This window comes from Triturus cristatus, chromosome 4_1 (genome assembly GCF_964204655.1).
Source record: "Triturus cristatus chromosome 4_1, aTriCri1.1, whole genome shotgun sequence".
Taxonomy (NCBI): Eukaryota; Metazoa; Chordata; class Amphibia; order Caudata; family Salamandridae; genus Triturus; species Triturus cristatus.
The window spans coordinates 1,357,554,979-1,357,843,336 of NC_140585.1; positions in this window are offsets into that span (position 1 = coordinate 1,357,554,979).

Sequence of the window (288,358 nt, forward strand, 5' to 3'; positions counted from 1 at the left end):
TAACTCGTACTCTGGCCTAATGGTTAAGGTCTTAACTCTTACTCTGGCCTAATAGCTAAGGTCTTAGACTCGTACTCTGGCCTAATAGCTAAGGTCTTAGACTCGTACTCTGGCCTAATGGTTAAAGTCTTAACTCTTACTCTGGCCTAATAGCTAAGGTCTTAACTCTTACTCTGGCCTACTGGTTAAGGTCTTAACTCTTACTCTGGCCTACTGGTTAAGGTCTTAACTCTTACTATGGCCTAATAGCTAAGGTCTTAGACTCGTACTCTGGCCTAATAGCTAAGGTCTTAACTCTTACTCTTGCCTAATAGCTAACATCTCAGACTCGAACTCTGGCCTACTGGTTAAGGTCTTAACTCTTACTCTGGCCTACTGGTTAAGGTCTTAACTCTTACCTTGGCCTAATAGCTAAGGTCTTAGACTCGTACTCTGGCCTAATGGTTAAGGTCTTAACTCTTACTCTGGCCTAATAGCTAAGGTCTTAACTCTTAATCTGGCCTACTGGTTAAGGTCTTAACTCCTACTCTGGCCCACTGGTTAAGGTCTTAACTCTTACTATGGCCTAATAGCTAAGGTCTTAGACTCGTACTCTGGCCTAATAGCTAAGGTCTTAACTCTTACTCTGGACTAATAGCTAAGGTCTTAGACTCGTGCTCTGGCCTACTGGTTAAGGTCTTAACTCTTACTCTGGCCTACTGGTTATGGTCCTAACTCTTACTCTGGCCTAATAGCTAAGGTCTTAGTCTCGTACTCTGGCCTAATGGTTAAGTTCTTAACTCTTACTCTGGCCTACTGGTTAAGGTCTTAACTCTTACGCTGGCCTAATTGCTAAGGTCTTAACTCTTACTCTGGCCTAATAGCTATGGTCCTAGACTCGTACTCTGGCCTAATGGTTAAGGTCTTAACTCTTACTCTGGCCTACTGGTTAAGGTCTTAACTCTTACTCTGGCCTAATAGCTAAGGTCTTAGACTCGTACTCTGGCCTAATGGTTAAGGTCTTAACTCTTACTCTGGCCTAATAGCTAAGATCTTAGACTCGTACTCTGGCCTACTGGTTAAGGTCTTATCTCTTACTCTGGCCTACTGGTTAAGGTCTTAAATCTTACTCTGGCCTAATAGCTAAGGTCTTACTCGTACTCTGGCCTAATGGTTAAGGTCTTAACTCTTACTCTGGCCTACTGGTTAAGGTCTTAACTCTTACTCTGGCCAAATAGCTAAGGTCTTAAACTTGTACTCTGGCCTAATGGTTAAGGTCTTAACTCTTACTCTGGCCTACTGGTTAAGGTCTTAACTCTTAGTCAGGCCAAATAGCTAAGGTCTTAACTCTTACTCTGGCCTAATAGCTAAGGTCTTAGACTCGTACTCTGGCCTACTGGTTAAGGTCTTAACGCTTACTCTGGCCTAATAGCTAAGGTCTTAACTCTTACTCCTGCCTAATAGCTAAGGTCTTAGACTCATACTCTGGCCTAATGGTTAAGGTCTTAACTCTTACTCTGGCCTACTGGTTAAGGTCTTAGACTCGTACTCTGGCCTAATAGCTAAGGTCTTAGACTCGTACTCTGGCCCAATGGTTAAGGTCTTAACTCTTACTCTGTCCTACTGGCTAAGGTCCTAACTCTTACTCTGGCCTACTGGTTAAGGTCTTAACTCTTACTCTGCTCTAATAGCTAAGGTCTTAACTCTTACTCTGGACTAATAGCTAAGGTCTTAGACTCGTACTCTGGCCTAATGGTTAAGGTCTTAACTATTACTCTGGCCTAATAGCTAAGGTCTTAGACTCGTATTCTGGCATAATGGTTAAGTTCTTAACTCTTACTCTGGCCTACTGGTTAAGGTCTTAACTCTTACTCTGGCCTAATAGCTAAGGTCTTAGACTCGTACTCTGGCCTACTGGTTAAGGTCTTAACGCTTACTCTGGCCTAATAGCTAAGGTCTTAACTCTTACTCCTGCCTAATAGCTAAGGTCTTAGACTCATACTCTGGCCTAATGGTTAAGGTCTTAACTCTTACTCTGGCCTACTGGTTAAGGTCTTAGACTCGTACTCTGGCCTACTGGTTAAGGTCTTAACTCTTACTATGGCCTAATAGCTAAGGTCTTAGACTCGTAATCTGGCCTAATAGCTAAGGTCTTAACTCTTACTCTGGACTAATAGCTAAGGTCTTAGACTCGTGCTCTGGCCTACTGGTTAAGGTCTTAACGCTTACTCTGGCCTAATAGCTAAGGTCTTAACTCTTACTCCTGCCTAATAGCTAAGGTCTTAGACTCATACTCTGGCCTAATGGTTAAGGTCTTAACTCTTACTCTGGCCTACTGGTTAAGGTCTTAGACTCGTACTCTGGCCTAATAGCTAAGGTCTTAGACTCGTACTCTGGCCCAATGGTTAAGGTCTTAACTCTTACTCTGTCCTACTGGTTAAGGTCCTAACTCTTACTCTGGCCTACTGGTTAAGGTCTTAACTCTTACTCTGCTCTAATAGCTAAGGTCTTAACTCTTACTCTGGACTAATAGCTAAGGTCTTAGACTCGTACTCTGGCCTAATGGTTAAGGTCTTAACTATTACTCTGGCCTAATAGCTAAGGTCTTAGACTCGTATTCTGGCATAATGGTTAAGTTCTTAACTCTTACTCTGGCCTACTGGTTAAGGTCTTAACTCTTACTCTGGCCTAATAGCTAAGGTCTTAGACTCGTACTCTGGCCTACTGGTTAAGGTCTTAACGCTTACTCTGGCCTAATAGCTAAGGTCTTAACTCTTACTCCTGCCTAATAGCTAAGGTCTTAGACTCATACTCTGGCCTAATGGTTAAGGTCTTAACTCTTACTCTGGCCTACTGGTTAAGGTCTTAGACTCGTACTCTGGCCTACTGGTTAAGGTCTTAACTCTTACTATGGCCTAATAGCTAAGGTCTTAGACTCGTAATCTGGCCTAATAGCTAAGGTCTTAACTCTTACTCTGGACTAATAGCTAAGGTCTTAGACTCGTGCTCTGGCCTACTGGTTAAGGTCTTAACTCTTACACTGGCCTACTGGTTAAGGTTTTAACTGTTACTCTGGCCTAATAGCTGAGGTCTTAACTCTTACTCTGGCCTACTGGTTAACGTCTTAACTTTTACTCTGGCCTAATAGCTAAGGTCTTAGACTCATACTCTGGCCTAATGGTTAAGGTCTTAACTCTTACTCTGGCCTAATAGCTAAGGTCCTAACTCTTACTCTGGCCTAATAGCTAAGGTCTTAACTCCTACTCTGGCCTACTGGTTAAGGTCTTAACTCTTACTCTGGCCTAATAGCTAAGGTCCTAACTCTTACTCTGGCCTAATAGCTAAGGTCTTAACTCTTACTCCGGCCTACTGGTTAAGGTCTTAACTCTTACTCTGGCCTAATAGCTAAGGTCTTAGACTTGTACTCTGGCCTAATAGCTAATGTCTTAGACTTGTACTCTGGCCTACAGGTTAACTTCTTAATTCTTACTCTGGCCTACTGGTTAAGGTCTTAACTCTTACTCTGGCCGAATAGCTAAGGTCTTAGACTCATACTCTGGCCTAATAGCTAAGGTCTTAGACTTGTACTCTGTCCTACAGGTTAAGGTCTTAACTCTTACTCTGGCCTAATAGCTAAGGTATTAACTCTTACTCTGGCATAACAGCTAACGTCTTAGACTCGTACTCTGACCTAATGGTTAAGGTATTAACTCTTACTCTGGCCTACTGGTTAATGTCTTTACCCTTACTCTGGCATAATAGCTAAGGTCTTAGACTCGTACTCTGGCCTAATGGTTAAGGTCTTAACTCTTACTCTGGCCTAATAGCTAAGGTCTTAACTCTTACTCTGGCCTAATAGCTAAGGTCTTAGACTCGTACTCTGGCCTAATAGCTAAGGTCTTAGACTCCTACTCTGGCCTAATGGTTAAGGTCTTAGATTCGTACTCTGCCCTAATAGCTAAGGTCTTAGACTCGTACTCTGGCCTAATGGTTAAGGTCTTAACTCTTACTCTGGCATAATAGCTAAGGTCTTAGACTCGTGCTCTGGCCTAATGGTTAAGGTCTTAACTTTTACTCTGGCCTAATAGCTAAGGTCTTAACTCTTACTCTGGCCTAATAGCTAAGGTCTTAGCCTCGTACTCTGGCCTACTGGTTAAGGTCTTAACTCGTACTCTGGCCTAATGGTTAAGGTCTTAACTCTTACTCTGGCCTAATAGCTAAGGTCTTAGACTCGTACTCTGGCCTAATAGCTAAGGTCTTAGACTCGTACTCTGGCCTAATGGTTAAGGTCTTAACTCTTACTCTGGCCTAATAGCTAAGGTCTTAGACTCGTGCTCTGGCCTAATGGTTAAGGTCTTAACTTTTACTCTGGCCTAATAGCTAAGGTCTTAACTCTTACTCTGGCCTAATAGCTAAGGTCTTAGCCTCGTACTCTGGCCTACTGGTTAAGGTCTTAACTCGTACTCTGGCCTAATGGTTAAGGTCTTAACTCTTACTCTGGCCTAATAGCTAAGGTCTTAGACTCGTACTCTGGCCTAATAGCTAAGGTCTTAGACTCGTATTCTGGCATAATGGTTAAGGTCTTAACTCTTACTCTGGCCTACTGGTTAAGGTCTTAACTCTTATTCTGGCCTAATAGCTAAGGTCTTAGACTCGTACTCTGGCCTACTGGTTAAGGTCTTAACGCTTACTCTGGCCTAATAGCTAAGGTCTTAACTCTTACTCCTGCCTAATAGCTAAGGTCTTAGACTCATACTCTGGCCTAATGGTTAAGGTCTTAACTCTTACTCTGGCCTACTGGTTAAGGTCTTAGACTCGTACTCTGGCCTACTGGTTAAGGTCTTAACTCTTACTCTGGCCTAATAGCTAAGGTCTTAGACTCGTATTCTGGCATAATGGTTAAGGTCTTAACTCTTACTCTGGCCTAATAGCTAAGGTCTTAGACTCGTACTCTGGCCTAATTGCTAAGGTCTTAGACTCGTACTCTGGCCTAATGGTTAAGGTCTTAACTCTTACTCTGGCCTAATAGCTAAGGTCCTAACTCTTACTCTGGCCTACTGGTTAAGGTCTTAACTCTTACTCTGGCCTAATAGCTAAGGTCTTAGACTCGTACTCTGGCCTAATAGCTAAGGTCCTAACTCTTACTCTGGCCTAATAGCTAAGGTCTTAGACTCGTAATCTGGCCTACTGGTTAAGGTCTTAACTCTTACTCTGGCCTAATAGCTAAGGTCTTAGACTCGTACTCTGGCCTAATAGCTAAGGTCTTAGGCTCGTACTCTGGCCTATTGGTTAAGGTCTTAACTCCTACTCTGGCCTAATAGCTAAGGTCTTAGACTCGTACTCTGGCCTAATGGTTAAGGTCTTAACTTTTACACTGGACTAATAGCTAAGGTCTTAACTCTTACTCTGGACTAATAGCTAAGGTCTTAGACTCGTACTCTGGCCTACTGGTTAAGGTATTAACTCTTACTCTGGCCTACTGGTTAAGGTCTTAACTCTTACTCTGGCCTAATAGCTAAGGTCTTAGACTCTTACTCTGGCCTAATAGCTAAGGTCTTAGATTCGTACTCTGGCCTAATGGTTAAGGTCTTAACTCTTACTCTGGACTAATAGCTAAGGTCTTAACTCTTACTCTGGCCTACTGGTTAAGGTCTTAACTCTTACTCTGGCCTAATAGCTAAGGTCTTAACTCTTACTCTGGCCTAATAGCTAAGGTCTTAGACTCGTACTCTGGCCTAATGGTTAATGTCTTAACTCTTACTCTGGCCTACTAGTTAAGGTCTTAACTCTTACTCTGGCCTAATAGCTATGGTCTTAGTCTCGTACTCTGGCCTACTGGTTAAGGTCTTAACACTTACTCTGGCCTAATAGCTAAGGTCTTAACTCTTACTCCTGCCTAATAGCTAAGGTCTTAGACTCGTACTCTGGCCTAATGGTTAAGGTCTTAACTCTTACTCTGGCCTACTGGTTAAGGTCTTAGACTCGTACTCTGGCCTAATAGCTAAGGTCTTAGACTCGTACTCTGGCCTAATGGTTAAGGTCTTAACTCTTACTCTGGCCTACTGGTTAGGGTCTTAACTCTTACTCTGGCCTAATAGCTAAGGTCTTAGACTCATACTCTGGCCTAATGGTTGAGGTCTTATCTCTTACTCTGGCTTACTGGTTAAGGTCTTAACTCTTACTCTGGTCTAATAGCTAAGGTCTTAGACTCGTACTCTGGCCTAATAGTTAAGGTCTTAGACTTGTACTCTGGCCTAATGGTTAAGGTCTTAACTCTTACTCTGGCCTAATAGCTAACGTCTTAACTCTTACTCTGGCCTATTGGTTAAGGTCTTAACTCTTACTCTGGCCTAATAGCTAAGGTCTTAGACTCGTACTCTGGCCTAATAGCTAAGGTCTTAACTCTTACTCTGGCCTAATAGCTAAGGTCTTAGACTCGTACTCTGGCCTACTGGTTAAGGTCTTAACTCTTACTCTGGCCTACTGGTTAAGGTATTAACTCTTACTCTGGCCTAATAGCTAAGGTCTTAACTCTTACTCTTGCCTACTGGTTAAGGTCTTAACTCTTACTCTGGCCTAATAGCTGAGGTCTTAACTCGTACTCTGGCCTAATAGCTAAGGTTTTAGACTCATACTCTGGCCTAATGGTTAAGGTCTTAATTCTTACTCTGGCCTACTGGTTAAGGTATTAACTCTTACTCTGGCCTAATAGCTAAGGTCTTAGACTCGTACTCTGGCCTAATGGTTAAGGTCTTAAATCTTACTCTGGCCTAATAGCTAAGGTCTTAGACACGTACTCTGGCCTACTGGTAAAGGTCTTAACTCTTACTCTGGCCTACTGGTTAAAGTCTTAACTCTTACTCTGGCCTAATTGCTAAGGTCTTAGACTCGTACTCTCTCCTACTGGTAAAGGTCTTAACTCTTACTCTGGCCTACTGGTTAAGGTCTTAACTCTTACTCTGGCCTAATAGCTAAGGTCTTAGACTCGTACTCTGGCCTAATGGTTAAGGTCTTAACTTTTACACTGGACTAATAGCTAAGGTCTTAACTCTTACTCTGGACTAATAGCTAAGGTCTTAGACTCGTACTCTGGCCTACTGGTTAAGGTCTTAACTCTTACTCTGGCCTACTGGTTAAGGTCTTAACTCTTACTCTGGCCTAATAGCTAAGGTCTTAGAATCGTACTCTGGCCTAATGGTTAAGGTCTTAACTCTTACTCTGGACTAACAGCTAAGGTCTTAACTCTTACTCTGGCCTACTGGTTAAGGTCTTAACTCTTACTCTGGCCTAATAGCTAAGGTATTAACTCTTACTCTGGCCTAATAGCTAAGGTCTTAGACTCGTACTCTGGCCTAATGGTTAAGGTCTTAACTCTTACTCTGGCCTACTGGTTAAGGTCTTAACTCTTACTCCTGCCTAATAGCTATGGTCTTAGACTCGTACTCTGGCCTACTGGTTAAGGTCTTAACACTTACTCTGGCCTAATAGCTAAGGTCTTAACTCTTACTCCTGTCTAATAGCTAAGGTCTTAGACTCGTACTCTGGCCTAATGGTTAAGGTCTTAACTCTTACTCTGGCCTACTGGTTAAGGTCTTAGACTCGTACTCTGGCCTAATGGTTAAGCTTTTAACTCCTACTCTGGCCTAATAGCTAAGGTCTTAAATCTTACTCTGGCCTACTGGTTAAGGTCTTAACTCTTACTCTGGCCTAATAGCTAAGGTCTTAACTCTTACTCTGGCCTAATAGCTAAGGTCTTAGACTCATACTCTTGCCTAATGGTTAAGGTCTTAACTCTTACTCTGGCCTACTGGTTAAGGTCTTAACTCTTACTCTGGCCTAATAGCTAAGGTTTTAGACTCGTACTCTGTCCTACTGGTTAAGGTCTTAACTCTTACTCTGGGATAATAGCTAAGGTCTTAGACTCGTACTCTGGCCTAATAGCTAAGGTCTTAACTCTTACTCGGGCCTAATAGCTAAGGTCTTAGACTCGTACTCTGGCCTAATAGCTAAGGTCTTAACTCTTACTCTGGCCTAATAGCTAAGGTCTTAGACTCGTACTCTGGCCTACTGGTTAAGGTCTTAACTCTTACTCTGGCCTACTGGTTAAGGTCTTAACTCTTACTCTGGCCTAATAGCTAAGGTCTTAACTCTTACTCTGGCCTACTGGTTAAGGTCTTAACTCTTACTCTGGCCTAATAGCTGAGGTCTTAACTCGTACTCTGGCCTAATAGCTAAGGTTTTAGACTCATACTCTGGCCTAATGGTTAAGGTCTTAATTCTTACTCTGGCCTACTGGTTAAGGTATTAACTCTTACTCTGGCCTAATAGCTAAGGTCTTAGACTCGTACTCTGGCCTAATGGTTAAGGTCTTAAATCTTACTCTGGCCTAATAGCTAAGGTCTTAGACTCGTACTCTGGCCTACTGGTAAAGGTCTAAACTCTTACTCTGGCCTACTGGTTAAGGTCTTAACTCTTACTCTGGCCTAATTGCTAAGGTCTTAGACTCGTACTCTGGCCTACTGGTAAAGGTCTTAACTCTTACTCTGGCCTACTGGTTAAGGTCTTAACTCTTACTCTGGCCTAATAGCTAAGGTCTTAGACTCGTACTCTGGCCTAATGGTTAAGGTCTTAACTTTTACACTGGACTAAAAGCTAAGGTCTTAACTCTTACTCTGGACTAATAGCTAAGGTCTTAGACTCGTACTCTGGCCTACTGGTTAAGGTCTTAACTCTTACTCTGGCCTACTGGTTAAGGTCTTAACTCTTACTCTGGCCTAATAGCTAAGGTCTTAGACTCGTACTCTGGCCTAATAGCTAAGGTCTTAGATTCGTACTCTGGCCTAATGGTTAAGGTCTTAACTCTTACTCTGGACTAATAGCTAAGGTCTTAACTCTTACTCTGGCCTACTGGTTAAGGTCTTAACTCTTACTCTGGCCTAATAGCTAAGGTATTAACCCTTACTCTGGCCTAACAGCTAAGGTCTTAGACTCGTACTCTGGCCTAATGGTTAAGGTCTTAACTCTTACTCTGGCCTACTGGTTAAGGTCTTAGACTCGTACTCTGGCCTAATGGTTAAGCTTTTAACTCCTACTCTGGCCTAATAGCTAAGGTCTTAAATCTTACTCTGGCCTACTGGTTAAGGTCTTAACTCTTACTCTGGCCTAATAGCTAAGGTCTTAACTCTTACTCTGGCCTAATAGCTAAGGTCTTAGACTTGTACTCTGGCCTACTGGTTAAGGTCTTAACTCTTACTCTGGCCTAATAGCTAAGGTCTTAGACTCGTACTCTGGCCTAATAGCTAAGGTCTTAGGCTCGTACTCTGGCCTATTGGTTAAAGTCTTAACTCCTACTCTGGCCTAATAGCTAAGGTCTTAGACTCGTACTCTGGCCTAATAGCTAAGGTCTTAACTCTTACTCTGGCCTACTGGTTAAGGTCTTAACTCTTACTCCTGCCTAATAGCTAAGGTCTTAGACTCATACTCTGGCCTAATGGTTAAGGTCTTAACTCTTACTCTGGCCTACTGGTTAAGGTCTTAGACTCGTACTCTGGCCTACTGGTTAAGGTCTTAACTCTTACTCTGGCCTAATAGCTAAGGTCTTAGACTCGTATTCTGGCATAATGGTTAAGGTCTTAACTCTTACTCTGGCCTAATAGCTAAGGTCTTAGACTCGTACTCTGGCCTAATTGCTAAGGTCTTAGACTCGTACTCTGGCCTAATGGTTAAGGTCTTAACTCTTACTCTGGCCTAATAGCTAAGGTCCTAACTCTTACTCTGGCCTACTGGTTAAGGTCTTAACTCTTACTCTGGCCTAATAGCTAAGGTCTTAGACTCGTACTCTGGCCTAATAGCTAAGGTCCTAACTCTTACTCTGGCCTAATAGCTAAGGTCTTAGACTCGTAATCTGGCCTACTGGTTAAGGTCTTAACTCTTACTCTGGCCTAATAGCTAAGGTCTTAGACTCGTACTCTGGCCTAATAGCTAAGGTCTTAGGCTCGTACTCTGGCCTATTGGTTAAGGTCTTAACTCCTACTCTGGCCTAATAGCTAAGGTCTTAGACTCGTACTCTGGCCTAATGGTTAAGGTCTTAACTTTTACACTGGACTAATAGCTAAGGTCTTAACTCTTACTCTGGACTAATAGCTAAGGTCTTAGACTCGTACTCTGGCCTACTGGTTAAGGTCTTAACTCTTACTCTGGCCTACTGGTTAAGGTCTTAACTCTTACTCTGGCCTAATAGCTAAGGTCTTAGACTCTTACTCTGGCCTAATAGCTAAGGTCTTAGATTCGTACTCTGGCCTAATGGTTAAGGTCTTAACTCTTACTCTGGACTAATAGCTAAGGTCTTAACTCTTACTCTGGCCTACTGGTTAAGGTCTTAACTCTTACTCTGGCCTAATAGCTAAGGTCTTAACTCTTACTCTGGCCTAATAGCTAAGGTCTTAGACTCGTACTCTGGCCTAATGGTTAATGTCTTAACTCTTACTCTGGCCTACTAGTTAAGGTCTTAACTCTTACTCTGGCCTAATAGCTATGGTCTTAGTCTCGTACTCTGGCCTACTGGTTAAGGTCTTAACACTTACTCTGGCCTAATAGCTAAGGTCTTAACTCTTACTCCTGCCTAATAGCTAAGGTCTTAGACTCGTACTCTGGCCTAATGGTTAAGGTCTTAACTCTTACTCTGGCCTACTGGTTAAGGTCTTAGACTCGTACTCTGGCCTAATAGCTAAGGTCTTAGACTCGTACTCTGGCCTAATGGTTAAGGTCTTAACTCTTACTCTGGCCTACTGGTTAAGGTCTTAACTCTTACTCTGGCCTAATAGCTAAGGTCTTAGACTCATACTCTGGCCTAATGGTTGAGGTCTTATCTCTTACTCTGGCTTACTGGTTAAGGTCTTAACTCTTACTCTGGCCTAATAGCTAAGGTCTTAGACTCGTACTCTGGCCTAATAGTTAAGGTCTTAGACTTGTACTCTGGCCTAATGGTTAAGGTCTTAACTCTTACTCTGGCCTAATAGCTAACGTCTTAACTCTTACTCTGGCCTATTGGTTAAGGTCTTAACTCTTACTCTGGCCTAATAGCTAAGGTCTTAGACTCGTACTCTGGCCTAATAGCTAAGGTCTTAACTCTTACTCTGGCCTAATAGCTAAGGTCTTAGACTCGTACTCTGGCCTACTGGTTAAGGTCTTAACTCTTACTCTGGCCTACTGGTTAAGGTATTAACTCTTACTCTGGCCTAATAGCTAAGGTCTTAACTCTTACTCTTGCCTACTGGTTAAGGTCTTAACTCTTACTCTGGCCTAATAGCTGAGGTCTTAACTCGTACTCTGGCCTAATAGCTAAGGTTTTAGACTCATACTCTGGCCTAATGGTTAAGGTCTTAATTCTTACTCTGGCCTACTGGTTAAGGTATTAACTCTTACTCTGGCCTAATAGCTAAGGTCTTAGACTCGTACTCTGGCCTAATGGTTAAGGTCTTAAATCTTACTCTGGCCTAATAGCTAAGGTCTTAGACACGTACTCTGGCCTACTGGTAAAGGTCTTAACTCTTACTCTGGCCTACTGGTTAAGGTCTTAACTCTTACTCTGGCCTAATTGCTAAGGTCTTAGACTCGTACTCTGGCCTACTGGTAAAGGTCTTAACTCTTACTCTGGCCTACTGGTTAAGGTCTTAACTCTTACTCTGGCCTAATAGCTAAGGTCTTAGACTCGTACTCTGGCCTAATGGTTAAGGTCTTAACTTTTACACTGGACTAATAGCTAAGGTCTTAACTCTTACTCTGGACTAATAGCTAAGGTCTTAGACTCGTACTCTGGCCTACTGGTTAAGGTCTCAACTCTTACTCTGGCCTAATAGCTAAGGTCTTAGACTCGTACTCTGGCCTAATAGCTAAGGTCTTAGACTCGTACTCTGGCGTAATGGTTAAGGTCTTAACTCTTACTCTGGCCTAATAGCTAAGGTCTTAGCTCTTACTCAGGCCTAATAGCTAATTTCTTAGCCTCGTACTCTGGCCTACTGGTTAAGGTCTTAACTCTTACTCTGGCCTACTGGTTAAGGTCTTAACTCTTACTCTGGCCTAATAGCTAAGGTCTTAGACTCGTACTCTGGCCTAATAGCTAAGGTCTTAGACTCGTACTCTGGCCTAATGGTTAAAGTCTTAACTCTTACTCTGGCCTAATAGCTAAGGTCTTAACTCTTACTCTGGCCTACTGGTTAATGTCTTAACTCTTACTCTGGCCTACTGGTTAAGGTCTTAACTCTTACTCTGGCCTACTGGTTAAGGTCTTAACTCTTACTATGGCCTAATAGCTAAGGTCTTAGACTCGTACTCTGGCCTAATAGCTAAGGTCTTAACTCTTACTCTTGCCTAATAGCTAACATCTCAGACTCGAACTCTGGCCTACTGGTTAAGGTCTTAACTCTTACTCTGGCCTACTGGTTACGGTCTTAACTCTTACCTTGGCCTAATAGCTAAGGTCTTAGACTCGTACTCTGGCCTAATGGTTAAGGTCTTAACTCTTACTCTGGCCTAATAGCTAAGGTCTTAACTCTTAATCTGGCCTACTGGTTAAGGTCTTAACTCTTACTCTGGCCTACTGGTTAAGGTCTTAACTCTTACTCTGGCCTAATAGCTAAGGTCTTAGACTCGTACTCTGGCCTAATAGCTAAGGTCTTAGACTCGTACTCTGGCGTAATGGTTAAGGTCTTAACTCTTACTCTGGCCTAATAGCTAAGGTCTTAACTCTTACTCTGGCCTAATAGCTAAGGTCTTAGACTCGTACTCTGGCCTAATAGCTAAGGTCCTAGACTCGTACTCTGGCCTAATGGTTAAGGTCTAAACTCTTACTCTGGCCTAATAGCTAAGGTCTTAGACTCGTACTCTGGCCTAATGGTTAAGGTCTTAACTTTTACTCTGGCCTAATAGCTAAGGTCTTAACTCTTACTCTGGCCTAATAGCTAAGGTCATAGCTTCGTACTCTGGCCTACTGGTTAAGGTCTTTACTTGTACTCTGGCCTAATGGTTAAGGTCTTAACGCTTACTCTGATCTAATAGCTAAGGTCTTAGACTCGTACTCTGGCGTAATGGTTAAGGTCTTAACCATTAATAGCTAAGGTCTTAACTCTTACTCTGGCCTAATAGCTAAGGTCTTAGACTCGTACTCTGGCCTAATAGCTAAGGTCCTAGACTCGTACTCTGGCCTAATGGTTAAGGTCTTAACTCTTACTCTGGCCTAATAGCTAAGGTCTTAGACTCGTACTCTGGCCTAATGGTTAAGGTCTTAACTTTTACTCTGGCCTAATAGCTAAGGTCTTAACTCTTACTCTGGCCTAATAGCTAAGGTCTTAGCTTCGTACTCTGGCCTACTGGTTAAGGTCTTTACTCGTACTCTGGCCTAATGGTTAAGGTGTTAACGCTTACTCTGATCTAATAGCTAAGGTCTTAGACTCATACTCTGGCCTAATAGCTAAGGTCTTAGACTCGTACTCTCGCCTAATGGTTAAGGTCTTAACTCTTACTCTGGCCTAATAGCTAAGGTCTTAGACTCGTACTGTGGCCTAATGGTTAAGGTCTTAACTTTTACTCTGGCCTAATAGCTAAGGTTTTAACTCTTACTCTGGCCTAATATCTAAGGTCTTAGCCTCGTACTCTGGCCTACTGGTTAAGGTCTTAACTCTTACTCTGGCCTACTGGTTAAGGTCTTAACTCTTACTCTGGCCTAATAGCTAAGGTTTTAGACTCGTACTCTGGCCTACTGGTTAAGGTCTTAACTCTTACTCTGGCATAATAGCTAAGGTCTTAGACTCGTACTCTGGCCCAATAGCTAAGGTCTTAACTCTTACTCGGGCCTAATAGCTAATGTCTTAACTCTTACTCTGGCCTAATAGCTAAGGTCTTAGACTCGTACTCTGGCCTAATAGCTAAGGTCTTAGCTCTTACTCTGGCCTACTGGTTAAGGTCTTAACTCTTCCTCTGGTCTAATAGCTAAGGTATTAGACTCGTATTCTGGCCTAATAGGTAAGGTCTTAGACTCGTACTCTGGCCTAATGGTTAAGGTCTTAACTCTTACTCTGGCCTAATAGCTAAGTTCTTAACTCTGACTCTGGCCTACTGGTTAGGGTCTTAACTCTTACTCTGGCCTAACAGCTAAGGTCTTAGACTCATACTCTGGCCTAATAGCTAAGGTCTTAGACTCGTACTCTGGCCTGCAGGTTAAGGTCTTAACTCTTACTCGGGCCTTCTGGTTAAGGTCTTAACTCTTACTCTGGCCTAATAGCTAAGGTCTTAGACTCGTACTCTGGCCTAATGGTTAAGGTCTTAACTCTTACTCTGGCCTAATAGCTAAGGTCCTAACTCTTACTCTGGCCTAATAGCTAATGTCTTAACTCTTACTCTGGCCTACTGGTTAAGGTCTTAGCTCTTACTCTGGCCTAATAGCTAAGGTCTTAGACTCGTACTCTGGCCTAATAGCTAAGGTCTTAGACTTGTACTCTGGCCTACAGGTTAAGGTCTTAACTCTTACTCTGGCCTACTGGTTAAGGTCTTAACTCTTACTCTGGCCTAATAGCTAAGGTCTTCGACTCGTACACTGGCCTAATAGCTAAGGTCTTAGACTTGTACTCTGGCCTACAGGTTAAGGTCTTAACTCTTACTCTGGCCTAATAGCTAAGGTCTTAACTCTTACTCTGGCCTAATAGCTAAGGTCTTAGACTCGTACTCTGACCTAATGGTTAAGGTATTAACTCTTACTCTGGCCTACTGGTTAAGGTCTTTACCCTTACTCTGGCATAATAGCTAAGGTCTTAGACTCGTACTCTGGCCTAATGGTTAAGGTCTTAACTCTTACTCTGGCCTAATAGCTAAGGTCTTAACTCTTACTCTGGCCTAATAGCTAATGTCTTAGACTCGTACTCTGGCCTCATAGCTAAGGTCTTAGACTCCTACTCTGGCCTAATGGTTAAGGTCTTAACTCTTACTCTGGCCTAATAGCTAAGGTCTTAGACTCGTGCTCTGGCCTAATGGTTAAGGTCTTAACTTTTACTCTGGCCTAATAGCTAAGGTCTTAACTCTTACTCTGGCCTAATAGCTAAGTTCTTAGCCTCGTACTCTGGCCTACTGGTTAAGGTCTTAACTCTTACTCTGGCCTACTGGTTAAGGTCTTAACTCTTACTCTGGCCTAATAGCTAAGGTCTTAGACTTGTACTCTGGCCTAATAGCTAAGGTCTTAGACTCGTACTCTTGCCTAATGGTTAAAGTCTTAACTCTTACTCTGGCCTAATAGCTAAGGTCTTAACTCTTACTCAGGCCTACTGGTTAAGGTCTTAACTCTTACTCTGGCCTACTGGTTAAGGTCTTAACTCTTACTATGGCCTAATAGCTAAGGTCTTAGACTCGTACTCTGGCCTAATAGCTAAGGTCTTAACTCTTAATCTGGCCTAATAGCTAACATCTCAGACTCGAACTCTGGCCTACTGGTTAAGGTCTTAACTCTTACTCTGGCCTACTGGTTAAGGTCTTAACTCTTACCTTGGCCTAATAGCTAAGGTCTTAGACTCGTACTCTGGCCTAATGGTTAAGGTCTTAACTCTTACTCTGGCCTAATAGCTAAGGTCTTAACTCTTAATCTGGCCTACTGGTTAAGGTCTTAACTCTTACTCTGGCCTACTGGTTAAGGTCTTAACTCTTACTATGGCCTAATAGCTAAGGTCTTAGACTCCTACTCTGGCCTAATAGCTAAGGTCTTAACTCTTACTCTGGACTAATAGCTAAGGTCTTAGACTCGTGCTCTGGCCTACTGGTTAAGGTCTTAACTCTTACTCTGGCCTACTGTTTATGGTCTTAACTCTTACTCTGGCCTAACAGCTAAGGTCTTAGTCTCGTACTCTGGCCTAATGGTTAAGTTCTTAACTCTTACTCTGGCCTACTGGTTAAGGTCTTAACTCTTACGCTGCCCTAATTGCTAAGGTCTTAACTCTTAATCTGGCCTAATAGCTAAGGTCTTAGACTCATACTCTGGCCTAATGGTTAAGGTCTTAACTCTTACTCTGGCCTACTGGTTAAGGTCTTAACTCTTACTCTGGCCTAATAGCTAAGCTTTTAGACTCGTACTCTGGCCTACTGGTTAAGGTCTTAACTCTTACTCTGGCATAATAGCTAAGGTCTTAGACTCGTACTCTGGCCTAATAGCTAAGGTCTTAACTCTTACTCTGGCCTACTGGTTAAGGTCTTAACTCTTACTCTGGTCTAATAGCTAAGGTATTAGACTCGTATTCTGGCCTAATAGGTATGGTCTTAGACTCGTACTCTGGCCTAATGGTTAAGGTCTTAACTCTTACTCTGGCCTAATAGCTAAGTTCTTAACTCTGACTCTGGCCTACTGGTTAGGGTCTTAACTCTTACTCTGGCCTAACAGCTAAGGTCTTAGACTCATACTCTGGCCTATTAGCTAAGGTCTTAGACTCGTACTCTGGCCTGCAGGTTAAGGTCTTAACTCTTACTCGGGCCTTCTGGTTAAGGTCTTAACTCTTACTCTGGCCTAATAGCTAAGGTCTTAGACTCGTACTCTGGCCTAATTGTTAAGGTCTTAACTCTTACTCTGGCCTACTGGTTAAGGTCTTAACTCTTACTCTGGCCTAATAGCTGAGGTCTTAACTCTTACTCTGGTCTACTGGTTAAGGTCTTAACTTTTACTCTGGCCTAATAGCTAAGGTCTTAGACTCATACTCTGGCCTAATGGTTAAGGTCTTAACTCTTATTCTGGGCTAATAGCTAAGGTCCTAACTCTTACTCTGGCCTAATAGCTAAGGTCTTAACTCTTACTCTCTCCTAATAGCTAAGGTCTTAGACTCGTACTCTGGCCTAATAGCTAAGGTCTTAGACTCCTACTCTGGCCTAATGTTTAAGGTCTTAGATTCATACTCTGGCCTAATAGCTAAGGTCTTAACTCTTACTCTGGCCTAATAGCTAAGTTCTTAGCCTCGTACTCTGGCCTAATGGTTAAGGTCTTAACTCTTACTCTGGCCTACTGGTTAAGGTCTTAACTCTTACTCTGGCCTAATAGCTAAGGTCTTAGACTCGTACTCTGGCCTAATAGCTTAGGTCTTAGACTCGTACTCTGGCCTAATGGTTAAAGTCTTAACTCTTACTCTGGCCTAATAGCTACGGTCTTAACTCTTACTCTGGCCTACTGGTTAAGGTCTTAACTCTTACTCTGGCCTACTGCTTAATGTCTTAACTCTTACTATGGCCTAATAGCTAAGGTCTTAGACTCGTACTCTGGCCTAATAGCTAAGGTCTTAACTCTTACTCTGGCCTAATAGCTAACATCTCAGACTCGAACTCTGGCCTACTGGTTAAGGTCTTAACTCTTACTCTGGCCTACTGGTTAAGGTCTTAACTCTTACCTTGGCCTAATAGCTAAGGTCTTAGACTCGTACTCTGGCCTACTGGTTAAGGTCTTAACTCTTACTATGGCCTAATAGCTACGGTCTTAGACTCGTACTCTGGCCTAATAGCTAAGGTCTTAACTCTTACTCTGGACTAATAGCTAAGGTCTTAGACTCGTGCTCTGGCCTACTGGTTAAGGACTTCACTCTTACTCTGGCCTACTGGTTATGGTCTTAACTCTTACTCTGGCCTAATAGCTAAGGTCTTAGTCTCGTACTCTGGCCTAATGGTTAAGTTCTTAACTCTTACTCTGGCCTACTGGTTAAGGTCTAAACTCTTACGCTGGCCTAATTGCTAAGGTCTTAACTCTTACTCTGGCCTAATAGCTAAGGTCTTAGACTTGTACTCTGCCCTAATGGTTAAGGTATTAACTCTTACACTGGCCTACTGGTTAAGGTCTTTACCCTTACTCTGGCATAATAGCTAAGGTCTTAGACTCGTACTCTGGCCTAATGGTTAAGGTCTTAACTCTTACTCTGGCCTAATAGCTAAGGTCTTAACTCTTACTCTGGCCTAATAGCTAAGGTCTTAGACTCGTACTCTGGCCTCATAGCTAAGGTCTTAGACTCCTACTCTGGCCTACTGTTTAAGGTCTTTACCCTTACTCTGGCATAATAGCTAAGGTCTAAGACTCGTACTCTGGCCTAATGGTTAAGGTCTTAACTCTTACTCTGGCCTAATAGCTAAGGTCTTAACTCTTGCTCTGGCCTAATAGCTAAGGTCTTAGACTCTTACTCTGGCCTCATAGCTAAGGTCTTAGACTCCTACTCTGGCCTAATGGTTAAGGTCTTAACTCTTACTCTGGCCTAATAGCTAAGGTCTTAGACTCGTGCTCTGGCCTAATGGTTAAGGTCTTAACTTTTACTCTGGCCTAATAGCTAAGGTCTTAACTCTTACTCTGGCCTAATAGCTAAGTTCTTAGCCTCGTACTCTGGCCTACTGGTTAAGGTCTTAACTCTTACTCTGGCCTACTGGTTAAGGTCTTAACTCTTACTCTGGCCTAATAGCTAAGGTCTTAGACTTTTACTCTGGCCTAATAGCTAAGGTCTTAGACTCATACTCTTGCCTAATGGTTAAAGTCTTAACTCTTACTCTGGCCTAATAGCTAAGGTCTTAACTCTTACTCAGGCCTACTGGTTAAGGTCTTAACTCTTACTCTGGCCTACTGGTTAAGGTCTTAACTCTTACTATGGCCTAATAGCTAAGGTCTTAGACTCGTACTCTGGCCTAATAGCTAAGGTCTTAACTCTTAATCTGGCCTAATAGCTAACATCTCAGACTCGAACTCTGGCCTACTGGTTAAGGTCTTAACTCTTACTCTGGCCTACTGGTTAAGGTCTTAACTCTTACCTTGGCCTAATAGCTAAGGTCTTAGACTCGTACTCTGGCCTAATGGTTAAGGTCTTAACTCTTACTCTGGCCTAATAGCTAAGGTCTTAACTCTTAATCTGGCCTACTGGTTAAGGTCTTAACTCTTACTCTGGCCTACTGGTTAAGGTCTTAACTCTTACTATGGCCTAATAGCTAAGGTCTTAGACTCCTACTCTGGCCTAATAGCTAAGGTCTTAACTCTTACTCTGGACTAATAGCTAAGGTCTTAGACTCGTGCTCTGGCCTACTGGTTAAGGTCTTAACTCTTACTCTGGCCTACTGGTTATGGTCTTAACTCTTACTCTGGCCTAACAGCTAAGGTCTTAGTCTCGTACTCTGGCCTAATGGTTAAGTTCTTAACTCTTACTCTGGCCTACTGGTTAAGGTCTTAACTCTTACGCTGCCCTAATTGCTAAGGTCTTAACTCTTAATCTGGCCTAATAGCTAAGGTCTTAGACTCATACTCTGGCCTAATGGTTAAGGTCTTAACTCTTACTCTGGCCTACTGGTTAAGGTCTTAACTCTTACTCTGGCCTAATAGCTAAGCTTTTAGACTCGTACTCTGGCCTACTGGTTAAGGTCTTAACTCTTACTCTGGCATAATAGCTAAGGTCTTAGACTCGTACTCTGGCCTAATAGCTAAGGTCTTAACTCTTACTCTGGCCTACTGGTTAAGGTCTTAACTCTTACTCTGGTCTAATAGCTAAGGTATTAGACTCGTATTCTGGCCTAATAGGTATGGTCTTAGACTCGTACTCTGGCCTAATGGTTAAGGTCTTAACTCTTACTCTGGCCTAATAGCTAAGTTCTTAACTCTGACTCTGGCCTACTGGTTAGGGTCTTAACTCTTACTCTGGCCTAACAGCTAAGGTCTTAGACTCATACTCTGGCCTATTAGCTAAGGTCTTAGACTCGTACTCTGGCCTGCAGGTTAAGGTCTTAACTCTTACTCGGGCCTTCTGGTTAAGGTCTTAACTCTTACTCTGGCCTAATAGCTAAGGTCTTAGACTCGTACTCTGGCCTAATTGTTAAGGTCTTAACTCTTACTCTGGCCTACTGGTTAAGGTCTTAACTCTTACTCTGGCCTAATAGCTGAGGTCTTAACTCTTACTCTGGTCTACTGGTTAAGGTCTTAACTTTTACTCTGGCCTAATAGCTAAGGTCTTAGACTCATACTCTGGCCTAATGGTTAAGGTCTTAACTCTTATTCTGGCCTAATAGCTAAGGTCCTAACTCTTACTCTGGCCTAATAGCTAAGGTCTTAACTCTTACTCTCTCCTTATAGCTAAGGTCTTAGACTCGTACTCTGGCCTAATAGCTAAGGTCTTAGACTCCTACTCTGGCCTAATGTTTAAGGTCTTAGATTCATACTCTGGCCTAATAGCTAAGGTCTTAACTCTTACTCTGGCCTAATAGCTAAGTTCTTAGCCTCGTACTCTGGCCTAATGGTTAAGGTCTTAACTCTTACTCTGGCCTACTGGTTAAGGTCTTAACTCTTACTCTGGCCTAATAGCTAAGGTCTTAGACTCTTACTCTGGCCTAATAGCTACGGTCTTAACTCTTACTCTGGCCTACTGGTTAAGGTCTTAACTCTTACTCTGGCCTACTGCTTAATGTCTTAACTCTTACTATGGCCTAATAGCTAAGGTCTTAGACTCGTACTCTGGCCTAATAGCTAAGGTCTTAACTCTTACTCTGGCCTAATAGCTAACATCTCAGACTCGAACTCTGGCCTACTGGTTAAGGTCTTAACTCTTACTCTGGCCTACTGGTTAAGGTCTTAACTCTTACCTTGGCCTAATAGCTAAGGTCTTAGACTCGTACTCTGGCCTACTGGTTAAGGTCTTAACTCTTACTATGGCCTAATAGCTACGGTCTTAGACTCGTACTCTGGCCTAATAGCTAAGGTCTTAACTCTTACTCTGGACTAATAGCTAAGGTCTTAGACTCGTGCTCTGGCCTACTGGTTAAGGACTTCACTCTTACTCTGGCCTACTGGTTATGGTCTTAACTCTTACTCTGGCCTAATAGCTAAGGTCTTAGTCTCGTACTCTGGCCTAATGGTTAAGTTCTTAACTCTTACTCTGGCCTACTGGTTAAGGTCTAAACTCTTACGCTGGCCTAATTGCTAAGGCCTTAACTCTTACTCTGGCCTAATAGCTATGGTCCTAGACTCGTACTCTGGCCTAATGGTTAAGGTCATAACTCTTACTCTGGCCTACTGACTAAGGTCTTAACTCTTACTCTGGCCTAATAGCTAAGGTCTTAGACTCGTACTATGGCCTAATGGTTAAGGTCTTAACTCTTACTCTGGCCTAATAGATAAGATCTTAGACTCGTACTCTGGCCTACTGGTTAAGGTCTTATCTCTTACTCTGGCCTACTGGTTAAGGTCTTAACTCTTACTCTGGCCTAATAGCTAAGGTCTTACTCGTACTCTGGCCTAATGGTTAAGGTCTTAACTCTTACTCTGGCCTACTGGTTAAGGTCTTAACTCTTACTCTGGCCAAATAGCTAAGGTCTTAGACTTGTACTCTGGCCTAATGGTTAAGGTCTTAACTCTTACTCTGGCCTACTTGTTAAGGTCTTAACTCTTACTCTGTCCTACTGGTTAAGGTCTTAGACTCGTACTCTGGCCTAACAGCTAAGGTCTTAGACTCGTAATATGGCCTAATAGCTAAGGTCTTAACTCTTACTCTGGCCTAATAGCTAAGGTCTTAGACTCGTACTATGGCCTACAGGTTAAGGTCTTAACTCTTACTCTGGCCTACTGGTTAAGGTCTTAACTCTTACTCTGGCCTAATAGCTAAGGTCTTAACTCTTACTCCTGCCTAATAGCTAAGGTCTTAGACTCATACTCAGGCCTAATGGTTAAGGTCTTAACTCTTACTCTGGCCTACTGGTTAAGGTCTTAGACTCGTACTTTGGCCTAATAGCTAAGGTCTTAGACTCGTACCCTGGCCCAATGGTTAAGGTCTTAACTCTTACTCTGTCCTACTGGTTAAGGTCTTAGACTCGTACTCTGGCCTAACAGCTAAGGTCTTAGACTCGTACTCTGGCCCAATGGTTAAGGTCTTAACTCTTACTCTGTCCTACTGGTTAAGGTCCTAACTCTTAATCTGGCCTACTGGTTAAGGTCTTAACTCTTACTCTGGCCTAATAGCTAAGGTCTTAACTCTTACTCTGGCCTAATAGCTAAGGTCTTAGGCTCGTACTCTGGCCTAATGGTTAAGGTCTTAACTCTTACTCTGGCCTACTGGTTAAGGTCTGAACTCTTACTCTGGCCTAATATCTAAGGTCTTAGACTCATACTCTGGCCTAATGTTTAAGGTCTTAACTCTTACTCTGGCCTAATAGCTAAGGTCTTAGACTCATACTCTGGCCTACTGGTTAAGGTCTTAACTCTTACTTTGGCCTACTGGATAAGGTCTTAACTCTTACTCTGGCCTAATAGCTAAGGTCTTAGACTCATACTCTGGCCTAATGGTTAAGGTCTTAACTCTTACTCTGGCCTACTGGTTAAGGTCTTAACTCTTATTCTGGCCTAATAGCTAAGGTCTTAACGCTTACTCTGGCCTAATAGCTAAGGTCTTAACTCTTACTCTGGCCTAATAGCTAAGGTCTTAGACTCGTACCCTGGCCCAATGGTTAAGGTCTTAACTCTTACTCTGTCCTACTGGTTAAGGTCTTAGACTCGTACTCTGGCCTAACAGCTAAGGTCTTAGACTCGTACTCTGGCCCAATGGTTAAGGTCTTAACTCTTACTCTGTCCTACTGGTTAAGGTCCTAACTCTTAATCTGGCCTACTGGTTAAGGTCTTAACTCTTACTCTGGCCTAATAGCTAAGGTCTTAACTCTTACTCTGGCCTAATAGCTAAGGTCTTAGGCTCGTACTCTGGCCTAATGGTTAAGGTCTTAACTCTTACTCTGGCCTACTGGTTAAGGTCTTAACTCTTACTCTGGCCTAATATCTAAGGTCTTAGACTCATACTCTGGCCTAATGTTTAAGGTCTTAACTCTTACTCTGGCCTAATAGCTAAGGTCTTAGACTCATACTCTGGCCTACTGGTTAAGGTCTTAACTCTTACTTTGGCCTACTGGATAAGGTCTTAACTCTTACTCTGGCCTAATAGCTAAGGTCTTAGACTCATACTCTGGCCTAATGGTTAAGGTCTTAACTCTTACTCTGGCCTACTGGTTAAGGTCTTAACTCTTATTCTGGCCTAATAGCTAAGGTCTTAACGCTTACTCTGGCCTAATAGCTAAGGTCTTAACTCTTACTCTGGCCTAATAGCTAAGGTCTTAGACTCGTACTCTGGCCTAATGGGTAAGGTCTTAACTCTTACTCTGGCCTACTGGTTAAGGTCTTTAACTCTTACTCTGGCCTACTGGTTAAGGTCTTAACTCTTACTCTGGCCTAATAGCTAAGGTCTTAACTCTTACTCTGGCCTAATAGCAAAGGTCTTAGACTCGTAATCTGGCCTAATAGCTAAGGTCTTAACTCTTACTCTGGCCTAATAGCTAAGATCTTAGACTCGTACTCTGGCCTAATGGTTAAGGTCTTATCTCTTACTCTGGCCTACTGGTAAAGGTCTTAGACTCGTACTCTGGCCTAATAGCTAAGGTCTTAGACTCGTACTCTGGCCTAATGGTTAAGGTCTTAACTCTTACTCTGGCCTACTGGTTAAGGTCTTAACTCTTACTCTGGCCTACTGGTTAAGGTCTTAACTCTTACTCTGGCCTAATAGCTAAGGTCTTAACACTTACTCTGGCCTAATAGCTAAGGTCTTAGACTCGTACTCTGGCGTAGTGGTTAAGGTCTTAACTCTTACTCTGGCCTAATAGCTAAGGTCTTAGACTCGTACTCTGGCCTAATAGCTAAGGTCCTAGACTCGTACTCTGGCCTAATGGTTAAGGTCTTAACTCTTACTCTGGCCTAATAGCTAAGGTCTTAGACTCGTACTCTGGCCTAATTGTTAAGGTCTTAACTTTTACTCTGGCCTAATAGCTAAGGTCTTAACTCTTACTCTGGCCTAATAGCTAAGGTCTTAGCTTCGTACTCTGGCCTACTGGTTAAGGTCTTAACTCGTACTCTGGCCTAATGGTTAAGGTCTTAACGCTTACTCTGCTCTAATAGCTAAGGTCTTAGACTCGTACTCTGGCCTAATAGCTAAGGTCTTAGACTCGTACTCTTGCCTAATGGTTAAGGTCTTAACTCTTACTCTGGCCTAATAGCTAAGGTCTTAGACTCGTACTGTGGCCTAATGGTTAAGGTCTTAACTTTTACTCTGGCCTAATAGCTAAGGTTTTAACTCTTACTCTGGCCTAATAGCTAAGGTCTTAGCCTCGTACTCTGGCCTACTGGTTAAAGTCTTATCTGTTACTCTGGCCTACTGGTTAAGGTCCTAACTCTTACTCTGGCCTAATAGCTAAGGTCTTAGACTTGTACTCTGGCCTAATGGTTAAGGTCTTAACTCCTTCTCTGGCCTAATAGCTAAGGTCTTAGACTCATACTCTGGCCTAATGGTTAAGATCTTAACTTTTACTCTGACCTAATAGCTAAGGTCTTAACTCTTACACTGGACTAATCGCTAAGGTATTAGACTCGTACTCTGGCCTACTGGTTAAGGTCTTAACTCTTACTCTGGCCTAATAACTAAGGTCTTAACTCTTACTCTGGCCTAATAGCTAAGGTCTTAGACTCATACTCTGGCCTAATGGTTAAGGTCTTAACTCTTACTCTGGCCTACTGGTTAAGGTCTTAACTCTTACTCTGGCCTAATAGCTAAGGTTTTAGACTCGTACTCTGGCCTACTGGTTAAGGTCTTAACTCTTACTCTGGCATAATAGCTAAGGTCTTAGACTCGTACTCTGGCCTAATAGCTAAGGTCTTAACTCTTACTCGGGACTAATAGCTAATGTCTTAACTCTTACTCTGGCCGAATAGCTAAGGTCTTAGACTCGTACTCTGGCCTAATAGCTAAGGTCTTAGACTCATACTCTGGCCTAATGGTTAAGGTCTTAACTCTTATTCTGGCCTAATAGCTAAGGTCCTAACTCTTACTCTGGCCTAATAGCTAAGGTCTTAACTCTTACTCTCTCCTAATAGCTAAGGTCTTAGACTCGTACTCTGGCCTAATAGCTAAGGTCTTAGACTCCTACTCTGGCCTAATGTTTAAGGTCTTAGATTCATACTCTGGCCTAATAGCTAAGGTCTTAACTCTTACTCTGGCCTAATAGCTAAGTTCTTAGCCTCGTACTCTGGCCTAATGGTTAAGGTCTTAACTCTTACTCTGGCCTACTGGTTAAGGTCTTAACTCTTACTCTGGCCTAATAGCTAAGGTCTTAGACTCTTACTCTGGCCTAATAGCTACGGTCTTAACTCTTACTCTGGCCTACTGGTTAAGGTCTTAACTCTTACTCTGGCCTACTGCTTAATGTCTTAACTCTTACTATGGCCTAATAGCTAAGGTCTTAGACTCGTACTCTGGCCTAATAGCTAAGGTCTTAACTCTTACTCTGGCCTAATAGCTAACATCTCAGACTCGAACTCTGGCCTACTGGTTAAGGTCTTAACTCTTACTCTGGCCTACTGGTTAAGGTCTTAACTCTTACCTTGGCCTAATAGCTAAGGTCTTAGACTCGTACTCTGGCCTACTGGTTAAGGTCTTAACTCTTACTATGGCCTAATAGCTACGGTCTTAGACTCGTACTCTGGCCTAATAGCTAAGGTCTTAACTCTTACTCTGGACTAATAGCTAAGGTCTTAGACTCGTGCTCTGGCCTACTGGTTAAGGACTTCACTCTTACTCTGGCCTACTGGTTATGGTCTTAACTCTTACTCTGGCCTAATAGCTAAGGTCTTAGTCTCGTACTCTGGCCTAATGGTTAAGTTCTTAACTCTTACTCTGGCCTACTGGTTAAGGTCTAAACTCTTATGCTGGCCTAATTGCTAAGGCCTTAACTCTTACTCTGGCCTAATAGCTATGGTCCTAGACTCGTACTCTGGCCTAATGGTTAAGGTCATAACTCTTACTCTGGCCTACTGACTAAGGTCTTAACTCTTACTCTGGCCTAATAGCTAAGGTCTTAGACTCGTACTATGGCCTAATGGTTAAGGTCTTAACTCTTACTCTGGCCTAATAGATAAGATCTTAGACTCGTACTCTGGCCTACTGGTTAAGGTCTTATCTCTTACTCTGGCCTACTGGTTAAGGTCTTAACTCTTACTCTGGCCTAATAGCTAAGGTCTTACTCGTACTCTGGCCTAATGGTTAAGGTCTTAACTCTTACTCTGGCCTACTGGTTAAGGTCTTAACTCTTACTCTGGCCAAATAGCTAAGGTCTTAGACTTGTACTCTGGCCTAATGGTTAAGGTCTTAACTCTTACTCTGGCCTACTTGTTAAGGTCTTAACTCTTACTCTGTCCTACTGGTTAAGGTCTTAGACTCGTACTCTGGCCTAACAGCTAAGGTCTTAGACTCGTAATATGGCCTAATAGCTAAGGTCTTAACTCTTACTCTGGCCTAATAGCTAAGGTCTTAGACTCGTACTATGGCCTACAGGTTAAGGTCTTAACTCTTACTCTGGCCTACTTGTTAAGGTCTTAACTCTTACTCTGGCCTAATAGCTAAGGTCTTAACTCTTACTCCTGCCTAATAGCTAAGGTCTTAGACTCATACTCAGGCCTAATGGTTAAGGTCTTAACTCTTACTCTGGCCTACTGGTTAAGGTCTTAGACTCGTACTTTGGCCTAATAGCTAAGGTCTTAGACTCGTACCCTGGCCCAATGGTTAAGGTCTTAACTCTTACTCTGTCCTACTGGTTAAGGTCTTAGACTCGTACTCTGGCCTAACAGCTAAGGTCTTAGACTCGTACTCTGGCCCAATGGTTAAGGTCTTAACTCTTACTCTGTCCTACTGGTTAAGGTCCTAACTCTTAATCTGGCCTACTGGTTAAGGTCTTAACTCTTACTCTGGCCTAATAGCTAAGGTCTTAACTCTTACTCTGGCCTAATAGCTAAGGTCTTAGGCTCGTACTCTGGCCTAATGGTTAAGGTCTTAACTCTTACTCTGGCCTACTGGTTAAGGTCTTAACTCTTACTCTGGCCTAATATCTAAGGTCTTAGACTCATACTCTGGCCTAATGTTTAAGGTCTTAACTCTTACTCTGGCCTAATAGCTAAGGTCTTAGACTCATACTCTGGCCTACTGGTTAAGGTCTTAACTCTTACTTTGGCCTACTGGATAAGGTCTTAACTCTTACTCTGGCCTAATAGCTAAGGTCTTAGACTCATACTCTGGCCTAATGGTTAAGGTCTTAACTCTTACTCTGGCCTACTGGTTAAGGTCTTAACTCTTATTCTGGCCTAATAGCTAAGGTCTTAACGCTTACTCTGGCCTAATAGCTAAGGTCTTAACTCTTACTCTGGCCTAATAGCTAAGGTCTTAGACTCGTACCCTGGCCCAATGGTTAAGGTCTTAACTCTTACTCTGTCCTACTGGTTAAGGTCTTAGACTCGTACTCTGGCCTAACAGCTAAGGTCTTAGACTCGTACTCTGGCCCAATGGTTAAGGTCTTAACTCTTACTCTGTCCTACTGGTTAAGGTCCTAACTCTTAATCTGGCCTACTGGTTAAGGTCTTAACTCTTACTCTGGCCTAATAGCTAAGGTCTTAACTCTTACTCTGGCCTAATAGCTAAGGTCTTAGGCTCGTACTCTGGCCTAATGGTTAAGGTCTTAACTCTTACTCTGGCCTACTGGTTAAGGTCTTAACTCTTACTCTGGCCTAATATCTAAGGTCTTAGACTCATACTCTGGCCTAATGTTTAAGGTCTTAACTCTTACTCTGGCCTAATAGCTAAGGTCTTGAACTCATACTCTGGCCTACTGGTTAAGGTCTTAACTCTTACTTTGGCCTACTGGATAAGGTCTTAACTCTTACTCTGGCCTAATAGCTAAGGTCTTAGACTCATACTCTGGCCTAATGGTTAAGGTCTTAACTCTTACTCTGGCCTACTGGTTAAGGTCTTAACTCTTATTCTGGCCTAATAGCTAAGGTCTTAACGCTTACTCTGGCCTAATAGCTAAGGTCTTAACTCTTACTCTGGCCTAATAGCTAAGGTCTTAGACTCGTACTCTGGCCTAATGGGTAAGGTCTTAACTCTTACTCTGGCCTACTGGTTAAGGTCTTTAACTCTTACTCTGGCCTACTGGTTAAGGTCTTAACTCTTACTCTGGCCTAATAGCTAAGGTCTTAACTCTTACTCTGGCCTAATAGCAAAGGTCTTAGACTCGTAATCTGGCCTAATAGCTAAGGTCTTAACTCTTACTCTGGCCTAATAGCTAAGATCTTAGACTCGTACTCTGGCCTAATGGTTAAGGTCTTATCTCTTACTCTGGCCTACTGGTAAAGGTCTTAGACTCGTACTCTGGCCTAATAGCTAAGGTCTTAGACTCGTACTCTGGCCTAATGGTTAAGGTCTTAACTCTTACTCTGGCCTACTGGTTAAGGTCTTAACTCTTACTCTGGCCTACTGGTTAAGGTCTTAACTCTTACTCTGGCCTAATAGCTAAGGTCTTAACACTTACTCTGGCCTAATAGCTAAGGTCTTAGACTCGTACTCTGGCGTAGTGGTTAAGGTCTTAACTCTTACTCTGGCCTAATAGCTAAGGTCTTAGACTCGTACTCTGGCCTAATAGCTAAGGTCCTAGACTCGTACTCTGGCCTAATGGTTAAGGTCTTAACTCTTACTCTGGCCTAATAGCTAAGGTCTTAGACTCGTACTCTGGCCTAATTGTTAAGGTCTTAACTTTTACTCTGGCCTAATAGCTAAGGTCTTAACTCTTACTCTGGCCTAATAGCTAAGGTCTTAGCTTCGTACTCTGGCCTACTGGTTAAGGTCTTAACTCGTACTCTGGCCTAATGGTTAAGGTCTTAACGCTTACTCTGCTCTAATAGCTAAGGTCTTAGACTCGTACTCTGGCCTAATAGCTAAGGTCTTAGACTCGTACTCTTGCCTAATGGTTAAGGTCTTAACTCTTACTCTGGCCTAATAGCTAAGGTCTTAGACTCGTACTGTGGCCTAATGGTTAAGGTCTTAACTTTTACTCTGGCCTAATAGCTAAGGTTTTAACTCTTACTCTGGCCTAATAGCTAAGGTCTTAGCCTCGTACTCTGGCCTACTGGTTAAAGTCTTATCTGTTACTCTGGCCTACTGGTTAAGGTCCTAACTCTTACTCTGGCCTAATAGCTAAGGTCTTAGACTTGTACTCTGGCCTAATGGTTAAGGTCTTAACTCCTTCTCTGGCCTAATAGCTAAGGTCTTAGACTCATACTCTGGCCTAATGGTTAAGATCTTAACTTTTACTCTGACCTAATAGCTAAGGTCTTAACTCTTACACTGGACTAATCGCTAAGGTATTAGACTCGTACTCTGGCCTACTGGTTAAGGTCTTAACTCTTACTCTGGCCTAATAACTAAGGTCTTAACTCTTACTCTGGCCTAATAGCTAAGGTCTTAGACTCATACTCTGGCCTAATGGTTAAGGTCTTAACTCTTACTCTGGCCTACTGGTTAAGGTCTTAACTCTTACTCTGGCCTAATAGCTAAGGTTTTAGACTCGTACTCTGGCCTACTGGTTAAGGTCTTAACTCTTACTCTGGCATAATAGCTAAGGTCTTAGACTCGTACTCTGGCCTAATAGCTAAGGTCTTAACTCTTACTCGGGACTAATAGCTAATGTCTTAACTCTTACTCTGGCCGAATAGCTAAGGTCTTAGACTCGTACTCTGGCCTAATAGCTAAGGTCTTAACTCTTACTCTGGCCTACTGATTAAGGTCTTAACTCTTACTCTGGTCTAATAGCTAAGGTATTAGACTCGTATTCTGGCCTAATAGGTAAGGTCTGAAGTACCGGGGATTTTAGGACCCCAGCGGTGCCAGGGGTAGCACCCTATGACTTCGTTTTCCATGTTGGCGTAGTATTATAAAATTCCACTCTCATGGTAATATAACAAAGAACTTGGCAAAGAAGCTGAAATATGAAAAGACATCTTTATTAAACTCAAATGAGTGAGACTACGACGCACAAAAGCCTTAGCAACTGAATGAGACATTCTCCAGAACAAAAACCAGTCTTCTCTTTTATAGAGAATATTACGCTTTGGGCAACACCGCCCCTGTTTCACAAGTGGTCATTCACATATTTTGGCTTCAAAGAAAAGGCAGAGTCATGATGACAATCCCACATTCCAGTTCGTTCAGCCCACAATCTTTTAACCCAGCAAGGCTCAGAACCCTCATCAGATATCAGCAGACCCCAATAAACGGGCACCTCCTGCTCGTAAAACAAGCCATAAAGTAGGAAACAGAGTCAGATGTAAAAGAGATTAGTCAGGGTTCGTGTGGGAAGAAGGAATTTATGGTGCCTCGGGCCCTGATGCGAATCCCATTTGGCCGCAGTAAAAGGAACCGGCCGGACAGGGCTGACCTCGGGCAGTGGAGTCAGTTTGCACAGGTCACAGAGAAGTCACAGAAGGTGTACGTGTCCTTTAGGCCTAAGCATGGCCTTCGTGCAGCCTATGTGAGGGCAATCACAAGATGGCTACTACTGTAAAATGGAACCCACGGAGTCAATGTGTAGTATTATATATATATATATATATTCGGTGAATTCATTGGTTTAAACATGACAAAAACACTTGTACATACCGCATTTGTCATTTGCGGTTTGTTAATACCAAAGTCGGCAGGGTAGGGGCCTGCCTTCAATGTGGTTCCAAATTTTAAAGTACCACAGACCCTCCTTTTGCCCTTACATAGGCAATAACTATTCTCATACTAATCTCAGTCCAGGTCTATATTCATAAAGTCATGAGGATGTTGCTATAGCATCATCCTATTACTTAGCAACTCTCTCTCGGGACACGTCTCCTTACACATGTAGTAGCACATAGGCCTCATATGGCAGGAAAAAATAAGGAATACCTCTATCTGTAGTGGGTGGCATAAGATCACACACCCAACAATTAGTGATGTTCACTACTAACTAATGTTGATGCAGAAGTTGTACAAAAGAATTGCTTACAAATTCTAATCTTTTAACCTGCCCATGTTCATGAAAAGGGTGAAAAGAGTACAAAGAAGCGGTAGTAGGAAAAGACATAGGTTGGGAAGCGGGTGCAGAAGTCAATTGAGTAGAGAAAAACGATCCCACCCATAAATGACAATGTCATGCTTAAAAAGACACTAGAAAACACGTTATTAAGAACATATAAACAACGGGAGAAAGTAGTAACCACTATTGCAAATGAAATAATAATTTTTCACAACCCTAAGCAGAAAGCAAGTCCTAAAATTATCTAGTAACACCATTAGGGCTCCTATGCATTTTATATGTTCAGGTGAAACAGTGGTGACCCTCATCAATGCTCTGAGGTGAAAATACTCTTTCCACAGAAAATTGACTTTATTCTGCTTTTACTAAACAGAATAGTACTTTAAAACAATGCCAGCAAAACAATCAGTCTCCTTAACACCTACTCTATACAATCACACGGAAACCTCTTGTGAAACCACCTATGCCCAGAGTCCGTTCAAAAAGCCTCTCTGGCAGGCTTCTATTGTCCATCAAATCTTCTTCTGTTGTTTTCTTTCGCATGGGCCTCTTCATTCAAGCCTTACATGAGAAAAGTACTGCTTAGTTGGAGTGCCCTCCTGGCAAACACCCACAGCTCACTCGAGAGTCTCAATGTCTCAAGGCAGTGCACCTGTGTCTTTCCTCTGCTGCAGACACTACAAATAATATTCTCTTCATTGGTCATGGGCACAGATCATCTTGTGCAGACCCGGGACCATTCTCAGGATCCAACACTCATCATTCGGTGTCAGAGGACGCTCAGGCTGCTCTTTCATGGGCCCTAGAATTAGTGCCTTTTGTCAATCTTGGATCCGCCGGTGCACTGCACTTCCATTGGAGCAAAGGAAAAGAGGGGGTGTGTGTGGCCAAAAACTCAGGCCAAGGGGCTCAAGGGACTGCACACTGTCAGAGGTTACCAGCACATGACAGGCGCTCTTGTGCACTGAAATTCTAGTTCTGTGGCAAAACCAGCTCCTCCTTCTTTTCTGATGTTGAACGCCTTCTGATGAAGCAAGTGCGATGCTTTAACAAGGGGACTGCAAACAGGTGGTCTGCGAGTTTCAAAGGAGTGGCCACACGCCATGGGACAATTTTGGTCTAGAATATACTGTCATTCTCAAAAAGCAATACAATTATAAAGACAGTAGGCAAAACAGTGTCTCTAATCTTTTCAATTTGGTTTCCGTGTGAGAGCCTCCATCATCTAAAGGTAGATAACTACACGAGGATTCTATCTAAATGGATGTCTTCACATATGGTGGCATTGTCTAACGGGGCAAACACATTTTTTTTTTCTGAATGATTACATCTAGGTGTTCCTAAATTCCTTATCCAGAACATCTCAATAGAGAAATCACATGGTACAAATTATCATGGGCATGTAGAAAACTTTCACATCAGGCGCAATATGCAATACACAGGCTAATAGTCAAATATGCAAACAAAAGACAAGAACTAGAGGGTCCTGATATTTGCATGATTAGAACACATCTGATCCCACCAAAAATTAAAGCAGCAGGGACAAAAGGGTAAAAACCACATTAAAAATAGACATCGGAAATTCATCATGTTAAAAAAAAAGTAAACGTAGGTTATCTCCTATTGGGATGGAAAACTTGTCTTACTATAATATAATATACTTGAGTCAGTTAACCAGTCTATCGCTACCCTGACAGTCAGGCTGGAAAACATTGAAGCAGGCCTAAGGAAAATTCTTGGAAACCAGTCTGGCCATACAAAAGGGAATTATACATAAACATGCAGTCTGGAAGTGTGTACCTGAACAATACACCTACAATAATAAATGGGCTGACTGGTGAAAGGAATACGGAAAAGGGAATTGGAACTAGGACACAACTAAAATCCCCAATAACTAAGCATGATGCGACATTGGTCAGGGGAGAAGTAACAAAAGAAAAAAAAAATCTATAGTAAGACCAAAAATTATTTGGGTGATAGTCAGGCATGTGACACAACACCAAGAGTACGGGTGATACACAAAGGCCAAAGTTACATACATTTTAACTCTACTGCTGGCGGCTACACCATATACGGTAATCTTAGGTAATGTTCCAGTTCCTTCTTCAGGGAAAAATGAAAACCTAGTTTTCTTTTAAGGAACAAAAGCCATAGGCTACTTAGGAAGCAAAACATCATTAACTAATGTAATATAGAAATTAGGCCACCTTGAGTCACAGATCTATAATTTCATCCTTGGGTCCAATCAAGGATACATAAATGTAGGGCTGCCTGTTCCTTTAAGGGAAGGGGCAGTAACGTGACTAACTACAGGTGACACACTTCGATCCTGTATATCTCTTTTATTTTCCTTACCATTATAGCCAAATAGACATGCACTGGTAAAGTGTTGTCTCTCATGTTCACAGCATGAAATATCATTAGCTGTGGAATTTAGTAACCAGAACAAGTTCAACCAACTGTTGCGTAGCGATGGGCATCGTCATGACCATCCCCTCACAACACAGGTAAACTTGTAATAGTATCAAAAGCAGCAACAAAAACAACGAAAACATGCAAAAAATAATAAAAATGCACAAAACGTCAAGCCATCAGATATACTTGCTGTATATCAAGCACAAAAAGCAAAGGCAAAACAATAGCATATGTAAATAAGCGGTGACACACAACACCATGTCATGTACTTTTATGCACTGTAAACCTGCAGCCCAAAACCCAATATACGGGCCTGTTTAATTTGTCAGGTTTAAAATCTTTACCCTCCTTTTGACAGCAGATCACCAGGCAATGGAAATCTGCTGTCAAATATAACTTTACTGTTTCTCTTCTAACGTACAGGACCAGCAAGAACAATTCATGATAGTACCAAATACACAAAAATAAATTTCCATTACTTAACTGTTACCCTCTCGTCAGTTACCTGGCAACATCAAGCCACCGTAGTTTTACCTTTCTGAAAGTAAAAATCGTTACATGACACTCCATATTAATTTGGCACCTACAATTTCCACTGTGAAAAAGAAGTCTTAATTGGCAATACGTTCTCACTTAGGCATGTAGCCTTAAACATTTTAGAATCTTATTTTCTGTCTAAGACTTAATGCAACACTTCGTTTTCTGTTAAATAAGAGCTAATAACAGGCATCATTTTATCTTTTTTTTAGAGCGAGACACAAATGTATCAGTTCTGCAAAACATTTAACGTGATGTTTGTACTTTCAAAGAAACCCCTTTTCTATATTTTCCCTTTGGAATTAAGTTCTTTAGTTTTAGTGATGTTGTTATGGAGAAACCAGAAACCCCACCTTTAGAGGCCCTTGTAGCAAGGTCATTCTGCATTCCACAGAGGCAAGGCCCTAATTTAAACGGTCATAAATGTCAACGTGGCAGCCTACTCCATTGTTTACGGGAAAACTAAAGATAGCATCTCAGCAGCTCATGCAGTTTAAACAGTGTTTTTACCCAAATTCGACTTTGATATTTCAGGCATTAAAAAATGAATATCCTACAATTTTCTTGCATAATATGCATTACCAGAATGTCTATTACATAACCCATGAGTCAGGCATTGGAAATAATAACTTATACTTTATAAAAAATGAGCTTGTTTGCGCCTGCGCCAAGGGAAAATTTCACACGCGAATGCTTGTCATTTTAGTGATGCAACACAACTTAAATCAAATTTTAATGCTAGGAGGTCATAGTATGAGTATTAAGCTTTATAAATATCAAAAAACGATTTTGAAAAGCACTTATTTTTTTTAAAATAATTTTTCCATGATTAATAATTTTCATTAAAAAAAAAACATTATTCATTTTTGTGATAATTCCATGTATAAAAAGCAAGCTGCATCTCTTGCCTATCATTTTGGACACATTAACTCACAAGCCTAAGCGCATAAGTCCAACTTGAAACGCGTCACATTTTTGCGCCACTTTCATTTAAAAGGACGGTTATGCAAAATTCCACCCGTGTTCAACTGGGAAGGTGCTGGCTGAATGAACATTTCTATCAAATATACTGCAGCTGAAAAGTTTGCCTGTGAACATCTAATACAATGCATCTAAGGAAAATGCTGTAAATTTATTTTATTTTTGCAAAAATAGATAATTTCGTTTTTGGGGCCTTATTTATATCTATTGAATGTGTTTCTAATTTTATCCTTTAAGCATTTAACGGCAGTTTTGTATATGTGCACAATTGCTCATTCTATAAATTAAAGAGCGCCATATAGCTATTTTAGCACATCACATGGTTCACTTCTGTATTTTTTTTCTAAGTTTCTACTTGATATTAATTAACCAGCAATTTACTTAACAAACTGAAAACATCAGAAGACCCACAAACACACATTGAGCTCATTTCAGACATAAACGGAAAGAGCGTCAAACAGACAATACAGCGCGCTTTAGTCATATTTCATAAATAGCGCCGTCGCAATTTACTTACAGAAGTTGCACTAATGAGAAAACCACATAGACATTTAAACACACAGTTGACTTACAAATCAATACGCATGACAGAAAGAAAGAACAGCTCACAGACTATATTTGAACCAAACCATTTGCAAATACTAGTTGTAAGTCATATTTACAAGAAACGCTTCTCAATAGTATTCCAAAAGGCTGCATAAACAGCCCAACAGACAGATGTATGTCCAGGAAGTAGTGAATGCGCTCAATTCACTAGCTTTGCCTAGCAGAACACCACATAAAATCGTTCTGCATATCTTTATTCATAAAACTGCGCAGAACGAAGGATCCTTGTTTTGTATTATGTCATATTTTAATTCCCTGGGGGTACAAAATCACCAAGGAAGAAATATGTTTTCAAATCTAACCGTTTCTAACTATGGTACCTTTCAAAAAAGCAACACATTTTTCCATGTGAGCTTACAAACAGGCATGTCAAAAATACTGCGGAAAACGCAAGTATTATAATCAAAATGGTGCTTAAGGTATTTTTCGTACGTGCACCGTTCAACTAAACCAAATGGAGAAATATCTCCTCATTACCTGCCTACACAAATTGCAATTCGCATATCCAAACCTATACAAACCAAAAGTTGGCCAACACAAATTTCACAGTTCCAAAGCTACATTTCAAACTTGCTAAGATCAGGCATATTATAGCTCACTAATCTAGCTTCAAATTTCAAGGGTTTATCTCTACCAATACACTCGCAAATATGCGAGACCCTTGGGTATGGTAATTGCAATGACCAAATCAACAAACCAAGAAACCAACCCCTCGGCTTTGGTAATTGCGATAACCAAATCAAAGACAAAGAACCAAAGCACTTATACTTAATTCTTATTTTTACTAATCAAAAGGTTATCCAAATTCTAACTGTCAAGTTCTACATAACCAAACGTCTTATATAATACTCACGCCAAAAAGGGTTCTAATCGGGAGTGACATCTTTTGGAGAGTCAAAGTCAGAAAGATCAGAGATATACTGGGCTGCAGAGACAAAGAATCCCCCAGAACCTCGGTGCTCAGAGTACCTGCTTAGTGGATTTCTGTACTGTTCTTCCCAGTAGATTTCTGTCCTCTGACAAGATCGCTCCTCCAGATAGTCACTTGTATTGATGCCGCGCTGTTGGGCGCCAACTGAAGTACCGGGGATTTTAGGACCCCAGCGGTGCCAGGGGTAGCACCCTATGACTTCGTTTTCCATGTTGGCGTAGTATTATAAAATTCCACTCTCATGGTAATATAACAAAGAACTTGGCAAAGAAGCTGAAATATGAAAAGACATCTTTATTAAACTCAAATGAGTGAGACTACGTCGCACAGAAGCCTTAGCAACTGAATGAGGCAGTCTCCAGAACAAAAAACAGTCTTCTCTTTTATACAGAATATTACGCTTTGGGCAACACCGCCCCTGTTTCACAAGTGGTCATTCACATATTTTGGCTTCAAACAAAAGGCAGAGTCATGATGACAATCCCACATTCCAGTTCATTCAGCCCACAATCTTTTAACCCAGCAAGGCTCAGAACCCTCATCAGATATCAGCAGACCCCAATAAACGGGCACCTCCTGCTCGTAAAACAAGCCATAAAGTAGGAAACAGAGTCAGATGTAAAAGAGATTAGTCAGGGTTCGTGTGGGAAGAAGGAATTTATGGTGCCTCGGGCCCTGATGCTAATCCCATTTGGCCGCAGTAAAAGGAACCGGCCGAACAGGGCTGACCTCGGGCAGTGGAGTCAGTTTGCACAGGTCACAGAGAAGTCACAGAAGGTGTACGTGTCCTTTAGGCCTAAGCATGGCCTTCGTGCAGCCTATATGAGGGCAATCACAAGATGGCTACTACTGTAAAATGGAACCCAAGGAGTCAATGTGTAGTATTATATATATATATATATACGGTGAATTCATTGGTTTAAACATGACAAAAACACTTGTACATACCGCATTTGTCATTCGCGGTTTGTTAATACCAAAGTCGGCAGGGTAGGGGCCTTCCTCCAATGTGGTTCCAAATTTTAAAGTACCACAGGTCTTAGACTCGTACTCTGGCCTAATGGTTAAGGTCTTAACTCTTACTCTGGCCTAATGGCTAAGTTCTTAACTCTGACTCTGGCCTACTGGCTAGGGTCTTAACTCTTACTCTGGCCTAACAGCTAAGGTCTTAGACTCATACTCTGGCCTAATAGCTAAGGTCTTAGACTCGTACTCTGGCCTGCAGGTTAAGGTCTTAACTCTTACTCGGGCCTTCTGGTTAAGGTCTTAACTCTTACTCTGGCCTAATAGCTAAGGTCTTAGACTCGTACTCTGGCCTAATGGTTAAGGTCTTAACTCTTACTCTGGCCTACTGGTTAAGGTCTTAACTCTTACTCTGGCCTAATAGCTGAGGTCTTAACTCTTACTCTGGCCTACTGGTTAAGGTCTTAACTTTTACTCTGGCCTAATAGCTAAGGTCTTAGACTCATACTCTGGCCTAATGGTTAAGGTCTTAACTCTTACTCTGGCCTAATAGCTAAGGTCCTAACTCTTACTCTGGCCTAATAGCTAAGGTCTTAACTCTTACTCTGGCCTACTGGTTAAGGTCTTAACTCTTACTCTGGCCTAATAGCTAAGGTCCTAACTCTTACTCTGGCCTAATAGCTAAGGTCTTAACTCTTACTCCGGCCTACTGGTTAAGGTCTTAACTCTTACTCTGGCCTAATAGCTAAGGTCTTAGACTTGTACTCTGGCCTAATAGCTAAGGTCTTAGACTTGTACTCTGGCCTACAGGTTAACTTCTTAACTCTTACTCTGGCCTACTGGTTAAGGTCTTAACTCTTACTCTGGCCGAATAGCTAAGGTCTTAGACTCATACTCTGGCCTAATAGCTAAGGTCTTAGACTCGTACTCTGTCCTACAGGTTAAGGTCTTAACTCTTACTCTGGCCTAATAGCTAAGGTCTTAACTCTTACTCTGGCATAACAGCTAAGGTCTTAGACTCGTACTCTGACCTAATGGTTAAGGTATTAACTCTTACTCTGGCCTACTGGTTAAGGTCTTTACCCTTACTCTGGCATAATAGCTAAGGTCTTAGACTCATACTCTGGCCTAATGGTTAAGGTCTTAACTCTTACTCTGGCCTAATAGCTAAGGTCTTGACTCTTACTCTGGCCTAATAGCTAAGGTCTTAGACTCGTACTCTGGCCTAATAGCTAAGGTCTTAGACTCCTACTCTGGCCTAATGGTTAAGGTCTTAGATTCGTACTCTGCCCTAATAGCTAAGGTCTTAGACTCGTACTCTGGCCTAATGGTTAAGGTCTTAACTCTTACTCTGGCCTAATAGCTAAGGTCTTAGACTCGTGCTCTGGCCTAATGGTTAAGGTCTTAACTTTTACTCTGGCCTAATAGCTAAGGTCTTAACTCTTACTCTGGCCTAATAGCTAAGGTCTTAGCCTCGTACTCTGGCCTACTGGTTAAGGTCTTAACTCGTACTCTGGCCTAATGGTTAAGGTCTTAACTTTTACTCTGGCCTAATAGCTAAGGTCTTAGACTCGTACTCTGGCCTAATAGCTAAGGTCTTAGACTCGTACTCTGGCCTAATGGTTAAAGTCTTAACTCTTACTCTGGCCTAATAGCTAAGGTCTTAACTCTTACTCTGGCCTACTGGTTAAGGTCTTAACTCTTACTCTGGCCTACTGGTTAAGGTCTTAACTCTTACTATGGCCTAATAGCTAAGGTCTTAGACTCGTACTCTGGCCTAATAGCTAAGGTCTTAACTCTTACTCTTGCCTAATAGCTAACATCTCAGACTCGAACTCTGGCCTACTGGTTAAGGTCTTAACTCTTACTCTGGCCTACTGGTTAAGGTCTTAACTCTTACCTTGGCCTAATAGCTAAGGTCTTAGACTCGTACTCTGGCCTAATGGTTAAGGTCTTAACTCTTACTCTGGCCTAATAGCTAAGGTCTTAACTCTTAATCTGGCCTACTGGTTAAGGTCTTAACTCCTACTCTGGCCCACTGGTTAAGGTCTTAACTCTTACTATGGCCTAATAGCTAAGGTCTTAGACTCGTACTCTGGCCTAATAGCTAAGGTCTTAACTCTTACTCTGGACTAATAGCTAAGGTCTTAGACTCGTGCTCTGGCCTACTGGTTAAGGTCTTAACTCTTACTCTGGCCTACTGGTTATGGTCCTAACTCTTACTCTGGCCTAATAGCTAAGGTCTTAGTCTCGTACTCTGGCCTAATGGTTAAGTTCTTAACTCTTACTCTGGCCTACTGGTTAAGGTCTTAACTCTTACGCTGGCCTAATTGCTAAGGTCTTAACTCTTACTCTGGCCTAATAGCTATGGTCCTAGACTCGTACTCTGGCCTAATGGTTAAGGTCTTAACTCTTACTCTGGCCTACTGGTTAAGGTCTTAACTCTTACTCTGGCCTAATAGCTAAGGTCTTAGACTCGTACTCTGGCCTAATGGTTAAGGTCTTAACTCTTACTCTGGCCTAATAGCTAAGATCTTAGACTCGTACTCTGGCCTACTGGTTAAGGTCTTATCTCTTACTCTGGCCTACTGGTTAAGGTCTTAAATCTTACTCTGGCCTAATAGCTAAGGTCTTACTCGTACTCTGGCCTAATGGTTAAGGTCTTAACTCTTACTCTGGCCTACTGGTTAAGGTCTTAACTCTTACTCTGGCCAAATAGCTAAGGTCTTAAACTTGTACCCTGGCCTAATGGTTAAGGTCTTAACTCTTACTCTGGCCTACTGGTTAAGGTCTTAACTCTTAGTCAGGCCAAATAGCTAAGGTCTTAACTCTTACTCTGGCCTAATAGCTAAGGTCTTAGATTTGTACTCTGGCCTACTGGTTAAGGTCTTAACGCTTACTCTGGCCTAATAGCTAAGGTCTTAACTCTTACTCCTGCCTAATAGCTAAGGTCTTAGACTCATACTCTGGCCTAATGGTTAAGGTCTTAACTCTTACTCTGGCCTACTGGTTAAGGTCTTAGACTCGTACTCTGGCCTAATAGCTAAGGTCTTAGACTCGTACTCTGGCCCAATGGTTAAGGTCTTAACTCTTACTCTGTCCTACTGGTTAAGGTCCTAACTCTTACTCTGGCCTACTGGTTAAGGTCTTAACTCTTACTCTGCTCTAATAGCTAAGGTCTTAACTCTTACTCTGGACTAATAGCTAAGGTCTTAGACTCGTACTCTGGCCTAATGGTTAAGGTCTTAACTATTACTCTGGCCTAATAGCTAAGGTCTTAGACTCGTATTCTGGCATAATGGTTAAGTTCTTAACTCTTACTCTGGCCTACTGGTTAAGGTCTTAACTCTTACTCTGGCCTAATAGCTAAGGTCTTAGACTCGTACTCTGGCCTACTGGTTAAGGTCTTAACGCTTACTCTGGCCTAATAGCTAAGGTCTTAACTCTTACTCCTGCCTAATAACTAAGGTCTTAGACTCATACTCTGGCCTAATGGTTAAGGTCTTAACTCTTACTCTGGCCTACTGGTTAAGGTCTTAGACTCGTACTCTGGCCTACTGGTTAAGGTCTTAACTCTTACTATGGCCTAATAGCTAAGGTCTTAGACTCGTACTCTGGCCTAATAGCTAAGGTCTTAACTCTTACTCTGGACTAATAGCTAAGGTCTTAGACTCGTGCTCTGGCCTACTGGTTAAGGTCTTAACTCTTACACTGGCCTACTGGTTAAGGTTTTAACTGTTACTCTGGCCTAATAGCTGAGGTCTTAACTCTTACTCTGGCCTACTGGTTAACGTCTTAACTTTTACTCTGGCCTAATAGCTAAGGTCTTAGACTCATACTCTGGCCTAATGGTTAAGGTCTTAACTCTTACTCTGGCCTAATAGCTAAGGTCCTAACTCTTACTCTGGCCTAATAGCTAAGGTCTTAGACTTGTACTCTGGCCTACAGGTTAACTTCTTAATTCTTACTCTGGCCTACTGGTTAAGGTCTTAACTCTTACTCTGGCCGAATAGCTAAGGTCTTAGACTCATACTCTGGCCTAATAGCTAAGGTCTTAGACTTGTACTCTGTCCTACAGGTTAAGGTCTTAACTCTTACTCTGGCCTAATAGCTAAGGTATTAACTCTTACTCTGGCATAACAGCTAAGGTCTTAGACTCGTACTCTGACCTAATGGTTAAGGTATTAACTCTTACTCTGGCCTACTGGTTAATGTCTTTACCCTTACTCTGGCATAATAGCTAAGGTCTTAGACTCGTACTCTGGCCTAATGGTTAAGGTCTTAACTCTTACTCTGGCCTAATAGCTAAGGTCTTAACTCTTACTCTGGCCTAATAGCTAAGGTCTTAGACTCGTACTCTAGCCTAATAGCTAAGGTCTTAGACTCCTACTCTGGCCTAATGGTTAAGGTCTTAGATTCGTACTCTGCCCTAATAGCTAAGGTCTTAGACTCGTACTCTGGCCTAATGGTTAAGGTCTTAACTCTTACTCTGGCATAATAGCTAAGGTCTTAGACTCGTGCTCTGGCCTAATGGTTAAGGTCTTAACTTTTACTCTGGCCTAATAGCTAAGGTCTTAACTCTTACTCTGGCCTAATAGCTAAGGTCTTAGCCTCGTACTCTGGCCTACTGGTTAAGGTCTTAACTCGTACTCTGGCCTAATGGTTAAGGTCTTAACTCTTACTCTGGCCTAATAGCTAAGGTCTTAGACTCGTAATCTGGCCTAATAGCTAAGGTCTTAGACTCGTACTCTGGCCTAATGGTTAAGGTCTTAACTCTTACTCTGGCCTAATAGCTAAGGTCTTAGACTCGTGCTCTGGCCTAATGGTTAAGGTCTTAACTTTTACTCTGGCCTAATAGCTAAGGTCTTAACTCTTACTCTGGCCTAATAGCTAAGGTCTTAGCCTCGTACTCTGGCCTACTGGTTAAGGTCTTAACTCGTACTCTGGCCTAATGGTTAAGGTCTTAACTCTTACTCTGGCCTAATAGCTAATGTCTTAGACTCGTACTCTGGCCTAATAGCTAAGGTCTTAGACTCGTATTCTGGCATAATGGATAAGGTCTTAACTCTTACTCTGGCCTACTGGTTAAGGTCTTAACTCTTATTCTGGCCTAATAGCTAAGGTCTTAGACTCGTACTCTGGCCTACTGGTTAAGGTCTTAACGCTTACTCTGGCCTAATAGCTAAGGTCTTAACTCTTACTGCTGCCTAATAGCTAAGGTCTTAGACTCATACTCTGGCCTAATGGTTAAGGTCTTAACTCTTACTCTGGCCTACTGGTTAAGGTCTTAGACTCGTACTCTGGCCTACTGGTTAAGGTCTTAACTCTTACTCTGGCCTAATAGCTAAGGTCTTAGACTCGTATTCTGGCATAATGGTTAAGGTCTTAACTCTTACTCTGGCCTAATAGCTAAGGTCTTAGACTCGTACTCTGGCCTAATTGCTAAGGTCTTAGACTCGTACTCTGGCCTAATGGTTAAGGTCTTAACTCTTACTCTGGCCTAATAGCTAAGGTCCTAACTCTTACTCTGGCCTACTGGTTAAGGTCTTAACTCTTACTCTGGCCTAATAGCTAAGGTCTTAGACTCGTACTCTGGCCTAATAGCTAAGGTCCTAACTCTTACTCTGGCCTAATAGCTAAGGTCTTAGACTCGTAATCTGGCCTACTGGTTAAGGTCTTAACTCTTACTCTGGCCTAATAGCTAAGGTCTTAGACTCGTACTCTGGCCTAATAGCTAAGGTCTTAGGCTCGTACTCTGGCCTATTGGTTAAGGTCTTAACTCCTACTCTGGCCTAATAGCTAAGGTCTTAGACTCGTACTCTGGCCTAATGGTTAAGGTCTTAACTTTTACACTGGACTAATAGCTAAGGTCTTAACTCTTTCTCTGGACTAATAGCTAAGGTCTTAGACTCGTACTCTGGCCTACTGGTTAAGGTCTTAACTCTTACTCTGGCCTACTGGTTAAGGTCTTAACTCTTACTCTGGCCTAATAGCTAAGGTCTTAGACTCTTACTCTGGCCTAATAGCTAAGGTCTTAGATTCGTACTCTGGCCTAATGGTTAAGGTCTTAACTCTTACTCTGGACTAATAGCTAAGGTCTTAACTCTTACTCTGGCCTACTGGTTAAGGTCTTAACTCTTACTCTGGCCTAATAGCTAAGGTCTTAACGCTTACTCTGGCCTAATAGCTAAGTTCTTAGACTCGTACTCTGGCCTAATGGTTAATGTCTTAACTCTTACTCTGGCCTACTAGTTAAGGTCTTAACTCTTACTCTGGCCTAATAGCTATGGTCTTAGTCTCGTACTCTGGCCTACTGGTTAAGGTCTTAACACTTACTCTGGCCTAATAGCTAAGGTCTTAACTCTTACTCCTGCCTAATAGCTAAGGTCTTAGACTCGTACTCTGGCCTAATGGTTAAGGTCTTAACTCTTACTCTGGCCTACTGGTTAAGGTCTTAGACTCGTACTCTGGCCTAATAGCTAAGGTCTTAGACTCGTACTCTGGCCTAATGGTTAAGGTCTTAACTCTTACTCTGGCCTACTGGTTAAGGTCTTAACTCTTACTCTGGCCTAATAGCTAAGGTCTTAGACTCATACTCTGGCCTAATGGTTGAGGTCTTATCTCTTACTCTGGCTTACTGGTTAAGGTCTTAACTCTTACTCTGGTCTAATAGCTAAGGTCTTAGACTCGTACTCTGGCCTAATAGTTAAGGTCTTAGACTTGTACTCTGGCCTAATGGTTAAGGTCTTAACTCTTACTCTGGCCTAATAGCTAACGTCTTAACTCTTACTCTGGCCTATTGGTTAAGGTCTTAACTCTTACTCTGGCCTAATAGCTAAGGTCTTAGACTCGTACTCTGGCCTAATAGCTAAGGTCTTAACTCTTACTCTGGCCTAATAGCTAAGGTCTTAGACTCGTACTCTGGCCTACTGGTTAAGGTCTTAACTCTTACTCTGGCCTACTGGTTAAGGTATTAACTCTTACTCTGGCCTAATAGCTAAGGTCTTAACTCTTACTCTTGCCTACTGGTTAAGGTCTTAACTCTTACTCTGGCCTAATAGCTGAGGTCTTAACTCGTACTCTGGCCTAATAGCTAAGGTTTTAGAATCATACTCTGGCCTAATGGTTAAGGTCTTAATTCTTACTCTGGCCTACTGGTTAAGGTATTAACTCTTACTCTGGCCTAATAGCTAAGGTCTTAGACTCGTACTCTGGCCTAATGGTTAAGGTCTTAAATCTTACTCTGGCCTAATAGCTAAGGTCTTAGACACGTACTCTGGCCTACTGGTAAAGGTCTTAACTCTTACTCTGGCCTACTGGTTAAGGTCTTAACTCTTACTCTGGCCTAATTGCTAAGGTCTTAGACTCGTACTCTGGCCTACTGGTAAAGGTCTTAACTCTTACTCTGGCCTACTGGTTAAGGTCTTAACTCTTACTCTGGCCTAATAGCTAAGGTCTTAGACTCGTACTCTGGCCTAATGGTTAAGGTCTTAACTTTTACACTGGACTAATAGCTAAGGTCTTAACTCTTACTCTGGACTAATAGCTAAGGTCTTAGACTCGTACTCTGGCCTACTGGTTAAGGTCTTAACTCTTACTCTGGCCTACTGGTTAAGGTCTTAACTCTTACTCTGGCCTAATAGCTAAGGTCTTAGAATCGTACTCTGGCCTAATGGTTAAGGTCTTAACTCTTACTCTGGACTAACAGCTAAGGTCTTAACTCTTACTCTGGCCTACTGGTTAAGGTCTTAACTCTTACTCTGGCCTAATAGCTAAGGTATTACCTCTTACTCTGGCCTAATAGCTAAGGTCTTAGACTCGTACTCTGGCCTAATGGTTAAGGTCTTAACTCTTACTCTGGCCTACTGGTTAAGGTCTTAACTCTTACTCCTGCCTAATAGCTATGGTCTTAGACTCGTACTCTGGCCTACTGGTTAAGGTCTTAACACTTACTCTGGCCTAATAGCTAAGGTCTTAACTCTTACTCCTGTCTAATAGCTAAGGTCTTAGACTCGTACTCTGGCCTAATGGTTAAGGTCTTAACTCTTACTCTGGCCTACTGGTTAAGGTCTTAGACTCGTACTCTGGCCTAATGGTTAAGCTTTTAACTCCTACTCTGGCCTAATAGCTAAGGTCTTAAATCTTACTCTGGCCTACTGGTTAAGGTCTTAACTCTTACTCTGGCCTAATAGCTAAGGTCTTAACTCTTACTCTGGCCTAATAGCTAAGGTCTTAGACTCATACTCTTGCCTAATGGTTAAGGTCTTAACTCTTACTCTGGCCTACTGGTTAAGGTCTTAACTCTTACTCTGGCCTAATAGCTAAGGTTTTAGACTCGTACTCTGTCCTACTGGTTAAGGTCTTAACTCTTACTCTGGGATAATAGCTAAGGTCTTAGACTCGTACTCTGGCCTAATAGCTAAGGTCTTAACTCTTACTCGGGCCTAATAGCTAAGGTCTTAGACTCGTACTCTGGCCTAATAGCTAAGGTCTTAACTCTTACTCTGGCCTAATAGCTAAGGTCTTATACTCGTACTCTGGCCTACTGGTTAAGGTCTTAACTCTTACTCTGGCCTACTGGTTAAGGTCTTAACTCTTACTCTGGCCTAATAGCTAAGGTCTTAACTCTTACTCTGGCCTACTGGTTAAGGTCTTAACTCTTACTCTGGCCTACTGGTTAAGGTATTAACTCTTACTCTGGCCTAATAGCTAAGGTCTTAGACTCGTACTCTGGCCTAATAGCTAAGGTCTTAGATTCGTACTCTGGCCTAATGGTTAAGGTCTTAACTCTTACTCTGGACTAATAGCTAAGGTCTTAACTCTTACTCTGGCCTACTGGTTAAGGTCTTAACTCTTACTCTGGCCTAATAGCTAAGGTATTAACCCTTACTCTGGCCTAACAGCTAAGGTCTTAGACTCGTACTCTGGCCTAATGGTTAAGGTCTTAACTCTTACTCTGGCCTACTGGTTAAGGTCTTAGACTCGTACTCTGGCCTAATGGTTAAGCTTTTAACTCCTACTCTGGCCTAATAGCTAAGGTCTTAAATCTTACTCTGGCCTACTGGTTAAGGTCTTAACTCTTACTCTGGCCTAATAGCTAAGGTCTTAACTCTTACTCTGGCCTAATAGCTAAGGTCTTAGACTTGTACTCTGGCCTACTGGTTAAGGTCTTAACTCTTACTCTGGCCTAATAGCTAAGGTCTTACACTCGTACTCTGGCCTAATAGCTAAGGTCTTAGGCTCGTACTCTGGCCTATTGGTTAAAGTCTTAACTCCTACTCTGGCCTAATAGCTAAGGTCTTAGACTCGTACTCTGGCCTAATAGCTAAGGTCTTAACTCTTACTCTGGCCTACTGGTTAAGGTCTTAACTCTTACTCCTGCCTAATAGCTAAGGTCTTAGACTCATACTCTGGCCTAATGGTTAAGGTCTTAACTCTTACTCTGGCCTACTGGTTAAGGTCTTAGACTCGTACTCTGGCCTACTGGTTAAGGTCTTAACTCTTACTCTGGCCTAATAGCTAAGGTCTTAGACTCGTATTCTGGCATAATGGTTAAGGTCTTAACTCTTACTCTGGCCTAATAGCTAAGGTCTTAGACTCGTACTCTGGCCTAATTGCTAAGGTCTTAGACTCGTACTCTGGCCTAATGGTTAAGGTCTTAACTCTTACTCTGGCCTAATAGCTAAGGTCCTAACTCTTACTCTGGCCTACTGGTTAAGGTCTTAACTCTTACTCTGGCCTAATAGCTAAGGTCTTAGACTCGTACTCTGGCCTAATAGCTAAGGTCCTAACTCTTACTCTGGCCTAATAGCTAAGGTCTTAGACTCGTAATCTGGCCTACTGGTTAAGGTCTTAACTCTTACTCTGGCCTAATAGCTAAGGTCTTAGACTCGTACTCTGGCCTAATAGCTAAGGTCTTAGGCTCGTACTCTGGCCTATTGGTTAAGGTCTTAACTCCTACTCTGGCCTAATAGCTAAGGTCTTAGACTCGTACTCTGGCCTAATGGTTAAGGTCTTAACTTTTACACTGGACTAATAGCTAAGGTCTTAACTCTTACTCTGGACTAATAGCTAAGGTCTTAGACTCGTACTCTGGCCTACTGGTTAAGGTCTTAACTCTTACTCTGGCCTACTGGTTAAGGTCTTAACTCTTACTCTGGCCTAATAGCTAAGGTCTTAGACTCTTACTCTGGCCTAATAGCTAAGGTCTTAGATTCGTACTCTGGCCTAATGGTTAAGGTCTTAACTCTTACTCTGGACTAATAGCTAAGGTCTTAACTCTTACTCTGGACTAATAGCTAAGGTCTTAACTCTTACTCTGGCCTAATAGCTAAGGTCTTAACTCTTACTCTGGCCTAATAGCTAAGGTCTTAGACTCGTACTCTGGCCTAATGGTTAATGTCTTAACTCTTACTCTGGCCTACTAGTTAAGGTCTTAACTCTTACTCTGGCCTAATAGCTATGGTCTTAGTCTCGTACTCTGGCCTACTGGTTAAGGTCTTAACACTTACTCTGGCCTAATAGCTAAGGTCTTAACTCTTACTCCTGCCTAATAGCTAAGGTCTTAGACTCGTACTCTGGCCTAATGGTTAAGGTCTTAACTCTTACTCTGGCCTACTGGTTAAGGTCTTAGACTCGTACTCTGGCCTAATAGCTAAGGTCTTAGACTCGTACTCTGGCCTAATGGTTAAGGTCTTAACTCTTACTCTGGCCTACTGGTTAAGGTCTTAACTCTTACTCTGGCCTAATAGCTAAGTTCTTAGACTCATACTCTGGCCTAATGGTTGAGGTCTTATCTCTTACTCTGGCTTACTGGTTAAGGTCTTAACTCTTACTCTGGCCTAATAGCTAAGGTCTTAGACTCGTACTCTGGCCTAATAGTTAAGGTCTTAGACTTGTACTCTGGCCTAATGGTTAAGGTCTTAACTCTTACTCTGGCCTAATAGCTAACGTCTTAACTCTTACTCTGGCCTATTGGTTAAGGTCTTAACTCTTACTCTGGCCTAATAGCTAAGGTCTTAGACTCGTACTCTGGCCTAATAGCTAAGGTCTTAACTCTTACTCTGGCCTAATAGCTAAGGTCTTAGACTCGTACTCTGGCCTACTGGTTAAGGTCTTAACTCTTACTCTGGCCTACTGGTTAAGGTATTAACTCTTACTCTGGCCTAATAGCTAAGGTCTTAACTCTTACTCTTGCCTACTGGTTAAGGTCTTAACTCTTACTCTGGCCTAATAGCTGAGGTCTTAACTCGTACTCTGGCCTAATAGCTAAGGTTTTAGACTCATACTCTGGCCTAATGGTTAAGGTCTTAAATCTTACTCTGGCCTAATAGCTAAGGTCTTAGACACGTACTCTGGCCTACTGGTAAAGGTCTTAACTCTTACTCTGGCCTACTGGTTAAGGTCTTAACTCTTACTCTGGCCTAATTGCTAAGGTCTTAGACTCGTACTCTGGCCTACTGGTAAAGGTCTTAACTCTTACTCTGGCCTACTGGTTAAGGTCTTAACTCTTACTCTGGCCTAATAGCTAAGGTCTTAGACTCGTACTCTGGCCTAATGGTTAAGGTCTTAACTTTTACACTGGACTAATAGCTAAGGTCTTAACTCTTACTCTGGACTAATAGCTAAGGTCTTAGACTCGTACTCTGGCCTACTGGTTAAGGTCTTAACTCTTACTCTGGCCTACTGGTTAAGGTCTTAACTCTTACTCTGGCCTAATAGCTAAGGTCTTAGAATCGTACTCTGGCCTAATGGTTAAGGTCTTAACTCTTACTCTGGACTAATAGCTAAGGTCTTAACTCTTACTCTGGCCTACTGGTTAAGGTCTTAACTCTTACTCTGGCCTAATAGCTAAGGTATTAACTCTTACTCTGGCCTAATAGCTAAGGTCTTAGACTCGTACTCTGGCCTAATGGTTAAGGTCTTAACTCTTACTCTGGCCTACTGGTTAAGGTCTTAACTCTTACTCCTGCCTAATAGCTATGGTCTTAGACTCGTACTCTGGCCTACTGGTTAAGGTCTTAACACTTACTCTGGCCTAATAGCTAAGGTCTTAACTCTTACTCCTGCCTAATAGCTAAGGTCTTAGACTCGTACTCTGGCCTAATGGTTAAGGTCTTAACTCTTACTCTGGCCTACTGGTTAAGGTCTTAGACTCGTACTCTGGCCTAATGGTTAAGCTTTTAACTCCTACTCTGGCCTAATAGCTAAGGTCTTAAATCTTACTCTGGCCTACTGGTTAAGGTCTTAACTCTTACTCTGGCCTAATAGCTAAGGTCTTAACTCTTACTCTGGCCTAATAGCTAAGGTCTTAGACTCATACTCTTGCCTAATGGTTAAGGTCTTAACTCTTACTCTGGCCTACTGGTTAAGGTCTTAACTCTTACTCTGGCCTAATAGCTAAGGTTTTAGACTCGTACTCTGTCCTACTGGTTAAGGTCTTAACTCTTACTCTGGGATAATAGCTAAGGTCTTAGACTCGTACTCTGGCCTAATAGCTAAGGTCTTAACTCTTACTCGGGCCTAATAGCTAAGGTCTTAGACTCGTACTCTGGCCTAATAGCTAAGGTCTTAACTCTTACTCTGGCCTAATAGCTAAGGTCTTAGACTCGTACTCTGGCCTACTGGTTAAGGTCTTAACTCTTACTCTGGCCTACTGGTTAAGGTCTTAACTCTTACTCTGGCCTAATAGCTAAGGTCTTAACTCTTACTCTGGCCTACTGGTTAAGGTCTTAACTCTTACTCTGGCCTAATAGCTGAGGTCTTAACTCGTACTCTGGCCTAATAGCTAAGGTTTTAGACTCATACTCTGGCTTAATGGTTAAGGTCTTAATTCTTACTCTGGCCTACTGGTTAAGGTATTAACTCTTACTCTGGCCTTATAGCTAAGGTCTTAGACTCGTACTCTGGCCTAATGGTTAAGGTCTTAAATCTTACTCTGGCCTAATAGCTAAGGTCTTAGACTCGTACTCTGGCCTACTGGTAAAGGTCTAAACTCTTACTCTGGCCTACTGGTTAAGGTCTTAACTCTTACTCTGGCCTAATTGCTAAGGTCTTAGACTCGTACTCTGGCCTACTGGTAAAGGTCTTAACTCTTACTCTGGCCTACTGGTTAAGGTCTTAACTCTTACTCTGGCCTAATAGCTAAGGTCTTAGACTCGTACTCTGGCCTAATGGTTAAGGTCTTAACTTTTACACTGGACTAATAGCTAAGGTCTTAACTCTTACTCTGGACTAATAGCTAAGGTCTTAGACTCGTACTCTGGCCTACTGGTTAAGGTCTTAACTCTTACTCTGGCCTACTGGTTAAGGTCTTAACTCTTACTCTGGCCTAATAGCTAAGGTCTTAGACTTGTACTCTGGCCTAATAGCTAAGGTCTTAGATTCGTACTCTGGCCTAATGGTTAAGGTCTTAACTCTTACTCTGGACTAATAGCTAAGGTCTTAACTCTTACTCTGGCCTACTGGTTAAGGTCTTATCTCTTACTCTGGCCTAATAGCTAAGGTATTAACCCTTACTCTGGCCTAACAGCTAAGGTCTTAGACTCGTACTCTGGCCTAATGGTTAAGGTCTTAACTCTTACTCTGGCCTACTGGTTAAGGTCTTAGACTCGTACTCTGGCCTAATGGTTAAGCTTTTAACTCCTACTCTGGCCTAATAGCTAAGGTCTTAAATCTTACTCTGGCCTACTGGTTAAGGTCTTAACTCTTACTCTGGCCTAATAGCTAAGGTCTTAACTCTTACTCTGGCCTAATAGCTAAGGTCTTAGACTTGTACTCTGGCCTACTGGTTAAGGTCTTAACTCTTACTCTGGCCTAATAGCTAAGGTCTTAGACTCGTACTCTGGCCTAATAGCTAAGGTCTTAGGCTCGTACTCTGGCCTATTGGTTAAAGTCTTAACTCCTACTCTGGCCTAATAGCTAAGGTCTTAGACTCGTACTCTGGCCTAATAGCTAAGGTCTTAACTCTTACTCTGGCCTACTGGTTAAGGTCTTAACTCTTACTCCTGCCTAATAGCTAAGATTCTTAGACTCGTACTCTGGCCTAATGGTTAAGGTCTTAACTCTTACTCTGGCCTACTGGTTAAGGTCTTAGACTCGTACTCTGGCCTAATGGTTAAGCTTTTAACTCCTACTCTGGCCTAATAGCTAAGGTCTTAAATCTTACTCTGGCCTACTGGTTAAGGTCTTAACTCTTACTCTGGCCTAATAGCTAAGGTCTTAACTCTTACTCTGGCCTAATAGCTAAGGTCTTAGACTCATACTCTTGCCTAATGGTTAAGGTCTTAACTCTTACTCTGGCCTACTGGTTAAGGTCTTAACTCTTACTCTGGCCTAATAGCTAAGGTTTTAGACTCGTACTCTGTCCTACTGGTTAAGGTCTTAACTCTTACTCTGGGATAATAGCTAAGGTCTTAGACTCGTACTCTGGCCTAATAGCTAAGGTCTTAACTCTTACTCGGGCCTAATAGCTAAGGTCTTAGACTCGTACTCTGGCCTAATAGCTAAGGTCTTAACTCTTACTCTGGCCTAATAGCTAAGGTCTTAGACTCGTACTCTGGCCTACTGGTTAAGGTCTTAACTCTTACTCTGGCCTACTGGTTAAGGTCTTAACTCTTACTCTGGCCTAATAGCTAAGGTCTTAACTCTTACTCTGGCCTACTGGTTAAGGTCTTAACTCTTACTCTGGCCTAATAGCTGAGGTCTTAACTCGTACTCTGGCCTAATAGCTAAGGTTTTAGACTCATACTCTGGCCTAATGGTTAAGGTCTTAATTCTTACTCTGGCCTACTGGTTAAGGTATTAACTCTTACTCTGGCCTAATAGCTAAGGTCTTAGACTCGTACTCTGGCCTAATGGTTAAGGTCTTAAATCTTACTCTGGCCTAATAGCTAAGGTCTTAGACTCGTACTCTGGCCTACTGGTAAAGGTCTAAACTCTTACTCTGGCCTACTGGTTAAGGTCTTAACTCTTACTCTGGCCTAATTGCTAAGGTCTTAGACTCGTACTCTGGCCTACTGGTAAAGGTCTTAACTCTTACTCTGGCCTACTGGTTAAGGTCTTAACTCTTACTCTGGCCTAATAGCTAAGGTCTTAGACTCGTACTCTGGCCTAATGGTTAAGGTCTTAACTTTTACACTGGACTAATAGCTAAGGTCTTAACTCTTACTCTGGACTAATAGCTAAGGTCTTAGACTCGTACTCTGGCCTACTGGTTAAGGTCTTAACTCTTACTCTGGCCTACTGGTTAAGGTCTTATCTCTTACTCTGGCCTAATAGCTAAGGTCTTAGACTCGTACTCTGGCCTAATAGCTAAGGTCTTAGATTCGTACTCTGGCCTAATGGTTAAGGTCTTAACTCTTACTCTGGACTAATAGCTAAGGTCTTAACTCTTACTCTGGCCTACTGGTTAAGGTCTTAACTCTTACTCTGGCCTAATAGCTAAGGTATTAACCCTTACTCTGGCCTAACAGCTAAGGTCTTAGACTCGTACTCTGGCCTAATGGTTAAGGTCTTAACTCTTACTCTGGCCTACTGGTTAAGGTCTTAGACTCGTACTCTGGCCTAATGGTTAAGCTTTTAACTCCTACTCTGGCCTAATAGCTAAGGTCTTAAATCTTACTCTGGCCTACTGGTTAAGGTCTTAACTCTTACTCTGGCCTAATAGCTAAGGTCTTAACTCTTACTCTGGCCTAATAGCTAAGGTCTTAGACTTGTACTCTGGCCTACTGGTTAAGGTCTTAACTCTTACTCTGGCCTAATAGCTAAGGTCTTAGACTCGTACTCTGGCCTAATAGCTAAGGTCTTAGGCTCGTACTCTGGCCTATTGGTTAAAGTCTTAACTCCTACTCTGGCCTAATAGCTAAGGTCTTAGACTCGTACTCTGGCCTAATAGCTAAGGTCTTAACTCTTACTCTGGCCTACTGGTTAAGGTCTTAACTCTTACTCTGGCCTAATAGCTAAGGTATTAGACTCATATTCTGGCCTAATAGGTAAGGTCTTAGACTCGTACTCTGGCCTAATGGTTAAGGTCTTAACTCTTACTCTGGCCTAATAGCTAAGTTCTTAACTCTGACTCTGGCCTACTGGTTAGGGTCTTAACTCTTACTCTGGCCTAACAGCTAAGGTCTTAGATTCATACTCTGGCATAATAGCTAAGGTCTTAGACTCGCACTCTGGCCTGCAGGTTAAGGTCTTAACTCTTACTCGGGCCTTCTGGTTAAGGTCCTAACTCTTACTCTGGCCTAATAGCTAAGGTCTTAGACTCGTACTCTGGCCTAATGGTTAAGGTCTTAACTCTTACTCTGGCCTACTGGTTAAGGTCTTAACTCTTACTCTGGCCTAATAGCTGAGGTCTTAGACTCGTACTCTGGCCTAATAGCTAAGGTCTTAGACTCCTACTCTGGCCTAATGGTTAAGGTCTTAGATTCGTACTCTGGCCTAATAGCTAAGGTCTTAGACTCGTACTCTGGCCTTATAGCTAAGGTCTTAGACCCGTACTCTGGCATAATGGTTAAGGTCTTAACTCTTACTCTGGCCTAATAGCTAAGGTCTTAACTCTTACTCTGGCCTACTGGTTAAGGTCTTAACTCTTACTCTGGCCTAATAGCTAAGGTCTTAGACTCGTACTCTGGCCTAATAGCTAAGGTCCTAACTCTTACTCTGGCCTAATAGCTAAGGTCTTAGACTTGTACTCTGGCCTACTGGTTAAGGTCTTAACTCTTACTCTGGCCTAATAGCTAAGGTCTTAGACTCGTACTCTGGCCTAATAGCTAAGGTCTTAGGCTCGTACTCTGGCCTATTGGTTAAAGTCTTAACTCCTACTCTGGCCTAATAGCTAAGGTCTTAGACTCGTACTCTGGTCTACTGGTTAAGGTCTTAACTCTTACTCTGGCCTACTGGTTAAGGTCTTAACTCTTACTCTGGCCTAAAAGCTAAGGTCTTAGACTCGTACTCTGGCCTAATAGCTAAGGTCTTAGATTCGTACTCTAGCCTAATGGTTAAGGTCTTAACTCTTACTCTGGACTAATAGCTAAGGTCTTAACTCTTACTCTGGCCTACTGGTTAAGGTCTTAACTCTTACTCTGGCCTAATAGCTAAGGTCTTAACTCTTACTCCTGCCTAATAGCTAAGGTCTTAACTCTTACTCTGGCCTAATAGCTAAGGTCTTAGACTCGTACTCTGGACTAATGGTTAAGGTCTTAACTCTTACTCTGGCCTACTGGTTAAGGTCTTAACTCTTACTCTGGCCTAATAGCTAAGGTCTTAGACTCGTACTCTGGCCTAATAGCTAAGGTCTTAGGCTCGTACTCTGGCCTATTGGTTAAGGTCTTAACTCCTACTCTGGCCTAATAGCTAAGGTCTTAGACTCGTACTCTGGCCTAATGGTTAAGGTCTTAACTTTTACACTGGACTAATAGCTAATGTCTTAACTCTTACTCTGGACTAATAGCTAAGGTCTTAGACTCGTACTCTGGCCTACTGGTTAAGGTCTTAACACTTACTCTGGCCTACTGGTTAAGGTCTTAACCCTTACTCTGGCCTAATAGCTAAGGTCTTAGACTCGTACTCTGGCCTAATAGCTAAGGTCTTAGATTCATACTCTGGCCTAATGGTTAAGGTCTTAACTCTTACTCTGGACTAATAGCTAAGGTCTTAACTCTTACTCTGGCCTTCTGGTTAAGATCTTAACTCTTACTCTGGCCTAATAGCTAAGGTCTTAACTCTTACTCTGGCCTAATAGCTATGGTCTTAGACTCGTACTCTGGCCTACTGGTTAAGGTCTTAACACTTACTCTGGCCTAATGGTTAAGGTCTTAACTCTTACTCTGGCCTACTGGTTAAGGTCTTAGACTCGTACTCTGGCCTAATAGCTAAGGTCTTAGACTCGTACTCTGGCCTAATGGTTAAGGTCTTAACTCTTACTCTGGCCTACTGGTTAAGGTCTTAACTCTTACTCTGGCCTAATAGCTAAGGTCTCAACTCTTACTCTGGCCTAATAGCTAAGGTCTTAGACTCATACTCTGGCCTAATGGTTGAGGTCTTAACTCTTACTCTGGCCTAATAGCTAAGGTCTTAACTCTTAATCTGGCCTGCTGGTTAAGGTCTTAACTCTTACTCTGGCCTACTGGTTAAGGTCTTAATTCTTACTATGGCCTAATAGCTAAGGTCTTAGACTCGTACTCTGGCCTAATAGCTAAGGTCTTAACTCTTACACTGGACTAATAGCTAAGGTCTTAGACTCGTGCTCTGGCCTACTGGTTAAGGTCTTAACTCTTACTCTGGCCTATAGGTTATGGTCTTAACTCTTACTCTGGCCTAATAGCTAAGGTGTTAGTCTCGTACTCTGGCCTACTGGTTAAGGTCTTAACTCTTACTCTGGCCTACTGGTTAAGGTCTTAACTCTTACGCTGGCCTAATTGCTAAGGTTTTAACTCTTACTCTGGCCTAATAGCTATGGTCCTAGACTTGTACTCTGGCCTAATGGTTAAGGTCTTAACTCTTACTCTGGCCTACTGGTTAAGGTCTTAACTCTTACTCTGGCCTAATAGCTAAGGTCTTAGAATCGTACTCTGGCCTAATGGTTAAGGTCTTAACTCTTACTCTGGACTAATAGCTAAGGTCTTAACTCTTACTCTGGCCTACTGGTTAAGGTCTTAACTCTTACTCTGGCCTAATAGCTAAGGTATTAACTCTTACTCTGGCCTAATAGCTAAGGTCTTAGACTCGTACTCTGGCCTAATGGTTAAGGTCTTAACTCTTACTCTGGCCTACTGGTTAAGGTCTTAACTCTTACTCCTGCCTAATAGCTATGGTCTTAGACTCGTACTCTGGCCTACTGGTTAAGGTCTTAACACTTACTCTGGCCTAATAGCTAAGGTCTTAACTCTTACTCCTGCCTAATAGCTAAGGTCTTAGACTCGTACTCTGGCCTAATGGTTAAGGTCTTAACTCTTACTCTGGCCTACTGGTTAAGGTCTTAGACTCGTACTCTGGCCTAATGGTTAAGCTTTTAACTCCTACTCTGGCCTAATAGCTAAGGTCTTAAATCTTACTCTGGCCTACTGGTTAAGGTCTTAACTCTTACTCTGGCCTAATAGCTAAGGTCTTAACTCTTACTCTGGCCTAATAGCTAAGGTCTTAGACTCATACTCTTGCCTAATGGTTAAGGTCTTAACTCTTACTCTGGCCTACTGGTTAAGGTCTTAACTCTTACTCTGGCCTAATAGCTAAGGTTTTAGACTCGTACTCTGGCTTAATAGCTAAGGTCTTAGACTCGTACTCTGGCCTAATGGTTAAGGTCTTAACTCTTACTCTGGCCTACTGGTTAAGGTCTTAACTCTTACTCCTGCCTAATAGCTATGGTCTTAGACTCGTACTCTGGCCTACTGGTTAAGGTCTTAACACTTACTCTGGCCTAATAGCTAAGGTCTTAACTCTTACTCCTGCCTAATAGCTAAGGTCTTAGACTCGTACTCTGGCCTAATGGTTAAGGTCTTAACTCTTACTCTGGCCTACTGGTTAAGGTCTTAGACTCGTACTCTGGCCTAATGGTTAAGCTTTTAACTCCTACTCTGGCCTAATAGCTAAGGTCTTAAATCTTACTCTGGCCTACTGGTTAAGGTCTTAACTCTTACTCTGGCCTAATAGCTAAGGTCTTAACTCTTACTCTGGCCTAATAGCTAAGGTCTTAGACTCATACTCTTGCCTAATGGTTAAGGTCTTAACTCTTACTCTGGCCTACTGGTTAAGGTCTTAACTCTTACTCTGGCCTAATAGCTAAGGTTTTAGACTCGTACTCTGGCCTACTGGTTAAGGTCTTAACTCTTACTCTGGGATAATAGCTAAGGTCTTAGACTCGTACTCTGGCCTAATAGCTAAGGTCTTAACTCTTACTCGGGCCTAATAGCTAAGGTCTTAGACTCGTACTCTGGCCTAATAGCTAAGGTCTTAACTCTTACTCTGGCCTAATAGCTAAGGTCTTAGACTCGTACTCTGGCCTACTGGTTAAGGTCTTAACTCTTACTCTGGCCTACTGGTTAAGGTCTTAACTCTTACTCTGGCCTAATAGCTAAGGTCTTAACTCTTACTCTGGCCTACTGGTTAAGGTCTTGCTTCTTACTCTGGCCTAATAGCTGAGGTCTTAACTCGTACTCTGGCCTAATAGCTAAGGTTTTAGACTCATACTCTGACCTAATGGTTAAGGTCTTAATTCTTACTCTGGCCTACTGGTTAAGGTATTAACTCTTACTCTGGCCTAATAGCTAAGGTCTTAGACTCGTACTCTGGCCTAATGGTTAAGGTCTTAAATCTTACTCTGGCCTAATAGCTAAGGTCTTAGACTCGTACTCTGGCCTACTGGTAAAGGTCTAAACTCTTACTCTGGCCTACTGGTTAAGGTCTTAACTCTTACTCTGGCCTAATTGCTAAGGTCTTAGACTCGTACTCTGGCCTACTGGTAAAGGTCTTAACTCTTACTCTGGCCTACTGGGTAAGGTCTTAACTCTTACTCTGGCCTAATAGCTAAGGTCTTAGACTCGTACTCTGGCCTAATGGTTAAGGTCTTAACTTTTACACTGGCCTAATAGCTAAGGTCTTAACTCTTACTCTGGACTAATAGCTAAGGTCTTAGACTCGTACTCTGGCCTACTGGTTAAGGTCTTAACTCTTACTCTGGCCTACTGGTTAAGGTCTTAACTCTTACTCTGGCCTAATAGCTAAGGTCTTAGACTCGTACTCTGGCCTAATGGTTAAGGTATTAACTCTTACTCTGGCCTAATAGCTAAGATCTTAGACTCGTACTCTGGCCTACTGGTTAAGGTCTTATCTCTTACTCTGGCCTACTGGTTAAGGTCTTAACTCTTACTCTGGCCTAATAGCTAATGTCTTAGACTTGTACTCTGGCCTAATGGTTAAGGTCTTAACTTTTACTCTGGCCTACTGGTTAAGGTCTTAACTCTTACTCTGGCCTAATAGCTACGGTCTTAGACTTGTACTCTGGCCTAATGGTTAAGGTCTTAACTCTTACTCTGGCCTACTGGTTAAGGTCTTAACTCTTAGTGAGGCCTAATAGCTAAGGTCTTAACTCTTACTCTGGCCTTTTAGCAAAGGTCTTAGACTCGTACTCTGGCCTAATAGCTAAGGTCTTAGACTCGTACTCTGGCCTAATGGTTAAGGTCTTAACTCTTACTCTGGCCTACTAGCAAAGGTCTTAACTCTTACTCTGGCCTAATAGCTAAGGTCTTAGACTCGTACTCTGGCCTACTGGTTAAGGTCTTAACTCTTACTCTGGCCTAATAGCTAAGGTCTTAGACTCGTACTCTGGCCTAATAGCTAAGGTCTTAGGCTCGTACTCTGGCCTAATGGTTAAGGTCTTAACTCTTACTCTGGCCTACTGGTTAAGGTCTTAACTCTTACTCTGGCCTAATAGCTAAGGTCTTAGACTCATACTCTGGCCTACTGGTTAAGGACTTAACTCTTACTTTGGCCTACTGGATAAGGTCTTAACTCTTACTCTGGCCTGATAGCTAAGGTCTTAGACTCATATTCTGGCCTAATGGTTAAGGTCTTAACTCTTACTCTGGCCTAATAGCTAAGGTCTTAGACTCATACTCTGGCCTACTGGTTAAGGACTTAACTCTTACTTTGGCCTACTGGATAAGGTCTTAACTCTTACTCTGGCCTAATAGCTAAGGTCTTAGACTCATACTCTGGCCTAATGGTTAAGGTCTTAACTCTTACTCTGGCCTACTGGTTAAGGTCTTAACTCTTACTCTGGCCTAATAGCTAAGGTCTTAACGCTTACTCTGGCCTAATAGCTAAGGTCTTAACTCTTACTCTGGCCTAATAGCTAAGGTCTTAGACTCGTACTCTGGCCTAATGGGTAAGGTCTTAACTCTTACTCTGGCCTACTGGTTAAGGTCTTTAACTCTTACTCTGGCCTACTGGTTAAGGTCTTAACTCTTACTCTGGCCTAATAGCTAAGGTCTTAACTCTTACTCTGGCCTAATAGCAAAGGTCTTAACTCCTACTCTGGCCTAACAGCTAAGGTCTTAACTCTTTCTCTGGCCTAATAGCTAAGGTCTTAGACTCGTACTCTGGCCTAACGGTTAAGGTCTTAACTCTTACTCTGGCCTACTGGTTAAGGTCTTAGACTCGTACTCTGGCCTAATGGTTAAGCTTTTAACTCCTACTCTGGCCTAATAGCTAAGGTCTTAAATCTTACTCTGGCCTACTGGTTAAGGTCTTAACTCTTACTCTGGCCTAATAGCTAAGGTCTTAACTCTTACTCTGGCCTAATAGCTAAGGTCTTAGACTCATACTCTGGCCTAATGGTTAAGGTCTTAACTCTTACTCTGGCCTACTGGTTAAGGTCTTAACTCTTACTCTGGCCTAATAGCTAAGGTTTTAGACTCGTACTCTGGCCTACTGGTTAAGGTCTTAACTCTTACTCTGGGATAATAGCTAAGGTCTTAGACTCGTACTCTGGCCTAATAGCTAAGGTCTTAACTCTTACTCGGGCCTAATAGCTAAGGTCTTAGACTCGTACTCTGGCCTAATAGCTAAGGTCTTAACTCTTACTCTGGCCTACTGGTTAAGGTCTTAACTCTTACTCTGGCCTAATAGCTAAGGTATTAGACTCATATTCTGGCCTAATAGGTAAGGTCTTAGACTCGTACTCTGGCCTAATGGTTAAGGTCTTAACTCTTACTCTGGCCTAATAGCTAAGTTCTTAACTCTGACTCTGGCCTACTGGGTAGGGTCTTAACTCTTACTCTGGCCTAACAGCTAAGGTCTTAGATTCATACTCTGACCTAATAGCTAAGGTCTTAGACTCGCACTCTGGCCTGCAGGTTAAGGTCTTAACTCTTACTCGGGCCTTCTGGTTAAGGTCCTAACTCTTACTCTGGCCTAATAGCTAAGGTCTTAGACTCGTACTCTGGCCTAATGGTCAAGGTCTTAACTCTTACTCTGGCCTACTGGTTAAGGTCTTAACTCTTACTCTGGCCTAATAGCTGAGGTCTTAGACTCGTACTCTGGCCTAATAGCTAAGGTCTTAGACTCCTACTCTGGCCTAATGGTTAAGGTCTTAGATTTGTACTCTGGCCTAATAGCTAAGGTCTTAGACTCGTACTCTGGCCTTATAGCTAAGGTCTTAGACTCGTACTCTGGCCTAATGGTTAAGGTCTTAACTCTTACTCTGGCCTAATAGCTAAGGTCTTAACTCTTACTCTGGCCTACTGGTTAAGGTCTTAACTCTTACTCTGGCCTAATAGCTAAGGTCTTAGACTCGTACTCTGGCCTAATAGCTAAGGTCCTAACTCTTACTCTGGCCTAATAGCTAAGGTCTTAGACTTGTACTCTGGCCTACTGGTTAAGGTCTTAACTCTTACTCTGGCCTAATAGCTAAGGTCTTAGACTCGCACTCTGGCCTAATAGCTAAGGTCTTAGGCTCGTACTCTGGCCTATTGGTTAAAGTCTTAACTCCTACTCTGGCCTAATAGCTAAGGTCTTAGACTCGTACTCTGGCCTAATGGTTAAGGTCTTAACTTTTACACTGGACTAATAGCTAAGGTCTTAACTCTTACTCTGGACTAATAGCTAAGGTCTTAGACTCGTACTCTGGTCTACTGGTTAAGGTCTTAACTCTTACTCTGGCCTACTGGTTAAGGTCTTAACTCTTACTCTGGCCTAAAAGCTAAGGTCTTAGACTCTTACTCTGGCCTAATAGCTAAGGTCTTAGATTCGTACTCTGGCCTAATGGTTAAGGTCTTAACTCTTACTCTGGACTAATAGCTAAGGTCTTAACTCTTACTCTGGCCTACTGGTTAATGTCTTAACTCTTACTCTGGCCTAATAGCTAAGGTCTTAACTCTTACTCTGGCCTAATAGCTAAGGTCTTAGACTCGTACTCTGGACTAATGGTTAAGGTCTTAACTCTTACTCTGGCCTACTGGTTAAGGTCTTAACTCTTACTCTGGCCTAATAGCTATGGTCTTAGACTCGTACTCTGGCCTACTGGTTCAGGTCTTAACACTTACTCTGGCCTAATAGCTAAGGTCTTAACTCTTACTCCTGCCTAATAGCTAAGGTCTTAACTCTTACTGTGGCCTAATAGCTAAGGTCTTAGACTCGTACTCTGGCCTAATGGTTAAGGTCTTAACTCTTACTCTGGCCTACTGGTTAAGGTCTTAACTCTTACTCTGGCCTAATAGCTAAGGTCTTAGACTCGTACTCTGGCCTAATAGCTAAGGTCTTAGGCTCGTACTCTGGCCTATTGGTTAAGGTCTTAACTCCTACTCTGGCCTAATAGCTAAGGTCTTAGACTCGTACTCTGGCCTAATGGTTAAGGTCTTAACTTTTACACTGGACTAATAGCTAAGGTCTTAACTCTTACTCTGGACTAATAGCTAAGGTCTTAGACTCGTACTCTGGCCTACTGGTTAAGGTCTTAACTCTTACTCTGGCCTACTGGTTAAGGTCTTAACCCTTACTCTGGCCTAATAGCTAAGGTCTTAGACTCGTACTCTGGCCTAATAGCTAAGGTCTTAGATTCATACTCTGGCCTAATGGTTAAGGTCTTAACTCTTACTCTGGACTAATAGCTAAGGTCTTAACTCTTACTCTGGCCTTCTGGTTAAGATCTTAACTCTTACTCTGGCCTAATAGCTAAGGTCTTAACTCTTACTCTGGCCTAATAGCTATGGTCTTAGACTCGTACTCTGGCCTACTGGTTAAGGTCTTAACACTTACTCTGGCCTAATGGTTAAGGTCTTAACTCTTACTCTGGCCTACTGGTTAAGGTCTTAGACTCGTACTCTGGCCTAATAGCTAAGGTCTTAGACTCGTACTCTGGCCTAATGGTTAAGGTCTTAACTCTTACTCTGGCCTTCTGGTTAAGGTCTTAACTCTTACTCTGGCCTAATAGCTAAGGTCTCAACTCTTACTCTGGCCTAATAGCTAAGGTCTTAGACTCATACTCTGGCCTAATGGTTGAGGTCTTAACTCTTACTCTGGCCTAATAGCTAAGGTCTTAACTCTTAATCTGGCCTGCTGGTTAAGGTCTTAACTCTTACTCTGGCCTACTGGTTAAGGTCTTAACTCTTACTATGGCCTAATAGCTAAGGTCTTAGACTCGTACTCTGGCCTAATAGCTAAGGTCTTAACTCTTACTCTGGACTAATAGCTAAGGTCTTAGACTCATGCTCTGGCCTACTGGTTAAGGTCTTAACTCTTACTCTGGCCTAATAGCTAAGGTCTTAGACTCGTACTCTGGCCTAATAGCTAAGGTCTTAGGCTCGTACTCTGGCCTATTGGTTAAAGTCTTAACTCCTACTCTGGCCTAATAGCTAAGGTCTTAGACTCGTACTCTGGCCTAATGGTTAAGGTCTTAACTTTTACACTGGACTAATAGCTAAGGTATTAACTCTTACTCTGGACTAATAGCTAAGGTCTTAGACACCTACTCTGGTCTACTGGTTAAGGTCTTAACTCTTACTCAGGCCTACTGGTTAAGGTCTTAACTCTTACTCTGGCCTAAAAGCTAAGGTCTTAGACTCGTACTCTGGCCTAATAGCTAAGGTCTTAGATTCGTACTCTGGCCTAATGGTTAAGGTCTTAACTCTTACTCTGGACTAATAGCTAAGGTCTTAACTCTTACTCTGGCCTACTGGTTAATGTCTTAACTCTTACTCTGGCCTAATAGCTAAGGTCTTAACTCTTACTCTGGCCTAATAGCTAAGGTCTTAGACTCGTACTCTGGACTAATGGTTAAGGTCTTAACTCTTACTCTGGCCTACTGGTTAAGGTCTTAACTCTTACTCTGGCCTAATAGCTATGGTCTTAGACTCGTACTCTGGCCTACTGGTTCAGGTCTTAACACTTACTCTGGCCTAATAGCTAAGGTCTTAACTCTTACTCCTGCCTAATAGCTAAGGTCTTAACTCTTACTGTGGCCTAATAGCTAAGGTCTTAGACTCGTACTCTGGCCTAATGGTTAAGGTCTTAACTCTTACTCTGGCCTACTGGTTAAGGTCTTAACTCTTACTCTGGCCTAATAGCTAAGGTCTTAGACTCGTACTCTGGCCTAATAGCTAAGGTCTTAGGCTCGTACTCTGGCCTATTGGTTAAGGTCTTAACTCCTACTCTGGCCTAATAGCTAAGGTCTTAGACTCGTACTCTGGCCTAATGGTTAAGGTCTTAACTTTTACACTGGACTAATAGCTAAGGTCTTAACTCTTACTCTGGACTAATAGCTAAGGTCTTAGACTCGTACTCTGGCCTACTGGTTAAGGTCTTAACTCTTACTCTGGCCTACTGGTTAAGGTCTTAACCCTTACTCTGGCCTAATAGCTAAGGTCTTAGACTCGTACTCTGGCCTAATAGCTAAGGTCTTAGATTCATACTCTGGCCTAATGGTTAAGGTCTTAACTCTTACTCTGGACTAATAGCTAAGGTCTTAACTCTTACTCTGGCCTTCTGGTTAAGATCTTAACTCTTACTCTGGCCTAATAGCTAAGGTCTTAACTCTTACTCTGGCCTAATAGCTATGGTCTTAGACTCGTACTCTGGCCTACTGGTTAAGGTCTTAACACTTACTCTGGCCTAATGGTTAAGGTCTTAACTCTTACTCTGGCCTACTGGTTAAGGTCTTAGACTCGTACTCTGGCCTAATAGCTAAGGTCTTAGACTCGTACTCTGGCCTAATGGTTAAGGTCTTAACTCTTACTCTGGCCTTCTGGTTAAGGTCTTAACTCTTACTCTGGCCTAATAGCTAAGGTCTCAACTCTTACTCTGGCCTAATAGCTAAGGTCTTAGACTCATACTCTGGCCTAATGGTTGAGGTCTTAACTCTTACTCTGGCCTAATAGCTAAGGTCTTAACTCTTAATCTGGCCTGCTGGTTAAGGTCTTAACTCTTACTCTGGCCTACTGGTTAAGGTCTTAACTCTTACTATGGCCTAATAGCTAAGGTCTTAGACTCGTACTCTGGCCTAATAGCTAAGGTCTTAACTCTTACTCTGGACTAATAGCTAAGGTCTTAGACTCATGCTCTGGCCTACTGGTTAAGGTCTTAACTCTTACTCTGGCCTAATAGCTAAGGTCTTAGACTCGTACTCTGGCCTAATAGCTAAGGTCTTAGGTTCGTACTCTGGCCTATTGGTTAAAGTCTTAACTCCTACTCTGGCCTAATAGCTAAGGTCTTAGACTCGTACTCTGGCCTAATGGTTAAGGTCTTAACTTTTACACTGGACTAATAGCTAAGGTCTTAACTCTTACTCTGGACTAATAGCTAAGGTCTTAGACTCGTACTCTGGTCTACTGGTTAAGGTCTTAACTCTTACTCTGGCCTACTGGTTAAGGTCTTAACTCTTACTCTGGCCTAAAAGCTAAGGTCTTAGACTCGTACTCTGGCCTAATAGCTAAGGTCTTAGATTCGTACTCTGGCCTAATGGTTAAGGTCTTAACTCTTACTCTGGACTAATAGCTAAGGTCTTAACTCTTACTCTGGCCTACTGGTTAATGTCTTAACTCTTACTCTGGCCTAATAGCTAAGGTCTTAACTCTTACTCTGGCCTAATAGCTAAGGTCTTAGACTCGTACTCTGGACTAATGGTTAAGGTCTTAACTCTTACTCTGGCCTACTGGTTAAGGTCTTAACTCTTACTCTGGCCTAATAGCTATGGTCTTAGACTCGTACTCTGGCCTACTGGTTCAGGTCTTAACACTTACTCTGGCCTAATAGCTAAGGTCTTAACTCTTACTCCTGCCTAATAGCTAAGGTCTTAACTCTTACTGTGGCCTAATAGCTAAGGTCTTAGACTCGTACTCTGGCCTAATGGTTAAGGTCTTAACTCTTACTCTGGCCTACTGGTTAAGGTCTTAACTCTTACTCTGGCCTAATAGCTAAGGTCTTAGACTCGTACTCTGGCCTAATAGCTAAGGTCTTAGGCTCGTACTCTGGCCTATTGGTTAAGGTCTTAACTCCTACTCTGGCCTAATAGCTAAGGTCTTAGACTCGTACTCTGGCCTAATGGTTAAGGTCTTAACTTTTACACTGGACTAATAGCTAAGGTCTTAACTCTTACTCTGGACTAATAGCTAAGGTCTTAGACTCGTACTCTGGCCTACTGGTTAAGGTCTTAACTCTTACTCTGGCCTACTGGTTAAGGTCTTAACCCTTACTCTGGCCTAATAGCTAAGGTCTTAGACTCGTACTCTGGCCTAATAGCTAAGGTCTTAGATTCATACTCTGGCCTAATGGTTAAGGTCTTAACTCTTACTCTGGACTAATAGCTAAGGTCTTAACTCTTACTCTGGCCTTCTGGTTAAGATCTTAACTCTTACTCTGGCCTAATAGCTAAGGTCTTAACTCTTACTCTGGCCTAATAGCTATGGTCTTAGACTCGTACTCTGGCCTACTGGTTAAGGTCTTAACACTTACTCTGGCCTAATGGTTAAGGTCTTAACTCTTACTCTGGCCTACTGGTTAAGGTCTTAGACTCGTACTCTGGCCTAATAGCTAAGGTCTTAGACTCGTACTCTGGCCTAATGGTTAAGGTCTTAACTCTTACTCTGGCCTACTGGTTAAGGTCTTAACTCTTACTCTGGCCTAATAGCTAAGGTCTCAACTCTTACTCTGGCCTAATAGCTAAGGTCTTAGACTCATACTCTGGCCTAATGGTTGAGGTCTTAACTCTTACTCTGGCCTAATAGCTAAGGTCTTAACTCTTAATCTGGCCTGCTGGTTAAGGTCTTAACTCTTACTCTGGCCTACTGGTTAAGGTCTTAACTCTTACTATGGCCTAATAGCTAAGGTCTTAGACTCGTACTCTGGCCTAATAGCTAAGGTCTTAACTCTTACTCTGGACTAATAGCTAAGGTCTTAGACTCATGCTCTGGCCTACTGGTTAAGGTCTTAACTCTTACTCTGGCCTATAGGTTATGGTCTTAACTCTTACTCTGGCCTAATAGCTAAGGTGTTAGTCTCGTACTCTGGCCTACTGGTTAAGGTCTTAACTCTTACTCTGGCCTACTGGTTAAGGTCTTAACTCTTACGCTGGCCTAATTGCTAAGGTTTTAACTCTTACTCTGGCCTAATAGCTATGGTCCTAGACTTGTACTCTGGCCTAATGGTTAAGGTCTTAACTCTTACTCTGGCCTACTGGTTAAGGTCTTAACTCTTACTCTGGCCTAATGGCTAATGTCTTAGACTCGTACTCTGGCCTAATGGTTAAGGTCTTAACTCTTACTCTGGCCTAATAGCCAAGATCTTAGACTCGTACTCTGGCCTACTGGTTAAGGTCTTATCTCTTACTCTGTCCTTCTGGTTAAGGTCTTAACTCTTACTCTGGCCTAATAGCTAAGGTCTTAGACTCGTACTCTGGCCTAATGGTTAAGGTCTTAACTCTTACTCTGGCCTACTGGTTAAGGTCTTAACTCTTACTCTGGCCTAATAGCTACGGTCTTAGACTCGTACTCTGGCCTAATGGTTAAGGTCTTAACTCTTACTCTGGCCTACTGGTTAAGGTCTTAACTCTTACTCTGGCCTAATAGCTAAGGTCTTAGATTCGTACTCTGGCCTAATGGTTAAGGTATTAACTCTTACTCTGGCCTAATAGCTAAGATCTTAGACTCGTACTCTGGCCTACTGGTTAAGGTCTTATCTCTTACTCTGGCCTACTGGTTAAGGTCTTAACTCTTACTCTGGCCTAATAGCTAATGTCTTAGACTTGTACTCTGGCCTAATGGTTAAGGTCTTAACTTTTACTCTGGCCTACTGGTTAAGGTCTTAACTCTTACTCTGGCCTAATAGCTACGGTCTTAGACTTGTACTCTGGCCTAATGGTTAAGGTCTTAACTCTTACTCTGGCCTACTGGTTAAGGTCTTAACTCTTAGTGAGGCCTAATAGCTAAGGTCTTAACTCTTACTCTGGCCTTTTAGCAAAGGTCTTAGACTCGTACTCTGGCCTAATAGCTAAGGTCTTAGACTCGTACTCTGGCCTAATGGTTAAGGTCTTAACTCTTACTCTGGCCTACTAGCAAAGGTCTTAACTCTTACTCTGGCCTAATAGCTAAGGTCTTAGACTCGTACTCTGGCCTACTGGTTAAGGTCTTAACTCTTACTCTGGCCTAATAGCTAAGGTCTTAGACTCGTACTCTGGCCTAATAGCTAAGGTCTTAGGCTCGTACTCTGGCCTAATGGTTAAGGTCTTAACTCTTACTCTGGCCTACTGGTTAAGGTCTTAACTCTTACTCTGGCATAATAGCTAAGGTCTTAGACTCATACTCTGGCCTACTGGTTAAGGACTTAACTCTTACTTTGGCCTACTGGATAAGGTCTTAACTCTTACTCTGGCCTAATAGCTAAGGTCTTAGACTCATACTCTGGCCTAATGGTTAAGGTCTTAACTCTTACTCTGGCCTAATAGCTAAGGTCTTAGACTCATACTCTGGCCTACTGGTTAAGGACTTAACTCTTACTTTGGCCTACTGGATAAGGTCTTAACTCTTACTCTGGCCTAATAGCTAAGGTCTTAGACTCATACTCTGGCCTAATGGTTAAGGTCTTAACTCTTACTCTGGCCTACTGGTTAAGGTCTTAACTCTTACTCTGGCCTAATAGCTAAGGTCTTAACGCTTACTCTGGCCTAATAGCTAAGGTCTTAACTCTTACTCTGGCCTAATAGCTAAGGTCTTAGACTCGTACTCTGGCCTAATGGGTAAGGTCTTAACTCTTACTCTGGCCTACTGGTTAAGGTCTTTAACTCTTACTCTGGCCTACTGGTTAAGGTCTTAACTCTTACTCTGGCCTAATAGCTAAGGTCTTAACTCTTACTCTGGCCTAATAGCAAAGGTCTTAACTCCTACTCTGGCCTAACAGCTAAGGTCTTAACTCTTTCTCTGGCCTAATAGCTAAGGACTTAGACTCGTACTCTGGCCTAATAGCTAAGGTCTTAGGCTTGTACTCTGGCCTACAGGTTAAGGTCTTAACTCTTACTCTGGCCTACTGGTTAAGGTCTTAACTCTTACTCTGGCCTAATAGCTAAGGTCTTAGACTCGTACTCTGGCATAATAGCTAAGGTCTTAGACTTGTACTCTGGCCTACAGGTTAAGGTCTTAACTCTTACTCTGGCCTAATAGCTAAAGTCTTAACTCTTACTCTGGCCGAATAGCTAAGGTCTTAGACTCGTACTCTGACGTAATGGTTAAGGTATTAACTCTTACTCTGGCCTACTGGTTAAGGTCTTTACCCTTACTCTGGCATAATAGCTAAGGTCTTCGACTCGTACTCTGGCCTAATGGTTAAGGTCTTAACTCTTACTCTGGCCTACTGGTTAAGGTCTTAACTCTTACTCTGGCCTAATAGCTTAGGTCTTATAACTCTTACTCTGGCCTAATAGCTAAGGTCTTAGACTCGTACTCTGGCCTAATAGCTAAGGTCTTAGACTCCTACTCTGGCCTAATGGTTAAGGTCTTAGATTCGTACTCTGGCCTAATAGCTAAGGTCTTAGACTCGTACTCTGGCCTAATGGTTAAGGTCTTAACTCTTACTCTGGCCTAATAGCTAAGGTCTTAGACTCGTGCTCTGGCCTAATGGTTAAGGTCTTAACTTTTACTCTGGCCTAATAGCTAAGGTCTTAACTCTTACTCTGGCCTAATAGCTAAGGTCTTAGCCTCGTACTCTGGCCTACTGGTTAAGGTCTTAACTCTTACTCTGGCCTACTGGTTAAGGTCTTAACTCTTACTCTGGCCTAATAGCTAAGGTCTTAGACTCGTACTCTGGCCTAATGGTTAAGGACTTAACTCCTACTCTGGCCTAATAGCTAAGGTCTTAGACTCATACTCTGGCCTAATGGTTAAGGTCTTAACTTTTACTCTGGCCTAATAGCTAAGGTCTTAACTCTTACACTGGACTAATAGCTAAGGTCTTAGACTCGTACTCTGGCCTACTGGTTAAGGTCTTAACTCTTACTCTGGCCTACTGGTTAAGGTCTTAACTCTTACTCTGGCCTAATAGCTAAGGTCTTAGACTCGTACTCTGGCCTAATAGATAAGGTCTTAGACTCGTACTCTGGCCTACTGGTTAAGGTCTTAACTCTTACTCTGGCATAATAGCTAAGGTCTTAGACTCATACTCTGGCCTACTGGTTAAGGACTTAACTCTTACTTTGGCCTACTGGATAAGGTCTTAACTCTTACTCTGGCCTAATAGCTAAGGTCTTAGACTCATACTCTGGCCTAATGGTTAAGGTCTTAACTCTTACTCTGGCCTAATAGCTAAGGTCTTAGACTCATACTCTGGCCTACTGGTTAAGGACTTAACTCTTACTTTGGCCTACTGGATAAGGTCTTAACTCTTACTCTGGCCTAATAGCTAAGGTCTTAGACTCATACTCTGGCCTAATGGTTAAGGTCTTAACTCTTACTCTGGCCTACTGGTTAAGGTCTTAACTCTTACTCTGGCCTAATAGCTAAGGTCTTAACGCTTACTCTGGCCTAATAGCTAAGGTCTTAACTCTTACTCTGGCCTAATAGCTAAGGTCTTAGACTCGTACTCTGGCCTAATGGGTAAGGTCTTAACTCTTAATCTGGCCTACTGGTTAAGGTCTTTAACTCTTACTCTGGCCTACTGGTTAAGGTCTTAACTCTTACTCTGGCCTAATAGCTAAGGTCTTAACTCTTACTCTGGCCTAATAGCAAAGGTCTTAACTCCTACTCTGGCCTAACAGCTAAGGTCTTAACTCTTTCTCTGGCCTAATAGTTAAGGACTTAGACTCGTACTCTGGCCTAATAGCTAAGGTCTTAGGCTTGTACTCTGGCCTACAGGTTAAGGTCTTAACTCTTACTCTGGCCTACTGGTTAAGGTCTTAACTCTTACTCTGGCCTAATAGCTAAGGTCTTAGACTCGTACTCTGGCATAATAGCTAAGGTCTTAGACTTGTACTCTGGCCTACAGGTTAAGGTCTTAACTCTTACTCTGGCCTAATAGCTAAAGTCTTAACTCTTACTCTGGCCGAATAGCTAAGGTCTTAGACTCGTACTCTGACGTAATGGTTAAGGTATTAACTCTTACTCTGGCCTACTGGTTAAGGTCTTTACCCTTACTCTGGCATAATAGCTAAGGTCTTCGACTCGTACTCTGGCCTAATGGTTAAGGTCTTAACTCTTACTCTGGCCTACTGGTTAAGGTCTTAACTCTTACTCTGGCCTAATAGCTTAGGTCTTATAACTCTTACTCTGGCCTAATAGCTAAGGTCTTAGACTCGTACTCTGGCCTAATAGCTAAGGTCTTAGACTCCTACTCTGGCCTAATGGTTAAGGTCTTAGATTCGTACTCTGGCCTAATAGCTAAGGTCTTAGACTCGTACTCTGGCCTAATGGTTAAGGTCTTAACTCTTACTCTGGCCTAATAGCTAAGGTCTTAGACTCGTGCTCTGGCCTAATGGTTAAGGTCTTAACTTTTACTCTGGCCTAATAGCTAAGGTCTTAACTCTTACTCTGGCCTAATAGCTAAGGTCTTAGCCTCGTACTCTGGCCTACTGGTTAAGGTCTTAACTCTTACTCTGGCCTACTGGTTAAGGTCTTAACTCTTACTCTGGCCTAATAGCTAAGGTCTTAGACTCGTACTCTGGCCTAATGGTTAAGGACTTAACTCCTACTCTGGCCTAATAGCTAAGGTCTTAGACTCATACTCTGGCCTACTGGTTAAGGTCTTAACTTTTACTCTGGCCTAATAGCTAAGGTCTTAACTCTTACACTGGACTAATAGCTAAGGTCTTAGACTCGTACTCTGGCCTACTGGTTAAGGTCTTAACTCTTACTCTGGCCTACTGGTTAAGGTCTTAACTCTTACTCTGGCCTAATAGCTAAGGTCTTAACTCTTACTCTGGCCTAATAGATAAGGTCTTAGACTCATACTCTGGCCTAATGGTTAAGGTCTTAACTCTTACTCTGGCCTACTGGTTAAGGTCTTAACTCTTACTCTGGCCTAATAGCTAATGTTTTAGACTAGTACTCTGGCCTACTGGTTAAGGTCTTAACTCTTACTCTGGCATAATAGCTAAGGTCTTAGACTCGTACTCTGGCCTAATAGCTAAGGTCTTAACTCTTACTCGGGCCTAATAGCTAATGTCTTAACTCTTACTCTGGCCTAATAGCTAAGGTCTTAGACTCGTACTCTGGCCTAATAGCTAAGGTTTTAACTCTTACTCTGGCCTACTGGTTAAGGTCTTAACTCTTACTCTGGTCTAATAGCTAAGGTATTAGACTCGTATTCTGGCCTAATAGGTAAGGTCTTAGACTCGTACTCTGGCCTAATGGTTAAGGTCTTAACTCTTACTCTGGCCTAATAGCTAAATTCTTAACTCTTACTCTGGCATACTGGTTAAGGTCTTAACTCTTACTCTGGCCTACTGGTTAAGGTCTTAACTTTTACTCTGGCCTAATAGCTAAGGTCCTAACTCTTACTCTGGCCTAATAGCTAAGGTCTTAACTCCTACTCTGGCCTACTGGTTAAGGTCTTAACTCTTACTCTGGCCTAATAGCTAAGGACTTAGACTCGTACTCTGGCCTAATAGCTAAGGTCTTAACTCCTACTCTGGCCTACTGGTTAAGGTCTTTAACTCTTACTCTAGCCTAATAGCTAAGGTCTTAGACTCGTACTCTGGCCTAATGGTTAAGGTCTTAACTCTTACTCTGGCCTACTGGTTAAGGTCTTAACTCTTACTCTGGCCTAATAGCTAAGGTCTTAACTCTTACTCTGGCCTAATAGCAAAGATCTTAGACTCGTAATCTGGCCTAATAGCTAAGGTCTTAACTCTTACTCTGGCCTAATAGCTAAGGTCTTAGTCTCGTACTCTGGCCTAATGGTTAAGGTCTTAACTTTTACTCTGGCCTAATAGCTAAGGTCTTAACTCTTAGTCTGGCCTAATAGCTAAGGTCTTAGCTTCGTACTCTGGCCTACTAGTTAAGGTCTTAACTCGTACTCTGGCCTAATGGTTAAGGTCTTAATGCTTACTCTGCTCTAATAGCTAAGGTCTTAGACTCGTAATCTGGCCTAATAGCTAAGGTCTTAGACTCATACTCTGGCCTAATGGTTAAGGTCTTAACTCTTACTCTGGCCTAATAGCTAAGGTCTTAGACTCGTACTGTGGCCTAATGGTTAAGGTCTTAACTTTTACTTTGGCCTAATAGCTAAGGTTTTAACTCTTACTCTGGCCTAATAGCTAAGGTCTTAGCCTCGTACTCTGGCCTACTGGTTAAGGTCTTAACTCTTACTCTGGCCTACTGGTTAAGGTCTTAACTTTTACTCTGGCCAACTGGTTAATGTCTTAACTCTTACTATGGCCTAATAGCTAAGGTCTTAGACTCGTACTCTGGCCTAATAGCTAAGGTCTTAACTCTTACTCTGGCCTATTAGCTAACGTCTTAGACTCGAACTCTGGCCTACTGGTTAAGGTCTTAACTCTTACTCTGGCCTACTGGTTAAGGTCTTAACTCTTACCTTGGCCTAATAGCTAAGGTCTTAGACTTGTATTCTGGTCTAATGGTTAAGGTCTTAACTCTTACTCTGGCCTAATAGCTAAGGTCTTAACTCTTAATCTGGCCTGCTGGTTAAGGTCTTAACTCTTACTCTGGCCTACTGGTTACGGTCTTAACTCTTACTATGGCCTAATAGCTAATGTCTTAGACTCGTACTCTGGCCTAATAGCTAAGGTCTTAACTCTTACTCTGGACTAATAGCTAAGGTCTTAGACTCGTGCTCTGGCCTACTGGTTATGGTCTTAACTCTTACTCTGGCCTAATAGCTAAGGTGTTAGTCTCGTACTCTGGCCTACTGGTTAAGGTCTTAACTCTTACTCTGGCCTACTGGTTAAGGTCTTAACTCTTACGCTGGCCTAATTGCTAAGGTTTTAACTCTTACTCTGGCCTAATAGCTATGGTCCTAGACTTGTACTCTGGCCTAATGGTTAAGGTCTTAACTCTTACTCTGGCCTACTGGTTAAGGTCTTAACTCTTACTCTGGCCTAATAGCTAATGTCTTAGACTCGTACTCTGGCCTAATGGTTAAGGTCTTAACTCTTACTCTGGCCTAATAGCTAAGATCTTAGACTCGTACTCTGGCCTACTGGTTAAGGTCTTATCTCTTACTCTGGCCTACTGGTTAAGGTCTTAACTCTTACTCTGGCCTAATAGCTAAGGTCTTAGACTCGTACTCTGTCCTAATGGTTAAGGTCTTAACTCTTACTCTGGCCTACTGGTTAAGGTCTTAACTCTTACTCTGGCCTAATAGCTACGGTCTTAGACTCGTACTCTGGCCTAATGGTTCTGGTCTTAACTCTTACTCTGGCCTACTGGTTAAGGTCTTAACTCTTACTCTGGCCTAATAGCTAAGGGATTAGACTCGTACTCTGGCCTAATGGTTAAGGTCTTAACTCTTACTCTGGCCTAATAGCTAAGATCTTAGACTCGTACTCTGGCCTACTGGTTAAGGTCTTATCTCTTACTCTGGCCTACTGGTTAAGGTCTTAACTCTTACTCTGGCCTAATAGCTAATGTCTTAGACTCGTACTCTGGCCTAATGGTTAAGGTCTTAACTCTTACTCTGGCCTACTGGTTAAGGTCTTAACTCTTACTCTGGCCTAATAGCTACGGTCTTAGACTCGTACTCTGGCCTAATGGTTGAGGTCTTAACTCTTACTCTGGCCTACTGGTTAAGGTCTTAACTCTTAGTGATGCCTAATAGCTAAGGTCTTAACTCTTACTCTGGCCTAATAGCAAAGGTCTTAGACTCGTACTCTGGCCTAATATCTAAGGTCTTAGACTCGTACTCTGGCCTAATGGTTAAGGTCTTAACTCTTACTCTGGCCTAATAGCTAAGGTCTTAACTCTTACTCTGGCCTACTGGTTAAGGTCTTAACTCTTACTCTGGCCTAATAACTAAGGTCTTAGACTCGTACTCTGGCCTAATAGCTAAGGTCTTAACTCTTACTCTGGCCTAATAGCTAAGGTCTTAGACTCGTACTCTGGCCTACTGGTTAAGGTCTTAACTCTTACTCTGGCCTAATAGCTAAGGTCTTAGACTCGTACTCTGGCCTAATAGCTAAGGTCTTAGGCTCGTACTCTGGCCTAATGGTTAAGGTCTTAACACTTACTCTGGCCTACTGGTTAAGGTCTTATCTCTTACTCTGGCATAATATCTAAGGTCTTAGACTCGTACTCTGGCCTAATGGTTAAGGTCTTAACTCTTACTCTGGCCTAATAGCTAAGGTCTTAGACTCATACTCTGGCCTACTGGTTAAGGTCTTAACTCTTACTTTGGCCTACTGGATAAGGTCTTAACTCTTACTCTGGCCTAATAGCTAAGGTATTAGACTCATACTCAGGCTTAATGGTTAAGGTCTTAACTCTTACTCTGGCCTACTGGTTAAGGTCTTAACTCTTACTCTGGCCTAATAGCTAAGGTCTTAACGATTACTCTGGCCTAATAGCTAAGGTCTTAACTGTTACTCTGGCCTAATAGCTAAGGTCTTAGACTCGTACTCTGGCCTAATGGGTAAGGTCTTAACTCTTACTCTGGCGTACTGGTTAAGGTCTTTAACTCTTACTCTGGCCTACTGGTTAAGGTCTTAACTCTTACTCTGGCCTAATAGCTAAGGTCTTAACTCTTACTCTGGCCTAATAGCAAAGGTCTTAGACTCGTAATCTGGCCTAACAGCTAAGGTCTTAACTCCTACTTTGGCCTAATATCTAAGATCTTAGACTCGTACTCTGGCCTAATGGTTAAGGTCTTAATTCTTACTCTGGCCTACTGGTTAAGGTCTTAGACTCGTACTCTGGCCTAAGAGCTAAGGTCTTAGACTCGTACTCTAGCCTAATGGTTAAGGTCTTAACTCTTACTCTGGCCTACTGGTTAAGGTCTTAACTCTTACTCTGGCCTACTGGATAAGGTCTTAACTCTTACTCTGGCCTAATAGCTAAGGTCTTAACACTTACTCTGGCCTAATAGCTAAGGTCTTAGACTCGTACTCTGGCATAATGGTTAAGGTCTTAACTCTTACTCTGGCCTAATAGCTAAGGTCTTAACTCTTACTCTGGCCTAATAGCTAAGGTCTTAGACTCGTACTCTGGCCTAACAGCTAAGGTCCTAGACTCGTACTCTGGCCTAATGGTTAAGGTCTTAACTTTTAATCTGGCCTAATAGCTAAGTTCTTAACTCTTACTCTGGCCTAATAGCTAAGGTCTTAGACTCGTACTCTGGCCTAATGGTTAAGGTCTTAACTCCTACTCTGGCCTAATAGCTAAGGTCTTAGACTCATACTCTGGCCTAATGGTTAAGGTCTTAACTTTTACTCTGGCCTAATAGCTAAGGTCTTAACTCTTACACTGGACTAATAGCTAAGGTCTTAGACTCGTACTCTGGCCTACTGGTTAAGGTCTTAACTCTTACTCTGGCCTAATAGCTAAGGTCTTAGACTCGTACTCTGGCCTAATAGATAAGGTCTTAGACTCGTACTCTGGCCTAATGGTTAAGCTTTTAACTCCTACTCTGGCCTAATAGCTAAGGTCTTAACTCTTACTCTGGCCTACTGGTTAAGGTCTTAACTCTTACTCCGGCCTAATAGCTAAGGTCTTAACTCTTACTCTGGCCTAATAGCTAAGGTCTTAGACTCATACTCTGGCCTAATGGTTAAGGTCTTAACTCTTACTCTGGCCTACTGGTTAAGGTCTTAACTCTTACTCTGGCCTAATAGCTAAGGTTTTAGACTCGTACTCTGGCCTACTGGTTAAGGTCTTAACTTTTACTCTGGCCTAATAGCTAAAGTCCTAACTCTTACTCTGGCCTAATAGCTAAGGTCTTAACTCCTACTCTGGCCTACTGGTTAAGGTCTTAACTCTTTCTCTGGCCTAATAGCTAAGGACTTAGACTCGTACTCTGGCCTAATAGCTAAGGTCTTAGACTTGTACTCTGGCCTACAGGTTAAGGTCTTAACTCTTACTCTGGCCTACTGGTTAAGGTCTTAACTCTTACTCTGACCTAATAGCTAAGGTCTTAGACTCGTACTCTGGCATAATAGCTAAGGTCTTAGACTTGTACTCTGGCCCACAGGTTAAGGTCTTAACTCTTACTCTGGCCTAATAGCTAAAGTCTTAACTCTTACTCTGGCCTAATAGCTAAGGTCTTAGACTCGTACTCTGACGTAATGGTTAAGGTATTAACTCTTACTCTGGCCTACTGGTTAAGGTCTTTACCCTTACTCTGGCATAATAGCTAAGGTCTTCGACTCGTACTCTGGCCTAATGGTTAAGGTCTTAACTCTTACTCTGGCCTAATAGCTAAGGTCTTATAACCCTTACTCTGGCCTAATAGCTAAGGTCTTAGACTCGTACTCTGGCCTAATAGCTAAGGTCTTAGACTCCTACTCTGGCCTAATGGTTAAGGTCTTAGATTCGTACTCTGGCCTAATAGCTAAGGTCTTAGACTCGTACTCTGGCCTAATGGTTAAGGTCTTAACTTTTACTCTGGCCTAATAGCTAAGGTCTTAGCCTCGTACTCTGGCCTACTGGTTAACGTCTTAACTCGTACTCTGGCCTAACGGTTAAGGTCTTAACGCTTACTCTGGCCTAATAGCTAAGGTCTTAGACTCGTACTCTGGCCTGATGGTTAAGGTCTTAACTCTTACTCTGGCCTAATAGCTAAGGTCTTAGACTCGTACTGTGGCCAAATGGTTAAGGTCTTAACTTTTACTCTGGCCTAATAGCTAAGGTCTTAACTCTTACTCTGGCATAATAGCTAAGTTCTTAGCCTCGTACTCTGGCCTACTGGTTAAGGTTTTAACTCTTACTCTGGCCTACTGGTTAAGGTCTTAACTCTTACTCTGGCCCAATAGCTAAGGTCTTAGACTCGTACTCTGGCCTAATAGCTAAGGTCTTAGACTCGTACTCTGGCCTAATGGTTAAAGTCTTAACTCTTACTCTGGCCTAATAGCTAAGGTCTTAACTCTTACTCTGGCCTAGTGGTTAAGGTCTTAACTCTTACTCTGGCCTACTGGTTAAGGTCTTAACTCTTACTATGGCCTAATAGCTAAGGTCTTAAACTCGTACTCTGGCCTAATAGCTAAGGTCTTAACTCTTACTCTGGCCTAATAGCTAACATCTCAGACTCTAACTCTGGCCTACTGGTTAAGGTCTTAACTCTTACTCTGGCCTACTGGTTAAGGTCTTAACTCTTACCTTGGCCTAATAGCTAAGGTCTTAGACTCGTACTCTGGCCTAATGGTTAAGGTCTTAACTCTTACTCTGGCCTAATAGCTAAGGTCTTAACTCTTAATCTGGCCTACTGGTTAAGGTCTTCACTCTTACTCTGGCCTACTGGTTAAGGTCTTAACTCTTACTATGGCCTAATAGCTAAGGTCTTAGACTCGTACTCTGGCCTAATAGCTAAGGTCTTAACTCTTACTCTGGACTAATATCTAAGGTCTTAGACTCGTGCTCTGGCCTACTGGTTAAGGTCTTAACTCTTACTCTGGCCTACTGGTTATGGTCTTAACTCTTACTCTGGCCTAATAGCTAAGGTCTTAGACTCGTACTCTGGCCTAATGGTTAAGGTCTTCACTCTTACACTGGCCTACTGGTTAAGGTCTTAACTCTTACTCTGGCCTAATAGCTAAGGTCTTAGACTCGAAATCTGGCCTAATGGTTAAGGTCTTAACTCTTACTCCGGCCTAATAGCTAAGATCTTAGACTCGTACTCTGGCCTACTGGTTAAGGTCTTATCTCTTACTCTGGCCTACTGATTAAGGTCTTAACTCTTACTCTGGCCTAATAGCTAAGGTCTTACTTGTACTCTGGCCTAATGGTTAAGGTCTTAACTCTTACTCTGGCCTACTGGTTAAGGTCTTAAATCTTACTCTGGCCAAATAGCTACGGTCGTAGACTTGTACTCTGGCCTAATGGTTAAGGTCTTAACTCTTACTCTGGCCTACTGGTTAAGGTCTTAACTCTTAGTCAGGCCAAATAGCTAAGGTCTAAACTCTTACTCTGGCCTAATAGCAAAGGTCTTAGACTCGTAATATGGCCTAATAGCTAAGGTCTTAACTCTTACTCTGGCCTAATAGCTAAGGTCTTTTATACTCGTACTATGGCCTACAGGTTAAGGTCTTAACTCTTACTCTGGCCTACTGGTTAAGGTCTTAACTCTTACTCTGGCCTAATAGCTAAGGTCTTAGACTCGTACTCTGGCCTACTGGTTAAGGTCTTAACGCTTACTCTGGCCTAATAGCTAAGGTCTTAACTCTTACTCCTGCCTAATAGCTAAGGTCTTAGACTCATACTCTGGCCTAATGGTTAAGGTCTTAACTCTTACTCTGGCCTACTGGTTAAGGTCTTAGACTCGTACTCTGGCCTAATAGCTAAGGTCTTAGACTCGTACTCTGGCCCAATGGTTAAGGTCTTAACTTTTACTCTGTCCTACTGGTTAAGGTCCTAACTCTTACTCTGGCCTACTGGTTAAGGTCTTAACTCCTACTCTGGCCTACTGGTTAAGGTCTTAACTCTTACTCTGGCCTAATAGCTAAGGACTTAGACTCGTACTCTGGCCTAATAGCTAAGGTCTTAGACTTGTACTCTGGCCTACAGGTTAAGGTCTTAACTCTTACTCTGGCCTACTGGTTAAGGTCTTAACTCTTACTCTGGCCTAATAGCTAAGGTCTTAGACTCGTACTCTGGCATAATAGCTAAGGTCTTAGACTTGTACTCTGGCCTACAGGTTAAAGTCTTAACTCTTACTCTGGCCTAATAGCTAAAGTCTTAACTCTTACTCTGGCCTAATAGCTAAGGTCTTAGACTCGTACTCTGACGTAATGGTTAAGGTATTAACTCTTACTCTGGCCTACTGGTTAAGGTCTTTACCCTTACTCTGGCATAATAGCTAAGGTCTTCGACTCGTACTCTGGCCTAATGGTTAAGGTCTTAACTCTTACTCTGGCCTAATAGCTAAGGTCTTAACTCTTACTCTGGCCTAATAGCTAAGGTCTTAGACTCGTACTCTGGCCTAATAGCTAAGGTCTTAGACTCCTACTCTGGCCTAATGGTTAAGGTCTTAGATTCGTACTCTGGCCTAATAGCTAAGGTCTTAGACTCGTACTCTGGACTAATGGTTAAGGTCTTAACTCTTACTCTGGCCTAATAGCTAAGGTCTTAGACTCGTGCTCTGGCCTAATGGTTAAGGTCTTAACTTTTACTCTGGCCTAATAGCTAAGGTCTTAACTCTTACTCTGGCCTAATAGCTAAGGTCTTAGCCTCGTACTCTGGCCTACTGGTTAACGTCTTAACTCGTACTCTGGCCTAATGGTTAAGGTCTTAACGCTTACTCTGGCCTAATAGCTAAGGTCTTAGACTCGTACTCTGGCCTGATGGTTAAGGTCTTAACTCTTACTCTGGCCTAATAGCTAAGGTCTTAGACTCGTACTGTGGCCTAATGGTTAAGGTCTTAACTTTTACTCTGGCCTAATAGCTAAGGTCTTAACTCTTACTCTGGCATAATAGCTAAGTTCTTAGCCTCGTACTCTGGCCTACTGGTTAAGGTTTTAACTCTTACTCTGGCCTACTGGTTAAGGTCTTAACTCTTACTCTGGCCTAATAGCTAAGGTCTTAGACTCGTACTCTGGCCTAATAGCTAAGGTCTTAGACTCGTACTCTGGCCTAATGGTTAAAGTCTTAACTCTTACTCTGGCCTAACAGCTAAGGTCTTAAGTCTTACTCTGGCCTACTGGTTAAGGTCTTAACTCTTACTCTGGCCTACTGGTTAAGGTCTTAACTCTTACTATGGCCTAATAGCTAAGGTCTTAGACTCGTACTCTGGCCTAATAGCTAAGGTCTTAACTCTTACTCTGGCCTAATAGCTAACATCTCAGACTCTAACTCTGGCCTACTGGTTAAGGTCTTAACTCTTACTCTGGCCTACTGGTTAAGGTCTTAACTCTTACCTTGGCCTAATAGCTAAGGTCTTAGACTCGTACTCTGGCCTAATGGTTAAGGTCTTAACTCGTTCTCTGGCCTAATAGCTAAGGTCTTAACTCTTAATCTGGCCTACTGGTTAAGGTCTTAACTCTTACTCTGGCCTACTGGTTAAGGTCTTAACTCTTACTATGGCCTAATCGCTAAGGTCTTAGACTCGTACTCTGGCCTAATAGCTAAGGTCTTAACTCTTACTCTGGACTAATAGCTAAGGTCTTAGACTCGTGCTCTGGCCTACTGGTTAAGGTCTTAACTCTTACTCTGGCCTACTGGTTATGGTCTTAACTCTTACTCTGGCCTAATAGCTAAGGTCTTAGACTCGTACTCTGGCCGAATGGTTAAGGTCTTAACTCTTACACTGGCCTACTGGTTAAGGTCTTAACTCTTACTCTGGCCTAATAGCTCAGGTCTTAGACTCGTACTCTGGCCTAATGGTTAAGGTCTTAACTCTTACTCTGGCCTAATAGCTAAGATCTTAGACTCGTACTCTGGCCTACTGGTTAAGGTCTTATCTCTTACTCTGGCCTACTGGTTAAGGTCTTAACTCTTACTCTGGCCTAATAGCTAAGGTCTTACTCGTACTCTGGGCTAATGGTTAAGGTCTTAACTCTTACTCTGGCCTACTGGTTAAGGTCTTAACTCTTACTCTGGCCAAATAGCTACGGTCTTAGACTTGTACTCTGGCCTAATGGTTAAGGTCGTAACTCTTACTCTGGCCTACTGGTTAAGGTCTTAACTCTTAGTCAGGCCAAATAGCTAAGGTCTTAACTCTTACTCTGGCCTAATAGCAAAGGTCTTAGACTCGTAATATGGCCTAATAGCTAAGGTCTTAACTCTTACTCTGGCCTAATAGCTAAGGTCTTAGACTCGTACTATGGCCTACAGGTTAAGGTCTTAACTCTTACTCTGGCCTACTGGTTGAGGTCTTAACTCTTACTCTGGCCTAATAGCTAAGGTCTTAGACTCGTACTCTGGCCTACTGGTTAAGGTCTTAACGCTTACTCTGGCCTAATAGCTAAGGTCTTAACTCTTACTCCTGCCTAATAGCTAAGGTCTTAGACTCATACTCTGGCCTAATGGTTAAGGTCTTAACTCTTACTCTGGCCTACTGGTTAAGGTCTTAGACTCGTACTCTGGCCTAATAGCTAAGGTCTTAGACTCGTACTCTGGCCCAATGGTTAAGGTCTTAACTCTTACTCTGTCCTACTGGTTAAGGTCCTAACTCTTACTCTGGCCTACTGGTTAAGGTCTTAACTCTTACTCTGGCCTAATAGCTAAGGTCTTAACTCTTACTCTGGACTAATAGCTAAGTTATTAGACCCGTACTCTGGCCTAATGGTTAAGGTCTTAACTCTTACTCTGGCCTAATAGCTAAGGTCTTAGACTCGTACTCTGGCCTAATAGCTAAGGTCTTAGACTCGTACTCTGGCCTAATTGTTAAGGTCTTAACTCTTACTCTGGCCTAATAGCTAAGGTCTTAACTCTTACTCTGGCCTACTGGTTAAGGTCTTAACTCTTACTCTGGCCTAATAGCTAAGGTCTTAGACTCGTACTCTGGCCTAGTAGCTAAGGTCTTAACTCTTACTCTGGCCTAATAGGTAAGGTCTTAGACTCGTACTCTGGCCTACTGGTTAAGGTCTTAACTTGTACTCTGGCCTAATAGCTAAGGTCTTAGGCTCGTACTCTGGCCTATTGGTTAAGGTCTTAACTCCTACTCTGACCTAATAGCTAAGGTCTTAGACTCGTACTCTGGCCTAATGGTTAAGGTCTTAACTTTTACACTGGACTAATAGCTAAGGTCTTAACTCTTACTCTGGACTAATAGCTAAGGTCTTAGACTCGTACTCTGGCCTACTGGTTAAGGTCTTAACTCTTACTCTGGCCTACTGGTTAAGGTCTTAACTCTTACTCTGGCCTAATAGCTAAGGTCTTTGACTCGTACTCTGGCCTAATAGCTAAGGTCTTAGATTCGTACTCTGGCCTAATGGTTAAGGTCTTAACTCTTACTCTGGACTAATAGCTAAAGTCTTAACTCTTACTCTGGCCTACTGGTTAAGGTCTTAACTCTTACTCTGGCCTAATAGCTAAGGTCTTAACTCTCACTCTGGCCTAATAGCTAAGGTCTTAGACTCGTACTCTGGCCTAATGGTTAAGGTCTTAACTCTTACTCTGGCCTACTGGTTAAGGTCTTAACTCTTACTCTGGCCTAATAGCTATGGTCTTAGACTCGTACTCTGGCCTACTGGTTAAGGTCTTAACTCTTACTCTGGCCTAACAGCTAAGGTCTTAACTCTTACTCCTGCCTAATAGCTAAGGTCTTAGACTCATACTCTGGCCTAATGGTTAAGGTCTTAACTCTTACTCTGGCCTACTGGTTAAGGTCTTGGACTCGTACTCTGGCCTAATAGCTAAGGTCTTAGACTCGTACTCTGGCCTAATGGTTAAGGTCTTAACTCTTACTGTGGCCGACTGGTTAAGGTCTTAACTCTTACTCTCAGAAGAAGAAGATTCTCATTTAACACGGCAAAGCTTTGGAACTCGCTTCCGCTTAAACTACGCGCTGAGCCCTGTACACTGCGCTTTCGCAAAGGTCTTAAAACCTTTTTGTTTCCCGGATAATGTGTCAACGCTGTCCTCCACCTTTTATCGGATGTTTGTCTGGAAGCGCCGGGATGCCCACGGGTAGCTGCGCGCTATATAAGATTTTAAATAATAATAATACTCTGGCCTAATAGCTAAGGTCTTAGACTCGTACTCTGGCCTAATAGTTAAGGTCTTAGACTTGTACTCTGGCCTAATGGTTAAGGTCTTAACTCTTACTCTGGCCTAATAGCTAAGGTCTTAACTCTTACTCTGGCCTATTAGTTAAGGTCTTAACTCTTACTCTGGCCTAATAGCTAAGGTCTTAGACTCGTACTCTGGCCTAATAGCTAAGGTCTTAACTCTTACTCTGGCCTAATAGCTAAGGTCTTAGACTCGTACTCTGGCCTACTGGTTAAGGTCTTAACTCTTACTCTGGCCTACTGGTTAAGGTCTTAACTCTTACTCTGGCCTAATAGCTAAGGTCTTAACTCTTACTCTGGCCTACTGGTTAAGGTCTTAACTCTTACTCTGGCCTAATAGCTAAGGTCTTAACTCGTACTCTGGCCTAATAGCTAAGGTTTTAGACTAGTACTCTGGCCTAATGGTTAAGGTCTTAATTCTTACTCTGGCCTACTGGTTAAGGTATTAACTCTTACTCTGGCCTAATAGCTAAGGTCTTAGACTCGTACTCTGGCCTAATGGTTAAGGTCTTAAATCTTACTCTGGCCTAATAGCTAAGGTCTTAGACTCGTACTCTGACCTACTGATAAAGGTCTTAACTCTTACTCTGGCCTACTGGTTAAGGTCTTAACTCTTACTCTGGCCTAATAGATAAGGTCTTAGACTCGTACTCTGGCCTACTGGTAAACGTCTTTACTCTTACTCTGGCCTACTGGGTAAGGTCTTAACTCTTACTCTGGCCTAATAGCTAAGGTCTTAGACTCGTACTCTGGCCTAATGGTTAAGGTCTTAACGCTTACTCTGCTCTAATAGCTAAGGTCTTAGACTCGTACTCTGGCCTAATGGTTAAGGTCTTAACTCTTACTCTGGCCTAATAGCTAAGGTCTTAGACTTGTACTCTGGCCTAATGGTTAAGGTCTTAACTCTTACTCTAGCCTACTGGTTAAGGTCTTAACTCTTACTCTGGCCTAATAGCTAAGGTCTTAACTCTTACTCTGGCCTACTGGTTAAGGTCTTAACTCTTACTCTGGCCTAATAGCTAAGGTCTTAACTCGTACTCTGGACTAATAGCTAAGGTTTTAGACTCGTACTCTGGCCTAATGGTTAAGGTCTTAATTCTTACTCTGGCCTACTGGTTAAGGTATTAACTCTTACTCTGGCCTAATAGCTAAGGTCTTAGACTCGTACTCTGGCCTAATGGTTAAGGTCTTAAATCTTACTCTGGCCTAATAGCTAAGGTCTTAGACTCATACTCTGGCCTACTGGTAAAGGTCTTAACTCTTACTCTGGCCTACTGGTTAAGGTCTTAACTATTACTCTGGCCTAATAGCTAAGGTCTTAGACTCATACTCTGGCCTACTGGTAAAGGTCTTAACTCTTACTCTGGCCTACTGGTTAAGGTCTTAACTCTTACTCTGGCCTAATAGCTAAGGTCTTAGACTCGTACTCTGGCCTAATGGTTAAGGTCTTAACGCTTACTCTGCTCTAATAGCTAAGGTCTTAGACTCGTACTCTGGCCTAATGGTTAAGGTCTTAAATCTTACTCTGGCCTAATAGCTAAGGTCTTAGACTCGTACTATGGCCTACAGGTTAAGGTCTTAACTCTTAGTCAGGCCAAATAGCTAAGGTCTTAACTCTTACTCTGGCCTAATAGCAAAGGTCTTAGACTCGTAATATGGCCTAATAGCTAAGGTCTTAACTCTTACTCTGGCCTAATAGCTAAGGTCTTAGACTCGTACTATGGCCTAAAGGTTAAGGTCTTAACTCTTACTCTGGCCTAATAACTAAGGTCTTAGACTGATACTCTGGCCTAATGGTTAAGGTCTTAACTCTTACTCTGGCCTACTGGTTAAGGTCTTAGACTCGTACTCTGGCCTAATAGCTAAGGTCTTAGACTCGTACTCTGGCCCAATGGTTAAGGTCTTAACTCTTACTCTGTCCTACTGGTTAAGGTCCTAACTCTTACTCTGGCCTAATAGCTCAGGTCTTAACTCTTACTCTGGACTAATAGCTAAGGTCTTAGATTCGTACTCTGCCCATATGGTTAAGGTCTTAACTCTTACTCTGGCCTAATAGCTAAGGTCTTAGACTCGTACTCTGGCCTACTGGTAAACGTCTTTACTCTTACTCTGGCCTACTGGGTAAGGTCTTAACTCTTACTCTGGCCTAATAGCTAAGGTCTTAGACTCGTACTCTGGCCTAATGGTTAAGGTCTTAACGCTTACTCTGCTCTAATAGCTAAGGTCTTAGACTCGTACTCTGGCCTAATGGTTAAGGTCTTAACTCTTAATCTGGCCTAATAGCTAAGGTCTTAGACTTGTACTCTGGCCTAATGGTTAAGGTCTTAACTCTTACTCTAGCCTACTGGTTAAGGTCTTAACTCTTACTCTGGCCTAATAGCTAAGGTCTTAACTCTTACTCTGGCCTACTGGTTAAGGTCTTAACTCTTACTCTGGCCTAATAGCTAAGGTCTTAACTCGTACTCTGGACTAATAGCTAAGGTTTTAGACTCGTACTCTGGCCTAATGGTTAAGGTCTTAATTCTTACTCTGGCCTACTGGTTAAGGTATTAACTCTTACTCTGGCCTAATAGCTAAGGTCTTAGACTCGTACTCTGGCCTAATGGTTAAGGTCTTAAATCTTACTCTGGCCTAATAGCTAAGGTCTTAGACTCATACTCTGGCCTACTGGTAAAGGTCTTAACTCTCACTCTGGCCTACTGGTTAAGGTCTTAACTATTACTCTGGCCTAATAGCTAAGGTCTTAGACTCGTACTCTGGCCTACTGGTAAAGGTCTTAACTCTTACTCTGGCCTACTGGTTAAGGTCTTAACTCTTACTCTGGCCTAATAGCTAAGGTCTTAGACTCGTACTCTGGCCTAATGGTTAAGGTCTTAACGCTTACTCTGCTCTAATAGCTACGGTCTTAGACTCGTACTCTGGCCTAATGGTTAAGGTCTTAAATCTTACTCTGGCCTAATAGCTAAGGTCTTAGACTCGTACTATGGCCTACAGGTTAAGGTCTTAACTCTTAGTCAGGCCAAATAGCTAAGGTCTTAACTCTTACTCTGGCCTAATAGCAAAGGTCTTAGACTCGTAATATGGCCTAATAGCTAAGGTCTTAACTCTTACTCTGGCCTAATAGCTAAGGTCTAAGACTCATACTATGGCCTACAGGTTAAGGTCTTAACTCTTACTCTGGCCTAATAACTAAGGTCTTAGACTGATACTCTGGCCTAATGGTTAAGGTCTTAACTCTTACTCTGGCCTAATAGCTAAGGTCTTAGACTCGTACTATGGCCTACAGGTTAAGGTCTTAACTCTTAGTCAGGCCAAATAGCTAAGGTCTTAACTCTTACTCTGGCCTAATAGCAAAGGTCTTAGACTCGTAATATGGCCTAATAGCTAAGGTCTTAACTCTTACTCTGGCCTAATAGCTAAGGTCTAAGACTCGTACTATGGCCTACAGGTTAAGGTCTTAACTCTTACTCTGGCCTAATAGTTAAGGTCTTAGACTTGTACTCTGGCCTAATGGTTAAGGTCTTAACTCTTACTCTGGCCTAATAGCTAAGGTCTTAACTCTTACTCTGGCCTATTAGTTAAGGTCTTAACTCTTACTCTGGCCTAATAGCTAAGGTCTTAGACTCGTACTCTGGCCTAATAGCTAAGGTCTTAACTCTTACTCTGGCCTAATAGCTAAGGTCTTAGACTCGTACTCTGGCCTACTGGTTAAGGTCTTAACTCTTACTCTGGCCTACTGGTTAAGGTCTTAACTCTTACTCTGGCCTAATAGCTAAGGTCTTAACTCTTACTCTGGCCTACTGGTTAAGGTCTTAACTCTTACTCTGGCCTAATAGCTAAGGTCTTAACTCGTACTCTGGCCTAATAGCTAAGGTTTTAGACTAGTACTCTGGCCTAATGGTTAAGGTCTTAATTCTTACTCTGGCCTACTGGTTAAGGTATTAACTCTTACTCTGGCCTAATAGCTAAGGTCTTAGACTCGTACTCTGGCCTAATGGTTAAGGTCTTAAATCTTACTCTGGCCTAATAGCTAAGGTCTTAGACTCGTACTCTGACCTACTGATAAAGGTCTTAACTCTTACTCTGGCCTACTGGTTAAGGTCTTAACTCTTACTCTGGCCTAATAGATAAGGTCTTAGACTCGTACTCTGGCCTACTGGTAAACGTCTTTACTCTTACTCTGGCCTACTGGGTAAGGTCTTAACTCTTACTCTGGCCTAATAGCTAAGGTCTTAGACTCGTACTCTGGCCTAATGGTTAAGGTCTTAACGCTTACTCTGCTCTAATAGCTAAGGTCTTAGACTCGTACTCTGGCCTAATGGTTAAGGTCTTAACTCTTACTCTGGCCTAATAGCTAAGGTCTTAGACTTGTACTCTGGCCTAATGGTTAAGGTCTTAACTCTTACTCTAGCCTACTGGTTAAGGTCTTAACTCTTACTCTGGCCTAATAGCTAAGGTCTTAACTCTTACTCTGGCCTACTGGTTAAGGTCTTAACTCTTACTCTGGCCTAATAGCTAAGGTCTTAACTCGTACTCTGGACTAATAGCTAAGGTTTTAGACTCGTACTCTGGCCTAATGGTTAAGGTCTTAATTCTTACTCTGGCCTACTGGTTAAGGTATTAACTCTTACTCTGGCCTAATAGCTAAGGTCTTAGACTCGTACTCTGGCCTAATGGTTAAGGTCTTAAATCTTACTCTGGCCTAATAGCTAAGGTCTTAGACTCATACTCTGGCCTACTGGTAAAGGTCTTAACTCTTACTCTGGCCTACTGGTTAAGGTCTTAACTATTACTCTGGCCTAATAGCTAAGGTCTTAGACTCATACTCTGGCCTACTGGTAAAGGTCTTAACTCTTACTCTGGCCTACTAGTTAAGGTCTTAACTCTTACTCTGGCCTAATAGCTAAGGTCTTAGACTCGTACTCTGGCCTAATGGTTAAGGTCTTAACGCTTACTCTGCTCTAATAGCTAAGGTCTTAGACTCGTACTCTGGCCTAATGGTTAAGGTCTTAAATCTTACTCTGGCCTAATAGCTAAGGTCTTAGACTCGTACTATGGCCTACAGGTTAAGGTCTTAACTCTTAGTCAGGCCAAATAGCTAAGGTCTTAACTCTTACTCTGGCCTAATAGCAAAGGTCTTAGACTCGTAATATGGCCTAATAGCTAAGGTCTTAACTCTTACTCTGGCCTAATAGCTAAGGTCTTAGACTCGTACTATGGCCTAAAGGTTAAGGTCTTAACTCTTACTCTGGCCTAATAATTAAGGTCTTAGACTGATACTCTGGCCTAATGGTTAAGGTCTTAACTCTTACTCTGGCCTACTGGTTAAGGTCTTAGACTCGTACTCTGGCCTAATAGCTAAGGTCTTAGACTCGTACTCTGGCCCAATGGTTAAGGTCTTAACTCTTACTCTGTCCTACTGGTTAAGGTCCTAACTCTTACTCTGGCCTAATAGCTCAGGTCTTAACTCTTACTCTGGACTAATAGCTAAGGTCTTAGATTCGTACTCTGCCCTAATGGTTAAGGTCTTAAATCTTACTCTGGCCTAATAGCTAAGGTCTTAGACTCGTACTATGGCCTACAGGTTAAGGTCTTAACTCTTAGTCAGGCCAAATAGCTAAGGTCTTAACTCTTACTCTGGCCTAATAGCAAAGGTCTTAGACTCGTAATATGGCCTAATAGCTAAGGTCTTAACTCTTACTCTGGCCTAATAGCTAAGGTCTAAGACTCATACTATGGCCTACAGGTTAAGGTCTTAACTCTTACTCTGGCCTAATAACTAAGGTCTTAGACTGATACTATGGCCTAATGGTTAAGGTCTTAACTCTTACTCTGGCCTAATAGCTAAGGTCTTAGACTCGTACTATGGCCTACAGGTTAAGGTCTTAACTCTTAGTCAGGCCAAATAGCTAAGGTCTTAACTCTTACTCTGGCCTAATAGCAAAGGTCTTAGACTCGTAATATGGCCTAATAGCTAAGGTCTTAACTCTTACTCTGGCCTAATAGCTAAGGTCTAAGACTCGTACTATGGCCTACAGGTTAAGGTCTTAACTCTTACTCTGGCCTAATAGTTAAGGTCTTAGACTTGTACTCTGGCCTAATGGTTAAGGTCTTAACTCTTACTCTGGCCTAATAGCTAAGGTCTTAACTCTTACTCTGGCCTATTAGTTAAGGTCTTAACTCTTACTCTGGCCTAATAGCTAAGGTCTTAGACTCGTACTCTGGCCTAATAGCTAAGGTCTTAACTCTTACTCTGGCCTAATAGCTAAGGTCTTAGACTCGTACTCTGGCCTACTGGTTAAGGTCTTAACTCTTACTCTGGCCTACTGGTTAAGGTCTTAACTCTTACTCTGGCCTAATAGCTAAGGTCTTAACTCTTACTCTGGCCTACTGGTTAAGGTCTTAACTCTTACTCTGGCCTAATAGCTAAGGTCTTAACTCGTACTCTGGCCTAATAGCTAAGGTTTTAGACTAGTACTCTGGCCTAATGGTTAAGGTCTTAATTCTTACTCTGGCCTACTGGTTAAGGTATTAACTCTTACTCTGGCCTAATAGCTAAGGTCTTAGACTCGTACTCTGGCCTAATGGTTAAGGTCTTAAATCTTACTCTGGCCTAATAGCTAAGGTCTTAGACTCGTACTCTGACCTACTGATAAAGGTCTTAACTCTTACTCTGGCCTACTGGTTAAGGTCTTAACTCTTACTCTGGCCTAATAGATAAGGTCTTAGACTCGTACTCTGGCCTACTGGTAAACGTCTTTACTCTTACTCTGGCCTACTGGGTAAGGTCTTAACTCTTACTCTGGCCTAATAGCTAAGGTCTTAGACTCGTACTCTGGCCTAATGGTTAAGGTCTTAACGCTTACTCTGCTCTAATAGCTAAGGTCTTAGACTCGTACTCTGGCCTAATGGTTAAGGTCTTAACTCTTACTCTGGCCTAATAGCTAAGGTCTTAGACTTGTACTCTGGCCTAATGGTTAAGGTCTTAACTCTTACTCTAGCATACTGGTTAAGGTCTTAACTCTTACTCTGGCCTAATAGCTAAGGTCTTAACTCTTACTCTGGCCTACTGGTTAAGGTCTTAACTCTTACTCTGGCCTAATAGCTAAGGTCTTAACTCGTACTCTGGACTAATAGCTAAGGTTTTAGACTCGTACTCTGGCCTAATGGTTAAGGTCTTAATTCTTACTCTGGCCTACTGGTTAAGGTATTAACTCTTACTCTGGCCTAATAGCTAAGGTCTTAGACTCGTACTCTGGCCTAATGGTTAAGGTCTTAAATCTTACTCTGGCCTAATAGCTAAGGTCTTAGACTCATACTCTGGCCTACTGGTAAAGGTCTTAACTCTTACTCTGGCCTACTGGTTAAGGTCTTAACTATTACTCTGGCCTAATAGCTAAGGTCTTAGACTCATACTCTGGCCTACTGGTAAAGGTCTTAACTCTTACTCTGGCCTACTGGTTAAGGTCTTAACTCTTACTCTGGCCTAATAGCTAAGGTCTTAGACTCGTACTCTGGCCTAATGGTTAAGGTCTTAACGCTTACTCTGCTCTAATAGCTAAGGTCTTAGACTCGTACTCTGGCCTAATGGTTAAGGTCTTAAATCTTACTCTGGCCTAATAGCTAAGGTCTTAGACTCGTACTATGGCCTACAGGTTAAGGTCTTAACTCTTAGTCAGGCCAAATAGCTAAGGTCTTAACTCTTACTCTGGCCTAATAGCAAAGGTCTTAGACTCGTAATATGGCCTAATAGCTAAGGTCTTAACTCTTACTCTGGCCTAATAGCTAAGGTCTTAGACTCGTACTATGGCCTAAAGGTTAAGGTCTTAACTCTTACTCTGGCCTAATAACTAAGGTCTTAGACTGATACTCTGGCCTAATGGTTAAGGTCTTAACTCTTACTCTGGCCTACTGGTTAAGGTCTTAGACTCGTACTCTGGCCTAATAGCTAAGGTCTTAGACTCGTACTCTGGCCCAATGGTTAAGGTCTTAACTCTTACTCTGTCCTACTGGTTAAGGTCCTAACTCTTACTCTGGCCTAATAGCTCAGGTCTTAACTCTTACTCTGGACTAATAGCTAAGGTCTTAGATTCGTACTCTGCCCTAATGGTTAAGGTCTTAACTCTTACTCTGGCCTAATAGCTAAGGTCTTAGACTCGTACTCTGGCCTACTGGTAAACGTCTTTACTCTTACTCTGGCCTACTGGGTAAGGTCTTAACTCTTACTCTGGCCTAATAGCTAAGGTCTTAGACTCGTACTCTGGCCTAATGGTTAAGGTCTTAACGCTTACTCTGCTCTAATAGCTAAGGTCTTAGACTCGTACTCTGGCCTAATGGTTAAGGTCTTAACTCTTAATCTGGCCTAATAGCTAAGGTCTTAGACTTGTACTCTGGCCTAATGGTTAAGGTCTTAACTCTTACTCTAGCCTACTGGTTAAGGTCTTAACTCTTACTCTGGCCTAATAGCTAAGGTCTTAACTCTTACTCTGGCCTACTGGTTAAGGTCTTAACTCTTACTCTGGCCTAATAGCTAAGGTCTTAACTCGTACTCTGGACTAATAGCTAAGGTTTTAGACTCGTACTCTGGCCTAATGGTTAAGGTCTTAATTCTTACTCTGGCCTACTGGTTAAGGTATTAACTCTTACTCTGGCCTAATAGCTAAGGTCTTAGACTCGTACTCTGGCCTAATGGTTAAGGTCTTAAATCTTACTCTGGCCTAATAGCTAAGGTCTTAGACTCATACTCTGGCCTACTGGTAAAGGTCTTAACTCTTACTCTGGCCTACTGGTTAAGGTCTTAACTATTACTCTGGCCTAATAGCTAAGGTCTTAGACTCGTACTCTGGCCTACTGGTAAAGGTCTTAACTCTTACTCTGGCCTACTGGTTAAGGTCTTAACTCTTACTCTGGCCTAATAGCTAAGGTCTTAGACTCGTACTCTGGCCTAATGGTTAAGGTCTTAACGCTTACTCTGCTCTAATAGCTAAGGTCTTAGACTCGTACTCTGGCCTAATGGTTAAGGTCTTAAATCTTACTCTGGCCTAATAGCTAAGGTCTTAGACTCGTACTATGGACTACAGGTTAAGGTCTTAACTCTTAGTCAGGCCAAATAGCTAAGGTCTTAACTCTTACTCTGGCCTAATAGCAAAGGTCTTAGACTCGTAATATGGCCTAATAGCTAAGGTCTTAACTCTTACTCTGGCCTAATAGCTAAGGTCTAAGACTCGTACTATGGCCTACAGGTTAAGGTCTTAACTCTTACTCTGGCCTAATAACTAAGGTCTTAGACTGATACTCTGGCCTAATGGTTAAGGTCTTAACTCTTACTCTGGCCTACTGGTTAAGGTCTTAGACTCGTACTCTGGCCTAATAGCTAAGGTCTTAGACTCGTACTCTGGCCCAATGGTTAAGGTCTTAACTCTTACTCTGTCCTACTGGTTAAGGTCCTAACTCTTACTCTGGCCTACTGGTTAAGGTCTTAACTCTTACTCTGGCCTAATAGCTCAGGTCTTAACTCTTACTCTGGACTAATAGCCAAGGTCTTAGATTCGTACTCTGCCCTAATGGTTAAGGTCTTAACTCTTACTCTGGCCTAATAGCTAAGGTCTTAGACTCGTACTCTGGCCTACTGGTTAAGGTCTTAACTCTTACTCTGGCCTACTGGTTAAGGTCTTAACTCTTACTCTGGCCTAATAGCTAAGGTCTTAGACTCGTACACTGGCCTAATAGCTAAGGTCTTAGATTCGTACTCTGGCCTAATGGTTAAGGTCTTAACTCTTACTCTGGACTAATAGCTACGGTCTAAACTCTTACTCTGGATAAAACTGGTTAAGGTCTTAACTCTTACTCTGGCCTAATAGCTAAGGTCTTAGACTCGTACTCTGGCCTAATAGCTAAGGTCTTAACTCTTACTCTGGACTAATAGCTAAGGTCTTAACTCTTACTCTGGCCTACTGGTTAAGGTCTTAACTCTTACTCTGGCCTAATAGCTAAGGTCTTAGACTCATACTCTGGCCTAATGGTTAAAGTCTTAACTCTTACTCTGGCCTAATAGCTAAGGTCCTAACACTTACTCTGGCCTAATAGCTAAGGTCTTAACTCTTACTCTGGCCTACTGGTTATGGTCTTAGACTCGTACTCTGGCCTAATAGCTAAGGTCTTAGACTCGTACTCTGGCCCAATGGTTAAGGTCTTAACTCTTACTCTGTCCTACTGGTTAAGGTCCTAACTCTTACTCTGGCCTACTGGTTAAGGTCTTAACTCTTACTCTGGCCTAATAGCTAAGGTCTTAATTCTTACTCTGGACTAATAGCTAAGGTTGTAGACTCGTACTCTGGCCTAATGGTTAAGGTCTTAACTCTTACTCTGGCCTAATAGCTAAGGTATTAGACTCGTATTCTGGCATAATGGTTAAGGTCTTAACTCTTACTCTGGCCTAATAGCTAAGGTCTTAGACTCGTACTCTGGCCTAATAGCTAAGGTCGTAGACTCGTACTCTGGCCTAATGGTTAAGGTCTTAACTCTTACTCTGGCCTAATAGCTAGGGTCTTAACTCTTACTCTGGCCTACTGGTTAAGGTCTTAACTCTTACTCTGGCCTAATAGCTAAGGTCTTAGACTCGTACTCTGGCCTAATAGCTAAGGTCTTAACTCTTACTCTGGCCTAATAGCTAAGGTCTTAGAATCGTACTCTGGCCAACTGGTTAAGGTCTTAACTCTTACTCTGGCCTAATAGCTAAGGTCTTAGACTGGTACTCTGGCCTAATAGCTAAGGTCTTAGGCTCGTACTCTGGCCTATTGGTTAAGGTCTTAACTCCTACTCTGGGCTAATAGCTAAGGTCTTAGACTCGTACTCTGGCCTAATGGTTAAGGTCTTAACTCTTACTCTGGCCTAATAGCTAAGGTCTTAGACTCGTACTCTGGCCTAATAGCTAAGGTCGTAGACTCGTACTCTGGCCTAATGGTTAAGGTCTTAACTCTTACTCTGGCCTAATAGCTAGGGTCTTAACTCTTACTCTGGCCTACTGGTTAAGGTCTTAACTCTTACTCTGGCCTAATAGCTAAGGTCTTAGACTCGTACTCTGGCCTAATAGCTAAGGTCTTAACTCTTACTCTGGCCTAATAGCTAAGGTCTTAGAATCGTACTCTGGCCAACTGGTTAAGGTCTTAACTCTTACTCTGGCCTAATAGCTAAGGTCTTAGACTGGTACTCTGGCCTAATAGCTAAGGTCTTAGGCTCGTACTCTGGCCTATTGGTTAAGGTCTTAACTCCTACTCTGGGCTAATAGCTAAGGTCTTAGACTCGTACTCTGGCCTAATGGTTAAGGTCTTAACTTTTACACTGGACTAATAGCTAAGGTCTTAACTCTTACTCTGGACTAATAGCTAAGGTCTTAGACTCGTACTCTGGCCTACTGGTTAAGGTCTTAACTCTTACTCTGGCCTACTGGTTAAGGTCTTAACTCTTACTCTGGCCTAATAGCTAAGGTCTTAGACTCGTAGTCTGGCCTAATAGCTAAGGTCTTAGATTCGTACTCTGGCCTAATGGTTAAGGTCTTAACTCTTACTCTGGACTAATAGCTAAGGTCTTAACTCTTACTCTGGCCTACTGGTTAAGGTCTTAACTCTTACTCTGGCCTAATAGCTAAGGTCTTAACTCTTACTCTGGCCTAATAGCTAAGGTCTTAACTCTTACTCTGGCCTACTGGTTAAGGTCTTAACTCTTACTCTGGCCTAATAGCTATGGTCTTAGACTCGTACTCTGGCCTACTGGTTAAGGTCTTAACTCTTACTCTGGCCTAGTAGCTAAGGTCTTAACTCTTACTCCTGCCTAATAGCTAAGGTCTTAGACTCATACTCTGGCCTAATGGTTAAGGTCTTAACTCTTACTCTGGCCTACTGGTTAAGGTCTCAGACTCGTACTCTGGCCTAATAGCTAAGGTCTTAGACTCGTACTCTGGCCTAATGGTTAAGGTCTTAACTCTTACTCTGGCCTACTGGTTAAGGTCTTAACTCTTTCTCTGGCCTAATAGCTAAGGTCTTAACTCTTACTCTGGCCTAATAGCTAAGGTCTTAGACTCATACTCTGGCCTAATGGTTGAGGTCTTAACTCTTACTCTGGCCTATTGGTTAAGGTCTTAACTCTTACTCTGGCCTAATAGCTAAGGTCTTAGACTCGTACTCTGGCCTAATAGTTATGGTCTTAGACTTGTACTCTGGCCTAATGGTTAAGGTCTTAACTCTTACTCTGGCCTAATAGCTAAGGTCTTAACTCTTACTCTGGCCTATTGGTTAAGGTCTTAACTCTTACTCTGGCCTAATAGCTAAGGTCTTAACTCTTACTCTGGACTAATAGCTAAGGTCGTAGCTCGTACTCTGGCCTAATGGTTAAGGTCTTAACTCTTACTCTTGCCTAATAGCTAAGGTATTAGACTCGTATTCTGGCATAATGGTTAAGGTCTTAACTCTTACTCTGGCCTAATAGCTAAGGTCCTAGACTCGTACTCTGGCCTAATAGCTAAGGTCGTAGACTCGTACTCTGGCCTAATGGTTAAGGTCTTAACTCTTACTCTGGCCTAATAGCTAGGGTTTTAACTCTTACTCTGGCCTACTGGTTAAGGTCTTAACTCTTACTCTGGCCTAATAGCTAAGGTCTTAGACTTGTACTCTGGCCTAATAGCTAAGGTCTTAACTCTTACTCTGGCCTAATAGCTAAGGTCTTAGAATCGTACTCTGGCCTACTGGTTAAGGTCTTAACTCTTACTCTGGCCTAATAGCTAAGGTCTTAGACTCATACTCTGGCCTAATAGCTAAGGTCTTAGGCTCGTACTCTGGCCTATTGGTTAAGGTCTTAACTCCTACTCTGGCCTAATAGCTAAGGTCTTAGACTCGTACTCTGGCCTAATGGTTAAGGTCTTAACTTTTACACTGGACTAATAGCTAAGGTCTTAACTCTTACTCTGGACTAATAGCTAAGGTCTTAGACTCGTACTCTGGCCTACTGGTTAAGGTCTTAACTCTTACTCTGGCCTACTGGTTAAGGTCTTAACTCTTACTCTGGCCTAATAGCTAAGGTCTTAGACTCGTAGTCTGGCCTAATAGCTAAGGTCTTAGATTCATACTCTGGCCTAATGGTTAAGGTCTTAACTCTTACTCTGGACTAATAGCTAAGGTCTTAACTCTTACTCTGGCCTACTGGTTAAGGTCTTAACTCTTACTCTGGCCTAATAGCTATGGTCTTAGACTCGTACTCTGGCCTACTGGTTAAGGTCTTATCTCTTACTCTGGCCTAATAGCTAAGGTCTTAACTCTTACTCCTGCCTAATAGCTAAGGTCTTAGACTCATACTCTGGCCTAATTGTTAAGGTCTTAACTCTTACTCTGGCCTACTGGTTAAGGTCTTAGACTCGTACTCTGGCCTAATGGCTAAGGTCTTAGACTCGTACTCTGGCCTAATGGTTAAGGTCTTAACTCTTACTCTGGCCTACTGGTTAAGTTCTTAACTCTTTCTCTGGCCTAATAGCTAAGGTCTTAACTCTTACTCTGGCCTAATAGCTAAGGTCTTAGACTCATACTCTGGCCTAATGGTTGAGGTCTTAACTCTTACTCTGGCCTACTGGTTAAGGTCTTAACTCTGACGCTGGCCTAATAGCTAAGGTCTTAGACTCGTACTCTGGCCTAATAGTTATGGTCTTAGACTTGTACTCTGGCCTAATGGTTAAGGTCTTAACTCTTACTCTGGCCTAATAGCTAAGGTCTTAACTCTTACTCTGGCCTATTGGTTAAGGTCTTAACTCTTACTCTGGCCTAATAGCCAAGGTCTTAGACTCGTACTCTGGCCTAATAGCTAAGGTCTTAACTCTTACTCTGGCCTAATAGCTAAGGTCTTAGACTCGTACTCTGGCCTACTGGTTAAGGTCTTAACTCTTACTCTGGCCTACTGGTTAAGGTCTTAACTCTTACTCTGGCCTAATAGCTAAGGTCTTAACTCTTACTCTGGCCTACTGGTTAAGGTCTTAACTCTTACTCTGGCCTAATAGCTAAGGTCTTAACTCGTACTCTGGCCTAATAGCTAAGGTTTTAGACTCGTACTCTGGCCTAATGGTTAAGGTCTTAATTCTTACTCTGGCCTAATAGCTAAGGTCTTAGACTCGTACTCTGGCCTAATGGTTAAGGTCTTAAATCTTACTCTGGCCTAATAGCTAAGGTCTTAGACTCGTACTCTGGCCTACTGGTAAAGGTCTTAACTCTTACTCTGGCCTACTGGTTAAGGTCTTAACTCTTACTCTGGCCTAATAGCTAAGGTCTTAGACTCGTACTCTGCCCTACTAGTAAAGGTCTTAACTCTTACTCTGGCCTACTGGTTAAGGTCTTAACTCTTACTCTGGCCTAATAGCTAAGGTCTTAGACTCGTACTCTGGCCTAATGGTTAAGGTCTTAACGCTTACTCTGATCTAATAGCTAAGGTCTTAGACTCGTACTCTGGCCTAATGGTTAAGGTCTTAACTCTTACTCTGGCCTAATAGCTAAGGTCTTAGACTTGTACTGTGGCCTAATGGTTAAGGTCTTAACTTTTACTCTTGCCTAATAGCTAAGGTTTTAACTCTTACTCTGGCCTAATAGCTAAGGTCTTAGCCTCGTACTCTGGCCTACTGGTTAAGGTCTTAACTCTTACTCTGGCCTACTGGTTAAGGTCTTAACTCTTACTCTGGCCTAATAGCTAAGGTCTTAGACTAGTACTCTGGCCTAATAGCTAAGGTCTTAGACTCGTACTCTGGCCTAATGGTTACAGTCTTAACTCCTACTCTGGCCTAATAGCTAAGGTCTTAGACTCGTACTCTGGCCTAATGTTTAAGGTCTTAACTTTTACTCTGGCCTAATAGCTAAGGTCTTAACTCTTACACTGGACTAATAGCTATGGTTTTAGACTCGTACTCTGGCCTACTGGTTAAGGTCTTAACTCTTACTCTTGCCTACAGGTTAAGGTCTTAACTCTTACTCTGGCCTAATAGCTAAGGTCTTAGACTCGTACTCTGGCCTAATGGTTAAGCTTTTAACTCCTACTCTGGCCTAATAGCTAAGGTCTTAACTCTTACTCTGGCCTACTGGTTAAGGTTTTAACTCTTACTCTGGCCTAATAGCTAAGGTCTTAACTCTTACTCTGGCCTAATAGCTAAGGTCTTAGACTCATACTCTGGCCTAATGGTTAAGGTCTTAACTCTTACTCTGGCCTACTGGTTAAGGTCTTAACTCTTACTCTGGCCTAATAGCTAAGGTTTTAGACTCGTACTCTGGCCTACTGGTTAAGGTCTTAACTCTTACTCTGGGATAATAGCTAAGGTCTTAGACTCGTACTCTGGCCTAATAGCTAAGGTCTTAACTCTTACTCGGGCCTAATAGCTAATGTCTTAACTCTTACTCTGGCCTAATAGCTAAGGTCTTAGACTCGTACTCTGGCCTAATAGCTAAGGTCTTAACTCTTACTCTGGCCTACTGGTTAAGGTCTTCACTCTTACTCTGGCCTAATAGCTAAGGTATTAGACTCATATTCTGGCCTAATAGGTAAGGTCTTAGACTTGTACTCTGGCCTATTGGTTAATGTCTTAACTCTTACTCTGGCCTAATAGCTAAGTTCTTAACTTTGACTCTGGCCTACTGGTTAGGGTCTTAACTCTTACTCTGGCCTAACAGCTAAGGTCTTAGACTCATACTCTGGCCTAATAGCTAAGGTCTTAGACTCGTACTCTGGCCTGCAGGTTAAGGTCTTAACTCTTACTCGGGCCTTCTGGTTAAGGTCTTAACTCTTACTCTGGCCTAATAGCTAAGGTCTTAGACTCGTACTCTGGCCTAATGTTTAAGGTCTTAACTCTTACTCTGGCCTAATAGCTAAGGTCTTAGACTCGTACTCTGGCCTAATGGTTAAGGTCTTAACTCTTACTCTGGCCTAATAGCTAAGGTCTTAGACTCGTACTCTGGCATAATGGTTAAGGTCTTAACTCTTACTCTCGCCTAATAGCTAAGGTCTTAGACTCGTACTCTGGCCTAATAGCTAAGGTCGTAGACTCGTACTCTGGCCTAATGGTTAAGGTCTTAACTCTTACTCTGGCCTAATAGCTAGGGTCTTAACTCTTACTCTGGCCTACTGGTTAAGGTCTTAACTCTTACTCTGGCCTAATAGCTAAGGTCTTAGACTTGTACTCTAGCCTAATGGTTAAGGTCTTAACTCTTACTCTGGCCTAATAGCTAAGGTCTTAGACTCGTACTATGGCCTAATGGTTAAGGTCTTAACTCTTACTCTGGCCTAATAGCTAAGGTCTTAGACTCGTACTCAGGCCTACTGGTTAAGGTCTTAACTCTTACTCTGGCCTACTGGTTAATGTCTTAACTCTTACTCTGGCCTACTGGTTAAGGTCTTAACTCTTACTCTGTCCTAATAGTTAAAGGTCTTAGACTCGTACTCTGGCCTAATGGTTAAGGTCTTAACTCTTACTCTGGCCTAATAGCTAAGGTCTTAGACTCGTACTCTGGCCTAATGGTTAAGGTCTTAACTCTTACTCTGGCCTAATAGCTAAGGTCTTAGACTCGTACTCTGGCATAATGGTTAAGGTCTTAACACTTACTCTGGCCTAATAGCTAAGGTCTTAGACTCGTACTCTGGCCTAATAGCTAAGGTCTTAGACTCGTACTCTGGCCTCATGGTTAAGGTCTTAACTCTTACTCTGGCTTAATAGCTAAGGTCTTAACTCTTACTCTGGCCTAATGGTTAAGGTCTTAACTCTTACTCTGGCCTAATAGCTAAGGTCTTAGACTCGTACTCTGGCATAATGGTTAAGGTCTTAACTCTTACTCTCGCCTAATAGCTAAGGTCTTAGACTCGTACTCTGGCCTAATAGCTAAGGTCTTAGACTTGTACTCTGGCCTACAGGTTAAGGTCTTAACTCTTACTCTGGCCTACTGGTTAAGGTCTTAACTCTTACTCTGGCCTAATAGCTAAGGTCTTAGACTCGTACTCTGGCCTACTGGTTAAGGTCTTAACTCTTACTCTGGCCTACTGGTTAAGGTCTTAACTCTTACTCTGGCCTAATAGCTAAGGTCTTTGACTCGTACTCTGGCCTAATAGCTAAGGTCTTAGATTCGTACTCTGGCCTAATGGTTAAGGTCTTAACTCTTACTCTGGACTAATAGCTAAGGTCTTAACTCTTACTCTGGCCTACTGGTTAAGGTCTTAACTCTTACTCTGGCCTAATAGCTAAGGTCTTAGACTCGTACTGTGGCCTAATGGTTAAGGTCTTAACTTTTACTCTGGCCTAATAGCTAAGGTCTTAACTCTCACTCTGGCCTAATAGCTGAGGTCTTAGACTCGTACTCTGGCCTAATGGTTAAGGTCTTAACTCTTACTCTGGCCTACTGGTTAAGGTCTTAACTCTTACTCTGGCCTAATAGCTATGGTCTTAGACTCGTACTCTGGCCTACTGGTTAAGGTCTTAACTCTTACTCTGGCCTAACAGCTAAGGTCTTAACTCTTACTCCTGCCTAATAGCTAAGGTCTTAGACTCATACTCTGGCCTAATGGTTAATGTCTTAACTCTTACTCTGGCCTACTGGTTAAGGTCTTAGACTCGTACTCTGGCCTAATAGCTAAGGTCTTAGACTCGTACTCTGGCCTAATGGTTAAGGTCTTAACTCTTACTGTGGCCGACTGGTTAAGGTCTTAACTCTTACTCTGGCCTAATAGCTAAGGTCTTAGACTCGTACTCTGGCCTAATAGTTAAGGTCTTAGACTTGTACTCTGGCCTAATGGTTAAGGTCTTAACTCTTACTCTGGCCTAATAGCTAAGGTCTTAACTCTTACTCTGGCCTATTAGTTAAGGTCTTAACTCTTACTCTGGCCTAATAGCTAAGGTCTTAGACTCGTACTCTGGCCTAATAGCTAAGGTCTTAACTCTTACTCTGGCCTAATAGCTAAGGTCTTAGACTCGTACTCTGGCCTACTGGTTAAGGTCTTAACTCTTACTCTGGCCTACTGGTTAAGGTCTTAACTCTTACTCTGGCCTAATAGCTAAGGTCTTAACTCTTACTCTGGCCTACTGGTTAAGGTCTTAACTCTTACTCTGGCCTAATAGCTAAGGTCTTAACTCGTACTCTGGCCTAATAGCTAAGGTTTTAGACTCGTACTCTGGTCTAATGGTTCAGGTCTTAATTCTTACTCTGGCCTACTGGTTAAGGTATTAACTCTTACTCTGGCCTAATAGCTAAGGTCTTAGACTCGTACTCTGGCCTAATGGTTAAGGTCTTAAATCTTACTCTGGCCTAATAGCTAAGGTCTTAGACTCGTACTCTGACCTACTGGTAAAGGTCTTAACTCTTACTCTGGCCTACTGGTTAAGGTCTTAACTCTTACTCTGGCCTAATAGCTAAGGTCTTAGACTCGTACTCTGGCCTACTGGTAAAGGTCTTAACTCTTACTCTGGCCTACTGGGTAAGGTCTTAACTCTTACTCTGGCCTAATAGCTAAGGTCTTAGACTCGTACTCTGGCCTAATGGTTAAGGTCTTAATGCTTACTCTGCTCTAATAGCTAAGGTCTTAGACTCGTACTCTGGCCTAATGGTTAAGGTCTTAACTCTTACTCTGGCCTAATAGCTAAGGTCCTAATACTTACTCTGGCCTAATAGCTAAGGTCTTAACTCTTACTCTGGCCTACTGGTTAAGGTCTTAGACTCGTACTCTGGCCTAATAGCTAAGGTCTTAACTCTTACTCTGGACTAATAGCTAAGGTTGTAGACTCGTACACTGGCCTAATGGTTAAGGTCTTAACTCTTACTCTGGCCTAATAGCTAAGGTATTAGACTCGTATTCTGGCATAATGGTTAAGGTCTTAACTCTTACTCTGGCCTAATAGCTAAGGTCTTAGACTCGTACTCTGGCCTAATAGCTAAGGTCGTAGACTCGTACTCTGGCCTAATGGTTAAGGTCTTAACTCTTACTCTGGCCTAATAGCTAGGGTCTTAACTCTTACTCTGGCCTACTGGTTAAGGTCTTAACTCTTACTCTGGCCTAATAGCTAAGGTCTTAGACTCGTACTCTGGCCTAATAGCTAAGGTCTTAACTCTTACTCTGGCCTAATAGCTAAGGTCTTAGAATCGTACTCTGGCCAACTGGTTAAGGTCTTAACTCTTACTCTGGCCTAATAGCTAAGGTCTTAGACTCGTACTCTGGCCTAATAGCTAAGGTCTTAGGCTCGTACTCTGGCCTATTGGTTAAGGTCTTAACTCCTACTCTGGGCTAATAGCTAAGGTCTTAGACTCGTACTCTGGCCTAATGGTTAAGGTCTTAACTTTTACACTGGACTAATAGCTAAGGTCTTAACTCTTACTCTGGACTAATAGCTAAGGTCTTAGACTCGTACTCTGGCCTACTGGTTAAGGTCTTAACTCTTACTCTGGCCTACTGGTTAAGGTCTTAACTCTTACTCTGGCCTAATAGCTAAGGTCTTAGACTCGTAGTCTGGCCTAATAGCTAAGGTCTTAGATTCGTACTCTGGCCTAATGGTTAAGGTCTTAACTCTTACTCTGGACTAATAGCTAAGGTCTTAACTCTTACTCTGGCCTACTGGTTAAGGTCTTAACTCTTACTCTGGCCTAATAGCTAAGGTCTTAACTCTTACTCTGGGCTAATAGCTAAGGTCTTAACTCTTACTCTGGCCTACTGGTTAAGGTCTTAACTCTTACTCTGGCCTAATAGCTATGGTCTTAGACTCGTACTCTGGCCTACTGGTTAAGGTCTTAACTCTTACTCTGGCCTAATAGCTTAGGTCTTAACTCTTACTCCTGCCTAATAGCTAAGGTCTTAGACTCATACTCTGGCCTAATGGTTAAGGTCTTAACTCTTACTCTGGCCTACTGGTTAAGGTCTTAGACTCGTACTCTGGCCTAATAGCTAAGGTCTTAGACTCGTACTCTGGCCTAATGGTTAAGGTCTTAACTCTTACTCTGGCCTACTGGTTAAGGTCTTAACTCTTTCTCTGGCCTAATAGCTAAGGTCTTAACTCTTACTCTGGCCTAATAGCTAAGGTCTTAGACTCATACTCTGGCCTAATGGTTGAGGTCTTAACTCTTACTCTGGCCTATTGGTTAAGGTCTTAACTCTTACTCTGGCCTAATAGCTAAGGTCTTAGACTCGTACTCTGGCCTAATAGTTATGGTCTTAGACTTGTACTCTGGCCTAATGGTTAAGGTCTTAACTCTTACTCTGGCCTAATAGCTAAGGTCTTAACTCTTACTCTGGCCTATTGGTTAAGGTCTTAACTCTTACTCTGGCCTAATAGCTAAGGTCTTAACTCTTACTCTGGACTAATAGCTAAGGTCGTAGCTCGTACTCTGGCCTAATGGTTAAGGTCTTAACTCTTACTCTGGCCTAATATCTAAGGTATTAGACTCGTATTCTGGCATAATGGTTAAGGTCTTAACTCTTACACTGGCCTAATAGCTAAGGTCTTAGACTCGTACTCTGGCCTAATGGTTAAGGTCTTAACTCTTACTCTGGCCTAATAGCTAGGGTTTTAACTCTTACTCTGGCCTACTGGTTAAGGTCTTAACTCTTACTCTGGCCTAATAGCTAAGGTCTTAGACTCGTACTCTGGCCTAATAGCTAAGGTCTTAACTCTTACTCTGGCCTAATAGCTAAGGTCTTAGAATCGTACTCTGGCCTACTGGTTAAGGTCTTAACTCTTACTCTGGCCTAATAGCTAAGGTCTAAGACTCGTACTCTGGCCTAATAGCTAAGGTCTTAGGCTCGTACTCTGGCCTATTGGTTAAGGTCTTAACTCCTACTCTGGCCTAATAGCTAAGGTCTTAGACTCGTACTCTGGCCTAATGGTTAAGGTCTTAACTTTTACACTGGACTAATAGCTAAGGCCTTAACTCTTACTCTGGACTAATAGCTAAGGTCTTAGACTCGTACTCTGGCCTACTGGTTAAGGTCTTAACTCTTACTCTGGCCTACTGGTTAAGGTCTTAACTCTTACTCTGGCCTAATACCTAAGGTCTTAGACTCGTAGTCTGGCCTAATAGCTAAGGTCTTAGATTCATACTCTGGCCTAATGGTTAAGGTCTTAACTCTTACTCTGGACTAATAGCTAAGGTCTTAACTCTTACTCTGGCCTACTGGTTAAGGTCTTAACTCTTACTCTGGCCTAATAGCTATGGTCTTAGACTCGTACTCTGGCCTACTGGTTAAGGTCTTATCTCTTACTCTGGCCTAATAGCTAAGGTCTTAACTCTTACTCCTGCCTAATAGCTAAGGTCTTAGACTCATACTCTGGCCTAATTGTTAAGGTCTTAACTCTTACTCTGGCCTACTGGTTAAGGTCTTAGACTCATACTCTGGCCTAATGGCTAAGGTCTTAGACTCGTACTCTGGCCTAATGGTTAAGGTCTTAACTCTTACTCTGGCCTACTGGTTAAGTTCTTAACTCTTTCTCTGGCCTAATAGCTAAGGTCTTAACTCTTACTCTGGCCTAATAGCTAAGGTCTTAGACTCATACTCTGGCCTAATGGTTGAGGTCTTAACTCTTACTCTGGCCTACTGGTTAAGGTCTTAACTCTTACTCTGGCCTAATAGCTAAGGTCTTAGACTCGTACTCTGGCCTAATAGTTATGGTCTTAGACTTGTACTCTGGCCTAATGGTTAAGGTCTTAACTCTTACTCTGGCCTAATAGCTAAGGTCTTAACTCTTACTCTGGCCTATTGGTTAAGGTCTTAACTCTTACTCTGGCCTAATAGCCAAGGTCTTAGACACGTACTCTGGCCTAATAGCTAAGGTCTTAACTCTTACTCTGGCCTAATAGCTAAGGTCTTAGACTCGTACACTGGCCTACTGGTTAAGGTCTTAACTCTTACTCTGGCCTACTGGTTAAGGTCTTAACTCTTACTCTGGCCTAATAGCTAAGGTCTTAACTCTTACTCTGGCCTACTGGTTAAGGTCTTAACTCTTACTCTGGCCTAATAGCTAAGGTCTTAACTCGTACTCTGGCCTAATAGCTTAGGTTTTAGACTCGTACTCTGGTCTAATGGTTCAGGTCTTAATTCTTACTCTGGCCTACTGGTTAAGGTATTAACTCTTACTCTGGCCTAATAGCTAAGGTCTTAGACTCGTACTCTGGCCTAATGGTTAAGGTCTTAAATCTTACTCTGGCCTAATAGCTAAGGTCTTAGACTCGTACTCTGACCTACTGGTAAAGGTCTTAACTCTTACTCTGGCCTACTGGTTAAGGTCTTAACTCTTACTCTGGCCTAATAGCTAAGGTCTTAGACTCGTACTCTGGCCTACTGGTAAAGGTCTTAACTCTTACTCTGGCCTACTGGGTAAGGTCTTAACTCTTACTCTGGCCTAATAGCTAAGGTCTTAGACTCGTACTCTGGCCTAATGGTTAAGGTCTTAATGCTTACTCTGCTCTAATAGCTAAGGTCTTAGACTCGTACTCTGGCCTAATGGTTAAGGTCTTAACTCTTACTCTGGCCTAATAGCTAAGGTCCTAATACTTACTCTGGCCTAATAGCTAAGGTCTTAACTCTTACTCTGGCCTACTGGTTAAGGTCTTAGACTCGTACTCTGGCCTAATAGCTAAGGTCTTAACTCTTACTCTGGACTAATAGCTAAGGTTGTAGACTCGTACACTGGCCTAATGGTTAAGGTCTTAACTCTTACTCTGGCCTAATAGCTAAGGTATTAGACTCGTATTCTGGCATAATGGTTAAGGTCTTAACTCTTACTCTGGCCTAATAGCTAAGGTCTTAGACTCGTACTCTGGCCTAATAGCTAAGGTCGTAGACTCGTACTCTGGCCTAATGGTTAAGGTCTTAACTCTTACTCTGGCCTAATAGCTAGGGTCTTAACTCTTACTCTGGCCTACTGGTTAAGGTCTTAACTCTTACTCTGGCCTAATAGCTAAGGTCTTAGACTCGTACTCTGGCCTAATAGCTAAGGTCTTAACTCTTACTCTGGCCTAATAGCTAAGGTCTTAGAATCGTACTCTGGCCAACTGGTTAAGGTCTTAACTCTTACTCTGGCCTAATAGCTAAGGTCTTAGACTCGTACTCTGGCCTAATAGCTAAGGTCTTAGGCTCGTACTCTGGCCTATTGGTTAAGGTCTTAACTCCTACTCTGGGCTAATAGCTAAGGTCTTAGACTCGTACTCTGGCCTAATGGTTAAGGTCTTAACTTTTACACTGGACTAATAGCTAAGGTCTTAACTCTTACTCTGGACTAATAGCTAAGGTCTTAGACTCGTACTCTGGCCTACTGGTTAAGGTCTTAACTCTTACTCTGGCCTACTGGTTAAGGTCTTAACTCTTACTCTGGCCTAATAGCTAAGGTCTTAGACTCGTAGTCTGGCCTAATAGCTAAGGTCTTAGATTCGTACTCTGGCCTAATGGTTAAGGTCTTAACTCTTACTCTGGACTAATAGCTAAGGTCTTAACTCTTACTCTGGCCTACTGGTTAAGGTCTTAACTCTTACTCTGGCCTAATAGCTAAGGTCTTAACTCTTACTCTGGGCTAATAGCTAAGGTCTTAACTCTTACTCTGGCCTACTGGTTAAGGTCTTAACTCTTACTCTGGCCTAATAGCTATGGTCTTAGACTCGTACTCTGGCCTACTGGTTAAGGTCTTAACTCTTACTCTGGCCTAATAGCTTAGGTCTTAACTCTTACTCCTGCCTAATAGCTAAGGTCTTAGACTCATACTCTGGCCTAATGGTTAAGGTCTTAACTCTTACTCTGGCCTACTGGTTAAGGTCTTAGACTCGTACTCTGGCCTAATAGCTAAGGTCTCAGACTCGTACTCTGGCCTAATGGTTAAGGTCTTAACTCTTACTCTGGCCTACTGGTTAAGGTCTTAACTCTTTCTCTGGCCTAATAGCTAAGGTCTTAACTCTTACTCTGGCCTAATAGCTAAGGTCTTAGACTCATACTCTGGCCTAATGGTTGAGGTCTTAACTCTTACTCTGGCCTATTGGTTAAGGTCTTAACTCTTACTCTGGCCTAATAGCTAAGGTCTTAGACTCGTACTCTGGCCTAATAGTTATGGTCTTAGACTTGTACTCTGGCCTAATGGTTAAGGTCTTAACTCTTACTCTGGCCTAATAGCTAAGGTCTTAACTCTTACTCTGGCCTATTGGTTAAGGTCTTAACTCTTACTCTGGCCTAATAGCTAAGGTCTTAACTCTTACTCTGGACTAATAGCTAAGGTCGTAGCTCGTACTCTGGCCTAATGGTTAAGGTCTTAACTCTTACTCTGGCCTAATATCTAAGGTATTAGACTCGTATTCTGGAATAATGGTTAAGGTCTTAACTCTTACACTGGCCTAATAGCTAAGGTCTTAGACTCGTACTCTGGCCTAATGGTTAAGGTCTTAACTCTTACTCTGGCCTAATAGCTAGGGTTTTAACTCTTACTCTGGCCTACTGGTTAAGGTCTTAACTCTTACTCTGGCCTAATAGCTAAGGTCTTAGACTCGTACTCTGGCCTAATAGCTAAGGTCTTAACTCTTACTCTGGCCTAATAGCTAAGGTCTTAGAATCGTACTCTGGCCTACTGGTTAAGGTCTTAACTCTTACTCTGGCCTAATAGCTAAGGTCTAAGACTCGTACTCTGGCCTAATAGCTAAGGTCTTAGGCTCGTACTCTGGCCTATTGGTTAAGGTCTTAACTCCTACTCTGGCCTAATAGCTAAGGTCTTAGACTCGTACTCTGGCCTAATGGTTAAGGTCTTAACTTTTACACTGGACTAATAGCTAAGGCCTTAACTCTTACTCTGGACTAATAGCTAAGGTCTTAGACTCGTACTCTGGCCTACTGGTTAAGGTCTTAACTCTTACTCTGGCCTACTGGTTAAGGTCTTAACTCTTACTCTGGCCTAATACCTAAGGTCTTAGACTCGTAGTCTGGCCTAATAGCTAAGGTCTTAGATTCATACTCTGGCCTAATGGTTAAGGTCTTAACTCTTACTCTGGACTAATAGCTAAGGTCTTAACTCTTACTCTGGCCTACTGGTTAAGGTCTTAACTCTTACTCTGGCCTAATAGCTATGGTCTTAGACTCGTACTCTGGCCTACTGGTTAAGGTCTTATCTCTTACTCTGGCCTAATAGCTAAGGTCTTAACTCTTACTCCTGCCTAATAGCTAAGGTCTTAGACTCATACTCTGGCCTAATTGTTAAGGTCTTAACTCTTACTCTGGCCTACTGGTTAAGGTCTTAGACTCATACTCTGGCCTAATGGCTAAGGTCTTAGACTCGTACTCTGGCCTAATGGTTAAGGTCTTAACTCTTACTCTGGCCTACTGGTTAAGTTCTTAACTCTTTCTCTGGCCTAATAGCTAAGGTCTTAACTCTTACTCTGGCCTAATAGCTAAGGTCTTAGACTCATACTCTGGCCTAATGGTTGAGGTCTTAACTCTTACTCTGGCCTACTGGTTAAGGTCTTAACTCTTACTCTGGCCTAATAGCTAAGGTCTTAGACTCGTACTCTGGCCTAATAGTTATGGTCTTAGACTTGTACTCTGGCCTAATGGTTAAGGTCTTAACTCTTACTCTGGCCTAATAGCTAAGGTCTTAACTCTTACTCTGGCCTATTGGTTAAGGTCTTAACTCTTACTCTGGCCTAATAGCCAAGGTCTTAGACACGTACTCTGGCCTAATAGCTAAGGTCTTAACTCTTACTCTGGCCTAATAGCTAAGGTCTTAGACTCGTACTCTGGCCTACTGGTTAAGGTCTTAACTCTTACTCTGGCCTACTGGTTAAGGTCTTAACTCTTACTCTGGCCTAATAGCTAAGGTCTTAACTCTTACTCTGGCCTACTGGTTAAGGTCTTAACTCTTACTCTGGCCTAATAGCTAAGGTCTTAACTCGTACTCTGGCCTAATAGCTAAGGTTTTAGACTCGTACTCTGGCCTAATGGTTAAGGTCTTAATTCTTACTCTGGCCTAATAGCTAAGGTCTTAGACTCGTACTCTGGCCTAATAGTTATGGTCTTAGACTTGTACTCTGGCCTAATGGTTAAGGTCTTAACTCTTACTCTGGCCTAATAGCTAAGGTCTTAACTCTTACTCTGGCCTATTGGTTAAGGTCTTAACTCTTACTCTGGCCTAATAGCTAAGGTCTTAACTCTTACTCTGGACTAATAGCTAAGGTCGTAGCTCGTACTCTGGCCTAATGGTTAAGGTCTTAACTCTTACTCTGGCCTAATATCTAAGGTATTAGACTCGTATTCTGACATAATGGTTAAGGTCTTAACTCTTACACTGGCCTAATAGCTAAGGTCTTAGACTCGTACTCTGGCCTAATGGTTAAGGTCTTAACTCTTACTCTGGCCTAATAGCTAGGGTTTTAACTCTTACTCTGGCCTACTGGTTAAGGTCTTAACTCTTACTCTGGCCTAATAGCTAAGGTCTTAGACTCGTACTCTGGCCTAATAGCTAAGGTCTTAACTCTTACTCTGGCCTAATAGCTAAGGTCTTAGAATCGTACTCTGGCCTACTGGTTAAGGTCTTAACTCTTACTCTGGCCTAATAGCTAAGGTCTAAGACTCGTACTCTGGCCTAATAGCTAAGGTCTTAGGCTCGTACTCTGGCCTATTGGTTAAGGTCTTAACTCCTACTCTGGCCTAATAGCTAAGGTCTTAGACTCGTACTCTGGCCTAATGGTTAAGGTCTTAACTTTTACACTGGACTAATAGCTAAGGCCTTAACTCTTACTCTGGACTAATAGCTAAGGTCTTAGACTCGTACTCTGGCCTACTGGTTAAGGTCTTAACTCTTACTCTGGCCTACTGGTTAAGGTCTTAACTCTTACTCTGGCCTAATACCTAAGGTCTTAGACTCGTAGTCTGGCCTAATAGCTAAGGTCTTAGATTCATACTCTGGCCTAATGGTTAAGGTCTTAACTCTTACTCTGGACTAATAGCTAAGGTCTTAACTCTTACTCTGGCCTACTGGTTAAGGTCTTAACTCTTACTCTGGCCTAATAGCTATGGTCTTAGACTCGTACTCTGGCCTACTGGTTAAGGTCTTATCTCTTACTCTGGCCTAATAGCTAAGGTCTTAACTCTTACTCCTGCCTAATAGCTAAGGTCTTAGACTCATACTCTGGCCTAATTGTTAAGGTCTTAACTCTTACTCTGGCCTACTGGTTAAGGTCTTAGACTCATACTCTGGCCTAATGGCTAAGGTCTTAGACTCGTACTCTGGCCTAATGGTTAAGGTCTTAACTCTTACTCTGGCCTACTGGTTAAGTTCTTAACTCTTTCTCTGGCCTAATAGCTAAGGTCTTAACTCTTACTCTGGCCTAATAGCTAAGGTCTTAGACTCATACTCTGGCCTAATGGTTGAGGTCTTAACTCTTACTCTGGCCTACTGGTTAAGGTCTTAACTCTTACTCTGGCCTAATAGCTAAGGTCTTAGACTCGTACTCTGGCCTAATAGTTATGGTCTTAGACTTGTACTCTGGCCTAATGGTTAAGGTCTTAACTCTTACTCTGGCCTAATAGCTAAGGTCTTAACTCTTACTCTGGCCTATTGGTTAAGGTCTTAACTCTTACTCTGGCCTAATAGCCAAGGTCTTAGACACGTACTCTGGCCTAATAGCTAAGGTCTTAACTCTTACTCTGGCCTAATAGCTAAGGTCTTAGACTCGTACTCTGGCCTACTGGTTAAGGTCTTAACTCTTACTCTGGCCTACTGGTTAAGGTCTTAACTCTTACTCTGGCCTAATAGCTAAGGTCTTAACTCTTACTCTGGCCTACTGGTTAAGGTCTTAACTCTTACTCTGGCCTAATAGCTAAGGTCTTAACTCGTACTCTGGCCTAATAGCTAAGGTTTTAGACTCGTACTCTGGCCTAATGGTTAAGGTCTTAATTCTTACTCTGGCCTAATAGCTAAGGTCTTAGACTCGTACTCTGGCCTAATGGTTAAGGTCTTAAATCTTACTCTGGCCTAATAGCTAAGGTCTTAGACTCGTACTCTGGCCTACTGGTAAAGGTCTTAACTCTTACTCTGGCCTACTGGTTAAGGTCTTAACTCTTACTCTGGCCTAATAGCTAAGGTCTTAGACTCGTACTCTGCCCTACTAGTAAAGGTCTTAACTCTTACTCTGGCCTACTGGTTAAGGTCTTAACTCTTACTCTGGCCTAATAGCTAAGGTCTTAGACTCGTACTCTGGCCTAATGGTTAAGGTCTTAACGCTTACTCTGATCTAATAGCTAAGGTCTTAGACTCGTACTCTGGCCTAATGGTTAAGGTCTTAACTCTTACTCTGGCCTAATAGCTAAGGTCTTAGACTTGTACTGTGGCCTAATGGTTAAGGTCTTAACTTTTACTCTTGCCTAATAGCTAAGGTTTTAACTCTTACTCTGGCCTAATAGCTAAGGTCTTAGCCTCGTACTCTGGCCTACTGGTTAAGGTCTTAACTCTTACTCTGGCCTACTGGTTAAGGTCTTAACTCTTACTCTGGCCTAATAGCTAAGGTCTTAGACTAGTACTCTGGCCTAATAGCTAAGGTCTTAGACTCGTACTCTGGCCTAATGGTTACGGTCTTAACTCCTACTCTGGCCTAATAGCTAAGGTCTTAGACTCGTACTCTGGCCTAATGTTTAAGGTCTTAACTTTTACTCTGGCCTAATAGCTAAGGTCTTAACTCTTACACTGGACTAATAGCTATGGTTTTAGACTCGTACTCTGGCCTACTGGTTAAGGTCTTAACTCTTACTCTTGCCTACTGGTTAAGGTCTTAACTCTTACTCTGGCCTAATAGCTAAGGTCTTAGACTCGTACTCTGGCCTAATAGCTAAGGTCTTAGACTCGTACTCTGGCCTAATGGTTAAGCTTTTAACTCCTACTCTGGCCTAATAGCTAAGGTCTTAACTCTTACTCTGGCCTAATAGCTAAGGTTTTAGACACGTACTCTGGCCTAATGGTTAAGGTCTTAATTCTTACTCTGGCCTAATAGCTAAGGTCTTAGACTCGTACTCTGGCCTAATGGTTAAGGTCTTAAATCTTACTCTGGCCTAATAGCTAAGGTCTTAGACTCGTACTCTGGCCTACTGGTAAAGGTCTTAACTCTTACTCTGGCCTACTGGTTAAGGTCTTAACTCTTACTCTGGCCTAATAGCTAAGGTCTTAGACTCGTACTCTGCCCTACTAGTAAAGGTCTTAACTCTTACTCTGGCCTACTGGTTAAGGTCTTAACTCTTAATCTGGCCTAATAGCTAAGGTCTTAGACTCGTACTCTGGCCTAATGGTTAAGGTCTTAACGCTTACTCTGATCTAATAGCTAAGGTCTTAGACTCGTACTCTGGCCTAATGGTTAAGGTCTTAACTCTTACTCTGGCCTAATAGCTAAGGTCTTAGACTTGTACTGTGGCCTAATGGTTAAGGTCTTAACTTTTACTCTTGCCTAATAGCTAAGGTTTTAACTCTTACTCTGGCCTAATAGCTAAGGTCTTAGCCTCGTACTCTGGCCTACTGGTTAAGGTCTTAACTCTTACTCTGGCCTACTGGTTAAGGTCTTAACTCTTACTCTGGCCTAATAGCTAAGGTCTTAGACTAGTACTCTGGCCTAATAGCTAAGGTCTTAGACTCGTACTCTGGCCTAATGGTTACGGTCTTAACTCCTACTCTGGCCTAATAGCTAAGGTCTTAGACTCGTACTCTGGCCTAATGTTTAAGGTCTTAACTTTTACTCTGGCCTAATAGCTAAGGTCTTAACTCTTACACTGGACTAATAGCTATGGTTTTAGACTCGTACTCTGGCCTACTGGTTAAGGTCTTAACTCTTACTCTTGCCTACTTGTTAAGGTCTTAACTCTTACTCTGGCCTAATAGCTAAGGTCTTAGACTCGTACTCTGGCCTAATAGCTAAGGTCTTAGACTCGTACTCTGGCCTAATGGTTAATCTTTTAACTCCTACTCTGGCCTAATAGCTAAGGTCTTAACTCTTACTCTGGCCTACTGGTTAAGGTTTTAACTCTTACTCTGGCCTAATAGCTAAGGTCTTAACTCTTACTCTGGCCTAATAGCTAAGGTCTTAGACTCATACTCTGGCCTAATGGTTAAGGTCTTAACTCTTACTCTGGCCTACTGGTTAAGGTCTTAACTCTTACTCTGGCCTAATAGCTAAGGTTTTAGACTCGTACTCTGGCCTACTGGTTAAGGTCTTAACTCTTACTATGGGATAATAGCTAAGGTCTTAGACTCGTACTCTGGCCTAATAGCTAAGGTCTTAACTCTTACTCGGGCCTAATAGCTAATGTCTTAACTCTTACTCTGGCCTAATAGCTAAGGTCTTAGACTCGTACTCTGGCCTAATAGCTAAGGTCTTAACTCTTACTCTGGCCTACTGGTTAAGGTCTTCACTCTTACTCTGGCCTAATAGCTAAGGTATTAGACTCATATTCTGGCCTAATAGGTAAGGTCTTAGACTTGTACTCTGGCCTATTGGTTAATGTCTTAACTCTTACTCTGGCCTAATAGCTAAGTTCTTAACTTTGACTCTGGCCTACTGGTTAGGGTCTTAACTCTTACTCTGGCCTAACAGCTAAGGTCTTAGACTCATACTCTGGCCTAATAGCTAAGGTCTTAGACTCGTACTCTGGCCTGCAGGTTAAGGTCTTAACTCTTACTCTGGCCTAATAGCTAAGGTCTTAGACTCGTACTCTGGCCTAATGTTTAAGGTCTTAACTCTTACTCTGGCCTACTGGTTAAGGTCTTAACTCTTACTCTAGACTAATAGTTGAGGTCTTAAGTCTTACTCTGGCCTACTGTTTAAGGTCTTAACTTTTACTCTGGCCTAATAGCTAAGGTCTTAGACTCATACTCTGGCCTAATGGTTATGGTCTTAACTCTTACTCTGGCCTAATAGCTAAGGTCCTAACTCTTACTCTGGCCTAATAGCTAAGGTCTTAACTCTTACTCTGGCCTACTGGTTAAGGTCTTAACTCTTACTCTGGCCTAATAGCTAAGGTCTTAGACTCGTACTCTGGCCTAATAGCTAAGGTCTTAGACTTGTACTCTGGCCTACAGGTTAAGGTCTTAACTCTTACTCTGGCCTACTGGTTAAGGTCTTAACTCTTACTCTGGCCTAATAGCTAAGGTCTTAGACTCGTACTCTGGCCTACTGGTTACGGTCTTAACTCTTACTCTGGCCTAATAGCTAAGGTCTTAACTCTTACTCTGGCCTAATAGCTAAGGTCTTAGACTCGTACTCTGACCTAATGGTTAAGGTATTAACTCTTACTCTGGCCTACTGGTTAAGGTCTTTACCCTTACTCTGGACTAATAGCTAAGGTCTTAGACTCGTACTCTGGCCTACTGGTTAAGGTCTTAACTCTTACTCTGGCCTACTGGTTAAGGTCTTAACTCTTACTCTGGCCTAATAGCTAAGGTCTTTGACTCGTACTCTGGCCTAATAGCTAAGGTCTTAGATTCGTACTCTGGCCTAATGGTTAAGGTCTTAACTCTTACTCTGGACTAATAGCTAAGGTCTTAACTCTTACTCTGGCCTACTGGTTAAGGTCTTAACTCTTACTCTGGCCTAATAGCTAAGGTCTTAGACTCGTACTGTGGCCTAATGGTTAAGGTCTTAACTTTTACTCTGGCCTAATAGCTAAGGTCTTAACTCTCACTCTGGCCTAATAGCTGAGGTCTTAGACTCGTACTCTGGCCTAATGGTTAAGGTCTTAACTCTTACTCTGGCCTACTGGTTAAGGTCTTAACCCTTACTCTGGCCTAATAGCTATGGTCTTAGACTCGTACTCTGGCCTACTGGTTAAGGTCTTAACTCTTACTCTGGCCTAACAGCTAAGGTCTTAACTCTTACTCCTGCCTAATAGCTAAGGTCTTAGACTCATACTCTGGCCTAATGGTTAATGTCTTAACTCTTACTCTGGCCTACTGGTTAAGGTCTTAGACTCGTACTCTGGCCTAATAGCTAAGGTCTTAGACTCGTACTCTGGCCTAATGGTTAAGGTCTTAACTCTTACTGTGGCCGACTGGTTAAGGTCTTAACTCTTACTCTGGCCTAATAGCTAAGGTCTTAGACTCGTACTCTGGCCTAATAGTTAAGGTCTTAGACTTGTACTCTGGCCTAATGGTTAAGGTCTTAACTCTTACTCTGGCCTAATAGCTAAGGTCTTAACTCTTACTCTGGCCTATTAGTTAAGGTCTTAACTCTTACTCTGGCCTAATAGCTAAGGTCTTAGACTCGTACTCTGGCCTAATAGCTAAGGTCTTAACTCTTACTCTGGCCTAATAGCTAAGGTCTTAGACTTGTACTCTGGCCTAATGGTTAACGTCTTAACTCTGACTCTGGCCTACTGGTTAAGGTCTTAACTCTTAGTCAGGCCAAATAGCTAAGGTCTTAACTCTTACTCTGGCCTAATAGCAAAGGTCTTAGACTCGTAATATGGCCTAATAGCTAAGGTCTTAACTCTTACTCTGGCCTAATAGCTAAGGTCTTAGACTCGTACTATGGCCTACAGGTTGAGGTCTTAACTCTTACTCTGGCCTACTGGTTAAGGTCTTAACTCTTACTCTGGCCTAATAACTAAGGTCTTAGACTCGTACTCTGGCCTAATGGTTAAGGTCTTAACTCTTACTCTGGCCTACTGGTTAAGGTCTTAACTCTTACTCTGGCCTAATAGCTAAGGTCTTAACTCTTACTCTGGCCTACTGGTTAAGGTCTTAACTCTTACTCTGGCCTAATAGCTAAGGTCTTAACTCGTACTCTGGCCTAATAGCTAAGGTTTTAGACTCGTACTCTGGTCTAATGGTTAAGGTCTTAATTCTTACTCTGGCCTACTGGTTAAGGTATTAACTCTTACTCTGGCCTAATAGCTAAGGTCTTAGACTCGTACTCTGGCCTAATGGTTAAGGTCTTAAATCTTACTCTGGCCTAATAGCTAAGGTCTTAGACTCGTACTCTGACCTACTGGTAAAGGTCTTAACTCTTACTCTGGCCTACTGGTTAAGGTCTTAACTCTTACTCTGGCCTAATAGCTAAGGTCTTAGACTCGTACTCTGGCCTACTGGTAAAGGTCTTAACTCTTACTCTGGCCTACTGGGTAAGGTCTTAACTCTTACTCTGGCCTAATAGCTAAGGTCTTAGACTCGTACTCTGGCCTAATGGTTAAGGTCTTAACGCTTACTCTGCTCTAATAGCTAAGGTCTTAGACTCGTACTCTGGCCTAATGGTTAAGGTCTTAACTCTTACTCTGGCCTAATAGCTAAGGTCTTAGACTTGTACTCTGGCCTAATGGTTAAGGTCTTAACTCTTACTCTAGCCTACTGGTTAAGGTCTTAACTCTTACTCTGGCCTAATAGCTAAGGTCTTAACTCTTACTCTGGCCTACTGGTTAAGGTCTTAACTCTTACTCTGGCCTAATAGCTAAGGTCTTAACTCGTACTCTGGCCTAATAGCTAAGGTTTTAGACTCGTACTCTGGCCTAATGGTTAAGGTCTTAATTCTTACTCTGGCCTACTGGTTAAGGTATTAACTCTTACTCTGGCCTAATAGCTAAGGTCTTAGACTCGTACTCTGGCCTAATGGTTAAGTTCTTAAATCTTACTCTGGCCTAATAGCTAAGGTCTTAGACTCATACTCTGGCCTACTGGTAAAGGTCTTAACTCTTACTCTGGCCTACTGGTTAAGGTCTTAACTCTTACTCTAGCCTAATAGCTAAGGTCTTAGACTCGTACTCTGGCCTACTGGTAAAGGTCTTAACTCTTACTCTGGCCTACTGGTTAAGGTCTTAACTCTTACTCTGGCCTAATAGCTAAGGTCTTAGACTCGTACTCTGGCCTAATGGTTAAGGTCTTAACGCTTACTCTGCTCTAATAGCTAAGGTCTTAGACTCGTACTCTGGCCTAATGGTTAAGGTCTTAACTCTTACTCTGGCCTAATAGCTAAGGTCTTAGACTTGTACTCTGGCCTAATGGTTAACGTCTTAACTCTTACTCTGGCCTACTGGTTAAGGTCTTAACTCTTAGTCAGGCCAAATAGCTAAGGTCTTAACTCTTACTCTGGCCTAATAGCAAAGGTCTTAGACTCGTAATATGGCCTAATAGCTAAGGTCTTAACTCTTACTCTGGCCTAATAGCTAAGGTCTTAGACTCGTACTATGGCCTACAGGTTAAGGTCTTAACTCTTACTCTGGCCTACTGGTTAAGGTCTTAACTCTTACTCTGGCCTAATAACTAAGGTTTTAGACTCGTACTCTGGCCTATTGGTTAAGGTCTTAACGCTTACTCTGGCCTAATAGCTAAGGTCTTAACTCTTACTCCTGCCTAATAGCTAAGGTCTTAGACTGATACTCTGGCCTAATGGTTAAGGTCTTAACTCTTACTCTGGCCTACTGGTTAAGGTCTTAGACTCGTACTCTGGCCTAATAGCTAAGGTCTTAGACTCGTACTCTGGCCCAATGGTTAAGGTCTTAACTCTTACTCTGTCCTACTGGTTAAGGTCCTAACTCTTACTCTGGCCTACTGGTTAAGGTCTTAACTCTTACTCTGGCCTAATAGCTAAGGTCTTAGACTCGTACTCTGGCCTAATAGTTATGGTCTTAGACTTGTACTCTGGCCTAATGGTTAAGGTCTTAACTCTTACTCTGGCCTAATAGCTAAGGTCTTAACTCTTACTCTGGCCTATTGGTTAAGGTCTTAACTCTTACTCTGGCCTAATAGCTAAGGCCTTAACTCTTACTCTGGACTAATAGCTAAGGTCGTAGCTCGTACTCTGGCCTAATGGTTAAGGTCTTAACTCTTACTCTGGCCTAATAGCTAAGGTATTAGACTCGTATTCTGGCATAATGGTTAAGGTCTTAACTCTTACTCTGGCCTAATAGCTAAGGTCTTAGACTCGTACTCTGGCCTAATAGCTAAGGTTGTAGACTCGTACTCTGGCCTAATGGTTAAGGTCTTAACTCTTACTCTGGCCTAATAGCTAGGGTTTTAACTCTTACTCTGGCCTACTGGTTAAGGTCTTAACTCTTACTCTGGCCTAATAGCTAAGGTCTTAACTCTTACTCTGGCCTAATAGCTAAGGTCTTAGAATCGTACTCTGGCCTACTGGTTAAGGTCTTAACTCTTACTCTGGCCTAATAGCTAAGGTCTTAGACTCGTACTCTGGCCTAATAGCTAAGGTCTTAGGCTCATACTCTGGCCTATTGGTTAAGGTCTTAACTCCTACTCTGGCCTAATAGCTAAGGTCTTAGACTCGTACTCTGGCCTAATGGTTAAGGTCTTAACTTTTACACTGGACTAATAGCTAAGGTCTTAACTCTTACTCTGGACTAATAGCTAAGGTCTTAGACTCGTACTCTGGCCTACTGGTTAAGGTCTTAACTCTTACTCTGGCCTACTGGTTAAGGTCTTAACTCTTACTCTGGCCTAATAGCTAAGGTCTTAGACTCGTAGTCTGGCCTAATAGCTAAGGTCTTAGATTCATACTCTGGCCTAATGGTTAAGGTCTTAACTCTTACTCTGGACTAATAGCTAAGGTCTTAACTCTTACTCTGGCCTACTGGTTAAGGTCTTAACTCTTACTCTGGCCCAATAGCTATGGTCTTAGACTCGTACTCTGGCCTACTGGTTAAGGTCTTATCTCTTACTCTGGCCTAATAGCTAAGGTCTTAACTCTTACTCCTGCCTAATAGCTAAGGTCTTAGACTCATACTCTGGCCTAATGGTTAAGGTCTTAACTCTTACTCTGGCCTACTGGTTAAGGTCTTAGACTCGTACTCTGGCCTAATGGCTAAGGTCTTAGACTCGTACTCTGGCCTAATGGTTAAGGTCTTAACTCTTACTCTGGCCTACTGGTTAAGTTCTTAACTCTTTCTCTGGCCTAATAGCTAAGGTCTTAACTCTTACTCTGGCCTAATAGCTAAGGTCTTAGACTCATACTCTGGCCTAATGGTTGAGGTCTTAACTCTTACTCTGGCCTACTGGTTAAGGTCTTAACTCTTACTCTGGCCTAATAGCTAAGGTCTTAGACTCGTACTCTGGCCTAATAGTTATGGTCTTAGACTTGTACTCTGGCCTAATGGTTAAGGTCTTAACTCTTACTCTGGCCTAATAGCTAAGGTCTTAACTCTTACTCTGGCCTATTGGTTAAGGTCTTAACTCTTACTCTGGCCTAATAGCCAAGGTCTTAGACTCGTACTCTGGCCTAATAGCTAAGGTCTTAACTCTTACTCTGGCCTAATAGCTAAGGTCTTAGACTCGTACACTGGCCTACTGGTTAAGGTCTTAACTCTTACTCTGGCCTACTGGTTAAGGTCTTAACTCTTACTCTGGCCTAATAGCTAAGGTCTTAACTCTTACTCTGGCCTACTGGTTAAGGTCTTAACTCTTACTCTGGCCTAATAGCTAAGGTCTTAACTCGTACTCTGGCCTAATAGCTAAGGTTTTAGACTCGTACTCTGGCCTAATGGTTAAGGTCTTAATTCTTACTCTGGCCTAATAGCTAAGGTCTTAGACTCGTACTCTGGCCTAATGGTTAAGGTCTTAAATCTTACTCTGGCCTAATAGCTAAGGTCTTAGACTCGTACTCTGGCCTACTGGTAAAGGTCTTAACTCTTACTCTGGCCTACTGGTTAAGGTCTTAACTCTTACTCTGGCCTAATAGCTAAGGTCTTAGACTCGTACTCTGCCCTACTAGTAAAGGTCTTAACTCTTAATCTGGCCTACTGGTTAAGGTCTTAACTCTTACTCTGGCCTAATAGCTAAGGTCTTAGACTCGTACTCTGGCCTAATGGTTAAGGTCTTAACGCTTACTCTGCTCTAATAGCTAAGGTCTTAGACTCGTACTCTGGCCTAATGGTTAAGGTCTTAACTCTTACTCTGGCCTAATAGCTAAGGTCTTAGACTTGTACTCTGGCCTAATGGTTAAGGTCTTAACTCTTACTCTAGCCTACTGGTTAAGGTCTTAACTCTTACTCTGGCCTAATAGCTAAGGTCTTAACTCTTACTCTGGCCTACTGGTTAAGGTCTTAACTCTTACTCTGGCCTAATAGCTAAGGTCTTAACTCGTACTCTGGCCTAATAGCTAAGATTTTAGACTCGTACTCTGGCCTTATGGTTAAGGTCTTAATTCTTACTCTGGCCTACTGGTTAAGGTATTAACTCTTACTCTGGCCTAATAGCTAAGGTCTTAGACTCGTACTCTGGCCTAATGGTTAAGTTCTTAAATCTTACTCTGGCCTAATAGCTAAGATCTTAGACTCATACTCTGGCCTACTGGTAAAGGTCTTAACTCTTACTCTGGCCTACTGGTTAAGGTCTTAACTCTTACTCTGGCCTAATAGCTAAGGTCTTAGACTCGTACTCCGGCCTACTGGTAAAGGTCTTAACTCTTACTCTGGCCTACTGGTTAAGGTCTTAACTCTTACTCTGGCCTAATAGCTAAGGTCTTAGACTCGTACTCTGGCCTAATGGTTAAGGTCTTAACGCTTACTCTGCTCTAATAGCTAAGGTCTTAGACTCGTACTCTGGCCTAATGGTTAAGGTCTTAACTCTTACTCTGGCCTAATAGCTAAGGTCTTAGACTTGTACTCTGGCCTAATGGTTAACGTCTTAACTCTTACTCTGGCCTACTGGTTAAGGTCTTAACTCTTAGTCAGGCCAAATAGCTAAGGTCTTAACTCTTACTCTGGCCTAATAGCAAAGGTCTTAGACTCGTAATATGGCCTAATAGCTAAGGTCTTAACTCTTACTCTGGCCTAATAGCTAAGGTCTTAGACTCGTACTATGGCCTACAGGTTAAGGTCTTAACTCTTACTCTGGCCTACTGGTTAAGGTCTTAACTCTTACTCTGGCCTAATAACTAAGGTCTTAGACTCGTACTCTGGCCTACTGGTTAAGGTCTTAACGCTTACTCTGGCCTAATAGCTAAGGTCTTAACTCTTACTCCTGCCTAATAGCTAAGGTCTTAGACTGATACTCTGGCCTAATGGTTAAGGTCTTAACTCTTACTCTGGCCTACTGGTTAAGGTCTTAGACTCGTACTCTGGCCTAATAGCTAAGGTCTTAGACTCGTACTCTGGCCCAATGGTTAAGGTCTTAACTCTTACTCTGTCCTACTGGTTAAGGTCCTAACTCTTACTCTGGCCTACTGGTTAAGGTCTTAACTCTTACTCTGGCCTAATAGCTAAGGTCTTAACTCGTACTCTGGCCTAATAGCTAAGGTTTTAGACTCGTACTCTGGCCTACTGGTTAAGGTCTTAACTCTTACTCTGGCCTAATAGCTATGGTCTTAGACTCGTACTCTGGCCTACTGGTTAAGGTCTTAACTCTTACTCTGGCCTAATAGCTAAGGTCTTAACTCTTACTCCTGCCTAATAGCTAAGGTCTTAGACTCATACTCTGGCCTAATGGTTAAGGTCTTAACTCTTACTCTGGCCTACTGGTTAAGGTCTTAGACTCGTACTCTGGCCTAATAGCTAAGGTCTTAGACTCGTACTCTGGCCTAATGGTTAAGGTCTTAACTCTTACTCTGGCCTACTGGTTAAGGTCTTAACTCTTTCTCTGGCCTAATAGCTAAGGTCTTAACTCTTACTCTGGCCTAATAGCTAAGGTCTTAGACTCATACTCTGGCCTAATGGTTGAGGTCTTAACTCTTACTCTGGCCTATTGGTTAAGGTCTTAACTCTTACTCTGGCCTAATAGCTAAGGTCTTAGACTCGTACTCTGGCCTAATAGTTATGGTCTTAGACTTGTACTCTGGCCTAATGGTTAAGGTCTTAACTCTTACTCTGGCCTAATAGCTAAGGTCTTAACTCTTACTCTGGCCTATTGGTTAAGGTCTTAACTCTTACTCTGGCCTAATAGCTAAGGTCTTAACTCTTACTCTGGACTAATAGCTAAGGTCGTAGCTCGTACTCTGGCCTAATGGTTAAGGTCTTAACTCTTACTCTGGCCTAATATCTAAGGTATTAGACTCGTATTCTGGCATAATGGTTAAGGTCTTAACTCTTACACTGGCCTAATAGCTAAGGTCTTAGACTCGTACTCTGGCCTAATGGTTAAGGTCTTAACTCTTACTCTGGCCTAATAGCTAGGGTTTTAACTCTTACTCTGGCCTACTGGTTAAGGTCTTAACTCTTACTCTGGCCTAATAGCTAAGGTCTTAGACTCGTACTCTGGCCTAATAGCTAAGGTCTTAACTCTTACTCTGGCCTAATAGCTAAGGTCTTAGAATCGTACTCTGGCCTACTGGTTAAGGTCTTAACTCTTACTCTGGCCTAATAGCTAAGGTCTTAGACTCGTACTCTGGCCTAATAGCTAAGGTCTTAGGCTCGTACTCTGGCCTATTGGTTAAGGTCTTAACTCCTACTCTGGCCTAATAGCTAAGGTCTTAGACTCGTACTCTGGCCTAATGGTTAAGGTCTTAACTTTTACACTGGACTAATAGCTAAGGCCTTAACTCTTACTCTGGACTAATAGCTAAGGTCTTAGACTCGTACTCTGGCCTACTGGTTAAGGTCTTAACTCTTACTCTGGCCTACTGGTTAAGGTCTTAACTCTTACTCTGGCCTAATAGCTAAGGTCTTAGACTCGTAGTCTGGCCTAATAGCTAAGGTCTTAGATTCATACTCTGGCCTAATGGTTAAGGTCTTAACTCTTACTCTGGACTAATAGCTAAGGTCTTAACTCTTACTCTGGCCTACTGGTTAAGGTCTTAACTCTTACTCTGGCCTAATAGCTATGGTCTTAGACTCGTACTCTGGCCTACTGGTTAAGGTCTTATCTCTTACTCTGGCCTAATAGCTAAGGTCTTAACTCTTACTCCTGCCTAATAGCTAAGGTCTTAGACTCATACTCTGGCCTAATTGTTAAGGTCTTAACTCTTACTCTGGCCTACTGGTTAAGGTCTTAGACTCATACTCTGGCCTAATGGCTAAGGTCTTAGACTCGTACTCTGGCCTAATGGTTAAGGTCTTAACTCTTACTCTGGCCTACTGGTTAAGTTCTTAACTCTTTCTCTGGCCTAATAGCTAAGGTCTTAACTCTTACTCTGGCCTAATAGCTAAGGTCTTAGACTCATACTCTGGCCTAATGGTTGAGGTCTTAACTCTTACTCTGGCCTACTGGTTAAGGTCTTAACTCTTACTCTGGCCTAATAGCTAAGGTCTTAGACTCGTACTCTGGCCTAATAGTTATGGTCTTAGACTTGTACTCTGGCCTAATGGTTAAGGTCTTAACTCTTACTCTGGCCTAATAGCTAAGGTCTTAACTCTTACTCTGGCCTATTGGTTAAGGTCTTAACTCTTACTCTGGCCTAATAGCCAAGGTCTTAGACACGTACTCTGGCCTAATAGCTAAGGTCTTAACTCTTACTCTGGCCTAATAGCTAAGGTCTTAGACTCGTACTCTGGCCTACTGGTTAAGGTCTTAACTCTTACTCTGGCCTACTGGTTAAGGTCTTAACTCTTACTCTGGCCTAATAGCTAAGGTCTTAACTCTTACTCTGGCCTACTGGTTAAGGTCTTAACTCTTACTCTGGCCTAATAGCTAAGGTCTTAACTCGTACTCTGGCCTAATAGCTAAGGTTTTAGACTCGTACTCTGGCCTAATGGTTAAGGTCTTAATTCTTACTCTGGCCTAATAGCTAAGGTCTTAGACTCGTACTCTGGCCTAATGGTTAAGGTCTTAAATCTTACTCTGGCCTAATAGCTAAGGTCTTAGACTCGTACTCTGGCCTACTGGTAAAGGTCTTAACTCTTACTCTGGCCTACTGGTTAAGGTCTTAACTCTTACTCTGGCCTAATAGCTAAGGTCTTAGACTCGTACTCTGCCCTACTAGTAAAGGTCTTAACTCTTACTCTGGCCTACTGGTTAAGGTCTTAACTCTTACTCTGGCCTAATAGCTAAGGTCTTAGACTCGTACTCTGGCCTAATGGTTAAGGTCTTAACGCTTACTCTGATCTAATAGCTAAGGTCTTAGACTCGTACTCTGGCCTAATGGTTAAGGTCTTAACTCTTACTCTGGCCTAATAGCTAAGGTCTTAGACTTGTACTGTGGCCTAATGGTTAAGGTCTTAACTTTTACTCTTGCCTAATAGCTAAGGTTTTAACTCTTACTCTGGCCTAATAGCTAAGGTCTTAGCCTCGTACTCTGGCCTACTGGTTAAGGTCTTAACTCTTACTCTGGCCTACTGGTTAAGGTCTTAACTCTTACTCTGGCCTAATAGCTAAGGTCTTAGACTAGTACTCTGGCCTAATAGCTAAGGTCTTAGACTCGTACTCTGGCCTAATGGTTACGGTCTTAACTCCTACTCTGGCCTAATAGCTAAGGTCTTAGACTCGTACTCTGGCCTAATGTTTAAGGTCTTAACTTTTACTCTGGCCTAATAGCTAAGGTCTTAACTCTTACACTGGACTAATAGCTATGGTTTTAGACTCGTACTCTGGCCTACTGGTTAAGGTCTTAACTCTTACTCTTGCCTACTGGTTAAGGTCTTAACTCTTACTCTGGCCTAATAGCTAAGGTCTTAGACTCGTACTCTGGCCTAATAGCTAAGGTCTTAGACTCGTACTCTGGCCTAATGGTTAAGCTTTTAACTCCTACTCTGGCCTAATAGCTAAGGTCTTAACTCTTACTCTGGCCTAATAGCTAAGGTTTTAGACACGTACTCTGGCCTAATGGTTAAGGTCTTAATTCTTACTCTGGCCTAATAGCTAAGGTCTTAGACTCGTACTCTGGCCTAATGGTTAAGGTCTTAAATCTTACTCTGGCCTAATAGCTAAGGTCTTAGACTCGTACTCTGGCCTACTGGTAAAGGTCTTAACTCTTACTCTGGCCTACTGGTTAAGGTCTTAACTCTTACTCTGGCCTAATAGCTAAGGTCTTAGACTCGTACTCTGCCCTACTAGTAAAGGTCTTAACTCTTACTCTGGCCTACTGGTTAAGGTCTTAACTCTTACTCTGGCCTAATAGCTAAGGTCTTAGACTCGTACTCTGGCCTAATGGTTAAGGTCTTAACGCTTACTCTGATCTAATAGCTAAGGTCTTAGACTCGTACTCTGGCCTAATGGTTAAGGTCTTAACTCTTACTCTGGCCTAATAGCTAAGGTCTTAGACTTGTACTGTGGCCTAATGGTTAAGGTCTTAACTTTTACTCTTGCCTAATAGCTAAGGTTTTAACTCTTACTCTGGCCTAATAGCTAAGGTCTTAGCCTCGTACTCTGGCCTACTGGTTAAGGTCTTAACTCTTACTCTGGCCTACTGGTTAAGGTCTTAACTCTTACTCTGGCCTAATAGCTAAGGTCTTAGACTAGTACTCTGGCCTAATAGCTAAGGTCTTAGACTCGTACTCTGGCCTAATGGTTACGGTCTTAACTCCTACTCTGGCCTAATAGCTTAGGTCTTAGACTCGTACTCTGGCCTAATGTTTAAGGTCTTAACTTTTACTCTGGCCTAATAGCTAAGGTCTTAACTCTTACACTGGACTAATAGCTATGGTTTTAGACTCGTACTCTGGCCTACTGGTTAAGGTCTTAACTCTTACTCTTGCCTACTTGTTAAGGTCTTAACTCTTACTCTGGCCTAATAGCTAAGGTCTTAGAGTCGTACTCTGGCCTAATAGCTAAGGTCTTAGACTCGTACTCTGGCCTAATGGTTAATCTTTTAACTCCTACTCTGGCCTAATAGCTAAGGTCTTAACTCTTACTCTGGCCTACTGGTTAAGGTTTTAACTTTTACTCTGGCCTAATAGCTAAGGTCTTAACTCTTACTCTGGCCTAATAGCTAAGGTCTTAGACTCATACTCTGGCCTAATGGTTAAGGTCTTAACTCTTACTCTGGCCTACTGGTTAAGGTCTTAACTCTTACTCTGGCCTAATAGCTAAGGTTTTAGACTCGTACTCTGGCCTACTGGTTAAGGTCTTAACTCTTACTCTGGGATAATAGCTAAGGTCTTAGACTCGTACTCTGGCCTAATAGCTAAGGTCTTAACTCTTACTCGGGCCTAATAGCTAATGTCTTAACTCTTACTCTGGCCTAATAGCTAAGGTCTTAGACTCGTACTCTGGCCTAATAGCTAAAGTCTTAACTCTTACTCTGGCCTACTGGTTAAGGTCTTCACTCTTACTCTGGCCTAATAGCTAAGGTATTAGACTCATATTCTGGCCTAATAGGTAAGGTCTTAGACTTGTACTCTGGCCTATTGGTTAATGTCTTAACTCTTACTCTGGCCTAATAGCTAAGTTCTTAACTTTGACTCTGGCCTACTGGTTAGGGTCTTAACTCTTACTCTGGCCTAACAGCTAAGGTCTTAGACTCATACTCTGGCCTAATAGCTAAGGTCTTAGACTCGTACTCTGGCCTGCAGGTTAAGGTCTTAACTCTTACTCTGGCCTAATAGCTAAGGTCTTAGACTCGTACTCTGGCCTAATGTTTAAGGTCTTAACTCTTACTCTGGCCTACTGGTTAAGGTCTTAACTCTTACTCTAGACTAATAGTTGAGGTCTTAAGTCTTACTCTGGCCTACTGTTTAAGGTCTTAACTTTTACTCTGGCCTAATAGCTAAGGTCTTAGACTCATACTCTGGCCTAATGGTTATGGTCTTAACTCTTACTCTGGCCTAATAGCTAAGGTCCTAACTCTTACTCTGGCCTAATAGCTAAGGTCTTAACTCTTACTCTGGCCTACTGGTTAAGGTCTTAACTCTTACTCTGGCCTAATAGCTAAGGTCTTAGACTCGTACTCTGGCCTAATAGCTAAGGTCTTAGACTCGTACTCTGGCCTACTGGTTACGGTCTTAACTCTTACTCTGGCCTAATAGCTAAGGTCTTAACTCTTACTCTGGCCTAATAGCTAAGGTCTTAGACTCGTACTCTGACCTAATGGTTAAGGTATTAACTCTTACTCTGGCCTACTGGTTAAGGTCTTTACCCTTACTCTGGACTAATAGCTAAGGTCTTAGACTCGTACTCTGGCCTACTGGTTAAGGTCTTAACTCTTACTCTGGCCTACTGGTTAAGGTCTTAACTCTTACTCTGGCCTAATAGCTAAGGTCTTTGACTCGTACTCTGGCCTAATAGCTAAGGTCTTAGATTCGTACTCTGGCCTAATGGTTAAGGTCTTAACTCTTACTCTGGACTAATAGCTAAGGTCTTAACTCTTACTCTGGCCTACTGGTTAAGGTCTTAACTCTTACTCTGGCCTAATAGCTAAGGTCTTAGACTCGTACTCTGGCCTACTGGTTACGGTCTTAACTCTTACTCTGGCCTAATAGCTAAGGTCTTAACTCTTACTCTGGCCTAATAGCTAAGGTCTTAGACTCGTACTCTGACCTAATGGTTAAGGTATTAACTCTTACTCTGGCCTACTGGTTAAGGTCTTTACCCTTACTCTGGACTAATAGCTAAGGTCTTAGACTCGTACTCTGGCCTACTGGTTAAGGTCTTAACTCTTACTCTGGCCTACTGGTTAAGGTCTTAACTCTTACTCTGGCCTAATAGCTAAGGTCTTTGACTCGTACTCTGGCCTAATAGCTAAGGTCTTAGATTCGTACTCTGGCCTAATGGTTAAGGTCTTAACTCTTACTCTGGACTAATAGCTAAGGTCTTAACTCTTACTCTGGCCTACTGGTTAAGGTCTTAACTCTTACTCTGGCCTAATAGCTAAGGTCTTAGACTCGTACTGTGGCCTAATGGTTAAGGTCTTAACTTTTACTCTGGCCTAATAGCTAAGGTCTTAACTCTCACTCTGGCCTAATAGCTGAGGTCTTAGACTCGTACTCTGGCCTAATGGTTAAGGTCTTAACTCTTACTCTGGCCTACTGGTTAAGGTCTTAACCCTTACTCTGGCCTAATAGCTATGGTCTTAGACTCGTACTCTGGCCTACTGGTTAAGGTCTTAACTCTTACTCTGGCCTAACAGCTAAGGTCTTAACTCTTACTCCTGCCTAATAGCTAAGGTCTTAGACTCATACTCTGGCCTAATGGTTAATGTCTTAACTCTTACTCTGGCCTACTGGTTAAGGTCTTAGACTCGTACTCTGGCCTAATAGCTAAGGTCTTAGACTCGTACTCTGGCCTAATGGTTAAGGTCTTAACTCTTACTGTGGCCGACTGGTTAAGGTCTTAACTCTTACTCTGGCCTAATAGCAAAGGTCTTAGACTCGTACTCTGGCCTAATAGTTAAGGTCTTAGACTTGTACTCTGGCCTAATGGTTAAGGTCTTAACTCTTACTCTGGCCTAATAGCTAAGGTCTTAACTCTTACTCTGGCCTATTAGTTAAGGTCTTAACTCTTACTCTGGCCTAATAGCTAAGGTCTTAGACTCGTACTCTGGCCTAATAGCTAAGGTCTTAACTCTTACTCTGGCCTAATAGCTAAGGTCTTAGACTTGTACTCTGGCCTAATGGTTAACGTCTTAACTCTGACTCTGGCCTACTGGTTAAGGTCTTAACTCTTAGTCAGGCCAAATAGCTAAGGTCTTAACTCTTACTCTGGCCTAATAGCAAAGGTCTTAGACTCGTAATATGGCCTAATAGCTAAGGTCTTAACTCTTACTCTGGCCTAATAGCTAAGGTCTTAGACTCGTACTATGGCCTACAGGTTGAGGTCTTAACTCTTACTCTGGCCTACTGGTTAAGGTCTTAACTCTTACTCTGGCCTAATAACTAAGGTCTTAGACTCGTACTCTGGCCTACTGGTTAAGGTCTTAACTCTTACTCTGGCCTACTGGTTAAGGTCTTAACTCTTACTCTGGCCTAATAGCTAAGGTCTTAACTCTTACTCTGGCCTACTGGTTAAGGTCTTAACTCTTACTCTGGCCTAATAGCTAAGGTCTTAACTCGTACTCTGGCCTAATAGCTAAGGTTTTAGACTCGTACTCTGGTCTAATGGTTAAGGTCTTAATTCTTACTCTGGCCTACTGGTTAAGGTATTAACTCTTACTCTGGCCTAATAGCTAAGGTCTTAGACTCGTACTCTGGCCTAATGGTTAAGGTCTTAAATCTTACTCTGGCCTAATAGCTAAGGTCTTAGACTCGTACTCTGACCTACTGGTAAAGGTCTTAACTCTTACTCTGGCCTACTGGTTAAGGTCTTAACTCTTACTCTGGCCTAATAGCTAAGGTCTTAGACTCGTACTCTGGCCTACTGGTAAAGGTCTTAACTCTTACTCTGGCCTACTGGGTAAGGTCTTAACTCTTACTCTGGCCTAATAGCTAAGGTCTTAGACTCGTACTCTGGCCTAATGGTTAAGGTCTTAACGCTTACTCTGCTCTAATAGCTAAGGTCTTAGACTCGTACTCTGGCCTAATGGTTAAGGTCTTAACTCTTACTCTGGCCTAATAGCTAAGGTCTTAGACTTGTACTCTGGCCTAATGGTTAAGGTCTTAACTCTTACTCTAGCCTACTGGTTAAGGTCTTAACTCTTACTCTGGCCTAATAGCTAAGGTCTTAACTCTTACTCTGGCCTACTGGTTAAGGTCTTAACTCTTACTCTGGCCTAATAGCTAAGGTCTTAACTCGTACTCTGGCCTAATAGCTAAGGTTTTAGACTCGTACTCTGGCCTAATGGTTAAGGTCTTAATTCTTACTCTGGCCTACTGGTTAAGGTATTAACTCTTACTCTGGCCTAATAGCTAAGGTCTTAGACTCGTACTCTGGCCTAATGGTTAAGTTCTTAAATCTTACTCTGGCCTAATAGCTAAGGTCTTAGACTCATACTCTGGCCTACTGGTAAAGGTCTTAACTCTTACTCTGGCCTACTGGTTAAGGTCTTAACTCTTACTCTAGCCTAATAGCTAAGGTCTTAGACTCGTACTCTGGCCTACTGGTAAAGGTCTTAACTCTTACTCTGGCCTACTGGTTAAGGTCTTAACTCTTACTCTGGCCTAATAGCTAAGGTCTTAGACTCGTACTCTGGCCTAATGGTTAAGGTCTTAACGCTTACTCTGCTCTAATAGCTAAGGTCTTAGACTCGTACTCTGGCCTAATGGTTAAGGTCTTAACTCTTACTCTGGCCTAATAGCTAAGGTCTTAGACTTGTACTCTGGCCTAATGGTTAACGTCTTAACTCTTACTCTGGCCTACTGGTTAAGGTCTTAACTCTTAGTCAGGCCAAATAGCTAAGGTCTTAACTCTTACTCTGGCCTAATAGCAAAGGTCTTAGACTCGTAATATGGCCTAATAGCTAAGGTCTTAACTCTTACTCTGGCCTAATAGCTAAGGTCTTAGACTCGTACTATGGCCTACAGGTTAAGGTCTTAACTCTTACTCTGGCCTACTGGTTAAGGTCTTAACTCTTACTCTGGCCTAATAACTAAGGTTTTAGACTCGTACTCTGGCCTATTGGTTAAGGTCTTAACGCTTACTCTGGCCTAATAGCTAAGGTTTTAACTCTTACTCCTGCCTAATAGCTAAGGTCTTAGACTGATACTCTGGCCTAATGGTTAAGGTCTTAACTCTTACTCTGGCCTACTGGTTAAGGTCTTAGACTCGTACTCTGGCCTAATAGCTAAGGTCTTAGACTCGTACTCTGGCCCAATGGTTAAGGTCTTAACTCTTACTCTGTCCTACTGGTTAAGGTCCTAACTCTTACTCTGGCCTACTGGTTAAGGTCTTAACTCTTACTCTGGCCTAATAGCTAAGGTCTTAGACTCGTACTCTGGCCTAATAGTTATGGTCTTAGACTTGTACTCTGGCCTAATGGTTAAGGTCTTAACTCTTACTCTGGCCTAATAGCTAAGGTCTTAACTCTTACTCTGGCCTATTGGTTAAGGTCTTAACTCTTACTCTGGCCTAATAGCTAAGGTCTTAACTCTTACTCTGGACTAATAGCTAAGGTCGTAGCTCGTACTCTGGCCTAATGGTTAAGGTCTTAACTCTTACTCTGGCCTAATAGCTAAGGTATTAGACTCGTATTCTGGCATAATGGTTAAGGTCTTAACTCTTACTCTGGCCTAATAGCTAAGGTCTTAGACTCGTACTCTGGCCTAATAGCTAAGGTTGTAGACTCGTACTCTGGCCTAATGGTTAAGGTCTTAACTCTTACTCTGGCCTAATAGCTAGGGTTTTAACTCTTACTCTGGCCTACTGGGTAAGGTCTTAACTCTTACTCTGGCCTAATAGCTAAGGTCTTAACTCTTACTCTGGCCTAATAGCTAAGGTCTTAGAATCGTACTCTGGCCTACTGGTTAAGGTCTTAACTCTTACTCTGGCCTAATAGCTAAGGTCTTAGACTCGTACTCTGGCCTAATAGCTAAGGTCTTAGGCTCATACTCTGGCCTATTGGTTAAGGTCTTAACTCCTACTCTGGCCTAATAGCTAAGGTCTTAGACTCGTACTCTGGCCTAATGGTTAAGGTCTTAACTTTTACACTGGACTAATAGCTAAGGTCTTAACTCTTACTCTGGACTAATAGCTAAGGTCTTAGACTCGTACTCTGGCCTACTGGTTAAGGTCTTAACTCTTACTCTGGCCTAATAGCTAAGGTCTTAGACTCGTAGTCTGGCCTAATAGCTAAGGTCTTAGATTCATACTCTGGCCTAATGGTTAAGGTCTTAACTCTTACTCTGGACTAATAGCTAAGGTCTTAACTCTTACTCTGGCCTACTGGTTAAGGTCTTAACTCTTACTCTGGCCCAATAGCTATGGTCTTAGACTCGTACTCTGGCCTACTGGTTAAGGTCTTATCTCTTACTCTGGCCTAATAGCTAAGGTCTTAACTCTTACTCCTGCCTAATAGCTAAGGTCTTAGACTCATACTCTGGCCTAATGGTTAAGGTCTTAACTCTTACTCTGGCCTACTGGTTAAGGTCTTAGACTCGTACTCTGGCCTAATGGCTAAGGTCTTAGACTCGTACTCTGGCCTAATGGTTAAGGTCTTAACTCTTACTCTGGCCTACTGGTTAAGTTCTTAACTCTTTCTCTGGCCTAATAGCTAAGGTCTTAACTCTTACTCTGGCCTAATAGCTAAGGTCTTAGACTCATACTCTGGCCTAATGGTTGAGGTCTTAACTCTTACTCTGGCCTACTGGTTAAGGTCTTAACTCTTACTCTGGCCTAATAGCTAAGGTCTTAGACTCGTACTCTGGCCTAATAGTTATGGTCTTAGACTTGTACTCTGGCCTAATGGTTAAGGTCTTAACTCTTACTCTGGCCTAATAGCTAAGGTCTTAACTCTTACTCTGGCCTATTGGTTAAGGTCTTAACTCTTACTCTGGCCTAATAGCCAAGGTCTTAGACTCGTACTCTGGCCTAATAGCTAAGGTCTTAACTCTTACTCTGGCCTAATAGCTAAGGTCTTAGACTCGTACACTGGCCTACTGGTTAAGGTCTTAACTCTTACTCTGGCCTACTGGTTAAGGTCTTAACTCTTACTCTGGCCTAATAGCTAAGGTCTTAACTCTTACTCTGGCCTACTGGTTAAGGTCTTAACTCTTACTCTGGCCTAATAGCTAAGGTCTTAACTCGTACTCTGGCCTAATAGCTAAGGTTTTAGACTCGTACTCTGGCCTAATGGTTAAGGTCTTAATTCTTACTCTGGCCTAATAGCTAAGGTCTTAGACTCATACTCTGGCCTAATGGTTAAGGTCTTAAATCTTACTCTGGCCTAATAGCTAAGGTCTTAGACTCGTACTCTGGCCTACTGGTAAAGGTCTTAACTCTTACTCTGGCCTACTGGTTAAGGTCTTAACTCTTACTCTGGCCTAATAGCTAAGGTCTTAGACTCGTACTCTGCCCTACTAGTAAAGGTCTTAACTCTTACTCTGGCCTACTGGTTAAGGTCTTAACTCTTACTCTGGCCTAATAGCTAAGGTCTTAGACTCGTACTCTGGCCTAATGGTTAAGGTCTTAACGCTTACTCTGCTCTAATAGCTAAGGTCTTAGACTCGTACTCTGGCCTAATGGTTAAGGTCTTAACTCTTACTCTGGCCTAATAGCTAAGGTCTTAGACTTGTACTCTGGCCTAATGGTTAAGGTCTTAACTCTTACTCTAGCCTACTGGTTAAGGTCTTAACTCTTACTCTGGCCTAATAGCTAAGGTCTTAACTCTTACTCTGGCCTACTGGTTAAGGTCTTAACTCTTACTCTGGCCTAATAGCTAAGGTCTTAACTCGTACTCTGGCCTAATAGCTAAGATTTTAGACTCGTACTCTGGCCTTATGGTTAAGGTCTTAATTCTTACTCTGGCCTACTGATTAAGGTATTAACTCTTACTCTGGCCTAATAGCTAAGGTCTTAGACTCGTACTCTGGCCTAATGGTTAAGTTCTTAAATCTTACTCTGGCCTAATAGCTAAGATCTTAGACTCATACTCTGGCCTACTGGTAAAGGTCTTAACTCTTACTCTGGCCTACTGGTTAAGGTCTTAACTCTTACTCTGGCCTAATAGCTAAGGTCTTAGACTCGTACTCCGGCCTACTGGTAAAGGTCTTAACTCTTACTCTGGCCTACTGGTTAAGGTCTTAACTCTTACTCTGGCCTAATAGCTAAGGTCTTAGACTCGTACTCTGGCCTAATGGTTAAGGTCTTAACGCTTACTCTGCTCTAATAGCTAAGGTCTTAGACTCGTACTCTGGCCTAATGGTTAAGGTCTTAACTCTTACTCTGGCCTAATAGCTAAGGTCTTAGACTTGTACTCTGGCCTAATGGTTAACGTCTTAACTCTTACTCTGGCCTACTGGTTAAGGTCTTAACTCTTAGTCAGGCCAAATAGCTAAGGTCTTAACTCTTACTCTGGCCTAATAGCAAAGGTCTTAGACTCGTAATATGGCCTAATAGCTAAGGTCTTAACTCTTACTCTGGCCTAATAGCTAAGGTCTTAGACTTGTACTATGGCCTACAGGTTAAGGTCTTAACTCTTACTCTGGCCTACTGGTTAAGGTCTTAACTCTTACTCTGGCCTAATAACTAAGGTCTTAGACTCGTACTCTGGCCTACTGGTTAAGGTCTTAACGCTTACTCTGGCCTAATAGCTAAGGTCTTAACTCTTACTCCTGCCTAATAGCTAAGGTCTTAGACTGATACTATGGCCTAATGGTTAAGGTCTTAACTCTTACTCTGGCCTACTGGTTAAGGTCTTAGACTCGTACTCTGGCCTAATAGCTAAGGTCTTAGACTCGTACTCTGGCCCAATGGTTAAGGTCTTAACTCTTACTCTGTCCTACTGGTTAAGGTCCTAACTCTTACTCTGGCCTACTGGTTAAGGTCTTAACTCTTACTCTGGCCTAATAGCTAAGGTCTTAACTCGTACTCTGGCCTAATAGCTAAGGTTTTAGACTCGTACTCTGGCCTAATGGTTAAGGTCTTAATTCTTACTCTGGCCTACTGGTTAAGGTATTAACTCTTACTCTGGCCTAATAGCTAAGGTCTTAGACTCGTACTCTGGCCTAATGGTTAAGTTCTTAAATCTTACTCTGGCCTAATAGCTAAGGTCTTAGACTCATACTCTGGCCTACTGGTAAAGGTCTTAACTCTTACTCTGGCCTACTGGTTAAGGTCTTAACTCTTACTCTGGCCTAATAGCTAAGGTCTTAGACTCGTACTCCGGCCTACTCGTAAAGGTCTTAACTCTTACTCTGGCCTACTGGTTAAGGTCTTAACTCTTACTCTGGCCTAATAGCTAAGGTCTTAGACTCGTACTCTGGCCTAATGGTTAAGGTCTTAACGCTTACTCTGCTCTAATAGCTAAGGTCTTAGACTCGTACTCTGGCCTAATGGTTAAGGTCTTAACTCTTACTCTGGCCTAATAGCTAAGGTCTTAGACTTGTACTCTGGCCTAATGGTTAACGTCTTAACTCTTACTCTGGCCTACTGGTTAAGGTCTTAACTCTTAGTCAGGCCAAATAGCTAAGGTCTTAACTCTTACTCTGGCCTAATAGCAAAGGTCTTAGACTCGTAATATGGCCTAATAGCTAAGGTCTTAACTCTTACTCTGGCCTAATAGCTAAGGTCTTAGACTCGTACTATGGCCTACAGGTTAAGGTCTTAACTCTTACTCTGGCCTACTGGTTAAGGTCTTAACTCTTACTCTGGCCTAATAACTAAGGTCTTAGACTCGTACTCTGGCCTACTGGTTAAGGTCTTAACGCTTACTCTGGCCTAATAGCTAAGGTCTTAACTCTTACTCCTGCCTAATAGCTAAGGTCTTAGACTGATACTCTGGCCTAATGGTTAAGGTCTTAACTCTTACTCTGGCCTACTGGTTAAGGTCTTAGACTCGTACTCTGGCCTAATAGCTAAGGTCTTAGACTCGTACTCTGGCCCAATGGTTAAGGTCTTAACTCTTACTCTGTCCTACTGGTTAAGGTCCTAACTCTTACTCTGGCCAACTGGTTAAGGTCTTAACTCTTACTCTGGCCTAATAGCTAAGGTCTTAGACTCGTACTCTGGCCTAATAGTTATGGTCTTAGACTTGTACTCTGGCCTAATGGTCAAGGTCTTAACTCTTACTCTGGCCTAATAGCTAAGGTCTTAACTCTTACTCTGGCCTATTGGTTAAGGTCTTAACTCTTACTCTGGCCTAATAGCTAAGGTCTTAACTCTTACTCTGGACTAATAGCTAAGGTCGTAGCTCGTACTCTGGCCTAATGGTTAAGGTCTTAACTCTTACTCTGGCCTAATAGCTAAGGTATTAGGCTCGTATTCTGGCATAATGGTTAAGGTCTTAACTCTTACTCTGGCCTAATAGCTAAGGTCTTAGACTCGTACTCTGGCCTAATAGCTAAGGTCGTAGACTCGTACTCTGGCCTAATGGTTAAGGTCTTAACTCTTACTCTGGCCTAATAGCTAGGGTTTTAACTCTTACTCTGGCCTACTGGTTAAGGTCTTAACTCTTACTCTGGCCTAATAGCTAAGGTCTTAACTCTTACTCTGGACTAATAGCTAAGGTCTTAGACTAGTACTCTGGCCTACTGGTTAAGGTCTTAACTCTTACTCTGGCCTACTGGTTATGGTCTTAACTCTTACTCTGGCCTAATAGCTAAGGTCTTTGACTCGTACTCTGGCCTAATAGCTAAGGTCTTAGATTCGTACTCTGGCCTAATGGTTAAGGTCTTAACTCTTACTCTGGACTAATAGCTAAGGTCTTAACTCTTACTCTGGCCTACTGGTTAAGGTCTTAACTCTTACTCTGGCCTAATAGCTAAGGTCTTAGACTCGTACTGTGGCCTAATGGTTAAGGTCTTAACTTTTACTCTGGCCTAATAGCTAAGGTCTTAACTCTCACTCTGGCCTAATAGCTGAGGTCTTAGACTCGTACTCTGGCCTAATGGTTAAGGTCTTAACTCTTACTCTGGCCTACTGGTTAAGGTCTTAACTCTTACTCTGGCCTAATAGCTATGGTCTTAGACTCGTACTCTGGCCTACTGGTTAAGGTCTTAACTCTTACTCTGGCCTAACAGCTAAGGTCTTAACTCTTACTCCTGCCTAATAGCTAAGGTCTTAGACTCATACTCTGGCCTAATGGTTAAGGTCTTAACTCTTACTCTGGCCTACTGGTTAAGGTCTTAGACTCGTACTCTGGCCTAATAGCTAAGGTCTTAGACTCGTACTCTGGCCTAATGGTTAAGGTCTTAACTCTTACTGTGGCCGACTGGTTAAGGTCTTAACTCTTACTCTGGCCTAATAGCTAAGGTCTTAGACTCGTACTCTGGCCTAATAGTTAAGGTCTTAGACTTGTACTCTGGCCTAATGGTTAAGGTCTTAACTTTTACTCTGGCCTACTGGTTAAGGTCTTAACTCTTACTCTGGCCTACTGGTTAAGGTCTTAACTCTTACTCTGGCCTAATAGCTAAGGTCTTAACTCTTACTCTGGCCTACTGGTTAAGGTCTTAACTCTTACTCTGGCCTAATAGCTAAGGTCTTAACTCGTACTCTGGCCTAATAGCTAAGGTTTTAGACTCGTACTCTGGCCTAATGGTTAAGGTCTTAATTCTTACTCTGGCCTACTGGTTAAGGTATTAACTCTTACTCTGGCCTAATAGCTAAGGTCTTAGACTCGTACTCTGGCCTAATGGTTAAGGTCTTAAATCTTACTCTGGCCTAATAGCTAAGGTCTTAGACTCGTACTCTGACCTACTGGTAAAGGTCTTAACTCTTACTCTGGCCTACTGGTTAAGGTCTTAACTCTTACTCTGGCCTAATAGCTAAGGTCTTAGACTCGTACTCTGGCCTACTGGTAAAGGTCTTAACTCTTACTCTGGCCTACTGGGTAAGGTCTTAACTCTTACTCTGGCCTAATAGCTAAGGTCTTAGACTCGTACTCTGGCCTAATGGTTAAGGTCTTAACGCTTACTCTGCTCTAATAGCTAAGGTCTTAGACTCGTACTCTGGCCTAATGGTTAAGGTCTTAACTCTTACTCTGGCCTAATAGCTAAGGTCTTAGACTTGTACTCTGGCCTAATGGTTAAGGTCTTAACTCTTACTCTAGCCTACTGGTTAAGGTCTTAACTCTTACTCTGGCCTAATAGCTAAGGTCTTAACTCTTACTCTGGCCTACTGGTTAAGGTCTTAACTCTTACTCTGGCCTAATAGCTAAGGTCTTAACTCGTACTCTGGCCTAATAGCTAAGGTTTTAGACTCGTACTCTGGCCTAATGGTTAAGGTCTTAATTCTTACTCTGGCCTACTGGTTAAGGTATTAACTCTTACTCTGGCCTAATAGCTAAGGTCTTAGACTCGTACTCTGGCCTAATGGTTAAGTTCTTAAATCTTACTCTGGCCTAATAGCTAAGGTCTTAGACTCATACTCTGGCCTACTGGTAAAGGTCTTAACTCTTACTCTGGCCTACTGGTTAAGGTCTTAACTCTTACTCTGGCCTAATAGCTAAGGTCTTAGACTCGTACTCTGGCCTACTGGTAAAGGTCTTAACTCTTACTCTGGCCTACTGGTTAAGGTCTTAACTCTTACTCTGGCCTAATAGCTAAGGTCTTAGACTCGTACTCTGGCCTAATGGTTAAGGTCTTAACGCTTACTCTGCTCTAATAGCTAAGGTCTTAGACTCGTACTCTGGCCTAATGGTTAAGGTCTTAACTCTTACTCTGGCCTAATAGCTAAGGTCTTAGACTTGTACTCTGGCCTAATGGTTAACGTCTTAACTCTTACTCTGGCCTACTGGTTAAGGTCTTAACTCTTAGTCAGGCCAAATAGCTAAGGTCTTAACTCTTACTCTGGCCTAATAGCAAAGGTCTTAGACTCGTAATATGGCCTAATAGCTAAGGTCTTAACTCTTACTCTGGCCTAATAGCTAAGGTCTTAGACTCGTACTATGGCCTACAGGTTAAGGTCTTAACTCTTACTCTGGCCTAATAGCTAAGGTCTTAGACTGATACTCTGGCCTAATGGTTAAGGTCTTAACTCTTACTCTGGCCTACTGGTTAAGGTCTTAGACTCGTACTCTGGCCTAATAGCTAAGGTCTTAGACTCGTACTCTGGCCCAATGGTTAAGGTCTTAACTCTTACTCTGTCCTACTGGTTAAGGTCCTAACTCTTACTCTGGCCTACTGGTTAAGGTCTTAACTCTTACTCTGGCCTAATAGCTAAGGTCTTAACTCTTACTCTGGACTAATAGCTAAGGTCTTAGACTCGTACTCTGGCCTAATAGCTAAGGTCTTAGATTTGTACTCTGGCCTAATGGTTAAGGTCTTAACTCTTACTCTGGACTAATAGCTAAGGTCTTAACTCTTACTCTGGCCTACTGGTTGAGGTCTTAACTCTTACTCTGGCCTAATAGCTAAGGTCTTAGACTCGTTCTCTGGCCTAATAGCTAAGGTCTTAACTCTTACTCTGGACTAATAGCTAAGGTCTTAACTCTTACTCTGGCCTACTGGTTAAGGTCTTAACTCTTACTCTGGCCTAATAGCTAAGGTCTTAGACTCATACTCTGGCCTAATGGTTAAGGTCTTAACTCTTACTCTGGCCTAATAGCTAAGGTCCTAACACTTACTCTGGCCTAATAGCTAATGTCTTAACTCTTACTCTGGCCTACTGGTTATGGTCTTAGACTCGTACTCTGGCCTAATAGCTAAGGTCTTAGACTCGTACTCTGGCCCAATGGTTAAGGTCTTAACTCTTACTCTGTCCTACTGGTTAAGGTCCTAACTCTTACTCTGGCCTACTGGTTAAGGTCTTAACTCTTACTCTGGCCTAATAGCTAAGGTCTTAACTCTTACTCTGGACTAATAGCTAAGGTCGTAGACTCATACTCTGGCCTAATGGTTAAGGTCTTAACTCTTACTCTGGCCTAATAGCTAAGGTATTAGACTCGTATTCTGGCATAATGGTTAAGGTCTTAACACTTACTCTGGCCTAATAGCTAAGGTCTTAGACTCGTACTCTGGCCTAATAGCTAAGGTCGTAGACTCGTACTCTGGCCTAATGGTTAAGGTCTTAACTCTTACTCTGGCCTAATAGCTAGGGTCTTAACTCTTACTCTGGCCTACTGGTTAAGGTCTTAACTCTTACTCTGGCCTAATAGCTAAGGTCTTAGACTCGTACTCTGGCCTAATAGCTAAGGTCTTAACTCTTACTCTGGCCTAATAGCTAAGGTCTTAGAATCATACTCTGGCCAACTGGTTAAGGTCTTAACTCTTACTCTGGCCTAATAGCTAAGGTCTTAGACTCGTACTCTGGCCTAATAGCTAAGGTCTTAGGCTCGTACTCTGGCCTATTGGTTAAGGTCTTAACTCCTACTCTGGCCTAATAGCTAAGGTCTTAGACTCGTACTCTGGCCTAATGGTTAAGGTCTTAACTTTTACACTGGACTAGTAGCTAAGGTCTTAACTCTTACTCTGGACTAATAGCTAAGGTCTTAGACTCGTACTCTGGCCTACTGGTTAAGGTCTTAACTCTTACTCTGGCCTAATAGCTAAGGTCTTAGGCTCGTACTCTGGCCTAATGGTTAAGGTCTTAACTCTTACTCTGGCCTACTGGTTAAGGTCTTAAGTCTTACTCTGGCCTAATAGCTATGGTCTTAGACTCGTACTCTGGCCTACTGGTTAAGGTCTTAACTCTTACTCTGGCCTAACAGCTAAGGTCTTAACTCTTACTCCTGCCTAATAGCTAAGGTCTTAGACTCATACTCTGGCCTAATGGTTAAGGTCTTAACTCTTACTTTGGCCTAATGGTTAAGGTCTTAGACTCGTACTCTGGCCTACTGGTGAAGGTCTTAACTCTTACTCTGGCCTACTGGTTAAGGTCTTAACTCTTACTCTGGCCTAATAGCTAAGGTCTTAGACTCGTAGTCTGGCATAATAGCTAAGGTCTTAGATTCGTACTCTGGCCTAATGGTTAAGGTCTTAACTCTTACTCTGGACTAATAGCTAAGGTCTTAACTCTTACTCTGGCCTACTGGTTAAGGTCTTAACTCTTACTCTGGCCTAATAGCTAAGGTCTCAACTCTTACTCTGGCCTAATAGCTAAGGTCTTAACTCTTACTCTGGCCTACTGGTTAAGGTCTTAACTCTTACTCTGGCCTAATAGCTATGGTCTTAGACTCGTACTCTGGCCTACTGGTTAAGGTCTTAACTCTTACTCTGGCCTAATAGCTAAGGTCTTAACTCTTACTCCTGCCTAATAGCTAAGGTCTTAGACTCATACTCTGGCCTAATGGTTAAGGTCTTAACTCTTACACTGGCCTACTGGTTAAGGTCTTAGACTCGTACTCTGGCCTAATAGCTAAGGTCTTAGACTCGTACTCTGGCCTAATGGTTAAGGTCTTAACTCTTACTCTGGCCTACTGGTTAAGGTCTTAACTCTTTCTCTGGCCTAATAGCTAAGGTCTTAACTCTTACTCTGGCCTAATAGCTAAGGTCTTAGACTCATACTCTGGCCTAATGGTTGAGGTCTTAACTCTTACTCTGGCCTATTGGTTAAGGTCTTAACTCTTACTCTGGCCTAATAGCTAAGGTCTTAGACTCGTACTCTGGCCTAATAGTTATGGTCTTAGACTTGTACTCTGGCCTAATGGTTAAGGTCTTAACTCTTACTCTGGCCTAATAGCTAAGGTCTTAACTCTTACTCTGGCCTATTGGTTAAGGTCTTAACTCTTACTCTGGCCTAATAGCTAAGGTCTTAACTCTTACTCTGGACTAATAGCTAAGGTCGTAGCTCGTACTCTGGCCTAATGGTTAAGGTCTTAACTCTTACTCTGGCCTAATAGCTAAGGTATTAGACTCGTATTCTGGCATAATGGTTAAGGTCTTAACTCTTACTCTGGCCTAATAGCTAAGGTCTTAGACTCGTACTCTGGCCTAATAGCTAAGGTCGTAGACTCGTACTCTGGCCTAATGGTTAAAGTCTTAACTCTTACTCTGGCCTAATAGCTAGGGTCTTAACTCTTACTCTGGCCTACTGGTTAAGGTCTTAACTCTTACTCTGGCCTAATAGCTAAGGTCTTAGACTCGTACTCTGGCCTAATAGCTAAGGTCTTAACTCTTACTCTGGCCTAATAGCTAAGGTCTTAGAATCGTACTCTGGCCTACTGGTTAAGGTCTTAACTCTTACTCTGGCCTAATAGCTAAGGTCTTAGACTCGTACTCTGGCCTAATAGCTAAGGTCTTAGACTCGTACTCTGGCCTATTGGTTAAGGTCTTAACTCCTACTCTGGCCTAATAGCTAAGGTCTTAGACTCGTACTCTGGCCTAATAGCTAAGGTCTTAACTCTTACTCTGGCCTACTGGTTAAGGTCTTAACTCTTACTCTGGCCTACTGGTTAAGGTCTTAACTCTTACTCTGGCCTAATAGCTAAGGTCTTAGACTCGTACTCTGCCCTACTAGTAAAGGTCTTAACTCTTACTCTGGCCTACTGGTTAAGGTCTTAACTCTTACTCTGGCCTAATAGCAAAGGTCTTAGACTCGTACTCTGGCCTAATGGTTAAGGTCTTAACGCTTACTCTGCTCTAATAGCTAAGGTCTTAGACTCGTACTCTGGCCTAATGGTTAAGGTCTTAACTCTTACTCTGGCCTAATAGCTAAGGTCTTAGACTTGTACTCTGGCCTAATGGTTAAGGTCTTAACTCTTACTCTAGCCTACTGGTTAAGGTCTTAACTCTTACTCTGGCCTAATGGTTAAGGTCTTAACTCTTACTCTGGCCTAATAGCTAAGGTCTTAACTCGTACTCTGGCCTAATAGCTAAGGTTTTAGACTCGTACTCTGGCCTAATGGTTAAGGTCTTAATTCTTACTCTGGCCTACTGGTTAAGGTATTAACTCTTACTCTGGCCTAATAGCTAAGGTCTTAGACTCGTACTCTGGCCTAATGGTTAAGTTCTTAAATCTTACTCTGGCCTAATAGCTAAGGTCTTAGACTCATACTCTGGCCTACTGGTAAAGGTCTTAACTCTTACTCTGGCCTACTGGTTAAGGTCTTAACTCTTACTCTGGCCTAATAGCTAAGGTCTTAGACTCGTACTCCGGCCTACTGGTAAAGGTCTTAACTCTTACTCTGGCCTACTGGTTAAGGTCTTAACTCTTACTCTGGCCTAATAGCTAAGGTCTTAGACTCGTACTCTGGCCTAATGGTTAAGGTCTTAACGCTTACTCTGCTCTAATAGCTAAGGTCTTAGACTCGTACTCTGGCCTAATGGTTAAGGTCTTAACTCTTACTCTGGCCTAATAGCTAAGGTCTTAGACTTGTACTCTGGCCTAATGGTTAACGTCTTAACTCTTACTCTGGCCTACTGGTTAAGGTCTTAACTCTTAGTCAGGCCAAATAGCTAAGGTCTTAACTCTTACTCTGGCCTAATAGCAAAGGTCTTAGACTCGTAATATGGCCTAATAGCTAAGGTCTTAACTCTTACTCTGGCCTAATAGCTAAGGTCTTAGACTCGTACTATGGCCTACAGGTTAAGGTCTTAACTCTTACTCGGGCCTACTGGTTAAGGTCTTAACTCTTACTCTGGCCTAATAACTAAGGTCTTAGACTCGTACTCTGGCCTACTGGTTAAGGTCTTAACGCTTACTCTGGCCTAATAGCTAAGGTCTTAACTCTTACTCCTGCCTAATAGCTAAGGTCTTAGACTGATACTCTGGCCTAATGGTTAAGGTCTTAACTCTTACTCTGGCCTACTGGTTAAGGTCTTAGACTCGTACTCTGGCCTAATAGCTAAGGTCTTAGACTCGTACTCTGGCCCAATGGTTAAGGTCTTAACTCTTACTCTGTCCTACTGGTTAAGGTCCTAACTCTTACTCTGGCCTACTGGTTAAGGTCTTAACTCTTACTCTGGCCTAATAGCTAAGGTCTTAGACTCGTACTCTGGCCTAATAGTTATGGTCTTAGACTTGTACTCTGGCCTAATGGTTAAGGTCTTAACTCTTACTCTGGCCTAATAGCTAAGGTCTTAACTCTTACTCTGGCCTATTGGTTAAGGTCTTAACTCTTACTCTGGCCTAATAGCTAAGGTCTTAACTCTTACTCTGGACTAATAGCTAAGGTCGTAGCTCGTACTCTGGCCTAATGGTTAAGGTCTTAACTCTTACTCTGGCCTAATAGCTAAGGTATTAGACTCGTATTCTGGCATAATGGTTAAGGTCTTAACTCTTACTCTGGCCTAATAGCTAAGGTCTTAGACTCGTACTCTGGCCTAATAGCTAAGGTCGTAGACTCGTACTCTGGCCTAATGGTTAAGGTCTTAAATCTTACTCTGGCCTAATAGCTAGGGTTTTAACTCTTACTCTGGCCTACTGGTTAAGGTCTTAACTCTTACTCTGGCCTAATAGCTAAGGTCTTAGACTCGTACTCTGGCCTAATAGCTAAGGTCTTAACTCTTACTCTGACCTAATAGCTAAGGTCTTAGAATCGTACTCTGGCCTACTGGTTAAGGTCTTAACTCTTACTCTGGCCTAATAGCTAAGGTCTTAGACTCGTACTCTGGCCTAATAGCTAAGGTCTTAGGCTCGTACTCTGGCCTATTGGTTAAGGTCTTAACTCCTACTCTGGCCTAATAGCTAAGGTCTTAGACTCGTAATCTGGCCTAATGGTTAAGGTCTTAACTTTTACACTGGACTAATAGCTAAGGTCTTAACTCTTACTCTGGACTAATAGCTAAGGTCTTAGACTCGTACTCTGGCCTACTGGTTAAGGTCTTAACTCTTACTCTGGCCTACTGGTTAAGGTCTTAACTCTTACTCTGGCCTAATAGCTAAGGTCTTTGACTCGTACTCTGGCCTAATAGCTAAGGTCTTAGATTCGTACTCTGGCCTAATGGTTAAGGTCTTAACTCTTACTCTGGACTAATAGCTAAGGTCTTAACTCTTACTCTGGCCTACTGGTTAAGGTCTTAACTCTTACTCTGGCCTAATAGCTAAGGTCTTAGACTCGTACTGTGGCCTAATGGTTAAGGTCTTAACTTTTACTCTGGCCTAATAGCTAAGGTCTTAACTCTCACTCTGGCCTAATAGCTGAGGTCTTAGACTCGTACTCTGGCCTAATGGTTAAGGTCTTAACTCTTACTCTGGCCTACTGGTTAAGGTCTTAACTCTTACTCTGGCCTAATAGCTATGGTCTTAGACTCGTACTCTGGCCTACTGGTTAAGGTCTTAACTCTTACTCTGGCCTAACAGCTAAGGTCTTAACTCTTACTCCTGCCTAATAGCTAAGGTCTTAGACTCATACTCTGGCCTAATGGTTAAGGTCTTAACTCTTACTCTGGCCTACTGGTTAAGGTCTTAGACTCGTACTCTGGCCTAATAGCTAAGGTCTTAGACTCGTACTCTGGCCTAATGGTTAAGGTCTTAACTCTTACTGTGGCCGACTGGTTAAGGTCTTAACTCTTACTCTGGCCTAATAGCTAAGGTCTTAGACTCGTACTCTGGCCTAATAGTTAAGGTCTTAGACTCGTACTCTGGCCTAATAGCTAAGGTCTTAACTCTTACTCTGCTCTAATAGCTAAGGTCTTAGACTCGTACTCTGGCCTAATGGTTAAGGTCTTAACTCTTACTCTGGCCTAATAGCTAAGGTCTTAGACTTGTACTCTGGACTAATGGTTAAGGTCTTAACTCTTACTCTAGCCTACTGGTTAAGGTCTTAACTCTTACTCTGGCCTAATGGTTAAGGTCTTAACTCTTACTCTGGCCTAATAGCTAAGGTCTTAACTCGTACTCTGGCCTAATAGCTAAGGTTTTAGACTCGTACTCTGGCCTAATGGTTAAGGTCTTAATTCTTACTCTGGCCTACTGGTTAAGGTATTAACTCTTACTCTGGCCTAATAGCTAAGGTCTTAGACTCGTACTCTGGCCTAATGGTTAAGTTCTTAAATCTTACTCTGGCCTAATAGCTAAGGTCTTAGACTCATACTCTGGCCTATTGGTAAATGTCTTAACTCTTACTCTGGCCTACTGGTTAAGGTCTTAACTCTTACTCTGGCCTAATAGCTAAGGTCTTAGACTCGTACTCCGGCCTACTGGTAAAGGTCTTAACTCTTACTCTGGCCTACTGGTTAAGGTCTTAACTCTTACTCTGGCCTAATAGCTAAGGTCTTAGACTCGTACTCTGGCCTAATGGTTAAGGTCTTAACGCTTACTCTGCTCTAATAGCTAAGGTCTTAGACTCGTACTCTGGCCTAATGGTTAAGGTCTTAACTCTTACTCTGGCCTAATAGCTAAGGTCTTAGACTTGTACTCTGGCCTAATGGTTAACGTCTTAACTCTTACTCTGGCCTACTGGTTAAGGTCTTAACTCTTAGTCAGGCCAAATAGCTAAGGTATTAACTCTTACTCTGGCCTAATAGCAAAGGTCTTAGACTCGTAATATGGCCTAATAGCTAAGGTCTTAACTCTTACTCTGGCCTAATAACTAAGGTCTTAGACTCGTACTCTGGCCTACTGGTTAAGGTCTTAACGCTTACTCTGGCCTAATAGCTAAGGTCTTAACTCTTACTCCTGCCTAATAGCTAAGGTCTTAGACTGATACTCTGGCCTAATGGTTAAGGTCTTAACTCTTACTCTGGCCTACTGGTTAAGGTCTTAGACTCGTACTCTGGCCTAATAGCTAAGGTCTTAGACTCGTACTCTGGCCCAATGGTTAAGGTCTTAACTCTTACTCTGTCCTACTGGTTAAGGTCCTAACTCTTACTCTGGCCTACTGGTTAAGGTCTTAACTCTTACTCTGGCCTAATAGCTAAGGTCTTAGACTCGTACTCTGGCCTAATAGTTATGGTCTTAGACTTGTACTCTGGCCTAATGGTTAAGGTCTTAACTCTTACTCTGGCCTAATAGCTAAGGTCTTAACTCTTACTCTGGCCTATTGGTTAAGGTCTTAACTCTTACTCTGGCCTAATAGCTAAGGTCTTAACTCTTACTCTGGACTAATAGCTAAGGTCGTAGCTCGTACTCTGGCCTAATAGTTAAGGTCTTAACTCTTACTCTGGCCTAATAGCTAAGGTATTAGACTCGTATTCTGGCATAATGGTTAAGGTCTTAACTCTTACTCTGGCCTAATAGCTAAGGTCTTAGACTCGTACTCTGGCCTAATAGCTAAGGTCGTAGACTCGTACTCTGGCCTAATGGTTAAGGTCTTAAATCTTACTCTGGCTTAATAGCTAGGGTTTTAACTCTTACTCTGGCCTACTGGTTAAGGTCTTAACTCTTACTCTGGCCTAATAGCTAAGGTCTTAGACTCGTACTCTGGCCTAATAGCTAAGGTCTTAACTCTTACTCTGACCTAATAGCTAAGGTCTTAGAATCGTACTCTGGCCTACTGGTTAAGGTCTTAACTCTTACTCTGGCCTAATAGCTAAGGTCTTAGACTCGTACTCTGGCCTAATAGCTAAGGTCTTAGGCTCGTACTCTGGCCTATTGGTTAAGGTCTTAACTCCTACTCTGGCCTAATAGCTAAGGTCTTAGACTCGTAATCTGGCCTAATAGTTAAGGTCTTAACTTTTACACTGGACTAATAGCTAAGGTCTTAACTCTTACTCTGGACTAATAGCTAAGGTCTTAGACTCGTACTCTGGCCTACTGGTTAAGGTCTTAACTCTTACTCTGGCCTACTGGTTAAGGTCTTAACTCTTACTCTGGCCTAATAGCTAAGGTCTTTGACTCGTACTCTGGCCTAATAGCTAAGGTCTTAGATTCATACTCTGGCCTAATGGTTAAGGTCTTAACTCTTACTCTGGACTAATAGCTAAGGTCTTAACTCTTACTCTGGCCTACTGGTTAAGGTCTTAACTCTTACTCTGGCCTAATAGCTAAGGTCTTAGACTCGTACTGTGGCCTAATGGTTAAGGTCTTAACTTTTACTCTGGCCTAATAGCTAAGGTCTTAACTCCCACTCTGGCCTAATAGCTGAGGTCTTAGACTCGTACTCTGGCCTAATGGTTAAGGTCTTAACTCTTACTCTGGCCTACTGGTTAAGGTCTTAACTCTTACTCTGGCCTAATAGCTATGGTCTTAGACTCGTACTCTGGCCTACTGGTTAAGGTCTTAACTCTTACTCTGGCCTAACAGCTAAGGTCTTAACTCTTACTCCTGCCTAATAGCTAAGGTCTTAGACTCATACTCTGGCCTAATGGTTAAGGTCTTAACTCTTACTCTGGCCTACTGGTTAAGGTCTTAGACTCGTACTCTGGCCTAATAGCTAAGGTCTTAGACTCGTACTCTGGCCTAATGGTTAAGGTCTTAACTCTTACTGTGGCCGACTGGTTAAGGTCTTAACTCTTACTCTGGCCTAATAGCTAAGGTCTTAGACTCGTACTCTGGCCTAATAGTTAAGGTCTTAGACTTGTACTCTGGCCTAATGGTTAAGGTCTTAACTCTTACTCTGGCCTAATAGCCAAGGTCTTAGCTCTTACTCTGGCCTATTAGTTAAGGTCTTAACTCTTACTCTGGCCTAAAGGCTAAGGTCTTAGACTCGTACTCTGGCCTAATAGCTAAGGTCTTAACTCTTACTCTGGCCTAATAGCTAAGGTCTTAGACTCATACTCTGGCCTACTGGTTAAGGTCCTAACTCTTACTCTGGCCTACTGGTTAAGGTCTTAACTCTTACTCTGGCCTAATAACTAAGGTCTTAACTCTTACTCTGGCCTACTGGTTAAGGTCTTAACTCTTACTCTGGCCTAATAGCTAAGGTCTTAACTCGTACTCTGGCCTAATAGCTAAGGTTTTGGACTCGTACTCTGGCCTAATGGTTAAGGTCTTAATTCTTACTCTGGCCTACTGGTTAAGGTATTAAATCTTACTCTGGCCTAATAGCTAAGGTCTTAGACTCGTACTCTGGTCTAATGGTTAAAGTCTTAAATCTTACTCTGGCCTAATAGCTAAGGTCTTAGACTCGTACTCTGACCTACTGGTAAAGGTCTTAACTCTTACTCTGGCCTACTGGTTAAGGTCTTAACTCTTACTCTGGCCTAATAACTAAGGTCTTAACTCTTACTCTGGCCTACTGGTTAAGGTCTTAACTCTTACTCTGGCCTAATAGCTAAGGTCTTAACTCGTACTCTGGCCTAATAGCTAAGGTTTTAGACTCGTACTCTGGCCTAATGGTTAAGGTCTTAATTCTTACTCTGGCCTACTGGTTAAGGTATTAACTCTTACTCTGGCCTAATAACTAAGGTCTTAGACTCGTACTCTGGCCTACTGGTTAAGGTCTTAACGCTTACTCTGGCCTAATAGCTAAGGTCTTAACTCTTACTCCTGCCTAATAGCTAAGGTCTTAGACTGATACTCTGGCCTAATGGTTAAGGTCTTAACTCTTACTCTGGCCTACTGGTTAATGTCTTAGACTCGTACTCTGGCCTAATAGCTAAGGTCTTAGACTCGTACTCTGGCCCAATGGTTAAGGTCTTAACTCTTACTCTGTCCTACTGGTTAAGGTCCTAACTCTTACTCTGGCCTACTGGTTAAGGTCTTAACTCTTACTCTGGCCTAATAGCTAAGGTCTTAGACTCGTACTCTGGCCTAATAGTTATGGTCTTAGACTTGTACTCTGGCCTAATGGTTAAGGTCTTAACTCTTACTCTGGCCTAATAGCTAAGGTCTTAACTCTTACTCTGGCCTATTGGTTAAGGTCTTAACTCTTACTCTGGCCTAATAGCTAAGGTCTTAACTCTTACTCTGGACTAATAGCTAAGGTCGTAGCTCGTACTCTGGCCTAATAGTTAAGGTCTTAACTCTTACTCTGGCCTAATAGCTAAGGTATTAGACTCGTATTCTGGCATAATGGTTAAGGTCTTAACTCTTACTCTGGCCTAATAGCTAAGGTCTTAGACTCGTACTCTGGCCTAATAGCTAAGGTCGTAGACTCGTACTCTGGCCTAATGGTTAAGGTCTTAAATCTTACTCTGGCCTAATAGCTAGGGTTTTAACTCTTACTCTGGCCTACTGGTTAAGGTCTTAACTCTTACTCTGGCCTAATAGCTAAGGTCTTAGACTCGTACTCTGGCCTAATAGCTAAGGTCTTAACTCTTACTCTGACCTAATAGCTAAGGTCTTAGAATCGTACTCTGGCCTACTGGTTAAGGTCTTAACTCTTACTCTGGCCTAATAGCTAAGGTCTTAGACTCGTACTCTGGCCTAATAGCTAAGGTCTTAGGCTCGTACTCTGGCCTATTGGTTAAGGTCTTAACTCCTACTCTGGCCTAATAGCTAAGGTCTTAGACTCGTAATCTGGCCTAATGGTTAAGGTCTTAACTTTTACACTGGACTAATAGCTAAGGTCTTAACTCTTACTCTGGACTAATAGCTAAGGTCTTAGACTCGTACTCTGGCCTACTGGTTAAGGTCTTAACTCTTACTCTGGCCTACTGGTTAAGGTCTTAACTCTTACTCTGGCCTAATAGCTAAGGTCTTTGACTCGTACTCTGGCCTAATAGCTAAGGTCTTAGATTCGTACTCTGGCCTAATGGTTAAGGTCTTAACTCTTACTCTGGACTAATAGCTAAGGTCTTAACTCTTACTCTGGCCTACTGGTTAAGGTCTTAACTCTTACTCTGGCCTAATAGCTAAGGTCTTAGACTCGTACTGTGGCCTAATGGTTAAGGTCTTAACTTTTACTCTGGCCTAATAGCTAAGGTCTTAACTCCCACTCTGGCCTAATAGCTGAGGTCTTAGACTCGTACTCTGGCCTAATGGTTAAGGTCTTAACTCTTACTCTGGCCTACTGGTTAAGGTCTTAACTCTTACTCTGGCCTAATAGCTATGGTCTTAGACTCGTACTCTGGCCTACTGGTTAAGGTCTTAACTCTTACTCTGGCCTAACAGCTAAGGTCTTAACTCTTACTCCTGCCTAATAGCTAAGGTCTTAGACTCATACTCTGGCCTAATGGTTAAGGTCTTAACTCTTACTCTGGCCTACTGGTTAAGGTCTTAGACTCGTACTCTGGCCTAATAGCTAAGGTCTTAGACTCGTACTCTGGCCTAATGGTTAAGGTCTTAACTCTTACTGTGGCCGACTGGTTAAGGTCTTAACTCTTACTCTGGCCTAATAGCTAAGGTCTTGGACTCGTACTCTGGCCTAATAGTTAAGGTCTTAGACTTGTACTCTGGCCTAATGGTTAAGGTCTTAACTCTTACTCTGGCCTAATAGCTAAGGTCTTAGCTCTTACTCTGGCCTATTAGTTAAGGTCTTAACTCTTACTCTGGCCTAATAGCTAAGGTCTTAGACTCGTACTCTGGCCTAATAGCTAAGGTCTTAACTCTTACTCTGGCCTAATAGCTAAGGTCTTAACTCGTACTCTGGCCTAATAGCTAAGGTTTTAGACTCGTACTCTGGCCTAATGGTTAAGGTCTTAATTCTTACTCTGGCCTACTGGTTAAGGTATTAACTCTTACTCTGGCCTAATAGCTAAGGTCTTAGACTCGTACTCTGGTCTAATGGTTAAAGTCTTAAATCTTACTCTGGCCTAATAGCTAAGGTCTTAGACTCGTACTCTGACCTACTGGTAAAGGTCTTAACTCTTACTCTGGCCTACTGGTTAAGGTCTTAACTCTTACTCTGGCCTAATAGCTAAGGTCTTAGACTCGTACTCTGGCCTACTGGTAAAGGTCTTAACTCTTACTCTGGCCTACTGGGTAAGGTCTTAACTCTTACTCTGGCCTAATAGCTAAGGTCTTAGACTCGTACTCTGGCCTAATGGTTAAGGTCTTAACGCTTACTCTGCTCTAATAGCTAAGGTCTTAGACTCGTACTCTGGCCTAATGGTTAAGGTCTTAACTCTTACTCTGGCCTAATAGCTAAGGTCTTAGACTTGTACTCTGGCCTAATGGTTAAGGTCTTAACTCTTACTCTAGCCTACTGGTTAAGGTCTTAACTCTTACTCTGGCCTAATAGCTAAGGTCTTAACTCTTACTCTGGCCTACTGGTTAAGGTCTTAACTCTTACTCTGGCCTAATAGCTAAGGTCTTAACTCGTACTCTGGCCTAATAGCTAAGGTTTTAGACTCGTACTCTGGCCTAATGGTTAAGGTCTTAATTCTTACTCTGGCCTACTGGTTAAGGTATTAACTCTTACTCTGGCCTAATAGCTAAGGTCTTAGACTCGTACTCTGGCCTAATGGTTAAGTTCTTAAATCTTACTCTGGCCTAATAGCTAAGGTCTTAGACTCATACTCTGGCCTACTGGTAAAGGTCTTAACTCTTACTCTGGCCTACTGGTTAAGGTCTTAACTCTTACTCTGGCCTAATAGCTAAGGTCTTAGACTCGTACTCTGGCCTACTGGTAAAGGTCTTAACTCTTACTCTGGCCTACTGGTTAAGGTCTTAACTCTTACTCTGGCCTAATAGCTAAGGTCTTAGACTCGTACTCTGGCCTAATGGTTAAGGTCTTAACGCTTACTCTGCTCTAATAGCTAAGGTCTTAGACTCGTACTCTGGCCTAATGGTTAAGGTCTTAACTCTTACTCTGGCCTAATAGCTAAGGTCTTAGACTTGTACTCTGGCCTAATGGTTAACGTCTTAACTCTTACTCTGGCCTACTGGTTAAGGTCTTAACTCTTAGTCAGGCCAAATAGCTAAGGTCTTAACTCTTACTCTGGCCTAATAGCAAAGGTCTTAGACTCGTAATATGGCCTAATAGCTAAGGTCTTAACTCTTACTCTGGCCTAATAGCTAAGGTCTTAGACTCGTACTATGGCCTACAGGTTAAGGTCTTAACTCTTACACTGGCCTAATAGCTAAGGTCTTAGACTGATACTCTAGCCTAATGGTTAAGGTCTTAACTCTTACTCTGGCCTACTGGTTAAGGTCTTAGACTCCTACTCTGGCCTAATAGCTAAGGTCTTAGACTCGTACTCTGGCCCAATGGTTAAGGTCTTAACTCTTACTCTGTCCTACTGGTTAAGGTCCTAACTCTTACTCTGGCCTACTGGTTAAGGTCTTAACTCTTACTCTGGCCTAATAGCTAAGGTCTTAACTCTTACTCTGGACTAATAGCTAAGGTCTTAGACTCGTACTCTGGCCTAATAGCTAAGGTCTTAGATTCGTACTCTGGCCTAATGGTTAAGGTCTTAACTCTTACTCTGGACTAATAGCTAAGGTCTTAACTCTTACTCTGGCCTACTGGTTAAGGTCTTAACTCTTACTCTGGCCTAATAGCTAAGGTCTTAGACTCGTTCTCTGGCCTAATAGCTAAGGTCTTAACTCTTACTCTGGACTAATAGCTAAGGTCTTAACTCTTACTCTGGCCTACTGGTTAAGGTCTTAACTCTTACTCTGGCCTAATAGCTAAGGTCTTAGACTCATACTCTGGCCTAATGGTTAAGGTCTTAACTCTTACTCTGGCCTAATAGCTAAGGTCCTAACACTTACTCTGGCCTAATAGCTAAGGTCTTAACTCTTACTCTGGCCTACTGGTTATGGTCTTAGACTCGTACTCTGGCCTAATAGCTAAGGTCTTAGACTCGTACTCTGGCCCAATGGTTAAGGTCTTAACTCTTACTCTGGCCTACTGGTTAAGGTTTTAACTCTTACTCTGGCCTAATAGCTAAGGTCTTAGACTCGTACTCTGGCCTTATAGCTAAGGTCTTAGACTCGTACTCTGGCCTAATGGTTAAGGTCTTAACTCCTACTCTGGCCTAATAGCTAAGGTCTTAGACTCATACTCTGGCCTACTGGTTAAGGTCCTAACTCTTACTCTGGCCTACTGGTTAAGGTCTTAACTCTTACTCTGGCCTAATAGCTAAGGTCTTAACTCTTACTCTGGACTAATAGCTAAGGTCGTAGACTCATACTCTGGCCTAATGGTTAAGGTCTTAACTCTTACTCTGGCCTAATAGCTAAGGTATTAGACTCGTATTCTGGCATAATGGTTAAGGTCTTAACTCTTACTCTGGCCTAATAGCTAAGGTCTTAACTCTTACTCTGGCCTAATAGCTAAGGTCTTAACTCTTACTCTGGCCTAATAGCTAAGGTCTTAACTCTTACTCTGGCCTACTGGTTAAGGTCTTAACTCGTACTCTGGCCTAATAGCTATGGTCTTAGACTCGTACTCTGGCCTACTGGTTAAGGTCTTAACTCTTACTCTGGCCTAATAGCTAAGGTCTTAACTCTTACTCCTGCCTAATAGCTAAGGTCTTAGACTCATACTCTGGCCTAATGGTTAAGGTCTTAACTCTTACACTGGCCTACTGGTTAAGGTCTTAGACTTGTACTCTGGCCTAATAGCTAAGGTCTTAGACTCGTACTCTGGCCTAATGGTTAAGGTCTTAACTCTTACTCTGGCCTAATAGCTAAGGTCTTAACTCTTACTCTGGACTAATAGCTAAGGTCGTAGCTCGTACTCTGGCCTAATAGTTAAGGTCTTAACTCTTACTCTGGCCTAATAGCTAAGGTATTAGACTCGTATTCTGGCATAATGGTTAAGGTCTTAACTCTTACTCTGGCCTAATAGCTAAGGTCTTAGACTCGTACTCTGGCCTAATAGCTAAGGTCGTAGACTCGTACTCTGGCCTAATGGTTAAGGTCTTAAATCTTACTCTGGCCTAATAGCTAGGGTTTTAACTCTTACTCTGGCCTACTGGTTAAGGTCTTAACTCTTACTCTGGCCTACTGGTTAAGGTCTTAACTCTTACTCTGGCCTAATAGCTAAGGTCTTTGACTCGTACTCTGGCCTAATAGCTAAGGTCTTAGATTCGTACTCTGGCCTAATGGTTAAGGTCTTAACTCTTACTCTGGACTAATAGCTAAGGTCTTAACTCTTACTCTGGCCTACTGGTTAAGGTCTTAACTCTTACTCTGGCCTAATAGCTAAGGTCTTAGACTCGTACTGTGGCCTAATGGTTAAGGTCTTAACTTTTACTCTGGCCTAATAGCTAAGGTCTTAACTCCCACTCTGGCCTAATAGCTGAGGTCTTAGACTCGTACTCTGGCCTAATGGTTAAGGTCTTAACTCTTACTCTGGCCTACTGGTTAAGGTCTTAACTCTTACTCTGGCCTAATAGCTATGGTCTTAGACTCGTACTCTGGCCTACTGGTTAAGGTCTTAACTCTTACTCTGGCCTAACAGCTAAGGTCTTAACTCTTACTCCTGCCTAATAGCTAAGGTCTTAGACTCATACTCTGGCCTAATGGTTAAGGTCTTAACTCTTACTCTGGCCTACTGGTTAAGGTCTTAGACTCGTACTCTGGCCTAATAGCTAAGGTCTTAGACTCGTACTCTGGCCTAATGGTTAAGGTCTTAACTCTTACTGTGGCCGACTGGTTAAGGTCTTAACTCTTACTCTGGCCTAATAGCTAAGGTCTTAGACTCGTACTCTGGCCTAGTAGTTAAGGTCTTAGACTTGTACTCTGGCCTAATGGTTAAGGTCTTAACTCTTACTCTGGCCTAATAGCTAAGGTCTTAGCTCTTACTCTGGCCTATTAGTTAAGGTCTTAACTCTTACTCTGGCCTAATAGCTAAGGTCTTAGACTCGTACTCTGGCCTAATAGCTAAGGTCTTAACTCTTACTCTGGCCTAATAGCTAAGGTCTTAGACTCGTACTCTGGCCTACTGGTTAAGGTCCTAACTCTTACTCTGGCCTACTGGTTAAGGTCTTAACTCTTACTCTGGCCTAATAACTAAGGTCTTAACTCTTACTCTGGCCTACTGGTTAAGGTCTTAACTCTTACTCTGGCCTAATAGCTAAGGTCTTAACTCGTACTCTGGCCTAATAGCTAAGGTTTTGGACTCGTACTCTGGCCTAATGGTTAAGGTCTTAATTCTTACTCTGGCCTACTGGTTAAGGTATTAACTCTTACTCTGGCCTAATAGCTAAGGTCTTAGACTCGTACTCTGGTCTAATGGTTAAAGTCTTAAATCTTACTCTGGCCTAATAGCTAAGGTCTTAGACTCGTACTCTGACCTACTGGTAAAGGTCTTAACTCTTACTCTGGCCTACTGGTTAAGGTCTTAACTCTTACTCTGGCCTAATAACTAAGGTCTTAACTCTTACTCTGGCCTACTGGTTAAGGTCTTAACTCTTACTCTGGCCTAATAGCTAAGGTCTTAACTCGTACTCTGGCCTAATAGCTAAGGTTTTAGACTCGTACTCTGGCCTAATGGTTAAGGTCTTAATTCTTACTCTGGCCTACTGGTTAAGGTATTAACTCTTACTCTGGCCTAATAACTAAGGTCTTAGACTCGTACTCTGGCCTACTGGTTAAGGTCTTAACGCTTACTCTGGCCTAATAGCTAAGGTCTTAACTCTTACTCCTGCCTAATAGCTAAGGTCTTAGACTGATACTCTGGCCTAATGGTTAAGGTCTTAACTCTTACTCTGGCCTACTGGTTAAGGTCTTAGACTCGTACTCTGGCCTAATAGCTAAGGTCTTAGACTCGTACTCTGGCCCAATGGTTAAGGTCTTAACTCTTACTCTGTCCTACTGGTTAAGGTCCTAACTCTTACTCTGGCCTACTGGTTAAGGTCTTAACTCTTACTCTGGCCTAATAGCTAAGGTCTTAGACTCGTACTCTGGCCTAATAGTTATGGTCTTAGACTTGTACTCTGGCCTAATGGTTAAGGTCTTAACTCTTACTCTGGCCTAATAGCTAAGGTCTTAACTCTTACTCTGGCCTATTGGTTAAGGTCTTAACTCTTACTCTGGCCTAATAGCTAAGGTCTTAACTCTTACTCTGGACTAATAGCTAAGGTCGTAGCTCGTACTCTGGCCTAATAGTTAAGGTCTTAACTCTTACTCTGGCCTAATAGCTAAGGTATTAGACTCGTATTCTGGCATAATGGTTAAGGTCTTAACTCTTACTCTGGCCTAATAGCTAAGGTCTTAGACTCGTACTCTGGCCTAATAGCTAAGGTCGTAGACTCGTACTCTGGCCTAATGGTTAAGGTCTTAAATCTTACTCTGGCCTAATAGCTAGGGTTTTAACTCTTACTCTGGCCTACTGGTTAAGGTCTTAACTCTTACTCTGGCCTAATAGCTAAGGTCTTAACTCTTACTCTGACCTAATAGCTAAGGTCTTAGAATCGTACTCTGGCCTACTGGTTAAGGTCTTAACTCTTACTCTGGCCTAATAGCTAAGGTCTTAGACTCGTACTCTGGCCTAATAGCTAAGGTCTTAGGCTCGTACTCTGGCCTATTGGTTAAGGTCTTAACTCCTACTCTGGCCTAATAGCTAAGGTCTTAGACTCGTAATCTGGCCTAATGGTTAAGGTCTTAACTTTTACACTGGACTAATAGCTAAGGTCTTAACTCTTACTCTGGACTAATAGCTAAGGTCTTAGACTCGTACTCTGGCCTACTGGTTAAGGTCTTAACTCTTACTCTGGCCTACTGGTTAAGGTCTTAACTCTTACTCTGGCCTAATAGCTAAGGTCTTTGACTCGTACTCTGGCCTAATAGCTAAGGTCTTAGATTCGTACTCTGGCCTAATGGTTAAGGTCTTAACTCTTACTCTGGACTAATAGCTAAGGTCTTAACTCTTACTCTGGCCTACTGGTTAAGGTCTTAACTCTTACTCTGGCCTAATAGCTAAGGTCTTAGACTCGTACTGTGGCCTAATGGTTAAGGTCTTAACTTTTACTCTGGCCTAATAGCTAAGGTCTTAACTCCCACTCTGGCCTAATAGCTGAGGTCTTAGACTCGTACTCTGGCCTAATGGTTAAGGTCTTAACTCTTACTCTGGCCTACTGGTTAAGGTCTTAACTCTTACTCTGGCCTAATAGCTATGGTCTTAGACTCGTACTCTGGCCTACTGGTTAAGGTCTTAACTCTTACTCTGGCCTAACAGCTAAGGTCTTAACTCTTACTCCTGCCTAATAGCTAAGGTCTTAGACTCATACTCTGGCCTAATGGTTAAGGTCTTAACTCTTACTCTGGCCTACTGGTTAAGGTCTTAGACTCGTACTCTGGCCTAATAGCTAAGGTCTTAGACTCGTACTCTGGCCTAATGGTTAAGGTCTTAACTCTTACTGTGGCCGACTGGTTAAGGTCTTAACTCTTACTCTGGCCTAATAGCTAAGGTCTTAGACTCGTACTCTGGCCTAATAGTTAAGGTCTTAGACTTGTACTCTGGCCTAATGGTTAAGGTCTTAACTCTTACTCTGGCCTAATAGCTAAGGTCTTAGCTCTTACTCTGGCCTATTAGTTAAGGTCTTAACTCTTACTCTGGCCTAATAGCTAAGGTCTTAGACTCGTACTCTGGCCTAATAGCTAAGGTCTTAACTCTTACTCTGGCCTAATAGCTAAGGTCTTAGACTCGTACTCTGGCCTACTGGTTAAGGTCCTAACTCTTACTCTGGCCTACTGGTTAAGGTCTTAACTCTTACTCTGGCCTAATAACTAAGGTCTTAACTCTTACTCTGGCCTACTGGTTAAGGTCTTAACTCTTACTCTGGCCTAATAGCTAAGGTCTTAACTCGTACTCTGGCCTAATAGCTAAGGTTTTAGACTCGTACTCTGGCCTAATGGTTAAGGTCTTAATTCTTACTCTGGCCTACTGGTTAAGGTATTAACTCTTACTCTGGCCTAATAGCTAAGGTCTTAGACTCGTACTCTGGTCTAATGGTTAAAGTCTTAAATCTTACTCTGGCCTAATAGCTAATGTCTTAGACTCGTACTCTGACCTACTGGTAAAGGTCTTAACTCTTACTCTGGCCTACTGGTTAAGGTCTTAACTCTTACTCTGGCCTAATAGCTAAGGTCTTAGACTCGTACTCTGGCCTACTGGTAAAGGTCTTAACTCTTACTCTGGCCTACTGGGTAAGGTCTTAACTCTTGCTCTGGCCTAATAGCTAAGGTCTTAGACTCGTACTCTGGCCTAATGGTTAAGGTCTTAACGCTTACTCTGCTCTAATAGCTAAGGTCTTAGACTCGTACTCTGGCCTAATGGTTAAGGTCTTAACTCTTACTCTGGCCTAATAGCTAAGGTCTTAGACTTGTACTCTGGCCTAATGGTTAAGGTCTTAACTCTTACTCTAGCCTACTGGTTAAGGTCTTAACTCTTACTCTGGCCTAATAGCTAAGGTCTTAACTCTTACTCTGGCCTACTGGTTAAGGTCTTAACTCTTACTCTGGCCTAATAGCTAAGGTCTTAACTCGTACTCTGGCCTAATAGCTAAGGTTTTAGACTCGTACTCTGGCCTAATGGTTAAGGTCTTAATTCTTACTCTGGCCTACTGGTTAAGGTATTAACTCTTACTCTGGCCTAATAGCTAAGGTCTTAGACTCGTACTCTGGCCTAATGGTTAAGTTCTTAAATCTTACTCTGGCCTAATAGCTAAGGTCTTAGACTCATACTCTGGCCTACTGGTAAAGGTCTTAACTCTTACTCTGGCCTACTGGTTAAGGTCTTAACTCTTACTCTGGCCTAATAGCTAAGGTCTTAGACTCGTACTCTGGCCTACTGGTAAAGGTCTTAACTCTTACTCTGGCCTACTGGTTAAGGTCTTAACTCTTACTCTGGCCTAATAGCTAAGGTCTTAGACTCGTACTCTGGCCTAATGGTTAAGGTCTTAACGCTTACTCTGCTCTAATAGCTAAGGTCTTAGACTCGTACTCTGGCCTAATGGTTAAGGTCTTAACTCTTACTCTGGCCTAATAGCTAAGGTCTTAGACTTGTACTCTGGCCTAATGGTTAACGTCTTAACTCTTACTCTGGCCTACTGGTTAAGGTCTTAACTCTTAGTCAGGCCAAATAGCTAAGGTCTTAACTCTTACTCTGGCCTAATAGCAAAGGTCTTAGACTCGTAATATGGCCTAATAGCTAAGGTCTTAACTCTTACTCTGGCCTAATAGCTAAGGTCTTAGACTCGTACTATGGCCTACAGGTTAAGGTCTTAACTCTTACACTGGCCTAATAGCTAAGGTCTTAGACTGATACTCTAGCCTAATGGTTAAGGTCTTAACTCTTACTCTGGCCTACTGGTTAAGGTCTTAGACTCCTACTCTGGCCTAATAGCTAAGGTCTTAGACTCGTACTCTGGCCCAATGGTTAAGGTCTTAACTCTTACTCTGTCCTACTGGTTAAGGTCCTAACTCTTACTCTGGCCTACTGGTTAAGGTCTTAACTCTTACTCTGGCCTAATAGCTAAGGTCTTAACTCTTACTCTGGACTAATAGCTAAGGTCTTAGACTCGTACTCTGGCCTAATAGCTAAGGTCTTAGATTCGTACTCTGGCCTAATGGTTAAGGTCTTAACTCTTACTCTGGACTAATAGCTAAGGTCTTAACTCTTACTCTGGCCTACTGGTTAAGGTCTTAACTCTTACTCTGGCCTAATAGCTAAGGTCTTAGACTCGTTCTCTGGCCTAATAGCTAAGGTCTTAACTCTTACTCTGGACTAATAGCTAAGGTCTTAACTCTTACTCTGGCCTACTGGTTAAGGTCTTAACTCTTACTCTGGCCTAATAGCTAAGGTCTTAGACTCATACTCTGGCCTAATGGTTAAGGTCTTAACTCTTACTCTGGCCTAATAGCTAAGGTCCTAACACTTACTCTGGCCTAATAGCTAAGGTCTTAACTCTTACTCTGGCCTACTGGTTATGGTCTTAGACTCGTACTCTGGCCTAATAGCTAAGGTCTTAGACTCGTACTCTGGCCCAATGGTTAAGGTCTTAACTCTTACTCTGGCCTACTGGTTAAGGTCTTAACTCTTACTCTGGCCTAATAGCTAAGGTCTTAGACTCGTACTCTGGCCTTATAGCTAAGGTCTTAGACTCGTACTCTGGCCTAATGGTTAAGGTCTTAACTCCTACTCTGGCCTAATAGCTAAGGTCTTAGACTCATACTCTGGCCTACTGGTTAAGGTCCTAACTCTTACTCTGGCCTACTGGTTAAGGTCTTAACTCTTACTCTGGCCTAATAGCTAAGGTCTTAACTCTTACTCTGGACTAATAGCTAAGGTCGTAGACTCATACTCTGGCCTAATGGTTAAGGTCTTAACTCTTACTCTGGCCTAATAGCTAAGGTATTAGACTCGTATTCTGGCATAATGGTTAAGGTCTTAACTCTTACTCTGGCCTAATAGCTAAGGTCTTAACTCTTACTCTGGCCTAATAGCTAAGGTCTTAACTCTTACTCTGGCCTAATAGCTAAGGTCTTAACTCTTACTCTGGCCTACTGGTTAAGGTCTTAACTCGTACTCTGGCCTAATAGCTATGGTCTTAGACTCGTACTCTGGCCTACTGGTTAAGGTCTTAACTCTTACTCTGGCCTAATAGCTAAGGTCTTAACTCTTACTCCTGCCTAATAGCTAAGGTCTTAGACTCATACTCTGGCCTAATGGTTAAGGTCTTAACTCTTACACTGGCCTACTGGTTAAGGTCTTAGACTCGTACTCTGGCCTAATAGCTAAGGTCTTAGACTCGTACTCTGGCCTAATGGTTAAGGTCTTAACTCTTACTCTGGCCTACTGGTTAAGGTCTTAACTCTTTCTCTGGCCTAATAGCTAAGGTCTTAACTCTTACTCTGGCCTAATAGCTAAGGTCTTAGACTCATACTCTGGCCTAATGGTTGAGGTCTTAACTCTTACTCTGGCCTATTGGTTAAGGTCTTAACTCTTACTCTGGCCTAATAGCTAAGGTCTTAGACTCGTACTCTGGCCTAATAGTTATGGTCTTAGACTTGTACTCTGGCCTAATGGTTAAGGTCTTAACTCTTACTCTGGCCTAATAGCTAAGGTCTTAACTCTTACTCTGGCCTATTGGTTAAGGTCTTAACTCTTACTCTGGCCTAATAGCTAAGGTCTTAACTCTTACTCTGGACTAATAGCTAAGGTCGTAGCTCGTACTCTGGCCTAATGGTTAAGGTCTTAACTCTTACTCTGGCCTAATAGCTAAGGTATTAGACTCGTATTCTGGCATAATGGTTAAGGTCTTAACTCTTACTCTGGCCTAATAGCTAAGGTCTTAGACTCGTACTCTGGCCTAATAGCTAAGGTCGTAGACTCGTACTCTGGCATAATGGTTAAGGTCTTAACTCTTACTCTGGCCTAATAGCTAGGGTCTTAACTCTTACTCTGGCCTACTGGTTAAGGTCTTAACTCTTACTCTGGCCTAATAGCTAAGGTCTTAGACTCGTACTCTGGCCTAATAGCTAAGGTCTTAACTCTTACTCTGGCCTAATAGCTAAGGTCTTAGAATCGTACTCTGGACTACTGGTTAAGGTCTTAACTCTTACTCTGGCCTAATAGCTAAGGTCTTAGACTCGTACTCTGGCCTAATAGCTAAGGTCTTAGGCTCGTACTCTGGCCTATTGGTTAAGGTCTTAACTCCTACTCTGGCCTAATAGCTAAGGTCTTAGACTCGTACTCTGGCCTAATGGTTACGGTCTTAACTTTTACACTGAACTAATAGCTAAGGTCTTAACTCTTACTCTGGACTAATAGCTAAGGTCTTAGACTCGTACTCTGGCCTACTGGTTAAGGTCTTAACTCTTACTCTGGCCTACTGGTTAAGGTCTTAACTCTTACTCTGGCCTAATAGCTAAGGTCTTAGACTCGTAGTCTGGCCTAATAGCTAAGGTCTTAGATTCATACTCTGGCCTAATGGTTAAGGTCTTAACTCTTACTCTGGACTAATAGCTAAGGTCTTAACTCTTACTCTGGCCTACTGGTTAAGGTCTTAACTCTTACTCTGGCCTAATAGCTAAGGTCTTAACTCTTACTCTGGCCTAATAGCTAAGGTCTTAACTCTTACTCTGGCCTAATAGCTAAGGTCTTAGACTCATACTCTGGCCTAATGGTTGAGGTCTTAACTCTTACTCTGGCCTACTGGTTAAGGTCTTAACTCTTACTCTGGCCTAATAGCTAAGGTCTTAGACTCGTACTCTTGCCTAATAGTTATGGTCTTAGACTTGTACTCTGGCCTAATGGTTAAGGTCTTAACTCTTACTCTGGCCTAATAGCTAAGGTCTTACCTCTTACTCTGGCCTATTGGTTAAGGTCTTAACTCTTACTCTGGCCTAATAGCCAAGGTCTTAGACTCGTACTCTGGCCTAATAGCTAAGGTCTTAACTCTTACTCTGGCCTAATAGCTAAGGTCTTAGACTCGTACTCTGGCCTACTGGTTAAGGTCTTAACTCTTACTCTGGCCTACTGGTTAAGGTCTTAACTCTTACTCTGGCCTAATAGCTAAGGTCTTAACTCTTACTCTGGCCTACTGGTTAAGGTCTTAACTCTTACTCTGGCCTACTGGTTAAGGTCTTAACTCTTACTCTGGCCTAATAGCTAAGGTCTTAGACTCGTACTCTGCCCTACTAGTAAAGGTCTTAACTCTTACTCTGGCCTACTGGTTAAGGTCTTAACTCTTACTCTGGCCTAATAGCTAAGGTCTTAGACTCGTACTCTGGCCTAATGGTTAAGGTCTTAACGCTTACTCTGCTCTAATAGCTAAGGTCTTAGACTCGTACTCTGGCCTAATGGTTAAGGTCTTAACTCTTACTCTGGCCTAATAGCTAAGGTCTTAGACTTGTACTCTGGCCTAATGGTTAAGGTCTTAACTCTTACTCTAGCCTACTGGTTAAGGTCTTAACTCTTACTCTGGCCTAATAGCTAAGGTCTTAACTCTTACTCTGGCCTACTGGTTAAGGTCTTAACTCTTACTCTGGCCTAATAGCTAAGGTCTTAACTCGTACTCTGGCCTAATAGCTAAGGTTTTAGACTCGTACTCTGGCCTAATGGTTAAGGTCTTAATTCTTACTCTGGCCTACTGGTTAAGGTATTAACTCTTACTCTGGCCTAATAGCTAAGGTCTTAGACTCGTACTCTGGCCTAATGGTTAAGTTCTTAAATCTTACTCTGGCCTAATAGCTAAGGTCTTAGACTCATACTCTGGCCTACTGGTAAAGGTCTTAACTCTTACTCTGGCCTACTGGTTAAGGTCTTAACTCTTACTCTGGCCTAATAGCTAAGGTCTTAGACTCGTACTCCGGCCTACTGGTAAAGGTCTTAACTCTTACTCTGGCCTACTGGTTAAGGTCTTAACTCTTACTCTGGCCTAATAGCTAAGGTCTTAGACTCGTACTCTGGCCTAATGGTTAAGGTCTTAACGCTTACTCTGCTCTAATAGCTAAGGTCTTAGACTCGTACTCTGGCCTAATGGTTAAGGTCTTAACTCTTACTCTGGCCTACTGGTTAAGGTCTTAACTCTTAGTCAGGCCAAATAGCTAAGGTCTTAACTCTTACTCTGGCCTAATAGCAAAGGTCTTAGACTCGTAATATGGCCTAATAGCTAAGGTCTTAACTCTTACTCTGGCCTAATAGCTAAGGTCTTAGACTCGTACTATGGCCTACAGGTTAAGGTCTTAACTCTTACTCTGGCCTACTGGTTAAGGTCTTAACTCTTACTCTGGCCTAATAACTAAGGTCTTAGACTCGTACTCTGGCCTACTGGTTAAGGTCTTAACGCTTACTCTGGCCTAATAGCTAAGGTCTTAACTCTTACTCCTGCCTAATAGCTAAGGTCTTAGACTGATACTCTGGCCTAATGGTTAAGGTCTTAACTCTTACTCTGGCCTACTGGTTAAGGTCTTAGACTCGTACTCTGGCCTAATAGCTAAGGTCTTAGACTCGTACTCTGGCCCAATGGTTAAGGTGTTAACTCTTACTCTGTCCTACTGGTTAAGGTCCTAACTCTTACTCTGGCCTACTGGTTAAGGTCTTAACTCTTACTCTGGCCTAATAGCTAAGGTCTTAGACTCGTACTCTGGCCTAATAGTTATGGTCTTAGACTTGTACTCTGGCCTAATGGTTAAGGTCTTAACTCTTACTCTGGCCTAATAGCTAAGGTCTTAACTCTTACTCTGGCCTATTGGTTAAGGTCTTAACTCTTACTCTGGCCTAATAGCTAAGGTGTTAACTCTTACTCTGGACTAATAGCTAAGGTCGTAGCTCGTACTCTGGCCTAATGGTTAAGGTCTTAACTCTTACTCTGGCCTAATAGCTAAGGTATTAGACTCGTATTCTGGCATAATGGTTAAGGTCTTAACTCTTACTCTGGCCTAATAGCTAAGGTCTTAGACTCGTACTCTGGCCTAATAGCTAAGGTCGTAGACTCGTACTCTGGCCTAATGGTTAAGGTCTTAAATCTTACTCTGGCCTAATAGCTAGGGTTTTAACTCTTACTCTGGCCTACTGGTTAAGGTCTTAACTCTTACTCTGGCCTAATAGCTAAGGTCTTAGACTCGTACTCTGGCCTAATAGCTAAGGTCTTAACTCTTACTCTGACCTAATAGCTAAGGTCTTAGAATCGTACTCTGGCCTACTGGTTAAGGTCTTAACTCTTACTCTGGCCTAATAGCTAAGGTCTTAGACTCGTACTCTGGCCTAATAGCTAAGGTCTTAGGCTCGTACTCTGGCCTATTGGTTAAGGTCTTAACTCCTACTCTGGCCTAATAGCTAAGGTCTTAGACTCGTAATCTGGCCTAATGGTTAAGGTCTTAACTTTTACACGGGACTAATAGCTAAGGTCTTAACTCTTACTCTGGACTAATAGCTAAGGTCTTAGACTCGTACTCTGGCCTACTGGTTAAGGTCTTAACTCTTACTCTGGCCTACTGGTTAAGGTCTTAACTCTTACTCTGGCCTAATAGCTAAGGTCTTTGACTCGAACTCTGGCCTAATAGCTAAGGTCTTAGATTCGTACTCTGGCCTAATGGTTAAGGTCTTAACTCTTACTCTGGACTAATAGCTAAGGTCTTAACTCTTACTCTGGCCTACTGGTTAAGGTCTTAACTCTTACTCTGGCCTAATAGCTAAGGTCTTAGACTCGTACTGTGGCCTAATGGTTAAGGTCTTAACTTTTACTCTGGCCTAATAGCTAAGGTCTTAACTCTCACTCTGGCCTAATAGCTGAGGTCTTAGACTCGTACTCTGGCCTAATGGTTAAGGTCTTAACTCTTACTCTGGCCTACTGGTTAAGGTCTTAACTCTTACTCTGGCCTAATAGCTATGGTCTTAGACTCGTACTCTGGCCTACTGGTTAAGGTCTTAACTCTTACTCTGGCCTAACAGCTAAGGTCTTAACTCTTACTCCTGCCTAATAGCTAAGGTCTTAGACTCATACTCTGGCCTAATGGTTAAGGTCTTAACTCTTACTCTGGCCTACTGGTTAAGGTCTTAGACTCGTACTCTGGCCTAATAGCTAAGGTCTTAGACTCGTACTCTGGCCTAATGGTTAAGGTCTTAACTCTTACTGTGGCCGACTGGTTAAGGTCTTAACTCTTACTCTGGCCTAATAGCTAAGGTCTTAGACTCGTACTCTGGCCTAATAGTTAAGGTCTTAGACTTGTACTCTGGCCTAATGGTTAAGGTCTTAACTCTTACTCTGGCCTAATAGCTAAGGTCTTAACTCTTACTCTGGCCTATTAGTTAAGGTCTTAACTCTTACTCTGGCCTAATAGCTAAGGTCTTAGACTCGTACTCTGGCCTAATAGCTAAGGTCTTAACTCTTACTCTGGCCTAATAGCTAAGGTCTTAGACTCGTACTCTGGCCTACTGGTTAAGGTCCTAACTCTTACTCTGGCCTACTGGTTAAGGTCTTAACTCTTACTCTGGCCTAATAGCTAAGGTCTTAACTCTTACTCTGGCCTACTGGTTAAGGTCTTAACTCTTACTCTGGCCTAATAGCTAAGGTCTTAACTCGTACTCTGGCCTAATAGCTAAGGTTTTAGACTCGTACTCTGGCCTGCAGGTTAAGGTCTTAACTCTTACTCGGGCCTTCTGGTTAAGGTCCTAACTCTTACTCTGGCCTACTGGTTAAGGTCTTAACTCTTACTCTGGCCTAATAGCTAAGGTCTTAGACTCGTACTCTGGCCTACTGGTAAAGGTCTTAATTCTTACTCTGGCCTACTGGTTAAGGTATTAACTCTTACTCTGGCCTAATAGCTAAGGTCTTAGACTCGTACTCTGGTCTAATGGTTAAAGTCTTAAATCTTACTCTGGCCTAATAGCTAAGGTCTTAGACTCGTACTCTGACCTACTGGTAAAGGTCTTAACTCTTACTCTGGCCTACTGGTTAAGGTCTTAACTCTTACTCTGGCCTAATAGCTAAGGTCTTAGACTCGTACTCTGGCCTACTGGTAAAGGTCTTAACTCTTACTCTGGCCTACTGGGTAAGGTCTTAACTCTTACTCTGGCCTAATAGCTAAGGTCTTAGACTCGTACTCTGGCCTAATGGTTAAGGTCTTAACGCTTACTCTGCTCTAATAGCTAAGGTCTTAGACTCGTACTCTGGCCTAATGGTTAAGGTCTTAACTCTTACTCTGGCCTAATAGCTAAGGTCTTAGACTTGTACTCTGGCCTAATGGTTAAGGTCTTAACTCTTACTCTAGCCTACTGGTTAAGGTCTTAACTCTTACTCTGGCCTAATAGCTAAGGTCTTAACTCTTACTCTGGCCTACTGGTTAAGGTCTTAACTCTTACTCTGGCCTAATAGCTAAGGTCTTAATTCGTACTCTGGCCTAATAGCTAAGGTTTTAGACTCGTACTCTGGCCTAATGGTTAAGGTCTTAATTCTTACTCTGGCCTACTGGTTAAGGTATTAACTCTTACTCTGGCCTAATAGCTAAGGTCTTAGACTCGTACTCTGGCCTAATGGTTAAGTTCTTAAATCTTACTCTGGCCTAATAGCTAAGGTCTTAGACTCATACTCTGGCCTACTCGTAAAGGTCTTAACTCTTACTCTGGCCTACTGGTTAAGGTCTTAACTCTTACTCTGGCCTAATAGCTAAGGTCTTAGCCTTGTACTCTGGCCTACTGGTAAAGGTCTTAACTCTTACTCTGGCCTACTGGTTAAGGTCTTAACTCTTACTCTGGCCTAATAGCTAAGGTCTTAGACTCGTACTCTGGCCTAATGGTTAAGGTCTTAACGCTTACTCTGCTCTAATAGCTAAGGTCTTAGACTCGTACTCTGGCCTAATGGTTAAGGTCTTAACTCTTACTCTGGCCTAATAGCTAAGGTCTTAGACTTGTACTCTGGCCTAATGGTTAACGTCTTAACTCTTACTCTGGCCTACTGGTTAAGGTCTTAACTCTTAGTCAGGCCAAATAGCTAAGGTCTTAACTCTTACTCTGGCCTAAAAGCAAAGGTCTTAGACTCGTAATATGGCCTAATAGCTAAGGTCTTAACTCTTACTCTGGCCTAATAGCTAAGGTCTTAGACTCGTACTATGGCCTACAGGTTAAGGTCTTAACTCTTACACTGGCCTAATAGCTAAGGTCTTAGACTGATACTCTAGCCTAATGGTTAAGGTCTTAACTCTTACTCTGGCCTACTGGTTAAGGTCTTAGACTCGTACTCTGGCCTAATAGCTAAGGTTTTAGACTCGTACTCTGGCCCAATGGTTAAGGTCTTAACTCTTACTCTGTCCTACTGGTTAAGGTCCTAACTCTTACTCTGGCCTACTGGTTAAGGTCTTAACTCTTACTCTGGCCTAATAGCTAAGGTCTTAACTCTTACTCTGGACTAATAGCTAAGGTTTTAGACTCGTACTCTGGCCTAATAGCTAAGGTCTTAGATTCGTACTCTGGCCTAATGGTTAAGGTCTTAACTCTTACTCTGGACTAATAGCTAAGGTCTTAACTCTTACTCTGGCCTACTGGTTAAGGTCTTAACTCTTACTCTGGCCTAATAGCTAAGGTCTTAGACTCGTTCTCTGGCCTAATAGCTAAGGTCTTAACTCTTACTCTGGACTAATAGCTAAGGTCTTAACTCTTACTCTGGCCTACTGGTTAAGGTCTTAACTCTTACTCTGGCCTAATAGCTAAGGTCTTAGACTCATACTCTGGCCTAATGGTTAAGGTCTTAACTCTTACTCTGGCCTAATAGCTAAGGTCCTAACACTTACTCTGGCCTAATAGCTAAGGTCTTAACTCTTACTCTGGCCTACTGGTTATGGTCTTAGACTCGTACTCTGGCCTAATAGCTAAGGTCTTAGACTCGTACTCTGGCCCAATGGTTAAGGTCTTAACTCTTACTCTGTCCTACTGGTTAAGGTCCTAACTCTTACTCTGGCCTACTGGTTAAGGTCTTAACTCTTACTCTGGCCTAATAGCTAAGGTCTTAACTCTTACTCTGGACTAATAGCTAAGGTCGTAGACTCATACTCTGGCCTAATGGTTAAGGTCTTAACTCTTACTCTGGCCTAATAGCTAAGGTATTAGACTCGTATTCTGGCATAATGGTTAAGGTCTTAACTCTTACTCTGGCCTAATAGCTAAGGTCTTAGACTCGTACTCTGGCCTAATAGCTAAGGTCGTAGACTCGTACTCTGGCCTAATGGTTAAGGTCTTAACTCTTACTCTGGCCTAATAGCTAGGGTCTTAACTCTTACTCTGGCCTACTGGTTAAGGTCTTAACTCTTACTCTGGCCTAATAGCTAAGGTCTTAGACTCGTACTCTGGCCTAATAGCTAAGGTCTTAACTCTTACTCTGGCCTAATAGCTAAGGTCTTAGAATCGTACTCTGGCCAACTGGTTAAGGTCTTAACTCTTACTCTGGTCTAATAGCTAAGGTCTTAGACTCGTACTCTGGCCTAATAGCTAAGGTCTTAGGCTCGTACTCTGGCCTATTGGTTAAGGTCTTAACTCCTACTCTGGCCTAATAGCTAAGGTCTTAGACTCGTACTCTGGCCTAATGGTTAAGGTCTTAACTTTTACACTGGACTAATAGCTAAGGTCTTAACTCTCACTCTGGACTAATAGCTAAGGTCTTAGACTCGTACTCTGGCCTACTGGTTAAGGTCTTAACTCTTACTCTGGCCTAATAGCTAAGGTCTTAGGCTCGTACTCTGGCCTAATGGTTAAGGTCTTAACTCTTACTCTGGCCTACTGGTTAAGGTCTTAACTCTTACTCTGGCCTAATAGCTATGGTCTTAGACTCGTACTCTGGCCTACTGGTTAAGGTCTTAACTCTTACTCTGGCCTAACAGCTAAGGTCTTAACTCTTACTCCTGCCTAATAGCTAAGGTCTTAGACTCATACTCTGGCCTAATGGTTAAGGTCTTAACTCTTACTCTGGCCTACTGGTTAAGGTCTTAGACTCGTACTCTGGCCTAATAGCTAAGGTCTTAGACTCGTACTCTGGCCTAATGGTTAAGGTCTTAACTCTTACTGTGGCCGACTGGTTAAGGTCTTAACTCTTACTCTGGCCTAATAGCTAAGGTCTTAGACTCGTACTCTGGCCTAATAGTTAAGGTCTTAGACTTGTACTCTGGCCTAATGGTTAAGGTCTTAACTCTTACTCTGGCCTAATAGCTAAGGTCTTAACTCTTACTCTGGCCTATTAGTTAAGGTCTTAACTCTTACTCTGGCCTAATAGCTAAGGTCTTAGACTCGTACTCTGGCCTAATAGCTAAGGTCTTAACTCTTACTCTGGCCTAATAGCTAAGGTCTTAGACTCGTACTCTGGCCTACTGGTTAAGGTCCTAACTCTTACTCTGGCCTACTGGTTAAGGTCTTAACTCTTACTCTGGCCTAATAGCTAAGGTCTTAACTCTTACTCTGGCCTACTGGTTAAGGTCTTAACTCTTACTCTGGCCTAATAGCTAAGGTCTTAACTCGTACTCTGGCCTAATAGCTAAGGTTTTAGACTCGTACTCTGGCCTGCAGGTTAAGGTCTTAACTCTTACTCGGGCCTTCTGGTTAAGGTCCTAACTCTTACTCTGGCCTACTGGTTAAGGTCTTAACTCTTACTCTGGCCTAATAGCTAAGGTCTTAGACTCGTACTCTGGCCTACTGGTAAAGGTCTTAATTCTTACTCTGGCCTACTGGTTAAGGTATTAACTCTTACTCTGGCCTAATAGCTAAGGTCTTAGACTCGTACTCTGGTCTAATGGTTAAAGTCTTAAATCTTACTCTGGCCTAATAGCTAAGGTCTTAGACTCGTACTCTGACCTACTGGTAAAGGTCTTAACTCTTACTCTGGCCTACTGGTTAAGGTCTTAACTCTTACTCTGGCCTAATAGCTAAGGTCTTAGACTCGTACTCTGGCCTACTGGTAAAGGTCTTAACTCTTACTCTGGCCTACTGGGTAAGGTCTTAACTCTTACTCTGGCCTAATAGCTAAGGTCTTAGACTCGTACTCTGGCCTAATGGTTAAGGTCTTAACGCTTACTCTGCTCTAATAGCTAAGGTCTTAGACTCGTACTCTGGCCTAATGGTTAAGGTCTTAACTCTTACTCTGGCCTAATAGCTAAGGTCTTAGACTTGTACTCTGGCCTAATGGTTAAGGTCTTAACTCTTACTCTAGCCTACTGGTTAAGGTCTTAACTCTTACTCTGGCCTAATAGCTAAGGTCTTAACTCTTACTCTGGCCTACTGGTTAAGGTCTTAACTCTTACTCTGGCCTAATAGCTAAGGTCTTAATTCGTACTCTGGCCTAATAGCTAAGGTTTTAGACTCGTACTCTGGCCTAATGGTTAAGGTCTTAATTCTTACTCTGGCCTACTGGTTAAGGTATTAACTCTTACTCTGGCCTAATAGCTAAGGTCTTAGACTCGTACTCTGGCCTAATGGTTAAGTTCTTAAATCTTACTCTGGCCTAATAGCTAAGGTCTTAGACTCATACTCTGGCCTACTCGTAAAGGTCTTAACTCTTACTCTGGCCTACTGGTTAAGGTCTTAACTCTTACTCTGGCCTAATAGCTAAGGTCTTAGCCTTGTACTCTGGCCTACTGGTAAAGGTCTTAACTCTTACTCTGGCCTACTGGTTAAGGTCTTAACTCTTACTCTGGCCTAATAGCTAAGGTCTTAGACTCGTACTCTGGCCTAATGGTTAAGGTCTTAACGCTTACTCTGCTCTAATAGCTAAGGTCTTAGACTCGTACTCTGGCCTAATGGTTAAGGTCTTAACTCTTACTCTGGCCTAATAGCTAAGGTCTTAGACTTGTACTCTGGCCTAATGGTTAACGTCTTAACTCTTACTCTGGCCTACTGGTTAAGGTCTTAACTCTTAGTCAGGCCAAATAGCTAAGGTCTTAACTCTTACTCTGGCCTAAAAGCAAAGGTCTTAGACTCGTAATATGGCCTAATAGCTAAGGTCTTAACTCTTACTCTGGCCTAATAGCTAAGGTCTTAGACTCGTACTATGGCCTACAGGTTAAGGTCTTAACTCTTACACTGGCCTAATAGCTAAGGTCTTAGACTGATACTCTAGCCTAATGGTTAAGGTCTTAACTCTTACTCTGGCCTACTGGTTAAGGTCTTAGACTCGTACTCTGGCCTAATAGCTAAGGTTTTAGACTCGTACTCTGGCCCAATGGTGAAGGTCTTAACTCTTACTCTGTCCTACTGGTTAAGGTCCTAACTCTTACTCTGGCCTACTGGTTAAGGTCTTAACTCTTACTCTGGCCTAATAGCTAAGGTCTTAACTCTTACTCTGGACTAATAGCTAAGGTTTTAGACTCGTACTCTGGCCTAATAGCTAAGGTCTTAGATTCGTACTCTGGCCTAATGGTTAAGGTCTTAACTCTTACTCTGGACTAATAGCTAAGGTCTTAACTCTTACTCTGGCCTACTGGTTAAGGTCTTAACTCTTACTCTGGCCTAATAGCTAAGGTCTTAGACTCGTTCTCTGGCCTAATAGCTAAGGTCTTAACTCTTACTCTGGACTAATAGCTAAGGTCTTAACTCTTACTCTGGCCTACTGGTTAAGGTCTTAACTCTTACTCTGGCCTAATAGCTAAGGTCTTAGACTCATACTCTGGCCTAATGGTTAAGGTCTTAACTCTTACTCTGGCCTAATAGCTAAGGTCCTAACACTTACTCTGGCCTAATAGCTAAGGTCTTAACTCTTACTCTGGCCTACTGGTTATGGTCTTAGACTCGTACTCTGGCCTAATAGCTAAGGTCTTAGACTCGTACTCTGGCCCAATGGTTAAGGTCTTAACTCTTACTCTGTCCTACTGGTTAAGGTCCTAACTCTTACTCTGGCCTACTGGTTAAGGTCTTAACTCTTACTCTGGCCTAATAGCTAAGGTCTTAACTCTTACTCTGGACTAATAGCTAAGGTCGTAGACTCATACTCTGGCCTAATGGTTAAGGTCTTAACTCTTACTCTGGCCTAATAGCTAAGGTATTAGACTCGTATTCTGGCATAATGGTTAAGGTCTTAACTCTTACTCTGGCCTAATAGCTAAGGTCTTAGACTCGTACTCTGGCCTAATAGCTAAGGTCGTAGACTCGTACTCTGGCCTAATGGTTAAGGTCTTAACTCTTACTCTGGCCTAATAGCTAGGGTCTTAACTCTTACTCTGGCCTACTGGTTAAGGTCTTAACTCTTACTCTGGCCTAATAGCTAAGGTCTTAGACTCGTACTCTGGCCTAATAGCTAAGGTCTTAACTCTTACTCTGGCCTAATAGCTAAGGTCTTAGAATCGTACTCTGGCCAACTGGTTAAGGTCTTAACTCTTACTCTGGTCTAATAGCTAAGGTCTTAGACTCGTACTCTGGCCTAATAGCTAAGGTCTTAGGCTCGTACTCTGGCCTATTGGTTAAGGTCTTAACTCCTACTCTGGCCTAATAGCTAAGGTCTTAGACTCGTACTCTGGCCTAATGGTTAAGGTCTTAACTTTTACACTGGACTAATAGCTAAGGTCTTAACTCTCACTCTGGACTAATAGCTAAGGTCTTAGACTCGTACTCTGGCCTACTGGTTAAGGTCTTAACTCTTACTCTGGCCTAATAGCTAAGGTCTTAGGCTCGTACTCTGGCCTAATGGTTAAGGTCTTAACTCTTACTCTGGCCTACTGGTTAAGGTCTTAACTCTTACTCTGGCCTAATAGCTATGGTCTTAGACTCGTACTCTGGCCTACTGGTTAAGGTCTTAACTCTTACTCTGGCCTAACAGCTAAGGTCTTAACTCTTACTCCTGCCTAATAGCTAAGGTCTTAGACTCATACTCTGGCCTAATGGTTAAGGTCTTAACTCTTACTCTGGCCTAATGGTTAAGGTCTTAGACTCGTACTCTGGCCTACTGGTGAAGGTCTTAACTCTTACTCTGGCCTACTGGTTAAGGTCTTAACTCTTAATCTGGCCTAATAGCTAAGGTCTTAGACTCGTAGTCTGGCATAATAGCTAAGGTCTTAGATTCGTACTCTGGCCTAATGGTTAAGGTCTTAACTCTTACTCTGGACTAATAGCTAAGGTCTTAACTCTTACTCTGGCCTACTGGTTAAGGTCTTAACTCTTACTCTGGCCTAATAGCTAAGGTCTTAACTCTTACTCTGGCCTAATAGCTAAGGTCTTAACTCTTACTCTGGCCTACTGGTTAAGGTCTTAACTCTTACTCTGGCCTAATAGCTATGGTCTTAGACTCGTACTCTGGCCTACTGGTTAAGGTCTTAACTCTTACTCTGGCCTAATAGCTAAGGTCTTAACTCTTACTCCTGCCTAATAGCTAAGGTCTTAGACTCATACTCTGGCCTAATGGTTAAGGTCTTAACTCTTACTCTGGCCTACTGGTTAAGGTCTTAACTCTTTCTCTGGCCTAATAGCTAAGGTCTTAACTCTTACTCTGGCCTAATAGCTAAGGTCTTAGACTCGTACTCTGGCCTAATAGCTAAGGTCTTAGACTCGTACTCTGGCCTAATGGTTAAGGTCTTAACTCTTACTCTGGCCTACTGGTTAAGGTCTTAACTCTTTCTCTGGCCTAATAGCTAAGGTCTTAGAATCGTACTCTGGCCTAATAGCTAAGGTCTTAGACTCGTACTCTGGCCTAATGGTTAAGGTCTTAGACTCGTACTCTGGCCTAATAGCTAAGGTCTTAACTCTTACTCTGACCTAATAGCTAAGGTCTTAGAATCGTACTCTGGCCTACTGGTTAAGGTCTTAACTCTTACTCTGGCCTAATAGCTAAGGTCTTAGACTCGTACTCTGGCCTAATAGCTAAGGTCTTAGGCTCGTACTCTGGCCTATTGGTTAAGGTCTTAACTCCTACTCTGGCCTAATAGCTAAGGTCTTAGACTCGTAATCTGGCCTAATGGTTAAGGTCTTAACTTTTACACTGGACTAATAGCTAAGGTCTTAACTCTTACTCTGGACTAATAGCTAAGGTCTTAGACTCGTACTCTGGCCTACTGGTTAAGGTCTTAACTCTTACTCTGGCCTACTGGTTAAGGTCTTAACTCTTACTCTGGCCTAATAGCTAAGGTCTTTGACTCGTACTCTGGCCTAATAGCTAAGGTCTTAGATTCGTACTCTGGCCTAATGGTTAAGGTCTTAACTCTTACTCTGGACTAATAGCTAAGGTCTTAACTCTTACTCTGGCCTACTGGTTAAGGTCTTAACTCTTACTCTGGCCTAATAGCTAAGGTCTTAGACTCGTACTGTGGCCTAATGGTTAAGGTCTTAACTTTTACTCTGGCCTAATAGCTAAGGTCTTAACTCTCACTCTGGCCTAATAGCTGAGGTCTTAGACTCGTACTCTGGCCTAATGGTTAAGGTCTTAACTCTTACTCTGGCCTACTGGTTAAGGTCTTAACTCTTACTCTGGCCTAATAGCTATGGTCTTAGACTCGTACTCTGGCCTACTGGTTAAGGTCTTAACTCTTACTCTGGCCTAACAGCTAAGGTCTTAACTCTTACTCCTGCCTAATAGCTAAGGTCTTAGACTCATACTCTGGCCTAATGGTTAAGGTCTTAACTCTTACTCTGGCCTACTGGTTAAGGTCTTAGACTCGTACTCTGGCCTAATAGCTAAGGTCTTAGACTCGTACTCTGGCCTAATGGTTAAGGTCTTAACTCTTACTGTGGCCGACTGGTTAAGGTCTTAACTCTTACTCTGGCCTAATAGCTAAGGTCTTAGACTCGTACTCTGGCCTAATAGTTAAGGTCTTAGACTTGTACTCTGGCCTAATGGTTAAGGTCTTAACTCTTACTCTGGCCTAATAGCTAAGGTCTTAACTCTTACTCTGGCCTATTAGTTAAGGTCTTAACTCTTACTCTGGCCTAATAGCTAAGGTCTTAGACTCGTACTCTGGCCTAATAGCTAATGTCTTAACTCTTACTCTGGCCTAATAGCTAAGGTCTTAGACTCGTACTCTGGCCTACTGGTTAAGGTCCTAACTCTTACTCTGGCCTACTGGTTAAGGTCTTAACTCTTACTCTGGCCTAATAGCTAAGGTCTTAACTCTTACTCTGGCCTACTGGTTAAGGTCTTAACTCTTACTCTGGCCTAATAGCTAAGGTCTTAACTCGTACTCTGGCCTAATAGCTAAGGTTTTAGACTCGTACTCTGGCCTAATGGTTAAGGTCTTAATTCTTACTCTGGCCTACTGGTTAAGGTATTAACTCTTACTCTGGCCTAATAGCTAAGGTCTTAGACTCGTACTCTGGTCTAATGGTTAAAGTCTTAAATCTTACTCTGGCCTAATAGCTAAGGTCTTAGACTCGTACTCTGACCTACTGGTAAAGGTCTTAACTCTTACTCTGGCCTACTGGTTAAGGTCTTAACTCTTACTCTGGCCTAATAGCTAAGGTCTTAGACTCGTACTCTGGCCTACTGGTAAAGGTCTTAACTCTTACTCTGCTCTAATAGCTAAGGTCTTAGACTCGTACTCTGGCCTAATGGTTAAGGTCTTAACTCTTACTCTGGCCTAATAGCTAAGGTCTTAGACTTGTACTCTGGCCTAATGGTTAAGGTCTTAACTCTTACTCTAGCCTACTGGTTAAGGTCTTAACTCTTACTCTGGCCTAATAGCTAAGGTCTTAACTCTTACTCTGGCCTACTGGTTAAGGTCTTAACTCTTACTCTGGCCTAATAGCTAAGGTCTTAATTCGTACTCTGGCCTAATAGCTAAGGTTTTAGACTCGTACTCTGGCCTAATGGTTAAGGTCTTAATTCTTACTCTGGCCTACTGGTTAAGGTATTAACTCTTACTCTGGCCTAATAGCTAAGGTCTTAGACTCGTACTCTGGCCTAATGGTTAAGTTCTTAAATCTTACTCTGGCCTAATAGCTAAGGTCTTAGACTCATACTCTGGCCTACTGGTAAAGGTCTTAACTCTTACTCTGGCCTACTGGTTAAGGTCTTAACTCTTACTCTGGCCTAATAGCTAAGGTCTTAGACTCGTACTCTGGCCTACTGGTAAAGGTCTTAACTCTTACTCTGGCCTACTGGTTAAGGTCTTAACTCTTACTCTGGCCTAATAGCTAAGGTCTTAGACTCGTACTCTGGCCTAATGGTTAAGGTCTTAACGCTTACTCTGCTCTAATAGCTAAGGTCTTAGACTCGTATTCTGGCCTAATGGTTAAGGTCTTAACTCTTACTCTGGCCTAATAGCTAAGGTCTTAGACTTGTACTCTGGCCTAATGGTTAACGTCTTAACTCTTACTCTGGCCTACTGGTTAAGGTCTTAACTCTTAGTCAGGCCAAATAGCTAAGGTCTTAACTCTTACTCTGGCCTAATAGCAAAGGTCTTAGACTCGTAATATGGCCTAATAGCTAAGGTCTTAACTCTTACTCTGGCCTAATAGCTAAGGTCTTAGACTCGTACTATGGCCTACAGGTTAAGGTCTTAACTCTTACACTGGCCTAATAGCTAAGGTCTTAGACTGATACTCTAGCCTAATGGTTAAGGTCTTAACTCTTACTCTGGCCTACTGGTTAAGGTCTTAGACTCGTACTCTGGCCTAATAGCTAAGGTCTTAGACTCGTACTCTGGCCCAATGGTTAAGGTCTTAACTCTTACTCTGTCCTACTGGTTAAGGTCCTAACTCTTACTCTGGCCTACTGGTTAAGGTCTTAACTCTTACTCTGGCCTAATAGCTAAGGTCTTAACTCTTACTCTGGACTAATAGCTAAGGTCTTAGACTCGTACTCTGGCCTAATAGCTAAGGTCTTAGATTCATACTCTGGCCTAATGGTTAAGGTCTTAACTCTTACTCTGGACTAATAGCTAAGGTCTTAACTCTTACTCTGGCCTACTGGTTAAGGTCTTAACTCTTACTCTGGCCTAATAGCTAAGGTCTTAGACTCGTTCTCTGGCCTAATAGCTAAGGTCTTAACTCTTACTCTGGACTAATAGCTAAGGTCTTAACTCTTACTCTGGCCTACTGGTTAAGGTCTTAACTCTTACTCTGGCCTAATAGCTAAGGTCTTAGACTCATACTCTGGCCTAATGGTTAAGGTCTTAACTCTTACTCTGGCCTAATAGCTAAGGTCCTAACACTTACTCTGGCCTAATAGCTAAGGTCTTAACTCTTACTCTGGCCTACTGGTTATGGTATTAGACTCGTACTCTGGCCTAATAGCTAAGGTCTTAGACTCGTACTCTGGCCCAATGGTTAAGGTCTTAACTCTTACTCTGTCCTACTGGTTAAGGTCCTAACTCTTACTCTGGCCTACTGGTTAAGGTCTTAACTCTTACTCTGGCCTAATAGCTAAGGTCTTAACTCTTACTCTGGACTAATAGCTAAGGTCGTAGAATCATACTCTGGCCTAATGGTTAAGGTCTTAACTCTTACTCTGGCCTAATAGCTAAGGTATTAGACTCGTATTCTGGCATAATGGTTAAGGTCTTAACTCTTACTCTGGCCTAATAGCTAAGGTCTTAGACTCGTACTCTGGCCTAATAGCTAAGGTCGTAGACTCGTACTCTGGCCTAATGGTTAAGGTCTTAACTCTTACTCTGGCCTAATAGCTAGGGTCTTAACTCTTACTCTGGCCTACTGGTTAAGGTCTTAACTCTTACTCTGGCCTAATAGCTAAGGTCTTAGACTCGTACTCTGGCCTAATAGCTAAGGTCTTAACTCTTACTCTGGCCTAATAGCTAAGGTCTTAGAATCGTACTCTGGCCAACTGGTTAAGGTCTTAACTCTTACTCTGGTCTAATAGCTAAGGTCTTAGACTCGTACTCTGGCCTAATAGCTAAGGTCTTAGGCTCGTACTCTGGCCTATTGGTTAAGGTCTTAACTCCTACTCTGGCCTAATAGCTAAGGTCTTAGACTCGTACTCTGGCCTAATGGTTAAGGTCTTAACTTTTACACTGGACTAATAGCTAAGGTCTTAACTCTCACTCTGGACTAATAGCTAAGGTCTTAGACTCGTACTCTGGCCTACTGGTTAAGGTCTTAACTCTTACTCTGGCCTAATAGCTAAGGTCTTAGGCTCGTATTCTGGCCTAATGGTTAAGGTCTTAACTCTTACTCTGGCCTACTGGTTAAGGTCTTAACTCTTACTCTGGCCTAATAGCTATGGTCTTAGACTCGTACTCTGGCCTACTGGTTAAGGTCTTAACTCTTACTCTGGCCTAACAGCTAAGGTCTTAACTCTTACTCCTGCCTAATAGCTAAGGTCTTAGACTCATACTCTGGCCTAATGGTTAAGGTCTTAACTCTTACTCTGGCCTAATGGTTAAGGTCTTAGACTCGTACTCTGGCCTACTGGTGAAGGTCTTAACTCTTACTCTGGCCTACTGGTTAAGGTCTTAACTCTTACTCTGGCCTAATAGCTAAGGTCTTTGACTCGAACTCTGGCCTAATAGCTAAGGTCTTAGATTCGTACTCTGGCCTAATGGTTAAGGTCTTAACTCTTACTCTGGCCTAATAGCTAAGGTCTTAACTCTTACTCTGGCCTATTGGTTAAGGTCTTAACTCTTACTCTGGCCTAATAGCTAAGGTCTTAACTCTTACTCTGGACTAATAGCTAAGGTCGTAGCTCGTACTCTGGCCTAATGGTTAAGGTCTTAACTCTTACTCTGGCCTAATAGCTAAGGTATTAGACTCGTATTCTGGCATAATGGTTAAGGTCTTAACTCTTACTCTGGCCTAATAGCTAAGGTCTTAGACTCGTACTCTGGCCTAATAGCTAAGGTCGTAGACTCGTACTCTGGCCTAATGGTTAAGGTCTTAACTCTTACTCTGGCCTAATAGCTAGGGTCTTAACTCTTACTCTGGCCTACTGGTTAAGGTCTTAACTCTTACTCTGGCCTAATAGCTAAGGTCTTAGACTCGTACTCTGGCCTAATAGCTAAGGTCGTAGACTCGTACTCTGGCCTAATGGTTAAGGTCTTAACTCTTACTCTGGCCTAATAGCTAGGGTCTTAACTCTTACTCTGGCCTACTGGTTAAGGTCTTAACTCTTACTCTGGCCTAATAGCTAAGGTCTTAGACTCGTACTCTGGCCTAATAGCTAAGGTCTTAACTCTTACTCTGGCCTAATAGCTAAGGTCTTAGAATCGTACTCTGGCCTACTGGTTAAGGTCTTAACTCTTACTCTGGCCTAATAGCTAAGGTCTTAGACTCGTACTCTGGCCTAATAGCTAAGGTCTTAGGCTCGTACTCTGGCCTATTGGTTAAGGTCTTAACTCCTACTCTGGCCTAATAGCTAAGGTCTTAGACTCGTACTCTGGCCTAATGGTTAAGGTCTTAACTTTTACACTGAACTAATAGCTAAGGTCTTAACTCTTACTCTGGACTAATAGCTAAGGTCTTAGACTCGTACTCTGGCCTACTGGTTTAGGTCTTAACTCTTACTCTGGCCTACTGGTTAAGGTCTTAACTCTTACTCTGGCCTAATAGCTAAGGTCTTAGACTCGTAGTCTGGCCTAATAGCTAAGGTCTTAGATTCATACTCTGGCCTAATGGTTAAGGTCTTAACTCTTACTCTGGACTAATAGCTAAGGTCTTAACTCTTACTCTGGCCTACTGGTTAAGGTCTTAACTCTTACTCTGGCCTAATAGCTAAGGTCTTAACTCTTACTCTGGCCTAATAGCTAAGGTCTTAACTCTTACTCTGGCCTACTGGTTAAGGTCTTAACTCTTACTCTGGCCTAATAGCTATGGTCTTAGACTCGTACTCTGGCCTACTGGTTAAGGTCTTATCTCTTACTCTGGCCTAATAGCTAAGGTCTTAACTCTTACTCCTGCCTAATAGCTAAGGTCTTAGACTCATACTCTGGCCTAATGGTTAAGGTCTTAACTCATACTCTGGCCTACTGGTTAAGGTCTTAGACTCGTACTCTGGCCTAATGGCTAAGGTCTTAGACTCGTACTCTGGCCTAATGGTTAAGGTTTTAACTCTTACTCTGGCCTACTGGTTAAGTTCTTAACTCTTTCTCTGGCCTAATAGCTAAGGTCTTAACTCTTACTCTGGCCTAATAGCTAAGGTCTTAGACTCATACTCTGGCCTAATGGTTGAGGTCTTAACTCTTACTCTGGCCTACTGGTTAAGGTCTTAACTCTTACTCTGGCCTAATAGCTAAGGTCTTAGACTCGTACTCTGGCCTAATAGTTATGGTCTTAGACTTGTACTCTGGCCTAATGGTTAAGGTCTTAACTCTTACTCTGGCCTAATAGCTAAGGTCTTAACTCTTACTCTGGCCTATTGGTTAAGGTCTTAACTCTTACTCTGGCCTAATAGCCAAGGTCTTAGACTCGTACTCTGGCCTAATAGCTAAGGTCTTAACTCTTACTCTGGCCTAATAGCTAAGGTCTTAGACTCGTACTCTGGCCTACTGGTTAAGGTCTTAACTCTTACTCTGGCCTACTGGTTAAGGTCTTAACTCTTACTCTGGCCTAATAGCTAAGGTCTTAACTCTTACTCTGGCCTACTGGTTAAGGTCTTAACTCTTACTCTGGCCTAATAGCTAAGGTCTTAACTCGTACTCTGGCCTAATAGCTAAGGTTTTAGACTCGTACTCTGGCCTACTGGTAAAGGTCTTAACTCTTACTCTGGCCTACTGGTTAAGGTCTTAACTCTTACTCTGGCCTAATAGCTAAGGTCTTAGACTCGTACTCTGCCCTACTAGTAAAGGTCTTAACTCTTACTCTGGCCTACTGGTTAAGGTCTTAACTCTTACTCTGGCCTAATAGCTAAGGTCTTAGACTCGTACTCTGGCCTAATGGTTAAGGTCTTAACGCTTACTCTGCTCCAATAGCTAAGGTCTTAGACTCGTACTCTGGCCTAATGGTTAAGGTCTTAACTCTTACTCTGGCCTAATAGCTAAGGTCTTAGACTTGTACTGTGGCCTAATGGTTAAGGTCTTAACTTTTACTCTTGCCTAATAGCTAAGGTTTTAACTCTTACTCTGGCCTAATAGCTAAGGTCTTAGCCTCGTACTCTGGCCTACTGGTTAAGGTCTTAACTCTTACTCTGGCCTACTGGTTAAGGTCTTAACTCTTACTCTGGCCTAATAGCTAAGGTCTTAGACTCGTACTCTGGCCTAATGGTTACGGTCTTAACTCCTACTCTGGCCTAATAGCTAAGGTCTTAGACTCGTACTCTGGCCTAATGTTTAAGGTCTTAACTTTTACTCTGGCCTAATAGCTAAGGTCTTAACTCTTACACTGGACTAATAGCTAAGGTCTTAGACTCGTACTCTGGCCTACTGGTTAAGGTCTTAACTCTTACTCTTGCCTACTGGTTAAGGTCTTAACTCTTACTCTGGCCTAATAGCTAAGGTCTTAGACTCGTACTCTGGCCTAATAGCTAAGGTCTTAGACTCGTACTCTGGCCTAATGGTTAAGCTTTTAACTCCTACTTTGGCCAAATAGTTAAGGTCTTAACTCTTACTCTAGCCTACTGGTTAAGGTTTTAACTCTTACTCTGGCCTAATAGCTAAGGTCTTAACTCTTACTCTGGCCTAATAGCTAAGGTCTTAGACTCATACTCTGGCCTAATGGTTAAGGTCTTAACTCTTACTCTGGCCTACTTGTTAAGGTCTTAACTCTTACTCTGGCCTAATAGCTAAGGTTTTAGACTCGTACTCTGGCCTACTGGTTAAGGTCTTAACTCTTACTCTGGGATAATAGCTAAGGTCTTAGACTCGTACTCTGGCCTAATAGCTAAGGTCTTAACTCTTACTCGGGCCTAATAGCTAATGTCTTAACTCTTACTCTGGCCTAATAGCTAAGCTCTTAGACTCGTACTCTGGCCTAATAGCTAAGGTCTTAACTCTTACTCTGGCCTAATAGCTAAGGTATTAGACTCATATTCTGGCCTAATAGGTAAGGTCTTAGACTTGTACTCTGGCCTATTGGTTAATGTCTTAACTCTTACTCTGGCCTAATAGCTACGTTCTTAACTTTGACTCTGGCCTACTGGTTAGGGTCTTAACTCTTACTCTGGCCTAACAGCTAAGGTCTTAGACTCATACTCTGGCCTAATAGCTAAGGTCTTAGACTCGTACTCTAGCCTGCAGGTTAAGGTCTTAACTCTTACTCGGGCCTTCTGGTTAAGGTCTTAACTCTTACTCTGGCCTAATAGCTAAGGTCTTAGACTCGTACTCTGGCCTAATGTTTAAGGTCTTAACTCTTACTCTGGCCTACTGGTTAAGGTCTTAACTCTTACTCTGGACTAATAGTTGAGGTCTTAAGTCTTACTCTGGCCTAATGTTTAAGGTCTTAACTCTTACTCTGGCCTACTGGTTAAGGTCTTAACTTTTACTCTGGCCTAATAGCTAAGGTCTTAGACTCATACTCTAGCCTAATGGTTAAGGTCTTAACTCTTACTCTGGCCTAATAGCTAAGGTCCTAACTCTTACTCTGGCCTAATAGCTAAGGTCTTAACTCTTACTCTGGCCTACTGGTTAAGGTCTTAACTCTTACTCTGGCCTAATAGCTAAGGTCTTAGACTTGTACTCTGGCCTACAGGTTAAGGTCTTAGACTCGTACTCTGGCCTAATGGTTAAGCTTTTAACTCCTACTTTGGCCAAATAGTTAAGGTCTTAACTCTTACTCTAGCCTACTGATTAAGGTTTTAACTCTTACTCTGGCCTAATAGCTAAGGTCTTAACTCTTACTCTGGCCTAATAGCTAAGGTCTTAGACTTATACTCTGGCCTAATGGTTAAGGTCTTAACTCTTACTCTGGCGTACTGGTTAAGGTCTTAACTCTTACTCTGGCCTAATAGCTAAGGTTTTAGACTCGTACTCTGGCCTACTGGTTAAGGTCTTAACTCTTACTCTGGGATAATAGCTAAGGTCTTAGACTCGTACTCTGGCCTAATAGCTAAGGTCTTAACTCTTACTCGGGCCTAATAGCTAATGTCTTAACTCTTACTCTGGCCTAATAGCTAAGGTCTTAGACTCGTACTCTGGCCTAATAGCTAAGGTCTTAGACTCGTACTCTGGCCTAATAGCTAAGGTCTTAACTCTTACTCTGGCCTACTGGTTAAGGTCTTAACTCTTACTCTGGCCTAATAGCTAAGGTCTTAGACTCGTACTCTGGCCTAATAGCTAAGGTCTTAACTCTTACTCTGGCCTAATAGCTAAGGTCTTAGAATCGTACTCTGGCCAACTGGTTAAGGTCTTAACTCTTACTCTGGTCTAATAGCTAAGGTCTTAGACTCGTACTCTGGCCTAATAGCTAAGGTCTTAGGCTCGTACTCTGGCCTATTGGTTAAGGTCTTAACTCCTACTCTGGCCTAATAGCTAAGGTCTTAGACTCGTACTCTGGCCTAATGGTTAAGGTCTTAACTTTTACACTGGACTAATAGCTAAGGTCTTAACTCTCACTCTGGACTAATAGCTAAGGTCTTAGACTCGTACTCTGGCCTACTGGTTAAGGTCTTAACTCTTACTCTGGCCTAATAGCTAAGGTCTTAGGCTCGTACTCTGGCCTAATGGTTAAGGTCTTAACTCTTACTCTGGCCTACTGGTTAAGGTCTTAACTCTTACTCTGGCCTAATAGCTATGGTCTTAGACTCGTACTCTGGCCTACTGGTTAAGGTCTTAACTCTTACTCTGGCCTAACAGCTAAGGTCTTAACTCTTACTCCTGCCTAATAGCTAAGGTCTTAGACTCATACTCTGGCCTAATGGTTAAGGTCTTAACTCTTACTCTGGCCTAATGGTTAAGGTCTTAGACTCGTACTCTGGCCTACTGGTGAAGGTCTTAACTCTTACTCTGGCCTACTGGTTAAGGTCTTAACTCTTAATCTGGCCTAATAGCTAAGGTCTTAGACTCGTAGTCTGGCATAATAGCTAAGGTCTTAGATTCGTACTCTGGCCTAATGGTTAAGGTCTTAACTCTTACTCTGGACTAATAGCTAAGGTCTTAACTCTTACTCTGGCCTACTGGTTAAGGTCTTAACTCTTACTCTGGCCTAATAGCTAAGGTCTTAACTCTTACTCTGGCCTAATAGCTAAGGTCTTAACTCTTACTCTGGCCTACTGGTTAAGGTCTTAACTCTTACTCTGGCCTAATAGCTATGGTCTTAGACTCGTACTCTGGCCTACTGGTTAAGGTCTTAACTCTTACTCTGGCCTAATAGCTAAGGTCTTAACTCTTACTCCTGCCTAATAGCTAAGGTCTTAGACTCATACTCTGGCCTAATGGTTAAGGTCTTAACTCTTACTCTGGCCTACTGGTTAAGGTCTTAACTCTTTCTCTGGCCTAATAGCTAAGGTCTTAACTCTTACTCTGGCCTAATAGCTAAGGTCTTAGACTCGTACTCTGGCCTAATAGCTAAGGTCTTAGACTCGTACTCTGGCCTAATGGTTAAGGTCTTAACTCTTACTCTGGCCTACTGGTTAAGGTCTTAACTCTTTCTCTGGCCTAATAGCTAAGGTCTTAACTCTTACTCTTGCCTAATAGCTAAGGTCTTAGACTCATACTCTGGCCTAATGGTTGAGGTCTTAACTCTTACTCTGGCCTATTGGTTAAGGTCTTAACTCTTACTCTGTCCTAATAGCTAAGGTCTTAGACTCGTACTCTGGCCTAATAGTTATGGTCTTAGACTTGTACTCTGGCCTAATGGTTAAGGTCTTAACTCTTACTCTGGCCTAATAGCTAAGGTCTTAACTCTTACTCTGGCCTATTGGTTAAGGTCTTAACTCTTACTCTGGCCTAATAGCTAAGGTCTTAACTCTTACTCTGGACTAATAGCTAAGGTCGTAGCTCGTACTCTGGCCTAATGGTTAAGGTCTTAACTCTTACTCTGGCCTAATAGCTAAGGTATTAGACTCGTATTCTGGCATAATGGTTAAGGTCTTAACTCTTACTCTGGCCTAATAGCTAAGGTCTTAGACTCGTACTCTGGCCTAATAGCTAAGGTCGTAGACTCGTACTCTGGCCTAATGGTTAAGGTCTTAACTCTTACTCTGGCCTAATAGCTAGGGTCTTAACTCTTACTCTGGCCTACTGGTTAAGGTCTTAACTCTTACTCTGGCCTAATAGCTAAGGTCTTAGACTCGTACTCTGGCCTAATAGCTAAGGTCGTAGACTCGTACTCTGGCCTAATGGTTAAGGTCTTAACTCTTACTCTGGCCTAATAGCTAGGGTCTTAACTCTTACTCTGGCCTACTGGTTAAGGTCTTAACTCTTACTCTGGCCTAATAGCTAAGGTCTTAGACTCGTACTCTGGCCTAATAGCTAAGGTCTTAACTCTTACTCTGGCCTAATAGCTAAGGTCTTAGAATCGTACTCTGGCCTACTGGTTAAGGTCTTAACTCTTACTCTGGCCTAATAGCTAAGGTCTTAGACTCGTACTCTGGCCTAATAGCTAAGGTCTTAGGCTCGTACTCTGGCCTATTGGTTAAGGTCTTAACTCCTACTCTGGCCTAATAGCTAAGGTCTTAGACTCGTACTCTGGCCTAATGGTTAAGGTCTTAACTTTTACACTGAACTAATAGCTAAGGTCTTAACTCTTACTCTGGACTAATAGCTAAGGTCTTAGACTCGTACTCTGGCCTACTGGTTAAGGTCTTAACTCTTACTCTGGCCTACTGGTTAAGGTCTTAACTCTTACTCTGGCCTAATAGCTAAGGTCTTAGACTCGTAGTCTGGCCTAATAGCTAAGGTCTTAGATTCATACTCTGGCCTAATGGTTAAGGTCTTAACTCTTACTCTGGACTAATAGCTAAGGTCTTAACTCTTACTCTGGCCTACTGGTTAAGGTCTTAACTCTTACTCTGGCCTAATAGCTAAGGTCTTAACTCTTACTCTGGCCTAATAGCTAAGGTCTTAACTCTTACTCTGGCCTACTGGTTAAGGTCTTAACTCTTACTCTGGCCTAATAGCTATGGTCTTAGACTCGTACTCTGGCCTACTGGTTAAGGTCTTATCTCTTACTCTGGCCTAATAGCTAAGGTCTTAACTCTTACTCCTGCCTAATAGCTAAGGTCTTAGACTCATACTCTGGCCTAATGGTTAAGGTCTTAACTCATACTCTGGCCTACTGGTTAAGGTCTTAGACTCGTACTCTGGCCTAATGGCTAAGGTCTTAGACTCGTACTCTGGCCTAATGGTTAAGGTTTTAACTCTTACTCTGGCCTACTGGTTAAGTTCTTAACTCTTTCTCTGGCCTAATAGCTAAGGTCTTAACTCTTACTCTGGCCTAATAGCTAAGGTCTTAGACTCATACTCTGGCCTAATGGTTGAGGTCTTAACTCTTACTCTGGCCTACTGGTTAAGGTCTTAACTCTTACTCTGGCCTAATAGCTAAGGTCTTAGACTCGTACTCTGGCCTAATAGTTATGGTCTTAGACTTGTACTCTGGCCTAATGGTTAAGGTCTTAACTCTTACTCTGGCCTAATAGCTAAGGTCTTAACTCTTACTCTGGCCTATTGGTTAAGGTCTTAACTCTTACTCTGGCCTAATAGCCAAGGTCTTAGACTCGTACTCTGGCCTAATAGCTAAGGTCTTAACTCTTACTCTGGCCTAATAGCTAAGGTCTTAGACTCGTACTCTGGCCTACTGGTTAAGGTCTTAACTCTTACTCTGGCCTACTGGTTAAGGTCTTAACTCTTACTCTGGCCTAATAGCTAAGGTCTTAACTCTTACTCTGGCCTACTGGTTAAGGTCTTAACTCTTACTCTGGCCTAATAGCTAAGGTCTTAACTCGTACTCTGGCCTAATAGCTAAGGTTTTAGACTCGTACTCTGGCCTACTGGTAAAGGTCTTAACTCTTACTCTGGCCTACTGGTTAAGGTCTTAACTCTTACTCTGGCCTAATAGCTAAGGTCTTAGACTCGTACTCTGCCCTACTAGTAAAGGTCTTAACTCTTACTCTGGCCTACTGGTTAAGGTCTTAACTCTTACTCTGGCCTAATAGCTAAGGTCTTAGACTCGTACTCTGGCCTAATGGTTAAGGTCTTAACGCTTACTCTGCTCCAATAGCTAAGGTCTTAGACTCGTACTCTGGCCTAATGGTTAAGGTCTTAACTCTTACTCTGGCCTAATAGCTAAGGTCTTAGACTTGTACTGTGGCCTAATGGTTAAGGTCTTAACTTTTACTCTTGCCTAATAGCTAAGGTTTTAACTCTTACTCTGGCCTAATAGCTAAGGTCTTAGCCTCGTACTCTGGCCTACTGGTTAAGGTCTTAACTCTTACTCTGGCCTACTGGTTAAGGTCTTAACTCTTACTCTGGCCTAATAGCTAAGGTCTTAGACTCGTACTCTGGCCTAATGGTTACGGTCTTAACTCCTACTCTGGCCTAATAGCTAAGGTCTTAGACTCGTACTCTGGCCTAATGTTTAAGGTCTTAACTTTTACTCTGGCCTAATAGCTAAGGTCTTAACTCTTACACTGGACTAATAGCTAAGGTCTTAGACTCGTACTCTGGCCTACTGGTTAAGGTCTTAACTCTTACTCTTGCCTACTGGTTAAGGTCTTAACTCTTACTCTGGCCTAATAGCTAAGGTCTTAGACTCGTACTCTGGCCTAATAGCTAAGGTCTTAGACTCGTACTCTGGCCTAATGGTTAAGCTTTTAACTCCTACTTTGGCCAAATAGTTAAGGTCTTAACTCTTACTCTAGCCTACTGGTTAAGGTTTTAACTCTTACTCTGGCCTAATAGCTAAGGTCTTAACTCTTACTCTGGCCTAATAGCTAAGGTCTTAGACTCATACTCTGGCCTAATGGTTAAGGTCTTAACTCTTACTCTGGCCTACTTGTTAAGGTCTTAACTCTTACTCTGGCCTAATAGCTAAGGTTTTAGACTCGTACTCTGGCCTACTGGTTAAGGTCTTAACTCTTACTCTGGGATAATAGCTAAGGTCTTAGACTCGTACTCTGGCCTAATAGCTAAGGTCTTAACTCTTACTCGGGCCTAATAGCTAATGTCTTAACTCTTACTCTGGCCTAATAGCTAAGCTCTTAGACTCGTACTCTGGCCTAATAGCTAAGGTCTTAACTCTTACTCTGGCCTAATAGCTAAGGTATTAGACTCATATTCTGGCCTAATAGGTAAGGTCTTAGACTTGTACTCTGGCCTATTGGTTAATGTCTTAACTCTTACTCTGGCCTAATAGCTACGTTCTTAACTTTGACTCTGGCCTACTGGTTAGGGTCTTAACTCTTACTCTGGCCTAACAGCTAAGGTCTTAGACTCATACTCTGGCCTAATAGCTAAGGTCTTAGACTCGTACTCTGGCCTGCAGGTTAAGGTCTTAACTCTTACTCGGGCCTTCTGGTTAAGGTCTTAACTCTTACTCTGGCCTAATAGCTAAGGTCTTAGACTCGTACTCTGGCCTAATGTTTAAGGTCTTAACTCTTACTCTGGCCTACTGGTTAAGGTCTTAACTCTTACTCTGGACTAATAGTTGAGGTCTTAAGTCTTACTCTGGCCTAATGTTTAAGGTCTTAACTCTTACTCTGGCCTACTGGTTAAGGTCTTAACTTTTACTCTGGCCTAATAGCTAAGGTCTTAGACTCATACTCTAGCCTAATGGTTAAGGTCTTAACTCTTACTCTGGCCTAATAGCTAAGGTCCTAACTCTTACTCTGGCCTAATAGCTAAGGTCTTAACTCTTACTCTGGCCTACTGGTTAAGGTCTTAACTCTTACTCTGGCCTAATAGCTAAGGTCTTAGACTTGTACTCTGGCCTACAGGTTAAGGTCTTAGACTCGTACTCTGGCCTAATGGTTAAGCTTTTAACTCCTACTTTGGCCAAATAGTTAAGGTCTTAACTCTTACTCTAGCCTACTGGTTAAGGTTTTAACTCTTACTCTGGCCTAATAGCTAAGGTCTTAACTCTTACTCTGGCCTAATAGCTAAGGTCTTAGACTTATACTCTGGCCTAATGGTTAAGGTCTTAACTCTTACTCTGGCGTACTGGTTAAGGTCTTAACTCTTACTCTGGCCTAATAGCTAAGGTTTTAGACTCGTACTCTGGCCTACTGGTTAAGGTCTTAACTCTTACTCTGGGATAATAGCTAAGGTCTTAGACTCGTACTCTGGCCTAATAGCTAAGGTCTTAACTCTTACTCGGGCCTAATAGCTAATGTCTTAACTCTTACTCTGGCCTAATAGCTAAGGTCTTAGACTCGTACTCTGGCCTAATAGCTAAGGTCTTAGACTCGTACTCTGGCCTAATAGCTAAGGTCTTAACTCTTACTCTGGCCTACTGGTTAAGGTCTTAACTCTTACTCTGGCCTAATAGCTAAGGTATTAGACTCATATTCTGGCCTAATAGGTAAGGTCTTAGACTTGTACTCTGGCCTATTGGTTAATGTCTTAACTCTTACTCTGGCCTAATAGCTAAGTTCTTAACTTTGACTCTGGCCTACTGGTTAGGGTCTTAACTCTTACTTTGGCCTAACAGCTAAGGTCTTAGACTCATACTCTGGCCTAATAGCTAAGGTCTTAGACTCGTACTCTGGCCTGCAGGTTAAGGTCTTAACTCTTACTCGGGCCTTCTGGTTAAGGTCTTAACTCTTACTCTGGCCTAATAGCTAAGGTCTTAGACTCGTACTCTGGCCTAATGTTTAAGGTCTTAACTCTTACTCTGGCCTACTGGTTAAGGTCTTAACTCTTACTCTGGACTAATAGTTGAGGTCTTAAGTCTTACTCTGGCCTACTGGTTAAGGTCTTAACTTTTACTCTGGCCTAATAGCTAAGGTCTTAGACTCATACTCTAGCCTAATGGTTAAGGTCTTAACTCTTACTCTGGCCTAATAGCTAAGGTCCTAACTCTTACTCTGGCCTAATAGCTAAGGTCTTAACTCTTACTCTGGCCTACTGGTTAAGGTCTTAACTCTTACTCTGGCCTAATAGCTAAGGTCTTAGACTCGTACTCTGGCCTAATAGCTAAGGTCTTAGACTTGTACTCTGGCCTACAGGTTAAGGTCTTAACTCTTACTCTGGCCTACTGGTTAAGGTCTTAACTCTTACTCTGGCCTAATAGCTAAGGTCTTAGACTCGTACTCTGGCCTACTGGTTACGGTCTTAACTCTTGCTCTGGCCTAATAGCTAAGGTCTTAACTCTTACTCTGGCCTAATAGCTAAGGTCTTAGTCTCGTACTCTGACCTAATGGTTAAGGTATTAACTCTTACTCTGGCCTACTGGTTAAGGTCTTTACCCTTACTCTGGCATAATAGCTAAGGTCTTAGACTTGTACTCTGGCCTAATGGTTAAGGTCTTAACTTTTACACTGGACTAATAGCTAAGGTCTTAACTCTTACTCTGGACTAATAGCTAAGGTCTTAGACTCGTACTCTGGCCTACTGGTTAAGGTCTTAACTCTTACTCTGGCCTACTGGTTAAGGTCTTAACTCTTACTCTGGCCTAATAGCTAAGGTCTTTGACTCGTACTCTGGCCTAATAGCTAAGGTCTTAGATTCGTACTCTGGCCTAATGGTTAAGGTCTTAACTCTTACTCTGGACTAATAGCTAAGGTCTTAACTCTTACTCTGGCCTACTGGTTAAGGTCTTAACTCTTACTCTGGCCTAATAGCTAAGGTCTTAACTCTCACTCTGGCCTAATAGCTAAGGTCTTAGACTCGTACTCTGGCCTAATGGTTAAGGTCTTAACTCTTACTCTGGCCTACTGGTTAAGGTCTTAACTCTTACTCTGGCCTAATAGCTATGGTCTTAGACTCGTACTTTGGCCTACTATTTAAGGTCTTAACTCTTTCTCTGGCCTAACAGCTAAGGTCTTAACTCTTACTCCTGCCTAATAGCTAAGGTCTTAGACTCATACTCTGGCCTAATGGTTAAGGTCTTAACTCTTACTCTGGCCTACTGGTTAAGGTCTTAGACTCGTACTCTGGCCTAATAGCTAAGGTCTTAGACTCGTACTCTGGCCTAATGGTTAAGGTCTTAACTCTTACTGTGGCCGACTGGTTAAGGTCTTAACTCTTACTCTGGCCTAATAGCTAAGGTCTTAGACTCGTACTCTGGCCTAATAGTTAAGGTCTTAGACTTGTACTCTGGCCTAATGGTTAAGGTCTTAACTCTTACTCTGGCCTAATAGCTAAGGTCTTAACTCTTACTCTGGCCTATTAGTTAAGGTCTTAACTCTTACTCTGGCCTAATAGCTAAGGTCTTAGACTCGTACTCTGGCCTAATAGCTAAGGTCTTAACTCTTACTCTGGCCTAATAGCTAAGGTCTTAGACTCGTACTCTGGCCTACTGGTTAAGGTCTTAACTCTTACTCTGGCCTACTGGTTAAGGTCTTAACTCTTACTCTGGCCTAATAGCTAAGGTCTTAACTCTTACTCTGGCCTACTGGTTAAGGTCTTAACTATTACTCTGGCCTAATAGCTAAGGTCTTAACTCGTACTCTGGCCTAATAGCTAAGGTTTTAAACTTGTACTCTGGCCTAATGGTTAAGGTCTTAATTCTTACTCTGGCCTACTGGTTAAGGTATTAACTCTTACTCTGGCCTAATAGCTAAGGTCTTAGACTCGTACTCTGGCCTAATGGTTAAGGTCTTAAATCTTACTCTGGCCTAATAGCTAAGGTCTTAGACTTGTACTCTGACCTACTGGTAAAGGTCTTAACTCTTACTCTGGCCTACTGGTTAAGGTCTTAACTCTTACTCTGGCCTAATAGCTAAGGTCTTAGACTCGTACTCTGGCCTACTGGTAAAGGTCTTAACTCTTACTCTGGCCTACTGGGTAAGGTCTTAACTCTTACTCTGCTCTAATAGCTAAGGTCTTAGACTCGTACTCTGGCCTAATGGTTAAGGTCTTAACTCTTACTCTGGCCTAATAGCTAAGGTCTTAGACTTGTACTCTGGCCTAATGGTTAAGGTCTTAACTCTTACTCTAGCCTACTGGTTAAGGTCTTAACTCTTACTCTGGCCTAATAGCTAAGGTCTTAACTCTTACTCTGGCCTACTGGTTAAGGTCTTAACTCTTACTCTGGCCTAATAGCTAAGGTCTTAACTCGTACTCTGGCCTAATAGCTAAGGTTTTAGACTCGTACTCTGGCCTAATGGTTAAGGTCTTAATTCTTACTCTGGCCTACTGGTTAAGGTATTAACTCTTACTCTGGCCTAATAGCTAAGGTCTTAGACTCGTACTCTGGCCTAATGGTTAAGGTCTTAAATCTTACTCTGGCCTAATAGCTAAGGTCTTAGACTCATACTCTGGCCTACTGGTAAAGGTCTTAACTCTTACTCTGGCCTACTGGTTAAGGTCTTAACTCTTACTCTGGCCTAATAGCTAAGGTCTTAGACTCATACTCTGGCCTACTGGTAAAGGTCTTAACTCTTACTCTGGCCTACTGGTTAAGGTCTTAACTCTTACTCTGGCCTAATAGCAAAGGTCTTAGACTCGTAATATGGCCTAATAGCTAAGGTCTTAACTCTTACTCTGGCCTAATAGCTAAGGTCTTAGACTCGTACTCTGGCCTAATAGCTAAGGTCTTAACTCTTACTCTGGCCTAATAGCTAAGGTCTTAGACTCGTACTCTGGCCTAATGGTTAAGGTCTTAAATCTTACTCTGGCCTAATAGCTAAGGTCTTAGACTCGTACTCTGGCCTAATGGTTAAGGTCTTAACTCTTACTCTGGCCTAATAGCTAAGGTCTTAGACTTGTACTCTGGCCTAATGGTTAACGTCTTAACTCTGACTCTGGCCTACTGGTTAAGGTCTTAACTCTTAGTCAGGCCAAATAGCTAAGGTCTTAACTCTTACTCTGGCCTAATAGCAAAGGTCTTAGACTCGTAATATGGCCTAATAGCTAAGGTCTTAACTCTTACTCTGGCCTAATAGCTAAGGTCTTAGACTCGTACTATGGCCTACAGGTTAAGGTCTTAACTCTTACTCTGGCCTACTGGTTAAGGTCTTAACTCTTACTCTGGCCTAATAACTAAGGTCTTAGACTCGTACTCTGGCCTACTGGTTAAGGTCTTAACGCTTACTCTGGCCTAATAGCTAAGGTCTTAACTCTTACTCCTGCCTAATAGCTAAGGTCTTAGACTGATACTCTGGCCTAATGGTTAAGCTCTTAACTCTTACTCTGGCCTACTGGTTAAGGTCTTAGACTCGTACTCTGGCCTAATAGCTAAGGTCTTAGACTCGTACTCTGGCCCAACGGTTAAGGTCTTAACTCTTACTCTGTCCTACTGGTTAAGGTCCTAACTCTTACTCTGGCCTACTGGTTAAGGTCTTAACTCTTACTCTGGCCTAATAGCTAAGGTCTTAACTCTTACTCTGGCCTAATAGCTAAGGTCTTAGACTCGTATTCTGGCATAATGGATAAGGTCTTAACTCTTACTCTGGCCTAATAGCTAAGGTCTTAGACTCGTATTCTGGCCTAATAGCTAAGGTCGTAGACTCGTACTCTGGCCTAATGGTTAAGGTCTTAACTCTTACACTGGCCTATTAGCTAAGGTCTTAACTCTTACTCTGGCCTACTGGTTAAGGTCTTAACTCTTACTCTGGCCTAATAGCTAAGGTCTTAGACTCGTACTCTGGCCTAATAGCTAAGGTCTTAACTCTTACTCTGGCCTAATAGCTAAGGTCTTAGACTCGTACTCTGGCCTACTGGTTAAGGTCTTAACTCTTACTCTGGCCTAATAGCTAAGGTCTTAGACTCCTACTCTGGCCTAATAGCTAAGGTCTTAGACTCGTACTCTGGCCTAATGGTTAAGGTCTTAACTTTTACACTGGACTAATAGCTAAGGTCTTAACTCTTACTCTGGACTAATAGCTAAGGTCTTAGACTCGTACTCTGGCCTACTGGTTAAGGTCTTAACTCTTACTCTGGCCTACTGGTTAAGGTCTTAACTCTTACTCTGGCCTAATAGCTAAGGTCTTAGACTCGTACTCTGGCCTAATAGCTAAGGTCTAAGATTCGTACTCTGGCCTAATGGTTAAGGTCTTAACTCTTACTCTGGACTAATAGCTAAGGTCTTAACTCTTACTCTGGCCTACTGGTTAAGGTCTTAACTCTTACTCTGGCCTAATAGCTAAGGTCTTAGACTCGTACTCTGGCCAACAGGTTAAGGTCTTAAGTCTTACTCTGGACTAATAGCTAAGGTCTTAACTCTTACTCTGGCCTACTGGTTAAGGTCTTAACTCTTACTCTGGCCTAATAGCTAAGGTCTTAGACTCATACTCTGGCCTAATGGTTAAGGTCTTAACTCTTACTCTGGCCTAATAGCTAAGGTCCTAACACTTACTCTGGCCTAATAGCTAAGGTCTTAACTCTTACTCTGGCCTACTGGTTAAGGTCTTAGACTCGTAATCTGGCCTAATAGCTAAGGTCTTAGACTCGTACTCTGGCCCAATGGTTAAGGTCTTAACTCTTACTCTGTCCTACTGGTTAAGGTCCTAACTCTTACTCTGGCCAACTGGTTAAGGTCTTAACTCTTACTCTGGCCTAATAGCTAAGGTCTTAACTCTTACTCTGGACTAATAGCTAAGGTCGTAGACTCGTACTCTGGCCTAATGGTTAAGGTCTTAACTCTTACTCTGGCCTAATAGCTAAGGTATTAGACTCGTATTCTGGCATAATGGTTAAGGTCTTAACTCTTACTCTGGCCTAATAGCTAAGGTCTTAGACTCGTACTCTGGCCTAATAGCTAAGGTCGTAGACTCGTACTCTGGCCTAATGGTTAAGGTCTTAACTCTTACTCTGGCCTAATAGCTAGGGTCTTAACTCTTACTCTGGCCTACTGGTTAAGGTCTTAACTCTTACTCTGGCCTAATAGCTAAGGTCTTAGACTCGTACTCTGGCCTAATAGCTAAGGTCTTAACTCTTACTCTGGCCTAATAGCTAAGGTCTTAGAATCGTACTCTGGCCAACTGGTTAAGGTCTTAACTCTTACTCTGGCCTAATAGCTAAGGTCTTAGACTCGTACTCTGGCCTAATAGCTAAGGTCTTAGGCTCGTACTCTGGCCTATTGGTTAAGGTCTTAACTCCTACTCTGGCCTAATAGCTAAGGTCTTAGACTCGTACTCTGGCCTAATGGTTAAGGTCTTAACTTTTACACTGGACTAATAGCTAAGGTCTTAACTCTTACTCTGGACTAATAGCTAAGGTCTTAGACTCGTACTCTGGCCTACTGGTTAAGGTCTTAACTCTTACTCTGGCCTACTGGTTAAGGTCTTAACTCTTACTCTGGCCTAATAGCTAAGGTCTTAGACTTGTAGTTTGGCCTAATAGCTAAGGTCTTAAATTCGTACTCTGGCCTAATGGTTAAGGTCTTAACTCTTACTCTGGACTAATAGCTAAGGTCTTAACTCTTACTCTGGCCTACTGGTTAAGGTCTTAACTCTTACTCTGGCCTAATAGCTAAGGTCTTAACTCTTACTCTGGCCTAATAGCTAAGGTCTTAACTCTTACTCTGGCCTACTGGTTAAGGTCTTAACTCTTACTCTGGCCTAATAGCTATGGTCTTAGACTCGTACTCTGGCCTACTGGTTAAGGTCTTATCTCTTACTCTGGCCTAATAGCTAAGGTCTTAACTCTTACTCCTGCCTAATAGCTAATGTCTTAGACTCATACTCTGGCCTAATGGTTAAGGTCTTAACTCTTACTCTGGCCTACCGGTTAAGGTCTTAGACTCGTACTCTGGCCTAATGGCTAAGGTCTTAGACTCGTACTCTGGCCTAATGGTTAAGGTCTTAACTCTTACTCTGGCCTACTGGTTAAGTTCTTAACTCTTTCTCTGGCCTAATAGCTAAGGTCTTAACTCTTACTCTAGCCTAATAGCTAAGGTCTTAGACTCATACTCTGGCCTAATGGTTGAGGTCTTAACTCTTACTCTGGCCTACTGGTTAAGGTCTTAACTCTTACTCTGGCCTAATAGCTAAGGTCTTAGACTCGTACTCTGGCCTAATAGTTATGGTCTTAGACTTGTACTCTGGCCTAATGGTTAAGGTCTTAACTCTTACTCTGGCCTAATAGCTAAGGTCTTAACTCTTACTCTGGCCTATTGGTTAAGGTCTTAACTCTTACTCTGGCCTAATAGCCAAGGTCTTAGACTCGTACTCTGGCCTAATAGCTAAGGTCTTAACTCTTACTCTGGCCTAATAGCTAAGGTCTTAGACTCGTACTCTGGCCTACTGGTTAAGGTCTTAACTCTTACTCTGGCCTACTGGTTAAGGTCTTAACTCTTACTCTGGCCTAATAGCTAAGGTCTTAACTCTTACTCTGGCCTACTGGTTAAGGTCTTAACTCTTACTCTGGCCTAATAGCTAAGGTCTTAACTCGTACTCTGGCCTAATAGCTAAGGTTTTAGACTCGTACTCTGGCCTAATGGTTAAGGTCTTAATTCTTACTCTGGCCTGCTGGTTAAGGTATTAACTCTTACTCTGGCCTAATAGCTAAGGTCTTAGACTCGTACTCTGGCCTAATGGTTAAGGTCTTAAATCTTACTCTGGCCTAATAGCTAAGGTCTTAGACTCGTACTCTGGCCTACTGGTAAAGGTCTTAACTCTTACTCTGGCCTACTGGTTAAGGTCTTAACTCTTACTCTGGCCTAATAGCTAAGGTCTTAGACTCGTACTCTGCCCTACTGGTAAAGGTCTTAACTCTTACTCTGGCCTACTGGTTAAGGTCTTAACTCTTACTCTGGCCTAATAGCTAAGGTCTTAGACTCGTACTCTGGCCTAATGGTTAAGGTCTTAACGCTTACTCTGCTCTAATAGCTAAGGTCTTAGACTCGTACTCTGGCCTAATGGTTAAGGTCTTAACTCTTACTCTGGCCTAATAGCTAAGGTCTTAGACTTGTACTGTGGCCTAATGGTTAAGGTCTTAACTTTTACTCTTGCCTAATAGCTAAGGTTTTAACTCTTACTCTGGCCTAATAGCTAAGGTCTTAGCCTCGTACTCTGGCCTACTGGTTAAGGTCTTAACTCTTACTCTGGCCTACTGGTTAAGGTCTTAACTCTTACTCTGGCCTAATAGCTAAGGTCTTAGACTAGTACTCTGGCCTAATAGCTAAGGTCTTAGACTCGTACTCTGGCCTAATGGTTACGGTCTTAACTCCTACTCTGGCCTAATAGCTAAGGTCTTAGACTCGTACTCTGGCCTAATGTTTAAGGTCTTAACTTTTACTCTGGCCTAATAGCTAAGGTCTTAACTCTTACACTGGACTAATAGCTAAGGTCTTAGACTCGTACTCTGGCCTACTGGTTAAGGTCTTAACTCTTACTCTTGCCTACTGGTTAAGGTCTTAACTCTTACTCTGGCCTAATAGCTAAGGTCTTAGACTCGTACTCTGGCCTAATGGTTAAGCTTTTAACTCCTACTCTGGCCTAATAGCTAAGGTCTTAACTCTTACTCTGGCCTACTGGTTAAGGTTTTAACTCTTACTCTGGCCTAATAGCTAAGGTCTTAACTCTTACTCTGGCCTAATAGCTAAGGTCTTAGACTCATACTCTGGCCTAATGGTTAAGGTCTTAACTCTTACTCTGGCCTACTGGTTAAGGTCTTAACTCTTACTCTGGCCTAATAGCTAAGGTTTTAGACTCGTACTCTGGCTTACTGGTTAAGGTCTTAACTCTTACTCTGGGATAATAGCTAAGGTCTTAGACTCGTACTCTGGCCTAATAGCTAAGGTCTTAACTCTTACTCAGGCCTAATAGCTAATGTCTTAACTCTTACTCTGGCCTAATAGCTAAGGTCTTAGACTCGTACTCTGGCCTAATAGCTAAGGTCTTAACTCTTACTCTGGCCTACTGGTTAAGGTCTTAACTCTTACTCTGGCCTAATAGCTAAGGTATTAGACTCATATTCTGGCCTAATAGGTAAGGTCTCAGACTTGTACTCTGGCCTATTGGTTAATGTCTTAACTCTTACTCTGGCCTAATAGCTAAGTTCTTAACTTTGACTCTGGCCTACTGGTTAGGGTCTTAACTCTTACTCTGGCCTAACAGCTAAGGTCTTAGACTCATACTCTGGCCTAATAGCTAAGGTCTTAGACTCGTACTCTGGCCTGCAGGTTAAGGTCTTAACTCTTACTCGGGCCTTCTGGTTAAGGTCTTAACTCTTACTCTGGCCTAATAGCTAAGGTCTTAGACTCGTACTCTGGCCTAATGTTTAAGGTCTTAACTCTTACTCTGGCCTACTGGTTAAGGTCTTAACTCTTACTCTGGACTAATAGTTGAGATCTTAAGTCTTACTCTGGCCTACTGGTTAAGGTCTTAACTTTTACTCTGGCCTAATAGCTAAGGTCTTAGACTCATACTCTGACCTAATGGTTAAGGTCTTAACTCTTACTCTGGCCTAATATCTAAGGTCCTAACTCTTACTCTGGCCTCATAGCTAAGGTCTTAACTCTTACTCTGGCCTACTGGTTAAGGTCTTAACTCTTACTCTGGCCTAATAGCTAAGGTCTTAGACTCGTACTCTGGCCTAATAGCTAAGGTCTTAGACTTGTACTCTGGCCTACAGGTTAAGGTCTTAACTCTTACTGTGGCCTACTGGTTAAGGTCTTAACTCTTACTCTGGCCTAATAGCTAAGGTCTTAGACTCGTACTCTGGCCTACTGGTTACGGTCTTAGCTCTTACTCTGGCCTAATAGCTAAGGTCTTAACTCTTACTCTGGCCTAATGGTTAAGGTCTTAACTCTTACTCTGGCCTAATAGCTAAGGTCTTAGACTCGTACTCTGGCCTAATAGCGAAGGTCTTAGACTCGTACTCTGGCCTTCTGGTTAAGGTCTTAACGCTTACTCTGGCCTAATAGCTAAGGTCTTAACTCTTACTCCTGCCTAATAGCTAAGGTCTTAGACTCATACTCTGGCCTAATGGTTAAGGTCTTAACTCTTACTCTGGCCTACTGGTTAAGGTCTTAGACTCGTACTCTGGCCTAATAGCTAAGGTCTTAGACTCCTACTCTGGCCTAATAGCTAAGGTCTTAACTCTTACTCTGGACTAATAGCTAAGGTCTTAGACTCGTACTCTGGCCTAATGGTTAAGGTCTTAACTCTTACTCTGGCCTACTAGCTAAGGTCTTAGACTCGTATTCTGGCATAATGGTTAAGGTCTTAACTCTTACTCTGGCCTAATAGCTAAGGTCTTAGACTCGTACTCTGGCCTAATGGTTAAGGTCTTAACTCTTACTCTGGCCTAATAGCTAAGGTCTTAACTCTTACTCTGGCCTACTGGTTAAGGTCTTAACTCTTACTCTGGCCTAATAGCTAAGGTCTTAGACTCGTACTCTGGCCTAATAGCTAAGGTCTTAACTCTTACTATGGCCTAATAGCTAAGGTCTTAGACTCGTACTCTGGCCTACTGGTTAAGGACTTAACTCTTACTCTGGCCTAATATCTAAGGTCTTAGACTCGTACTCTGGCCTAATAGCTAAGGTCTTAGGCTCGTACTCTGGCCTATTGGTTAAGGTCTTAACTCCTACTCTGGCCTAATAGCTAAGGTCTTAGACTCGTACTCTGGCCTAATGGTTAAGGTCTTAACTTTTACACTGGACTAATAGCTAAGGTCTTAACTCTTACTCTGGACTAATAGCTAAGGTCTTAGACTCGTACTCTGGCCTACTGGTGAAGGATTTAACTCTTACTCTGGCCTACTGGTTAAGGTCTTAACTCTTACTCTGGCCTAATAGCTAAGGTCTTAGACTCGTACTCTGGCCTAATAGCTAAGGTCTTAGATTCGTACTCTGGTCTAATGGTTAAGGTCTTAACTCTTACTATGGACTAATAGCTAAGGTCTTAACTCTTACTCTGGCCTACTGGTTAAGGTCTTAACTCTTACTCTGGCCTAATAGCTAAGGTCTTAACTCTTACTCTGGCCTAATAGCTAAGGTCTTAGACTCGTACTCTGGCCTAATGGTTAAGGTCTTAACTCTTACTCTGGCCTACTGGTTAAGGTCTTAACTCTTACTCTGGCCTAATAGCTATGGTCTTAGACTCGTACTCTGGCCTACTGGTTGAGGTCTTAACTCTTACTCTGGCCTAATAGCTAACTTCTTAACTCTTACTCCTGCCTAATAGCTAAGGTCTTAGACTCATACTCTGGCCTGCAGGTTAAGGTCTTAACTCTTACTCGGGCCTTCTGGTTAAGGTCTTAACTCTTTCTCTGGCCTAATAGCTAAGGTCTTAGACTCGTACTCTGGCCTAATGTTTAAGGTCTTAACTCTTACTCTGGCCTACTGGTTAAGGTCTTAACTCTTACTCTGGACTAATAGTTGAGGTCTTAAGTCTTACTCTGGCCTACTGGTTAAGGTCTTAACTTTTACTCTGGCCTAATAGCTAAGGTCTTAGACTCATAATCTGGCCTAATGGTTAAGGTCTTAACTCTTACTCTGGCCTAATAGCTAAGGTCCTAACTCTTACTCTGGCCTAATAGCTAAGGTCTTTAACTCTTACTCTGGCCTACTGGTTAAGGTCTTAACACTTACTCTGGCCTAATAGCTAACGTCTTAGACTCGTACTCTGGCCTAATAGCTAAGGTCTTAGACTTGTACTCTGGCCTGCAGGTTAAGGTCTTAACTCTTACTCTGGCCTACTGGTTAAGGTCTTAACTCTTACTCTGGCCTAATATCTAAGGTCTTAGACTCGTACTCTGGCCTACTGGTTACGGTCTTAACTCTTACTCTGGCCTAATAGCTAAGGTCTTAACTCTTACTCTGGCCTAATAGCTAAGGTCTTAGACTCGTACTCTGACCTAATGGTTAAGGTATTAACTCTTACTCTGGCCTACTGGTTAAGGTCTTTACCCTTACTCTGGCATAATAGCTAAGGTCCTAGACTCATACTCTGGTCTAATGGTTAAGGTCTTAACTCTTACTCTGGCCTAATAGCTAGGGTCTTAACTCGTACTCTGGCCTAATAGCTAAGGTCTTAGACTCGTACTTTGGCCTAATGGTTAAGGTCTTACCTCTTACTCTGGCCTACTGATTAAGGTCTTAACTCTTACTCTGGCCTAATAGCTAAGGTCTTAACTCTTACTCTGGCCTAATAGCTAAGGTCTTAGACTCGTACTCTGGCCTAATGGTTAAGGTCTTAACTTTTACTCTGGCCTAATAGCTAAGGTCTTAACTCTTACAATGGACTAATAGCTAAGGTCTTAGACTCGTACTCTGGCCTACTGGTTAAGGTCTTAACTCTTACTCTGGCCTACTGGTTAAGGTCTTAGACTCGTACTCTGGCCTAATAGCTAACGTCTTAGACTCGTACTCTGGCCTAATCATTAAGGTCTTAACTCTTACTCTGGCCTACTGGTTAAGGTCTTAACTCTTACTCTGGCCTACTGGTTAAGGTCTTAACTCTTACTCTGGCCTAATAGCTAAGGTCATAACACTTACTCTGGCCTAATAGCTAAGGTCTTAGACTCGTACTCTGGCCTAATGGTTAAGGTCTTAACTCTTACTCTGGCCTAATAGCTAAGGTCTTAACTATTACTCTGGCCTAATAGCTAAGGTCTTAGACTCGTACTCTGGCCTAATATCTAAGGTCCTAGACTCGTACTCTGGCCTAATGGTTAAGGTCTTAACTCTTACTCTGGCCTAATAGCTAAGGTCTTAGACTCGTACTCTGGCCTAATGGTTAAGGTCATAACTTTGACTCTGGTCTAATAGCTAAGGTCTTAACTCTTACTCTGGCCTAATAGCTAAGGTTTTAGCTTCATACTCTGGCCTACTGGTTAAGGTCTTACCTCGTACTCTGGCCTAATGGTTAAGGTCTTAACGCTTACTCTGCTCTAATAGCTAAGGCCTTAGACACGTACTCTGGCCTAATAGCTAAGGTCTTAGACTCGTACTCTGGCCTAATGGTTAAGGTCTTAACTTTTACTCTGGCCTAATAGCTAAGGTCTTAGACTCGTACTGTGGCCTAATGGTTAAGGTCTTAACTTTTACTCTGGCCTAATAGCTAAGGTTTTAACTCTTACTCTGGCCTAATAGCTAAGGTCTTAGCCTTGTACTCTGGCCTACTGGTTAAGGTCTTAACTCTTACTCTGGCCTACTGGTTAAGGTCTTAACTCTTACTCTGGCCTAAAAGCTAAGGTCTTAGACTCGTACTCTGGCCTAATAGCTAAGGTCTTAGACTCGTACTCTGGCCTAATGGTTAAGGTCTTAACTCCTACTCTGGCCTAATAGCTAAGGTCTTAGACTCGTACTCTGGCCTAATGGTTAAGGTCTTAACTTTTACTCTGGCCTAATAGCTAAGGTCTTAACTCTTACACTGGACTAATAGCTAAGGTCTTAGACTCGTACTCTGGCCTACTGGTTAAGGTCTTAACTCTTACTCTGGCCTAATAGCTAAGGTCTTAGAGTCGTACTCTGGCCTAATAGCTAAGGTCTTAGACTCGTACTCTGGCCTAATGGAAAAGCTTTTAACTCCTACTCTGGCCTAATAGCTAAGGTCTTAACTCTTACTCTGGCCTACTGGTTCAGGTCTTAACTCTTACTCTAGCCTAATAGCTAAGGTCTTAACTCTTACTCTGGCCTAATAGCTAAGGTCTTAGACTCATACTCTGGCCTAATGGTTAAGGTCTTAACTCTTACTCTGGCCTAATAGCTAAGGTCTTAACTCTTACTCGGGCCAATAGCTAATGTCTTAACTCTTACTCTGGCCTAATAGCTAAGGTCCTAGACTCGTACTCTGGCCTAATAGCTAAGGTCTTAACTCTTACTCTGGCCTACTGGTTAAGGTCTTAACTCTTACTCTGTCCTAATAGCTAAGGTATTAGACTCGTATTCTGGCCTAATAGGTAAGGTCTTAGACTCGTACTCTGGCCTAATGGTTAAGGTCTTAACTCTTACTCTGGCCTAACAGCTAAGGTCTTAGACTCGTACTCTGGCCTAATAGCTAAGGTCTTAGACTCGTACTCGGGCCTAATGGTTAAGGTCTTAACTCTTACTTTGGCCTACTGGTTAAGGTCTTAACTCTTACTCTGGCCTAACAGCTAAGGTCTTAGACTCATACTCTGGCCTAATGGTTAAGGTCTTAACTCTTACTCTGGCCTACTGGTTAAGGTCTTAACTCTTACTCTGGCCTACTGGTTAAGGTCTTAACTCTTACTCTGGCCTAATAGCTAAGGTCTTAACGCTTACTCTTGCCTAATAGCTAAGGTCTTAACTCTTACTCTGGCCTAATAGCTAAGGTCTTAGACTCGTACTCTGGCCTAATGGGTAAGGTCTTAACTCTTACTCTGGCCTACTGGTTAAGGTCTTTAACTCTTACTCTGGCCTAATAGCTAAGGTCTTAGACTCGTACTCTGGCCTAATGGTTAAGGTCTTAACTCTTACTCTGGCCTACTGGTTAAGGTCTTAACTCTTACTCTGGCCTAATAGCTAAGGTTTTAGACTCGTACTCTGGCCTACTGGTTAAGGTCTTAACTCTTTCTCTGGGATAATAGCTAAGGTCTTAGACTCGTACTCTGGCCTAATAGCTAAGGTCTTAACTCTTGCTGGGGCCTAATAGCTAATGTCTTAACTCTTACTCTGGCCTAATAGCTAAGGTCCTAGACTCGTACTCTGGCCTAATAGCTAAGGTCTTAACTCTTACTCTGGCCTACTGGTTAAGGTCTTAACACTTACTCTGGCCTAAAAGCTAAGGTCTTAGACTCGTACTCTGGCCTAATAGCTAAGGTCTTAGCCTTGTACTCTGGCCTACTGGTTAAGGTCTTAACTCTTACTCTGGCCTACTGGTTAAGGTCTTAACTCTTACTCTGGCCTAAAAGCTAAGGTCTTAGACTCGTTCTCTGGCCTAATAGCTAAGGTCTTAGACTCGTACTCTGGCCTAATGGTTAAGGTCTTAACTCCTACTCTGGCCTAATAGCTAAGGTCTTAGACTCGTACTCTGGCCTAATGGTTAAGGTCTTAACTTTTACTCTGGCCTAATAGCTAAGGTCTTAACTCTTACACTGGACTAATAGCTAAGGTCTTAGACTCGTACTCTGGCCTACTGGTTAAGGTCTTAACTCTTACTCTGGCCTAATAGCTAAGGTCTTAGACTCGTACTCTGGCCTAATAGCTAAGGTCTTAGACTCGTACTCTGGCCTAATGGAAAAGCTTTTAACTCCTACTCTGGCCTAATAGCTAAGGTCTTAACTCTTACTCTGGCCTACTGGTTCAGGTCTTAACTCTTACTCTAGCCTAATAGCTAAGGTCTTAACTCTTACTCTGGCCTAATAGCTAAGGTCTTAGACTCATACTCTGGCCTAATGGTTAAGGTCTTAACTCTTACTCTGGCCTACTGGTTAAGGTCTTAACTCTTACTCTGGCCTAATAGCTAAGGTTTTAGACTCGTACTCTGGCCTACTGGTTAGGGTCTTAACTCTTACTCTGGGATAATAGCTAAGGTCTTAGACTCGTACTCTGGCCTAATAGCTAAGGTCTTAACTCTTACTCGGGCCAATAGCTAATGTCTTAACTCTTACTCTGGCCTAATAGCTAAGGTCCTAGACTCGTACTCTGGCCTAATAGCTAAGGTCTTAACTCTTACTCTGGCCTACTGGTTAAGGTCTTAACTCTTACTCTGTCCTAATAGCTAAGGTATTAGACTCGTATTCTGGCCTAATAGGTAAGGTCTTAGACTCGTACTCTGGCCTAATGGTTAAGGTCTTAACTCTTACTCTGGCCTAACAGCTAAGGTCTTAGACTCGTACTCTGGCCTAATAGCTAAGGTCTTAGACTCGTACTCGGGCCTAATGGTTAAGGTCTTAACTCTTACTTTGGCCTACTGGTTAAGGTCTTAACTCTTACTCTGGCCTAATAGCTAAGGTCTTAGACTCATACTCTGGCCTAATGGTTAAGGTCTTAACTCTTACTCTGGCCTACTGGTTAAGGTCTTAACTCTTACTCTGGCCTACTGGTTAAGGTCTTAACTCTTACTCTGGCCTAATAGCTAAGGTCTTAACGCTTACTCTTGCCTAATAGCTAAGGTCTTAACTCTTACTCTGGCCTAATAGCTAAGGTCTTAGACTCGTACTCTGGCCTAATGGGTAAGGTCTTAACTCTTACTCTGGCCTACTGGTTAAGGTCTTTAACTCTTACTCTGGCCTAATAGCTAAGGTCTTAGACTCGCACTCTGGCCTAATGGTTAAGGTCTTAACTCTTACTCTGGCCTAATACCTAAGCTCTTAACTCTTACTCTGGCCTAATAGCAAAGGTCTTAGACTAGTAATCTGGCCTAATAGCTAAGGTCTTAACTCTTACTCTGGCCTAATAGCTAAGATCTTAGACTCGTACCTTGGCCTAATGGTTAAGGTCTTAACTCTTACTCTGGCCTACTGGTTAAGGTCCTAACTCTTACTTTGGCCTACTGGTTAAGGTCTTAACTCGTACTCTGGCCTAATAGCTAAGGTCTTAACTCTTACTCTGGACTAATAGCTAAGGTCTTAGACTCGTACTCTGGCCTAATGGTTAAGGTCTTAACTCTTACTCTGGCCTACTAGCTAAGGTCTTAGACTCGTATTCTGGCATAATGGTTAAGGTCTTAACTCTTACTCTGGCCTAATAGCTAAGGTCTTAGACTCGTACTCTGGCCTAATGGTTAAGGTCTTAACTCTTACTCTGGCCTAATAGCTAAGGTCTTAACTCTTACTCTGGCCTACTGGTTAAGGTCTTAACTCTTACTCTGGCCTAATAGCTAAGGTCTTAGACTCGTACTCTGGCCTAATAGCTAAGGTCTTAACTCTTACTCTGGCCTAATAGCTAAGGTCTTAGACTCGTACTCTGGCCTACTGGTTAAGGACTTAACTCTTACTCTGGCCTAATATCTAAGGTCTTAGACTCGTACTCTGGCCTAATAGCTAAGGTCTTAGGCTCGTACTCTGGCCTATTGGTTAAGGTCTTAACTCCTACTCTGGCCTAATAGCTAAGGTCTTAGACTCGTACTCTGGCCTAATGGTTAAGGTCTTAACTTTTACACTGGACTAATAGCTAAGGTCTTAACTCTTACTCTGGACTAATAGCTAAGGTCTTAGACTCGTACTCTGGCCTACTGGTGAAGGATTTAACTCTTACTCTGGCCTACTGGTTAAGGTCTTAACTCTTACTCTGGCCTAATAGCTAAGGTCTTAGACTCGTACTCTGGCCTAATAGCTAAGGTCTTAGATTCGTACTCTGGTCTAATGGTTAAGGTCTTAACTCTTACTATGGACTAATAGCTAAGGTCTTAACTCTTACTCTGGCCTACTGGTTAAGGTCTTAACTCTTACTCTGGCCTAATAGCTAAGGTCTTAACTCTTACTCTGGCCTAATAGCTAAGGTCTTAGACTCGTACTCTGGCCTAATGGTTAAGGTCTTAACTCTTACTCTGGCCTACTGGTTAAGGTCTTAACTCTTACTCTGGCCTAATAGCTATGGTCTTAGACTCGTACTCTGGCCTACTGGTTGAGGTCTTAACTCTTACTCTGGCCTAATAGCTAACTTCTTAACTCTTACTCCTGCCTAATAGCTAAGGTCTTAGACTCATACTCTGGCCTGCAGGTTAAGGTCTTAACTCTTACTCGGGCCTTCTGGTTAAGGTCTTAACTCTTTCTCTGGCCTAATAGCTAAGGTCTTAGACTCGTACTCTGGCCTAATGTTTAAGGTCTTAACTCTTACTCTGGCCTACTGGTTAAGGTCTTAACTCTTACTCTGGACTAATAGTTGAGGTCTTAAGTCTTACTCTGGCCTACTGGTTAAGGTCTTAACTTTTACTCTGGCCTAATAGCTAAGGTCTTAGACTCATAATCTGGCCTAATGGTTAAGGTCTTAACTCTTACTCTGGCCTAATAGCTAAGGTCCTAACTCTTACTCTGGCCTAATAGCTAAGGTCTTTAACTCTTACTCTGGCCTACTGGTTAAGGTCTTAACACTTACTCTGGCCTAATAGCTAACGTCTTAGACTCGTACTCTGGCCTAATAGCTAAGGTCTTAGACTTGTACTCTGGCCTGCAGGTTAAGGTCTTAACTCTTACTCTGGCCTACTGGTTAAGGTCTTAACTCTTACTCTGGCCTAATATCTAAGGTCTTAGACTCGTACTCTGGCCTACTGGTTACGGTCTTAACTCTTACTCTGGCCTAATAGCTAAGGTCTTAACTCTTACTCTGGCCTAATAGCTAAGGTCTTAGACTCGTACTCTGACCTAATGGTTAAGGTATTAACTCTTACTCTGGCCTACTGGTTAAGGTCTTTACCCTTACTCTGGCATAATAGCTAAGGTCCTAGACTCATACTCTGGTCTAATGGTTAAGGTCTTAACTCTTACTCTGGCCTAATAGCTAGGGTCTTAACTCGTACTCTGGCCTAATAGCTAAGGTCTTAGACTCGTACTTTGGCCTAATGGTTAAGGTCTTACCTCTTACTCTGGCCTACTGATTAAGGTCTTAACTCTTACTCTGGCCTAATAGCTAAGGTCTTAACTCTTACTCTGGCCTAATAGCTAAGGTCTTAGACTCGTACTCTGGCCTAATGGTTAAGGTCTTAACTTTTACTCTGGCCTAATAGCTAAGGTCTTAACTCTTACACTGGACTAATAGCTAAGGTCTTAGACTCGTACTCTGGCCTACTGGTTAAGGTCTTAACTCTTACTCTGGCCTACTGGTTAAGGTCTTAGACTCGTACTCTGGCCTAATAGCTAAGGTCTTAGACTCGTACTCTGGCCTAATCATTAAGGTCTTAACTCTTACTCTGGCCTACTGGTTAAGGTCTTAACTCTTACTCTGGCCTAATAGCTAAGGTCATAACACTTACTCTGGCCTAATAGCTAAGGTCTTAGACTCGTACTCTGGCCTAATGGTTAAGGTCTTAACTCTTACTCTGGCCTAATAGCTAAGGTCTTAACTATTACTCTGGCCTAATAGCTAAGGTCTTAGACTCGTACTCTGGCCTAATATCTAAGGTCCTAGACTCGTACTCTGGCCTAATGGTTAAGGTCTTAACTCTTACTCTGGCCTAATAGCTAAGGTCTTAGACTCGTACTCTGGCCTAATGGTTAAGGTCATAACTTTGACTCTGGTCTAATAGCTAAGGTCTTAACTCTTACTCTGGCCTAATAGCTAAGGTTTTAGCTTCATACTCTGGCCTACTGGTTAAGGTCTTAACTCGTACTCTGGCCTAATGGTTAAGGTCTTAACGCTTACTCTGCTCTAATAGCTAAGGCCTTAGACACGTACTCTGGCCTAATAGCTAAGGTCTTAGACTCGTACTCTGGCCTAATGGTTAAGGTCTTAACTTTTACTCTGGCCTAATAGCTAAGGTCTTAGACTCGTACTGTGGCCTAATGGTTAAGGTCTTAACTTTTACTCTGGCCTAATAGCTAAGGTTTTAACTCTTACTCTGGCCTAATAGCTAAGGTCTTAGCCTTGTACTCTGGCCTACTGGTTAAGGTCTTAACTCTTACTCTGGCCTACTGGTTAAGGTCTTAACTCTTACTCTGGCCTAAAAGCTAAGGTCTTAGACTCGTACTCTGGCCTAATAGCTAAGGTCTTAGACTCGTACTCTGGCCTAATGGTTAAGGTCTTAACTCCTACTCTGGCCTAATAGCTAAGGTCTTAGACTCGTACTCTGGCCTAATGGTTAAGGTCTTAACTTTTACTCTGGCCTAATAGCTAAGGTCTTAACTCTTACACTGGACTAATAGCTAAGGTCTTAGACTCGTACTCTGGCCTACTGGTTAAGGTCTTAACTCTTACTCTGGCCTAATAGCTAAGGTCTTAGAGTCGTACTCTGGCCTAATAGCTAAGGTCTTAGACTCGTACTCTGGCCTAATGGAAAAGCTTTTAACTCCTACTCTGGCCTAATAGCTAAGGTCTTAACTCTTACTCTGGCCTACTGGTTCAGGTCTTAACTCTTACTCTAGCCTAATAGCTAAGGTCTTAACTCTTACTCTGGCCTAATAGCTAAGGTCTTAGACTCATACTCTGGCCTAATGGTTAAGGTCTTAACTCTTACTCTGGCCTAATAGCTAAGGTCTTAACTCTTACTCGGGCCAATAGCTAATGTCTTAACTCTTACTCTGGCCTAATAGCTAAGGTCCTAGACTCGTACTCTGGCCTAATAGCTAAGGTCTTAACTCTTACTCTGGCCTACTGGTTAAGGTCTTAACTCTTACTCTGTCCTAATAGCTAAGGTATTAGACTCGTATTCTGGCCTAATAGGTAAGGTCTTAGACTCGTACTCTGGCCTAATGGTTAAGGTCTTAACTCTTACTCTGGCCTAACAGCTAAGGTCTTAGACTCGTACTCTGGCCTAATAGCTAAGGTCTTAGACTCGTACTCGGGCCTAATGGTTAAGGTCTTAACTCTTACTTTGGCCTACTGGTTAAGGTCTTAACTCTTACTCTGGCCTAACAGCTAAGGTCTTAGACTCATACTCTGGCCTAATGGTTAAGGTCTTAACTCTTACTCTGGCCTACTGGTTAAGGTCTTAACTCTTACTCTGGCCTACTGGTTAAGGTCTTAACTCTTACTCTGGCCTAATAGCTAAGGTCTTAACGCTTACTCTTGCCTAATAGCTAAGGTCTTAACTCTTACTCTGGCCTAATAGCTAAGGTCTTAGACTCGTACTCTGGCCTAATGGGTAAGGTCTTAACTCTTACTCTGGCCTACTGGTTAAGGTCTTTAACTCTTACTCTGGCCTAATAGCTAAGGTCTTAGACTCGTACTCTGGCCTAATGGTTAAGGTCTTAACTCTTACTCTGGCCTACTGGTTAAGGTCTTAACTCTTACTCTGGCCTAATAGCTAAGGTTTTAGACTCGTACTCTGGCCTACTGGTTAAGGTCTTAACTCTTTCTCTGGGATAATAGCTAAGGTCTTAGACTCGTACTCTGGCCTAATAGCTAAGGTCTTAACTCTTGCTGGGGCCTAATAGCTAATGTCTTAACTCTTACTCTGGCCTAATAGCTAAGGTCCTAGACTCGTACTCTGGCCTAATAGCTAAGGTCTTAACTCTTACTCTGGCCTACTGGTTAAGGTCTTAACACTTACTCTGGCCTAAAAGCTAAGGTCTTAGACTCGTACTCTGGCCTAATAGCTAAGGTCTTAGCCTTGTACTCTGGCCTACTGGTTAAGGTCTTAACTCTTACTCTGGCCTACTGGTTAAGGTCTTAACTCTTACTCTGGCCTAAAAGCTAAGGTCTTAGACTCGTTCTCTGGCCTAATAGCTAAGGTCTTAGACTCGTACTCTGGCCTAATGGTTAAGGTCTTAACTCCTACTCTGGCCTAATAGCTAAGGTCTTAGACTCGTACTCTGGCCTAATGGTTAAGGTCTTAACTTTTACTCTGGCCTAATAGCTAAGGTCTTAACTCTTACACTGGACTAATAGCTAAGGTCTTAGACTCGTACTCTGGCCTACTGGTTAAGGTCTTAACTCTTACTCTGGCCTAATAGCTAAGGTCTTAGACTCGTACTCTGGCCTAATAGCTAAGGTCTTAGACTCGTACTCTGGCCTAATGGAAAAGCTTTTAACTCCTACTCTGGCCTAATAGCTAAGGTCTTAACTCTTACTCTGGCCTACTGGTTCAGGTCTTAACTCTTACTCTAGCCTAATAGCTAAGGTCTTAACTCTTACTCTGGCCTAATAGCTAAGGTCTTAGACTCATACTCTGGCCTAATGGTTAAGGTCTTAACTCTTACTCTGGCCTACTGGTTAAGGTCTTAACTCTTACTCTGGCCTAATAGCTAAGGTTTTAGACTCGTACTCTGGCCTACTGGTTAGGGTCTTAACTCTTACTCTGGGATAATAGCTAAGGTCTTAGACTCGTACTCTGGCCTAATAGCTAAGGTCTTAACTCTTACTCGGGCCAATAGCTAATGTCTTAACTCTTACTCTGGCCTAATAGCTAAGGTCCTAGACTCGTACTCTGGCCTAATAGCTAAGGTCTTAACTCTTACTCTGGCCTACTGGTTAAGGTCTTAACTCTTACTCTGTCCTAATAGCTAAGGTATTAGACTCGTATTCTGGCCTAATAGGTAAGGTCTTAGACTCGTACTCTGGCCTAATGGTTAAGGTCTTAACTCTTACTCTGGCCTAACAGCTAAGGTCTTAGACTCGTACTCTGGCCTAATAGCTAAGGTCTTAGACTCGTACTCGGGCCTAATGGTTAAGGTCTTAACTCTTACTTTGGCCTACTGGTTAAGGTCTTAACTCTTACTCTGGCCTAATAGCTAAGGTCTTAGACTCATTCTCTGGCCTAATGGTTAAGGTCTTAACTCTTACTCTGGCCTACTGGTTAAGGTCTTAACTCTTACTCTGGCCTACTGGTTAAGGTCTTAACTCTTACTCTGGCCTAATAGCTAAGGTCTTAACGCTTACTCTTGCCTAATAGCTAAGGTCTTAACTCTTACTCTGGCCTAATAGCTAAGGTCTTAGACTCGTACTCTGGCCTAATGGGTAAGGTCTTAACTCTTACTCTGGCCTACTGGTTAAGGTCTTTAACTCTTACTCTGGCCTAATAGCTAAGGTCTTAGACTCGCACTCTGGCCTAATGGTTAAGGTCTTAACTCTTACTCTGGCCTAATACCTAAGCTCTTAACTCTTACTCTGGCCTAATAGCAAAGGTCTTAGACTAGTAATCTGGCCTAATAGCTAAGGTCTTAACTCTTACTCTGGCCTAATAGCTAAGATCTTAGACTCGTACTTTGGCCTAATGGTTAAGGTCTTAACTCTTACTCTGGCCTACTGGTTAAGGTCCTAACTCTTACTTTGGCCTACTGGTTAAGGTCTTAACTCGTACTCTGGCCTAATAGCTAAGGTCTTAACTCTTACTCTGGACTAATAGCTAAGGTCTTAGACTCGTACTCTGGCCTAATGGTTAAGGTCTTAACTCTTACTCTGGCCTACTAGCTAAGGTCTTAGACTCGTATTCTGGCATAATGGTTAAGGTCTTAACTCTTACTCTGGCCTAATAGCTAAGGTCTTAGACTCGTACTCTGGCCTAATGGTTAAGGTCTTAACTCTTACTCTGGCCTAATAGCTAAGGTCTTAACTCTTACTCTGGCCTACTGGTTAAGGTCTTAACTCTTACTCTGGCCTAATAGCTAAGGTCTTAGACTCGTACTCTGGCCTAATAGCTAAGGTCTTAACTCTTACTCTGGCCTAATAGCTAAGGTCTTAGACTCGTACTCTGGCCTACTGGTTAAGGACTTAACTCTTACTCTGGCCTAATATCTAAGGTCTTAGACTCGTACTCTGGCCTAATAGCTAAGGTCTTAGGCTCGTACTCTGGCCTATTGGTTAAGGTCTTAACTCCTACTCTGGCCTAATAGCTAAGGTCTTAGACTCGTACTCTGGCCTAATGGTTAAGGTCTTAACTTTTACACTGGACTAATAGCTAAGGTCTTAACTCTTACTCTGGACTAATAGCTAAGGTCTTAGACTCGTACTCTGGCCTACTGGTGAAGGATTTAACTCTTACTCTGGCCTACTGGTTAAGGTCTTAACTCTTACTCTGGCCTAATAGCTAAGGTCTTAGACTCGTACTCTGGCCTAATAGCTAAGGTCTTAGATTCGTACTCTGGTCTAATGGTTAAGGTCTTAACTCTTACTATGGACTAATAGCTAAGGTCTTAACTCTTACTCTGGCCTACTGGTTAAGGTCTTAACTCTTACTCTGGCCTAATAGCTAAGGTCTTAACTCTTACTCTGGCCTAATAGCTAAGGTCTTAGACTCGTACTCTGGCCTAATGGTTAAGGTCTTAACTCTTACTCTGGCCTACTGGTTAAGGTCTTAACTCTTACTCTGGCCTAATAGCTATGGTCTTAGACTCGTACTCTGGCCTACTGGTTGAGGTCTTAACTCTTACTCTGGCCTAATAGCTAAGTTCTTAACTCTTACTCCTGCCTAATAGCTAAGGTCTTAGACTCATACTCTGGCCTGCAGGTTAAGGTCTTAACTCTTACTCGGGCCTTCTGGTTAAGGTCTTAACTCTTTCTCTGGCCTAATAGCTAAGGTCTTAGACTCGTACTCTGGCCTAATGTTTAAGGTCTTAACTCTTACTCTGGCCTACTGGTTAAGGTCTTAACTCTTACTCTGGACTAATAGTTGAGGTCTTAAGTCTTACTCTGGCCTACTGGTTAAGGTCCTAACGTTTACTCTGGCCTAATAGCTAAGGTCTTAGACTCATAATCTGGCCTAATGGTTAAGGTCTTAACTCTTACTCTGGCCTAATAGCTAAGGTCCTAACTCTTACTCTGGCCTAATAGCTAAGGTCTTTAACTCTTACTCTGGCCTACTGGTTAAGGTCTTAACACTTACTCTGGCCTAATAGCTAACGTCTTAGACTCGTACTCTGGCCTAATAGCTAAGGTCTTAGACTTGTACTCTGGCCTGCAGGTTAAGGTCTTAACTCTTACTCTGGCCTACTGGTTAAGGTCTTAACTCTTACTCTGGCCTAATATCTAAGGTCTTAGACTCGTACTCTGGCCTACTGGTTACGGTCTTAACTCTTACTCTGGCCTAATAGCTAAGGTCTTAACTCTTACTCTGGCCTAATAGCTAAGGTCTTAGACTCGTACTCTGACCTAATGGTTAAGGTATTAACTCTTACTCTGGCCTACTGGTTAAGGTCTTTACCCTTACTCTGGCATAATAGCTAAGGTCTTAGACTCATACTCTGGCCTAATGGTTAAGGTCTTAACTCTTACTCTGGCCTAATAGCTAGGGTCTTAACTCGTACTCTGGCCTAATAGCTAAGGTCTTAGACTCGTACTTTGGCCTAATGGTTAAGGTCTTACCTCTTACTCTGGCCTACTGATTAAGGTCTTAACTCTTACTCTGGCCTAATAGCTAAGGTCTTAACTCTTACTCTGGCCTAATAGCTAAGGTCTTAGACTCGTACTCTGGCCTAATGGTTAAGGTCTTAACTTTTACTCTGGCCTAATAGCTAAGGTCTTAACTCTTACACTGGACTAATAGCTAAGGTCTTAGACTCGTACTCTGGCCTACTGGTTAAGGTCTTAACTCTTACTCTGGCCTACTGGTTAAGGTCTTAGACTCGTACTCTGGCCTAATAGCTAAGGTCTTAGACTCGTACTCTGGCCTAATCATTAAGGTCTTAACTCTTACTCTGGCCTACTGGTTAAGGTCTTAACTCTTACTCTGGCCTACTGGTTAAGGTCTTAACTCTTACTCTGGCCTAATAGCTAAGGTCATAACACTTACTCTGGCCTAATAGCTAAGGTCTTAGACTCATACTCTGGCCTAATGGTTAAGGTCTTAACTCTTACTCTGGCCTAATAGCTAAGGTCTTAACTCTTACTCTGGCCTAATAGCTAAGGTCTTAGACTCGTACTCTGGCCTAATGGTTAAGGTCTTAACTCTTACTCTGGCCTAATAGCTAAGGTCTTAACTCTTACTCTGGCCTACTGGTTAAGGTCTTAACTCTTACTCTGGCCTAATAGCTAAGGTCTTAGACTCGTACTCTGGCCTAATAGCTAAGGTCTTAACTCTTACTCTGGCCTAATAGCTAAGGTCTTAGACTCGTACTCTGGCCTACTGGTTAAGGACTTAACTCTTACTCTGGCCTAATATCTAAGGTCTTAGACTCGTACTCTGGCCTAATAGCTAAGGTCTTAGGCTCGTACTCTGGCCTATTGGTTAAGGTCTTAACTCCTACTCTGGCCTAATAGCTAAGGTCTTAGACTCGTACTCTGGCCTAATGGTTAAGGTCTTAACTTTTACACTGGACTAATAGCTAAGGTCTTAACTCTTACTCTGGACTAATAGCTAAGGTCTTAGACTCGTACTCTGGCCTACTGGTGAAGGATTTAACTCTTACTCTGGCCTACTGGTTAAGGTCTTAACTCTTACTCTGGCCTAGTAGCTAAGGTCTTAGACTCGTACTCTGGCCTAATAGCTAAGGTCTTAGATTCGTACTCTGGTCTAATGGTTAAGGTCTTAACTCTTACTATGGACTAATAGCTAAGGTCTTAACTCTTACTCTGGCCTACTGGTTAAGGTCTTAACTCTTACTCTGGCCTAATAGCTAAGGTCTTAACTCTTACTCTGGCCTAATAGCTAAGGTCTTAGACTCGTACTCTGGCCTAATGGTTAAGGTCTTAACTCTTACTCTGGCCTACTGGTTAAGGTCTTAACTCTTACTCTGGCCTAATAGCTATGGTCTTAGACTCGTACTCTGGCCTACTGGTTGAGGTCTTAACTCTTACTCTGGCCTAATAGCTAAGTTCTTAACTCTTACTCCTGCCTAATAGCTAAGGTCTTAGACTCATACTCTGGCCTGCAGGTTAAGGTCTTAACTCTTACTCGGGCCTTCTGGTTAAGGTCTTAACTCTTTCTCTGGCCTAATAGCTAAGGTCTTAGACTCGTACTCTGGCCTAATGTTTAAGGTCTTAACTCTTACTCTGGCCTACTGGTTAAGGTCTTAACTCTTACTCTGGACTAATAGTTGAGGTCTTAAGTCTTACTCTGGCCTACTGGTTAAGGTCTTAACTTTTACTCTGGCCTAATAGCTAAGGTCTTAGACTCATAATCTGGCCTAATGGTTAAGGTCTTAACTCTTACTCTGGCCTAATAGCTAAGGTCCTAACTCTTACTCTGGCCTAATAGCTAAGGTCTTTAACTCTTACTCTGGCCTACTGGTTAAGGTCTTAACACTTACTCTGGCCTAATAGCTAACGTCTTAGACTCGTACTCTGGCCTAATAGCTAAGGTCTTAGACTTGTACTCTGGCCTGCAGGTTAAGGTCTTAACTCTTACTCTGGCCTACTGGTTAAGGTCTTAACTCTTACTCTGGCCTAATATCTAAGGTCTTAGACTCGTACTCTGGCCTACTGGTTACGGTCTTAACTCTTACTCTGGCCTAATAGCTAAGGTCTTAACTCTTACTCTGGCCTAATAGCTAAGGTCTTAACTCTTACTCTGGCCTAATAGCTAAGGTCTTAGACTCGTACTCTGACCTAATGGTTAAGGTATTAACTCTTACTCTGGCCTACTGGTTAAGGTCTTTACCCTTACTCTGGCATAATAGCTAAGGTCTTAGACTCATACTCTGGCCTAATGGTTAAGGTCTTAACTCTTACTCTGGCCTAATAGCTAGGGTCTTAACTCGTACTCTGGCCTAATAGCTAAGGTCTTAGACTCGTACTTTGGCCTAATGGTTAAGGTCTTACCTCTTACTCTGGCCTACTGATTAAGGTCTTAACTCTTACTCTGGCCTAATAGCTAAGGTCTTAACTCTTACTCTGGCCTAATAGCTAAGGTCTTAGACTCGTACTCTGGCCTAATGGTTAAGGTCTTAACTTTTACTCTGGCCTAATAGCTAAGGTCTTAACTCTTACACTGGACTAATAGCTAAGGTCTTAGACTCGTACTCTGGCCTACTGGTTAAGGTCTTAACTCTTACTCTGGCCTACTGGTTAAGGTCTTAGACTCGTACTCTGGCCTAATAGCTAAGGTCTTAGACTCGTACTCTGGCCTAATCATTAAGGTCTTAACTCTTACTCTGGCCTACTGGTTAAGGTCTTAACTCTTACTCTGGCCTACTGGTTAAGGTCTTAACTCTTACTCTGGCCTAATAGCTAAGGTCATAACACTTACTCTGGCCTAATAGCTAAGGTCTTAGACTCGTACTCTGGCCTAATGGTTAAGGTCTTAACTCTTACTCTGGCCTAATAGCTAAGGTCTTAACTATTACTCTGGCCTAATAGCTAAGGTCTTAGACTCGTACTCTGGCCTAATATCTAAGGTCCTAGACTCGTACTCTGGCCTAATGGTTAAGGTCTTAACTCTTACTCTGGCCTAATAGCTAAGGTCTTAGACTCGTACTCTGGCCTAATGGTTAAGGTCTTAACTTTTACTCTGGTCTAATAGCTAAGGTCTTAACTCTTACTCTGGCCTAATAGCTAAGGTTTTAGCTTCATACTCTGGCCTACTGGTTAAGGTCTTAACTCGTACTCTGGCCTAATGGTTAAGGTCTTAACGCTTACTCTGCTCTAATAGCTAAGGCCTTAGACACGTACTCTGGCCTAATAGCTAAGGTCTTAGACTCGTACTCTGGCCTAATGGTTAAGGTCTTAACTTTTACTCTGGCCTAATAGCTAAGGTCTTAGACTCGTACTGTGGCCTAATGGTTAAGGTCTTAACTTTTACTCTGGCCTAATAGCTAAGGTTTTAACTCTTACTCTGGCCTAATAGCTAAGGTCTTAGCCTTGTACTCTGGCCTACTGGTTAAGGTCTTAACTCTTACTCTGGCCTACTGGTTAAGGTCTTAACTCTTACTCTGGCCTAAAAGCTAAGGTCTTAGACTCGTACTCTGGCCTAATAGCTAAGGTCTTAGACTCGTACTCTGGCCTAATGGTTAAGGTCTTAACTCCTACTCTGGCCTAATAGCTAAGGTCTTAGACTCGTACTCTGGCCTAATGGTTAAGGTCTTAACTTTTACTCTGGCCTAATAGCTAAGGTCTTAACTCTTACACTGGACTAATAGCTAAGGTCTTAGACTCGTACTCTGGCCTACTGGTTAAGGTCTTAACTCTTACTCTGGCCTAATAGCTAAGGTCTTAGAGTCGTTCTCTGGCCTAATAGCTAAGGTCTTAGACTCGTACTCTGGCCTAATGGAAAAGCTTTTAACTCCTACTCTGGCCTAATAGCTAAGGTCTTAACTCTTACTCTGGCCTACTGGTTCAGGTCTTAACTCTTACTCTAGCCTAATAGCTAAGGTCTTAACTCTTACTCTGGCCTAATAGCTAAGGTCTTAGACTCATACTCTGGCCTAATGGTTAAGGTCTTAACTCTTACTCTGGCCTAATAGCTAAGGTCTTAACTCTTACTCGGGCCAATAGCTAATGTCTTAACTCTTACTCTGGCCTAATAGCTAAGGTCCTAGACTCGTACTCTGGCCTAATAGCTAAGGTCTTAACTCTTACTCTGGCCTACTGGTTAAGGTCTTAACTCTTACTCTGTCCTAATAGCTAAGGTATTAGACTCGTATTCTGGCCTAATAGGTAAGGTCTTAGACTCGTACTCTGGCCTAATGGTTAAGGTCTTAACTCTTACTCTGGCCTAACAGCTAAGGTCTTAGACTCGTACTCTGGCCTAATAGCTAAGGTCTTAGACTCGTACTCGGGCCTAATGGTTAAGGTCTTAACTCTTACTTTGGCCTACTGGTTAAGGTCTTAACTCTTACTCTGGCCTAACAGCTAAGGTCTTAGACTCATACTCTGGCCTAATGGTTAAGGTCTTAACTCTTACTCTGGCCTACTGGTTAAGGTCTTAACTCTTACTCTGGCCTAATAGCTAAGGTCTTAACGCTTACTCTTGCCTAATAGCTAAGGTCTTAACTCTTACTCTGGCCTAATAGCTAAGGTCTTAGACTCGTACTCTGGCCTACTGGTTAAGGACTTAACTCTTACTCTGGCCTAATATCTAAGGTCTTAGACTCGTACTCTGGCCTAATAGCTAAGGTCTTAGGCTCGTACTCTGGCCTATTGGTTAAGGTCTTAACTCCTACTCTGGCCTAATAGCTAAGGTCTTAGACTCGTACTCTGGCCTAATGGTTAAGGTCTTAACTTTTACACTGGACTAATAGCTAAGGTCTTAACTCTTACTCTGGACTAATAGCTAAGGTCTTAGACTCGTACTCTGGCCTACTGGTGAAGGATTTAACTCTTACTCTGGCCTACTGGTTAAGGTCTTAACTCTTACTCTGGCCTAGTAGCTAAGGTCTTAACTCTTACTCTGGCCTACTGGTTAAGGTCTTAACTCTTACTCTGGCCTAATAGCTAAGGTCTTAACTCTTACTCTGGCCTAATAGCTAAGGTCTTAGACTCGTACTCTGGCCTAATGGTTAAGGTCTTAACTCTTACTCTGGCCTACTGGTTAAGGTCTTAACTCTTACTCTGGCCTAATAGCTATGGTCTTAGACTCGTACTCTGGCCTACTGGTTGAGGTCTTAACTCTTACTCTGGCCTAATAGCTAAGTTCTTAACTCTTACTCCTGCCTAATAGCTAAGGTCTTAGACTCATACTCTGGCCTGCAGGTTAAGGTCTTAACTCTTACTCGGGCCTTCTGGTTAAGGTCTTAACTCTTTCTCTGGCCTAATAGCTAAGGTCTTAGACTCGTACTCTGGCCTAATGTTTAAGGTCTTAACTCTTACTCTGGCCTACTGGTTAAGGTCTTAACTCTTACTCTGGACTAATAGTTGAGGTCTTAAGTCTTACTCTGGCCTACTGGTTAAGGTCTTAACTTTTACTCTGGCCTAATAGCTAAGGTCTTAGACTCATAATCTGGCCTAATGGTTAAGGTCTTAACTCTTACTCTGGCCTAATAGCTAAGGTCCTAACTCTTACTCTGGCCTAATAGCTAAGGTCTTTAACTCTTACTCTGGCCTACTGGTTAAGGTCTTAACACTTACTCTGGCCTAATAGCTAACGTCTTAGACTCGTACTCTGGCCTAATAGCTAAGGTCTTAGACTTGTACTCTGGCCTGCAGGTTAAGGTCTTAACTCTTACTCTGGCCCACTGGTTAAGGTCTTAACTCTTACTCTGGCCTAATATCTAAGGTCTTAGACTCGTACTCTGGCCTACTGGTTACGGTCTTAACTCTTACTCTGGCCTAATAGCTAAGGTCTTAACTCTTACTCTGGCCTAATAGCTAAGGTCTTAGACTCGTACTCTGACCTAATGGTTAAGGTATTAACTCTTACTCTGGCCTACTGGTTAAGGTCTTTACCCTTACTCTGGCATAATAGCTAAGGTCTTAGACTCATACTCTGGCCTAATGGTTAAGGTCTTAACTCTTACTCTGGCCTAATAGCTAGGGTCTTAACTCGTACTCTGGCCTAATAGCTAAGGTCTTAGACTCGTACTTTGGCCTAATGGTTAAGGTCTTAGACTTGTACTCTGGCCTAATGGGTAAGGTCTTAACTCTTACTCTGGCCTACTGGTTAAGGTCTTTAACTCTTACTCTGGCCTAATAGCTAAGGTCTTAACTCTTACTCTGGCCTAATAGCTAAGGTCTTAGACTCGTACTCTGACCTAATGGTTAAGGTCTTAACTCTTACTCTGGCCTACTGGTTAAGGTCTTAACTCTTACTCTGGCCTACTGGTTAAGGTCTTAACTCTTACTCTGGCCTAATAGCTAAGGTCTTAACGCTTACTCTTGCCTAATAGCTAAGGTCTTAACTCTTACTCTGGCCTAATAGCTAAGGTCTTAGACTTGTACTCTGGCCTAATGGGTAAGGTCTTAACTCTTACTCTGGCCTACTGGTTAAGGTCTTTAACTCTTACTCTGGCCTAATAGCTAAGGTCTTAGACTCGTACTCTGGCCTAATGGTTAAGGTCTTAACTCTTACTCTGGCCTACTGGTTAAGGTCTTAACTCTTACTCTGGCCTAATAGCTAAGGTTTTAGACTCGTACTCTGGCCTACTGGTTAAGGTCTTAACTCTTTCTCTGGGATAATAGCTAAGGTCTTAGACTCGTACTCTGGCCTAATAGCTAAGGTCTTAACTCTTGCTGGGGCCTAATAGCTAATGTCTTAACTCTTACTCTGGCCTAATAGCTAAGGTCCTAGACTCGTACTCTGGCCTAATAGCTAAGGTCTTAACTCTTACTCTGGCCTACTGGTTAAGGTCTTAACACTTACTCTGGCCTAAAAGCTAAGGTCTTAGACTCGTACTCTGGCCTAATAGCTAAGGTCTTAGCCTTGTACTCTGGCCTACTGGTTAAGGTCTTAACTCTTACTCTGGCCTACTGGTTAAGGTCTTAACTCTTACTCTGGCCTAAAAGCTAAGGTCTTAGACTCGTTCTCTGGCCTAATAGCTAAGGTCTTAGACTCGTACTCTGGCCTAATGGTTAAGGTCTTAACTCCTACTCTGGCCTAATAGCTAAGGTCTTAGACTCGTACTCTGGCCTAATGGTTAAGGTCTTAACTTTTACTCTGGCCTAATAGCTAAGGTCTTAACTCTTACACTGGACTAATAGCTAAGGTCTTAGACTCGTACTCTGGCCTACTGGTTAAGGTCTTAACTCTTACTCTGGCCTAATAGCTAAGGTCTTAGACTCGTACTCTGGCCTAATAGCTAAGGTCTTAGACTCGTACTCTGGCCTAATGGAAAAGCTTTTAACTCCTACTCTGGCCTAATAGCTAAGGTCTTAACTCTTACTCTGGCCTACTGGTTCAGGTCTTAACTCTTACTCTAGCCTAATAGCTAAGGTCTTAACTCTTACTCTGGCCTAATAGCTAAGGTCTTAGACTCATACTCTGGCCTAATGGTTAAGGTCTTAACTCTTACTCTGGCCTACTGGTTAGGGTCTTAACTCTTACTCTGGGATAATAGCTAAGGTCTTAGACTCGTACTCTGGCCTAATAGCTAAGGTCTTAACTCTTACTCGGGCCAATAGCTAATGTCTTAACTCTTACTCTGGCCTAATAGCTAAGGTCCTAGACTCGTACTCTGGCCTAATAGCTAAGGTCTTAACTCTTACTCTGGCCTACTGGTTAAGGTCTTAACTCTTACTCTGTCCTAATAGCTAAGGTATTAGACTCGTATTCTGGCCTAATAGGTAAGGTCTTAGACTCGTACTCTGGCCTAATGGTTAAGGTCTTAACTCTTACTCTGGCCTAACAGCTAAGGTCTTAGACTCGTACTCTGGCCTAATAGCTAAGGTCTTAGACTCGTACTCGGGCCTAATGGTTAAGGTCTTAACTCTTACTTTGGCCTACTGGTTAAGGTCTTAACTCTTACTCTGTCCTAATAGCTAAGGTATTAGACTCGTATTCTGGCCTAATAGGTAAGGTCTTAGACTCGTACTCTGGCCTAATGGTTAAGGTCTTAACTCTTACTCTGGCCTAACAGCTAAGGTCTTAGACTCATACTCTGGCCTAATAGCTAAGGTCTTAGACTCGTACTCGGGCCTAATGGTTAAGGTCTTAACTCTTACTTTGGCCTACTGGTTAAGGTCTTAACTCTTACTCTGGCCTAACAGCTAAGGTCTTAGACTCATACTCTGGCCTAATGGTTAAGGTCTTAACTCTTACTCTGGCCTACTGGTTAAGGTCTTAACTCTTACTCTGGCCTACTGGTTAAGGTCTTAACTCTTACTCTGGCCTAATAGCTAAGGTCTTAACGCTTACTCTTGCCTAATAGCTAAGGTCTTAACTCTTACTCTGGCCTAATAGCTAAGGTCTTAGACTTGTACTCTGGCCTAATGGGTAAGGTCTTAACTCTTACTCTGGCCTACTGGTTAAGGTCTTTAACTCTTACTCTGGCCTAATAGCTAAGGTCTTAGACTCGTACTCTGGCCTAATGGTTAAGGTCTTAACTCTTACTCTGGCCTACTGGTTAAGGTCTTAACTCTTACTCTGGCCTAATAGCTAAGGTTTTAGACTCGTACTCTGGCCTACTGGTTAAGGTCTTAACTCTTTCTCTGGGATAATAGCTAAGGTCTTAGACTCGTACTCTGGCCTAATAGCTAAGGTCTTAACTCTTGCTGGGGCCTAATAGCTAATGTCTTAACTCTTACTCTGGCCTAATAGCTAAGGTCCTAGACTCGTACTCTGGCCTAATAGCTAAGGTCTTAACTCTTACTCTGGCCTACTGGTTAAGGTCTTAACACTTACTCTGGCCTAAAAGCTAAGGTCTTAGACTCGTACTCTGGCCTAATAGCTAAGGTCTTAGCCTTGTACTCTGGCCTACTGGTTAAGGTCTTAACTCTTACTCTGGCCTACTGGTTAAGGTCTTAACTCTTACTCTGGCCTAAAAGCTAAGGTCTTAGACTCGTTCTCTGGCCTAATAGCTAAGGTCTTAGACTCGTACTCTGGCCTAATGGTTAAGGTCTTAACTCCTACTCTGGCCTAATAGCTAAGGTCTTAGACTCGTACTCTGGCCTAATGGTTAAGGTCTTAACTTTTACTCTGGCCTAATAGCTAAGGTCTTAACTCTTACACTGGACTAATAGCTAAGGTCTTAGACTCGTACTCTGGCCTACTGGTTAAGGTCTTAACTCTTACTCTGGCCTAATAGCTAAGGTCTTAGACTCGTACTCTGGCCTAATAGCTAAGGTCTTAGACTCGTACTCTGGCCTAATGGAAAAGCTTTTAACTCCTACTCTGGCCTAATAGCTAAGGTCTTAACTCTTACTCTGGCCTACTGGTTCAGGTCTTAACTCTTACTCTAGCCTAATAGCTAAGGTCTTAACTCTTACTCTGGCCTAATAGCTAAGGTCTTAGACTCATACTCTGGCCTAATGGTTAAGGTCTTAACTCTTACTCTGGCCTACTGGTTAGGGTCTTAACTCTTACTCTGGGATAATAGCTAAGGTCTTAGACTCGTACTCTGGCCTAATAGCTAAGGTCTTAACTCTTACTCGGGCCAATAGCTAATGTCTTAACTCTTACTCTGGCCTAATAGCTAAGGTCCTAGACTCGTACTCTGGCCTAATAGCTAAGGTCTTAACTCTTACTCTGGCCTACTGGTTAAGGTCTTAACTCTTACTCTGTCCTAATAGCTAAGGTATTAGACTCGTATTCTGGCCTAATAGGTAAGGTCTTAGACTCGTACTCTGGCCTAATGGTTAAGGTCTTAACTCTTACTCTGGCCTAACAGCTAAGGTCTTAGACTCGTACTCTGGCCTAATAGCTAAGGTCTTAGACTCGTACTCGGGCCTAATGGTTAAGGTCTTAACTCTTACTTTGGCCTACTGGTTAAGGTCTTAACTCTTACTCTGGCCTAATAGCTAAGGTCTTAGACTCATACTCTGGCCTAATGGTTAAGGTCTTAACTCTTACTCTGGCCTACTGGTTAAGGTCTTAACTCTTACTCTGGCCTACTGGTTAAGGTCTTAACTCTTACTCTGGCCTAATAGCTAAGGTCTTAACGCTTACTCTTGCCTAATAGCTAAGGTCTTAACTCTTACTCTGGCCTAATAGCTAAGGTCTTAGACTCGTACTCTGGCCTAATGGGTAAGGTCTTAACTCTTACTCTGGCCTACTGGTTAAGGTCTTTAACTCTTACTCTGGCCTAATAGCTAAGGTCTTAGACTCGCACTCTGGCCTAATGGTTAAGGTCTTAACTCTTACTCTGGCCTAATACCTAAGCTCTTAACTCTTACTCTGGCCTAATAGCAAAGGTCTTAGACTAGTAATCTGGCCTAATAGCTAAGGTCTTAACTCTTACTCTGGCCTAATAGCTAAGATCTTAGACTCGTACTTTGGCCTAATGGTTAAGGTCTTAACTCTTACTCTGGCCTACTGGTTAAGGTCTTAGACTCGTACTCTGGCCTAATAGCTAAGGTCTTAGACTCGTACTCTGGCCTAATGGTTAAGGTCTTAACTCTTACTCTGGCCTACTGTTTAAGGTCTTAACTCTTACTCTGGCCTACTGGTTAAGGTCTTAACTCTTACTCTGGCCTAATAGCTAAGGTCTTAACACTTACTCTGGCCTAATAGCTAAGGTCTTAGACTCGTACTCTGGCCTAATGGTTAAGGTCTTAACTCTTACTCTGGCCTAATAGCTAAGGTCTTAACTCTTACTCTGGCCTACTGGTTAAGGTCTTAACTCTTACTCTGGCCTAATAGCTAAGGTCTTAACTCTTACTCTGGCCTAATAGCTAAGGTCTTAGACTCGTACTCTGGCCTAATAGCTAAGGTCCTAGACTCGTACTCTGGCCTAATGGTTAAGGTCTTAACTCTTACTCTGGCCTAATAGCTAAGGTCTTAGACTCGTACTCTGGCCTAATGGTTAAGGTCTTAACTCTTACTCTGGCCTAATAGCTAAGGTCTTAACACTTACTCTGGCCTAATAGCTAAGCTCTTAGACTCGTACTCTGGCCTACTGGTTAAGGTCTTAACTCTTACTCTGGCCTAATAGATAATGTCTTAGACTCGTACTCTGGCCTAATGGTTAAGGTCTTAACTCTTACTCTGGCCTACTGGTTAAGGTCTTAACTCTTACTCTGGCCTAATAGCTACGGTCTTAGATTTGTACTCTGGCCTAATGGTTAAGGTCTTAACTCTTACTCTGGCCTAATAGCTAAGGTCTTAGACTTGTACTCTGGCCTACTGGTTAAGGTCTTAACTCTTACTCTGGCCTACTGGTTAAGGTCTTAACTCTTACTCTGGCCTACTGGTTAAGGTCTTAACTCTTACTCTGGCCTAATAGCTAAGGTCTTAACGCTTACTCTTGCCTAATAGCTAAGGTCTTAACTCTTACTCTGGCCTAATAGCTAAGGTCTTAGACTCATAATCTGGCCTAATGGGTAAGGTCTTAACTCTTACTCTGGCCTACTGGTTAAGGTCTTTAACTCTTACTCTGGCCTAATAGCTAAGGTCTTAGACTCGTACTCTGGCCTAATGGTTAAGGTCTTAACTCTTACTCTGGCCTACTGGTTAAGTTCTTAACTCTTACTCTGGCCTAATAGCTAAGGTCTTAACTCTTACTCTGGCCTAATAGCTAAGGTCTTAGACTCGTACTCTGGCCTAATGGTTAACGTCTTAACGCTTACTCTGCTCTAATAGCTAAGGTCTTAGACTCGTACTCTGGCCTATTGGTTAAGGTCTTAACTCTTGCTCCGGCCTAATAGCTAAGGTCTTAGACTTGTACTCTGGCCTAATGGTTAAGGTCTTAACTCTTACTCTGGCCTACTGGTTAAGGTCTTAACTCTTAGTCAGGCCAAATAGCTAAGGTCTTAACTCTTACTCTGGCCTAATAGCAAAGGTCTTAGACTCATAATATGGCCTACTGGTTAAGGTCTTAACTCTTACTTTGGCCTACTGGTTAAGGTCTTAACTCTTACTCTGGCCTAATGGTTAAGGTCTTAACTTTTACACTGGACTAATAGCTAAGGTCTTAACTCTTACTCTGGACTAATAGCTAAGGTCTTAGACTCGTACTCTGGCCTACTGGTTAAGGTCTTAACTCTTACTCTGGCCTACTGGTTAAAGTCTTAACTCTTACTCTGGCCTAATAGCTAAGGTCTTAGACTCGTACTCTGGCCTAATAGCTAAGGTCTTAGATTCGTACTCTGGCCTAATGGTTAAGGTCTTAACTCTTACTCTGGACTAATAGCTAAGGTCTTAACTCTTACTCTGGCCTACTGGTTAAGGTCTTAATTCTTACTCTGGCCTAATAGTTAAGGTCTTAACTCTTACTCTGGCCTAATAGCTAAGGTCTTAGACTCGTACTCTGGCCTAATGGTTAAGGTCTTAACTCTTACTATGGCCTACTGGTTAAGGTCTTAACTCTTACTCTGGCCTAATAGCTATGGTCTTAGACTCGTACTCTGGCCTACTGGATAAGATCTTAACTCTTACTCTGGCCTAATAGCTAAGGTCTTAACTCTTACTCCTGCCTAATAGCTAAGGTCTTAGACTCATACTCTGGCCTAATGGTTAAGGTCTTAACTCTTACTCTGGCCTACTGGTTAAGGTCTTAACTCTTAGTCAGGCCAAATAGCTAAGGTCTTAACTCTTACTCTGGCCTAATAGCAAAGGTCTTAGACTCGTAATATGGCCTAATAGCTAAGGTCTTAACTCTTACTCTGGCCTAATAGCTAAGGTCTTAGACTCGTACTATGGCCTACAGGTTAAGGTCTTAACTCTTACTCTGGCCTACTGGTTAAGGTCTTAACTCTTACTCTGGCCTAATAGCGAAGGTCTTAGACTCGTACTCTGGCCTACTGGTTAAGGTCTTAACGCTTACTCTGGCCTAATAGCTAAGGTCTTAACTCTTACTCCTGCCTAATAGCTAAGGTCTTAGACTCATACTCTGGCCTAATGGTTAAGGTCTTAACTCTTACTCTGGCCTACTGGTTAAGGTCTTAGACTCGTACTCTGGCCTAATAGCTAAGGTCTTAGACTCGTACTCTGGCCCCATGGTTAAGGTCTTAACTCTTACTCTGTCCTACTGGTTAAGGTCCTAACTCTTACTCTGGCCTACTGGTTAAGGTCTTAACTCTTACTCTGGCCTAATAGCTAAGGTCTTAACTCTTACTCTGGACTAATAGCTAAGGTCTTAGACTCGTACTCTGGCCTACTGGTTAAGGTCTTAACTCTTACTCTGGGATAATAGCTAAGGTCTTAGACTCGTACTCTGGCCTAATAGCTAAGGTCTTAACTCTTACTGGGGCCTAATAGCTAATGTCTTAACTCTTACTCTGGCCTAATAGCTAAGGTCCTAGACTCGTACTCTGGCCTAATAGCTAAGGTCTTAACTCTTACTCTGGCCTACTGGTTAAGGTCTTAACTCTTACTCTGTCCTAATACCTAAGGTATTAGACTCGTATTCTGGCCTAATAGGTAAGGTCTTAGACTCGTACTCTGGCCTAATGGTTAAGGTCTTAACTCTTACTCTGGCCTAACAGCTAAGGTCTTAGACTCGTACTCTGGCCTAATAGCTAAGGTCTTAGACTCGTACTCGGGCCTAATGGTTAAGGTCTTAACTCTTACTTTGGCCTACTGGTTAAGGTCTTAACTCTTACTCTGGCCTAATAGCTAAGGTCTTAGACTCATACTCTGGCCTAATGGTTAAGGTCTTAACTCTTACTCTGGCCTACTGGTTAAGGTCTTAACTCTTACTCTGGCCTACTGGTTAAGGTCTTAACTCTTACTCTGGCCTAATAGCTAAGGTCTTAACGCTTACTCTTGCCTAATAGCTAAGGTCTTAACTCTTACTCTGGCCTAATAGCTAAGGTCTTAGACTCGTACTCTGGCCTAATGGGTAAGGTCTTAACTCTTACTCTGGCCTACTGGTTAAGGTCTTTAACTTTTACACTGGCCTAATAGCTAAGGTCTTAGACTCGTACTCTGGCCTAATGGTTAAGGTCTTAACTCTTACTCTGGCCTACTGGTTATGGTCTTAACTCTTACTCTGGCCTAATAGCTAAGGTTTTAGACTCGTACTCTGGCCTACTGGTTAAGGTCTTAACTCTTACTCTGGGATAATAGCTAAGGTCTTAGACTCGTACTCTGGCCTAATAGCTAAGGTCTTAACTCTTACTGGGGCCTAATAGCTAATGTCTTAACTCTTACTCTGGCCTAATAGCTAAGGTCCTAGACTCGTACTCTGGCCTAATAGCTAAGGTCTTAACTCTTACTCTGGCCTACTGGTTAAGGTCTTAACACTTACTCTGTCCTAATAGCTAAGGTATTAGACTCGTATTCTGGCCTAATAGGTAAGGTCTTAGACTCGTACTCTGGCCTAATGGTTAAGGTCTTAACTCTTACTCTGGCCTAATACCTAAGCTCTTAACTCTTACTCTGGCCTAATAGCAAAGGTCTTAGACTCGTAATCTGGCCTAATAGCTAAGGTCTTAACTCTTACTCTGGCCTAATAGCTAAGATCTTAGACTCGTACTTTGGCCTAATGGTTAAGGTCTTAACTCTTACTCTGGCCTACTGGTTAAGGTCTTAACTCTTACTCTGGCCTACTGGTTAAGGTCTTAACTCTTACTCTGGCCTAATAGCTAAGGTCTTAACGCTTACTCTTGCCTAATAGCTAAGGTCTTAACTCTTACTCTGGCCTAATAGCTAAGGTCTTAGACTCGTACTCTGGCCTAATGGGTAAGGTCTTAACTCTTACTCTGGCCTACTGGTTAAGGTCTTTAACTCTTACTCTGGCCTAATAGCTAAGGTCTTAGACTCGCACTCTGGCCTAATAGTTAAGGTCTTAACTCTTACTCTGGCCTACTGGTTAAGGTCTTAACTCTTACTCTGGCCTAATACCTAAGCTCTTAACTCTTACTCTGGCCTAATAGCAAAGGTCTTAGACTCGTAATCTGGCCTAATAGCTAAGGTCTTAACTCTTACTCTGGCCTAATAGCTAAGATCTTAGACTCGTACTTTGGCCTAATGGTTAAGGTCTTAACTCTTACTCTGGCCTACTGGTTAAGGTCTTAGACTCGTACTCTGGCCTAATAGCTAAGGTCTTAGAATCGTACTCTGGCCTAATGGTTAAGGTCTTAACTCTTACTCTGGCCTACTGTTTAAGGCCTTAACTCTTACTCTGGCATACTGGTTAAGGTCTTAACTCTTACTCTGGCCTAATAGCTAAGGTCTTAACACTTACTCTGGCCTAATAGCTAAGGTCTTAGACTCGTACTCTGGCCTAATGGTTAAGGTCTTAACTCTTACTCTGGCCTAATAGCTAAGGTCTTAACTCTTACTCTGGCCTACTGGTTAAGGTCTTAACTCTTACTCTGGCCTAATAGCTAAGGTCTTAACTCTTACTCTGGCCTAATAGCTAAGGTGTTAGACTCGTACTCTGGCCTAATAGCTAAGGTCCTAGACTCGTACTCTGGCCTAATGGTTAAGGTCTTAACTCTTACTCTGGCCTAATAGCTAAGGTCTTAGACTCGTACTCTGGCCTAATGGTTAAGGTCTTAACTCTTACTCTGGCCTAATAGCTAAGGTCTTAACACTTACTCTGGCCTAATAGCTAAGCTCTTAGACTCGTACTCTGGCCTACTGGTTAAGGTCTTAGCTCTTACTCTGGCCTAATAGCTAAGGTCTTAGACTCGTACTCTGGCCTAATGGTTAAGGTCTTAACTCTTACTCTGGCCTAATAGCTAAGGTCTTAACTCTTACTCTGGCCTACTGGTTAAGGTCTTAACTCTTACTCTGGCCTAATAGCTAAGGTCTTAACTCTTACTCTGGCCTAATAGCTAAGGTCTTAGACTCGTACTCTGGCCTAATAGCTAAGGTCCTAGACTCGTACTCTGGCCTAATGGTTAAGGTCTTAACTCTCACTCTGGCCTAATAGCTAAGGTCTTAGACTCGTACTCTGGCCTAATGGTTAAGGTCTTAACTCTTACTCTGGCCTAATAGCTAAGCTCTTAGACTCGTACTCTGGCCTACTGGTTAAGGTCTTAACTCTTACTCTGGCCTAATAGTTAAGGTCTTAGACTCGTATTCTGGCCTAATGGTTAAGGTCTTAACTCTTACTCTGGCCTACTGGTTAAGGTCTTAACTCTTACTCTGGCCTAATAGCTAAGGTCTTAGATTTGTACTCTGGCCTAATGGTTAAGGTCTTAACTCTTACTCTGGCCTACTGGTTAAGGTCTTAGACTCGTACTCTGGCCTAATAGCTAAGGTCTTAGACTCGTACTCTGGCCCAATGGTTAAGGTCTTAACTCTTACTCTGTCCTACTGGTTAAGGTCCTAACTCTTACTCTGGCCTACTGGTTAAGGTCTTAACTCTTACTCTGGCCTAATAGCTAAGGTCTTCACTCTTACTCTGGACTAATAGCTAAGGTCTTAGACTCGTACTCTGGCCTAATGGTTAAGGTCTTAACTCTTACTCTGGCCTACTAGCTAAGGTCTTAGACTCGTATTCTGGCATAATGGTTAAGGTCTTAACTCTTACTCTGGCCTAATAGCTAAGGTCTTAGACTCGTACTCTGGCCTAATAGCTAAGGTCTTAGACTCGTACTCTGGCCTAATGGTTAAGGTCTTAACTCTTACTCTGGCCTAATAGCTAAGGTCTTAACTCTTACTCTGGCCTACTGGTTAAGGTCTTAACTCTTACTCTGGCCTAATAGCTAAGGTCTTAACTCTTACTCTGGCCTAATAGCTAAGGTCTTAGACTCGTACTCTGGCCTAATAGCTAAGGTCCTAGACTCGTACTCTGGCCTAATGGTTAAGGTCTTAACTCTTACTCTGGCCTAATAGCTAAGGTCTTAGACTCGTACTCTGGCCTAATGGTTAAGGTCTTAACTCTTACTCTGGCCTAATAGCTAAGCTCTTAGACTCGTACTCTGGCCTACTGGTTAAGGTCTTAACTCTTACTCTGGCCTACTAGCTAAGGTCTTAGACTCGTACTCTGGCCTAATGGTTAAGGTCTTAACTCTTACTCTGGCCTACTGGTTAAGGTCTTAACTCTTACTCTGGCCTAATAGCTAAGGTCTTAGATTTGTAATCTGGCCTAATGGTTAAGGTCTTAACTCTTACTCTGTCCTAATAGCTAAGGTCTTAGACTCGTACTCTGGCCTACTGGTTAAGGTCTGAACTCTTACTTTGGCCTACTGGTTAAGGTCTTAACTCTTACTCTGGCCTAATAGCTAAGGTCTTAGACTCATACTCTGGCCTAATGGTTAAGGTCTTAACTCTTACTCTGGCCTACTGGTTAAGGTCTTAACTCTTACTCTGGCCTACTGGTTAACGTCTTAACTCTTACTCTGGCCTAATAGCTAAGGTCTTAACGCTTACTCGTGCCTAATAGCTAAGGTCTTAACTCTTACTCTGGCCTAATAGCTAAGGTCTTAGACTCGTACTCTGGCCTAATGGGTAAGGTCTTAACTCTTACTCTGGCCTACTGGTTAAGGTCTTAACTCTTACTCTGGCCTAATAGCTAAGGTCTTAACACTTACTCTGGCCTAATAGCTAAGGTCTTAGACTCGTACTCTGGCCTAATGGTTAAGGTCTTAACTCTTACTCTGGCCTAATAGCTAAGGTCTTAACACTTACTCTGGCCCAATAGCTAAGGTCTTAGAGTCGTACTCTGGCCTAATGGTTAAGGTCTTAACTCTTACTCTGGCCTAATAGCTAAGGTCTTAACTCTTACTCTGGCCTAATAGCTAAGGTCTTAGACTCGTACTCTGGCCTAATGGTTAACGTCTTAACGCTTACTCTGCTCTAATAGCTAAGGTCTTAGACTCGTACTCTGGCCTATTGGTTAAGGTCTTAACTCTTACTCTGGCCTAATAGCTAAGGTCTTAGACTTGTACTCTGGCCTAATGGTTAAGGTCTTAACTCTTACTCTGGCCTACTGGTTAAGGTCTTAACTCTTAGTCAGGCCAAATAGCTAAGGTCTTAACTCTTACTCTGGCCTAATAGCAAAGGTCTTAGACTCGTAATATGGCCTACTGGTTAAGGTCTTAACTCTTCCTTTGGCCTACTGGTTAAGGTCTTAACTCTTACTCTGGCCTAATGGTTAAGGTCTTAACTTTTACACTGGACTAATAGCTAAGGTCTTAACTCTTACTCTGGACTAATAGCTAAGGTCTTAGACTCGTACTCTGGCCTACTGGTTAAGGTCTTAACTCTTACTCTGGCCTACTGGTTAAAGTCTTAACTCTTACTCTGGCCTAATAGCTAAGGTCTTAGACTCGTACTCTGGCCTAATAGCTAAGGTCTTAGATTCGTACTCTGGCCTAATGGTTAAGGTCTCAACTCTTACTCTGGACTAATACCTAAGGTCTTAATTCTTACTCTGGCCTACTGGTTAAGGTCTTAATTCTTACTCTGGCCTAATAGTTAAGGTCTTAACTCTTACTCTGGCCTAATAGCTAAGGTCTTAGACTCGTACTCTGGCCTAATAGTTAAGGTCTTAACTCTTACTCTGGCCTAATAGCTAAGGTCCTAGACTCGTACTCTGGCCTAATAGCTAAGGTCTTAACTCTTACTCTGGCCTACTGGTTAAGGTCTTAACACTTACTCTGTCCTAATAGCTAAGGTATTAGACTCGTATTCTGGCCTAATAGGTAAGGTCTTAGACTCGTACTCTGGCCTAATGGTTAAGGTCTTAACTCTTACTCTGGCCTAATACCTAAGCTCTTAACTCTTACTCTGGCCTAATAGCAAAGGTCTTAGACTCGTAATCTGGCCTAATAGCTAAGGTCTTAACTCTTACTCTGGCCTAATAGCTAAGATCTTAGACTCGTACTTTGGCCTAATGGTTAAGGTCTTAACTCTTACTCTGGCCTACTGGTTAAGGTCTTAACTCTTACTCTGGCCTACTGGTTAAGGTCTTAACTCTTACTCTGGCCTAATAGCTAAGGTCTTAACGCTTACTCTTGCCTAATAGCTAAGGTCTTAACTCTTACTCTGGCCTAATAGCTAAGGTCTTAGACTCGTACTCTGGCCTAATGGGTAAGGTCTTAACTCTTACTCTGGCCTACTGGTTAAGGTCTTTAACTCTTACTCTGGCCTAATAGCTAAGGTCTTAGACTCGCACTCTGGCCTAATAGTTAAGGTCTTAACTCTTACTCTGGCCTACTGGTTAAGGTCTTAACTCTTACTCTGGCCTAATACCTAAGCTCTTAACTCTTACTCTGGCCTAATAGCAAAGGTCTTAGACTCGTAATCTGGCCTAATAGCTAAGGTCTTAACTCTTACTCTGGCCTAATAGCTAAGATCTTAGACTCGTACTTTGGCCTAATGGTTAAGGTCTTAACTCTTACTCTGGCCTACTGGTTAAGGTCTTAGACTCGTACTCTGGCCTAATAGCTAAGGTCTTAGAATCGTACTCTGGCCTAATGGTTAAGGTCTTAACTCTTACTCTGGCCTACTGTTTAAGGCCTTAACTCTTACTCTGGCATACTGGTTAAGGTCTTAACTCTTACTCTGGCCTAATAGCTAAGGTCTTAACACTTACTCTGGCCTAATAGCTAAGGTCTTAGACTCGTACTCTGGCCTAATGGTTAAGGTCTTAACTCTTACTCTGGCCTAATAGCTAAGGTCTTAACTCTTACTCTGGCCTACTGGTTAAGGTCTTAACTCTTACTCTGGCCTAATAGCTAAGGTCTTAACTCTTACTCTGGCCTAATAGCTAAGGTGTTAGACTCGTACTCTGGCCTAATAGCTAAGGTCCTAGACTCGTACTCTGGCCTAATGGTTAAGGTCTTAACTCTTACTCTGGCCTAATAGCTAAGGTCTTAGACTCGTACTCTGGCCTAATGGTTAAGGTCTTAACTCTTACTCTGGCCTAATAGCTAAGGTCTTAACACTTACTCTGGCCTAATAGCTAAGCTCTTAGACTCGTACTCTGGCCTACTGGTTAAGGTCTTAGCTCTTACTCTGGCCTAATAGCTAAGGTCTTAGACTCGTACTCTGGCCTAATGGTTAAGGTCTTAACTCTTACTCTGGCCTAATAGCTAAGGTCTTAACTCTTACTCTGGCCTACTGGTTAAGGTCTTAACTCTTACTCTGGCCTAATAGCTAAGGTCTTAACTCTTACTCTGGCCTAATAGCTAAGGTCTTAGACTCGTACTCTGGCCTAATAGCTAAGGTCCTAGACTCGTACTCTGGCCTAATGGTTAAGGTCTTAACTCTCACTCTGGCCTAATAGCTAAGGTCTTAGACTCGTACTCTGGCCTAATGGTTAAGGTCTTAACTCTTACTCTGGCCTAATAGCTAAGCTCTTAGACTCGTACTCTGGCCTACTGGTTAAGGTCTTAACTCTTACTCTGGCCTAATAGTTAAGGTCTTAGACTCGTATTCTGGCCTAATGGTTAAGGTCTTAACTCTTACTCTGGCCTACTGGTTAAGGTCTTAACTCTTACTCTGGCCTAATAGCTAAGGTCTTAGATTTGTACTCTGGCCTAATGGTTAAGGTCTTAACTCTTACTCTGGCCTACTGGTTAAGGTCTTAGACTCGTACTCTGGCCTAATAGCTAAGGTCTTAGACTCGTACTCTGGCCCAATGGTTAAGGTCTTAACTCTTACTCTGTCCTACTGGTTAAGGTCCTAACTCTTACTCTGGCCTACTGGTTAAGGTCTTAACTCTTACTCTGGCCTAATAGCTAAGGTCTTCACTCTTACTCTGGACTAATAGCTAAGGTCTTAGACTCGTACTCTGGCCTAATGGTTAAGGTCTTAACTCTTACTCTGGCCTACTAGCTAAGGTCTTAGACTCGTATTCTGGCATAATGGTTAAGGTCTTAACTCTTACTCTGGCCTAATAGCTAAGGTCTTAGACTCGTACTCTGGCCTAATAGCTAAGGTCTTAGACTCGTACTCTGGCCTAATGGTTAAGGTCTTAACTCTTACTCTGGCCTAATAGCTAAGGTCTTAACTCTTACTCTGGCCTACTGGTTAAGGTCTTAACTCTTACTCTGGCCTAATAGCTAAGGTCTTAACTCTTACTCTGGCCTAATAGCTAAGGTCTTAGACTCGTACTCTGGCCTAATAGCTAAGGTCCTAGACTCGTACTCTGGCCTAATGGTTAAGGTCTTAACTCTTACTCTGGCCTAATAGCTAAGGTCTTAGACTCGTACTCTGGCCTAATGGTTAAGGTCTTAACTCTTACTCTGGCCTAATAGCTAAGCTCTTAGACTCGTACTCTGGCCTACTGGTTAAGGTCTTAACTCTTACTCTGGCCTACTAGCTAAGGTCTTAGACTCGTACTCTGGCCTAATGGTTAAGGTCTTAACTCTTACTCTGGCCTACTGGTTAAGGTCTTAACTCTTACTCTGGCCTAATAGCTAAGGTCTTAGATTTGTAATCTGGCCTAATGGTTAAGGTCTTAACTCTTACTCTGTCCTAATAGCTAAGGTCTTAGACTCGTACTCTGGCCTACTGGTTAAGGTCTGAACTCTTACTTTGGCCTACTGGTTAAGGTCTTAACTCTTACTCTGGCCTAATAGCTAAGGTCTTAGACTCATACTCTGGCCTAATGGTTAAGGTCTTAACTCTTACTCTGGCCTACTGGTTAAGGTCTTAACTCTTACTCTGGCCTACTGGTTAACGTCTTAACTCTTACTCTGGCCTAATAGCTAAGGTCTTAACGCTTACTCGTGCCTAATAGCTAAGGTCTTAACTCTTACTCTGGCCTAATAGCTAAGGTCTTAGACTCGTACTCTGGCCTAATGGGTAAGGTCTTAACTCTTACTCTGGCCTACTGGTTAAGGTCTTAACTCTTACTCTGGCCTAATAGCTAAGGTCTTAACACTTACTCTGGCCTAATAGCTAAGGTCTTAGACTCGTACTCTGGCCTAATGGTTAAGGTCTTAACTCTTACTCTGGCCTAATAGCTAAGGTCTTAACACTTACTCTGGCCCAATAGCTAAGGTCTTAGAGTCGTACTCTGGCCTAATGGTTAAGGTCTTAACTCTTACTCTGGCCTAATAGCTAAGGTCTTAACTCTTACTCTGGCCTAATAGCTAAGGTCTTAGACTCGTACTCTGGCCTAATGGTTAACGTCTTAACGCTTACTCTGCTCTAATAGCTAAGGTCTTAGACTCGTACTCTGGCCTATTGGTTAAGGTCTTAACTCTTACTCTGGCCTAATAGCTAAGGTCTTAGACTTGTACTCTGGCCTAATGGTTAAGGTCTTAACTCTTACTCTGGCCTACTGGTTAAGGTCTTAACTCTTAGTCAGGCCAAATAGCTAAGGTCTTAACTCTTACTCTGGCCTAATAGCAAAGGTCTTAGACTCGTAATATGGCCTACTGGTTAAGGTCTTAACTCTTCCTTTGGCCTACTGGTTAAGGTCTTAACTCTTACTCTGGCCTAATGGTTAAGGTCTTAACTTTTACACTGGACTAATAGCTAAGGTCTTAACTCTTACTCTGGACTAATAGCTAAGGTCTTAGACTCGTACTCTGGCCTACTGGTTAAGGTCTTAACTCTTACTCTGGCCTACTGGTTAAAGTCTTAACTCTTACTCTGGCCTAATAGCTAAGGTCTTAGACTCGTACTCTGGCCTAATAGCTAAGGTCTTAGATTCGTACTCTGGCCTAATGGTTAAGGTCTCAACTCTTACTCTGGACTAATACCTAAGGTCTTAATTCTTACTCTGGCCTACTGGTTAAGGTCTTAATTCTTACTCTGGCCTAATAGTTAAGGTCTTAACTCTTACTCTGGCCTAATAGCTAAGGTCTTAGACTCGTACTCTGGCCTAATAGTTAAGGTCTTAACTCTTACTCTGGCCTAATAGCTAAGGTCTTAGACTCGTACTCTGGCCTAATGGTTAAGGTCTTAACTCTTACTCTGGCCTAATAGCTATGGTCTTAGACTCGTACTCTGGCCTACTGGATAAGGTCTTAACTCTTACTCTGGCCTAATAGCTAAGGTCTTAACTCTTACTCTGGCCTAATAGCTAAGGTATTAGACTCATACTCTAGCCTAATGGTTAAGGTCTTAACTCTTACTCTGGCCTAATAGCTAAGGTCTTAACTCTTACTCTGGCCTAATAGCTAAGGTCTTAGACTCGTACTCTCGCCTAATAGCTAAGGTCTTAACTCTTACTCTGGCCTAATAGCTAAGGTCTTAGACTCGTACTCTGGCCTACTGGTTAAGGTCTTAACTCTTACTCTGGCCTAATAGCTAAGGTCTTAACTCTTACTCTGGCCTACTGGTTACGGTCTTAACTCTTACTCTGGCCTAATAGCTAAGGTGTTAGACTTGTACTCTGGCCTAATGGTGAAGGTCTTAACTCTTACTCTGGCCTAATAGCTAAGGTCTTAGACTCGTATTCTGGCATAATAGCTAAGGTCTTAACTCTTACTCTGGCCTACTGGTTAAGGTCTTAACACTTACTCTGGCCTAATAGCTAAGGTCTTAGACTCGTACTCTGGCCTAATAGCTAAGGTCTTAGACTCGTACTCTAACCTAATGGTTAAGGTCTTAACTCTTACTCTGGCCTAATAGCTAAGGTCTTAACTCTTACTCTGGCCTACTGGTTAAGGTCTTAACTCTTACTCTGGCCTAATGGCTATGGTCTTAGACTCTTACTCTGGCCTAATAGCTAATGTCTTAGACTCGTACTCTGGCCTACTGGTTAAGGTCCTAACTCTTACTCTGGCCTACTGGTTAAGCTCTTAACACTTACTCTGGCCTAATAGCTAAGGTCTTCACTCTTACTCTGGACTAATAGCTAAGGTCTTAGACTCGTACTCTGGCCTAATGGTTAAGGTCTTAACTCTTACTCTGGCCTAATAGCTAAGGTCTTAGACTCGTACTATGGCATAATGGTTAAGGTCTTAACTCTTACTCTGGCCTAATAGCTAAGGTCTTAGACTCGTACTCTGGCCTAATAGCTAAGGTCTTAGACTCGTACTCTGGCCTAATGGTTAAGGTCTTAACTCTTACTCTGGCCTAATAGCTAAGGTCTTAACTCTTACTCTGGCCTACTGGTTAAGGTCTTAACTCTTACTCTGGCCTAATAGCTAAGGTCTTAACTCTTACTCTGGCCTAATAGCTAAGGTCTTAGACTCGTACTCTGGCCTAATAGCTAAGGTCCTAGACTCGTACTCTGGCCTAATGGTTAAGGTCTTAACTCTTACTCTGGCCTAATAGCTAAGGTCTTAGACTCGTACTCTGGCCTAATGGTTAAGGTCTTAACTCTTACTCTGGCCTAATAGCTAAGCTCTTAGACTCGTACTCTGGCCTACTGGTTAAGGTCTTAACTCTTACTCTGGCCTACTAGCTAAGGTCTTAGACTCGTACTCTGGCCTAATGGTTAAGGTCTTAACTCTTACTCTGGCCTACTGGTTAAGGTCTTAACTCTTACTCTGGCCTAATAGCTAAGGTCTTAGATTTGTAATCTGGCCTAATGGTTAAGGTCTTAACTCTTACTCTGTCCTAATAGCTAAGGTCTTAGACTCGTACTCTGGCCTACTGGTTAAGGTCTGAACTCTTACTTTGGCCTACTGGTTAAGGTCTTAACTCTTACTCTGGCCTAATAGCTAAGGTCTTAGACTCATACTCTGGCCTAATGGTTAAGGTCTTAACTCTTACTCTGGCCTACTGGTTAAGGTCTTAACTCTTACTCTGGCCTACTGGTTAACGTCTTAACTCTTACTCTGGCCTAATAGCTAAGGTCTTAACGCTTACTCGTGCCTAATAGCTAAGGTCTTAACTCTTACTCTGGCCTAATAGCTAAGGTCTTAGACTCGTACTCTGGCCTAATGGGTAAGGTCTTAACTCTTACTCTGGCCTACTGGTTAAGGTCTTAACTCTTACTCTGGCCTAATAGCTAAGGTCTTAACACTTACTCTGGCCTAATAGCTAAGGTCTTAGACTCGTACTCTGGCCTAATGGTTAAGGTCTTAACTCTTACTCTGGCCTAATAGCTAAGGTCTTAACACTTACTCTGGCCCAATAGCTAAGGTCTTAGAGTCGTACTCTGGCCTAATGGTTAAGGTCTTAACTCTTACTCTGGCCTAATAGCTAAGGTCTTAACTCTTACTCTGGCCTAATAGCTAAGGTCTTAGACTCGTACTCTGGCCTAATGGTTAACGTCTTAACGCTTACTCTGCTCTAATAGCTAAGGTCTTAGACTCGTACTCTGGCCTATTGGTTAAGGTCTTAACTCTTACTCTGGCCTAATAGCTAAGGTCTTAGACTTGTACTCTGGCCTAATGGTTAAGGTCTTAACTCTTACTCTGGCCTACTGGTTAAGGTCTTAACTCTTAGTCAGGCCAAATAGCTAAGGTCTTAACTCTTACTCTGGCCTAATAGCAAAGGTCTTAGACTCGTAATATGGCCTACTGGTTAAGGTCTTAACTCTTCCTTTGGCCTACTGGTTAAGGTCTTAACTCTTACTCTGGCCTAATGGTTAAGGTCTTAACTTTTACACTGGACTAATAGCTAAGGTCTTAACTCTTACTCTGGACTAATAGCTAAGGTCTTAGACTCGTACTCTGGCCTACTGGTTAAGGTCTTAACTCTTACTCTGGCCTACTGGTTAAAGTCTTAACTCTTACTCTGGCCTAATAGCTAAGGTCTTAGACTCGTACTCTGGCCTAATAGCTAAGGTCTTAGATTCGTACTCTGGCCTAATGGTTAAGGTCTCAACTCTTACTCTGGACTAATACCTAAGGTCTTAATTCTTACTCTGGCCTACTGGTTAAGGTCTTAATTCTTACTCTGGCCTAATAGTTAAGGTCTTAACTCTTACTCTGGCCTAATAGCTAAGGTCTTAGACTCGTACTCTGGCCTAATAGTTAAGGTCTTAACTCTTACTCTGGCCTAATAGCTAAGGTCTTAGACTCGTACTCTGGCCTAATGGTTAAGGTCTTAACTCTTACTCTGGCCTAATAGCTATGGTCTTAGACTCGTACTCTGGCCTACTGGATAAGGTCTTAACTCTTACTCTGGCCTAATAGCTAAGGTCTTAACTCTTACTCTGGCCTAATAGCTAAGGTATTAGACTCATACTCTAGCCTAATGGTTAAGGTCTTAACTCTTACTCTGGCCTAATAGCTAAGGTCTTAACTCTTACTCTGGCCTAATAGCTAAGGTCTTAGACTCGTACTCTCGCCTAATAGCTAAGGTCTTAACTCTTACTCTGGCCTAATAGCTAAGGTCTTAGACTCGTACTCTGGCCTACTGGTTAAGGTCTTAACTCTTACTCTGGCCTAATAGCTAAGGTCTTAACTCTTACTCTGGCCTACTGGTTACGGTCTTAACTCTTACTCTGGCCTAATAGCTAAGGTGTTAGACTTGTACTCTGGCCTAATGGTGAAGGTCTTAACTCTTACTCTGGCCTAATAGCTAAGGTCTTAGACTCGTATTCTGGCATAATAGCTAAGGTCTTAACTCTTACTCTGGCCTACTGGTTAAGGTCTTAACACTTACTCTGGCCTAATAGCTAAGGTCTTAGACTCGTACTCTGGCCTAATAGCTAAGGTCTTAGACTCGTACTCTAACCTAATGGTTAAGGTCTTAACTCTTACTCTGGCCTAATAGCTAAGGTCTTAACTCTTACTCTGGCCTACTGGTTAAGGTCTTAACTCTTACTCTGGCCTAATGGCTATGGTCTTAGACTCTTACTCTGGCCTAATAGCTAATGTCTTAGACTCGTACTCTGGCCTACAGGTTAAGGTCTTAACTCTTACTCTGGCCTACTGGTTAAGCTCTTAACACTTACTCTGGCCTAATAGCTAAGGTCTTAGACTCATACTCTGGCCTACTGGTTAAGGTCTTAACTCTTACTCTGGCCTAATAGCTAAGGTCTTAACTCTTACTCTGGCCTAATAGCTAAGGTCTTAGACTCGTACTATGGCCTACAGGTTAAGGTCTTAACTCTTACTCTGGCCTAATAGCTAAGGTCTTAACTCTTACTCTGGCCTAATGGTTAAGGTCTTAACTCTTACTCTGGCCTAATAGCTAAGGTCTTAGACTCGTACTCTGGCCTAATTGTTAAGGTCTTAACTCTTACTCTGGCCTAATAGCTAAGGTCTTAGACTCGTACTCTGGCCTAATGGTTAAGGTCTTAACTCTTACACTGGCCTACTGGTTAAGGTCTTAACTCTGACTCTGGCCTAATAACTAAGGTCTTAACTCTTACTCTGGCCTAATAGCTAAGGTCTTAGACTCGTACTCTGGCCTAATGGTTAAGGTCTTAACTCTTACTCTGGCCTAATAGCTTAGGTCTTAACTCTTACTCTGGCCTAATGGTTAAGGTCTTAACTCTTACTCTGGCCTAATAGCTAAGGTCTTAGACTCGTACTCTGGCCTAATTGTTAAGGTCTTAACTCTTACTCTAGCCTAATAGCTAAGGTCTTAGACTCGTACTCTGGCATAATGGTTAAGGTCTTAACTCTGACACTGGCCTACTGGTTAAGGTCTTAACTCTGACTCTGGCCTAATAGATAAGGTCTTAACTCTTACTCTGGCCTAATAGCTAAGGTCTTAGACTTGTACTCTGGCCTAATGGTTAAGGTCTTAACTCTTACTCTGGCCTAATAGCTTAGTTCTTAACTCTTACTCTGGCCTAATGGTTAAGGTATTAACTCTTACTCTGGCCTAATAGCTAAGGTCTTAGACTCGTACTCTGGCCTAATTGTTAAGGTCTTAACTCTTACTCTGGCCTAATAGCTAAGGTCTTAGACTCGTACTCTGGCCTAATGGTTAATGTCTTAACTCTGACTCTGGCCTAATAGCTAAGGTCTTAACTCTTACTCTGGCCTAATAGCTAAGGTCTTAGACTCGTACTCTGGCCTACTGGTTAAGGTCTTAACTCTTACTCTGGCCTACTGGTTAAGGTCTTAACTCTTACACTGGCCTAATAGCTAAGGTCTTAGACTCGTACTCTGGCCTAATGGTTAAGGTCTTAACTCTTACTCTGGTCTAATAGCTAAGGTATTAGACTCGTACTCTGGCCTACTGGTTAAGGTCTTAACTCTTACTCTGGCCTAATAGCTAAGGTCTTAACTCTTACTCTGGCCTACTGGTTAAGGTCTTAACTCTTACTCTGGCCCACTGGTTAAGGTCTTAAAACTTACTCTGGCCTAATAGCTAAGGTCTTAGACTCGTAATCTGGCCTAATGGTTAAGGTCTTAACTCTTACTCTGGCCTAATAGCTAAGGTCTTAACTCTTACTGTGGCCTACTGGTTAAGGTCTTAACCCTTACTCTGGCCTACTGGTTAAGGTCTTAACTCTTACTCTGGCCTAATAGCTAAGGTCATAGACTCGTACTCTGGCCTAATGGTTAAGGTCTTAACTCTTACTCTGGTCTAAACGCTAAGGTCTTAGACTCGTACTCTGGCCTAATGGTTAAGGTCTTAACTCTTACTCTGGCCTAATAGCTAAGGTCTTAGACTCGTGCTCTGGCATAATGGTTAAGGTCTTAACTCTTCCTCTGGCCTAATAGCTAAGGTCTTAGACTCGTACTCTGGCCTAATGGTTAAGGTCTTAACTCTTACTGTGTCCTAATAGCTAAGGTCTTAACTCTTACTATGGCCTAATAGCTAAGGTATTAGACTCGTACTCTAGCCTAATGGTTAAGGTCTTAACTCTTACTCTGGCCTAATAGCTAAGGTCTTAACTCTTACTCTGGCCTAATAGCTAAGGTCTTAGACTCTTACTCTGGCCTACTGGTTAAGGTATTAACTCTTACTCTGGCCTACTGGTTAAGGTCTTCGCTCTTACTCTGGCCTAATAGCTAAGGTCTTAGACTCGTACTCTGGCCTAATGGTTAAGGTCTTAAGACTTACTCTGGCCTAATAGCTAAGGTATTAGACTCATACTCTAGCCTAATGGTTAAGGTCTTAACTCTTACTCTGGCCTAATAGCTAAGGTCTTAACTCTTACTCTGGCCTAATAGCTAAGGTCTTAGACTCGTACTCTCGCCTAATAGCTAAGGTCTTAACTCTTACTCTGGCCTAATAGCTAAGGTCTTAGACTCGTACTCTGGCCTACTGGTTAAGGTCTTAACTCTTACTCTGGCCTAATAGCTAAGGTCTTAACTCTTACTCTAGCCTACTGGTTACGGTCATAACTCTTACTCTGGCCTAATAGCTAACGTGTTAGACTTGTACTCTGGCCTAATGGTGAAGGTCTTAACTCTTACTCTGGCCTAATAGCTAAGGTCTTAGACTCGTATTCTGGCATAATAGCTAAGGTCTTAACTCTTACTCTGGCCTACTGGTTAAGGTCTTAACACTTACTCTGGCCTAATAGCTAAGGTCTTAGACTCGTACTCTGGCCTAATAGCTAAGGTCTTAGACTCGTACTCTAACCTAATGGTTAAGGTCTTAACTCTTACTCTGGCCTAATAGCTAAGGTCTTAACTCTTACTCTGGCCTACTGGTTAAGGTCTTAACTCTTACTCTGGCCTAATGGCTATGGTCTTAGACTCTTACTCTGGCCTAATAGCTAATGTCTTAGACTCGTACTCTGGCCTACAGGTTAAGGTCTTAACTCTTACTCTGGCCTACTGGTTAAGCTCTTAACACTTACTCTGGCCTAATAGCTAAGGTCTTAGACTCATACTCTGGCCTACTGGTTAAGGTCTTAACTCTTACTCTGGCCTAATAGCTAAGGTCTTAACTCTTACTCTGGCCTAATAGCTAAGGTCTTAGACTCGTACTATGGCCTACAGGTTAAGGTCTTAACTCTTACTCTGGCCTAATAGCTAAGGTCTTAACTCTTACTCTGGCCTAATGGTTAAGGTCTTAACTCTTACTCTGGCCTAATAGCTAAGGTCTTAGACTCGTACTCTGGCCTAATTGTTAAGGTCTTAACTCTTACTCTGGCCTAATAGCTAAGGTCTTAGACTCGTACTCTGGCCTAATGGTTAAGGTCTTAACTCTTACACTGGCCTACTGGTTAAGGTCTTAACTCTGACTCTGGCCTAATAACTAAGGTCTTAACTCTTACTCTGGCCTAATAGCTAAGGTCTTAGACTCGTACTCTGGCCTAATGGTTAAGGTCTTAACTCTTACTCTGGCCTAATAGCTTAGGTCTTAACTCTTACTCTGGCCTAATGGTTAAGGTCTTAACTCTTACTCTGGCCTAATAGCTAAGGTCTTAGACTCGTACTCTGGCCTAATTGTTAAGGTCTTAACTCTTACTCTAGCCTAATAGCTAAGGTCTTAGACTCGTACTCTGGCATAATGGTTAAGGTCTTAACTCTTACACTGGCCTACTGGTTAAGGTCTTAACTCTGACTCTGGCCTAATAGATAAGGTCTTAACTCTTACTCTGGCCTAATAGCTAAGGTCTTAGACTTGTACTCTGGCCTAATGGTTAAGGTCTTAACTCTTACTCTGGCCTAATAGCTTAGTTCTTAACTCTTACTCTGGCCTAATGGTTAAGGTATTAACTCTTACTCTGGCCTAATAGCTAAGGTCTTAGACTCGTACTCTGGCCTAATTGTTAAGGTCTTAACTCTTACTCTGGCCTAATAGCTAAGGTCTTAGACTCGTACTCTGGCCTAATGGTTAATGTCTTAACTCTGACTCTGGCCTAATAGCTAAGGTCTTAACTCTTACTCTGGCCTAATAGCTAAGGTCTTAGACTCGTACTCTGGCCTACTGGTTAAGGTCTTAACTCTTACTCTGGCCTACTGGTTAAGGTCTTAACTCTTACACTGGCCTAATAGCTAAGGTCTTAGACTCGTACTCTGGCCTAATGGTTAAGGTCTTAACTCTTACTCTGGTCTAATAGCTAAGGTATTAGACTCGTACTCTGGCCTACTGGTTAAGGTCTTAACTCTTACTCTGGCCTAATAGCTAAGGTCTTAACTCTTACTCTGGCCTACTGGTTATGGTCTTAACTCTTACTCTGGCCTACTGGTTAAGGTCTTAAAACTTACTCTGGCCTAATAGCTAAGGTCTTAGACTCGTAATCTGGCCTAATGGTTAAGGTCTTAACTCTTCCTCTGGCCTAATAGCTAAGGTCTTGGACTCGTACTCTGGCCTAATGGTTAAGGTCTTAACTCTTACTCTGGCCTAATAGCTAAGGTCTTAACTCTTACTGTGGCCTACTGGTTAAGGTCTTAACCCTTACTCTGGCCTACTGGTTAAGGTCTTAACTCTTACTCTGGCCTAATAGCTAAGGTCTTAGACTCGTACTCTGGCCTAATGGTTAAGGTCTTAACTCTTACTCTGGCCTAATAGCTAAGGTCTTAGACTCGTGCTCTGGCATAATGGTTAAGGTCTTAACTCTTCCTCTGGCCTAATAGCTAAGGTCTTAGACTCGTACTCTGGCCTAATGGTTAAGGTCTTAACTCGTACTGTGTCCTAATAGCTAAGGTCTTAACTCTTACTATGGCCTAATTGTTAAGGTCTTAACTCTTACTCTGGCCTAATAGCTAAGGTCTTAGACTCGTACTCTGGCCTACTGGTTAAGGTCTTAATTCTTACTCTGGCCTACTGGTTAAGGTCTTAACTCTTACTCTGGCCTAATAGCTAAGGTCTTAACTCTGACTCTGGCCTAATGGTTAAGGTCTTAGACTCGTACTCTGGCCTACTGGTTAAGGTATTAACACTTACTCTGGCCTACTGGTTAAGGTCTTCGCTCTTACTCTGGCCTAATAGCTAAGGTCTTAGACTCGTACCCTGGCCTAATAGTTAAGGTCTTAACTATTACTCTGGCCTAATAGCTAAAGTATTAGACTTGTACTCTAGCCTAATGGTTAAGGTCTTAACTCTTACTCTGGCCTAATAGCTAAGGTCTTAACTCTTACTCTGGCCTAATAGCTAAGGTCTTAGACTCGTACTCTGGCCTACTGGTTAAGGTATTAACACTTACTCTGGCCTACTGGTTAAGGTCTTCGCTCTTACTCTGGCCTAATAGCTAAGGTCTTAGACTCGTACTCTGGCCTAATGGTTAAGGTCTTAAGACTTACTCTGGCCTAATAGCTAAGGTATTAGACTCATACTCTAGCCTAATGGTTAAGGTCTTAGACTCTTACTCTGGCCTAATAGCTAATGTCTTAGACTCGTACTCTGGCCTACAGGTTAAGGTCTTAACTCTTACTCTGGCCTACTGGTTAAGCTCTTAAAACTTACTCTGGCCTAATAGCTAAGGTCTTAGACTCATACTCTGGCCCACTGGTTAAGGTCTTAACTCTTACTCTGGCCTAATAGCTAAGGTCTTAACTCTTACTCTGGCCTAATAGCTAAGGTCTTAGACTCGTACTATGGCCTACAGGTTAAGGTCTTAACTCTTACTCTGGCCTAATAGCTAAGGTCTTAACTCTAACTCTGGCATAATGGTTAAGGTCTTAACTCTTACTCTGGCCTAATAGCCTAGGTCTTAACTCTTACTCTGGCCTAATGGTTAAGGTCTTAACTCTTACTCTGGCCTAATAGCTAAGGTCTTAGACTCGTACTCTGGCCTAATGGTTAAGGTCTTAACTCTTACTCTGGCCTAATAGCTAAGGTCTTAACTCTTACTCTGGCCTAATAGCTAAGGTCTTAGACTCGTACTCTGGCCTAATGGTTAAGGTCTTAACTCTTACTCTGGCCTAATAGCTAAGGTCTTAGACTCGTACTCTGGCCTAATGGTTAAGGTCTTAACTCTTACTCTGGCCTAATAGCTAAGGTCTTAGACTCGTACTCTGGCATAATGGTTAAGGTCTTAACTCTTCCTCTGGCCTAATAGCTAAGGTCTTAGACTCGTACTCTGGCCTAATGGTTAAGGTCTTAACTCTTACTCTGGCCTAATAGCTAAGGTCTTAACTCTTACTATGGCCTAACTGTTAAGGTCTTAACTCTTACTCTGGCCTAATAGCTAAGGTCTTAGACTCATACTCTGGCCTAATAGCTAAGGTCTTAGACTCGTACTCCGGCCTAATTGTTAAGGTCTTAACTCTTACTCTGGCCTAATAGCTAAGGTCTTAGACTCCTACTCTGGCCTAATGGTTAAGGTCTTAACTCGTACTCTGACCTACTGGTTAAGGTCTTAATTCTTACTCTGGCCTAATAGCTAAGGTCTTAACACTTACTCTGGCCTAATAGCGAAGGTCTTAGACTCGTACTCTGGCCTAATGGTTAAGGTCTTAACTCTTACTCTGGCCTACTGGTTAAGGTCTTAACTCTTACTCTGGCCTAATAGCTAAGTTCTTAACTCTTACTCTGGCCTAATAGCTAAGGTCTTAGACTTGTACTCTGGCCTACAGTTTAAGGTCTTAACTCTTACTCTGGCCAACTGGTTAAGATCTTAACTCTTACTATGGCCTACAGGTTAAGGTCTTAACTCTTACTCTGGCCAACTGGTTAAGATCTTAACTCTTACTCTGGCCTAATAGCTAAGGTCTTAGACTCGTACTCTGGCCTAATGGTTAAGGTCTTAACTCTTACTCTGGCCTAATAGCTAAGGTCTTAGACTCGTACTCTGGCCTAATGGTTAAGGTCTTAACTCTTACACTGGCCTACTGGTTAAGGTCTTAACTCTGACTCTGGCCTAATAGCTAAGGTCTTAACTCTTACTCTGGCCTAATAGCTAAGGTCTTAGACTTGTACTCTGGACTACTGCTTAAGGTCTTAACTCTTACTCTGGCCTACTGGTTAAGGTCTTAGCTCTTACTCTGGCCTAATAGCTAAGGTCTTAGACTCGTACCCTGGCCTAATGGTTAAGGTCTTAACTCTTACTCTGGCCTAATAGCTAAGGTACTAGACTTGTACTCTAGCCTAATGGTTAAGGTCTTAACTCTTACTCTGGCCTAATAGCTAAGGTCTTAACTCTTACTCTGGCCTAATAGCTAAGGTCTTAGACTCGTACTCTGGCCTAATAGCTAAGGTCTTAACTCTTACTCTGGCCTAATAGCTAAGGTCTTAGACTCGTACTCTGGCCTACTGGTTAAGGTCTTAACTCTTACTCTGGCCTAATAGCGAAGGTCTTAGACTCGTACTCTGGCCTAATGGTTAAGGTCTTAACTCTTACTCTGGCCTACTGGTTAAGGTCCTAACTCTTACTCTGGCCTAATAGCTAAGTTCTTAACTCTTACTCTGGCCTAATAGCTAAGGTCTTAGACTTGTACTCTGGCCTACAGGTTAAGGTCTTAACTCTTACTCTGGCCAACTGGTTAAGATCTTAACTCTTACTATGGCCTACAGGTTAAGGTCTTAACTCTTACTCTGGCCAACTGGTTAAGATCTTAACTCTTACTCTGGCCTAATAGCTAAGGTCTTAGACTCGTACTCTGGCCTAATGGTTAAGGTCTTAACTCTTACTCTGGCCTAATAGCCAAGGTCTTAGACTCGTACTCTGGCCTAATGGTTAAGGTCTTAACTCTTACACTGGCCTACTGGTTAATGTCTTAACTCTGACTCTGGCCTAATAGCTAAGGTCTTAACTCTTACTCTGGCCTAATAGCTAAGGTCTTAGACTCGTACTCTGGCCTACTGCTTAAGGTCTTAACTCTTACTCTGGCCTACTGGTTAAGGTCTTAGCTCTTACTCTGGCCTAATAGCTAAGGTCTTAGACTCGTACTCTGGCCTAATGGGTAAGGTCTTAACTCTTACTCTGGCCTAATAGCTAAGGTATTAGACTCGTACTCTAGCCTAATGGTTAAGGTCTTAACTCTTACTCTGGCCTAATAGCTAAGGTCTTAACTCTTACTCTGGCCTAATAGCTAAGGTCTTAGACTCTTACTCTGGCCTACTGGTTAAGGTATTAACTCTTACTCTGGCCTACTGGTTAAGGTCTTCGCTCTTACTCTGGCCTAATAGCTAAGGTCTTAGACTCGTACTCTGGCCTAATGGTTAAGGTCTTAAGACTTACTCTGGCCTAATAGCTAAGGTATTAGACTCATACTCTAGCCTAATGGTTAAGGTCTTAACTCTTACTCTGGCCTAATAGCTAAGGTCTTAACTCTTACTCTGGCCTAATAGCTAAGGTCTTAGACTCGTACTCTCGCCTAATAACTAAGGTCTTAACTCTTACTCTGGCCTAATAGCTAAGGTCTTAGACTCGTACTCTGGCCTACTGGTTAAGGTCTTAACTCTTACTCTGGCCTAATAGCTAAGGTCTTAACTCTTACTCTGGCCTACTGGTTACGGTCTTAACTCTTACTCTGGCCTAATAGCTAAGGTGTTAGACTTGTACTCTGGCCTAATAGCTAAGGTCTTAGACTTGTACTCTGGCCTAATGGTTAAGGTCTTAACTCTTACTCTGGCCTAATAGCTTAGTTCTTAACTCTTACTCTGGCCTAATGGTTAAGGTATTAACTCTTACTCTGGCCTAATAGCTAAGGTCTTAGACTCGTACTCTGGCCTAATTGTTAAGGTCTTAACTCTTACTCTGGCCTAATAGCTAAGGTCTTAGACTCGTACTCTGGCCTAATGGTTAATGTCTTAACTCTGACTCTGGCCTAATAGCTAAGGTCTTAACTCTTACTCTGGCCTAATAGCTAAGGTCTTAGACTCGTACTCTGGCCTACTGGTTAAGGTCTTAACTCTTACTCTGGCCTACTGGTTAAGGTCTTAACTCTTACACTGGCCTAATAGCTAAGGTCTTAGACTCTTACTCTGGCCTAATGGTTAAGGTCTTAACTCTTACTCTGGTCTAATAGCTAAGGTATTAGACTCGTACTCTGGCCTACTGGTTAAGGTCTTAACTCTTACTCTGGCCTAATAGCTAAGGTCTTAACTCTTACTCTGGCCTACTGGTTATGGTCTTAACTCTTACTCTGGCCTACTGGTTAAGGTCTTAAAACTTACTCTGGCCTAATAGCTAAGGTCTTAGACTCGTAATCTGGCCTAATGGTTAAGGTCTTAACTCTTACTCTGGCCTAATAGCTAAGGTCTTGGACTCGTACTCTGGCCTAATGGTTAAGGTCTTAACTCTTACTCTGGCCTAATAGCTAAGGTCTTAACTCTTACTGTGGCCTACTGGTTAAGGTCTTAACCCTTACTCTGGCCTACTGGTTAAGGTCTTAACTCTTACTCTGGCCTAATAGCTAAGGTCTTAGACTCGTACTCTGGCCTAATGGTTAAGGTCTTAACTCTTACTCTGGTCTAATAGCTAAGGTCTTAGACTCGTACTCTGGCCTAATGGTTAAGGTCTTAACTCTTACTGTGGCCTAATAGCTAAGGTCTTAGACTCGTGCTCTGGCATAATGGTTAAGGTCTTAACTCTTCCTCTGGCCTAATAGCTAAGGTCTTAGACTCGTACTCTGGCCTAATGGTTAAGGTCTTAACTCGTACTGTGTCCTAATAGCTAAGGTCTTAACTCTTACTATGGCCTAATTGTTAAGGTCTTAACTCTTACTCTGGCCTAATAGCTAAGGTCTTAGACTCGTACTCTGGCCTACTGGTTAAGGTCTTAATTCTTACTCTGGCCTACTGGTTAAGGTCTTAACTCTTACTCTGGCCTAATAGCTAAGGTCTTAACTCTGACTCTGGCCTAATAGCTAAGGTCTTAACTCTTACTCTGGCCTAATAGCTAAGGTCTTAGACTCGTACTCTGGCCTCCTGCTTAAGGTCTTAACTCTTACTCTGGCCTACTGGTTAAGGTCTTAGCTTTTACTCTGGCCTAATAACTAAGGTCTTAGACTCGTACCCTGGCCTAATAGTTAAGGTCTTAACTATTACTCTGGCCTAATAGCTAAAGTATTAGACTTGTACTCTAGCCTAATGGTTAAGGTCTTAACTCTTACTCTGGCCTAATAGCTAAGGTCTTAACTCTTACTCTGGCCTAATAGCTAAGGTCTTAGACTCGTACTCTGGCCTACTGGTTAAGGTATTAACACTTACTCTGGCCTACTGGTTAAGGTCTTCGCTCTTACTCTGGCCTAATAGCTAAGGTCTTAGACTCGTACTCTGGCCTAATGGTTAAGGTCTTAAGACTTACTCTGGCCTAATAGCTAAGGTATTAGACTCATACTCTAGCCTAATGGTTAAGGTCTTAGACTCTTACTCTGGCCTAATAGCTAATGTCTTAGACTCGTACTCTGGCCTACAGGTTAAGGTCTTAACTCTTACTCTGGCCTACTGGTTAAGCTCTTAAAACTTACTCTGGCCTAATAGCTAAGGTCTTAGACTCATACTCTGGCCCACTGGTTAAGGTCTTAACTCTTACTCTGGCCTAATAGCTAAGGTCTTAACTCTTACTCTGGCCTAATAGCTAAGGTCTTAGACTCGTACTATGGCCTACAGGTTAAGGTCTTAACTCTTACTCTGGCCTAATAGCTAAGGTCTTAACTCTAACTCTGGCATAATGGTTAAGGTCTTAACTCTTACTCTGGCCTAATAGCCTAGGTCTTAACTCTTACTCTGGCCTAATGGTTAAGGTCTTAACTCTTACTCTGGCCTAATAGCTAAGGTCTTAGACTCGTACTCTGGCCTAATGGTTAAGGTCTTAACTCTTACTCTGGCCTAATAGCTAAGGTCTTAACTCTTACTCTGGCCTAATAGCTAAGGTCTTAGACTCGTACTCTGGCCTAATGGTTAAGGTCTTAACTCTTACTCTGGCCTAATAGCTAAGGTCTTAGACTCGTACTCTGGCCTAATGGTTAAGGTCTTAACTCTTACTCTGGCCTAATAGCTAAGGTCTTAGACTCGTACTCTGGCATAATGGTTAAGGTCTTAACTCTTCCTCTGGCCTAATAGCTAAGGTCTTAGACTCGTACTCTGGCCTAATGGTTAAGGTCTTAACTCTTACTCTGGCCTAATAGCTAAGGTCTTAACTCTTACTATGGCCTAACTGTTAAGGTCTTAACTCTTACTCTGGCCTAATAGCTAAGGTCTTAGACTCATACTCTGGCCTAATAGCTAAGGTCTTAGACTCGTACTCCGGCCTAATTGTTAAGGTCTTAACTCTTACTCTGGCCTAATAGCTAAGGTCTTAGACTCCTACTCTGGCCTAATGGTTAAGGTCTTAACTCGTACTCTGACCTACTGGTTAAGGTCTTAATTATTACTCTGGCCTAATAGCTAAGGTCTTAACACTTACTCTGGCCTAATAGCGAAGGTCTTAGACTCGTACTCTGGCCTAATGGTTAAGGTCTTAACTCTTACTCTGGCCTACTGGTTAAGGTCTTAACTCTTACTCTGGCCTAATAGCTAAGTTCTTAACTCTTACTCTGGCCTAATAGCTAAGGTCTTAGACTTGTACTCTGGCCTACAGTTTAAGGTCTTAACTCTTACTCTGGCCAACTGGTTAAGATCTTAACTCTTACTATGGCCTACAGGTTAAGGTCTTAACTCTTACTCTGGCCAACTGGTTAAGATCTTAACTCTTACTCTGGCCTAATAGCTAAGGTCTTAGACTCGTACTCTGGCCTAATGGTTAAGGTCTTAACTCTTACTCTGGCCTAATAGCTAAGGTCTTAGACTCGTACTCTGGCCTAATGGTTAAGGTCTTAACTCTTACACTGGCCTACTGGTTAAGGTCTTAACTCTGACTCTGGCCTAATAGCTAAGGTCTTAACTCTTACTCTGGCCTAATAGCTAAGGTCTTAGACTTGTACTCTGGACTACTGCTTAAGGTCTTAACTCTTACTCTGGCCTACTGGTTAAGGTCTTAGCTCTTACTCTGGCCTAATAGCTAAGGTCTTAGACTCGTACCCTGGCCTAATGGTTAAGGTCTTAACTCTTACTCTGGCCTAATAGCTAAGGTACTAGACTTGTACTCTAGCCTAATGGTTAAGGTCTTAACTCTTACTCTGGCCTAATAGCTAAGGTCTTAACTCTTACTCTGGCCTAATAGCTAAGGTCTTAGACTCGTACTCTGGCCTAATAGCTAAGGTCTTAACTCTTACTCTGGCCTAATAGCTAAGGTCTTAGACTCGTACTCTGGCCTACTGGTTAAGGTCTTAACTCTTACTCTGGCCTAATAGCTAAGGTCTTAACTCTTACTCTGGCCTACTGGTTACGGTCTTAACTCTTACTCTGGCCTAATAGCTAAGGTGTTAGACTTGTACTCTGGCCTAATAGCTAAGGTCTTAGACTTGTACTCTGGCCTAATGGTTAAGGTCTTAACTCTTACTCTGGCCTAATAGCTTAGTTCTTAACTCTTACTCTGGCCTAATGGTTAAGGTATTAACTCTTACTCTGGCCTAATAGCTAAGGTCTTAGACTCGTACTCTGGCCTAATTGTTAAGGTCTTAACTCTTACTCTGGCCTAATAGCTAAGGTCTTAGACTCGTACTCTGGCCTAATGGTTAATGTCTTAACTCTGACTCTGGCCTAATAGCTAAGGTCTTAACTCTTACTCTGGCCTAATAGCTAAGGTCTTAGACTCGTACTCTGGCCTACTGGTTAAGGTCTTAACTCTTACTCTGGCCTACTGGTTAAGGTCTTAACTCTTACACTGGCCTAATAGCTAAGGTCTTAGACTCGTACTCTGGCCTAATGGTTAAGGTCTTAACTCTTACTCTGGTCTAATAGCTAAGGTATTAGACTCGTACTCTGGCCTACTGGTTAAGGTCTTAACTCTTACTCTGGCCTAATAGCTAAGGTCTTAACTCTTACTCTGGCCTACTGGTTATGGTCTTAACTCTTACTCTGGCCTACTGGTTAAGGTCTTAAAACTTACTCTGGCCTAATAGCTAAGGTCTTAGACTCGTAATCTGGCCTAATGGTTAAGGTCTTAACTCTTACTCTGGCCTAATAGCTAAGGTCTTGGACTCGTACTCTGGCCTAATGGTTAAGGTCTTAACTCTTACTCTGGCCTAATAGCTAAGGTCTTAACTCTTACTGTGGCCTACTGGTTAAGGTCTTAACCCTTTGTGAGAAGTTGGCCTGGCATATGCTGTTCCTAGTTATAGGGACACCTTGCACCAGTCCAATTCGACTCTTATTGATGGTAGGTTTAAGACAACCTTTAAAGAAAGCTATCCTAGTGGTAGCTGTGGAGAGCAGCCTTCAGGCTAAGTCTTGAAGGAGTGTTAAGCTTATTGTTTTACCATAATAACCTCTTGAATAACCAAATGAAAGAGTAGCCCACACAGGTATATATATAAAATATATGTATTTATTCTAGACAGAATCCCACAGTCACTTTATGTGGCTAGTGGCAAAGTTACAATTCAAACAAGCATTTCTAAACACAATAAATAGCACAGAAATCAATGGGCCCCAGGGGGGGACCAAACCATATACTAAAATAGTGGTATAAGAACCACGACAATTCTACAGGCAATGCCTAGGGCATTCAGGATCGCTGGCCCCTTAAGAATCCACCCACAGTTAAGAGGAAGGGGACCCACGGGAGGCGTGTGCAGTGCGAGAAGCTGCTGTCGGGATCGCAATGTTAGCCTATGGAGAATGTCGCGGTTGAATAATTAAGGTTTAAGGACACTTCTAACAACAGTACAAAGTTAAGGCTTGAGACTTAAGGCTTTGGAGAGCCCACCACCACGGGAGTACCGAAGTACCACTGTTACCTGCCCCAGGGAAGCCGGGTGCATAGGTCGATTCTGGTGTCGGGTCGCGGGCTGATTTTCTATGGAAAAGGAGTCCAAACTGCTGCTAGCTGGAAGTGTCGCTGAAGTCGTGAAGATTAAAGTTGAAGAAAAGACAAAGATGAACCTGAAAGCAGAGGGGACAGAGTCTGGGTCACAGCACAGTGACCAGGGAGCTCACAGGAAGGAGCTCGTGGATGTCGGGTGCTTCAGGTGTGGAAGGTACAGCTGGGCTCTGCAGTCACGGGCTCCGGGAGGCTTCAAGGAAGGCCAGCTTCTGGAGGGCGACTGTCCCACGTCGGCTGAGGGTCGCTGCGGTGTTAGTGTCCCGATTGGATCCACTAAGCATTGGCAACCGCAACCCACGCAAGATGAACAAAGCCGCTGCTGGTGCAGACCCACGAGGTCTGAGGGTGCTCTCCTTTGCAGGGAGCGTAGAGCAGGCCTGGAGCAACCAGGGGAACTCTTAGAAAGGAAGATTGTCCTCCGTCAGGGCCCACAAGTCGAGAGACAAGGGACCGCAGAAGGCAGCAAAATGGAGTGTGTAAAAGGGCTCCCACGGGCCACCGGAGCGGGCCAGGGAGCTGAGAGTCGGCACAAATGCTGCTTGAAGGTTGGCTCAAGAATGGGCCAAAGCACAACTTCCCCACTGGTCGGGGTCGTGTGCTGGACAAGAGGTGGCCGGTGGCTCGGGGTATGCGGGGATCTCGACACCCACGTGGTCCAGGGTGCTCAGACTTGCTGGGCACACTCACAGGACGCTGGGATGCACTGGAGACCCACCTCGAGGTTGCTGGAAGGCGTCGAAGGTCGTGAGAGCAACGAAGTTCCAACCGGGTATCTTGTAGTCTTTTAGGTGCCTGCCAAGCAGGGGGATAACTCCTTTATCCCAAGGGAGATTTCTTCAGTCAGCTGGGCAGCAGCTCGTCGAAGGTCAGTTCTGTGAAGTCCTGTACGAATCTAAGGCTCTAGGGCAAAGTTATTCCCATATATCCCCAAGATTAGGGGATGGTCCAAAATAGAGCCTACCAATCAGAGTAGAGGCGGGAAAGGGTGGCTACACCCACTCCCCTTTGTGTGTTTCCCGCCTGGGCGAGGGGCAGGATGCCCCTGAACCGGTTCCAGGCGGTGTATGCAGAATTGGGGCTCTGCAGCTGCCTACGTGCAACTCTGAATGGACTTTTGGTGCACCCACCCTGTTCCAATCCACATATCCTGTCTGGGGAGGTGCTGGCACCTCCCTGCCACAGGAGCCCTATTGTCCAGATGGCGAGGCTGGGGTTTTCCCCAGCAACAGCCAGCCAGAGTCGTGTAGGTGGCGAACAGTAGCCATTTTGTGGTACATGTGCACTTTTAAATTGGTTTCCAAATTCTACCGCTTTTCCCATATCACCCTCCTAGCAAGGGGGAATCGTGCCCCCATGCCCATGGCTGGACTGGGGGTATGATTCCTTCATGTTTGACACCAAACACGATATGGTTCGGTGTAGCCATTCCAAAGTTACAGCGATGACGCAATAACTTATAATGCGGTAAGAGTATATGGTATGGCTACACTACAAACAACCCAGTAACGTTTTTACGAAGGTTGCAGGGAGGTCCTACTCATGTAGGGGTCCCCCCTCACACATACCTCAGCACCCAGCCCTGTAGGATTACCAGGGCCTGCCATAGGGGTGACCTATGAGAGTATACGTGTTGTATGGTATGGGACATAGGGTACCTACGTCCCTGTAAGGGGTGTTAGCACCACCTTACCCAGGCTACAGTAGTGGCCTGGTGGTGTCAGTTTGGGTGGCTGTCCCAGGGTGGCACAATAAGTGCTGCAGACCTGGTAGGCCTACTGGGGGACCCATGCCCTGGGTACCTAGGGTACCATCTACAAGGGACTGGAAGGGCATGCCCAGCATCCAATTATGTTTGTACCTAGAGTACTCACAACAGTTTTAGGGAGAAAGCAGATAGGCTGGGGTCCTGGATAGCAGGATCCCAGTCAGACTAGTCAAAAACCACTTAAATACCAGGCAAAAAGTTGGGGGCAACCATTAGTCAGATTCCACTCTCCTACATAACCCCCCCCCCAAACGAAAGGAGATAAGGCTAACCTTGTCCAGATAAGCCTTTATTTCCTGAGTGGCCATATAAGGAAGAACCTGTACTAACATGGTTGCTCCCTGTGTCATGGTCCACTTGGGAAATCCTACCCCAAGGGGTTCTAGAGTTTCTCCAAAGTCTAGGGAAATTACCGGTATTGGTTTTTGGGTCAGAGGTGGGCTGGTGGGGTGTCTGAGTCTGGAAGTGAGACCCTACTTGGGTTGGTCTCAACCTCCTCAGATCACTGGCCACTATGGAAGCCTTTCTGCCCATGACTGGGTCATATCTGGCCCTAAGGGTCAACCTCTGGCTGCCTACAGCTGGGGGTTGGATCCCTTTGGCTGGAATAGTGGAGGGCACTGGAAGGTTTGGGGCAGCTAGGCCCCAGGTTTCCCTGTGCTCAACAACATCCATTTGAGGGGTGCCTATACCTAGGGGTAAGGGGGATCCCTCAGTTTGTAGAGGAATATTCACCTGGCTGAAACTACTCTGCTGGGTGTCCCTAATCTGTTGATGAGGGGGTTCCTCTGGGCAGGGGCCCAATAAGGGTCCACTGACCTCCCTGACCTCTGCAGCCCTGGGCTGACTGAGGCAGGGTAGAGAGGGGCAGGATACCTGCTCCAGACTGGGTACCACCTTGGAAGGATCCCCTGCCATCAGAGAGGTGGGCAGGCCAAGCCTGTCCACTTCTGGGGCAGTTACTTCACAAGGGGCAGGGTCAGTTCCCTGAGAAACTGGACCTTTACCTGTAGTCTGGTGGGGGGAAGACTGCTCTTCCTCCCCTATGCTCTCTGTTTGTGTAGAGTGATCCATAGTTTCAGGCTTCACTCTTTCTATTTTCTCCTGGGGTGGAGGTGAGGCCCTCAGGGTCTCATCCACTCTCTCAGGAATTCCTACCATTTTCAAATGGGCCTTGTGGTCAACCTCAGCCCAGGCTGAGATTTCTAGATCATTCCCCAGTAGACAATCTACAGGCAAGTTTGGGGACACTGCCACTCTCTTGGGGCCAGTGACTCCTCCCCAACTGAGATTTATCACTGCCATGGGATGATCTGTCCTGATTCCATCAATATTGGTCACCTGATAGCTAAACCCAGGTAAAAGCTGATCTAGGGGCACTAGCCTCTTGGTCACCATGGTGACACTGGCCCCTGTGTCCTTATAGGCCACAGCCTTCTGACCATTGATTATTGGTTCTTGTCTGTACCTGCCCAGAATACTGGGGCTCATGGTAAAGTTGGCAAACCCCATGCCACCATCACAGACCATTGTTGCTAATGCAGGGGACCTGGCTAGGCCAGAGTCCACTGGTGTCCCCAAAGAGAACCCAACTAAGTTTTTGGGTGCACTCCCACCACCTGGGGGATTACTACTAGTAGTAACAGGAGGTGTTGGAGCTGGTTTCGGAGGAACACTTTCTTTATTGCCATTCTTAGGACAGCTGGAGTCAGTTTTCCAGTGGCCAGGTTTCTTACACACATGGCAATATGGTTTCTTGGTATTAGAGGAAGTATTTTGGGACCCACCCCCAGCACTGGTTTGTTGGGGCCCTTCAGAGGACTTTTCTTGTTTATCATCCCCACCTTTCTCTTTGGGCTTAGTGGAATCCTTCTTCTGGTCACCAACTTGGTTCTTAGGCCTAATCCTGGTTCTGACCCATTTGTCTGCCTTCTTTCCCAATTCTTGGGGAGAGGTCAGATCAGAGTCCACCAGGTGCTGGTGTAAAAGTTGGTTCTGACAATTATTAAGAATCTGCTCCCTCATAATGAGATTATACAATCCTTGATAATCATTAACTTTACTGCCATTTAACCAACCTTCCAGTGCCTTGGTTGCACAATCCACAAAGTCTACCCAATCTTGATTCTGTGCTTTCTGGGTGTCTCTGAACTTAAGTCTGTATTGATCAGTGGTTAAGCCAAACCCATCTATTAAAGCAGCTTTCAAGATATAATAATCATCAGCATCCTCTTCTCTTACAGAGAGGAGCTTGTCTCTCCCTTTATCTGAAAAGGAGAGCCACAGGATTGCTGCCCACTGCTCTACAGGGACCCTCTGTACTCTACAGGCCCTTTCAAGAGCAGATATCCATTTGTGGATATCATCCCCATTCTGATAGGGGGGCACAATCTTGTGGAGGTTCCTATTGTCAGGGACTCTCTCTCTAACTCTAGGGGTTTCATTACTGCCACCAGGGATCTCTAGACCCCACTTTCTTGAAGCTTTCTGAAGCTCCAGGGTTTCCCTGTCTAATGCTAACTGTTCTCTTTTAAGCTCAAGCTTAGCCTGCTCAAATTTGATCAGTCTGCATTTCCTCTCATGAGAGGTTTCTCTTCTCTGAGAAGAGGCAGAGGACCCTTTGGATCCCTTAGAATGGTTGGATCCCACTGAGGGGGATCTGTTCCTTCTTGGACCCACCACTCCCCTTTTAAGGGTGGAGGGAGTGCCTCTTGGGCCATCACCTCCATGCTGTGAGTGGTTTGTTTCTTCCAGGTCAGGATTTTCATCCTCTTCCTGTTCCTCTTCAGATTCCACTCTGGGAGTGTCCTCTTCTGAGGGGTGCCCACCCACTCTGTCCGTCCCTCTGGATCCTATGGACTCCATAAAGTCTGCTATGAGCAGGATCTCCTTGAGACGTTTTGTGTTGGCACCTCTTTCTGTCTTCAGTCCCCTAAGGGTGCACATTTCCCTGAGCTCTGCAAAGGTGAAATTATCATACTTATCTACTGGGACCCTCTGGGGTCCTTCCATAGCCTTAGTGCCACCTGAAGACATGTTTAGTGTAGTGATGTATCTACCTACACTAAGTGTGGCCTACTGAACCCTCTCTTGAGTTGTAGTCAAGGTGTGCTAAACCCTCTACACACAACTCCAAGTTCAGTAGAACTTATTGTATTCTAGCTTGAATTTATATGTACCTTTGGTAACTTGTGGCTTTCACTTTAGAAATTCAATTTGTTATCTGGTAAAACAATGGCAAGCTTGAATCCAACCGCTGCACACCAATGTGAGAAGTTGGCCTGGCATATGCTGTTCCTAGTTATAGGGACACCTTGCACCAGTCCAATTCGACTCTTATTGATGGTAGGTTTAAGACAACCTTTAAAGAAAGCTATCCTAGTGGTAGCTGTGGAGAGCAGCCTTCAGGCTAAGTCTTGAAGGAGTGTTAAGCTTATTGTTTTACCATAATAACCTCTTGAATAACCAAATGAAAGAGTAGCCCACACAGGTATATATATAAAATATATGTATTTATTCTAGACAGAATCCCACAGTCACTTTATGTGGCTAGTGGCAAAGTTACAATTCAAACAAGCATTTCTAAACACAATAAATAGCACAGAAATCAATGGGCCCCAGGGGGGGACCAAACCATATACTAAAATAGTGGTATAAGAACCACGACAATTCTACAGGCAATGCCTAGGGCATTCAGGATCGCTGGCCCCTTAAGAATCCACCCACAGTTAAGAGGAAGGGGACCCACGGGAGGCGTGTGCAGTGCGAGAAGCTGCTGTCGGGATCGCAATGTTAGCCTATGGAGAATGTCGCGGTTGAATAATTAAGGTTTAAGGACACTTCTAACAACAGTACAAAGTTAAGGCTTGAGACTTAAGGCTTTGGAGAGCCCACCACCACGGGAGTACCGAAGTACCACTGTTACCTGCCCCAGGGAAGCCGGGTGCATAGGTCGATTCTGGTGTCGGGTCGCGGGCTGATTTTCTATGGAAAAGGAGTCCAAACTGCTGCTAGCTGGAAGTGTCGCTGAAGTCGTGAAGATTAAAGTTGAAGAAAAGACAAAGATGAACCTGAAAGCAGAGGGGACAGAGTCTGGGTCACAGCACAGTGACCAGGGAGCTCACAGGAAGGAGCTCGTGGATGTCGGGTGCTTCAGGTGTGGAAGGTACAGCTGGGCTCTGCAGTCACGGGCTCCGGGAGGCTTCAAGGAAGGCCAGCTTCTGGAGGGCGACTGTCCCACGTCGGCTGAGGGTCGCTGCGGTGTTAGTGTCCCGATTGGATCCACTAAGCATTGGCAACCGCAACCCACGCAAGATGAACAAAGCCGCTGCTGGTGCAGACCCACGAGGTCTGAGGGTGCTCTCCTTTGCAGGGAGCGTAGAGCAGGCCTGGAGCAACCAGGGGAACTCTTAGAAAGGAAGATTGTCCTCCATCAGGGCCCACAAGTCGAGAGACAAGGGACCGCGGAAGGCAGCAAAATGGAGTGCGTAAAAGGGCTCCCACGGGCCACCGGAGCGGGCCAGGGAGCTGAGAGTCGGCACAAATGCTGCTTGAAGGTTGGCTCAAGAATGGGCCAAAGCACAACTTCCCCACTGGTCGGGGTCGTGTGCTGGACAAGAGGTGGCCGGTGTCTCGGGGTATGCGGGGATCTCGACACCCACGTGGTCCAGGGTGCTCAGACTTGCTGGGCACACTCACAGGACGCTGGGATGCACTGGAGACCCACCTTGAGGTTGCTGGAAGGCGTCGAAGGTCGTGAGAGCAACGAAGTTCCAACCGGGTATCTTGTAGTCTTTTAGGTGCCTGCCAAGCAGGGGGATAACTCCTTTATCCCAAGGGAGATTTCTTCAGTCAGCTGGGCAGCAGCTCGTCGAAGGTCAGTTCTGTGAAGTCCTGTACGAATCTAAGGCTCTAGGGCAAAGTTATTCCCATATATCCCCAAGATTAGGGGATGGTCCAAAATAGAGCCTACCAATCAGAGTAGAGGCGGGAAAGGGTGGCTACACCCACTCCCCTTTGTGTGTTTCCCGCCTGGGCGAGGGGCAGGATGCCCCTGAACCGGTTCCAGGCGGTGTATGCAGAATTGGGGCTCTGCAGCTGCCTACGTGCAACTCTGAATGGACTTTTGGTGCACCCACCCTGTTCCAATCCACATATCCTGTCTGGGGAGGTGCTGGCACCTCCCTGCCACAGGAGCCCTATTGTCCAGATGGCGAGGCTGGGGTTTTCCCCAGCAACAGCCAGCCAGAGTCGTGTAGGTGGCGAACAGTAGCCATTTTGTGGTACATGTGCACTTTTAAATTGGTTTCCAAATTCTACCGCTTTTCCCATATCACCCTCCTAGCAAGGGGGAATCGTGCCCCCATGCCCATGGCTGGACTGGGGGTATGATTCCTTCATGTTTGACACCAAACACGATATGGTTCGGTGTAGCCATTCCAAAGTTACAGCGATGACGCAATAACTTATAATGCGGTAAGAGTATATGGTATGGCTACACTACAAACAACCCAGTAATGTTTTTACGAAGGTTGCAGGGAGGTCCTACTCATGTAGGGGTCCCCCCTCACACATACCTCAGCACCCAGCCCTGTAGGATTACCAGGGCCTGCCATAGGGGTGACCTATGAGAGTATACGTGTTGTATGGTATGGGACATAGGGTACCTACGTCCCTGTAAGGGGTGTTAGCACCACCTTACCCAGGCTACAGTAGTGGCCTGGTGGTGTCAGTTTGGGTGGCTGTCCCAGGGTGGCACAATAAGTGCTGCAGACCTGGTAGGCCTACTGGGGGACCCATGCCCTGGGTACCTAGGGTACCATCTACAAGGGACTGGAAGGGCATGCCCAGCATCCAATTATGTTTGTACCTAGAGTACTCACAACAGTTTTAGGGAGAAAGCAGATAGGCTGGGGTCCTGGATAGCAGGATCCCAGCCAGACTAGTCAAAAACCACTTAAATACCAGGCAAAAAGTTGGGGGCAACCATTAGTCAGATTCCACTCTCCTACACCCTTACTCTGGCCTACTGGTTAAGGTCTTAACTCTTACTCTGGCCTAATAGCTAAGGTCTTAGACTCGTACTCTGGCCTAATGGTTAAGGTCTTAACTCTTACTCTGGTCTAATAGCTAAGGTCTTAGACTCGTACTCTGGCCTAATGGTTAAGGTCTTAACTCTTACTCTGGCCTAATAGCTAAGGTCTTAGACTCGTGCTCTGGCATAATGGTTAAGGTCTTAACTCTTCCTCTGGCCTAATAGCTAAGGTCTTAGACTCGTACTCTGGCCTAATGGTTAAGGTCTTAACTCGTACTGTGTCCTAATAGCTAAGGTCTTAACTCTTACTATGGCCTAATTGTTAAGGTCTTAACTCTTACTCTGGCCTAATAGCTAAGGTCTTAGACTCGTACTCTGGCCTACTGGTTAAGGTCTTAATTCTTACTCTGGCCTACTGGTTAAGGTCTTAACTCTTACTCTGGCCTAATAGCTAAGGTCTTAACTCTGACTCTGGCCTAATAGCTAAGGTCTTAACTCTTACTCTGGCCTAATAGCTAAGGTCTTAGACTCGTACTCTGGCCTCCTGCTTAAGGTCTTAACTCTTACTCTGGCCTACTGGTTAAGGTCTTAGCTTTTACTCTGGCCTAATAACTAAGGTCTTAGACTCGTACCCTGGCCTAATAGTTAAGGTCTTAACTATTACTCTGGCCTAATAGCTAAAGTATTAGACTTGTACTCTAGCCTAATGGTTAAGGTCTTAACTCTTACTCTGGCCTAATAGCTAAGGTCTTAACTCTTACTCTGGCCTAATAGCTAAGGTCTTAGACTCGTACTCTGGCCTACTGGTTAAGGTATTAACACTTACTCTGGCCTACTGGTTAAGGTCTTCGCTCTTACTCTGGCCTAATAGCTAAGGTCTTAGACTCGTACTCTGGCCTAATGGTTAAGGTCTTAAGACTTACTCTGGCCTAATAGCTAAGGTATTAGACTCATACTCTAGCCTAATGGTTAAGGTCTTAGACTCTTACTCTGGCCTAATAGCTAATGTCTTAGACTCGTACTCTGGCCTACAGGTTAAGGTCTTAACTCTTACTCTGGCCTACTGGTTAAGCTCTTAAAACTTACTCTGGCCTAATAGCTAAGGTCTTAGACTCATACTCTGGCCCACTGGTTAAGGTCTTAACTCTTACTCTGGCCTAATAGCTAAGGTCTTAACTCTTACTCTGGCCTAATAGCTAAGGTCTTAGACTCGTACTATGGCCTACAGGTTAAGGTCTTAACTCTTACTCTGGCCTAATAGCTAAGGTCTTAACTCTAACTCTGGCATAATGGTTAAGGTCTTAACTCTTACTCTGGCCTAATAGCCTAGGTCTTAACTCTTACTCTGGCCTAATGGTTAAGGTCTTAACTCTTACTCTGGCCTAATAGCTAAGGTCTTAGACTCGTACTCTGGCCTAATGGTTAAGGTCTTAACTCTTACTCTGGCCTAATAGCTAAGGTCTTAGCTCTTACTCTGGCCTAATAGCTAAGGTCTTAGACTCGTACTCTGGCCTAATGGTTAAGGTCTTAACTCTTACTCTGGCCTAATAGCTAAGGTCTTAGACTCGTACTCTGGCCTAATGGTTAAGGTCTTAACTCTTACTCTGGCCTAATAGCTAAGGTCTTAGACTCGTACTCTGGCATAATGGTTAAGGTCTTAACTCTTCCTCTGGCCTAATAGCTAAGGTCTTAGACTCGTACTCTGGCCTAATGGTTAAGGTCTTAACTCTTACTCTGGCCTAATAGCTAAGGTCTTAACTCTTACTATGGCCTAACTGTTAAGGTCTTAACTCTTACTCTGGCCTAATAGCTAAGGTCTTAGACTCATACTCTGGCCTAATAGCTAAGGTCTTAGACTCGTACTCCGGCCTAATTGTTAAGGTCTTAACTCTTACTCTGGCCTAATAGCTAAGGTCTTAGACTCCTACTCTGGCCTAATGGTTAAGGTCTTAACTCGTACTCTGACCTACTGGTTAAGGTCTTAATTCTTACTCTGGCCTAATAGCTAAGGTCTTAACACTTACTCTGGCCTAATAGCGAAGGTCTTAGACTCGTACTCTGGCCTAATGGTTAAGGTCTTAACTCTTACTCTGGCCTACTGGTTAAGGTCTTAACTCTTACTCTGGCCTAATAGCTAAGTTCTTAACTCTTACTCTGGCCTAATAGCTAAGGTCTTAGACTTGTACTCTGGCCTACAGTTTAAGGTCTTAACTCTTACTCTGGCCAACTGGTTAAGATCTTAACTCTTACTATGGCCTACAGGTTAAGGTCTTAACTCTTACTCTGGCCAACTGGTTAAGATCTTAACTCTTACTCTGGCCTAATAGCTAAGGTCTTAGACTCGTACTCTGGCCTAATGGTTAAGGTCTTAACTCTTACTCTGGCCTAATAGCTAAGGTCTTAGACTCGTACTCTGGCCTAATGGTTAAGGTCTTAACTCTTACACTGGCCTACTGGTTAAGGTCTTAACTCTGACTCTGGCCTAATAGCTAAGGTCTTAACTCTTACTCTGGCCTAATAGCTAAGGTCTTAGACTTGTACTCTGGACTACTGCTTAAGGTCTTAACTCTTACTCTGGCCTACTGGTTAAGGTCTTAGCTCTTACTCTGGCCTAATAGCTAAGGTCTTAGACTCGTACCCTGGCCTAATGGTTAAGGTCTTAACTCTTACTCTGGCCTAATAGCTAAGGTACTAGACTTGTACTCTAGCCTAATGGTTAAGGTCTTAACTCTTACTCTGGCCTAATAGCTAAGGTCTTAACTCTTACTCTGGCCTAATAGCTAAGGTCTTAGACTCGTACTCTGGCCTACTGGTTAAGGTCTTAACTCTTACTCTGGCCTAATAGCGAAGGTCTTAGACTCGTACTCTGGCCTAATGGTTAAGGTCTTAACTCTTACTCTGGCCTACTGGTTAAGGTCCTAACTCTTACTCTGGCCTAATAGCTAAGTTCTTAACTCTTACTCTGGCCTAATAGCTAAGGTCTTAGACTTGTACTCTGGCCTACAGGTTAAGGTCTTAACTCTTACTCTGGCCAACTGGTTAAGATCTTAACTCTTACTATGGCCTACAGGTTAAGGTCTTAACTCTTACTCTGGCCAACTGGTTAAGATCTTAACTCTTACTCTGGCCTAATAGCTAAGGTCTTAGACTCGTACTCTGGCCTAATGGTTAAGGTCTTAACTCTTACTCTGGCCTAATAGCCAAGGTCTTAGACTCGTACTCTGGCCTAATGGTTAAGGTCTTAACTCTTACACTGGCCTACTGGTTAATGTCTTAACTCTGACTCTGGCCTAATAGCTAAGGTCTTAACTCTTACTCTGGCCTAATAGCTAAGGTCTTAGACTCGTACTCTGGCCTACTGCTTAAGGTCTTAACTCTTACTCTGGCCTACTGGTTAAGGTCTTAGCTCTTACTCTGGCCTAATAGCTAAGGTCTTAGACTCGTACTCTGGCCTAATGGGTAAGGTCTTAACTCTTACTCTGGCCTAATAGCTAAGGTATTAGACTCGTACTCTAGCCTAATGGTTAAGGTCTTAACTCTTACTCTGGCCTAATAGCTAAGGTCTTAACTCTTACTCTGGCCTAATAGCTAAGGTCTTAGACTCTTACTCTGGCCTACTGGTTAAGGTATTAACTCTTACTCTGGCCTACTGGTTAAGGTCTTCGCTCTTACTCTGGCCTAATAGCTAAGGTCTTAGACTCGTACTCTGGCCTAATGGTTAAGGTCTTAAGACTTACTCTGGCCTAATAGCTAAGGTATTAGACTCATACTCTAGCCTAATGTTTAAGGTCTTAACTCTTACTCTGGCCTAATAGCTAAGGTCTTAACTCTTACTCTGGCCTAATAGCTAAGGTCTTAGACTCGTACTCTCGCCTAATAACTAAGGTCTTAACTCTTACTCTGGCCTAATAGCTAAGGTCTTAGACTCGTACTCTGGCCTACTGGTTAAGGTCTTAACTCTTACTCTGGCCTAATAGCTAAGGTCTTAACTCTTACTCTGGCCTACTGGTTACGGTCTTAACTCTTACTCTGGCCTAATAGCTAAGGTGTTAGACTTGTACTCTGGCCTAATAGCTAAGGTCTTAGACTCGTACTCTGGCCTAATGGTTAAGGTCTTAACTCGTACTGTGTCCTAATAGCTAAGGTCTTAACTCTTACTATGGCCTAATTGTTAAGGTCTTAACTCTTACTCTGGCCTAATAGCTAAGGTCTTAGACTCGTACTCTGGCCTACTGGTTAAGGTCTTAATTCTTACTCTGGCCTACTGGTTAAGGTCTTAACTCTTACTCTGGCCTAATAGCTAAGGTCTTAACTCTGACTCTGGCCTAATAGCTAAGGTCTTAACTCCTACTCTGGCCTAATAGCTAAGGTCTTAGACTCGTACTCTGGCCTCCTGCTTAAGGTCTTAACTCTTACTCTGGCCTACTGGTTAAGGTCTTAGCTTTTACTCTGGCCTAATAACTAAGGTCTTAGACTCGTACCCTGGCCTAATAGTTAAGGTCTTAACTATTACTCTGGCCTAATAGCTAAAGTATTAGACTTGTACTCTAGCCTAATGGTTAAGGTCTTAACTCTTACTCTGGCCTAATAGCTAAGGTCTTAACTCTTACTCTGGCCTAATAGCTAAGGTCTTAGACTCGTACTCTGGCCTACTGGTTAAGGTATTAACACTTACTCTGGCCTACTGGTTAAGGTCTTCGCTCTTACTCTGGCCTAATAGCTAAGGTCTTAGACTCGTACTCTGGCCTAATGGTTAAGGTCTTAAGACTTACTCTGGCCTAATAGCTAAGGTATTAGACTCATACTCTAGCCTAATGGTTAAGGTCTTAGACTCTTACTCTGGCCTAATAGCTAATGTCTTAGACTCGTACTCTGGCCTACAGGTTAAGGTCTTAACTCTTACTCTGGCCTACTGGTTAAGCTCTTAAAACTTACTCTGGCCTAATAGCTAAGGTCTTAGACTCATACTCTGGCCCACTGGTTAAGGTCTTAACTCTTACTCTGGCCTAATAGCTAAGGTCTTAACTCTTACTCTGGCCTAATAGCTAAGGTCTTAGACTCGTACTATGGCCTACAGGTTAAGGTCTTAACTCTTACTCTGGCCTAATAGCTAAGGTCTTAACTCTAACTCTGGCATAATGGTTAAGGTCTTAACTCTTACTCTGGCCTAATAGCCTAGGTCTTAACTCTTACTCTGGCCTAATGGTTAAGGTCTTAACTCTTACTCTGGCCTAATAGCTAAGGTCTTAGACTCGTACTCTGGCCTAATGGTTAAGGTCTTAACTCTTACTCTGGCCTAATAGCTAAGGTCTTAACTCTTACTCTGGCCTAATAGCTAAGGTCTTAGACTCGTACTCTGGCCTAATGGTTAAGGTCTTAACTCTTACTCTGGCCTAATAGCTAAGGTCTTAGACTCGTACTCTGGCCTAATGGTTAAGGTCTTAACTCTTACTCTGGCCTAATAGCTAAGGTCTTAGACTCGTACTCTGGCCTAATGGTTAAGGTCTTAACTCTTCCTCTGGCCTAATAGCTAAGGTCTTAGACTCGTACTCTGGCCTAATGGTTAAGGTCTTAACTCTTACTCTGGCCTAATAGCTAAGGTCTTAACTCTTACTATGGCCTAACTGTTAAGGTCTTAACTCTTACTCTGGCCTAATAGCTAAGGTCTTAGACTCATACTCTGGCCTAATAGCTAAGGTCTTAGACTCGTAGTCCGGCCTAATTGTTAAGGTCTTAACTCTTACTCGGGCCTAATAGCTAAGGTCTTAGACTCCTACTCTGGCCAAATGGTTAAGGTCTTAACTCGTACTCTGACCTACTGGTTAAGGTCTTAATTCTTACTCTGGCCTAATAGCTAAGGTCTTAACACTTACTCTGGCCTAATAGCGAAGGTCTTAGACTCGTACTGTGGTAAATAAAATACCGGACTGAATTTCATACGGGATCTTAAATAAAGTAAAATAGCTCAAAATAACAAGAGGCAGAATCCGTGGTATAAGAGGTTTTCTAATGGGCTTTATTCCATTCAAAATGGCCGACTCGAGTCGCGGCCTTCAGGTTCCGTCACCACGAGGGTTCAGGAAGTGAAGTACAATAATTTATTAACAGACATGTATTTTTATAATAAGTACATTACAATGAAATGAATGTAGAAGGCGTAACATTTGATAAGAAAAGTGACATGACAGTGACATAATCGAAACTAGGCGTAATAAGGAATAAAAGAAACATGATTGGTTAGAATTATCAGACATAGGTGGATCTATAAGATAATACTTGGCATAGATGCGCGCGCGGCAGCATGACGTGTAATTGACGTGCAACTAGGGGGTGAAGGGGACTTGACATTTAGCTCTACATGTGGAGACGAGAAGTCTGGGGGGTCAAGTCAACCTAATCCCAAATCATATCTAACATCCTATGTTTAAAGAACTATGTTATCCACAAGGAAGAGACTCTCGGACAGAATCTATTCTATACTGACTGTGTGCGTGTACAAGCGTCTAAGTGTCTATATGAGATGCGAGGGATAGAAAACTTTCCATGGCAACAGGGCTATGAATCACTTGCAGGAGGACGGAAAGGCTGAGTCCTTTGCTTGTGAGCTAAAGGAAATGTTTACCTAAATCACTAGAAAGGAATGCATCGGCTGAAGAGCAAAATAGATAATTCGAAGGTGAAATACAGCTTCTTGGCAGGCATGCGAAAACTGGCCGAGGCAGGCACCGTTAGCTGCACAGGGAGTAGGACAAAGTTCATGGATACAGATGCGAGCTCAAGCTGAAGCTGTCAGAGACAGAGAGCAGGGAAAGGCTTTGAGGACAGAATCGGGCCTACTTGCCTGAACTGTAAAAATGGAGTAATTTAGCCATATAAAGTCGGTGGCCTTTCATACTTGGGAATCGAATATCCAGCCCATTGATGGCGGATCTGACAGAGAACATGTCGACGGTAGACACACATATGTTTGCGTCTTAGAAACTGGAACTGGAGGGAACATACATGTACTTGTAACATGCATATAGAACCGTTGGGGTCCAAGATAGGGGACATAACTGACCAGGAAAATCCACATTTCCACATTCCCTCCTTGTCCCCTTCTTGCCCTTCAAGAGACATCAATCTTCATTATTCCATCGATTTGCTCATGGAGCATCATTTCTTCTTCCTTCTTCTTCCGGCATTTTGAACGAGAACTTTGATATGGAATGCATGATGTGGCACACAGACCACAAATCGCTGGTCCACTTTGCAGGCATAAACAACAACTGAAGAGCATAAGAAGGCCAATACCTAGGAAGGATAGAACTCTCCATCCCCAGGCTGATATCACACTCCAAATCCACCCGGACCACGTCCAAGTGCCTGGATTCTCGTGTATCTGGCTTACAATCTTATGAAGGCGTGTTATAGCTTTATATACAGATGGCGAATTTTCTGGTATGAATATGCAGCAGCTGGATCCGATGACCCTGCAAGCTCCGCCCCTATCGGCCAGGATGACGTCAAGGACAAGACGATTCTGGAGAACAACAATTCTCATCACTGATTGTTCCTCTGTCAGATTGCCTAGGGCGGCTATAGTCTCGTTTACTACAGCTTCAAGAGTCTTGGTGAGTCTGCGTATCAGCTTACTATTTGATATAGTACCTATATAGGGAAAGATACCTTTATTGAAATCTACATACTTGTCCCATGCCGTCTCAGTATAATCGACAACTGGGAGATCTCTTCGCTCTCTATTGTGTACTAAATGAACATTTCGATAATAATCAGGGGGAGCTAGGAAAACAGGTGGCAAAAGGAATGCTATGTAACAGGTACCATCCCAATCTAGAGGCAGACGCATATATGCCGTCTGACCACATATAAAGTAAGAATGGCGAGAAGCTCTAAATGAAGATTTGCCTTGATCACTATATTCTACTGTAGTAACACATTTACTATGGCCCATATGTATGGAACCAACTTTTCTTACACATAATTCACCCTTTACTGGAAATACTGACATAGTGGGCAGAATTAGTTCAACTTCGGATTTGACATTCAAAATCATAAGATTAGGCGTAGAATTACCTAATTTATACACTTCATTCTCTAAATCAGTTCCTGTTCTACTGGGGTGACCCTCCTTATTAGGGTGACAGACTTTGAATAAAACTAGATTCAGATTTCCCCATATCCAGTGTTGTTGATAAACTGCTGTGTCTGGGTCTATGGAATTTAATAAACTAAACCATGCTCCACAGGAGCCATTGTGTGTGAACGGATGTGGAAAGAAAGGCAGAACTCCTTTGGTATTCTGATAGGGAGGGAGTCGGCCACACACCCAACAATTGGTGGCATTACTAGTCTGATGGGAATGATGTAACATACTAATGAATGTGTTATTACGCAGCGCAAGTCTATAGGACAACTCATGTGGGGGTAAGTCACTAAAAGAATGTTCATCAGTTATATTGAAAGCACGTTTAGAAACAGGATAATACATATGCAACAATATACTTGCAGTAACTATTAAAAAACTCAAGGAAAACAAAATTAATAAAGTCACAATACAGTGGCTACGCAGTGATTTACAATAAGCATGTCGTTTCAACATTTCTCGGGTATTTTCTCTACTCAGGTCCAAGGGATACATGTCGGAGACAATTCAACCGCTTCACCTTGGAGAGGACTTAAACAATCAAATTGCTCGACTGTTTGGGCCTAAGCTTTAATTTATAGCACTGAGAGTCATTCTGTTCAACAAAAGGAAGTTTTGAATCAGTCTGTGAGGGAGTGCAGGGCACAGTGTCTATATCTGAAGGTAGTCCATGAAATTTTTTTATGTGATTGGAATGAATCCACCCTTTGCGTCCCTCGATCTTCACGGCTGTTCTTGTGGTCAACAGGACCAACTTGGGTGCTTTCCACCTGGGCTCCAGTTGATTTTTCCTGTCGAAATTTCTCACAAAGACAAGATTACCCGGAACAACGTCATGGGGTTTCGCCTCAGTGTTGTCGGGAAAGGCTGCAGCTACCTGTGAACGAGAAGATTGTAGTGCAGACATCAAGGAAGCCAAGTAATCTGTCAGCATATTACAGTCAACATCAGTTATTTTACGTGGTATAGGCGTCCCCCACATATTCGGCGGTCTACCGAAGATCACCTCATACGGGGATAGCCCTGTTCTAGATTGTGCTACCATTCTCATGTAAAAGAGTGCAACTGGTAATGCTACTATCCAGTCGACACCTTTCTCTCTACATATTTTGGACAGTCTGATTTTCAGTGTCTGGTTATGTCTTTCTACGAGACCTGCTGCCTCGGGGTGTCGGACACAGTGGAATTTCCACTGATATCCCAACAAGAGTGAGACATGTTTCATTAATTCGGATGAGAAAGGCTGACCGTTATCTGAATATACAACACGTGGTAAACCGTACCGTGGGAAGAATTCTCGAACTAGCTGCTTGGCAGTAGTCGGGGCAGTGTAATCTGATACGGGATACGCCTCTGTCCAACGGGAGAGAGCGCAGACAACTACGAGGACATATTTGAATCCTCGACAACGTTCCATCTGAATATAATCCATCTGGAGGACTTCAAAAGGATGGTCAGGAGGCTGAAATCCACCCTGCTCTACGGGAACACTCTTTCCTGGATTAAACTGACAACATATCATACAGGTACGAACTTTTTGTTTAGCTGCTGCTCGTAAATGTTTATTGAACCAAATGTGCTGAATGCTGTCTAGCATAGCCTTCTCTCCTAAATGTGCTGGACTGTGAACTGTAGCTATAATGGCTTGAACCATGGAATCAGGGAGAAACCATACAGATTTCTCCTTCGTCATCCATCCTTGATCTGTCTGGATCCCTCCTAGTTCAGTCCACTTCTTTATTTCTTCTGCTGTGGCATGTGTCTGTATGTCAATTACGTCAAGTGCGGGATCCTTAATTGTCATACACTGTGTTGGTGTCTGAACTATTGGCTTTGTCATGTCTAATGTGCGATTCTGAGCAGTCTGTTTAGCTGTTTTGTCAGCTAAATCATTGCCTTGAGAAATGGTATCAGTAACCTTCGTGTGTGCTTTACATTTCATAATCGATATAGCAGTGGGTAGATGTATTGCGTCTAACAAAGCATGAATGAGGGGTCCGTGCTGAATGTGGGCACCATGGGACGTTAAATAACCTCTCTCTCGCCACAGCACGCCGAAGTCGTGTACAACTCCGAATGCATAACGTGAGTCAGTGTATACATTAACTTTCTTATTTGTGGCTTGAATACAGGCTTGCGTTAGAGCAATAAGTTCTGCTGCTTGGGCTGACAGAGTATCTATACAATGTGTCTCAATAACTTCAGTGTCTGTTGTGACTGCATACGCGGCCACTAAATCTCCTGTACTTGTTCTCATGCACGATCCGTCTACATACAACGTCAGGTCTGGATCTAACAATGGAACGTCTGTCAAGTCTTGTCTAGGTTTCGTCTTTATTTCAATAATTTCAACACAATCGTGAGCTAGTGGGTCTGTTCCAATTACAGGTAATAGTGTAGCAGGATTCAATGTATTACACCGTCGGATCTCTATGTGTGGTTGAAACAATGTCAGTTCATAACCGGTAAGTCTTGCTATGGTCAAGTGTTGTGTTTGTGTTCGGTTCACAAGAACCTCTACTGCATGTGGTACTTGTACTGTCAATGGGTGTCCTAATACTATGGCATCGCTTTGTCTGATTGCTAAAGCTGTCGCTGCCACTGATTTCAGGCATGCAGGCAAAGCCTGAGCTACGGGATCTAATGTACTGGAAAAATAAGCACATGGCTTGCGTGATCCTGCTTGATCCTGAGTGAGTACTGACAAGGCAGTACCTTCGCGTTCTGTAACAAAGAGTGTAAAATGTTTGCTATAACATGGTGTTACTAAAACAGGTGCTTGGCATAAAGCTTTCTTTAGGCTTTCAAAAGCTTGTGTATGTTCCTGAGTCCAAGGGAGAACAGTCGATGTGGCTGCCTCCTGTGTGGTTAACTGAATGAGTGGTTTTGCTAAAAATGCGTACTGAGGGATCCACTGCCTACAATATGAAGTGAGGCCTATGAAAACTCGCACCTCCTTTTGTGTCTGGGGTATTGACATGTTAGCAATTAACTGGATGCGATCTGGTGTAAGCTGCCTTCCCTCCTTGGACAGCGAGTGACCAAGATAAATAACTCGCTGAACACAGAATTGCAGCTTAGAAGGGGACACCTTGTGCCCCTTGTCGGCTAGGAAATGTAAAACTGTCAGAGAAGCCTTTTCACATTCTGGCTCGCTTCTTGCGGTGATCAGCAGATCATCGACATATTGAAGCAGTGCAGTATTGACTGGCATGTGGATACTGTCAAGTTCTCGTTTCAGTGCTTGGCTGTAGATGCTGGGGCTTTCTGTGAATCCTTGGGGAGCGCGTGAGAATTTAAAACTGCGCCCATTTAAACTGAATCCGAACAAGTATTGGCTTTCCGGATCTATTGGGACGCTGAAAAAAGCATTCTTGAGATCAATTACAGTAAAGAATGTTGCTTCGGAATCAATTGCTGTCAACAATGATGATATATCAGGGACCACAGGGAATTGTGGTACAATACACTTGTTTAGTTCACGCAAATCAATAACCAATCGGTATACTGGCGGAGCAGTAGGATCAGTTCGTTAAAGAATCGGAATTATCGGTGAATTACATACATTGGAGTCTGTTTCTACAACTACTCCCTGGGCAATCAGCTCATCAATGATTTTCAGCAAAGCCACTACAGCATCATGCGGTAACTTGTATTGTCGCATTCGCGGTAGTACCACTCCTGCTTTCAATGTAACTCGATAGGGTGTAATGTTCATGCAGCCAACATCCGTAGGGCCTTGTGCCCATAGATGTACTGGTAAAGTCTGTAGTCGGGGATCCATGTCTCTAGACACATAGTGACCTTTAAAATCACGCAAAAACAACCTTACTCCTTCCGGAGAACAACATATTATGGCTCCTAGTGCTTTCAGAGTTTTAATTCCTAACAGATTTTCTGGGCATGATTTAGTAAGCAATAAATCTGTAGTCCGTGTCAAAGGTCCTATCGTAAGTGGTAGAGGCTGTGATACTTCATTAACAATAGGTTTTCCCGAAAAACCAAGGGAAACATTTTGAGAGCCTGAGAGGGGTGCCCCTGGAACTTCACTACGTTTTATTGTTGTTCGACTTGCCCCTGTATCGAGTAAGAATTTTCTATCTTGACCTAATAATTCACTATGTACATAAGGTCCTTCTTGATCTACAGGAATCTCGATAAGCGGTAAGTCAACTTCCCTCTCTAGGCTGGTTCATGCGTAGCGCTGATATTCAGGGTATTCATACTGTGCAGTCTGATACATTTGTCGTGTTGTGGTTTGTGTGGCAGTAGCAGGCAACGGTGGTGCAGCTGGCACAAACTGTATGGGTTGCTGTGAGGCTGGCATTGCCTGTTGCTGAACTGGCATGGACTGTCCATGCTGCATAGGTCCTTGTTCATTCTGATCTTGTCTAACTAATCGTGGTCTCTCCTTTGCAATACCCGTAGCTATATTACGTTTCAGGACTGGACAATCATGTACATAATGGCCTAGTTGTTTACAGTAATTGCAGGTTCCTTTTACAGGAACTACAGAATCACCAGAATGTGTCACACCCTTTTTGTGACCATCTGCTGGTACTGTCTGAGAAACTAGCATTTTCATTTTTGTATCCTTCATGCGTCTATGCTCGTGTTCTTGTTCATCCCTAATTCTATTGTGATGATACTGTAACATTTGTAGCATTTGCGACGGAGTGTTACTTTGCCAGGTACTCTCGAATTTCAATATTCTATTCTTTACTAGAGGTAATGCATTTTCCACTAATTTTGTCACAAATAAATGTGGATATGAATCACTACTTGCTTTTATACCACTATTTATACCAAAACATTTTTCAAATCGAGCATAATAATCGCTTGTGTCTTCATCTTGCTTTTGTTTGCAGGCTGTGATTGCACCCCAATCTTCCTTTTTTGTAGTTAATAAACGTGGCAGTACCTGTACTAGTAAACCTGGTAACAGTTTAACTTTATCCCCGAGCCCTGAACCTGCAGTTCGGCCCCTTTCTTCCTCTGCTAATGCTGTCCAGTCTATCTTTTGGTCTCCCACTTCCCACTCTTTTTTTTTCAGTTTTTCATAAATGCCAGCAGGCAAAAGCACCTTTAATATCGTCATAATATCAGGAAAGGTGTACTCTCCCATCAGTAACATGTCTTTAATTTCTCGGTGGAAACCCGCTGGGTCTTTGTCGTGACTAGGTACTACTTTCTTCATTTCTAATAATTCCATTTTTGATATGGGTGTGTAAACAAATACACGGTGAAACTCATTGTCTTCGCCTTTTATTGGGTGCACTTCCCGTAAAGGATTTTGTCTATCCATATAGTACGGCGTTCTTTCTCTGTGGGGCAGCGAGAGAGAATCCGGACTTACAAAAAGGACATACTGTTTACGTGACACTAATATCTCTTTAATTAGCTTGTTACTAGAACCTCTCCATTTGTTCGTGAGTAGTTCCGTTAATATATCAGGTAAAGGACCAGGGTCAGCATGTTGGCTCTTATATAATATGAGGAGTTGCTGAATCATATAGATTCCAGCTAAACGTTGTTCATCTGTACTGAGATTAAAAAACGTGTGTGCTACGGTCTCATCACCGTATTTTTCAGGACTGTCAATCCAGTGAACGGCTGATCTGGCTAATTCTTGCTCATCCATGGAATCGAGGAGGTGGTAACCTCTTCGTTCTCGTAGTATCTTATCTGCGGCTTGAAACGAATGTTCAGGAGACTTTAGATTTATTACAGGCGTCGGATACGTTCTGCTATTATTTGGACATACAGAGTGTATGGGATCAGAAAAACATCTAGTACTTTCACAGTATCTTCCTTTGCCTACATAGGCTATGGTCTCTGACTGTCTTGCGGAATTCCCTGATTCGGACACTTCATCTGGCTCAAACTCGTCTGTTCCCAATCTTTCTTCATGAATACGCTCTATTTCTTTACGTATTTTTCGGCACATGGCTATTATACAATTTTGCTTATCGTGTCTCCCTTCTGATATATTCTGACTCCATCTTGTAAGAGTAAGCATTGCATTCGGGTCTACCCCTGGACGATCTTGATTTCTGATCATACAGTTTATGAGGAAACGTAACAGTTCCCCCTGTATCTCTACTTTCTGGAGTTCCATAGCTCTGTTAATACATCCTGGATCTCGTCCTGTTTGAACAAAATGATATATGTTGTCTAGATGCGTAGTCATCCCTGGTAACCTCGCTAAATACTCTGCGGCTCGCCTGATACGTAATGATGCCAGGACCATTTCGTCCTCTTTACCAACCACCGGGTCATATCTACAATTTACAAGAAGTTCTTTAAGCGTACGTTCACTTACGAATTTAGGTGTACGTGAATGCGCTGACTCTTGAAAAACAAGTTTATTTATTCTAGGTGGTGTGAAAGTACTGCTAGCACCTCCCGTGGCCCTATCTGGGGCGTCGGGTGTGAATGGGTTCGTTGAGCGTGACACAGCAACTATGGGTGTCGATACCTCTGTAGAATCGACTGCGGAGACAGATGCGGAAACAGATGTGCTTGCCGACGCTTGTGTCGGAACTTGCTGTTGCACGGGGACAGATACCTGATCCTGACGTTGAACCCCTCCGCCAGACGGTCTATGTGGTGCGGCGTTAGCATACTCGGGAGCTGCGTCGTCTAGATATGAGGAAAGAAAAACATCTTCTGCGGTTCTGGGATGCCCTTTTGGATGTACCTTAATTGGAAATAATGGGGGTGGCAAGTCTTTTGGCATCTCTGGAGCAGCCTTAGGTAGTCCTTCGGCTAGAAGGGGATACATACCATTCATAAGAGCATTTCTTTGTCTATTTACTTGTTCTGATCTCACTCGGATACCTTCCTCAATTAATAGATTTTCTTGAACTTTATTTGAACTTTCTTTACTCCTCTCTTCTTGTCTACGTGCTTTTTCTGTTCGTCTATGAGATTCTTTACGCCATAACTCAACAGCGTCTTTCTGTGACTGTCTGACCTTTCTTTTCCATAACTCTTCCTCCACTTTCATGATGCACTCTGCATCCCACGTTCCCGCTATGGGCCACCTTTGACTTTCCGGTAATCCCTTGGTGTAATCTACCCATAGATCAAGAAACAATATGGCATCTAAGCCATGTTTATGGTACATAAAATGCCCTGGAGTGTCCCTAGGAGGAATAGGAACTGCTTCTTCAAGCACCCCTTTTCTAGTAGTAATCTGTCTTAACTTCGAGAAGAGCGGCATATTTACAACTGATCTGATACTTACTCTTGAATTTTCTTAATACGAAAAACACAATAAATGAACAGTGAACAATGAACAGTCATTCATACCACAATATGCAAGACATTTTCTGAATACTTTAAACATTAAACATTAAACATTATAACAATGATCGACAATGATGACAGTCTGCCTAACTAATCACCACGCTGAATTCTTGACAATAACTGAATACTTCGGAATACTTGATATACTGCTAAACAGTACATATACACTGCTAAACAGTGCAGACCGGATTTGTGTACCCAAATCCGTCTTGACCGGCACAACCTATGTGCGCGTCAACACGCCTCCCCGGCGATGGTACTCACCGAGTAGCTTCTTGAAACGGAAGGCCTCAGAGAATGGACAGGACTCGATAACTGCGGACAGCGGACCCTCTGGACGTCGGGATTTCGGAAAACCTGGTGGGCCTCAGTATACCTCGGATCTTGCTCTCTCAGCTAGGCTCTGGTCGGGATACTTCGCACTTCTCACCGCCTCGTCTGGGTTGATCGCAGCCTCAGTCGCCCCCGCTTGACCGGAGGGAGCTTACAGGAAATCCTGCTGGTACGCGTTTATGGTCCGTCCAGCTGTGGCAGGAGACCGGGCCTGCAACGCACCGCCGGCGCGTGAGATGAGAAAGTGTCCCTGTTCGGGCGCCATTCTGTGGTAAATAAAATACCGGACTGAATTTCATACGGGATCTTAAATAAAGTAAAATAGCTCAAAATAACAAGAGGCAGAATCCGTGGTATAAGAGGTTTTCTAATGGGCTTTATTCCATTCAAAATGGCCGACTCGAGTCGCGGCCTTCAGGTTCCGTCACCACGAGGGTTCAGGAAGTGAAGTACAATAATTTATTAACAGACATGTATTTTTATAATAAGTACATTACAATGAAATGAATGTAGAAGGCGTAACATTTGATAAGAAAAGTGACATGACAGTGACATAATCGAAACTAGGCGTAATAAGGAATAAAAGAAACATGATTGGTTAGAATTATCAGACATAGGTGGATCTATAAGATAATACTTGGCATAGATGCGCGCGCGGCAGCATGACGTGTAATTGACGTGCAACTAGGGGGTGAAGGGGACTTGACATTTAGCTCTACATGTGGAGACGAGAAGTCTGGGGGGTCAAGTCAACCTAATCCCAAATCATATCTAACATCCTATGTTTAAAGAACTATGTTATCCACAAGGAAGAGACTCTCGGACAGAATCTATTCTATACTGACTGTGTGCGTGTACAAGCGTCTAAGTGTCTATATGAGATGCGAGGGATAGAAAACTTTCCATGGCAACAGGGCTATGAATCACTTGCAGGAGGACGGAAAGGCTGAGTCCTTTGCTTGTGAGCTAAAGGAAATGTTTACCTAAATCACTAGAAAGGAATGCATCGGCTGAAGAGCAAAATAGATAATTCGAAGGTGAAATACAGCTTCTTGGCAGGCATGCGAAAACTGGCCGAGGCAGGCACCGTTAGCTGCACAGGGAGTAGGACAAAGTTCATGGATACAGATGCGAGCTCAAGCTGAAGCTGTCAGAGACAGAGAGCAGGGAAAGGCTTTGAGGACAGAATCGGGCCTACTTGCCTGAACTGTAAAAATGGAGTAATTTAGCCATATAAAGTCGGTGGCCTTTCATACTTGGGAATCGAATATCCAGCCCATTGATGGCGGATCTGACAGAGAACATGTCGACGGTAGACACACATATGTTTGCGTCTTAGAAACTGGAACTGGAGGGAACATACATGTACTTGTAACATGCATATAGAACCGTTGGGGTCCAAGATAGGGGACATAACTGACCAGGAAAATCCACATTTCCACAGTACTCTGGCCTAATGGTTAAGGTCTTAACTCTTACTCTGGCCTACTGGTTAAGGTCTTAACTCTTACTGTGGCCTAATAGCTAAGTTCTTAACTCTTACTCTGGCCTAATAGCTAAGGTCTTAGACTTGTACTCTGGCCTACAGTTTAAGGTCTTAACTCTTACTCTGGCCAACTGGTTAAGATCTTAACTCTTACTATGGCCTACAGGTTAAGGTCTTAACTCTTACTCTGGCCAACTGGTTAAGATCTTAACTCTTACTCTGGCCTAATAGCTAAGGTCTTAGACTCGTACTCTGGCCTAATGGTTAAGGTCTTAACTCTTACTCTGGCCTAATAGCTAAGGTCTTAGACTCGTACTCTGGCCTAATGGTTAAGGTCTTAACTCTAACACTGGCCTACTGGTTAAGGTCTTAACTCTGACTCTGGCCTAATAGCTAAGGTCTTAACTCTTACTCTGGCCTAATAGCTAAGGTCTTAGACTTGTACTCTGGACTACTGCTTAAGGTCTTAACTCTTACTCTGGCCTACTGGTTAAGGTCTTAGCTCTTACTCTGGCCTAATAGCTAAGGTCTTAGACTCGTACCCTGGCCTAATGGTTAAGGTCTTAACTCTTACTCTGGCCTAATAGCTAAGGTACTAGACTTGTACTCTAGCCTAATGGTTAAGGTCTTAACTCTTACTCTGGCCTAATAGCTAAGGTCTTAACTCTTACTCTGGCCTAATAGCTAAGGTCTTAGACTCGTACTCTGGCCTAATAGCTAAGGTCTTAACTCTTACTCTGGCCTAATAGCTAAGGTCTTAGACTCGTACTCTGGCCTACTGGTTAAGGTCTTAACTCTTACTCTGGCCTAATAGCGAAGGTCTTAGACTTGTACTCTGGCCTAATGGTTAAGGTCTTAACTCTTACTCTGGCCTACTGGTTAAGGTCCTAACTCTTACTCTGGCCTAATAGCTAAGTTCTTAACTCTTACTCTGGCCTAATAGCTAAGGTCTTAGACTTGTACTCTGGCCTACAGGTTAAGGTCTTAACTCTTACTCTGGCCAACTGGTTAAGATCTTAACTCTTACTATGGCCTACAGGTTAAGGTCTTAACTCTTACTCTGGCCAACTGGTTAAGATCTTAACTCTTACTCTGGCCTAATAGCTAAGGTCTTAGACTCGTACTCTGGCCTAATGGTTAAGGTCTTAACTCTTACTCTGGCCTAATAGCCAAGGTCTTAGACTCGTACTCTGGCCTAATGGTTAAGGTCTTAACTCTTACACTGGCCTACTGGTTAATGTCTTAACTCTGACTCTGGCCTAATAGCTAAGGTCTTAGACTCGTACTCTGGCCTACTGCTTAAGGTCTTAACTCTTACTCTGGCCTACTGGTTAAGGTCTTAGCTCTTACTCTGGCCTAATAGCTAAGGTCTTAGACTCGTACTCTGGCCTAATGGGTAAGGTCTTAACTCTTACTCTGGCCTAATAGCTAAGGTATTAGACTCGTACTCTAGCCTAATGGTTAAGGTCTTAACTCTTACTCTGGCCTAATAGCTAAGGTCTTAACTCTTACTCTGGCCTAATAGCTAAGGTCTTAGACTCTTACTCTGGCCTACTGGTTAAGGTATTAACTCTTACTCTGGCCTACTGGTTAAGGTCTTCGCTCTTACTCTGGCCTAATAGCTAAGGTCTTAGACTCGTACTCTGGCCGAATGGTTAAGGTCTTAAGACTTACTCTGGCCTAATAGCTAAGGTATTAGACTCATACTCTAGCCTAATGGTTAAGGTCTTAACTCTTACTCTGGCCTAATAGCTAAGGTCTTAACTCTTACTCTGGCCTAATAGCTAAGGTCTTAGACTCGTACTCTCGCCTAATAACTAAGGTCTTAACTCTTACTCTGGCCTAATAGCTAAGGTCTTAGACTCGTACTCTGGCCTACTGGTTAAGGTCTTAACTCTTACTCTGGCCTAATAGCTAAGGTCTTAACTCTTACTCTGGCCTACTGGTTACGGTCTTAACTCTTACTCTGGCCTAATAGCTAAGGTGTTAGACTTGTACTCTGGCCTAATGGTGAAGGTCTTAACTCTTACTCTGGCCTAATAGCTAAGGTCTTAGACTCGTATTCTGGCATAATAGCTAAGGTCTTAACTCTTACTCTGGCCTACTGGTTAAGGTCTTAACACTTACTCTGGCCTAATAGCTAAGGTCTTAGACTCATACTCTGGCCTAATAGCTAAGGTCTTAGACTCGTACTCTGGCCTAATGGTTAAGGTCTTAACTCTTACTCTGGCCTACTGGTTAAGGTCTTAACTCTTACTCTGGCCTAATGGCTATGGTCTTAGACTCTTACTCTGGCCTAATAGCTAATGTCTTAGACTCGTACTCTGGCCTACAGGTTAAGGTCTTAACTCTTACTCTGGCCTACTGGTTAAGCTCTTAACACTTACACTGGCCTAATAGCTAAGGTCTTAGACTCATACTCTGGCCTACTGGTTAAGGTCTTACCTCTTACTCTGGCCTAATAGCTAAGGTCTTAACTCTTACTCTGGCCTAATAGCTAAGGTCTTAGACTCGTACTATGGCCTACAGGTTAAGGTCTTAACTCTTACTCTGGCCTAATAGCTAAGGTCTTAACTCTTACTCTGGCCTAATGGTTAAGGTCTTAACTCTTACTCTGGCCTAATAGCTAAGGTCTTAGACTCGTACTCTGGCCTAATTGTTAAGGTCTTAACTCTTACTCTGGCCAAATAGCTAAGGTCTTAGACTCGTACTCTGGACTAATGGTTAAGGTCTTAACTCTTACACTGGCCTACTGGTTAAGGTCTTAACTCTGACTCTGGCCTAATAACTAAGGTCTTAACTCTTACTCTGGCCTAATAGCTAAGGTCTTAGACTCGTACTCTGGCCTAATGGTTAAGGTCTTAACTCTTACTCTGGCCTAATAGCTTAGGTCTTAACTCTTACTCTGGCCTAATGGTTAAGGTCTTAACTCTTACTCTGGCCTAATAGCTAAGGTCTTAGACTCGTACTCTGGCCTAATTGTTAAGGTCTTAACTCTTACTCTAGCCTAATAGCTAAGGTCTTAGACTCGTACTCTGGCATAATGGTTAAGGTCTTAACTCTTACACTGGCCTACTGGTTAAGGTCTTAACTCTGACTCTGGCCTAATAGCTAAGGTCTTAGACTTGTACTCTGGCCTAATGGTTAAGGTCTTAACTCTTACTCTGGCCTAATAGCTTAGTTCTTAACTCTTACTCTGGCCTAATGGTTAAGGTATTAACTCTTACTCTGGCCTAATAGCTAAGGTCTTAGACTCGTACTCTGGCCTAATTGTTAAGGTCTTAACTCTTACTCTGGCCTAATAGCTAAGGTCTTAACTCTTACTCTGGCCTAATAGCTAAGGTCTTAGACTCGTACTCTGGCCTACTGGTTAAGGTCTTAACACTTACTCTGGCCTAATAGCTAAGGTCTTAGACTCGTACTCTGGCCTAATAGCTAAGGTCTTAGACTCGTACTCTGGCCTAATGGTTAAGGTCTTAACTCTTACTCTGGCCTACTGGTTAAGGTCTTAACTCTTACTCTGGCCTAATGGCTATGGTCTTAGACTCTTACTCTGGCCTAATAGCTAATGTCTTAGACTCGTACTCTGGCCTACAGGTTAAGGTCTTAACTCTTACTCTGGCCTACTGGTTAAGCTCTTAACACTTACTCTGGCCTAATAGCTAAGGTCTTAGACTCATACTCTGGCCTACTGGTTAAGGTCTTACCTCTTACTCTGGCCTAATAGCTAAGGTCTTAACTCTTACTCTGGCCTAAAAGCTAAGGTCTTAGACTCGTACTATGGCCTACAGGTTAAGGTCTTAACTCTTACTCTGGCCTAATAGCTAAGGTCTTAACTCTTACTCTGGCCTAATGGTTAAGGTCTTAACTCTTACTCTGGACTAATAGCTAAGGTCTTAGACTCGTACTCTGGCCTAATTGTTAAGGTCTTAACTCTTACTCTGGCCAAATAGCTAAGGTCTTAGACTCGTACTCTGGACTAATGGTTAAGGTCTTAACTCTTACACTGGCCTACTGGTTAAGGTCTTAACTCTGACTCTGGCCTAATAGATAAGGTCTTAACTCTTACTCTGGCCTAATAGCTAAGGTCTTAGACTTGTACTCTGGCCTAATGGTTAAGGTCTTAACTCTTACTCTGGCCTAATAGCTTAGTTCTTAACTCTTACTCTGGCCTAATGGTTAAGGTATTAACTCTTACTCTGGCCTAATAGCTAAGGTCTTAGACTCGTACTCTGGCCTAATTGTTAAGGTCTTAACTCTTACTCTGGCCTAATAGCTAAGGTCTTAACTCTTACTCTGGCCTAATAGCTAAGGTCTTAGACTCGTACTCTGGCCTACTGGTTAAGGTCTTAACTCTTACTCTGGCCTACTGGTTAAGGTCTTAACTCTTACACTGGCCTAATAGCTAAGGTCTTAGACTCGTACTCTGGTCTAATGGTAAAGGTCTTAACTCTTACTCTGGTCTAATAGCTAAGGTATTAGACTCGTACTCTGGCCTACTGGTTAAGGTCTTAACTCTTACTCTGGCCTAATAGCTAAGGTCTTAACTCTTACTCTGGCCTACTGGTTAAGGTCTTAACTCTTACTCTGGCCTACTGGTTAAGGTCTTAAAACTTACTCTGGCCTAATAGCTAAGGTCTTAGACTCGTAATCTGGCCTAATGGTTAAGGTCTTAACTCTTACTCTGGCCTAATAGCTAAGGTCTTGGACTCGTACTCTGGCCTAATGGTTAAGGTCTTAACTCTTACTCTGGCCTAATAGCTAAGGTCTTAACTCTTACTGTGGCCTACTGGTTAAGGTCTTAACCCTTACTCTGGCCTACTGGTTAAGGTCTTAACTCTTACTCTGGCCTAATAGCTAAGGTCTTAGACTCGTACTCTGGCCTAATGGTTAAGGTCTTAACTCTTACTCTGGTCTAATAGCTAAGGTCTTAGACTCGTACTCTGGCCTAATGGTTAAGGTCTTAACTCTTACTCTGGCCTAATAGCTAAGGTCTTAGACTCGTGCTCTGGCATAATGGTTAAGGTCTTAACTCTTCCTCTGGCCTAATAGCTAAGGTCTTAGACTCGTACTCTGGCCTAATGGTTAAGGTCTTAACTCTTACTGTGTCCTAATAGCTAAGGTCTTAACTCTTACTATGGCCTAATTGTTAAGGTCTTAACTCTTACTCTGGCCTAATAGCTAAGGTCTTAGACTCATACTCTGGCCTAATAGCTAAGGTCTTAGACTCGTACTCAGGCCTAATAGCTAAGGTCTTAACTCTTACTCTGGCCTAATAGCTAAGGTCTTAGACTCCTACTCTGGCCTACTGGTTAAGGTCTTAACTCTTATTCTGGCCTACTGGTTAAGGTCTTAACTCTTACTCCGGCCTAATAGCTAAGGTCTCAGACTCGTACTCTGGCCTAATGGTTAAGGTCTTAACTCTTACTCTGGTCTAATAGCTAAGGTATTAGACTCGTACTCTGGCCTACTGGTTAAGGTCTTAACTCTTACTCTGGCCTAATAGCTAAGGTCTTAACTCTTACTCTGGCCTACTGGTTAAGGTCTTAACTCTTACTCTGGCCTACTGGTTAAGGTCTTAACACTTACTCTGGCCTAATAGCTAAGGTCTTAGACTCGTAATCTGGCCTAATGGTTAAGGTCTTAACTCTTACTCTGGCCTAATAGCTAAGGTCTTGGACTCATACTCTGGCCTAATGGTTAAGGTCTTAACTCTTACTCTGGCCTAATAGCTAAGGTCTTAACTCTTACTGTGGCCTACTGGTTAAGGTCTTAACTCTTACTCTGGCCTACTGGTTAAGGTCTTAACTCTTACTCTGGCCTAATAGCTAAGGTCTTAGACTCGTACTCTGGCCTAATGGTTAAGGTCTTAACTCTTACTCTGACCTAATAGCTAAGGTCTTAGACTCGTACTCTGGCATAATGGTTAAGGTCTTAACTCTTCCTCTGGCCTATTAGCTAAGGTCTTAGACTCGTACTCTGGCATAATGGTTAAGGTCTTAACTCTTACTTTGGCCTAATAGCTAAGGTCTTAACTCTTACTATGGCCTAATTGTTAAGGTCTTAACTCTTACTCTGGCCTAATAGCTAAGGTCTTAGACTCATACTCTGGCCTAATAGCTAAGGTCTTAGACTCGTACCCCGGCCTAATTGTTAAGGTCTTAACTCTTACTCTGGCCTAATAGCTAAGGTCTTAGACTCCTACTCTGGCCTAATGGTTAAGGTCTTAACTCTTACTCTGGCCTACTGGTTAAGGTCTTAATTCTTACTCTGGCCTAATAGCTAAGGTCTTAACACTTACTCTGGCCTAATAGCTAAGGTCTTAGACTCGTACTCTGGCCAACTGGTTAAGATCTTAACTCTTACTATGGCCTACAGGTTAAGGTCTTAACTCTTACTCTGGCCAACTGGTTAAGATCTTAACTCTTACTCTGGCCTAATAGCTAAGGTCTTAGACTCGTACTCTGGCCTAATGGTTAAGGTCTTAACTCTTACTCTGGCCTAATAGCTAAGGTCTTAACTCTTACTCTGGCCTACTGGTTAAGGTCTTAACTCTTACTCTGGCCTAATGGCTATGGTCTTAGACTCTTACTCTGGCCTACATGTTAAGGTCTTAACTCTTACTCTGGCCTACTGGTTAAGCTCTTAACACTTACTCTGGCCGAATAGCTGAGGTCTTAGACTCGTACTCTGGCCTACTGGTTAAGGTCTTGACTCTTACTCTGGCCTGATACCTAAGGTCTTAGACTCATATTCTGGCCTAATGGTTAACGTCTTAACTCTTACTCTGGCCTAATAGCTAAGGTCTTAGACTTGTACTCTGGCATAATGGTTAAGGTCTTAACTCTTCCTCTTGCCTAATAGCTAAGGTCTTAGACTCGTACTCTGGCCTAATGGTTAAGGTCTTAACTCTTACTTTGGCCTAATAGCTAAGGTCTTAACTCTTACTATGGCCTAATTGTTAAGGTCTTAACTCTTACTCTGGCCTAATAGATAAGGTCTTAGACTCATACTCTGGACTAATAGCTAAGGTCTTAGACTCCTACACTGGCCTAATGGTTAAGGTCTTAACTCTTACTCTGGCCTACTGGTTAAGCTCTTAATTCTTACTCTGGCCTAATATCTAAGGTCTTAACACTTACTCTGGCCTAATAGCTAAGGTATTAGACTCGTACTCTGGCCTACTGGTTAAGGTCTTAACTCTTACTCTGGCCTAATAGCTAAGGTCTTAACTCTTACTCTGGCCTACTGGTTAAGGTCTTAACTCTTACTCTGGCCTACTGGTTAAGGTCTTAGCACTTACTCTGGCCTAATAGCTAAGGTCTTAGACTCGTAATCTGGCCTAATGGTTAAGGTCTTAACTCTTACTCTGGCCTAATAGCTAAGGTCTTGGACTCGTACTCTGGCCTAATGGTTAAGGTCTTAACTCTTACTCTGTCCTAATAGCTAAGGTCTTAACTCTTACTCTGGCCTACTGGTTAAGGTCTTAACTCTTACTCTGGCCTAATAGCTAAGGTCTTAGACTCGTACTCTGGCCTAATGGTTAAGGTCTTAACTCTTACTCTGGTCTAATAGCTAAGGTCTTAGACTCGTACTCTGGCCTAATGGTTAAGGTCTTAACTCTTACTCTGGCCTAATAGCTAAGGTCTTAGACTCGTACTCTGGCATAATGGTTATGGTCTTAACTCTTCCTCTGGCCTAATAGCTAAGGTCTTAGACTCGTACTCTGGCCTAATGGTTAAGGTCTCAACTCTTACTTTGGCCTAATAGCTAAGGTCTTAACTCTTACTCTGGCCTACTGGTTAAGGTCTTAATTCTTACTCTGGCCTAATAGCTAAGGTCTTAACACTTACTCTGGCCTAATAGCTAAGGTCTTAGACTCGTACTCTGGCCTAATGGTTAAGGTCTTAAATCTTACTCTGGCCTACTGTTTAAGGACTTAATTCTTACTCTGGCCTAATAGCTAAGGTCTTACACTTACTCTGGCCTAATAGCTAAGGTCTTAGACTCGTACTCTGGCCAACTGGTTAAGATCTTAACTCTTACTATGGCCTACAGGTTAAGGTCTTAATTCTTACTCTGGCCAACTGGTTAAGATCTTAACTCTTACTCTGGCCTAATAGCTAAGGTCTTAGACTCGTACTCTGGCCTAATGGTTAAAGTCTTAACTCTTACTCTGGCCTAATAGCTAAGGTCTTACACTCGTACTCTGGCCTAATGGTTAAGGTCTTAACTCTTACACTGGCCTACTGGTTAAGGTCTTAACTCTGACTTTGGCCTAATAGCTAAGGTCTTAACTCTTACTCTGGCCTAATAGCTAAGGTCTTAGACTCGTACTCTGGCCTACTGCTTAAGGTCTTAACTCTTACTCTGGCCTACTGGTTAAGGTCTTAGCTCTTACTCTGGCCTAATAGCTAAGGTCTTAGACTCGTACCC